The 288,358-nt window shown below is 40.6% G+C and overlaps 3 protein-coding genes and 1 long non-coding RNA gene across 8 annotated transcripts in view; 2 read left to right on the top strand and 2 right to left on the bottom strand.

Annotated features, from left to right (window-relative positions):
- Positions 1-12,154: 12,154 nt before the first annotated feature.
- On the top strand, positions 12,155-16,642 carry gpr183a (G protein-coupled receptor 183a). Its single transcript, XM_086051716.1, has 2 exons — positions 12,155-12,297; positions 14,225-16,642. Exon 2 carries the CDS (start codon positions 14,240-14,242, stop codon positions 15,365-15,367), a length of 1,128 nt encoding a protein of 375 aa, XP_085907842.1. The 5' UTR covers positions 12,155-12,297; positions 14,225-14,239; the 3' UTR covers positions 15,368-16,642.
- A 10,024-nt stretch (positions 16,643-26,666) lies between these two features.
- On the top strand, positions 26,667-32,568 carry gpr18 (G protein-coupled receptor 18). Its single transcript, XM_086051860.1, has 3 exons — positions 26,667-26,715; positions 27,386-27,467; positions 30,786-32,568. Exons 2-3 carry the CDS (start codon positions 27,393-27,395, stop codon positions 31,776-31,778), a joined length of 1,068 nt encoding a protein of 355 aa, XP_085907986.1. The 5' UTR covers positions 26,667-26,715; positions 27,386-27,392; the 3' UTR covers positions 31,779-32,568.
- A 36,689-nt stretch (positions 32,569-69,257) lies between these two features.
- On the bottom strand, positions 69,258-235,889 carry dachd (dachshund d). 4 transcript variants are annotated; one of them, XM_086052393.1, is made up of 12 exons: positions 235,021-235,889; positions 148,986-149,101; positions 142,706-142,756; positions 129,336-129,491; positions 106,154-106,326; positions 105,065-105,230; positions 104,857-104,988; positions 82,078-82,223; positions 81,122-81,269; positions 80,662-80,805; positions 78,068-78,136; positions 69,258-70,562 (listed from the first exon to the last, which is right to left on the bottom strand). In XM_086052393.1, the coding sequence occupies exons 1-12, from the start codon at positions 235,608-235,610 to the stop codon at positions 70,525-70,527; spliced, it is 1,929 nt and encodes a 642-aa protein (XP_085908519.1). In that variant the 5' UTR covers positions 235,611-235,889; the 3' UTR covers positions 69,258-70,524. The 4 variants fall into 4 exon arrangements, with proteins under 4 accessions (XP_085908519.1, XP_085908516.1, XP_085908520.1 ...); XM_086052390.1 differs by having other exon boundaries at positions 105,065-105,209; positions 235,021-235,751; XM_086052394.1 differs by lacking the exon at positions 142,706-142,756.
- Positions 235,890-273,027: 37,138 nt separating this feature from the next.
- The window catches only part of LOC147136075 (uncharacterized), a 28,507-nt gene continuing 13,176 nt past the window's right edge, over positions 273,028-288,358 (bottom strand). For both annotated transcript variants that reach the window (XR_015089616.1, XR_015089615.1), the window contains exons 3-6: positions 273,896-274,003; positions 273,745-273,813; positions 273,306-273,399; positions 273,028-273,229 (exon numbers count right to left, since the gene is read on the bottom strand). This is a non-coding gene — a long non-coding RNA (uncharacterized LOC147136075). The remainder of the gene's footprint in view (positions 273,230-273,305; positions 273,400-273,744; positions 273,814-273,895; positions 274,004-288,358) is intronic.

Below are 288,358 nucleotides of genomic sequence, written 5' to 3'. Positions count from 1 at the left end.
ATGAACTTACCATGCATGATGTTGGAATGTGGCAGGAAACCGGAGTACCCAGAGAAAAAACACGCTTTCACGGGGAGAACATGCAAACTCCACACAGGGAGGCGGGATCGAACCCACAACCTCTGAACTGTGAGGCGGATATGAGTTGAAGTGCAATTTAAGGCACCTTTCATAAAACATGGACAGCACATTTTAAAGTAATCTAGGTCCACAATATAGAAAGAATTAAAAAAAAAAAAAAAGTAAGTAGGCCAAGGGGCAGCTGTTGAACTACCAGCTAATGATAACAGCTGCTAGCCACTAACTCCGGAGACTTGTGCCGTATCATACAATGACAGCGTAATTAACCAGCGGTTTGTTGGTGTCCTAAATTAGCGCCTGAAAATGATTTCAAGACAACGTTGTGTTGGTGTTAGTAACAAGTTTTAAAACTGCCGATACGTCGAAAATGGAAGTCAATTTAGCCGTTACGCCACCACTTATTTTGAAGTTAGTGATCTTGAGGGTATTCACTTTCCTCTATTGAATGCGGACTAATCACCTTGCCTTTTGTGAACGCGCAGTTTTTTTCACCAACCAATCTGCGGATCGTGCCCATCCTGAACCGATGCTTGGATGATTCATTCCACTGCACCACTAGTTTTTTCTTGTTTTTGTTTTTATAACCACCAGAGTGTACAGGTACGCAAATGCGCGTCGTGACGCAAATCCATCATGACGCATCGGTGATTTCTGTCCACATGCGCACCTGCGTACCAGTTATGTGCACCCCTGGCTATATGCATTTTTGGTGTCCGTCGTGAGCGTCAGCTGCGTCCCACATAGTCCCCCACAAGCATACTCCCTGTCTCACATCTGGTGAGTTGGAATCTGGTCACTCTAGAAGTAGGGCACATACTGGAAAGACAGACAAATAACCATTCACACTCAGATGCACACCAATTTAAGAGTCTACAGTGAATGATATTTTCAAAAAAGGGAGGAAGCCAGTGTTACAGGCATAGTCTGAGGCAGCTATGTGGCGTGTGACGTATGCTGATGAAAACCCGGAAGGAAAGTGCTGGTGTAGGAGAGAAAAGAAGATAAAAAAAATAAATAGAACCCCGATTGCTAAGCTACTTGACGCCTCGTTGTCTTTGTCTACCACGCTGACTGCAGTCAGTTTGCCCCTTACCACGGTTTGGGGCTGATACGACTGACTCAAGCCTGATCACAGAAGGTAACACTGGGGGCTCATCCGGGATACGTAAAATAGACTTAAAGGGAGTGGAAAAGGACGTGAGACGCGACTGCAGCTGGGAAACTACGGGAAGCGGTCATGTTCGGCGCACATTCTCTGCCACTAATCCATTCTTGATGGACATAGTTGAGACTGTTGGGACCGGGACTGGGTGAACGCCACCGACGACGGTCGCTTTGGCGCTAGCAGCACGTACAAACATCTTGCCTGTAGTTCGCCATTCAGAGCGGCACTTTGTGGCGCCGCAACCGGAGGGGAATGGCTGCTTACTCCACCACATTCGGTGTCAATCAACCCATTCGGAACACCTGCAAATGAGTGGCGGGCGCCAAAAGGTGAGTCAGCAGAGGCAGTGGAAGAAACTTATAATCGTTGTATGAGCCGTGCCACTTCACCTGTGCTGCGTCCATGTGGGAGGAACAATGCTGGCGACCACATAAAGCCATCGTTTCAAATAAACTGTGACTGTCATAAAAGTGAACCCATGCCTTCTCCAACTGCTGTAACACTCCTCTGCATAGCAGCAATCCGCTGCCTTCTTACTGTCAACCTGACCTCTCCAAGATGAGGAGTGCTAACATTTCACTACACCGCCCAATGAATATATATGATGGAGGCTGTCAGGTTGGTAGTGATGCTGAATATTTTGACCAAAGAGAGCGAATACCTACGCTACGACCAGGCCATTTTGACGGCACAGGATCCTGGAGAGACTTCCTTCACCAGTTTGAAAGCTGTGCCCAAGCAAATCATTGATCTGAGAAAACTATTGCTGTCCAACTGAGGTTCAGCCTGACAGGTGCAGCTGGTGCCATAGTCCACAAAAACCCACGATCTTTCGGACGGAACTACCAACAAATAGTTGATGAAATTGAAACCGCCTATGGTCCACGTTCAGAGCATGCTGCCGCCCTTGCTGTTGAATTTAGGCGGAGACGCAGATATCCAGGTGAGACCCTTCAAAGCCTCCGAGATGACATTTACGAGAAAGTGTCCATCGCATATGCGGCCCGCACGGAGCTGGAGCAGGAGGCAATAAGTGTGGAGATCTTCACCAACACCTTCGCGGATGCTGACTTGGTGCAGAAACTTCTGGAGGAGCAGCCAAGCACACTGTGCAGGGCTTATGGCACAGCCCACCGATACGAGACAACCAGAAGAGCTGCCCGAGCTGTCACCCAGCAAATGCAACCATGTTCCCAAGCCTCAGCAGAGCGGCGCATCAGAGCAGCAACAGTATGGGAGGACACTTCCTTGGCGGTAGGTCAGGGATCAGTAGGGGTGGCAGACCATTCTTTTGTCTCGCTACAGAGGGTGCCGGCACCTCCCCGCAACCTGCAGCCCGTTAAGGGCAGTGTAAAGGGGAACCGTGGGAGGGTTGTGTGTCACAACTGCGGTGGCGCAGGACATATACAGAAAAACCGCCCTTCGCCTCGCCAGCCCAAAAACACTTCCCCAAGTTTTGGTGTGACCCCATCACCTGATTCTGTGACAATAGTTAGCCATGTAAAAGACACAGCGGACGAGATGAGTGTTTCAATAGAAATTCACGGGGTAAAAATGTGTGCTGTCCTAGATTCAGGCGCTTGGAGAAATGTGTTACAGCTTCGCCTTTACAACGCTATCCCTCCTGAATGCAAACCGAAGATGCGGCCCTCTAGTGCTCAGGTTTTGCAGGGCATTGGCCCTGGTGGTGTAGCTGTCTTGGGCGAGGCAGACCTGCTTGTGAATGTTGGTACAAAAACGGTTAATGTAAATTTTGTTGTGGTTAATACCACAGATAGTACCGAAGCTATCCTCAGGCATCCTTTCCTTCAGCAAGCTGATGCGCAGCTGAACTATGGCTGTCGAGAGGCTATTCTTTTTGGCGAGAGTGTGCCATGCTGTAACCCGGGCCGCAAAGTCCAGACCTACATTGTTCGAGTAGCCCGCACCACGATGTTAGCATCCGACTGCGAGTATGTGGTCCCGGGAGTAATTAGCCATCGCCATGTAGGAGTGGGTGATATGATGATGACCCCAACCAAAGGAGTGTCGAGAAGCATCAGGTTCTAGTGGCTCGGCAGTGGTACGGCCGAGGAACCCATTAGAGTTTTCAATCCGGGCGCTGAGCCACTCACTCTAAAAAGGGGGGCGGTGGTTGGAGTCCTGCAGCCAGCCGAGGTATTGGAGAAGGTTGGACCACAGTCGTCAGTGGCACAAACAAAGTTATCTGACATTAGGTTTTCGACAGTGCCTGTCCACTTAAAAGTGTTGTACTCTGAGAGCTGTGTCAACCTCTGTGTGCCTGATCGTCTTAGGCTGGCACATTTGTTACAGTCTCACGGAGACGTTTTCTCCACGGGTCCGAATGATTTAGGTTGTACCAACCTAGTTCAGCATGACATCTTTAACCACGCCGGGTTGCCCGTAAAACAACCTCCACGTAGGATGTCAAGTGAAAAACAGGCTGCTGCTGATCAGCAATTACAGCACAGTTTGGCTGCTGGTGTGGCTCAACCCAGAAAGAAGGATGAGACCCCAAGAATGTGCGTAGACTATAAGAATAAGAATAAGAATGCCTTTATTGATCCCACAGTGGGGAAATTTTCATTGTTACAGTAGCAAAGATATAGGTCACACAGGGGCGGCGGCATAATGTGGCCATTAATGTATAACATTGACGGCAAACATTTAGAATCAAACCTATGTAGATATACGCAGTAACATGTGTATATACACATGTGTATACACACCAACCTACATCTACATAAAAAATATGAGGAACATAGACCTTTGAATGAGTGTACTCTTAAGGACGCATATCCTCTGCCACGTATCCAGGACACCCTGGACACCTTGTTCACAGCCAAATACTTTAGCACCCTGGATTTGACTTCTGGATACTGGCAGGTGGAAATGACCACATCCGGCCCGCGGGCCTTGACTTTGACATATGTGCGGTAGGGGATACTTCAAGCCACATCGATTCATCACTGCCTGCAGCAGGGGACAACAGTCCTTCTTCTGGACGTGGTGCTCCCCCTCAATTGGATGAGATGGGAACCGGACACTCCCCCAGCAATCGGGCTGTGACTCATCTTTCATCTTCTGCTTTATGGGTCTTATGCATGATACATTGTGTTGGGGTATGTTGCTGTGTGAATGAGAACCAATGCAAGTAGTGTAGTATTGTCTTGGAGTGACAGTATTGGGGGGTTTTTAGGCCACATAAAAAGTACTTTGATGCAACGGACAACCGCTTTCCCCAATCTGTCCGTCAAATTTAGGTTCCACTGTGGAATCACGTTGAGTGTAACAACTACAGTTGGAATCTGACCAATATTTCCTATGACAAATTGCACAAAACTCTTTAGTTTTAACTGCCTTCAGAAGTGACACACACCAAATGTCATGATAGGCTACCTCATGAAAAGTCAAATTAGGAAGTGATTCATTGCATGTTTTACACTAGCTATGACGCAACTTCACATTCAAAGGAGTAACGCCTGCCACAAATCGAGCACTCGTGCAGCTGCATACACACCAACTATCTGCAAATGAGCACCTGTGGCTTCTGGTGTTCTTAGCAGCAAACATTTTGAGGTGCCACATGTTATCTTTTTATTGAAACACAAACAACATGGCGTGATTATCAAGGAGAAAGCAGAGTGCCCTGGCCGCTGTAGTTAGAGTATGTAAAAGTGATTCGTGAAGTGGTAAAGAAACTGGTAGAAAACTGGTAAGAAATAAAGGAGAGTATGTGGATATTTGATAGGCTGTTATCAATGATCACCCCATTCATTGCCTGCACTTTGGCAACAGAGCCTCTCCACACTTTGCTTTTTAGCCACATCTACATATTAAAATATGAATAAAGGTAAGTATTATTGTAAAACACAATGTATATATACTGGATAATATATATAGATAGGGCTTGGCAGCGGCTGGATTTTCTTTGTACTCTGAAAGGTCCGTTTTATTATGAAGGCTCATGTGGTACGACATGCTATTATTTTATTTATTTATTTATTATCTGAAAATTAAAATTTCAAATCCCAGCAAAGGTAAGTTAAGTTAAGGTAGACTACATACGTTTAGTTGTACTTTGTATGACTGTTAGGACAACTTTTTTTTTTTTTTTTTTTTTTTTGTGATGTCGTCAATTACACCCCAGAAATATAATTTCTATTTCCATTTTACCCTATAGGAATAAATATTTCAAGATCAGAGCGGTTCCAGTGTATTTGATTTGTATCAGAGAAGTATAGATGTGTTTCTTATTGTGGCAGACCTGGACTGTTTTGCTCACCACGAACAGTGGTGAAATAGTGGAAAAAAAGAAGTAAGTTTATATGTCTGTCTTCAAGTTAAGATATTTCTGATATTTATTGATGAGGGATAAATACAAAATCCCACCAGTCTGCTGAGAGTTTTGAGGGGTCTTGTTCGAAGCAAGGAGCAAGCCACAGTCGTTTCCTGTGCAAATACTGAAATCTTTTCTCAACCGCATGTTGAACAAATCACCTCGGTGTGACGCTTGTTTATCTGTGCCCTGCACTCAACAGCGTCAGTCAGTCAGAGTGATGTTGTTTTAATGGCAATAACTGTGACACAATGAGGCGAGATTGCGAGGTGCCTTTCAGACGCGCTTTTGCTCAAACCATTCAGAAGATCCCAAACTAAACCAACAGGATTACTGCTCCTTATTTGCACAATTATGTGTTAAAACATTTCCTTGTATTTGTTTCTCCCTCATTCCTTGTTGTATTTCCTGTGGTTATTAATTTGTTGTGTTGAACATTTGGTATACTTGCACGGTACTCACTAGAAGAAAGCCAGTGATTTGGCTTTCTCCAGCCCAATTGGGGTTTTATTTACAATAACCTCAAACCAAGCACCTTTCAAATTTCTAACTTTGCTCTTTATAGACCCATTTGCTTCGATGTAGGAATGTGAAATCCCCTGTCTTTAATTGTTGTGTAACTTCTTACTCCATATTGTGTATTTCTTGTCATCTGCTTTTGTTTTACTTTGATATTGCTTTGATGTTTAATGTGTTTTGTTCTGTTTCACTTGACTCAGGTTTTACATATCTAGAGAGGGAAAGAAATTGAACTTAAGTTTTTGTCAAACCCCAAATTACCCCTGATAAAAGTCAACTCTGGATAAAGCTATGCAGTGTTCAGCATAGAAATTCAAAGCTCTTAAAAAAAAACAAAAAAAAAACAGTTTCGACGTCTTCAGCTACAATGTACTTGCATTAGCATTCAAATAATTGTCTTCTGCTGCTAATGAGTGTTGCCACAGTTATCTTGAAAAGGTAAGTTATTTACTTTAAGTTCCGCCTCCCAGTGCAAAGGCTTTCCGCTCATGTGACACGAGCCAAGACGGCACAGAACGACCCCAGAGTGAATGAGGTTGTGTTTGCTGTTATGTCTTATTTCGTGGCTCCGATCAATGACGTCCTTGATAGATCGCACAAATTATGACATTGCAGTCGATCAACAATTTTTCATAAAATGCAAAATATCGATCGATTTCGAGCCACTCAATCAGATCAGTGTAAAGTCAAGTATTAATGGTTGTGACGTGATTGTGGTGGTATTGGGATGTGGATTAAGTTGGGTAAGACACCACTGAAGGTCCAGGTGGCATCATGTATTTCCTGCCACAGGTTTTTTTAGTTTGCAAAATCCTGAATGAGAGAGGCTGAAAAGATGCATTAAAATGGACACATTTCGACAGAGGATTTCCTTTGACAAGTGTCTCTCTCACAACTTCCTTTATTAAATGCAGGATGTGCACAGTAAAGATGAGCATGAAATGATCCGAGGCATGTCCACCCATTCAGTTTGTCATCACTAGCATCATAACTTGATGCATGTTGAAAATACGAAAGGCAGGAGCAGTGTGAGAACATAGTTGATGACTTTTCCTCGGGCATTGTTGTGTAAAAATAGCACAGGCGGCACAGCGGGCCATGCGCGGCCTGTCAGCGAGGGGCATGACCGTCGGAGAGGCCCCCAGTGAGTCACAAGCACACGTCTCGGCCATGAGGAAGTCAGAGCGCTTCCTCTGCCTCTCCGCCGGACTTGTTTTGAACAAACGGCGGTTGCACTCATTAGCGCAGAGAATACTATGGCTACATTGGTAAGTGCTTAACAAAACAGTCCCTCCCACATCCCAAATTGTACTTTGTCAGATTATCTTGATTTTTGGCCGGGTGGGACCCAGGGTTTTTAAGAACAACACCCGCTCACACTCACTGACTGCTTTATTAGGTACATCTGCAAATTGTCCCCAAAAAATAATGCAGGAACTGTAGTAAAAGTCCAAATTTAAGATCCACTGCAATAAACACATTAATACTTAAACTTCAAACAACCATCCTGAGTGATGATGATGGAGCCTTCTCACTATTCTCACGAAAAATCGATTCAGCAAAAAACCATGACAGTACCTAAGATTGACTTCTTGTGTCGTGTGATGACAAATTCTTACGTCACTGCCCAATAAATCTCTGCGCACTGTTTGTAACCTTATAAAATTGCATGTCCCTACCATCAAAAACAAGGACCTCCTGGATATAAATTCGGCAACCAAAATCCACTCATTGACAAAACTGCGAAAAGGAGAAGGATGGTTTATGTTCCACAACTGCTTTGCTGCATCCATCACATGAAATCTGTGCAGTGTCAATTGTAACCATAAGACTATGCAAGCATTCAGGAGCAAAACGTGTTGCCTTGTTTCAGAAAGCTTTCTCTCAGCCGTAGTTCATGGGTCACGGTTTCACACCACTGCTAACCACAACCAAATTAAGCATCATCATCACTTCAGCAATTTGTGGTCCAAATTGAAACCCAGAGGTCATTGTGACGATATCAAAGTGTCCAAGTTGAGCAAGGTACTGAAATATCAGCGTTGCTCCTGATTCTGCGTCATCAGTAGGTGAATGAGAAAACAGTGCTTTGAGTACCACAGGTAGAAAAAAAAAAATACAAATAAAAGCCCATTTATCATGACTCCCTGTGAAGGTTTGGACATCATACTGTGTCAAATAACCTCCTTTGTGTGGTTTAAAATGAATATAAGTTGAAATATAAGTGACCTGAAAATCACAGCTGGTAAATAACACGTCAATGTTGTTGCACATTACATCCATGCTTCAAAATAATATGTATATATATATATGCTCTAAAGCAATCAATCAAATCAATATATTGTGTTTTGGTGTTTTTACAGTTGTTCACAAAGGAGTGGGAGTAGAGGGATTTTCCATTTCAAATGTATAGCACACCAATCAACATAATTTAATCAGAATGCTGAGTTTATATGACTCAATATATATATATATATATATATATATATATATATATGTGTATATATATATGTGTATATATATGTGTATATATATATATGTGTATATATATATGTATATATATATATGTGTGTATATATATATATATATATATATATATATATATATATATATATATATATATATATATATACATATATGTGTGTGTATATATATATATATATATATATATATATTTATGTGGATATGTATATGTATATGTGTATTTATATATATATATATGTGTAAGTCATTGCCAGAGTGCAATCAAAGTGACGTGCGTAACAATGACTCCTCTCGTATAGTTCTAAATCCAAGCGGCGCTTGACCAACGAGTCGCTCTCAAAACGAAATAAATATATCTGTCAGAACAACACTAATGTAAGTGATTGTGTGTGTGGGTGTGTGCACGCGCGGACGCGTGTGGGGGTGGGTGTGTGTGTGTGTGAGTTGAATCCAATGCTTGTTTTTTTAATTGAAGAGGGAGGTCAACGCAAACATTTTTTTTTCAAGAATATGTTCTATGCAGGTCTCCTAGTTCAAACAAGGCATTCTGATTAATATTGTGTTTGTGGAATATGAGTCAAGCAGAAAAATCTAGCCTTAATCTTCAGGGTCGGCCATTTTATCACTTCTGTCAACTGAAAATGACATCACAGATGCCCTGTGGGCTCAAATAACGACCAATCATGGCTCAGTTTAAGAAAACAGGAGAGCTGTGATTGGTTGTTACCTGAGCAATTGTGATGTTATTTTCACTCAACAGATGTGACAAAATGGCCGCCCCCGGTGATGGCTAAAAACAGGTGGATTAACTCTTATTCTACAAACGCAATAATCATCAGAATGCCTTGTTTCAACTAGTGGGCCGGCATAAAACATGTTCTTGAAAAAAATATGTTTGGGTTGACTTCCCTTTAATAAAGTGTTTGCACAAGAAAATCAATCCACTTATTCATGTTAAGGGTATTAAAATTCAAGAAAATAATCAGAATGAAAAATCAAGGGATTTATTTTACAATAAATAAAATAGCCGATTAACTACGAGTTAACTATGAAAAAATGTGATTAACTGCGACTCAATATTTTAATCGCTTGATAGCACTAATATGTATATGTATAAATGTGTGCGTATATATATATATATATATATATATATATATATATATATATATATATATATATATATATATACAGACACACACACCGTATTTTCCGGGCTATAAGCCGCACCCACTCTATTTTTTTAAGAACATTTTGAAAAAGAAAAAAAAAAAGAAAAAAAAACTTAAATAAGCCGCACCTTTATATAAGCCGCACCTATCTATGTTGAAAACCTTTATGTTTACTGCATTTACAGAACGATTATGAACTGTAAATGTACATGTATGTACCTGAGCAGATTCTTTCCTAACAGTGCCTTTTAACACTGCAGCAACATTGCTGATTAAAGCAGAAGAGAACCAAAAAAAAATAAACAGTACTTATCTTCATTTCACTGCCGACTGCCGCTCCAGTTTGTCAGCCAATGTCCACCAGACTCCACCATCTATTGTTCTACTACATTCTACATATGCACCTGTCTTGTTTTATGTTAATAAAGTCAGCCAATCTAACACACGACGTGCTAAATCAACAAAAGCATTTCACATCGAAACAACAGAACAGACGTAACATCAACCAATCGCATTCATGTGCACTTCACGGACCTCTAGGAAAACATAGAATCAAAGCATTACAGCACCTAATGCAATAACCTTCCAAAAAGGTCCTAAAGAATCCTGCAACCAGGCTACCCTTCCGGCGTCCATTTATAGTAAATATTAATCGCCTACAGGCCGGTCCGTTTGTCATTTTAAATGGACTTCTGTTTGCGTTTCCGTCAACAAACTTCGGCCAACTTTCACTCGCACCCCCCAACCAATTGTAGATTTTTGTTGTCATAGTAAAGTGAAGTAATATCTTCTGATTCTGCCTCCTTAGCCAATCACAGCCAGCCATCACAGTCCCCGCAGAGTTCCTATAGACAAGGGGTGGGCAATTCAGGTCCTCGAGGGTCGGTATCTTGCAGGTTTTATGTGTCACCCTGCTGCAACCCACCTGATTTAAACGATCAGGATCTTTATCCAGCTTCTGCAGACCTTGCTGATTATATGATCATTTCAATTAGGTGTGTTGCATTAGGGGGAAATGGAAAACGAGGACTGGAATTGCCCACCCCTGCTATAGACCCTTTCAAGGCCTATGTCACAATGACGTCACAGTGTTTGCTGGACGTATAACAAACTGACGCTGGAGACAACAGAACGGAAGCCAGCGCTACTTTTATGTCGAAAAATGTCATCTTTTTGTGTTTTTGGTGTTTTTGGTAAAAGCAAAAAGATAAACTTGAAATTCTATCGCATCCCAGCCTCTGCCCGTAAGAGAAATGACAGAGACGGCTGTGGCTGACCGCAATTATGCGAAAGGATTGGACTGAGTGTATCATCAACAACGCTCGTTAGATGACACGAAAGTAATCGACATAATCGTCAGATGACAAATAACTCTCAAACTTAAAGGCTAAGTCAACCCAAAAAATTGTCTTTACAAGAATATGTTCTTTGCAGGCCCAGTAGTCGAAGCATGGCATTCTGATTAATATTGTGTTTTCTTTTTTTTTTTAATCAAGTAATTGGTAAAGTAACAGTTACTGTTTAAAGGACCAATCCGTAATCAAATTACTTTTTCAAAGATAACTGTGGCTACACTGCTCGCAACCCCTGTCACAAATGGTCAGGATGGTTTCAGAATCCTACCGAGCATGCTGATGAGGTGACCATTTGAATCAGGTGTGTTGTAGGTAGGGAGAGATCCAAAACAGGCGGGATATGGCTCTCGAGGAACCGGAGTTGCCTACACCTGCCCTGTGAGAATAAAAGTGGTATACACGTAGAAAATGCCATTCATTGTCCGGCTCACGAGGGTCACGGGTGTGCAGAAGCCAATCCCAGCTGTCTTTGGGCAGTAGGCGGGGTACACCCTGAACTGGTTGCCAGCCAATCGCAGGGTATAGAAAATGGATTCATTGATTTTTTTTCCTTTGACAACAATTTTTTAAATACAAATTACTAAATCCTAAATACTAAATTCTTTTGACAACAGTCTGATATTACTGTTATAGCCTCTGCGTTTATCTATAGTCTTTATTCCAATCAATATTTAGTTTTTTTTTTAATTTCATTTGTGATAATGATATGCAAGTGCAGCTGTTTTTGACAAATGTGAAAAATGGCTATAAATCATAATATTCAATCATCCCTTTGCAGTATTTGAACATCATTAAAGAGGATATGAAAGTGAATATTAAAGGGAATTATTGTTGAATAGTGACTTGGGAAGTGTGGCACAGCTTCTTATGCAGCTGTAACCACTTTCCAACCAACTAACTAACTAGTAATTATTCACTACCTTTAATGATTAATAAGGCAAGTTGATATAAGGATGGAGCTGGAGAGTGTTAGTGAAGTAGTGGATAGGGTGGTGGTGTATGGGTATGTGTGGGTGTGTACAACAACAGGATATTTTGTCACCATGGTCACTGGCAGCAAATCAGCACGTCTTGTTTAGTGCATGTGGCCCGCACGAGGGCCATGTAAAAGGGAAGTGGACTGGTTGGCTCTGACACTTGGTGCCATGTGCGTTGGAGCCTAAGAAGACGCCGCACAATCTTGAGGTAAGGTCACTTCTCTTGCTTGGATATTGAATCAAAGCTCCCACAATATCATTTTAAATATATTTGTCAGTATTGTTATAAAAAGTACTAGAATAACATAAGTACAAAACTTGTTTAATAATGTTTTTTAAATAATGCGATTATTATGACAGTTTTGCACCAGTATGTCCAAAAATTGAAATTAAATTAATTAATTAATATGTTTGAGAAATAAATGTAAATTGTCACAAGATATCAAAGGCATCATTCATAACTAGACAGTTAAGATGTTAATTTTAAATTCTATAATACACTACTTGAGTTTGCCAGCCAATGCAAATAAACAGTAAGAGGGCAAGCCCACTTCCTCATGTGCAAGGCAAGTTTTTTCTTTGCTGCCACACTGCACCAATGTTCTGCCGCCGCATTGAAGGTCGCCCGATATTGTTTGCAGGCTTCCGGTGAGCCAGTTTGACAGCCAACAATGTGGATTACATTTCCTGTGAGCAAAATGTAGAAACGTAATTGGAATAAATGGCTAAAACTATATGCACGTTTGTCACCTTAAAGCATTTCTTTTTTTTTTTATTTTTTTTTTTAGGTTCAAATAAATCGAAGTAAAAAAGAAAGTGACACAATAAATGAAATATCAATCCACTAAAACAAACTATTATTTTATAGAATAATTACATAAAATGAGAAATCAAGGATACATAATATTTTTTTCTGAAAAATTAAAACCTCATTAAATTTGGAGATATGGTGGATCCCCGTTAAATGGGATAACTTATGAACAATTATTCTAACAATAGGTTCCAGACCTACCCGTTATAGGTGAACATCTTCAATAGACTACATGATTATATTTGTATATAAACCTATAACAAATTGTATATATTTGTTATAGGTGAACATCTTCAATAGACTACATAATTATATTTGTTCAAGTTTTACCCTTCCCACACACTTTAATTACATTTTTCACACATTGTAAACATTTTTGAACACAAAAAAATGCAAGCATTTGTGCGTGTTACATATCGTCACCCTCTTAAAATCAAATGTATTGTTTTCAGTTTTTTTCAGAAAACATGAAAAACTGAACCTTATTCTGATTATCTAATATGTATTAATAATTTCATTTAGAATAAAATGATCTGTTCAACTAAGGATCCAGCCGATTTTAGCAGAGGTGGCCAGCATCCTGAGGAGATGTGGAAGGCAAAATATGACTTAGGCCATTGTTTTAAGAGCCTGACGATATGTGTCTTTAAAAAGCAGGTCCTGGTGGGGTGGCACGTGACATCCGTCGATCTGTGTGTGACTGTCTGGTTAGTGAGCTATGGCTGACAGCAGCTGTTGTTTTATTTTGAACATTGTCTTTATGTGTTGTACTGTTCTCTCGGTGCCACAGCTGAAGTGGCTGTGGTTCACGTTACCACATGGAAGGATGTTACAGTATAAGTACACTGTATATACGTATGTGTGTGTGTGGGTGTGTGTGTGTGTATATATGTATCTATGAACTGAGCTCGTTGAGTAGAAGCACCTGTGGATAAAGCCAAACTGTGGCTGGGTTTTTACTTTCTGGACCTTTCTGGACCCGGATTACCCACCTCTGATGGTAACTTCACTGATTTGAAATGGTCCATTAGGTGCGAATGGGCGCGTGACTGGTTGTTTGTCTCTAAAGGGATGGATAGATGTGTTTCTAGCAGTCTTTACTTTTGTTGAATCGTTGCAGTCCAACAGTACCTGTTACGTCACAAAAATAAGCATTTGAGGAAGTGGTTTTACTTACAGAAAGGAGCAATAATCAGTCGTACTTCCCGTTTGAAAGGTTCTTCAGATCATGTGTGACCTTGTGGTTTTACAAAGCAAAGGGAAAAACAAAACATGATTTTCTTTTAACCTTTAACCAACAGTTTTTTCTGTTTCACTTTCAAAGAATCAGAACACCAAGATGAGATCCACCCCTTCTCCCGTGATCGGTGACCATCTGTCCGATGACAACGGATCCATCTGCGACACCCTCTATGACCACCGGAGCTACGCCCGAGTCTTCATGCCACTCGTCTACTGCGCGGTCTTCCTGGTGGGACTGCTGGGCAACGCCCTGGCGCTGCACGTCATCCGCCCCAACTTGAAAAAGATGAACTCCACCACCTTGTACTCGCTCAACTTGGTGATTTCGGACATTCTGTTCACGCTGTCACTTCCTGTGAGGATCACATACTATGCGCTGGGCTTCCACTGGCCCTTGGGCGAGGTTCTGTGCAAAATCTCAGGCTTCATCTTCTATATCAACACTTACGCCGGTGTCAACTTCATGACCTGCCTGAGCATCGACCGCTTCGTCGCCGTCGTCCAGCCCCTGCGCTTTTCCCGGCTACGTAATGTTCGCAACGTGCGCTACATCTGTGTCGGCGTCTGGTTGCTGGTCCTGGCGCAGACACTCCCACTCCTTGGCATGCCAATGACCAACGCCGAACCGGACGGTTTCATCACCTGCATGGAATACCCAAATTTTGAGAAGGTAGACCACATCGCCACCATCCTCATTGGCGGTGTCTTCCTCGGTTTTGTCATCCCTGTAATCACCATCCTGGTGTGCTACTCCATCCTTTGCACCAAACTCCACTCCACAGCGAAGACCAACCACCTGACGGAAAAGTCGGGGCGCAGCCGCAAGGCCATCGGAGTCATCTGCTGCGTGTCCCTGGTCTTCGTGGTTTGCTACAGTCCCTATCACATCAACATCCTGCAGTACATGGTCCGCAAGCTGGTGTCTAGCCCGGACTGCGCCAACCTCACTGCCTTCCAGGTGTCGTTGCACATCACGGTGTGTCTGATGAACCTCAATTCCTGCTTGGACCCCTTTGTCTACTTCTTCGCCTGCAAGGGTTACAAGAGGAAGCTCCTGAAGCTGCTTAAGCTGGAGGCCAGCATGTCCCTCTCCAGCATTGGCAGAACTTTGCCCGAAAACTCCTCCAAGGACATTATTGATGGCAACAACATCCAGCTTAATGGTTCGGCTTCGGGCTTGGTCAACGAGAAGCTGATGGAGAGGAGATCGCAGCTGTATGTGTAAACAATGAGAATAGTGGAGGAACCGAAGCAAAGACTTTTCAGGCGACAGTAGACCGATTGCAACAGCTGTTGGGCCAGATGGTTTCTAAAAAAAAAACAGCTTAGAACTTTGATGGTTTACCTCTCAAGAACGTCTCAGTGAAACGGTGGGCAATGACACCAACTAGTAAAGATTGTATGAACATTGGCCGACTTCAGGCTATGAACGTGGATTTTAGCCTTAAATCTTTGCCTGAAACTATTTCCTATTTTTTCTATTTAGCTGCAACTTCCAGAAGTCACTTCTAACAAATGGCGAGGCTTTGTTCAGATGTACAAAAAATAAAAAATAAAAAAAACGGGCACACCAATGATGAAACGGTTTTATCAATATTAAAATTAACATCACCATTTCAAACTGTAATTAGCATTACTAACTTATTTGCCATTACTGAGAGTAGTAGCTGACTTTCAGCTTCTACAACACGGTGCACTCCATTGCAGCAAAAAAATGGAGGAAAAAAACTGCAAACCATAGGAGAAGAAGGCATGACTTGATGGCGAAGATGACATCAGTGGTTTATGTAACATACGGTGTAGAAAACACGGAGGAAAGCAGCCCAGGTGACGGTGATATGTTTTCACCTACAAGGATGACCAGGGCAGAATTGTGGGCATATTTCACTTTCTATAAGACTGCAGATGGAAAATGAACCCAAGATAATAACCCAGTAGGTAAAGAATTCAGGAAAAATGTAGCTGCTAAGGGGGTCAACAAAACAAATCTTTTGATTCATATGCATGATCACTGTCACCTCGGTCATTTGAAGTACATTTTGTGAGATTTTGCATGTATGAAAATTCACATCGAGTTTTCAGTGTCTTCTCATAAAGTACATACAGTTACTGATTATATATTTTTTGTATTTAAAATAAAACACGCAATGCCTCAAGTGCATTAAATGACAATAACTTGTGAGATTCAATTTAAAGAGTCATTCTCCTCATGTGGACTGATAGTGGAAAATAACATTTGAATGTAAAATACTTAATAAATAAAACAAAAACAATTGCCTTGAGACACAATTAATCAATTTAATCACATCAGCCACATTTGAGATTTTCTGCTCATCACTGATGCTTACATTCGTTATTTTCAAACATATTTAATTGTGTTTCGTTGTTCCTGTCACACATGAGCCTAAATATTCTGTTTATACTGTATATACTTATTGTTGTGAACTGAAAATAAGTCTGTTCACCAACTCTGATGTGAAATAAAGGGATGACAATCCTGTGTCAGTGAAAATGTTTTTTGAGCAATTTACAATAATAAATGACCAAGATCACTGAAGCTGAAAGTGACATTTCATTCTCTGGGCTTTACAAAGCATCGTCCCACTATTCTAAAAAAATGAATAAAATACAAAATAAATAAAAATAAAAAAGTCAATATTTCCAGACTGACAGCAATAAATAGTTTTTGACACAAATGGACATCATTTTAAACCACTCTTCTGAAAATGTTTTCAAAGTGAAAGTTCTGCTCTACATATGAAATAAAAACATTTTCAACAACATTCAACAAAAGATTGGTGTCTACTGTCCAACATCGGTGGTAACATTTTCTTTAAATACTTTTCTGGTTGGAATTTTTACAATCAAAAGCTTTCCTTATTTCACTTTGGTCAAGTAATAACCCTATTGAGTTAACAATATGAGATCTGCCATAGTATTGGTCGATACATCACTTTTGTATTCATTAGCACAAATCAGAATTGTAATCTGTAATCCCCAAAGAATTACACATTGTTGTCAGATGTTGTTCTGTTTTGAAAGTGACCTGAAAGTGTCCCCACAATGTATGACGATGACAAAAAAGGCAAGTGGGTCACATGAAGATGTATTGACCAATGTGTTGCATCATTCCAATGTGACTGAATATTATCATTGTACTCATGTATAACAGAAGATATGAAGCACACACATTCAATCTGAATATTTGTGGCTGCTTGACTTATATAAATCGGACAATTTAAGTTGTTCATGAGCAACAAACACACAAACAAGAGTTGGGAACCCACAGCTGGGTCCTCCAGAGAACATTTTAAAGTTGTGGCTTGGTCAAGGTCGCATAAACTATGATGAGTGCTGAGGGATGTCTCGGTGTTTTTCCTGTTGGTCTGCACAGGATCTACTCTTTCAGCACCAACTCTGCTGCTCTCCAACCCCGTTGAGGCCAAGGCTGTCTGACTTTGATCATTAGTTTCAATAAACAGCGTTTAAGCTTAATCTTGCTTAAAGATGCAAGTGAAGGTCCAAATGTTTGCATGCATTTTTTTCTGAGCATTTTTATGAATTTAATAACTTTTTTTTTTCCATATGTAAGCCTTCTTCTATACCGTTTATCATCACTAGTCACTGGTGTGTTTGAGCCTATCCCAGCTAATTTTAATTTTAAATGTATCAAAATGTAGTGCGGATGTTTGTCTTTGTGTGCCCTGCAATTGGCTGGCAACCAATTCAGGGTGTCCCCCGCCTACTGCCCAAAGACAGCTGGGATAGGCTCCACCACGCCCCGCGACCCTTGTGAGGATAAGCGGTATAGATAATGGATGGATGGATGGATGTATCAAAATGTCACAATAGTCAAATCAAATGCATGTGAGAAAATAATGAATACTTTCAATCAATTAATATAGCATTTAGAAAGAGATAAATGATGCTTTTATTATGTTTAGGCATTGAATTATGATGATGATTATTAAAGATTGTAGATTTAACAATGACCAAATAAAATGCCTTAATGTATATAATTACAATTAATGTAATTATGTTTACATATTAATTTAAAGGAACACTTGGTAAGTTTTCAACCTTTATAAAATATTTTTATACATTTTCTGGTGAAACATCGACTTTCAACTAGTTGAATACCTTTGTCATGGCCTGCTAGCACTAAGCCACTTTCTAACTGGAGGATGTCTTTTGACCACAACTTTTGAACCCAAGGGCCTAGACCAGGGTTGGGCAACCCGCGGCTCCATAGCCACATGTGGCTCTTTCATCCTTATGTTGCGGCTCTACGTGGCTTGGGAAAATAAATTGTAAATCTCCGATCGAAGTGCATTGTAACGTCTCCCAATGACACGACGTCAAACGTATCTTAGTCATCTCCCTTTTTATTATTCCAACACAGCTAATGTGGGCTGTAGTCGATGCCAACTGCAATGCAACAACAGTTCCGTCATAAGTACACACGGATCTATGGTCCTTCGCCGTCTGCTCACTCCTCACACACGCACACGACTCCAACCCAGCGAGTCACGAGTTTCATTCAGGAACCTCGGAAACAACACAATTTAGCACAAATGCTAAACACAAATGTCACCACAACACAGATAAGCCAATTCGTTACAGTATGTTATTTGTCTCAAAAACGTGGATCATGTCTTCTTATTAAATCAAAGTGTTTAACTTCTTTCGTCAGACCTTGTACAATTTCGGTGCTCAGCATTTGCCTTCCTCAGAGACGTTTGATAGCACAGGAAACAGCTGGCATGCGTAGCTGCGTTCTGACACGCGTGCTGCCAGCGACACCAAAACTGCACAATATCTGAACAAAGTCTTTTATTAAATATTAAATTAAAATTATATAGTCGCTGTCGGCCGAAAATCTCGGACGTCCAAATACGGTCAATTTTTTTTTAAAATCACAAATTGATGCTACGGTGGTCGACTGGTTAGCACATCCGCCTCACAGTTCAGAGGTCGTGGGTTCGATCACGGCTCCGGCCTCCCTGTGTGGAGTTTGCATGTTCTCCCCGTGCCTGCGTGGGTTTTCTCCGGGTGCTCCGGTTTCCTCCCACAGTCCAAAAAACATGCATGGTAAGTTGATCGGACTGTCTAAATTGCCCCTAGGTGTGATTGTGAGTGCGGATGTTTGTCTTTGTGTGCCCCGCGATTGGCTGGCAACCAATTCAGGGTGTTCCCCGCCTAATGCCCAAAGACAGCTGGGATAGGCTCCAGCACGCCCCGCGACCCTTGTGAGGATAAGCGGTATAGATAATGGATGGATGTATGGAAATTGATGCTAATGGTCCGTCCCTACTTCGTCTGTAATTTTTATGCAATTCTAGCCAATTTAAAGCGGTGAAAATAGCAAATACTCTAATAAAGCACAATTTCAGGGCCAGACGTGTGTGGGACACGGCCGTTTGCTGATCGCTGCCTTTTTTTTAAGCAATAACGAGTGAAAATAGTAAGGTTCGCTGGATTATGTTGGCTTGTTTAATATGGATCAATGAGATGCTTCGTTGCAAAAAGGCCCCTTTCACGTCATGAGGTAAGTCTCCGTTTCATTTTAATATGCACCTTAGACGCCGTTAGTTGGATCATTGTTTTATTTACTGCATCGCTCAAGGCTTTAAACCTGAAAGAAGGCGTTTTGTGAAGGCGTGGGAGACAAAATTAAGATCTCCCCCATTTTCAGGGCACCTGGGCACACTTTACAAGCTTTTGTGGCACTATAACCCTCTATTCACCCAGAATGGACGTCAAATGATGGTTTCAACCACTTCCGTCAGTTTTTAAAAAAGCCAGGGATACTCCGAGTACTCGCTATACCAGGGGTCTCCAAGTCCGGTCCTCAAGGGCACCTATCCTGCATGTTTTCCATCTCTCCCCGCTGCAACACACCTGTTTCAAATGATGTGTATCGTTATCAGGCTTCTGAAAAGCTTGCTGATGAGCTGATCATTTTAATCAGGTGTGTTGCAGCGGGGACAAATGAAAAACATGCAGGATAGGTGCCGTTGAGGACCGGACTTGGTGACCCCTGCGCTATACGGACTGGCGCTATTGCGAAATGTGCTCAACTTCAGGCAAAAGATTATCACTTTTGTCCATATGGCTACGCCAAAACTGAAAGTTACCAATAGTACTGCTTTAATTATAAGTCTTATAATGGATTAATTAATATAGTTACTATCAACTATTTTAGTTTAAATGTTAATATAATTATATTTGAATAAAAACAAGATATGAGTATTCTATATGCTTTTTGCATTGCTGTTTGATTTGTTAGATTGTTTGTTTTTTAAAGTTTTGCAATGAAACAAAGTTCATCTTAGCAATATGGGATGCAAAGGATCACAAAATATTATATTTACTAATATATATTTTATACAACTATACTGTAGTGTTGATATTTAATGCCTTGCCGTTGACAGTAATGTGTAATTCATCATATTTTTGCTGGTTGCGTTGCAGTAATTACTTTGAGCCTCTAGTGGGTGGTATATACCAGTCTATGGAGGACATTTCACAGTGCGCAAGTCATATTGTGGCTCCTATAAGGAAAATAACATCTTTTGTACACGTTGATATAGTGGAAGATGAAGAAATAGTAATAGAATGAGAAACCTCTACAGAAACTATACAGATTTTATTTATGGAGTGGAGGACTTATTAAAACTACCGCATGACAACTATCAATTAAAGGGATTTTAAAAAAGCAGCGGTGCAGACGGACTGTTGTCATAACAACATATTGCAGCGAACACAAAGTACCATCTGCTTGGGACCTTTTTAAGACTCATTGAGGGGACAAGTCGATAGATAATTAGGAATGAGAATGAGGCGCTGCCGTATAAATAACAAGGATGCTGAAAACATGCAGACTTTTAAATGAAGCTGGAGCATCAAAAGAAGCTGAGTGCCGAACATCTGTGTCGCCCCTGAGGTTGTACCTTTCCGAATTTAACCAACATGTTTGGTAAAAAGCACAAACATTCAGTCCTCAGTATATCCTTTGAGATTTCAGATCAGTGAGCATCGAAAAGAGGAAGCCAAGTCAAAACGTTCTTTACAACATGTTTTATGCACCCAGACTAGTATAAACATAGTCATTAAGCAAGAAAAAAACCCATACCTGTTTCTATCCATCTCAACGGGCATCCATTTTTTGATGAAATTAATTGACAAAATATATACAACATATCAGACAATCCAAATAACATCGTTTACATACATATACAACAATATATCAAAAATAAATTCTGTTGAAATAAAAATTGCAATTCAATAAAGAAAACAAATAAAATAAAAATAAATTACCTTTGAAAAAAGGGATATCCGTGAGCTACTCTTTAAATATTTCTGAATGTATAACAAATATTGATTTATATTTTTTTTTATTTGTTATTAGAACAAGAGACTTAAAATAGTTATCTACCCCAATCAAAAATTCTTGAAATAACGGGGTGGAATTTAGAAATGTATATTTGTGGATGTGACATTTTTCTAACAAAACATATATATTAGCAGTAAAGTTTTTTTTCTTTATATTCAAACAGTAATAATTTGTTTACCATTCAACATAATCCTGTAATTTGCTTTACACAATATATAGTTCTCCAAATCTTTCCAAAATGTAGCACTAATGGGGCAGTCAAAAAAATTTGTCACACTTTCAGGTACAGCTTTACAAAGAGAACACTTACCAATATCCATAAAATGTATTAGTTGGATATATATTATGGAGAATTTTTAAATGTAATTCTCTAACTTTATTTGTAATGAAGAGTTTAAAAGGAACAAGCCACACTTTATCCATCCATCCATTATCGATACCGCTTATCCTCACAAGGGTTGCGGGTCGTGCTAGAGCCTATCCCAGCTGTCTTCGGGCAGTAGGCGGGGGACACCCTGAATTGGTTGCCAGCCAATCGCAGGGCACACAGAGACAAACATCCGCACTCACAATCACACCTAGGGGCAATTTAGACAGTCCAATCAACTTACCATGCATGTTTTTGGAATGTGGGAGGAAACCGGAGTACCCGGAGAAAACCCACGCAGGCACGGGGAGAACATGCAAACCCCACACAGGGAGGCCGGGGCCGGGATAGAACCCACGACCTCTGAACTGTGAGGCGGACGTGCTAACCAGTCGACCACCGTGCCGCCTAGTACTATACAGTGTTTGTTAAAGTGATGTGAAAGTTAATCAAACGAAGTGCTGGATTAAGGCTGCACTCCGCAGGATTTTGAGTTTCTAATTGCTACTGCCACCTGCGTCCGAAAAATGAGAATGTACACTTCTTTCTTGACGTGCACGATGCACATTCAAAATGACAATATCATCACTTTTTACCTTTGAATAGAAAGAAAGACATTTGTGCGTCGCCTGTCAAGCCCAAGATCAGTACAATCCACCGCTCAAATTTCTGGTCGCAATTCTGTCCGACAACGACGAGAATGCGCATGATGTGACAAGAGTGCGTGAAATTCAAATTTACAGTCTGAAAATAATATTCTAGAGTCTTGCAAGAATACTCATTGTGAACAGCTAAAGTGTTAATCTGCTCTTTATGAGTCATGTGAGTCATAAATGGTCAAATGAAAGGGCTATTGTTAAGTTATTTTGTGGCACAATCCTGAGTGGAGCTCAGTGAAACATTTTCGGACCGATGAAGAAATTGGATAATTTCCCATGGCACACCTGAGGATCTTTCACAGCACACTAATGAGTCGTGGCACACTGGTTAAGAACCACTGCTCTATGAAATATGATGTGGTATGAAAAAGATTAGGAATAGAGAATAAAAGTGGTCCTTGTGCTAATTTTCCACAAGAACACACTAACAACTAGGGATGGGTAACGTTAAGATTTGAATGATACTACTACTACGCTTAATGATACTGCTTATTGATTCCGTACTATAACGGTATTCTTAAATTTTGTTTAGAAAAATACTGTAAAAGAAAATACTTGAAAAAAAGACAACAAACAAACACGTGACAAAAACAATGAACCAACAAAGACTGAAGGAAAGCAAGGAGCTAAATACAAACCGATGAGACAAGGAAAACCTGGACAAGATACAAAGTGTTAGAGGGAGCTGATTGAGCAAGTCAACGGATCTGGCAACCGAGCACAGGTGGACACAATAACCTTGATTGAGTAACTCAAGGGATCTGGTAACTGAGCACAGATGGACACAATAACCCAACTAGACAGATACAAATTAAAGAATCTCAAGGAAAACATGAAACAAAATTCAAAAACAAAATTCAAAAACAAAATCTACAACAGATCGGAGAAGGACAGACAAGAGGTTCCTGGCGGACCCAGTCTGGTGGGCGTCCAGGAGGCCAAACCGGAGGGTCTTGGCGGGACCAGTCTGGTGGGTGACCCGGAGGCCAGATGAGAGGTTCTTGGTGGGGCCAATCCAGTGGCCATCCAGAAGGCCAGAAGGGAGGTTCTTGACGGGGCCAGTCAGATGGGCTACCTGGCGGCCAGATGAGAGGTTCTTGGCGGGGTCAATCCAGTAGCCATCCCAAAGGCCAGACGGGGGCCTATTTGATGGCCGTCCAGAGGGCCACACTGGGGGTGAGAGCAGCCTCAGGCCTTGCGGCGCCGTAACAGAATCGAAAGGAGGCCGCAGAGCTTCCGCCGTCATGACATAATCCGAGGGCAGCCGCAGAGCTTGCGCCACTGTAGCCGAGTCAGAAGGCAGCCGAATCGGAGGGAGAGCGCATACCATTGCGCCACCGGAGCAGGGTTGGACCCTGGTGGTGCCAAGGAGCCGAGACGGGGGCTGCATTTGCTGAGACGCAAGGAAAGGGGCCTGGCACTGCACAGGGCCTGCAGTTTCCGAGTTGCTGGCACGACGCTCTGCCTCAACAGCCTGTCACCATAGAGGTTGGGAAGCACAAGAGACACGAGGGGCTGGGAGTACAGATAGTGAGGAAGGTAAACTGGAAGAAACGGGATGAACGGGACTAGGTGAAGAAGTATGCAGTGAATGAGGTGCCGAAAAAGGCCAACGTGGTGCCCAAGCAAGGCTCTGTTTCGAAGGGTTCTTGAGTGGACACTAAGGGATCATCATCATCAGAAAAATGTGACAAAAACTGACAAGGGCTGGAATAATGACTGGAGAAGGGAACGGGAAACCCCAAATCAATGTCAAAAATCTGAATGATAATCAGAAAGGAGATTAACCAAATTGTGGCCATCTTCACAGTCAGAAAAATCTGACTCTAAAAACAAAACATCGGGTATTAAACTAGAAGGAGAACGTGTAAAACTAGGACAAATAGAGAAGACAGGGTGTGGGGGTGGTCGGCAGGCTGAGGGAGGTTGGATCGAGACCGGGACTTGCAACGGCCTGATCGACCCATGGTGGAGGAGCAACACGAAAGGTTCCCATGAAAAGGCAAAGCAGTAGCCGGTGAGACAATCACTCCCGGATTGGAGGTGGAGGGATGGTTAGGAGCAGGTGGGGACGTCTTCGGTTTGAGGGATTATGTTGGTGTCGGCTGGGTCCACGACTGGTCAGTGCGTTCTGTCATGTGAGGATCGGGATTTGGACCCATATGGAGACATGACACGGAAGTTGTACAGTAAAAAGTCTTTATCAACGAAAATACAAAGGAACTATAGAGAGCTGAACAGGAAGAGAGTTTGCATCCTTGCTGGAAAAAGGTTTGACGTACTGACAACATGTCATTGAGTAACTCAAGCGTGTAACCTGTTAAGACATCAGGCCTATACGACACAAGATCAACAAGATCAAGACAAAGCAGCAAAGAACAACTGCATAGCAACTAATACATCACGTAGTAACAAGTCATAACATTTTACTTGATGAAAACATAAATTACTCACAACTCACCCACATTTTACACTAATGGGAGTAGGGGGCAGGGTCTCTTGTACTCTGAGTGAAGACATTTTTATCCATTCGGAAGATTTACTCTCGGTCTCGTGGCTGGGAGAGGCAATTGCACTCCAAAATGCAACTCAATCAAAGGGGGAAAAAGTGACTCTGTAAAAAGTACTCCACCAATTTTCCTGTTTAAAGACCTTGGCCAAAACGCATCGTAGGAGAGCCCTTGCGATCTGTGGTGCAAAAAAAAAAAGATTGGCCACTGGACCGCTGCCCTAGAGAAGTCTCTGATCACAAGTTTCCATAGTGCAAGTCAGAGGTCGGCAATTCATTTTTTGAACGGGCCACTCAATTGTGTTAAACAGTAATGTATTTTTATAAAACCGTAAATTGTATTGTTTAAATAAGCTGCCATTGTGTAGCCCTGTTAGAATGATGTTGTAATTAGGAAATAAAAAGTAAAATCTGAAAAAAAAACAAGTTTAATCAGTTATATTAAAATGACAAATCTTTAACCATTAACTTTAAACATTGTACAGATGTGCCGCAAGTCTTTAAATTTGTCCATGAAGTCGTTGGGTTGGGAAAAAATGACCTTCAAATAACAACCTCTGGTGCAATTTGAGAACCACGCCAATTGTTTTATGTGAACCCCTGATTATATGGCATGATTTTTATATAATGCTTTGAATCTTGGTAATATGAGCTCACAGAACCACAGTCAGGACATTTCACGCACGCTGCTGGGGCAATATGTCACGATCGCCCCCAATAGTGAAAATCCTTCTTCGATAATCGCCTTAATTTTTTTGTTAGATTCGCGATCGGACAGATAAAGGTGCAAAAGAATGTCCATCCATACATTATCTGAGTCGCTTTATTGTCACGAGGGTCGTGACACCCAGTTGTCTTTGGGTGGTAGGCGGGGTATACCCCGAATTGAACCCCAGCAAATCGCAGGCCACACATAGACATTAGACCAACAACCCTCACAGTCACATCTATGGACAATTCAGAAGGTTCAATTAACCTACCATGCATGTTTAGGGAATGTGGGAGGAAACTGTAGTACCGGAGACAGGCACAAGGAGAATATGCACACAGGAAAGCTGGAGCGCCGATTTTAAGTAATTTCTACCAAAACCCTTAACAGAACCGTTAAGGATCTCTATTAAATATACACATCAACGTGCATTCAATCGTCTGACCTTGAAATTTCAGCTCAGGTACGCTATCTCTGCATTAATTAAGTCACCACTGTGTTTAAAAAAAAAAAAAAAAAAAAAAAGCAACAACATTTTGCAGCACCAGCTTGAAGTGTCTATTACAGCCGTCTTATTTCTTGTTTATACGGCCACTGCCTGAACATCCTGTTTTTAATTACTTCTCTGCTGCAGCAGATGCTTCTCGCCAGCAACCTGCTGCGGATGACTCCCCCGAGAGCTAATGTGCTGTGACAGACCCCACTTTTCCAATCAATAACTTGCCCTAAATCTGCCATCACTCTGCCTGCCAAACGCAGCGCCCCTGCTTCTAATGGCGCATCATTTTCTTTAAAGGGGGCGTAATTGAGGACGGAGACAACAAACACCACAGAGGAAGAAAGTGCATGCACAAGAAGTCACAAAACTCATATTTCCTTATTTTGGTTGCTGGATGCTCACTGGTGCAACAGAGCGTTTGGGTGATTGTTGTGGTAAGTTGCAGCATTTTGTGATAATTCGTTGCAAGTAGAAAGAGTAGAGAGGGGTGTAGTTTTTTTTTTTTAAAGAACCAGTCTATTTTACATTAAGCGTGTTGTGGAATAAATTCAACTTTTATGGCTCACAATGATAATATTTTTGGGCTTTGCAGTGGTGTATTGTCTCATAAGGAAAAGTTCGGTCAGTGCTATACACCACAGCAGACATTACCGTATAAAAGTACCTACACTGATGCGATCACATGATTTCTTATAAAGGCCAGGCAGGTTTACAGAAAGATGATAATCTCACTACCACATTTTCCTCCACCACAGTAATTAATTTCATCTGAATCTATAAGATTATTGGTTTCTATATGTATTTATTCAATTTAACTCAAACAATATGCAGACAAGGAAAGAGTTTTGTTAATTTAGTACATAAATATAAAACATTGTCATTCTTTTGTTCCATATTTAATTTCAGTAACTTTCGGTTTCATGTGGAATTTAAGAGCAAGAAGTCTTCCTGTATTTTGTGGGCAGAAACCCCGACTTTATTACACTATATGTGGACTTTCTTTATAGAGTGGAGTAGCTATACTCAATACATAAAATAAGATATCTTATGTTACATATACCAAATCCAATGTAATAATTCAAATGTCATACTTTGTTCAAGCAGATCCTGCATGCCGGGCTTGAATATTATTTTCCTTAGGAAGTCTTTTATCTATTCAACTGCAGATGGTACCAAGCTCATTCAGGTGAGCCCTTAATTTTGTTAATACATTTGAACAATAATGTTGATTTGTATATTGTAATCATTGTTGACCAAGAATTGACCATTTAGTCCTCGAATTTCAGCTTCACAGATGCCATGTCTGCTGCAGGCAGTGTAGTAGTGACATCATCAGCCTCTTAAACACAAGAGATCCCTGCAAAGTCGGGATATTCCAGCAACGGAGTTAACGCAGCAACACAGCGTCCCCTAATCAGATACTGCAATTTCATGACATCAGCGTCAACGTCTGCTTTGATGCGTAAAACAAGTCAGTCAGGGACAATTGCTTTCAACATAATAGGACACAAGAAGTGAGTGTCATGTCGCATGTTAAAGTTCACATCTGTGTCTTGCCTTTTCTTGTCTTCTGTTACGGCTCTTTCACTACTTCTGTTGGCAGAAAATTCACAGACAGCTTTGTCCCCCCCATTCCATATCAGCACTATTTATAAATATAAAAAATGGTGGGAAAGGCCAGATTTTACAGGCAGTGTAAAAGGGACTATAGGGACTATGAATGCATTCTGGTGTGAGGAATAATATACCACAGATAAAACTGGTTTCAACACAAGAGAGCTGGAGAAGTGAGTGTAATGTGTCAAAATTCACACCCCTGTGCCGCTACTCGCTCCTTAAAGTGGAATGCAACCTAAATATATTTTTTTCAAGAATATGTTCTATGCAGGTCCACTAGTTGATACAGCATTCTGATTAATATTGTTTATGTGGAATATGAGTTGAAGCAACACTGTCGTATGTCAGTTTTTGTTGATTATGGCGGCGCCATGTGGACAAAAGCGGTAGTGTTTTGACAAAAGTCAACCACATTTCCCATGCGCGCCAGCGGTAGTGTCGTGAAATCCTGAGCTCTCGCTGGCCTGCAAGTTGGACTGAATTACATTTCTATTTCCTGTGGCTGTGGGAAAGATAAATAGCGATGAGGTAATGAATCTAATTTTGTTGAAACAATACTTTTTTTTTTGTTTGTTTTGGGGCTTTTGACATGACACCATTAATAGCGCGTAGATGTTCGAATCGACTTCCGTCCTTATAGCGAAAGGAGGAAGTGAGTATGCGGTAAAGCAATTCAGGACACAAATGATACAGACCAGCACAGGGCAAGACAAAAGTCCCATTCAACGACTTCTAAGTCAATGTTTCATGACAAGAGTTGTGAATTTTTTTTATTAAGGTCGAATTCTCGCCCAGTGCTGCTTTTTATCAGCAAAAGCCACCCGTATTTAGCCATCTGAGGGTGCCATTTAGCCACTTCTGTCGACTGAAAATGACATCACACACCCTCAGGGCTCAGATGACGACCAATCATGGCTCAGCTTCAGAAAAAAAATGAGCTTTGATTGGTGATGGCTAAAAACAGGTGGATTAACTCTTAGTCCACAAAAGCAATATTTATCAGAATGCCTTGTATCAACTAGTGCAGGGGTCACCAAGTCCGGTCCTCAAGGGCACCTATTCTGCATGTTTTCTATCTCTCCCCCCTGCAACACACCTGATTGAAATGATCAGCTCATCAGCAAGCTTTTCGGAAGCCTGATAACGATACAGATCATTTGAAATGATCAGCTCATCAGCAAGCTTTTCAGAAGCCTGATAACGATACAGATCATTTGAAACAGGTGTGTTGCAGCAGGGAGAGATGGAAAACATGCAAGATAGGTGCCCTGAGGACCGGACTTGGTGACCCCTGAACTAGTGGGACTGCAAGAGAACATATTCTTGAAAAAAATATGTTTGGGTTGACTTCACCTTTAAAGGGGACATCAAGTCAATATGATTTAATATATTATGAATTAAGCAGTGAAATCCACCTGTTTTTATCCATCTCAGGGATCAACCATTTTGCCACAAAATGACATCACAGGGCCCAAGGGCTCAGGAATTGATCAATCACGGCGCTTCTATTTTCTAGATTTGGTCATATGACGTTCGTAAGCAGAGCCAGTCGACAGCAAGTTGCAAAATGGCCACCCCCAGAGATGGATAAAAATGGATGGATTTTGCTCTTTAATTCATATTCCACTAATGCAATATCAATCAGATGTTTAGACTAGTGGGGCCGCATAGAACATATTGCAAAGAAAATCTTTGACTTGATTTCCCCTTTAAACACAGACCCGCTTCGGATACTACCTACGAAGACAGAAATTCCCGGATTCAACTTTGTCCCCCCAATTGCGTGTCAGTGCAGTTCATATAGAACAGCAAGCTATAGGGGCAATTTAGAGAGTCCAATCAACTTACCATGCATCTTTTTGGAATGTGGGAGGAAACCGGAGTGATTGAACCCACGACCTCTGAACTGTGAGGCGGACGTGCTAACCAGTCGTTCACCGTGCCGCCCTCTGATGCAAACTCCTCATGCAAATAAATCGCTCTGTGAAATGAAACTCGCTGAAACAAATAGCAAAATTATTTCTGTAATTTTCTTACCGGAAGTCGCACACATAATCTTCTTCCCATGAGAGCCCTCAGGAATATGGCGGATTACTGTATCTAATGTGGTAAAACATTGCCACACTACAAACAGGCAAAGAGCAATGAAAGCATATCTTAAAGGAGTGATGCATGAAGGCAATTACAACTAATACTTCAGACACCGTTGCCCTTGACAAAATATTGCTGATTGCTATTTGATGGAATGTAGTCGTGGTCCCAACTGATTGTGGTGACTAAAAGGCTGACCTGTACTCAAACTCATTACCAACCTTCTAGGTTATCCATCCATCCATCCATATCAGGAGGCTGGAGCAGGGATCGAACACACACCCTCTGAACTGTGAGGCGGACGTGCTAACCAGTCATCCACCGTGCCACCCCTTCTAGGTTACGTAAATCAAATTCAGCTATTTGGCCCAACACGTGGATGCACGATCAGGGCTGGAAGGCGGTCTCCTATTGCCCACGTCATATGCAAGGCCAACTACAAAATCCGCAAGAGGAGATCCTGCAGTTTACCTGTATAGTTACAGTTTCTGCTTTTCACAATGTCAAGCACTGCGAATGAGGGCAGCATCTTCGATTGGCTGGGAGTCGGCTGTGTTCCACCTCACAATGGCACCCTCTTCCACCTGTATGAGTCTAGGAAAACACCAAGAGAAAGAAAACTTCACCCAAGCACACAGTTACAGTAGTCTGCACTTTGCGTTTGACTTACCCTAGACATGAAAATTGTGCCCTTTGTTTTCGGCTAAAATTAAAAACAAAGTAATCAGTCCTTTTTTTGTCAGTTGTCAATTACCAATTGAAAATGTGTGGTAATTTTTTTTTCCTTTCCCTGTAGAATACAATCTTCAGTATGACGCTGCTTCCAAACTCTTCTACACTTCCGGTTGAGCACCGTACATTAGGCCTGGTCTTTTACAGCTTCGTCTTCATAATCGGAGTCATTGTCAACACGACGGCTTTGTGGGTGTTTTCCCTGACCACCAAGAGGAGGAGCTCCGTCACCATCTACATGATCAACATGGCGCTAGTGGACCTTACCTTCATCCTAATGCTCCCCTTCCGCATTGTCTACCTCCAATGGGACTTGTGGCACTTCGGCGACCTTTTCTGCCGCGTCAGCTCCACTCTCAACGTCTTCTACCCCTGCATCGCCCTCTGGCTCTTTGCTCTGATCAGCGCCGATCGCTACATGGCCATCGTGCAGCCCAAGTACAGCAAGGAGCTGAGGAACCTCCCCAAGACGGTGGCGGCATGCCTCGGGGCCTGGCTCATGACCCTGGCCGGAACCACATCTTTGCTCTTCTCAGTTGACGATCCTGATGGCGTTGCCAACTTCACCACCTGCCTCAAAATGGTGGACTTTGTCTCCTTGCGCCACAAGGATCCTGTCAATTTCACGCGGATGGCGTTCTTCTTTCTGCTTCCCGTCTGCGTCATGATTGGCTGCTCCGTGGTCATTGTGGACAACCTGAACCGTGGACGGGCCTCCAAGCTCAAACCCAAAGTGAAACGGAAGTCCATCCGCATCATCGTAACGCTCATTGTGCAGGTTCTGGTGTGTTTTGTACCGTTTCACGTATGCTTGCTGCTCTATTTAGTAGGATTGGACAAAAACGAGGCATTCGGGACAGTGGCCATGTTCTCTACATTCCTCATGAACATGAGTAGCGTTTTGGACATCATTCTCTACTACATTGTATCCAAGGAGTTCCAGGATAGGGTTATTAGCGTGATCCTGTACCGTAACTACCAACGAAGCATCCGAAGAAAGAGCAGGCGCACAGGCAGCACGCGACCTATGAGCAATGTGACCAGCACCATGATTTGAAACAACAATGAAGTGAAAATATAACTATACTACACTATACTAAATATCAGACAGGGCAGCAAGTGGTCAGCACGTCAGCCGCACAGTTCTGAGGTTCGGGTTTGAATCTCGACTCCAGGCCTCCCTGTGTGGTGCTTGCGTTTTCTCGCCTACATGAGTTTTCTCCATGTACTGCCGCTACCTCCCACACTCCAAAAACATGCATGATAGGTTAATTGAAGACCCTAAATTTATGTTTTTTCTGGTCGATAGGCTCCGGCTCTAATGAGAACTGGTAGTACAGAGATGTATGAATGGATACATCAGGTGCATTAAAAAGGTGCACTAGAAGCTTCCCTCAAGTAATTGACAGTCACGGTGTGTGTGCCACTACAGTGGTGAAAACATCTGTGTGTCTAACTCACGGCGCCACCCAAGAGATTTCGGAACACCTTTACACACAAACAACACATTTTTGGCGTTTTCAGTGTGTGGCTCAGGTGTTCGCATGCAGGTGAAAATAAGGCTCACAATCATTAAAACATAGCCTCCAGTAACATCTTGTTGATTTCCATTTATCACACAAACATGAAAATGATAATGATAAAGGGGCTCTAGAGGTGTAAAATACAGTAAGTTGATTCTATTAAACTTGTCTTTTGGGGTATGCGCCTTTTGGCTTTATTAATTCAGATTCAGATGGAAACTTAAGTACTGTATTTCCTCCAATGATGGTGACCCAAGTCAGGGTGTGGCATCAACTTCAGAAAAATACATTCCTCGAATAAAACATACACTGTACAAATATACTTCCCCCAGCCCCCTCCTATTTTATAACTATTTTTTATTTATTTATTTTTTTTTTAATGGCTGGACTAAGCATGGCCGGAAGTGGATTTTAGTCCGGCCCACTAATCGGCCCTCATGCGTTTGACGTGGTCGCTCAGTGAAAGGCTTCTTTTTAGGCTGCTTTCTACTCCCGCGTCGGCGCGAGCGGCAACTGCCGCATTGATTCACGAGACCGATGCATTGTGCTGCTGGCAACAGGTCTGCAACACATGCCATGCACCCATCAGGAATTGTTGCTGCTTTGATCGGTCCATTATGTCACATGTTGCGATGACATGCAGTTTGTTTTCCACACGGAGAGGAGAGAGGGGATGCAGCACGCAGCTCGTTGTTGCTGCAAAAGCAAACTAGTTTGGCAATAAAATTCAATGCATAGTCTAGTCATCTCGGTCCCTTTATGGCTGTAGCAGGCCCGATAGCCATTGTTGTCACTGTCTTTTTGAAGAAACGCCCCCCGACTTGCAACTCAACTGTTACGAAACAACTTGTGTCCGGGAGTATATTAAGCTACGCGAAGCACTCAACTACGACGCTGGCACATCTATGTTGAGTTCATGCACTTCTTCTGGCGTCTTCTACTTCCGGAAATACTCCGTAGCAAACCTGCTGTGTATAGTGGTTTGCTGGTATACTTTTATTTTGAAGGCCGTGAACGAAGGGAAGTGTGGAAAATGAATAAGTAACTTGTTGAATGCGACTTCTGGCCGTCTGTTGGAACCAAATAATTATACAATATGACAAAACCAACCCCGGGGCTCGCAATAGAAGTAAGCACACGTAGTTGGGTAAGTAGTAAAGTACTAGTGGCGCAATTTGAAGCGTGTCCACAGCGGATTCAAATCGTAAATTAGCCAGCTTATGATCCTTAAAAAGCTACTGACGTTAGCATCTCTCCCGCGGCGGCGTCAATCACGGACACTTTTTTGGGGGGGGGGCAGGAGGGCGGAACGGGGCCGACAATGTTTATGAATATGGCCAGAGGGTTGCGGACGGAAGGGTACCCAGGTCAAGAATGGAGGGTTGCGGCCGGACCGGCAAAAAAGGGTCAAGTCCCCAGCTCTGCATTTTTTACTAGTAGGAGCACAGTAGCCCCTATCTTAAAATTTTAGGAGCACTGTAAGAAAATTTAGGGGGGCGCACGATAAACTGACTCGGAAAGTAAATTTTTACATTGCGCTCCATTTTCACCGTATTACAGATAAATATTCATAGAAACGACAATGTTTTCACTTCACATTTCATAGTGCAAGTTTCGACACAACATAAACCCAAAGTATAAGTTATACATATTGAGGGACTAAAAATGCAAAGTTCATGTTTAGACCGACTTTGCAAGTATTATTTGCAAATTTCACACTCTGCATGTGTGTGGGTATGGGCAAGAGTACTTACCGGTACCACAACAGTGTTGTATACCTTTCGGCCCCACAGACGCAATGACATGTGCCCCATATTGTTTTTATTTCAACATGCTGCACATGTATGTGTGTGTGTGTGTGTGTGTGTGTGTGTGTGTGTGTGTGTGTGTGTTGTTTTTATTCAATATTTTATCTTTATTTGTCGGCATGTGTGCTTGTGCGGCGCCTGCGTGTGACGTGAAAATTATGTTCTCAACGGCGATTGGCCGTCAGCGACGAGTGACAGACAGGGACCATGTGGATCGGAATACAGACCAGAACTTAGTGACGGATAAACGATGCACACCCATCCATGTATATAGAGAGAGTGACAGAGAGAGTGATAGAGATGCATACCAACCATGTACTAGATATTCTATATAGTGTTATGCAATACATTACCTTGTACTTGTAGTCCTCTATCAAATACTCTTCCCACTACTCACTCACTAACTTAGCTTCTCACCTAAGTTAATAAGATAGCGAATTACAGCTTGTCTTTGTCCTTCAATTCTGTTGTCCTTTAAAAATAGGAGATGTTTTTAGTTCATGCATACAGTGCTTCTACACAAAATATAATGACTCCAATTTTGTGAGTGCCTGCCTCACTTAAGATGTTTTGTGCATCATTCAGTCTCTTCCCAAGAGCTCTTCCCTTCCTGCCGTACACACCCAACAATTTTGTCATAGTTATATTGGTGAAGCCTCAGCAGGAATGTCACTATAAAATTCGAATAAATCACGGTCTCAGATCAGACAGCGGTTAAAGCTCAATACATTTGGTTTATATGTTCAATTCATGTCACTTTATTCTCATATATACACAGCAATATAAAGCACAAGTTCTTATTCTGAAATACAAATACACACCCACAACATGATTACTTTGCACAGCAGTTCCCATTTGTTGAAACTATGGTGCATGCGAGGTACAAGCTGTCTTCACAATACAACAGTGACGGGGGAAAAGAGAAAACACTCGATATAAAGGGTGAGTCGCTGACTAATTAGGTGCTAACTACACTGTCAAGTGTTAAGCCAAAAATTTAAAAGAACAAATAATTGAAATGACTCTTACCTTATTTAAGATAACTGCAAAATAACAATTTGATTTATACATTTAATATGTTTTATTTATTTTTTAAATAATTGTTGAATTCACTATGATTGAATTAATTATGGATAAAACAATGCAAAAATTATAATTCTTTTTTATTAATAAAAAAATGAAAAATGAGAATGAATTATTTTATTATTTAAAAAAAGAAAATGCAGTTTAATATTTTTTTGTAAACCTATCTACGAATGACCAAGCCTATCCATCCGATTTAAAAATCAAGTGTGGCCCTTGATCGCAATTGTTTGTCCACCACTGATATATACAGTAAGCAATGTATTTATTAAATATTTAGTGTCCATTTTATAGGACATGAAATGGGCTACTGAATTCTAACACATAAAAAACACAAAATCTTACATTTTTGCCAAGCGATTTAAAGATGATAATAATAACAATGCTAATTGCAAATATATATAATGCCAAAAATACAATAAAACACATCATCTACGCATCAAATGAAATGGGTCACACTCACAGCAAGTATTGTGTAGTAAATGTAATGGCCAGATGATGGCAGCATAGCACAGCTAGTCCTCATCTGCCTGACTACACTAAGACAAAGAAAAACTTTTTTCATATCCAATTGGAAAAAGTGGAAGGTTTGATGTATATATATATATATATATATATATATATATATATATATATATATATATATATATATATATATATATATATTTTTTTTTTTTTTTTTACTACAACAAATGGAGGTTGCTAACATCTGCGGCCATCACAACAGCTCTGCAGCGTGCATGTTATTGATTGCATGTTAAATGATTCAGACACTCAAAGTGCATTTACAGTAACATCATCAGGAGAGGTCAGTGAGGCTAAAAGACAACGACTTGAGAAACACGGCAACTCTTTGGATGGTTTACTTTTGGGAAAGTCATTCACATGCCGTGCAATAAATTGCGGTTAATAGCTGATTGGACTACATCAAGAAGTGGCTTCAACGCACTGTATGTATTACAACAAATCTAATCTAAAGTAGACATATTCTCAGTTGTTGTTGTCTAGCATCCATCCTATTGATTTTGAAAGCTGAACAACAAGTGTACCTCAAGAGTACAACGAACCCCCAGTCTGTTCTCAGTTAGTCTGCTTTTTGTTAGTCAAACTATCAAAACAAGTTAGTCAAACTTTTGTTTACCTGATGTGGTGGTAAGAGGACTATTGGTTTTGAGGGCTTAGTGTCTGACAAAGCATTTGGGTCGGCTGGAGCTGACCACTTGGCTTTGGGCGAGAGGCATGTACTACCTGGACTGTTTGATAGCTATTCACATGCCGATTGCTGTACAATATTTCTAAACAAGCTGGCCAGTTTCTGTCAAACTGAGTTACCTGGGTTTCCAAACATGTTTGCTCCATGCTGATTGAAGAAGATATCAGACTCATTATGTCTGAGCGGGGTTCAAAGTTCAGATCATTGTTTAAAACCAGGAGTCAAATGTGGTGCCACACACAGCTCCCAAGGACCGTGTGTAGTCTGCGGGCCTGTTGTTTTTAAAATAGTTCACGAGTGATGGGACATTGTGATTTCCTAGGAATATTGTAGAAGTGGTTATTCGAAAATGTCAACATTAGCAGAGATTTATAGAAATAAAGTGTTACATATTGATATTGATCTGTTTCCTAATTATAATGAGAGATCATTAACATATAATTAATTGTTAATAATAACATAATATTATTATTAAAGGTAATTTGAGCAAATGTATTATCTCAGAAGTGTGTATCAAACTGGTAACCCTTTGCTTTGCTAATCAATACCCCAAGTAGCTCTGAGTATCAAAAAGATAATAATAATAAGATACCCACTGTGGAGTGTGGTTAAAAAATGTCCACTCTGGTAGATTAACATTTTTTAGTAAAAAGAAACCCTAAAAGTGATCCATCTTTAACAAAGAATTTAGCAAAGTTCATCCCGAATTTCGGGCCGGGTCGGGCCTAAAATGTCAATCATACATTCGGGCTTCTCTCTCGTTGACTATTTTTTTTAATAAATATATGTTTCTAAAAATGTATACTAAAACGATGTGTGGATACTAAACTAAGGAATACTTGTTATAAAATAAATAATTTGGATAAATCAGAAAAGGCGCTGTAAGTTAATTGCTGTTTAACTACTAAACAGGAGCCGCAGAGCCAGAGCTCGCTCTGAGCACGTGAACGCCGCCCTATTAATAATCTTCCCCTCCGCAAGTCCGCATCTATTTTGACCTGGTATCAGCAAGAAGTCAAGGATAAACGAAAGACAGGGGAACTAAAAGGCAAACACGCACCGGTAAGAGCGAGGTGTGGAAAAGCTTCAAATTGATTGTTAAAAGATGTAAATGTTTATACAGTCTTGTTTAACTTAGATTTCGTTACAAAAGACAGGCTTTAATTTGTTATCATAAATCACCCCTCCTCCTCCTGAGTCCTCACAAATAAGATATGAAATTTCGGGTTTGCTTCGGGTTCGGGCCTGCAAATCAAGTTAATTGGCCGGGCTCGGGCTAGGTCGGGCTTTAATACCCGCGGGCCTGGATTTTTTTAGGCCCGATTTGACCTCTAATGGTAACATGCAACATCTGAGGATCATCTATTTGCCCCACCTGTAAGGCATCATCTGCTGCTATCTGGTGGTAACATATAAAACAGCTTTTTTTTACATGTGTATTTTGTACTGCGGTCAACACTACTGACGGGCCACTCAATATTAATTTTATGCCAGAGGCTGCGGGCCGGTAAAAATTTGAACACGGGTGGCCCGTGTTTGGTCTTTGTACATGGCTTAGAATCTCTTTGTCACACTTGCGAAGTGTGATGTCATCAGATGCCCAAATATGGGCTGGGGCTGGAAACATGATGTCAACCAGGACATGTCTGGGCATGTTCCCATACTGTATAGTGAAAATCCACAAATAATTAACGCCCCATCAAGTGGTTTGTAATTGTGTATAGATTACATAAAATGGCGCCAAATTACTTAAAACAGAGATGATCATAAAGCATCTACACCAGGGGTCTTCAATCCTGTTCCCCGAGGGCCGGTGTCCTACCTGTTTTCCATCAGTCCCTGTCCCTGCTGCAACACACACCTGATTCAAATGATCAGGCTCGTTATCCAGCTTCTGCAGACCTTTGGTGAATATCTGTAGCAAGGAGAGATGGAAAACAGGCAGGACACGACCCTCGAGGAACAGGATTGAAGACTCCTGATATACACCATGTATCTAGTACGACCACAGTTATGTACCCATGGTTAAGAAACAACTTTATTCAGTCGTGAAATCATTCAACATAAATACGAGGCTGATAGAGTGGCTAGCATACTAGTATAAATAACATGCTAGCACAAACTGATGTGACATCACACATGGGCAAACAAATATGTGCACTACCACTTTACATCAATGTTATGGGTCATTAAACTCACCTTTTTGCATTTACACACACTAATATATGTTAGAAAATACAGGCAAATTGTAATGGCAAAATAGACCACACGGGCTATTAGTAGCTGTATCTGCAGAGAAGCAAACACTTTCAATTTCACTTTGGACAAAGTGCATTCAAGGACAGCCAACAAAACCGGACCTCTCAAATGTAGACGAAAAAGCACCATCAATCAATTCGACCCAACAACACCAAGATTCATGCAATGTAATTCAATGCAAGGTGATGCTAATGTAATACTTATATGCAATATTGTCCTGAGCACAAAACTTTTTACGTAGTCGTTCACATTGCAAAAAGAAATGCAGCATGAACGGAATGCAGACAGTGTTTATAAAAATAAATATGTGAGTGCGTGTCTCACTCCTGACGCATTTGTGGCTATTTCAAGGATTTTGTGCTTGAAATAACCAGTCACCAGCTATAACTATTTTTCATTTCTAAATCATCTAGTTTTACCACTTTTTTCTGCTCCTTCAGCCGCCATTGCTTTTCACGCCGTCCGTTTTGTCAAACAATTGTGATATTTGAGATGACGACCCGAGCTTCCAGACTGCAATTGCATCTGATACATATCCGATTTATGCCTATTTACAAAAGAGACCGGAATCGTATTTGGAAAAAAATTGAATTGTACTGTCCACATTGCATGAAAAAAAAAAATTGTACTGTGTATGTAATGTAGTAAAATTTGGAAGCAACTGGACAAAATCTCTATGACAAGTTTGCCTTTGAAGGAATAGAGAGCATTATCAAATCAAAATGGCACACTTACTGTGTTTTTACGCATGGCCTTGAATTGAGACTGTTTTGTGGGTCTACATTTTGTAGACATGACTAACAAAATGTGTTTTTAAGTCAAACAGATTTTCCAGGCCTGACATTTCAAACCACTAATAATACACCTACCAAAATTTTCACCAGGATGAACACACCTTCAAATTGTGTTTTGAGTATTCAGCCCCGAAATAATAAAGTCAAATAAATAAATACATGAATAAAGAAAGACATCTTAAGAAGGCCTTTGCCCTGCGTCCCCAGGCCCTAAAACAGCTATGCAGCTTGCAGCAACTGGCATTTTAAAACAATTAAGTTTCCTGTCAAATGGCTGTGATGAATTATCCGGAAGCTTTACCCGCTGTAATTCTAAATCTTCCCCAACAAGTCCCATTGTTGTCAAGAAATTAATGGAAACAAGATTGTCTTTCATGAAAGCTGATCTGACAAACACGACAGCCAGCTGCTCTTTCTCGTACATGACTAAAAACAGTGAGCATTAAGAAGAAGAAAAAACGGGCAGAATACTTGTGGTTTTTTTTTCCTACCACTTGTGTGGAGAAAAAAAATCAGGCGACGAGCGTGCTTGGCCATCTGTTTTGTTATTTGATATGTGTGAATACGCGTTGTAATGACTTTGTTTGCGAATCAACGCACGAGAGCTCTCTCGACGTGGCGGAGTGTTCAAAGCTAATCATATAATTGGAGACAATAGTCGATGACAAATGGAGACGCTCCAGGCCGCCAGCTGGGGAAGTGGATTTGTAATCATTGTCAAATCATATCGTTGTTTTTTTGTGTGTGTGCGTGCACTTGAAGACGACTTAATAGAGTTTACTGTGATGATCGCAGACGGAGCATTTGTTTCCCAAATGTTGGATAGCTTATGTGTACCATCATTAAAAACGTGCTTTTTTAAACATTGTTCATACATGCAGTAGTGCCTTCTTAGGTATGAAGCGTAGTAGGGGTAATGTGGGAGGAGTCCCTAAGGTCCCTGTAAAGTGAAAATAAATGGCACTGTTGGCGTTTCAGCTGAATGCATGAAACCACGCCCCCGCTGAAAAAAAGCTTCAAGTTCGTCATGCAACTTTTTTTTATGCCTACACATCCCACATGATTAAGATGCAAAAATATATCAGGGCTGGATTATCCCTCCAGGTCATTTTGGGGTTTTCCACGTCAAAACAAGAGGAGCTAGCCACCAGCTACCTTGCGAGTTAACAGACCCCGGGGATCCTCTTGGCCGATGGATGGGCGGCTGGGAATTGAAATAATGACACCGATCTGTTCTGTAAATTGTGGCATTCGGGGAAGATGCATTTTCGTGCGAAAGCTAGCTAACTGCACACTGTAGTGGTATAAATGGGCCCAGTAATAAGAATTTATCGCGCCAAATAACCACTGATGGGAAGATCAGGTTTTTATATTGTGAGGGAGGACGACTCATGCTGGACGATCAAGAGGATCACTGGGCAGTGTGCACCGTTTCAGCCACGTCCCCCCAAAACATCAGGAAAGCTGATATGGTGAAAAACAGTTTAACGCCATCCCTCCACAACTCAGTAAATCATGGTTCTCAGTCTTTGTACATGTTTTAAACCAGGGGCATTACCAGGGGGGGCAGGGGTTGGCAGTGCTCACCAATGGACACGCTCTGCCCACCCAAAGAAAACTGGATGTAGTTCTGATGGCAGGACCCAAAACACAAAAAACATTGTCACCTGCATGTCCATACTGTTCAGTTATGGTTGTGTTCAGAGTTTTAACCTTTTTTTGTGTTGTTACATCCTCTTTCACCTTAAAAAAAACAACAACAAAAACATTGTCACCTGCATGTCCATACTGTTCAGTTACGGACGTCTTCTAAGTCAAATAAAATCAAATAAACTTTTATTTGTTTAGCCCAAATCACCACAACAGTTATCTCAATTGAGGAGAAAGCAAAACACATTTTTAGGTGCAATAGCCCTACGCTGGATTTTGACCTACTTGAGTGTTGTAGCACTTTTTTGCCCTCCCCCCAGGTAAGACTAATGCCCACCCACACCTGGCATCCTGGTAACACCACTGTTTTCAACAATTGTTTTCAGAAAAGTATGATGTATTCAGAACCAAGTCTTTGATTTCACTTTAAAGGTTCTTTAAGGAGTTCTGCAGTACATCCAACCATCTTCTACAGCACTCACACCTCAAAAGGGTCACGAGTGAGCTGGAGTTTATCCAAGATGACTTTGGGCAAGAGGCTGGGTACATCTTGAAATGGACGCCAACCAATCACAAAGCACATGTAAAAACATTCACACCTAGAGTACAGTTATGGAGTGTTCAGTTAACCTAACGTGCATGTTTTTGGAATGTGGGACGAAGCTGGACTGCGATTGGCTGGCAACCAATTCAGGGTGTCCCCCGCCCACTGCTCGAAGACAGTTGAGATAGGCTCCAGCACTCCCCGCGACCCTTGTGAGGATAAGCGGTATAGATAATGGATGGATGGATGGATGGATGGACGAAACTGGAGCGAAGACAGCCTTTTCAAGCACAGTGACAACGGGCTCCATACAGGAAGGAATTTGAACCCTTAACCAGAGAAGTGTGAAGCAGACCCTAACCATTAGCAACTCTTGATTATCTGATGCATAAATTCCCTACCATCTGTTAAATGGTTTGCCGGGAAGGAGGGGTTAAGGCTCTTTAAAGGGACCCAAATTCATTTGTAGGGAGCGCTGAGCCGAGTGGCAACGTGGGTGACTTGACTGCCAGAGTGAGGTATGTGAGACTGCATTTCAAACCCTCTAGGCTAGCTGTGGTCTTCTCCAGTGCTAAGTCATCCTGACTTCGGCCAGCGGTTGTTGGTTCAGACCAATGCCTCGGCAGTGGGACTGGGCGCAGTCCTGGCCCAAGGTGGCCCAGGAGAAGAACAACCTGTGCTGTACCTGAGCCGCAAGCTGCTGCCATGTGAGACCCGGTATTCTACTGTGGAGAAGGAGGGCCTGGCCATCAAATGGGCTTCATTGGTGTCATTCATGCTCACGCAAGCGCCGCCGTACACTTAAAGTTACGACACAGAAGTGGAAGTCTTTCGTTGTCGTCCTAAGATAACTTTGCGTTACTTTGCAATAAATTACTTTTATTGTGAAATAACGCAGTAAAAATTGAAAATGGATAGCATTATAATGCAAAAGTTTTACAATAAAATGCAAATAGTATTGCATTATAATGCAATATATGCTCCGTAGTCTGGTTACTGTGGTTGTGTTGGCAGCTAAATGCCATCTTGGGTGACACTTAAACAGTTGTAAACAATTCAGTCCACTCACGATACTCCCAGCCGGTAAGTGGATTTGAATAGGAAATTAGCCAGCTAATGAGCTTTAAATAATGTTTATGAATTATGAAACCTCTACCACGGAGTCATGCACAGACACTTTTTATTTGTTTTATGTTGCTTAGGCAGACTGACGGAGTGTGACTAGTCACTAGACCAACATGGGTGGGCAAACTTTTGGACTTGCGCGCCACATTGGGATGTAAAATTTGACAGAGGGTCCGGCCAGGAACATTTGCATCGAGTTTTTGGGCCAGATAACACATGCAAATAAACTAACAAGCCGATTGACTACCGGCGTGCACTGTTGGCTGCCCCTTTCAAACGTGCAAAAGAGCTCTCATGCAGGTAGTACGTTTGTGTCAATGAATTAATATCGTCGCTGTTCTGTGAAAAACACCTATCTCCATTTTTTTTTTAATTTTCTTATTTTTACATGAATTGTGTTTCCGCCTTACAGACATTGCATTGATGTGAAAATTTAAAAAGTTTCCAAAATTGGAGATAAGTGTTTTTCACAGGACAGAGACAATATGCAAGATTCAACGCTTCCATACCTCTTCATACAAGTCTTCTCCATGCGTTGTCTTCTTTAGCGACTCCATGCTCAAAAGCTCCTCATTTATCTCAAAACCTTCCGTACTTTTTTTCTATTTGTGGTAATAGATATTCATTTATTGAACAATAACATTTACAAAAAAATCAATTAAACTATCATTTTTCACTATATAAAATGTGACTAATAACAAAATATCAATAATTTAAGCCAAATGAGCCAGAGGATGGAGTAAAAATAAGTGTTATAAATAAACACATTACTGTTATAAGAATAAATAATGCAAACAATAAATCTCTTACAGATTAGTGTGAAGCAAAGTTCTTTGCAATGAACAACACAAGAAACAAACTTAAACACTTAAACAGTAAGGGACAAAGAAAAAAATTGTATTGTTTTAAATCTTCGTTCCTTGTGAAGTGTTTTTCAAAAAGGCAAGGCCTGCCGCACACCGCACGATGAGTAAAAACCCAGCTAGAAAGAAATATATATATTTTATTAAAAGTGAAGAGGAAATTAGTGGAGGACGTGAACGAGAACAAAGATAATAATTGGGATCAAATTCATGATTTGAATGTGCCCGACAAGTAATGGTTGCTATATTTTGGCCACAAGCTTTCACTATTTTTACCCATTTGAAACTCAAAATGTGGCCATGGCTAAGAATTGTTTGCAAACTCAATGTATATATACTGTAACTATGGCAACGCCGTGCACCTTCGGACGTAGTTTTCGCCCGCGGCCGGCGGTAGACCGAAAAACGTTTCCCCTTCACGCTCAACCAAAAACACACTATCACTACAATCCACTTCATAAAGTGGATTCATTTGGCGTGTTGGGCAAATCTCACTCTCTTCCAGACCCGGAAATGTATATTGAGCGTATGTGATGGCCTGTGTTTTGCGTGACCGAACGACGTCATCGCTAGACCCTTTTCCCCCACTTCTTTTGTGCAGAAAGACAGTGGGTGTGGCTTGCCACAAAGGTCCACCAAGAGCCAGTGCGCCATCTACTGGAGAAACGCAGGCACTGCAGGGACAAGATCAAATCATTGAATGATTCAAATTTTTTTTTTTTTTTGTTGGACAAGTTCGGTCGGCCGGATTAAAAAGCCCCGCGGGCCGTATATGGCCATAGTTTGCCCATGTACTAGACTCTCGTGCCAAAATTTAACTCCTGTTTTGTTTAAGTTTACTGATCATTCATGTCAAGCCAATGTTTTAATAAGTTCAAGTCATTTTCCACAGTACTGTGGTCAGAAGCTGATTCATATTTTCTCTAGAGCAGTAGAGAGTTGTGTCATCGGCAAATGAGACACTTAGTAGTTTTGAGCCACAGCAGATATTCAGAGCTGGGCAGCGACCCGCTGTCCCCGGTTCCCGTCCTGCATATTCAATCGACCCACTTGGTATCGGCCTGTCCTTCGCCGGCAACAGCCAATCGGTTACATAATCTTTACGTCACAAGCAGGTGCCACACAAGCAGACATGCCGCCAAACAAAGAAAAAATATCAAACAAAAACAACTGACACACACACACGCACAGCGTTGTCATCAGTGAAATTAAAAGAATATGGGACACAGGTCATTGCGTCTGTGGGACCGCAAGGTACACCACACCATTTTATTTTTTGTTTCCTTACTCGACCGCGTGTCAGGAGTGCGGCACCTGCATGTGACCCAGTATCGGAAAAGTCCGTTGTCGACGGCTGACTCCGACCGACTGGGACCACGTGGGTCGATTGAATATGCGTTACAGAAACCGCGGGTAGAGGGTCGTTGCCCAGCTCTGCAGATATTATTTATATACAATACGAATAGTTTTGGGCCTTGCACAGACCTTTGAAGAACCCCATGAGTGATCTTGAGTTGATTTGATTTCATGTTGTTGAACTGCACATACTGATACCTATTATCTGAATAGCTTTTTATCCAGAGTAGGGCATCATCCATCCATCACTAAGTTCCCGTCTGTATTTCGGGCTGACCCACGTGGTCCCAGTCTGTCCCTAATCGGCGACAGCCAAATGGCGTCGAGAACTTAATTTTCATGTCACACACAGGCTGCTCACTAATGACATTAATGGTATGTTTGTTTCCTTCCTCTCATCTATGTTTTTTAAGAGGTATGCGTTCAGGTGATTTTCACCCGACGTTAGTGATAGAGAGTAACATATCTATGGGTGGAATTTACCCAATGTTAGTGTTTGTGTGTTTAAATCAAGTACTCTTTGCACTTTTCAACAAAATCAACATCCACACACTCGACCCCATTTCATTCACTGATTGTCATCCTGTTCCTGATTTGGTTACTTTGGCATGACAACAAGAGAGTAACATGTAGCTAATGTTAAATTATATCTGCAATCATTAGCAACGCAGATTTCTTTTTCTACTAGAGATAAGATTTTAGTTAGCTAGCTACGATTAGTTGTTGTACATGGAGGGGAAAAAGTGTCCAGAAAATCAGTAAAATACTCAACTGAGAAGGAAATGCAAGAGCTTCTGTTCAAGGAAACCAGTGATGAAGATGTTCAACACGTGGAAACAGAAGTGATGTATGAAAGTGACAGTGATAAAAACTACACACCAGAACCAAGTGATGATGAGCATGATAGTGATGGCATTGAGCCTTGCACTTCAAGTCAAAAAGAGAAAAAAAACCATGACACCCTGATCGTGGCTGCGCTACCACCAGAAAAATGGCTACCACAGGACCTGTTAACTTCTTCATCTACCGCCCATAAGTTAAACTTGTTCCAGAATTTGCTTGCAATCCTTAATTGATTTAATATAAACAACACTAAATGATCATTTACAAGGACATTCATATATTCAAGAAAATTTGGTAATTTTTCCCCTCTCAAAAAATGTTATTTTTTTGTCTCCCTCCCACAGTTGTCAGTGATTCTGGGAGATCGCCTTCCCAGACAAGGCTCACATGCCGCAGGAATGGGGTAGACCAAACAACAAGTTCCCAGCGCCATTATTTTTTTGCTTGGAAGTCCCTCATTAAGAATTAGTGGATTTTTCAATCATCTTTCTGTCTTTATCAAGGGTCCCCCATGGTACCTTTTTAAAATTTTATGTGATGTTGTATATTGGGAAATTAAAGAAGACACGTTCCCATTTGACATACAGTGTTGTACTTTTACCTACATTGATGAAAACTGTATTTTATCTCGGATAATATATCGAGGTAAATGTACCCGACGTTAGTGATGGTGTTACTAATTTTAACGTTAGTGTTAAAGGGTTAATAAAGCTTATATACCGTACTTCACTTATAGTATGTTTCTAATAGTGTACTTGTATTTTGTGTGCTCCAATTCGAGGGTCATAGCTTTATTTTATAAGATGCACCGTTTTTTTGGTTGGGTTTATGCTATATTAGACAGTATATTGATGGCCTGATATATAGTATTATTTGATTTTATACTGCATTTCAGTAACAGTCACTAACTGTTTTAGCATTTGCTGTAGATAACTTTGTCAAGTAAATTAAAAGCATGTTGGGATTATCACCTGCTTTGAGACGGTCACAATTATATGTCAAATGTCATATTGCTTCATTCTTTTAGTTTTAACCTAACTATAGCAGAAAAAATATTTTTCTGATAGTCTGTATACCGAACTGAACCGAAAACTATGGCCACAAAACCGAGAATTGAATCGAACTGTGAATTTACTGAACCGTTCCAACCCTAATATATAGCAAAAGTTATTAATTGCTACGAATCGATACTAATATCGCTAACTAACTAATATTGGGCAGAGTCCCTGCAAGTCCAATACAATCATTTTTTCAGGAAACACAAAAGAAACCAATAGATGTATTTGGGAAAATTCAGTATACAGTATGAAAATTTGGACATTGGTGGTTTTGGCCTGATGACAGCGATTCATTGTTATTTTTTATTATTTCAATTATACTTTCTATAAAGGCCAGTCCTGGTGTTCATATAGTGTACAAACTGGCCCCAGGAAGACTTTGGTGGATGCTTCATGTACAACACTCTCGTCTTACATCAACTGACTTCAGCTGACTTGTTTTTCACGGTTTTATGTCTTGTAACTCCTCCCCTAAAATGTCACCTTAGAAGATCAATACAGTAATGTTCTATGTCTTAATTAAGCTACACGTGTTTACAACCTCATAAAAACGCACATGACTACAAAACCTTGCCATCTAACTTCTTTAGATTTTTTTGTTGCAGTTTTGCATGGAAGTTAGTGTTAGCGGTCATATTGTTCCCATTAGTGGGCACATGAAAGCAAGCTCATAATGTTGTTGGGGTACTGTACACAGGGTCTGGTTCTAAAGTCTGAGTCTTTTTTGGTCTACTGTACAAACAGTCAGCAAGAGCAGCTGCCAGCGTTTACATGCTTTAGCTTTCCTCTCCGGGCATTTTAATACACTCTAGCGAGAGGTAAACTTTACAATGTTGAAGGATGCTTGTGGACCACCATCGGAAATGAGAGGCACATGTGGCGCCCCCCCCCCCCCCACCCCCGCCCCCTTTTTTCGCTGGCCAGGACCCTCTCTCTGTCATTGCTGGGCTTAAGGGCTACACAATGAGACTAATGGATTCCTTTTGTTGAACAAAAGCATCTTTAGCGCAAGATGTATTGTGGCCACGTGAGCTAGATAAACAATAATATCTCGGGCCGCAGCGGGAAGTGTCAGGGCCGCTTCGCTGGGGCAATCTTTTACTTTCTGCTCCCCACCGCCGGCGTTGCTTTTCGTCGTCTCCATTAAAAGGACATAATGTAGCGGCGGAGTTTCAAACGTCGCTAAAGTGACTCCAATTGACCCCGACGAGGAGGAGCAAACGTCCTTGATTACTGCTGTGTGTCTATTTTATCTGATTGTACACTTGCTCATTCACATTCGCTGCCAAACGCCATTAGCACGTATAAATAATGTAAGACCCACCCCTCTTCTTGCTTTTTTTCCCCCTACTCAGCTAAGTGCCTGCATAGGAACCTTGGCCTCCACTTGTCACTCTTCTCCATAGATTAGTATAAGATTTATTTTAAGTCTGTAAAGCACCATGTTCTCCAAGTGTAAGAGATATTTTTTAATTGTATCAAGTGAGATGAAAGTGGGGGTCCACGTCAGGTCTTGTTAATATTTAATCCAGACGGTCTTTTCAGTCTGTTTCAGAATGCAGAAGCAGCCTTGTAAGCCGTAGCATTGGGATCTTTTACCGGCATGAAAAAGAGTTTGTCATCACACAAATTCACTATTGAACCTATTTGACCCTTTACCCTTTTTGACCCTTTCTTCTCACTTGTGTAAGCGTCAAGGGGATGTGTCGCGGAGTGATGACGTGAGGGGAGAGCGACGAGGAAAAAATAATAAACAGTTGTCGGTCCCAAGGCGGCACGGTGGTCGACTGGTTAGCACGTCTGCCTCACAGTTCAGAGGTCGTGGGTTCGATCCCGGCTCCGGCCTCCCTGTGTGGAGTTTGCATGTTCTCCCCGTGCCTGCGTGGGTTTTCTCCGGGCACTCCGGTTTCCTCCCACATTCCAAAAACATGTATGGTAAGTGATTGGATACTCTAAATTGGCCCTAGGTGTGATTGTGAGTGCGGATGTTTGTCTCTGTGTGCCCTGCGATTGGCTGGCAACCAGTTCAGGGTGTCCCCCGCCTACTGCCCAAAGACAGCTGGGATAGGCTCCAGCACGCCCCGCGACCCTTGTGAGGAGAAGCGGTACAGATAATGGATGGATGGATGTCGGTCCCAAGTACAAGTTCTGAAGTATTTTTCTATCTGACAAAGAGAGTTCTTTCAACGCCGAACACACGACACGCTACATTGGTGGCAGCGGTGGGATTGTGTGTGTTTCCTGGGTTTTGGAACTGTTTTCTTCATGAATTTACTGAACTTTCTACTCTGCTCTACTTTGGAGCGGCATGTTGGGTGGATTGAAGCGCAGCAGTATGGACTGTGGCGTCGATGAGGATTATTACGGGAGCGCTGCCTTGTGGACTGGTGGCGTGAGAGTCAAGCTCCCGGCGCCGTTTCGCAGGGACGGCGAGAAGCTTTTTGCTACCTGGGTGAAGCAGTTCGAGGCCGCCGTCCGCGCACAGGCGAGGAGCGGGGGTTACGTCGCTGCTCTTGTGAGTCTCCTCCTGACGAGGTTGGACGGCGCGGCTTTTCGCCTGTGGGCAGTTTGCCGCTGGAGGTCCAGTGCGATTATGAACGTGTTAAGGGGAAGCTCAAGGAGGCTTCTGGACAAAAGCAGTTCCTCATCTATTTCCAGACATGTGTTGCTGCATGGCCCCGCCAGCCAAATGAGAGTCTGGATGTGTATGCAGCCGACGTTTCCAAATTTGTGTCTGAAGCGTTTCCGGACTATGACAGAGCTGCCAAAAATGGCGAAACTTTCAGGCGCTTGCTGGTCTTGACCAGGCCCTTCAGGCTAAGTGCCACGAACAAGGGGCCACTGATTTGGATGAGGCCTTGATCATCGCGGGCCATTGTGATCGGGCCAGGCAGGCTTTGAGGGTAGGCATGCCTGCACCACCCTACCCTGTCACACAGCCTACTGTTGTGGTGTCCCTTGATTCATCAGTACGGAGTGTCATGGACTGCAACTCTAGTTCGACGGAAAACTCGTCCATGCCTTGGAGCGTCTCACTTCGAGGATGGATGACTTGCAGATCGAGGTATCGAGGGATTTGAGATCTCGTGCCCGAGAAGATGTGCATGGGGGCCGACATTCCTCTATTCTTGGGACTCGTCAGCTGAGCCCAGGGGAGCGCGGTGAACGACAACCAGAGTGCCACTGTGATTGTGGTGGAGTTGGCTGCAGGTCCACCTCCAGGGACTTTCGGATGGGCGACAGCTCAAGAGGCCGGTCTGCGCAGCGGGGACAACTCGGAGGTTTCGGCAATAGAGAGTGTTAACTCACAAGAGGGGGGGACCCGCAGCACCGTCAGAACAGCGAAAGCCGGAGGGAGCAGACCTACAGCGAGAACCAGCAGGCGAAACGTGGAGTGAGGTTTTTGTCTCCTTCCCAGCGTTCACCAGAGTATGGGACAGGTGGTTGCACGCTCGGTGGCCTCTGTGAAGAATGGGCGTACTCTGGCGTGGCTGCTTAACCCAACTGACCTGGAGGTGAAATTACACACTGGCTCTTATCTGGGGGTTTCTCACCATATTAACGAATTCAACATACTTACCCCTGCAGAGTGGTTTGGTTCTGGACAAGGGGATGCCCCGCTGCTGGATGTGTCTGATTGTTTGTTGTCTAATGATCAAAGGCAGCGGCTGCAGGTCCTGCTGGGGAAGCATCAGGGTGTGTTCAACTGTGCACGTGGTGGGGTGAGCAACCCCAATTGGATCAAACATCTCATCCAGACTGGTGGCAACCCTCCGATAAAGCAACGGGCTTACCGTACCTCCCCTGACAAACGTAGGGAAATAAATAGACAGGTGCAGTGCCTATTGGAGGATGCAGAGCTGCAGCCCGTGGTCCTCTCCTGTGGTTCTTGTTAGGAAGAAGAACAACACATGGCGATTTTGCGTGGATTACAGGGGTCTTAATGCAGTGACTGTTAAAGATTCCCATCTATTGCCACGGGTCGACAATTCATTGGATGCTTTGGATGGAGCCCTCTGGTTAAGTAGCCTGGACCTTTTTGCCGACGACTACTGGCAGATTGAGGTGGCACAGGAGGACCACGAAAAGACTGCCTTCACCACCGGTCAAGGTCTTTACCAATTCAAGACTATGCCCTTGGGTCTCCCAAACGCACCTGTAACCTTTCACCAGGTTATGGAGTTGGTGTTGAAGGGGTATCTGTATGGTTTATCTTGACGACATATTGATATTCAGTCGGTCTTTCGAGGACCACCTATCTGCACTGGAAGAGGTCTTCTCTCGGGTTGGGTCAGCTGGGCTGCGTCTGAATGCGGAGAAGTGCCATCTTGCACGTGACCACGTTGTCTTCCTTGGTCATGTTGTGTCTGCTGAAGGACTTCGTCCTGACCCTAAAAACACGGATAAGGTGAAGTTTTGGCCTGTACCACGGTCTGCTACTGAGATCCATGCCTTCCTGGGACTTTGTTCTTACTATAGGAGATTTGTGAGGAATTTTGCCCAGCGCGCTGCCCCCCTCAGTCAACTCACGGGGAAAGATGCACCATTTCTATGGAGTGCCAAGAAGCGTTTGAGTTCCTTCGGGACTCTCTCTGTGCTGAATCTATAATGACACACCCAGACTTCTCCCACCGTTTCATTCTTCATACCGGTGCTGGTGCAAGACACCGACGGACAGGAGAGAGTCGTGGCGTATGCTAGCCACTCTCTCACCAGAGTCAAACGCTAGTGGTCTACATACAGCAGGGAGTTGTGGGCGATAGTCTGGGCTGTCCGTCATTTCAGACACTACCTGGGTCTTGTCCTTTCTCCATTGTTACAGATCATCAGCCATTGGTGGGCCTTCGAAGGCTCCCCATTGATAATGACCGAACGGGGCGTCGGAGTCGTTGGGCCCTCGAACCGGATCCGTATGATTGGGTAATCGTATACAAAATTGTGGCTAAACGTACGAACGCTGATGCGCTGTCGCACAGGCCTATCGCTGATGCGAAATTGGGAGATAGGGATGCCCTTGATACAACTGGTGATCGCGTGCATGCGAGTACCCAAACGGGGCTGGCCGATACCACTAGTTCGGTGTGCATTGTTGAGTCATCCACCACGGCTCTTTCTTTTCCATACACCCAGGCTAATGCAGATCAGGCCACAATTTATACACTATCCCACAATGGCTCAAACATCAAGGAGCGCCAGAGATGGGACGCTGAAATTGGTCAAGTTTTGGTCTGGTTGGAGGAGGGCCGTAGACCCCCTAGATGGAGATTGAAAGAGGCATGTCTGGGTTTGAGGAGACTGTGGCGCGCATTTCATTGTCTTGCCTCCATTGATGGGCTTCTGTGCAGGGTTGTGTGGCTGACTGAAATGGGTCAGACAACAAAGGTAGTAGTTCGGGCTGTGCTGGTCCCCGAAGTTCTCTCACAACTGCATGGCACACCGCTTACGGCTCACCTTGCTTATGACCGAGTTGTGGCTCGTGCCAGGGGTGTGTTACAGGCCCACTGTGTTCGCTGACATCAGGACCTGGTGCGACTAGTGCTATGCTTGCCAGAGGAGGAAGTCTCCTGTTCCTCAACACCATGCTCCCATGAGGACTTCACAGATGGAGCGGCCTTTTCAGCAAGTTGCAGCTGACATTCTGGAGTTACCGCTCACATCAAAGGACAACCGTTATGTTTTGGTCGTTGAGGATTATAATTTTACCAAATTTGTTCATCTTTATGCCATCCGTGATCAAAAGGCTACCACAGTTGCTCAATGTCTCTTCCAGAACTATATTTTGGAACATGGGGTGATGGAGACACTGCATAAAGATATGGGGAGGCAATTTGAATCAGATGTGGTGAGACATTGGTGCCAAATATTGGGCGTGAAGAAAACTCATACCACTCCATACAATCCAAAATCAGATGGTATGGTGGAGGGATTCAATAGGAAACTGATCAATTAGTTGGCCAAGACGCTTTTGTCATGTGAGGGGGAGTGGGACTCTTTCTTGCAAGTTGCTAACAATACGAGTGTACACTCCAGCACTGAGTTCACATCTTGTTTTCTTATCCATGGCAGGGAGGCCCAGATGCCAGTGGAAGTGGTGCTGGGGCCAATGTTGCAGGGCAGCTCTGAGAGCGGGCCCGCGATGGACTTTGCAAATTCTCTTCTCCGACGCCTGGAAACTGCATTTGGCCAAGCTAAGGACAACAACATTGTAGCGAGCAAGAAGCAGAAAGCTGGTTATGATGCTAAATTGAGACATGATCCTTATGTGGTCGGGGACCTTGTGTGGCTTAATGACCCCACCGAAGGCAAGTTGTAAGTTGGCCCCGCATTGGAAAGGACCTTACGTAGTGAAGCGGCGTATGGATAGGGAAAATGAGATAGGGGTTACTTATCAGATTTGTAGCCCATTTGTGGGGACCAGGATGAGGCTGTTATATTTGATCGTCCTGCAGGTGTGGGCTTAACTGGTCTGGATGTGGGTAGTGGTTCTGCACTGGGTTCAGGGGAGTCTCCTGCACCAATAATTGATGACTCAAAGATGTCTCATTTTGGCAGGGTCTCACGACCTCCTACCCGGTTTGGGGATTATGTGTGGGGTTGATTATTTCATCGAGTATGTTCCACACATCAAGTATGTTGTTGATCCATGCATCAATTATGTTGTTGAATGTGGGTCTCTTCTGTATTGGATGATTGAACTGCCTATTGAACAAAAATGCAATTAAAAAAAGTAAGGAAAGAAACATTGAACTGTATTGTTAGCTTTATGCCTCTTTGTTATGCATGTGTTGTGATTGTCTCTGGAATGTTCTGTTACTTGGGTGCATTTGTCATTTTTGGGGGGGGTCGTTTTTTGTTCCCCCTCTCCCTCTCACTGTTGCCTGTGTATGGGGACATTCCTTCTTGTTTGGGGAGTCGACTGTAAGCGTTAAGGAGGATGTGTCGCGGAGTGATGACGTGAGGGGAGAGTGACATGGAAAAAAGAATAAACGGCCCGACAGTTGTCGCTCCCAAGTACAAGTTTTGAAGTATTTTTCTATCTGACGAAGACTGTTCTTTCAACGCCGAACACATGACACGTTACACTTGTTTTTGTCAGTATTGAGCAAATGAGCCAGACAAATCATAATTTGGTTTTGTGGACCTGTCATGCTCTAGTAGTGTCTTCCATCACTGTAATACCAAGCGTTTTTGACCGTTTAAGGCCACCATATGTCTAGTTTTAATCAGTAATGTGAAAGTGTGTTCAACAAGTTACACCACCTGTTCTAGTGCTGTCAATTGATTAAAATATTTCATCATAGTTAATCGCATTTTTCAAAGTTAACTCGTAATTGCACATTTTATTTATTGTAAAAAAAATTCCCTTGGTTTTTCTGTCCCATTATTTTCTTGAATTGTAATACCCTTAACATGAATAAGAGGATTGATTTTCATATGAAAATACTTTATTAAAGAGAAGTCAACCCAAACATATTATTTTTCAAGAATGCTCTATGCAAGCCGACTAGTTGAAACAAGGCATTCTGATAAATATTGCGTTTGTGGAATAAGAGTTAATCCACTTTTTATGCATTTTTACCATCACCGGGGGCGGCCATTTCGTCACGCCTTTCGACTGAAAATGATCAACACAGTTGCATAGGGCTCAGGTAACGACCAACCACAGCTCACCTGTTTTCTGAAACTGAGCCATGATTGGTCGTTATTTGAGCTCTCAGGGCATCTGTGATGTCATTTCTATCTGTGATGTCATTTCAACCCTTTACAGCCACCATATTTCTCCTTTGTGTTTCTCAGAAATGAGCGAAAGAGCCAAAAAATTCATGTATTACATTATTTGTGGACGTGTAGCGCCAGTCCAGCATTGAGTGGGTAGTAGGGCTGTGCACAAATTGGTGATGATTCAAATGGAGGTTTGAGTGGGCATGGAAAAACAATCATCAAATCTTAATTTTCTGACTCAAATCCGAATGAATCTTACAAAATTGTCATTTGAAAGGGGAGCTCATCACGCACGGTGACAAACAAAGTGCTTTAGCCATCTTCAGCAGTGAATCAGTGACATGGCATAATCGTGAACGCTACCCTGTGAATCTTTAACAGTATCTTTAGGGCCATCTTCTTGTTGTTTATTTTGTGCGTCATCCGAGCGTGAGTGAAACAAGCAGTGCTGCCGACTCCTCAGTAAGGAAAGTAGCTATTGGCTGTCCTAAATGTCACTAGAAGTCACTAAATAACGCCATCACCCAATTTGCATGATTGTACTTTTGACTGTGCAGTTTAGACTGAACTATGTTAAACTAGAGAGCTAACATTAGAGGTTTTGCTTGTTTCATGGAGAAATGCAAACAGACTGAACTGTCTGGGCAAGGTGAGTATCTTTAAATGCAGTTAATTATTTAGACAAAAAAAAAACATTTAACCCGCCGTGACTGTAAACAAAGACTGAGAAAAAGCGGCGAGTTCGCATGCACGATTCATTTGCAGTCTACTCTGAGGGGTGAACATCTGCTCTGACTGCAGCTGGGAGGATCTGCTACGAATAGACTGGGTTGTGAGTGCTCTGGGACGGAGAGGCCAACGAAAGCACCCGCTGCATGTCGAGAACAATAAGAACTATTCATGCTTTCATATCAGCGTCTCTAATAACACCGGAAAAAGTCGCTAAATTTGTCGCTATATATAGTCACTTTTTTGAAAAAGAGTCGCTAGAGCTAGAGAGGTCTGAAAACTCGCTAAATATAGTGAGAAAGTTGCTAAATTGGCAACACTGGAAACAAGTCAGAGGTCGTGTGTGTAACCAGTAATTTTATTTTAAATGTGGATTTGCACCTCATTCTCACGTAATGAGAATTTACAAAGTGGATTCACTCGATGACATCCTAGTTTTGCAATGTTGTTGCGGTGTGAAAAAGAGCAAGTGTAGATTCCAATCTGTAGGATGACAGTGACGGAGCATAAGCTGGGAGTGGCCTAACCAGTGGACCCGTAGCACTGTAGTAGTCCAATATTGAGCCTTTTTTATGTTTCAGGGCCACCATACTTCTCTTCATTTTTCTTGTTAATGGACAATGTGAGGAAGACATGTGTTGGTGGCATTATACATCACTCTGTCTGTTTGTGTGTTCACGCAATGCAATTTTACAAGACAGATTTAGTAAACAATGTCCGACAGTAAATTTCGTCAAGTACGTTTTACTCCAAAAAATTTAGTCGATTACATTTCAAACAATAAATAGAGCAAACAGAGTAAAATTTGAGAGTAAAATATTCAGCGTAAAATTCTCAGCAAATTTTAAAAAAACAATAAACAGAGAAATAAACAGAGCAAACACAGTAAAATTTGAGAGTAAAATATTCAGCGTAAAATTCTCTGAAGATTTTACGTTTTATATTTTACTCTCAAATTGTTTAAAATATAATCGACGAAATTTACTGTGTAGCTTCGTACTGTAGTGTCAGTGTTCACTGGCGCATGAAAACGTTGCCAACGTGGCAGTGCCAAAGCCTAATTTGCTAGCACCTGTGACTGGTCTAGTAGTCTTATACCAGTCCAGTATTGTTTGTGTTGCTTTGTGTTATGATACCCAAAAACTTTCAAATCATTTCAAAATCATTTTAGGTAATTATCGAAATAGCACGAAAAAATACATAAAGAGTGCAGGATTTTCAGCAAACGACTCAAAAATAAGGTCCACAGGGAAAAAAGGTAAACAGGTGAATTCATATACAGTACTGTATAGCGAACCATGAATAGTAGGGGGTTCGGTGTACTTATGAATATGTGTTTATGTTTTGTGTGTGTGTGCGTGTGCGGGTGTGTGCGTAGGCATTGAAAAGTGAGGTGGTGAGCATCGAGGGAGGGGTTGGGTATGTTTCACTCCCTCAGTTCTCCCCTCAGTGTGCGCATCACGTCTCCGCTGACTAACAGAGGAAACTTGATCATGTCGTACAGATGTCTTCACTTCTACGCAGAAGGAGACGGTGTGTGCTCTCATTTAATGTGACACGCTATGCACTACATTTAAAAGAAATGTCTGACATTAACGCCACCAGGTGTTTTGTCCACTTGTATAAAAAATGTCTCTCTCCCTCCTTTTTTACATCAGGAAAATAACAAGTAGTAACTTATTAGCTCATTTCATAAATGCTGAGCTAACATGAACTTGCTAACATAAAACAAAGCACCTACTGATGGACCTTAACTGTCTCTAAGTTGCTGTTACAATGAATGAGTTTCCTGCACAATATTAAAGATGATCTACCACCTAACCCTAGCTCTTAAACCTAATGCCGAAATCTCACGCTAAGTACCTAACCGCAACCATAAGCACCTAACCTAAATCCCGAACCAATGTAAATTTATCCCTAACACCCAACCCTAACCACCTAACCCTCACCACAAAACCTTAACATAACCATCATAAACCTAAGAAAACAGTAACTCCTAACTTTAACCACTTAATTTAAACCTTAATGTAACTTTAAGAGCCTAAACCAAAAACTTAATGCTAGCCATCTAACCCTAAGCAACCTCATCTAAATCCCCAACCATCGTAAACCTAAACGCCTAACTAAGTCTTAAACCCTAATGTCACCATAAACCCCCTTACCCATAAAACGAACATGAACCTAATCACTAAACCCAAACCCCGTAACCCCGAACACTGTTATGTTTTGAAATGTGAGATTTCCACATTTGTTAGTAGTACATAGTCACATTTTCGTAAACGTTTCTCAATTACAGCAGTGGGCATTTTTGTCTTAAAAATGAACATTTTAACCAGTTTCCATCTACTCGAGCTGTCACTCCGTTATGGTTAAAATGACTTTGTAAAATGCTTTTAAAAAATGACAAAAATCATACAAAATAGTCAGTCCCCGAGCCATTTAGCTCCGTCATAGTAAATATTGTGAACAAGGCAGCTCTATAAAGTGCTGTGGGCATCACTGGGCGCAGCCGTCATTAGCGTGTAAAACCCCAATAAGACCACACACATACAGTACATGCATCATATCCACGTTTGTGTGCTTTCGCTTCATACGTGCAACACAAACAGTCACTCAACAACAATGGCGGCGTTCCGCTTTAATACGATCACGCTTTTTTTCGGCTCAGCCGACGCCAAGTGCTGCTTCGCCTAGAGAATGCGTCTCGTCTTCATCGCGTTCCACACACGCTGCCTCTTTCGTGGAGAGCCCACAACCGTGGCTCACGCCCAACTTTACATGGCTGAAAGGTAAGCATTCACACACACGCTCACACACACACACACACCCACACACCCGCACACACACACAACGGCAGCAGCAGGCGTGTACATGCACTTCCAACAAGAGGGAATACAAAAGCGCAGCTCTCATCCCTGTCATATAAAGTGATGTTTTGTGTTTAGTTGAGTGTGTGTGTGTCTGTACGTGTGTGTTGTTTGCTTTTTGCTTCTCCATTAAGAGAGCTGTAAAGGAGAGGGAACAGATGGCGGCGGGCCCGCTCCGTCCTGCATCTCCTCGCGCAGCCCCCGCCGCACTTCCCGCGCGTCCATTAATCTTCCCGCTCGCCGCACAACTTTATTAAAACAACTCAAGAGAGAGGGCCAACAACGAGCGGCGCAGCTGTCAGGAACAAGGCACGAAACCATTCGTCCACACCGTGACGTCGAGTCGTACATGTTTAGCTTTTATGTGTGTGGAGGAGACAATAGATGCTTCGTGAAATCCAATATAGACCATAGAAAGCAATAATGACCAGTTTATTCCTCTTTTTCTCGTTGTGGCTAATGCTAAATGCTAAAGTCCGGTCTTGCAGTACACAATTCCTAACAGACAATGGCCCACTTCATTTTGAGTATGATCTGACGAGAGACAGCAGGGGTCCTGCCCATCTATTCGTTCTCTATACCACCTATCCAGGTAAGAGTCTCTGTGAGCTGCAGCTGAGTTCAGGGGAAGGGCAACAAAAATGAACTCTCACATTTATATCATCACTGAGTGGGAGCTGAATCCACAACGCCTGTATCGTAGCAATTAATCGCAATACACACACACACGCACACACACACGCACACACACCCACCCACCCCCCACACGTACACACACACACGAACAAACATCCACACTCACACCTAGGGGCAATTTAGAGTGTCATATATATATATATATATATATATATATATATATATATATATATATATATATATATATATATATATATATAGAGCTGGCCAGGATGCCCATTTTTGGGGTGGGGGTGGGGGCTGATAAATTTTTTAAAAGGGCTGGACTAAGCATGGCCGGTCGATTTTAGTCTGGCCCACTAATCGGCCCTCATGCGTGTGATATGCTCGCGACGCGAAAACATTTTATTCCAGCATACTCTGTGAAAGGCTTCTTTTTAGGCTTCTTTCTACTCCCGCAATGGCGAGAACGCCAACTGCCACACTGATTCACATGACCGACGCATTATGCTGTTGGCGACATGTCTGCAACACATGCCACGCACACATCAGGAATTGTTGCTGCTCTGATCGGTCCATTATGTCACATGTTGCGATGACATACAGTTTCCCACGCGGAGAGGAGAGGGAGGATGCAGAGCTGCAAAGCAAACTAGTTTGGCAGCGGCGTGGGTGTGTGTGTAAAAAAGCTACTCACCTACGATCCCCTTTAGCCACCTTCCAAATCTTTTTCACAATAAAATTAAATCCATCGTCTAGTCATCTCGGTCCCTTTATGGTTGTAGCAGGCACGATATCCATTGTTGTCGCTATCTTTTTGAAGCGACACCCCCAGACTTGGAACGTAACAGTTTCAAAACAACTTGTGTCCACGAGTATAGTCAAGCTGCGCGCAACACTCAAGGATGACGCTGGCACAGGAAGGTGGAGTTAATGCACTTCTTCTGGCTCGTCTTCCCTACTTCCGGAAATACGCCGTAGTGAACCTGCTGTGTATAGTGGTTTGCTGGCATGCTTTTATTTTGAAGGCCTCTGCCATTAGCATCTCTCCCGCGGCGACTTCAATCACGGATGCTTTTTTGTTTGGATCCAACAGCAACTCACTGCTACAAGATTGGAGGCTGACCTGATCCTCGGGGGTGCTTTTATGGAGATTTCTACATTGACGACCATTGGGCCCCTGCTCACTTCATCGATGTCACCTTCCTGCAGCACTTCGTTTGATTAACTTTCACATCACTTTAACAAACACTGTATAGTACTAGGCGGCACGGTGGTCGACTGGTTAGCACGTCCGCCTCACAGTTCAGAGGTCGTGGGTTCTATCCCGGCCCCGGCCTCCCTGTGTGGAGTTTGCATGTTCTCCCCGTGCCTGCGTGGGTTTTCTCCAGGTACTCCGGTTTCCTCTCACATTCCCAAAAATATGCATGGTAATGCTGTAATGTTGATTGGACTCTCTAAATTGCCCCTAGGTGTGATTGTGAGTGCGGATGTTTGTCTTTGTGTGCCCTGCGACTGGCTGGCAACCAATTCGGGGTGTCCCTCGCCTACTGCCCAAAGACAGCTGGGATAGGCTCCAGCACGCCCCGCGACCCTTGTGAGGAGAAGCGGTACAGATAATGGATGGATGGATGTTGAACATTCAAAGATTTCAATGCCTAAAAAGTATATAATTTCATAAAGTTTTTTTAAGTTATTGTATTTTTGTATTATAAATATAGTTTCAATATAGTTAACAATAATTATAACATTGAGTGTGAATGTTTGTTTGTCTCTGTGTGCCCTGTAATTGGCTGGCAACCAATTCAGGGTGTACCCCGCCTACTGCCCGAAGACAGCTGGGATAGGCTCCAGCATGCCCGCGACCCTTGTGAGGATAAGCAGATTGGATAATGGATGGATGGATGTAGGGCTGCTCGATTAAGCGATTTTGAAGCGAAATCGAATTTTCTGGATAAAACGATGTTAAAAACGTTGAAATCGGCACGTTCGATTTTGTTATTTTTTTGTGTTTCTAAGTGTAGCCCAGTTGTACTTTCTGTATTGCGTTCTGTTTGTACATTCTCTTCGTATTTGTACTTTCTGTTACTCTTCTCTTCGTATTAAGATCTCTGTTTTCTGGTGGTTACTTCCGTGTTTGTCATGCGGTCATGTGAGTAGTGCGTTCAATCCAATTGCTTAAATGCGGAAGCGATTGTCCGCTGGCCGAGGAAAGTGACATGTCGGGGATTGTTTTCGGCAGGAGGCGACTATCTGAGCCGACTGCTGAGTGAGTGAGGAAGTGAAGTGGAGCGTATGCTCAACTGACGGAATTGGCCAGGTCGATGGTGAGCTAGGAGCCCAGGATTGAAACTTTGAAATTGCCTGGAATAGAACTGAACCATTCTGAATCATCCCTGCTCTGGTCGGGCTGGTAGGAGGCTGCATTCTAGCCAGACGATCCCCTTCATTGAACTTAAATTGACTGGCATTTCAAACTGGAGCTCAAGGAAAGAAAAATTAAGTTTAAATAAAAGACATTCAAAATACTTCATTTTTCATTATTATTTATTTTACAAAGAAATCGTAATCGTAAAATCGGGTTTGAGAGAAAATAATCGGGATTTTCTTATTAGGCAAAATCGAACAGCCCTAGATGTATTTTCTAATTCTTCATTTTTGTTATACTTTTTTGTCTTTTTTTCCTCTATTTCTATCCCTTAACTTTGATCATTCTTATATTTTTACTTTGTTCCCAAAAGATTGTTTATAATTATTTTTTGCTTTCTTTTAATTAAAATGTTTATTTATATTTTTGCATTCTTTAAATATTGCTTTATTTATTTATTTTTTGTTTACAGAAAGAACATGTTTTCAGGGAAAATTACAAAATAAAATTGCTTAACCTCGTGTTTGTGAAAATGTGTGCGTGTGCGTGTGTATGCGTGTGTTTGAACTGACCCCAATGAGTGTCTGTTTTCTTTGGTTTGCCACACACTATTCACTCTCCCCTCCCTTTTGACACCAGCACCAAATGAAGAGTAATTCACGTGGATTCAACACACACACACACGCACACACACCCCCAAACACATGCGCGCACACCCCCACACACACACATGCATGCCCCCCGCCACCCACACCCACACACGCACATTGGTCAAGCTAGCCTCAAGCCAGTATGCATCTGGGGCACTGGCAGGTCAAAGTAAATATAAGCTTCTCTTTGTCACTGTTGTATCAGCGTTTTTCATCTTGGATTTCAAGATGTAATAGATTCCAAAGTTGCTTAAATGTTGATGTTACAATCCACTTGCATCAGGGTGACATTTCTGTAGCTAAAGATTATTAAAGAAAATTATTACAAAAATAAAATAAATTCACAGCAAGAGAAAGCAAATAAAATACATTTAGAATGATTAAATAACCAATGCAAAACAATATGTTACAAGAGTGCTTTCCAAAAAAGAATGTCATTTCAAAAGAACAATAAGGAAAACAATATACTTGGAGGAATAAAAAAAGAGTTGGTCAAGTAAAAAGTCGAAGTAATGAGATTCAAAGTAACAAATGAGGGCATAAACTAAAAGGACACAGACATGACTTGGGGGCGGGGCCAGTGTGGCCATCGGGAATATCGGGAGATTTCCGAATGGCCTATTCATTTCAGGCGCTAGTCGAAGCAACCATCCACCCTAACTCTTGTGCTATATTTTCTCCACTTGAAGAGGACTGTCTTCACTCTGTTGTGTGGTACACAACAAAATGCCTTAGATGTTTTGGGCTATGTTTCTTTTGATTGATACTTTTGAACATTGCCAACCCTCTGTTGCTGTGGAAGTTCTCTGCTGGACCATGGCTTGGGTTGTAAGTAGTGCTGTCAAGCGATTAAAATCTTTAATCATAGTTAATCGCATTTTTCATAGTTAACTCGTAGTTAATCGCATATTTTATTTATTGTAAAAAAAAAAAATCCCTTGATTTTTCTGTCCGATTATTTTCTTGAATTTTAATACCTTAACATTAATAAGAGGATTGATTTTCTTATGCAAACACTTTATTAAAGGGAAGTCAACCCAAACATATTTTTTCAAGAATATGTTTTATGCAGGCCCACTAGTTGAAACAAGGCATTCTGATAAGTATTACGTTTGTGGAATAAGAGTTAATCCACCTGCTTTTAACCATCACCGGGGGCGGCCATTTTGTCACGTCTGTCGACTGAAAATAACATCACAGTTGCTCAGGTAACAACCAATCGCAGCTCACCTGTTTTCTTAAACTGAGCCATGATTGGTCGTTATTTGAGCCCACAGGGCATCTGTGATGTCATTTTCAGTTGACAGAAGTGATAAAATGGCCGACCCCTGGGATGGCTAGATTTTTCTGCTTGACTCATATTCCACAAACACAATATTAATCAGTATGCCTTGTTTGAACTAGGGGGCCTCCATAGAACATATTCTTGAAAAAAAAATGTTTGCGTTGATCTCCCCTTCAATTGAAAAAACAAGCATTGGATTCAACTCACACAAACAGCCCCTCAGCCCTTTCAAACACACACACTGACACGCGCACACGCACGCACTCACCTACACGCACACGCGTCCGCGCATGCACACACACACCCACACACACAATCATTTACATTAGTGTTGTTCTGACAGATATGTTTATTTCGTTTTGAGAGCGACTTGTTGGTCAAGCGCCGCTTGGATTTAGAACTATACGAGGGCAGTCATTTTTACGCACGTCACTTTGATTGCACTCTGGCAATGACTTCGTCGACTAAAAAGATTATTACTCGCTGCTTGAGTGTCTTATAAAGGTTGTTTAGTAAAATTCTGTTGTGGGTATATTTTAATGTAAATTGTATCAGCTAAATGAACAAGAAACAAGGTGGTGTACCGCTGAGATTGTCCCGTGCGGCTCTCGATCGCGCTGCGTGGTTCCTGCTGTTAAATAATACAGCTGCTTTGGAGCAAACGCCATATTATTTTGTATTTATATTTCTCTAAAATGCTGCAATATTGTTTTGTGGGGAAAAATATTAAGTGATATATCTTGCTCACGAAAACATGACATTTGAACAGGGGTGTGTACACATTTGGATGGATGAATGGATGTTGAATAGAATTTCACAAATAATTTGAACGCACTAAAATCGACAGTATACAATTTATTCAAAAGTAACGCAGTATAGCAATATATTACATTTAGGCAGTAAGGACGTAATGTAACTTGTTACTCCGATTTTTTTGTATTATTAGTTACTGAGTCTGGTGACGCGTTGCAAAATTCGTGACTATAATACATATGGTGACATCTGGATTTTACATTTAACAAGTAGGCCTAATCATAACATAACATTATATATATATATATATATATATATATATATATATATATATATATATATATATATATATATATACACATTTATGTTTTGTTCTGCCCGTCTGTTTGTGTTCCAGTAACACTGTTGACTGTAAACTTGATTATGACAAAGTACACAAATCACAAATGGTCTTACTGCCTCACCAACAGCCTGTTGATATAAAAGGAACATTACGCTGAAATATTCTCTCACTTGTTGACATACTTATCAGCCGTCAAGAGAGCGTAATGGAGATGTCAGAGTGTTCTGATTACAAAAGGAGGACCATCTATGATAAAGTCAGGGAAAAAAAGAAAAAGGGATTCTCTGGAGAGAAAGCGAGAAAGAAGCGGCCGTCTCCATTTCCGCAGAGTTAAAAGGTGGCCCCTGTACAAATGAAACTCAATTTCACGCCACATTATCCCTCCCTGTTCTTTTGCCTGCCTTTCATTTTCATTAAGACCAGAGACAATCATAAATTAATAATTACTGCCGAATGTCTAAGCGCAGACCACAGTGCTGCAACCATCAAGCCCCACCCCCCCTTCCGCGGACCCCCAGTCTTCCTCCATCCATCGCCTCTGTGGGCCTCCATGTTCATGCTTGCAAAATGTTAATTTAGGTAATGTGGCCGCGGCCCTTGTCAGATGAAAGTGTTTTGTACCTCACCTAATACATTATGGTCCATCTGATTAGATGACACCGGGCCTATCAGACCGTCCTAATATGCACACGTGCAACCACGCCACCTCCACATTAATTGAGTTGAACAGAGAATTACCTCTTGCGAGGCTTACCTTGGAGTATAAATAAAACATGGTGATGTTTTGGAGCCTGAAAACAACAAACGTGGCTTTTTAATAGTCATGTCAACATCATCTTTTCTTCGTTTAAAAGTATTCTAAACAATTTGGGTGGTAGGCTTTAAAATCACATGTGGCATCAATGTAACACCAAAACCATGTTTGCAGCTACACTGTAAAAGATCAACTGTCACATGACCTCAGATACCGTAAACACTGTGGCTCTGTGACGGATTAAAATAAGGAGTTTTTTTTTTTTAATTATTATTCATCCATCCATTATTTTAAAATAGAAAAATGTTAAAAACTGTAAATGTTAAATGTAATTAATGAAAACTTTTATAAAATAATAAGGGAAGAATGAAAAAAACATGTAAGACATTTTTAATTGTCTTATTGTTTTAATTTAATTTATTTTGTAAATGTTGCTTTCATTTATTTTTAAAACAACTTTATTGATTTACAAAATGAAAATGTAAGATATTAAAACAATTACGTATAAATAAGGATATATTTTTAATATTATTTTATTTTTTATATTTTCAGAAAGTTTTAATTGCACTAATCGATATGTTTAAGATTGAAAATGTTTATTTTCCAGATTTGCATTAGCCTACATTATTTAATTATTTTAAAAAGAAATGAATAAATATGAATGCTTTAATTTTAAGTTGTTAAATGTAATTTTAATTTCATCCATCCATCCATCCATCCAATATCCTAACTGCTTCTCCTCACAAGGGTCGCGGGCGTGCTGGAGCCTATCGAAGCAGTCTTCGGGTAGTAGGCGGGGCACACACTGAATTGGTTGCCAGCCAATCAATTTCATATATGCATTTACTTTTTAATTCATATTCATTTTTGTTTATCTATTCAATTATTTTGTTTAGGTATGTTTTTCATGTCTTTATTTCTTACATTCTATTCTGCTTAGCACTAATTTTTGTGAATACACACAAGCAGCTGTGATTCATCGTTTTTTTTTTCTTCTTCTTCTTGTTACTATACAAACATAATCCCTGAAGGCTACCAGTAAAGAAATGTATTTGACTGCAGATACGTTGAATCAAGGGTCAGATAGTGCTAAAAATGAATAGCATCTTGCTGTGATGCAAAATCATGACTGACATTTGTTAAGACCTGTTGATGTGAGTGGTATTCTGAAAAAAATAATAATTTGGATTCACTTCAGTCGAACATACATCTGTTGCCATTATCAAAATGTGGTAAAGTAATTTTTTTTTTTTTAAAAAGATGCTTTTAAAATTTTATTTCCAGTCCGTAGGTTCAATCACTGGACCACTGCAGTGATGCAAATCCTTCCAAATCAAATCATCTGTAAGAGTTTGCAGGAAATCTGGTGACTTATTCAAGTTTTGTTTTATGCCATAAGTTATTAATCTTCAACTTCAGAAAGACCTAAACTGAAATTCCTGCCAATTTAGGATTGTCTTGTGACGCTCAAATTAGCTAACAATTGGATGAAAGCTGTGGGAAAATACTGTGTTGTCAAACGGGGTGACATGGAATAATCCTAATATAGATGTCTCAATGAAAAAATCAAGTTAACAATGCCTTGCATGCTTTGAATATGCAATGAGTTGCATGTTCCTAAAAAAAAAAAAAGGCAACAATAATGCACATTTGGTATTTAAAGTGTTTGTGCCTCGTGGTCAAATTTGTAGCGAGTCTCGTTTATTACAAAATGTGCAGTGATATGAAACATGTAGCTGCGGGGCTCCCTGTGTGCATTCATCACATAAAGAGAAATAAATATAATATCATAGCGCACAGGAAGTGAGTACAAAAAGCATGTGAAGCACTGAGTCATTAAATGGATGACTTCTTTCACTTGGGGGGCGACTTGCGGGCGTTCATGACTGACCGCCCATTGTGTGTCATATTGCTCTTTCAAGGTTGGTTGAAATTTAAACCGTATTTTGCTTAAAAAAAGAAAAAAAAAATAGGAAAAATAAGAAGCTTGAAATAGTGCAGTCCTTGTATGTGAACAATGCGCCATTGAATTATGCAACAATCTGTCAATTATTCATTCGGGCGGCTGTGTTACAGCCGTGCTTTAAAAAGCATGCAAAATGGGAATGGGCCCGAGCATGCTGTGTCGACACTTTTCACTCAGAAATGCTTACGGGAGAAATTTGTCTCTCCATGTCCATTCCATATTCTGTGTGCATTTTAAGAGCGGCAACTCTACAACTATCCCCGTGGAATTTGAATAATTTGTCATGACGAGAAACATAGTTATTGGGAAAACAAAGACAACAAAAGTGTATGTCAAACAATTTAATACATAAAGTTCTAATACAAAAAGGGTTAGGGTTCGGTATGCTTGACTTGACATAGGGGCACTGACAAAATAATGTATAAATATATTTACCAGTTTTATATATATATATATATAAATATATATATGATATTTAATTCTGGTGGATCGCTAATGTACATATTGTAACATCCATCTATCCATTATCCAAGTGTCACTTATTACGTTGCTTTAAAGCGAAAGTCAACTCAAATATATTTTTTTCAAGCATATTTTCCCCGCAGGCCCACTAGTTGAAACAAGGCATTCTGATTAATTTTGCATTTGTGGAAAATAAGTTAAGCAGCAAAATGCACTCATTTTTAGCCATCTCTGGGGCGGCCATTCTGTCCTCTGTCGTCTGAAAATGACATCACAACTGCTCACAACGACCAATCACGGCTGACCTGTTTTCTGAATCTGAGCCGTGATTGGTCCTGTGATGTAATTTTCAGTCGACAGAAGACAAAATGGCCGCCCTCGGAGATGGCTAAAAACGAGTGGATTAACACTTATTCCACAAACGCAATACTTATCAGAATGCCCTGTTTCAATTAGTGGGCTTGCATAGAACATATTCTTGAAAAAAAAAAAAATTGCGTTGACTTCCACTTTAAGGAGTTGAAAGAACACAGCCAATCATTTAATGACAGCCATCTTAGTCACGCACTCATTTACATATCAGGTTAATGTAACCGCTAGTATCAGTAAGTGTGCAATAATAATAATTATCCTGTAGCGTAATTGGTACTCACATAGGCATGACATCATGCTTTTATCAGCTGTTTTGCAGGTTGACAATACTTTTAAGAGAATGTGGCGGCAGTAAGCAGTATGGATGCCGCACCCTGAGATAACAAGATTATTATTGTTATTTTTTCTGTCTTACGACGGAGTAGCAACGTAACCCAATGTACGGCAGTTGTAACTCTATGCTAACACTAACTCAGTAGGGCTCTGAGGTCTTCAGACTTGGGTCAATTAGTGGAGCACAGAGTTCAAAGCAAACATGGAGAATCAGCATGTAGTTGTTATGCTGCAAACAAATGGAATAGGCTGCCAACAGAGGTGAAGTCGGCCCCAAGTGTAAATGCTTTTAAATCCAGTTTAAAAACTAGGCTTTTTCTCATACCTCTGACTTGGGTCATACAAAGCATTTGCAAAAACAATTTTTCCCAAATCTTTTTGCGCCGTGCATTCTTTTGGTAATTCTAGAAAGATACTTTTCATTTCTTCACTTTGCTTTTATAGCAAAGCTTAAGCTTTGCTAAATGCGTTGAATTAATTGTTTACAAATGCTTTAAAATAAGTGAAGTGCGCTATATAACTATAGCTGACTCGCCTTGCCTATGCTAACGCAGTAGTGTCAGTTGAAGTCATGATTCCAATAAATATTTGAATGAGAAACACTGAACGTACCTTCTGGTAATGCGTGACGACATATCCTTACGCTTCTGTCTAAAGAATTTTATTGCACAACATTTGCAACTTTGAAATGTCGTATGTCAGAAACCTAGCAAAACGAAGCGCCCCTGTACGAATATCGAGATATTGTCCCCAAGTATAGCAAACCTAGCAAGTTTGATGAGGCTTTAACCAATCCAAATAGAACCGGAATGCACCTGAGCGTAGGAAACGTATCAGTGGTGCGTTGTTGTGGCCAATCAGCAGCATACACTTGAAAGAACACAGGGAATAATTTATTTACAGTCAGCTTGGTCACACCCTCATTTACATAAGATGTGGGTCTCCAATTAGCCTAAAAAAACACACACATGGAAGTCAAAGGTGCGCCCCACCATCCCAAAAAGACTCCCGAAGGATAAAGGATTATTCGTATACATTTTCTGTCACTGCTATACAAAGAGAAGAACAATATGCTCAGTCATTTTCTAAAGTACAGCATACCTGCATTTTTTTGGTAACCCCCTCCCCACCCTCGTCCACCCCTTTCATACAAGGAAAAAAGAGAGGGCGAACCCCCTTTCTCACGCTCACATGATTTTATTGTCAACATTATCGGAAGTACAATGAAGAGATGATTTTGAGAGGGAAAAACAAGAAGCTATATAAGTTATCAGTGATAAAATACACACACACGGGAGGCTTTTTTTCTTTTTCTTCTGATTGGAACACATACTCTCAAAAGAGACATCGGGTTATTTCTATAAGAATATACACACACGTTTAAAAGTCTTTCAGGGAAAAAAGTTCACTTTTTTATCCACTGGGATACCAGGAAAGTGATGGGGGGAAAAATGGTCTTCTCCAGGAGAACTTGTTGCACAAACAATGACGGACTGTTCTCGAGTTTCTTGTTTCTCTTTTTAAAAAAGAAAAAGAAAAAAAAGGTGCAGATTTTGAGGACTCAAATCATCCAAAATGTACAGCAAAATTCCAAGAAATCTCTGTTACAAAGATTACAGTACGAGCGTACAAGAGGGAAAGTCTTCAATTTGAACCTTTTTTTTGTGTGGTGGTGAGTAAAACCCTAAGTGTGTGTTCAGCACAATATAGGATTTATTATTAAATATCATAATTCCAGGACAAACATTTACATCATGCCTGCATGCTTTCTCAACAAAGTGGCAGCTATCGGAAAGAATGATGGCTCAGGAATACAACAGAAAACAACCCCAACCCCCCAAAAGAGAAGTTTATAGAAACGGTGGTATTGTTTGCCTATGACTTCTACTGCATGACATTATATATACACATATCATATCAATCTGCTCCAGTTGTCCTATCACTGATAGCATTGTATGTACAACAATGGTAGAAAGGAAACTTGATTGTATTGTCATCTAAGAAAAAACATTATCGTCTGGACGTTTTGAACAATTTTCCCGTCTTTGCTGTTTGCGTCTCAAAATTCAAATTTGAAATACAAAAACCGTCAATTTTATGTCACTGGTATTAAAAACAAATCTTCAGTGCTGCGGTTGGATGAGTCAGTGCCAACGTTTGACTGTGCTCAACATCTATGACCCAAAGCTGCTTTTTTCGGTCAAAACTAGTTCAAATCCCGGGGAGAGAAAAAAACTTGCTCTTATTCTACATTCAGACACACCTTCCTCCAGCATTCCCTTCAAGCAGCAGCTCCACGTCGTCCCAAAAACTAAACCACCCTGGAAATGGACTCTGGAGAATCTTTTCGATCCTTTGTTTCCATCTTTTTTTTTTTTTTTTTTTTTTATCGCCCTTTTCCCACCAGGTTTCCTCCTCCAAGTACGTAGCTCCTGTCGGCACTATTAGTACATCACTGCGGTTTTCAGGAAGAGTCTGCCATCTGCAACACAAAAGATGAGAGTTAGCCACCGGTGATGAAGAATGAGATGGGTCACAGAAATTAGCACACTCCAAAACTCGAGTGGAGTGGTTCTCAAACTTTTTACGCCAAGTACCACCTACAAAAATTCATAGTTCTCCAACTAACTCCGTCAAGACCAACATTAAAATTCTGTAGCATGTTTATCGGAATGTGCTGGAAGATTTAAGAAGTATTTACAATATTATTGTGCACCGCCACTCAAATAGTAGTTCGTTACTTTTAATTTTCACGTTAATGGGATGTCCGTAATGCGGAAACCCCATTAATGTAAACATTTTTAAAAATTGAAAAAACTGTCTTATGTGACAGTGACAAATTGCAAATGTACTTAAAAGTGAAACACAACCGAACTGTACTCAGGCAGTAATTGTTTTCACATACCACAAGAGGGACACAGTGCACCTACCACACTTTGAAACTCATGGCAAGAAAGGGCTTTGGCTTGGAAAATTGACTTTTTTAGCATGTATAAAAATGCGGGTCTCTAGTGTGCCTGCCCACAAATTAAGTGCGAAATTATACAACCAAGTAAATCTTTAGTTACCTTCAACAAACCAAATAGTGATGTAATAGTGTTTACAAACTAACAGGCACCCCCACAAAGAGTTACTGCACCCATGACTGCATTAAGCATCAGAGGCTCTTTCAAGCAACGACTACAGTGGCTAGACTATCCATCCATCCATTATCTATACCGCTTCTCCTCACAAGGGTCGCGGGGAGTGCTGGAGCCTATCCCAGCTGTCTTCGGGCAGTAGGCGGGGGACACCCTGAACCGGTTGCCAGCCAATCGCAGGGCACACAGAGACAAACATCCGCACTCGCAATCACACCTAGGGGCAATTTAGAGAGTCCAATCAACTTAACATGCATGTTTTTTGGAATGTGGGAGGAAACCGGAGTACCCGGAGAAAACCCACGCAGGCACGGGGAGAACATGCAAACTCCACACAGGGAGGCCGGAGCCAGGATCGAACCCACGACCTCTGAACAGTGAGGCGGACATGCTAACCAGTCGACCACCACACGTGGCTAGACTACTTGTCGGAAAAATTATGTTGAAGCGGATTTTTGTTTGATGTGCAGATTAGCATGAGCTGACAGCGTTAGCTTCTGATAAGCGGCATACAGGCTACTTGGTTTTGCAGAGATGTTGTTGCAGTGGGTTTGTGGGGGCAGGGTGATAATACTTTGGGATTTTTCATTATTGTTTAGTTGTAGTTGCCCTCAGCAGTGTCTGTTAACCATAATCACCTTTGTAGGGGGTTATTTGTGTTTAGTCTATTGCATGCACCACAGACAAGGATCTGCACACAAACTGACATTGACAGGTGTAATTTGGCAGCTTGCTAGCGAAGTGCTGGCTCCATGAGTGAAAACAGAATCCATGCTGTCTTTGTGGTGGCTCACATGTGCTTCCAAGTTCGCAATCCTGACATGTTAAATGGCTAATTGACTCACTTAATTTTGATCTGCGTGCATCTAACAGATTCGGTTAAAATGAGACCTTTATTTTTAATCACCTGCTCAAAACCTTTATTTATTTGCCTTTGATGTCGAAGCCATTTGGTTCATTAAAACATAGCGTCGCGCACTTCATGAGTAAGACATCGGATATACTTATCGGAAGCGGCATGCTACCTTTAGACAGCGCTAACCTAACGCGCTTTGTCCATTTCCTGTGAGAACGTGCTCATCTTGGAAATGCCGCGGCGGTAAAAGCGTCTGTCAGGAAGCTTGTCAGATGTATATTACCTTTCCTCTGCCAGAAGAGCGGTAATGCCTTTAACGTGACGTCCGCCTCTCGACGGCAGCGAGGCTAAATAATTCAACGCTGAAGATGAAACGCACACAAGGACATTTAGCGGCGGGAAATGGTAAACTTGACGGTGGACATGACAACAAAGTCATATTGTACGGCGATAACGGATTTTCATTGTACGCTGATGCAGTATTTCAACAAGTTTCAGTTGGATTTACCACGGGTTGACATGCAAAAATCTTGTGGTTTACAGAAGAATGTTTGCAAAAAATATATATACATATATCATTATGGTCCAATGATGCAATGCAAACATGTTTCATCTTTGCTTTCTGTCACTTATACTAAATACAATACAATACAATACAATTTTATTTATACAGCACATTTCATAACAGCTAGAGCTGTAACAATTGTTAAAAATATTCGAACATAGATGCTTGTCATTGGACAATGATATGAAATACTAGTGATGTAACGATAATGGCAATATCGTGATATCGCAATATTAAAAATGCCACAATATCGTCGTCATCATGTCACAATATTAATAGCAGCAAATCTGTTAAAAAACAAAACAAATTGTGTTCCATTTGTGCAGTTCCAGCACCCTCTGGTGGTTAGTTTATTAGTGCAGTTTAATTTGAACTAGGCATGTATTGGCCACCTATGGAGCGGCACGGTGGTCGACTGGTTAGCATGTCCGCCTCACAGTGCAGAGGTTGTGGGTTCGAGTCCGGCCCTGGCCTTCCTGTGTGGAGTTTGCATGTTCTCCCCATGCCTGCGAGGGTTTTCGCCAGGTACTCCGGTTTCCTCCCACGTTCCAAAAACATGCTTGGTAGGTTGATTGAAAACTCTAAATTGCCCCTAGGTGTGATTGTGAGTGCGGATGTTTGTTTGTCTCTGTGTCCCCTGCGATTGGCTGGCAACCAGTTCAGGGTGTACCCCGCCTGCTGCCCATAGACAGCTGGGATGGGATCCAGCGCTCTCACGACCCTTGAGAGGATAAGCGGTTTGGATCATGGATGGATGTATTTTGTCGTTACGTTTGTACAGAAACCATACACACACACACACCCACACAAGCAAATTAAACAGATTATTGCTGACATGAACAAAACAATGTTCAAACCAATAAAAGGGCCCATAAATCTGTCGTACCAGCAAATATTTTGCAACATCTCTGTCGACCCGCTTCAGCCGACCACAGCATTGTGAACTACATAGACCAAGATACTTTGTGCTGCTGACCCAATAGGAACGCATGACAATGAAATGACTGGCCAAGCCTATTTCTTTGTGAATGCTGTTATTATATACAAAAACAGAGTATTATGTTTTTTTCAATATGAGCTTTTTCATTTTTTTTTATAATATCATGAGTTTTCATACAGTATTGTGAGCTTTTAAACATATCGTCAACCTCCCCACAATAACGTGATAATTATCGTATCATGAAGCTCATATTGTAATATTATCGTATTGTGACGTTTGGATATCGTTACATCCCTAATACAGTAACCACCATGTCATGTCAGAGACATCTTTGCTAAGGCCAAACTGTTAACAAATCTGTGTATATATGTGTGTTTGGTTGGGTGAGGGCGTGTCGTTTTTATTTGGTAGCTATCTAGCATAGGTCATTATAGCATTGACAATTAAACAGCACTTTTCCCCCACATTCTCCTTTCAAATAGTCTTTTTTTTCCTATTACAGTAATTCTCGTGCTACACATCAGACATTAGCTCATTTGCAAATGTTTGCGCAACGGTTGAAAAATTGCATGACAATTTGTTCTTACGAAACAGCCTCATTAAAACACGTAAAACTTTAGCATTTTTACATTCAAATTGAGATTGAAAAAAAAAAGTTCATTAAAGAGAATACATATTTCATTAGATGCTAAATAAAACAAAGGGATTTTTTTTCGGCCTCTCTCAGCATAAAAAAAATCCTTTGAAAGATTAATTAATACATGTAAATTATGCAAATTATGCCCGTGCAAATATTTTATGAAGACAATTAAGGGATTCATTAATTACAGCCGTTTTTTTCCCCTCCCTTTCTTTTGCCTCAGTGACATTCATTCATTTAATTTTTAATTTCTCTTGAACTGTTTTGATGTTAAATCTAGCAACAACAACATCAACAACAAAAAAGAACTTTGGAAATAGCGGATGGCAAAGATATTCAAGATGGTAGAGGTGGTGGTGGTGCCCCGCCTGCCAAAAGAGCTTTGCTCCCTCTTGGAAGCCATTCAAAACACAGCGAAAAGCAATTAATAAACACCGACTGTGTTCATATTGCAGAATTAGAGAAGTGTGACAAAAGACAAATAGAAATAATTAGTTTGCTAAAAATTACACCCTCATTACCCCCCACCCCCACCTCCTTGAATCCCTGAGTTAGGAGAATATACTAACACATTCACTCTGCTGATACGTCGCTCTCTCCCTTTCTCCTGATTTAGTTATTTATTTGCCTCTCTATGTAATTTATCAACCTCATGTTTTTTTGTTTGCCATTGGAGGTTAATTATACAGCCAGGCTGGCAGAGTCGAGCGCAGGAGGAGACACGGGTGGCAGACAAATGCTTCTCTAATTGAACAAAAAAGCACAAAAATGCAGCTTGTATTTTTAATGAATTCATTTCTTAATTTATCTATTCCTCTTGATTGTCCAACACGGCAATGTGAGAAAGTCTCAGTTTTATAATGGACGGGGAAAACGACACTTTATATTAAAAGTCTCTGACATCATTTTACAGTGGACGTTGAATACACAAGTGCTTAGCTTTTTCTTTTTTTTTTCTTAGTGTGATGTCACAAAAAAGGGCAATGATGATGGCTAAAGTCAAGTGCACTGCACCATACACTCTTTTTCGTGCCTGTTTGCAGTTTTATTTTTGCCACCTATCCTCAGTTATTTGCTGTAAAACTCATCTATTTGCTGTTTTTGTGCTCATTGTGAAATGCGGCAACATGATGCCAAACCCGGTCTAATAGAAAAGTAGGTGCACAGGAAGTATGTTGTAGTAGTGAGAGACAAGCTTTGTATGTTAGGGAGGAGCCAAGAGTAACCACCGTGTGACAGAAGGTACAAGAGAGTGCTTTTTTTTTTTTTCTAATGATCTGTCATTCATAAGTCATTCAATTTTAGGGGCATGCAAGATGTTTACATCATATTGAACTATTTTGGGATCATAGATTGTAGTATATTTATGGTTTAAACTATCAATTTAAATTATGTACAAATACAATATGAAATGATATGATATGATATATTTGTTGCTATTACTTGAAATTTTGGTTTATTTTGGTTTTATTGCATAGTGTTGGCCACTTATCTGTACACTTTAAACAAGTTTAATTGTTCAAAAAAAATTCATGGCATGACCTTTTATGGGAAATATTGCTTTAAAATGAGAACTTGGCAATCAGAATCATGCAACTTTATAGCTAAAAACAATACACAAATTTGCGATTGAATGAGGCACCGCATTAAATGATCTGTGATGTGTGAAGTACCTTTGCATTTAACGTGTAAATCCTGACTTCAAACAGTGAGTGAATGACATTTAATTAAGAGAGGGGTCGTAGTTTCTTTTCAGTTTGCACTTTTCACAAATCTAACGTTTTGTTCTGTGGAGACGAAAAATTTCCACATCAAATTCCGATTAAAGGTGCACCCTCTCGCCCCGAGGCATCTTAAAGCGACATGTCTTCGGCGTGATAATTGAGGATGTTTTAGCGTGGTGTCTTGTGTGTGTGTAAACACAAATAACAGACAGCCCACTGAGGTTATCACCGGTGTGCGCTCCTCCCCAAAAAAGCGCATCCGACCCTCCCCCGGCCCCGGAGGCGAACAAACAAACAAAACATTAAAAATGCACAAGGCTTATTCATAAAATGGATTGATTTGGCCTCTTTTATTGCTACCAAAGGGGAGATTCCGACGCTTTTGGTGGTTTTATGACTCATTAGTATTTCCTGAGCGGTAAACAAACGCGTCTGCTTCTGCAAAGAACGCTAACACACACAAGTGTGCTGTTTGGTGCTTTTGACTGCATGGAGATGTTTTTACCCTTGGTAGAGGGGAAAGGGTTACCTGATTGTTTAGCGTCGCTATTTGTTTTTGTTTGTTCCTAGCATAACTCCCAAACTAGAAAATGTAGTTTCACTGCAGGAGCAAATTTCCCAAACAAAACTGAGAGCAACAGTTAGCAACATTTTAGCGCAAAATGTGAAGACATGAGGTGCAGATTTAGCTCTGTTGGTTTGTTTGTTTGTTGGGTGTCACAATTATGCTGAAACTACACAAGCAAAGAAGAATCCATTAGGTTTAGGTATGAACTTGGATAAATATGTGTCTTTTGGCCCTGCATTGCGGAGTCATAGAATTCAGAAGGTAGAGTCCCAGAAATCAGTTGGTTAGTTTGTTAGTCATTTCTGAACCAGAAATTAGCCTGCTAACTAACAAACCAACCAACAAAATTAGCTACGAAAGAGTCTGCCCCACTGCAAAATGGAAATGGGAGTGTGTAGCCACTGAACGTCATTCTTTATGATACAGGAGGTGGTGTGGTAGCTAACATATGGGGAAAAAAAATCTTGAACTAGGAAGCAGTGTCCTATCTTAAACATTAATACATTGTTTGAGGGATTTCTTTTCTGTTTTCACAATTTGAGTCATAATGGAACAGCCGCCCCCACCACCACCACAAAATACAAATGGTAGAGTCCTTTCCATCCTAAACTTCTCCACACACGAGAGAATAGATTGCTAGCTAACATACGAACAAACAAAAATTGCGAGTAACAATTTTTTTCCACTTTTGTTCATAGTTTAAATGTTTATATCACACTGAAAGTGACCCCCTGCCTTTCCAAGAATTCAAGTGCAATCCCACCTCTTTTGTGCTAACGTTATTCTCCAAATGCTAAAAATTGGCCTTGTAACTAACACGGACAGATAAACATTTTTTTTTTCAACATTTTTTGCCATTTTACTCCTGATGGAAGTCTTACAGTCGAATCATCTTGCACCATAATCTGTTGACCACATTTGTGTTTATGTGTCAATGCATTTGTGAAAATTTCAATAATGTAATATGCAGTCCAGGATTCATTAAGGTCTTCAAAGTCAATCAAATAATTTCAAATTAAGTACAATCTCTAAAAATGTAAATTTCTTACTAAAAAAAGACAGGCTTGGGCTAGAAGTCAATTTATGTTACGATTTAACAAGATTAAGGACGGTGATAACGGTCCTGTGTCAATTAAGGTCATCCTTAACTTCTATTGCCATATTCATGCCACGCATGTCATGCACGCAGTCAATAGTAGAAATTCCTTGCCGTTAAAATGCGACTGTGCTGTATTTATGTTTTGCCGCAACGTTTGTTACCATTTTGTCAATGGCAGCGTAGTGCTATTTTAGTTCATTGCTGTCGTGAAAAAGGGAACATTAAACCACCGACAGGATGGAAAAGTGCTTGGTTCGGTTCTATTGAGGGTTATTGTTTTTTTCCCCTGAAAGTATTACATTGTCTCTAAAGAGAAGCTATGATCTTGACCCAGTACGGTGGCCCAGATGGTGAACAGCGATGGCCCAACGGCGAGCACACTAAATGTGTGTGTGCAAAAGAGGAAGAGAAGAAGAAAAAGAAAGAGATTTATAGTCTCATCTGAGCCCTTGTACCTTGTATTGTCCTTTCAGCATCTGTTCTTCCGCTGCTGCGGTCGCTCTCCATCTCAGGGGTCAGAGCGTCTGCAGCAGAAAAGAGATCAACGCCGTTAAACATCCTACCGGCGTCCGGCCGGCACAATGTCAGCAGTGCCGGCGCATCACTCACTCGGAACAAGCAGCAGCGCCTCGGAGCCTCGCGGCGAATGCGAGACATACTTTTGCTCTAATAATCTGTTGCTTGGAATCACTGTACCTTAAAACGACAGCTTCAAAACCATTCACAGTAAAGCCTAAAAAGTCAACCTAATAGACACCGTGCCTCAGTTAGTCATCAGGTACGTCATCCACCTAAGACAAATAAAAATAAAATCTTTAAATAGACACCTTTAATTTTCTCGTTAGGAAAAAAAAAAGGTTGTAAGAATAATTATGAGTTGCGGACAATGCATTTGATGCCTATGCTTTACCTGGCACCTCTTAATACCTGAATAACTGAACTTCTGAGCCCATGTACTCTGTTGTTAACCAAAAAAAGCATCATCCAATCAAATGTAAGTGTGATGTCTAACTGAATGATATAAAGCAAGTTCTCTGGGCAGTATTAAGGATATTCTTACGGTATTTGAAGATGGGTTCTTTAGTAACAATTAGCATTCTCTGATGTGATTGCTCCACACCGTTGAGTGCATCCATGTTTGTGTTCCACCGACTTATTTGTTCCTCCTGTTGTATCTCCATAATATTATTTTTCTTGGATTAAAAGTCCTCATAAATTGTAATATGCCACCAACATTGTTAAATCTTATTTTTTTTAAAATGCATTTGTAAAAATAAAAACACGCTGGACACTTCCTCCCGCTATACCGTATTTTCCGGACTATAAGTCACGTTTTTTTTCATAGTTTGGCCCGTGCTGCGACTTATACTCCGCAGCGACTTATGTGTGAAATTATTAACACATTATTACCTGTATATCATTTCACATGTTATTTTAACCCACATAAAGAAGATAAATCCTAAAAGCTATTAAAATGCATGAATAATTTAAACGGTTAAAGTCTAATATTGTGTTAAATAAGTAATTAAAATAGTACGATAAAAACACAATTTGACTGTCTATCAATCCATCGATACAAAATAGTGTACTTTTCCTTAAAAAGGCGTAGTGCCTGGCTGTGCATGGTCCTGCATCATCAGCCAGCCACACACACGCACGAGAGCGGAGGAGAGAACAGATAATTACGACCGAATACAATAATACTTTTGGAGACTTGGAAACATTTTACATGGTCGGCGATAAATAAAAGACTTATTTAATTGATCTACGACCATTTTGGTGAGTTTAAAGTTATCTTTCCGTAACTTTCTTGTAATGCTACATGTGTGGATGTTAGCTACCATCGTAGCTCGGTGGAAATGATGTGTACTAAGCGCACAATTTTATTAATTTGATTTATATGGACACATTTATTTGCGTTACACGACAGAGACAACTTGGATTCCGAGTGCGACTTATATGTTTTTTTCTTCTGTATTATGCATTTTAAGGCTGGTGCGACTTGTACTCTGGAGCAACGCATAGTCCGGAAAATACGGTACTGTAAAGTTTTCTACCAGTAGGTCTATAGTACTAACTGATCAGTTACTGACAACCTCTCTGTTATTGTATGTATGTTGTGTCAGTGCTGCTGTAAGTGTACACATGACAGTTCAGTTATTTATTTTTACAAACCTTACTAAGAAAAAACATACACACAATGTTTAGGCTATGAGTGTTGTTAGCATCCTTGAAAAATCTTTAGTACAAGTTTCAAGTAATTGCTAGCAGAGTTAGCTTGTAGCTTAAATTGTACAAAGCCATGCTGAGAAGTATGTTGTGGAAATAAAATTCAAGCGCACACTGCTCCACTTCGACCGTTTAGAAACTCAGTTTGCACTCTGCTCAGTGCATCAGTCAGTACAGATGAAAATAGGAGGGGAGCGCGCTACCTCTGAGAACACACACACTCTCAGAGTGGAGTTAGGCCGTCAGTGAATTTCCGAAAGCACCTGAGATAACACACTACACTACACAAACCTTAACTCATTCAGTACCTGACTTCTTAGACCCATTCTGAAATGACAAAAATATGGCATTGGGATAGAATGAGTTAAAGTTAATTTATGGCTAGGATATGCTAACTAGCCACTAGTGTTTGCCACATCCTTTTTTGTACTGCTAGTTCATAGAACAAAGGTGAACACACCATTCAATTAAATCACTTTAATCTAGCAAATATGCTAAAAAGAAGGTGGATGAAAAATAAAATCATCCCATATTTAACTTGAGCGAGTACTTTTACTTTTGTTGGCAACCTAGCATGTTATCCTCCTCCTGGCAACAATTAGCTTGACTGTATGTTAATGCAGAAATTGGACATAGACATAGGTGGGTTAAAAAAATAAAAATAAACAAAGCAAAAAATATAGAAACGAAAATAAATACTGTACATAATAAACTAAAAAACAATCAATTAAAATAACGATGTAAACATATTTAAAATTTACACTTACAGCCTGTGTGAAAATGAAACAAAATTCAATCTTTTTTTTTTTCATTGACTGACCATTGAGTGAGCGCATGCTGTCGGCGGGTGATGGCTGCTTGAGGGTCTGCTCCGCCTGCTCTCTCCTCTTGGATTCGTACTCCAGGGCTTCTTGCAGTTTCCTCTTGGCCTTCTTCTCCTTCTTCAGGCGCTTCTGGATGATTGCTAATGTGGGAGGAAATGCACAGACTTTAAATACATTCTTCAATGTATTGTATGATGTAAATTAAACCCTTTTGATCATTCTTTGCCTGTTATCCATAAACGTCTTCACATACAAATTAAATAAAGTGAAAGGCATATTAACGTAAAGTGTATTTCCACATATGCCCACGAGAGGAGGAATGGTGCATTCACACCCACACAAACGCACGCATCCACGCAAATGCAAACACACGCACACAACCCCCCCACCACCCACGCCCACACACACACACACACACACACACACACACACACTCACACACGCAGATTCGGTTACCTCTGTTCTTCTGCTCCATGGCCAGCTGCTTTTCCAGAGTTTCCCGGAGTTCTCGCTCTCGGAACAGCTCCATCTTGAGTTCCGTCTTCTCCAGCTGAACCTGCTTCTCTTGAGCCCGCGCGTTGTCGATGGCCACCTTCAGCAGTCCCTGCAAACACGCACATTATATATGACAACTCATACCCAGCTGCTTTTTATTTAATTGTCATCATATCATAAACTAATCTCCAAGCGGAGACCGACAGCTACTGCACCAAAGTGGAGGCCGTGGAATATAATTGTAGTGTCGGGAGCTAATGCAGAGAACAATGACAAATTTGATCGGCCACTGATAGACAAGAAGTGGTTTACATCATCCACATAGTATCTTCTCGGTACGCTTTGAACCCCAGCTGAGCCAGTATTAAAAATACTACCCGGTAGTAGAATAGCAAGTACCCGGTACCAGACAAGAGTGCCTCGTACCAAAAATATTACCTGGTATCTGGAATAGTACCCACTACCAGAAATAGAACATGGTGCCAAAAATGCATCTGTATATAATGTATCACCTGAGTCAGGTTGGATTGGCTCAATCTAACCTGTGATTAGTGCGGAATGATTTTGAAACAATCCGTGATTTTTTTTTCCCCCTCAATATTGCGATTTAATTTGCAATTGATTGTACAAAGTCTTCTTCCCATGTATTTTTCAACAAACACAAGCAATACATTGTCTATTATAGTATATAAATAAAAAATAAAGCTACCGACCGGACGAAATGATGCAGGTCTGTTTGTTTGATTTTTACCCAAAAGTATAGCCTTGGGAATTTAAAAATTGCATTCTACGTCAATTTGAATTCAATCCATTTTTCAGCCCTAGCCACGATCCTAATTACAACAAGTGCTACAGAAAATTGATGCAATGGATGGATGGATGGATGGATAGCATGACATTTGGTTGACAAATTCTACCTGTATGTTGGTGAGGAGTGTCTCTATTGACGACAGGCCATCCGGGAAGAGGAAGGGCGAGGGGAAGCCAGGAGGCAGAGTCGGTCCAGCAAGAGACAATCGCTCGTAGCTGTCTCTCGCTGTTGGCGTGCACATCAGGTTATCATCTAGAAAAAGACAAAAGCAGATTAAGTATTCATCCATCCATTTTCTGTACCATGTATCCTCACCAGTACAAAGTAAAAAAGCACATATAGCAGAGCCTATAAGGAGGAAAGCCACTGAGGTGGTCGGACTGTGTTTGATCTTAGAGGTTCTACTGTCCTAATAGAAGTCTCTTCGTTTTCTGTTGTCACCCGGACTCTAATAAATACGCTGCGGTGGCCCCTGTGAGACTCCTTTGTATTGCTTTTCCTCAGCATTCCAGAGTGGGGGCTAAACACTATCAAGATGGACATAAATCCCAGCTTCCCCTATTTAAGAGATGTCATGTGTACAACAAAATCACGAAAAGGCCCGCTCGCCTCGACCCCCGTGAGGCTCACGCTTGCTTTGTGCTCATACGCACGCGACTGTCTGTCAAACCGGTAATGACATCATCCTCCTCTCATCGCAAAATGCGGGGCGAGAACCCCACCATCTGCCGTCCAGCCTCGGAGGAGACAGAGAGGGTGGGAGGCAAAGATAGCGCACACATCGGACGTGTTACTTTTGTCCACCTTGAAGGGAGACAATTCGCTGTGAAGGCATTTCCACAGGAAGTCACTGTTTAACGGCTACAGTAAATCATTTCCAGTGAGAGGGCTTTTTTCTGTTCATCATAAGGTTTGACAATGCATTATTATTGTCACAAACTACTTTTTGAAATAATTGTTTTCAATTTAAAAGGGTGTGTAACTTGTGGCGCAGGTGTTGTAATGTGATTTTTGTGCATTTGATCCAGGTGCAGGCAGACAAATTTGGTGATGCGCGGACGTGCATGGTTGGTTTCATTGGATTTCATTCAGGAGTATAACACCAGAGTGGGTCAATCTCTCAGAAGCATTGTAGGAATCAATTCAAAGAATAATCATTATCATCTTTAAAATATTTTAATTTCCTCTCCTGTCACTATTGGTGGGGTGCGGGGGTGCAAAAAACGTCAGCAAAACGGGCTTCCTTCAGTCTCTCTGACGGACGAAAACACATTCTGTCAGTGCTTAGTCCGTCATTTAAAAAAAAAAAAAGTCCGAGCATTCATCAACAAAATGAATGGTGACGCACTGAGGGACCAGTCCGTCCCTCAGACGGAATGCCCACCTTTGATTATTATTATTCATTACCTGTATGTACACTGAAAAAAAATGGTATGTCGAATTTACTCAATTTTATTTTGTCAAGTGGCTGCACACAATAGAATAATCTTGATCTTTTCAAGTAGATGTATAGTCTACGGAAAAATGTATCTGGATGCAGATGATTTTATTCAATGCAACCAAATAAAATCAACACACCATTTTTTTACAGTGTATCTTTTTGTTTTGTTTGCGATTGTATTAGCAGACTGCATAATTTTTTTTTCAAATACCTTTTGATTTTATAAGATGGATAATTACCCAATGAACAAAAAGGTTGGAATAATATTTTAATAGTATCCATTTATTTAAAAGGGATCTCAACAGAAAGTCAGTGTTTAATGGCTAATTTAATGAAAGTGAAAGGACAATGTTTTATGCCATTTTATTATTTTTGGATAATTGTTTGTATTTTTTTAAGATAAACTGCTATCATTAAGCTTATATGTTGAGTAAAATCAAATAAGTAAATATTTTTTATACTTTTTTTAGAGACGGTAAAAAAATGTGCTTTTAAGAATTTTGCCAAACGTGGAATTGATCGTTGGCAATAATTTTCTGCAACCAGCAGAGGCGCTGTTGATTCAACCTCAATGAATTCAAGGATTGTAAATTGGAGCAGATCCAAATTAACAATCTTCGGCCTTGGTGGAGGTGTACGCTCACGGAGTGCGACTCTAGATTGGAATGTGGACTTCAGTGTTCATTTGTGATTGTGTGGCAACAGAGGAACGGTGCACAAACAGCGCCCGCCTTCCCTCCCTCCCTTTCCTCCCTTCACCACCCCCCCATCAACATTCAAGCGATGCCAGCCAAGAGCCGGGAACAGCTGGTGCTACATTAATTAGTTTAAAGTATTTATTTCGCCCATCCTCAGAGCAGATTGAGCAAAAACATTGGAGATTATTTCGAGCATCTGCAAAATGCCCTGGAAACATGTCGGGCGCCAAAAAATGGAGCGTTAGGATTCACAGTTTAGGCTGGTAATTTGGATTTTGAGTCCACCTTTCCTTTGGAGAAGGCGGTGAAGGTCCGTGGAGGAAATAAACAACCTTTCTGCTTTTATTCGAGGGGAAGAAGTTCACTCTGTGTGATTAATTAGAATGGATGTTTGCCTAATGGATTAAAATGTGTTCATAATGCGACTTTGTAGGAATAATGAAGTTCCCACTTTGAAATAGAAATTTGCTTTGTCTTGCTTAAGTGATAGGGCGACCATATTTTGGTTATCAACACATTGGGCAGTCTTCCAGAATATGAATAATTCCCCAAATAATTATATCTATTTTTTTACGACTCACCAGACTCTAAAAACAAACATTTACTAACGGGGTGCGACTGTGTGTCCATCATAAACAGTATAGTGTTTGCATGTATGCCAGCGGTCCCCAACCAGAGAAAAAAAAACATTTTGACAAACCAAGATAAAAACAAATAGAAAAATTACTAAAAACACAACTAAACATTACGCTGAATGTAGTTACTGTTATTAGTAGGATCCCTGCACTTGCTTCTTTTCAAGTAACTTGTCTCATTACAGGGTAATCTTTTATTTCCAAAACTCCAAAAGCTCATCTTTTAATGCTGAGAGTTTAGGCTACATGCCCTGAAGCAGCTTTGATGTCTCATTTGCGAGTCTGTCTTGACATATTAAGCAGAGTGGATTTGGTACATGCGAGTCAACTAGCTATATAAACCTTTACGGACTGCGTCTCTTAAATACGTCTTAAATATATACATTTTTTTTTAATTGGAAGTTGTAGGTTCTGTTTCATTATTTGCCCTGTTCTCTTCATAAGCTTCATAAGCTGTCCGAAGCGTTAGTTTTTTACTCAAATTTGCCATTTTGAGGGCTGACTTTTTTCAATTATCATACGACTGAGCCTCGTCGGCGGCCCCTATGCCCTCGGCCACCGGGGCGCTTCCAGCCCCGATGTTAGCAGCAGTCCGCAATTTGCTGCGACGAGTTTCTTGAGCCCACTCCAAAAACATAAGTACCATGCAATGCCACAGTGACAATAAAGCTGACCAATGATGGAAGGTAAGACTTTATTAGGTAGTTATTTGTCCTAATTCTTAGGCTGCATCCTTCAAATGCTGAATTTGTCAGCCACATGACGTAACTCCCGACACACGTCAACTGCATACCGATGTCCGAAATCCAAGCCTTTGAATCTAGCCGTCAAACATGGCCTCCGTTTCCATGGAGACGGGCCCAGAGCCAAGGTTGTTTCGGAGCACACTTTCGTAGTTTACAACTGCTCCGCTCTTCTTCTACGCTGACTCATTCATGATTGCTAGTAGCATGGAAGTATGTCAAGTAAAGTCCCTGCCCATCGTGACACTGGCTGCTGATTGGTCATTCGTGGAGATTCACGAGTGAGTGACAAACTCTGCATTTCTGTTTCCGCTTCCAGCGGACACACGCGCGACTGAGCTCAAGTGTGTAGAGGTGCACATCGCCCCCTTCAATGCAACCATCGCAGGTTGGTTGACTGAGCCAGATCAAATTTAAATATGGAAATCTGTTTGCATCTACAGTAGCTCATCCATAATGACCAGTTTTTGGTGCTGTGTAAAATGATGAGGCAATGCCAACGGCATAAACTAAAACGACAAATGCAGTCGGGGGACTTGAACGAAACATAAGGCACAGGAGGCCGGTGCTACTGTAAACACAAGTACACTGACTGATGTCAAATCATGACCAATCAGTGCTACAATGATTGACATGGTGACCGCCCAATAACTGCATGAACAGTGACTACAAAGCAAGACACGATGTAGGGTGGCAGGTGCAGCCCACACTCACAGGGCACGAGAGATTTGGATCCAATCCCAATTGGATGCTGTTTTAGTTTCCAAAAAGTGGACATGTCTAGGAAAGCCATGCCGTTTGGTCACCCTCAGCAATCATTTCCGCCTTGTGCGGAGTGCGAAATAAACGTCTTTTAGAGTAAGATGAAAGCCCCATTTCATCTCCATAAAACACCTAATGAAAGATCAAAACGCCGCGAGTTGGCTGGCGCTCAGGTTGATATAGACGTCGCCCACCCCCGATAAAATCACCATGTCAACGAGGGATGTTAGCAGACCTCTGGGAGAGCGAGCTTTGTAATTGATTCGTACCGGTGGCACTTTGTCGTCCTTATTCCGAGCTGGCATTAATCATAAATCATTGCTTTAACAAACTCCGGCGTCAGGCCTCCGCCGGCACCCCCAGCTCGACACAATGTTGGATCACACAGAATATTTGATGGCTTTGTTGCGACGGGGAAACAACCTGTCACGCCGTGGGAAAAGCAAACAGAGCGTTTTGTTCAACAGACTCCGACGAGCGTACAAGCGCCTCTTGTCAGATAACATTTCCAACGTGAGATGTAAAAAAACAATACTTATACTGTATATAACAGGCAAATAAAATGTGATGAAACCAAAACAGGAAATGGCTTCATGGAATTTGAATGTATGATCCAGAACATCCTCATCTTCTTTCATTCAGCACACACTTCTTGGATGTAAACTCTGGCATGCGCTGGCGTGTTTACTCCTCACAATCGCTTCACAAGCGCAGTCTTCAACTTAATTACAGCGAACTGAACGGCGGCCCGCCGGAACAGAGCGATCTGCTTCCAGGTGATATTTCTGCGGGGCTGGCGAGGCTGCCAACAGCAGCTGTGATGGCGGCGTCGGCGTCCAGGCCCGATGTGAAATACCGCCTGCAAAAACGGGCAGGTCACCCCGACGCCCCCACTCCTCCTCCCCTTTCCTGTCACCAATAACATTTCACGCACAACTGTTTCGCCGGATAATAGGAGCCACAAATAAAAATGAGGACACTGTAAATACAATGCATTGTGAATGAAACACAGTAATTTAAACACCTCCACCGCAGCCTCCATAACTCCCTCCTTTCTCCACCTTCCTGCTTTGAATAGCTGCGGAGGGAGTCCTTGACAGCGTGCAAGCAGTGATGAATTACCTATCCAGTTAATTTTCTCACTCCTCCACTGTTGTGCTGCTAAAACACCAGGCCCGGCATTGACTTGACTATAAATACCAAAAATATATAATAAATATATAAATATGAAGCGCTTGCAGGGATATAGGCTTGTGTCCAATTTACATGTGATTATATTTGTGTGGCAAGTGGTATCTTGGACCTTAAATTAAAACAACATAGTGAAACCCCCAAAAATGTACAATTACATGCCATTACATTTATGTTTCTAAAATTAAATACAAACTAATAAATGTTAAGTTGTGTTTATGGATTTATATGTTGGAACATTTGTGTTGTGAGAGGTACTGTTAAAAAAACAAAACAAAAAAAAAACGATAAAATAAAAACATGTGACCGGATGCAGTGTTTAAATGTCACATATCTAGTTTGGTTGTATCCTGCTAAGTAATAATAATAATAATAATAATAATAATAATAATAATAATAATAATAATAATAATAATAATAATAATAATAATACAGTATAAAGAAAATAGTGCAACTCATTTGTAAAAAAAGAATAAAATAAAATAAAATAATAAAACAGTATATGTGAAGGCATGTTTACATTTTAACAAAATAAATATCAAAATACAGCATGTAAAAAGCAAAAAAGTAAATATATAAAAATTAAAACTTACATTTGTTAAACTAACAAAATGATAATGATTACAAAAATAATAATATAAATAGTAAAAGTAAGATCAAGTTGCACATGTTATGAAATATTTGTTGCAAGTGGACCTTAAATTAAGAAAAAAAACACAAACTAAAAACCTATGTGTTTGTGTAATTACATTTGTGGGCATGTAGCACTTGGAACTAGCTGCTATAGATATAATAAATAAATAAATAAATATCATCATTACATGTAAAGTCGTGCTATGTAGGCAAGGCAAAATGATGTATTAAAGTGGTCTCATTTTTTTTTCTTTGTGAGAGATACGCATCGCAATCTGCAGCGAAGCCAGAGGAGGAAAACCTTGGGAAATTTAGCCGCAATCTCAGGATAAATAGCTGTAATTGACCTTGGGAGTTGAAAATGTGCCATATGTTTCTGGTTCCTGTGTTTGAAAGCGACTCCCTCAGGACATTGTTGAAGCCGGGAGAGGGAGGTTTGGAGGAGAGACAGACAAAGAAAGAGGGGGAAAAAAAGGAGGTGGAGGAAGATAGTTAAAAAAAAGGCGGAGGAGATGGATGCGTAGATGGCGACGGCACAAGAACAGAATGATTGAAATAGTGACAAGAGCAAGAGAGAGAGAGAGAGAGAGAGAGAGAGAGAGAGAGAGAGAGAGTGAGAGAGAGAGAGAGAGAGCTAGGGCAAAGGTACACTGGGCTGGGCCAGTCAGAATGATATATTGACAGGTGAAGCTTTTGTCCTTGTGAGCGCCGCTCCTCCCAGCAGGAGAAGCTTTAAAAAAAAAAAAAAGCAGCAGCTTGTCAGCACAGACTCTTCACTGCACAATTACATTGGATTTGCCTAGCCCCGGAACCTCCTCCTTCAAATGGACCAGTTATGACCTCTCGGACAGCCATTAGCGGCTAACGCGGCGCTGATTCCACCTGCACTTAAAAGCAATGGATTTGGAAAATCTTGTCAAGGGGAATCATGTGTCTGCTGCTGCAAATGCAAGCGATGCAGGCAGGAAAGAGGAGTTGCATGCAATTTGAGCACTTAAAAAAAACATGAGGCTTGCTTATCTTGCAATCGCTGTCTGCACTTGAAAGTGTCTTTCAGGCTAAGTAGACTCAACTGGATGACCCGTCTAAATGGGTGGATATGAGCAACAATGTGAATCAAATGTCAACGCAAACATGCACAAGTTAGTCCACGCATCCTTGGCTCTACTCACTATTGACAACTTACAGGTACAATTTCTAATACAGTACCTGAAAATTGAGGTTCCAAGTTTGAGCATAAACACCAGTGTCACATTTGAGGATAAAAGGCTAGAAATGGCAAAAATGAACCTACATGCTAATATTAGCTTACTCCAGAATCTAATACTACCAGGTGATTTTAAACCAATATCATAAGGTTGACATAAAGCACTGCTCACTTCTCATTAGTCATTGTAACCTTTGATGATAAGCAGCAAGAAATGATGACAACGAAGACACATGCTAAAGTTTAGCTTACACCACAGTCTCATCTTAAATGCAAGTGCTCCATTTTCTTTGTGTTTCATGTGTTTATTTGTGTTAGAGCAGGGAGGACAATGTAAGAAAATACTTCATATATGTAAAACACAGGACAAAATAACACTATCTGCTTCTGTGCTGCATTCACGGAGCAAAAAGACAGCAAACTAGAATAAGACAGAAAAGGCTAACTTTCTTAGCCTGAGCTCATTAAAGGATGGTGTACAGTATTGTTTAGTTGATTTATGGTTATGTTTTTTTTCATTAACCTATGTGAGTATAGCAGACTCCCGAATATTTGTGGTCCGGCATTGGCAAACACACATATTGGCAGGCATTTATCTGAACTTTTCACAGACATTTTTCTGAATTTATTTTGCCGAAAATATTATCTGTCAGCTGTTTTTGTTATCAGGCCAAACGCAACTGTTAATTTAGCGCCACCTGGTGGTATCTTGGTGACTTTGTTAGGTGCAATAAATTGATGTTGTTTTTTCCATCTGTGTTTCCGATTTCCTGTTTTGTTGGCGGACATTGAATGCAGCTTGTTTCTGCTTCTCTCCTGATGCAGCCAGTCATAGCTTGTGCAGTCTACTTTGCTGTGACAATTTGCCTGTATTCCCTAATATATATATTTTTTTTTAGTATTTTCCAAAATGGTACGTTTAATGAAAATACTGTTTGTGTAAAGTGCAAGTCTGCATATTTGTTTGCTCATTCATTATTTTGTTCTAGTGCGTTATTCATGCTAGTATGCCGATAGCTAATATTTTTGACGAGCCCCACGTAAAGGCAGATTGTTTGCGTTAAACAATGTAACTGCTGAATACAGTCATTTATGTTACTTAGCAGATTTTTTTTTTTTTTAGTCAGGGCTGGGCTAAATTCATATCCCTGGCAAATAGCAGGCTGTGACTGTACGTTGATGTTATGATATATTATACTTGAGTATGTATGGGTGCCTAGAAAGAACCCGAATTCTAGATTGGTCCTTGAACTGAAAAAGTTCTGCTTCACTTGAAAAGTGAACAAAGTAAGCCCGCTGATGGATGTATGCGAAAAGCAACGCAAACACACAGTCATTAAGCACACACATACGCACGCACGCACACACACACACACACACACACACACACGCACACGCGCGCACACAAACACACACTAATGTGGCCTCATCACATTGAAGCTAATTTCCTTTTCATCACGGAGAGAGGAAAATGAGAGTTTGCCTCATCCCTGCTGGGGGACAAAGTCAAGGGCCCCTGGTCGGGATTGGGCTCGATTAACAGGTAACATTTGGCACTCGCTCTCTTATCGCTCTCTCAATCAAAACGCTGTGTTTTTTGTCCCCCCCTCCCATCGTGTAGAGATGAAATCGCTTGGTGCACAAAGCCATTTAGAGAGAGGGAGGAAAGAAGGTGAGCTGATAATCAGGCTGGTCACTCGGCCGTGTTTTCCTAAATGCTCTCCAAAACATTACTGTGCACAGGCATTAAATTAGCGGCAGCCCACCTTAAAATGTTGACATTTAGCGTGACTTTTTGGAGAGTGACACCCTCATATTTTTCTCGTTGGATATCATTAAATCTCAACTGCCCTATGGCCGTGCCTTTCCATTAATAACCCATTCCGACTGTTGCCTCCCTCCCCGCCTCCCTCTCCCTCTGTCTGTCTTGCCGCATTCTTAAAGTGACGGCTCCATTGCTTTTACCTTAATAATAAATTGAATTGTATCCTCAAGGCCGCATGAAGACAGAGACACAGATGGACATAACAATAAATCCTCCGGCGTCAGGAACGTGACAAAAGACACTAACAAGAAGCTCATTCAGGCCATGTCCACACACACACACATTTTAGGAAACTTTGGCTTTTGGTAGCTAATGACTTTGGTGATGCTTTGCACAGTTTGCTTGTAGACGGGCAGTCCAGTGTGCCTCACAGTTCTGAAGTTCATGGTGTGGCGTTAACATGACACTATAAATCACGTTTTTAGTTATTGTTCAGCACCACACGTTTAACAGTTAACACGTAGAACACCAAGAATGAACTCTAGCTTTTGAGACCTGAAATTGTGGCTCTTTTCCGGTGTCTATTGTATATACGTAGTGTTTTATGTTAATTTATTGATTCCACTTGTTGTATTATGGGTATTTTGTTCTTTGTATGTAAAGTGCTTTGTTACGGCTCTAGCTGTTGTGAAATACAAATACAATTGTATTGTATTGTATTGTATTGTATTGTAAGTCGAGTTTTTCAGTGAACTTCCGCAATATGTGCGCTGTGCATTCATATGCCCAACTCCAAGCTGGTTAATGTTTTCATATTCTAACGATACTGGTGCAGATATGAACTCAGCGTCAAAAGAGATGCACTCAACCGTTGACGCTGTTAATTTGCATGCATGCATAAAGCACATTATTGCGTTAAGTGGTGGGAGAAGTCCCAATTAGAATCAACTTAAAGAATCTAATCATGCATGCACACTGCCATACAGACAACGATCCACCCTTGTGTTCCACCGTGTATATGAGGTGTGGCGCTACTAATAAGAGAAGATTATGAGCTACAAATTGAACTTTAGTAGCGTGCGTTAAAAGGCGGAGGATACAAGCGTGTTTCATCATTTGCTCAGTCAGAACTAAACAGCAAAGACGTGCGAGAGAGCGAAAGAGGGAAGGTAACGAGGGATCTGCATTGACTTCCAACTGGGAGGAAGATATCTTGTCTTTTTATGCGGCCCGTGTCATATTTATTGCATAAAGGTCAGAGTGTTCATTTGTTCAAAGTCAGCATTTTGCCTCCCTCCTATTCGCCGTGTAGTAAATGCAGGGGGCTGTGTCATTATCCGACCGACGAGGATTACAGGCTTGGCCGACTGTGATGACTGCATAAAAGCGGGACTTTTAGTTTCCGCCTTTTCCGACGAGCTCTTAAAGCGAGCCTCAATCAAAGGTGGCCGTTTTGTGGAGAGAAGTTAGCGAAAAGGCTTTAAAGCGGAAGTCAACCCAAACATATTTTTTTAAGAATATCTTCAATGCAGACCCACTAGTTGAACCACAGCATTCAGATTAATACTGTGTTTGTCGAATATGAGTTAAGCAGCAATATCCATCCGCCATCTATGGGGGAGGCCATTTTGTCGATTCTGTTGACTGTAAATGACATCACACACCCTAAGGGCTCAGACAACGACCAATCATAGCTCAACTTCAGAAAACAGGTGAGACGTGATTGGTCGTTATTTGAACCGTGAGGGTCTGTGATGTCATTTTTAATTGACAGAAATGACAAAATGGCCGCGCCCTGAGATGGCTAAAAACTAGTGGATTTTGCTGCTTAACTCATATTTCATATTAATCATATTGCATTGTTTCAACTAGTGGGCCTGCATTGAACATACTCTTAAAGAATATATATTCGGGTTGACTTCTCCTTTAACTGCGATCCGTAACTGTCTGCAAGATAACACTACAAAGGAACTAAGAATTACAGTGGAACATCTGAGGTCGAGCTCACAACAACATTCCACTGTTTATTGAAGCAGTGATTTAGATTGCGGGCGACCGTTTATTGACACAAGAAACTGAGAGATTAAAATTGATTGGCCATTTTGCCTGACTCATTCCCATTTCCGAGGGGGATCATTTGTACAGTATACGCCGCTAATCTCTGCGTGACCCACTAATCATCCAGCCATTTATTCCTCACTCTTTGTTTACTTTGCCTTTTGTTTGGCATTTATGAATTCATTAGAGCGCCTCCTCACACGGCTTAACACGGAAGGTGACTGGGGAGCCCTGTGTGTACCTGATAGCGCCGCCAAAATACGACCAACACAAGCGGCAATTACACATTGATAATAATAATGAAGCATTCGGGACAAACAAACAAACAAATAAACAACGGAGAGAGGAAATTCTTTGTAACTGTCAGTTTTTTTTTTTAACTTAAGTATTAGTCTTAGTGGTATGCTTTGAATGTTTACGGAATTCACGTAAACCTCCGGTGTCGCATAATGCCAAAGAAGTAAGTTCATCTTTTGATGCTCGTTAAACTGAGCTCTCAGTATATATGATGAGAACATGCGAGAGAGAGAGTTGTAACTTCTGAAAACTCTGAATTGTACAAACTCAGTGGTTTCTGACTTTTATATGTTACAAAGTAGTACATCTCTCACCTCACCCATATCTTGAAAAGCATGCATTTGCTTATCACGAGGAGAAATTTGGCTAAATGTAAAATGTCAGAAAAATGTGGAACCGTCCAAAATCCTGAATTTACAACTAGAATGGAATCTAAGAAAAAAATGACTGAATAATTTGTGTGTGTGACATTTGGCACATTTTGATCCGATTCAGAGTTCCAAACAAATGAGAGAGGAGATGCATTGAAAGCCCTTGTAATCACCAAGGTTTGGATTCAATATAAACCCAATAGGTTTCTGAAGTCTGCCGACTTCGGTCGATTAGTGGAGCCCAGAGCTCAAAGCAAACATGGTGAAGCGGCATTTAGCTAATATGCTGCATGTAAATGCAATAAACTGCCAACAGAAGTGAAGTCAGCACCGAGGGTAAATTATTTAAATCCAGGTTAAAAACTTTGCTTTTTTTTGTCCTCCATTCCTTTGATCAGTCTTTTAAACATTTGTATTTTTTTTTACTTTTCTTTTAAATGTTTTTAAAGTGGGTGGCACGGTGGTCGACTGGTTAGCACGTCCGCCTCACAGTTTCGAGGTCGTGGGTTCGATCCCGGCTCCGGCCTCCGTGTGTGGAGTTTGCATGTTCTCCCCGTGCCTGCGTGGGTTTTCTCCGGGTACTCCGGTTTCCTCCCACATTCCAAAAACATGCACGATAGGCTGATTGGACACTCTAAAATTGCCCCTAGGTATGACTGTGAGTGCGGATGTTTATTTGTGTCTGTGTGCCCTGCGATTGGCTGGCAACCAATTCAGGGTGTCCCCCGCCTACTGCCCGAAGACAGCTGCGATAGGCTCCAGCACGCCCGCGACCCTTGTGAGGATAAGCGGTATAGATAATGGCTGGATGGATGTTTTTAAAGTGTTCTATTAATGTGTTTAAATGTTGTCAATGTACGTTCTGGTGGTAATTTTGGTGAGCTACTTTTGTTTTCTCTGCTTTGATTCTAAATGTCATTAACAGTTGTGTTTTTTTTGTGTGTGTTTGTGTCGTTTAGATGTTGTGTCTTTGCTTGTGTGAATCACATTTAGTTCTCTTGTGTGAAATGTTCTATATAAATAAAGCTGTTTTGCCTTGCCTTCATTCGTATGCGTTAAATTTGAATCTGATTATCTGTCGTAACTTCAGTTTTATCTCGCAAAAAATCCAAAAGATAAAGCAAAATAATCTTTTAATACTGAGGTCTCATGAAACAATTAATCATAATATTTCCCAAAACTTTGGTTGGGTTTCCAAATTCTCCGACCTCAGGGATGTTTGACCTTTTACATTACAAGTGTACACTTCAATGTTGATATCCTATATCAGGGATGGGCAACTGGTAGCCCACACTCAGAGTGACTTTGACTTTCGAGGTTCCATTGTAGTACACCTTCATACCCATCCCCTCCATGTAACATGCACCCATGACAAATTTGTGTGTAACTTAATAGGCATATTTTGATCAAATTGTTAACAAGAGAGGCAAATCCCTCATAATTGGCTTTTTTTGTGGAACAACTATTAGTATTAGCAGTGGACATATAGCCTCATAGTACTGTCTTAACTTCGACATGCCTTTGCCTGGTTCTGGAATCCACTGGGAGAAGCTCTGCTGGCACTAATCCATACTTGTACTCGGCTTGGCTTGCTTTTTAACGACGATGATGAAGACATGGACAAAAAGAAGCAGAATAAGAAGAAGCGAGGACTTGAAAAGGACTGGCTTAGAGCAACACTTTGCAAAGACGGATGCAAATCCATTAGTCGTTTCACAGTTATAAAAATACTTAAGGGGCCCTTTTAATCGCGGGGACGTGTTAAACGCGCGGAAATCTGTTTTGATAACATTATTCATAACACTGGCTTTGCTCGTGTGAATTAATAACACTTCATTTGCAGACGCTCAAGAAAAGCTGGCACGGTATTTTCAGCTAAAGAGATTAATTTTCAAACACCTAATTGACAGACTGGGGTTATACGGGATAAGCAACACACTCTATAAGGCGGCAGCTGCAAAGTCAAGGTGACTGGAATACTGAGGAAAAAGGCTTTCATGAAAAAAAAAGAATGGAGAGCAGAAAGGGAGGGAGTGAAGAAAATTAGTCCTGAGCACTTTTCCACCACCCGCCCCCTATTCTTCCTCTCTTTATTAGGAATGATTTACTTTCATGGTGGAAGGATATAAAAGCTCGAGTATAGCCGCGTAATTATCGCAGAGTGAAAATTTAGAGGTTTGACTCACAATGTCCTCAAGTCGGCTATCGAGCAGACTGCCAGACGATAAGAGAGGCCGCGCTGCGCTCCCGGCATCGCATCGCCGGTGTCTTTTACGAGTGCTGCCAATGAGGAGCGCCACTCGCGAGTCTGTAAACAGGACGGGAGCGCTGCAAACGAGCAGGGCCGCTCGTTGTTTACCTTGGCAAGCACTGGCCTCAGCGTGTCGGCGGCATCCCTTAATTACTGTTTACATGCAAATATTAAATTATACAAAAAAGACCCCCTCCTGCAAGAACATCTCCAAAAGTACAGAAATACATATTCAGGGTCAACCTTATCTGTCCGCAACAGTCGCTGCCGCCAAGATATGTATTGTTTTGAATCACAAATTTCACCGCATTGTACATAATCTTCATAATTGCCCAATGCTGTTGTCCAAGGGCGTCGGGATGGGAATGTGCTGCTGCGATCTGCATAACAGCAGATGCTCAGATATGTAAAACTCACCTTGTGTGCTCTCGGGGAGCAAGAATAACAATAGGAATAATAAAAAAAAGTTGTTAAAAACAGTTTGTTGAGAGCTGCTGTTTGAGCGCCCACTAGAACAAAAAAATTGCAAATCCCTTGGAAGTTAAGAGCAGAAATGCAAAAGATAAATACGTTGACGACTGGAATGTTCGTTCATACTTCACAGCATATATCTTTGCCACCTCCAGATACCATGAAATTATACCCCCGGTGTCTCTGAGCTTGATTCAGAAAAAGTGTGTTTGGGTCAAGTGATGTAGCAGCACTATAATCCAACAACAATACTTTTAAAATGTATTAATGTTATGAAACTTGATTTTTGGGGGTCCAATTTGTTGATAATTCAAATTTCTATATAGGGAAAGAGGCACGGGGAATGACTTCTTCACTAGTGAAATTAGATAACTAGGTCACTCATGGATCGTGCACATCTGAAAAATGGCATCACGGTGGGATTGTGGGCATCTGCCTCACAGTCAAGAGGTCTCAGGTTTGAACCTTGGCTAAGGTCCTCGCTCTTTCCCAAAACACGCATGTTAGATTGAGTAAAGACTAAATTGTCCATACGTGCAGATGTGAGTGTGAATGGTTATTTGTCTTTAGGTGCCTAGTGACTGACTGGCCAGTCCAAGGTGTAAAGTCAATGAGGCTAATGGTGGCAAGTTTTTTCATGTACAAACAAAACAACAACAAAAATGCTACTACATAATCTCTATTCAGTCTGCTCGAGGATAACATGCCAAAGTAAAGACAGGGGACCCTGTCTTTCCGACTGATGCATTCAATGTGACGTGGTTTTCTCAGATTCCAAAAGTAATTCTGATTCTGTACACCTAAAATTTGATGTACAACTGTAGAATCTAATGCGATATAGAATTTTGGATACTAATCCTGTCGAGAAAATGTTTAGTGTGATTATTCATGCCGTTATAGTCCCGTTTTTTTCCCCATCGGCATTGGAGCAAAAACTAAAACACAACAACGCTAAAGACATTTCCCTGACATTGATGCTATGACTGTCATTAAAAGTTTGACGTGTTCAGCTCCTTCTTCTCTTCATCTACGCTGACTTTAATGCTGCGTGTTGTGTTGGGTCCTCCCAGTGTCCTTGGCGCTCGCAGCTTCAAACGGGGTGCTGACTACTAGACTTTTTTTTTCCTGGTCGGAGGAGGCAAGATCATTAGCCATCAGAGCCCCTGAAATGTGACTTGGCAGACAATAATGCTTTGTGATCAAACAACTTGTCAGTGCGTGCTGTTGAAATGAAAGAGTGCAGAAAAAAATAATTCAATAGAGGATCAATCAAATTTCTTCTTGCACCATGTGAGCAGGAATGCTGATGGTGCAAGAGTAGGGACGCGGGAGTTCATTTGGATATTTGTTCTGCGCTCATGAATGTTCCATCGCGTGACACCATCTCCCCGCTAATCACATTTCACTCAGGTGGGTGGTGGTGGTGGTGGGAGGGGGAATGCTTTTAGGGACGTTGAAAAGAGAGAGGTTCTTTTTAATCTTTGAAATGCCTCAAAAGTGACAGAATGCTCTCTCCTGCCAAGACGGAGAGCATCGGATGGGGAGATAAATATGCTGTGGTCAGCTAAGTGTATCTAGTGAGCAGAGAGGCAAATTTAATAATGCATTATCATTCACTGGCGAAGGTGAAATCTGCCTGTCCATCAGGAGGCTGGGGCCTGTTTCATGTTACCCTTCAGTGCAAATGAACAAGTGCTTTACTCAGCCAGAGCAGAGATGCACACGAGGCAGTGCGCAGAGGCCTCGCTAAATATGGAACGTCAGGAAAAACAGGTCGGCAATCAAAGGAACCATTGGTGACTGCGGAGATGAATGATCAAGCGCCTAGATCCCAAATCCAGTTTTGTTTGTAAACTTAAATTTTCTTAAGGCACTTTTCACATGGAGCAGGTTTTGGACAACTTATATTCAAAGGTGCTTTCACACTAGCAGCCTTTAGTTTGTTTTAATGGAACTCTAGTTTGTTTCCTTCTTTGGTGCTGTTCAGTCGGACGCGTGTAAACATTAAATGAACTGTGGTGCAGATAAACTGAAACGGTCCAAGACCTCTTGCAAGACCTGGTTTCGGTATGCTTCTAACCCACTCTAGTGCGACTTACTTAATGTGAAATCTAGGTCTGTTTAATTGAGCACAAAGTTGAGAAATTCACAGGAAGCCGTGACTTTTTCGGTTGTATGAATGGCAACAGGTGGATAAGCGGGTCCGTTGTACCTTTTGCCATCTAATAAAAGAGCCTTTCATTATTCCATCTGTCACTATATATATCACTGTCATTTACAGATGGACAAGAATGCATTTGTAATTAATAAATCATAATTTTGGACAAATCAAGTGACATCGGATCGCGCCGCTGATGATCTCTTCCGGCACGTGGATGTGTCATGGCGCCCTGATCACTGCTCCAAAAAGCTTCTAGTTCAACAACATACAGCACTGGCTGCCAATAGAATCCAGGTGTTTTTGATTGCTCGAAAACTGTTATGGTGTTAAAACTACAGGTGGTGTGCAAACAGATTAGACTGTTGACACGTTTTTGCTTTTGCATCTACACAGTTAGCAGAATGTCTTCTTTACACCACGGTCGAGCTGTGTTTTTAAAGTCTAGGCTATTCGTTACATTGTCCAGACTGTGATGAACAAGAAATCAATACATGTTTTCTTCAATTTGATCTTCATTTGTGCAAGACAGTACAAATTCAAATGAATACAGCAATTAACTTATACCTTGCTAATATACCTTACAGCAAATTTATTTCACGTTTACATTCTTGTAACCACTACGAAGAGAGCAAAATCATGCCTTGCTGTGACACATTTTGATATTGTGAAACTTTGAGTCCGGGAAATTATGTTAAGCCGTATGATGTCCAGAGTGAGTTTTACAGCCAAAGGCTTCGGTCGTGTTCAAATGTTAATAAAAGCACATATGATACTTGATTATCCAAACAAAGTCATTCAATTATTCATGATTTTTAGTTCGTAAATATCTATTACCTAGTTCTGTTATGGCATGGTCAACTAATGGTCGTCCTAGGTTCAAATCTGGCAGCTGGGATAGGCTCCAGCTAACCCATGATCCTAATGACAACAAACTCGATGGATGGTTTTGGTTTGTGGTGGTCAACATTAAGAATTCAGTCATTGCTATGGGGAAAAGTTTGATTTTTTTTTTTTTTTTTTTTTACATTTTCCCAAACGCTTAACAAAGCCAGATATTTAATTGCTCAAAAAACATCAGCTTGTTTTCTGCTCCAAGCTAAGCAATGTGTTGTATATTCATGTTAGGAAGTGTTAGCTTTTGCTTCCAAAAACCCAAATATAACCAATCTATCTGGATAATTCTATGTAATAAACACAAACTCTAAAAACAGTTGGGTTAAATATAACACAATTTTGGGTCAAAAAAAGACAGATGCACTAATTGGGTTAATTTGACCCACCTTCTTGTGTTGTTTTGTGCAAAACAGCCCAATTTTTGAGATTGTTTTGTACAATACTACCCATTTTTTGGGTTGCTTTTGAAGAAAATTGACCCAAGTAGTCTATCAGTCCATTTTTGACCCAAAATTATGTTATTTTTAACCCAACTATTTTTAGAGTGCAGAGTCTCTCAAAAATATCAGGCACATCACCATTTGCTCCAATGCAAGCAAGCTCATATTAACCATAAAATAATGGTATGATGGTGTTAGCTCGTTACGTTAGCCTATCCTTGTTACTAAACATGGTGACTAAACCAAATAATCCAGTCTGGCATTTCAGCAATTCTGTTGGCAAAAGACTTCCCCCGCCACATGGTATTTAGGTGTATGGTTCGACGTACATGCATATGGCTGGCATTTCAAACACTCTCTCCCAAAGAAATGAAATGATGTCAAGCCGTTTGATGTCCAGAGTGGGTTTTACAGCCAAAGGCTTCCAAATGTCCCCCCGCCTTATTTGTCGAGGCTACCTGCTGTTTTCACGAGACAGAGGCTTGTAGGAAGACTTTTTTTTCTTTTCGTTTGAAGCTGTTCAATTAGTCACATGTGAGATAGCTTTATACTTTAAACATCATCTAATCTCACATATTTTTTTCTCATCCAGGAAAATTTTTGGACCACTGACAGAAAAACAACAACAACCTCAGACCATCTGGCTCGTCTGCGCTAGGTGACACAACTTCGGAAAAAGGCTTGACAACAAACAGCCTTTGTCCCGCCACGGTGTAGATGACATTGCAGCGTCTTTTCGGGAATCCTATTTAAATGGAGTCCTTTCTCTGGCGTTCCCGCTGTGCCCGAGATTAATTGAATGCTCTGCCAGGATCGTAAAGATCAAACAAGTGGGGGCGATATCATTAAACCATCGGAATGCTATCTCTAAACAAACTGACGTGACAAACGGGGCCCTAATTAAAAAGCTGGCCATAAACAAAGCCTCCCGAACAATGGTTTATATTATTCATCTAACGCATCGTGTAATATCATTACAGTTCACTATATATATCATTAATTTTATTTCCTTCACTTAAAGCTTTTATTGGAATTACTTTGGTTATTAGTTAGTTCTTAATGTATCGGACGGTGGTGGCGACCATCTCTCTTATCTCGCTGCATAAACCTGTGCATGTTATTCAAATTGCCTCATTTATTATGATAGCTTCCTCATGTAAATTGTGCTGACTGCTCGCCCTTGCGCAGTCCTCATTAGACTAATGAAAACCTTCAAACGAAAAAACTAAACAAGCTGCCAAATAAAAGGTTCCGGGGTTATTATGAAAATTACAACTGTGCGAGCGGCGAAGGAGCTCTCTTCATTAATTCATGCTCAGCAAATTGCTAACTAATTTGGTTGCACTCCTCTGCATTAATGGGTTATTTTATGAAAAACTAAAAAATAAATAAATCTTTTTTTTTTCCACAGTGCAAGACCTCAGAAGAGAGCAGAATCCTAATAAAGTCTGGCGACATATCGGGAATTGACAACACAGAGTGTATAACATGCGTGAGGGTCACCTGGTTGGAATTGCTCCTGGACTGTTACTTCCCATTGGTCTGTCTTTTATGGTTCTCTTGTGTCCATTTTCTGACCATATCTAAACTAAACTGTGTTAACTTTGGCTATAACCTTGACCCGAGCTCAAACTTGGACACATCTTCACTCACAACTCAGTAGAGGCTTGTAGTGACTTGGAACAAAAGCAAGAAGCAATGTTTGATTAACATGTTCAATTTGTTTAAACAGAATTTGTATTTTGCTTATGAATCTGTTTACCAAAGCTTTTGGAAACGCTAAATATTGATGCATGATTCATTTTACTGTTAGTATTTCACACATTATGATGTCATGTCATCTTCTAAACCGCTTATCCTATATAGGGTCGCGGGGAGTTGCTGGAGCCTATCCCAGCCGTCAATGGGCGAAGGCAGATTACACCCCGAACTGGTCGCCAGCCAGTCGCAGGGCACACATAGACACTGTCACTGAGCGGGAATCGATCCCACGCTGCCCGCACACAACTCAGGCGTGTGTACCACTACACTATCAGCGGACTTACACATTATGATATTGTTTTTAACTGCCCATAACCAAACAAAACCATCCATCCATCCATCCATTATCTGTACCGCTTATCCTCACAAGGGTCGCGGGGCGTGCTGGAGCCTATCCCAGCTGTCTTCTGGCAGTAGGCGGGGGACACCCTGAATTGGTTGCCAGCCAATCGCAGGGCACACAGAGACAAACAAACATCCACACTCACACCTAGGGGCAATTTAAAGTGTCCAATCAACTTACCATGCATGTTTTTGGAATGTGGGAGGAAACCGGAGTACCCGGAGGAAACCCACGCAGGCACGGGGAGAACATGCAAACTCCACACAGGGAGGCCGGAGCCGGGATCGAACCCACGACCTCTAAACTGTGAGGCGGACTAGCTAACCAGTCGCCCACCGTGCTGCCCCCAAACAAAACCAATACACTTAAAAACATTGATCACATTTTTAATTACATTTTTAATTTCTAACTATTGTTATTATTATTATTATTATTATTATTATTATTATTATTATTATTATTATTACAAGTAGAAGTACTATAGAAAACATTTTTGCACAAGGTCTCAGTTTAATTTTTTTAAATGTATATACCAAATCCATCCATCCATCTGTTAAAAAATAGAATAAAATGTAATTTTATTTGTAGCCAAAGAAACTAATAGATACATTTGATGTATTTCATTTTATATGCAGTATATATTATACAATGGTGAGAAAAAACGTTTTGAATACATAGTAACAGCTGCTATATCATTCAAACATTAATTTAAAAATGTGGTAATATCTACCGTAATATATGATATACTATTGCATATGTTTTTAAGAAAGCTGCGCAGAACTTTATCTGTGTTTTACTGATATTAGCCAGTAGTCAGAGCCAGACATTAAAAAAAAAAGTAATAGCATGTCATTCAAGATTTATAGAACTGCAGTATAAGAGGATCTGTTCAAAATACACACACATACACACCCACACACCCCCCACACACACATTACACACACACTTTTGGTGACCCATAAATTGTGTTCATGATCCTGCTAATTATTCCGATGCACTGCTTCACAGGCTGCGAGTGAAGGGCTAATAGTGATTTTCATGTCAGACTATCCAACAGGGAGCAAAGCGGATCCCGGTGATGATTTCCACAGTGGTTCTCGTATCATTATCACCTCGCCCCACCCCGCATCACCCAGAGCACAGCATTGCAACCTACCCTGCTCCCTTTAAACCAATGGAGAATACTACAAATCTATTATTTGCTTGACTTTCTATGACTATAGATCATTTTCCTTTTTTTTCATTTCTAATGAAAAATCTTGCCAGCAATTAATAAAATGATTCAAGCCTGTATGATATGACCGGGGTACATCTCTTGAACATATCCCCTCCCATGTGTGAAGCAAATGGGAATGAGAACTTATGGTAATATCAATTAATTTGACTTTCGTAACGGAATGGCAGACCTCCACCTCCTAATTTGGATCAGTGAAATAAATGACGCACCTTCATAGATACTCACATCCCGCTTAAACTTGAATATTAAACCTCGAGATTGATGCATTATTCAGTGACAAATCCGCCTTTTGCACCATTATCCAGACTTTCATCGCACTTCTAAAAAGTTGAATAAAAATGGGTTGCCGTATTTGGGCAAAGAGTGTTTACATACTGTTTATTATTCATAAAAACACAAGCACACACACAAAATTCTCAAATAATGCTACAAAATGTTACTGGTATGTTAAAAGTTATCTCAAGTGAAAGTGGAGTTTAAAACATTTTTTTCTAATAAGAAGGGAGGCGAACCATTACATGTATTAGCGCTCCTGAACATGGACGCATACAGAACGCTAACCATCCTTAAATATGTCATCCCTATGCAACCTCAAACTAAAAGCATTAGCTTTAAAATTCGCTTACAACATGTGACAAGTCTCCACACCTAAAAGCATCTGAGAGATTGCTTCAGTGTTGCTGTTTTGGTAAGCAATGGAGTTCAAAGGGTTAAACAGTTAAGCCATTAGCAGTTAAGCCATGTCTGCATGGGAACCAGAGTGTCTATAAACCGAGATAATTACAGTTACTACCCAATTTTTTTCCTGATGAGAAAAAGGGAGGCTTTTATTTGTTGTAAGTTGATGATGCACCCAGCGACTAATTGAGACACGGTATCAATTTAAGTCGGACCCAATCTTTGGGAGATATAGAAATACGACTGAAAACGTCCATAAAAAGGAAGAAAACTACGTTGCAGCATTTAATGTTTTCATAATGACTTGGAGATTAAACCCTTTTTTCATATCACCTTTCATTTTTTTAAGAACAATTTTCGGATTAATTTTCTGACCTTTAATTTTTATTTAACAAGCTCTGTTATCAGACAACATTTGACCTTTCACACCTTGCCGTCCAGCAATTAGCTTGATGCGGTACCTACGTGTATTATATTTCCTCAAATAGTAGCCCCTACTCGGATAGACAGTTTCTCAATTGATTCACAGCAATGAATGGCTCCTTTAAATAGAAAAAAAAATGGCAAACTGTATCGACAGTTGTTTACTCAGTTTCTGAGCCTATTTGTTGCAAGCCAAAACAGCAGCACCTGGCAAATTCAATTGTGGAGACTTACCGTAAGTTGTAAAAGACTTCCCTGTACAGTATTAAAGATGATCTCATGTATGTGCATGTATCTTTAATGCTGATAACATCCCAGTAGACTCTGATGTGATCACACCACAATGTTTTGTGCATCTAATTTACATTCCTTGAAATCTTTATTTATTTAATCCAAAAATACTGACAAATAAAACCACTACTCACCTTTTTCTGCATGCATCCTTTTCACTTCGTGGCTCATGTCATGGGCCAGGTCTCCCTCTTTAGGCCCAGGCGGGATGTTGGGGGACAAACCGAGCAGGGCTTGGTTCATGGACAGGCCGTTGTGGTGTGGCGCTGTGGACAAAAAGGGAGCCGGGCTGCCATGAGGACGTGTTTGAAAAATGTAATTGTGAGCCACGAGTTGACGTACGTATCCTGTCTGAAGAGCTTTCCGTGTGGGCGGGCGAGCTGGACACGCTGCTGCTGCGGTGAGATGACGGGTGACTGCCGGGCCTTCGGTGGTCCTCTAAGGACGGGGCAGGGGATGGACTGTCCTGGATGCGCTCCTGCAAACCCTGCAGTGACAACACACAGCCCTAAAATAAATACAGTATATTCATTATTAACGTTGAAAAAGTATTTTTACGTTTCACTAAAAAGAGTGGTTAGCTAATTTTTACACTGCATTACAAGCTAATACAGGAATGGAGGGATACAATCCCCAAAATATAGTTCATATTGAACTTGTTGACTGCCAGCCATTTTCAAAGCAAAGCTCTCCATATTGCCAGTCATTTTAGAGCTTTCGGTCTGGTCTTTCAAGACCCATACAATATTATGTTCTGTAACAATAAAAGCAGCAAACCTACCAAGAGAAACAGAATCACTTTATTCACCAGAAAAACAGTTGGTTTCTAGCTTTTTATTATGCCAAGCAGAACAGTGACTTTGACACAAATTTTTCACTTCGGTGAAACCATAAACTATAAAACGAGACAAACAGGACAGAGAAAGGGCTTTCCCCACTGCGACACATAGGGTACTCTGTTTATACCATAAATAATTAGACATAATCTATTCGACTATGAGGTGCTTAAAATTGTCCGACTTCTAAGGTGTTGGCATTTCTCTCCAAGCTAATTGACGAGACAAGCCGAGCTTCACTTCACCTCGGCCTTACCTTCTACTCAAAAGCTGACTGAGATCAAATCCAAAACGATGAAATGTTGCCATCTACATGGATCTGTTAGTTATTATAGTGGTAACAAATCAGAATTTTACAGACAAGCTGGGTGAGACCCTCTTCCACGCCTAACTGTTGAAAAACATACTTAACCAATATATACATTGGTGAAAGTAAAGTGGATTCCAGTTGACTAATATAAACATCACAGCAGTAAATGAGTTAATATGTATATGTCAGGTTATTTACATTTTTACACTCATTTTTGTGAAATGAGGGTGCGTACATAAAGCAACATTTTTAATGTGAAATAAATGTAAATGTATAAAAAGTTACCTTAATGACAGATGTGACCATTCTCGAAGGCAGGCTCTGGCCCTGTGCCGCAGCGGCCATGTTGGCGATGGTGCTGAGGTGATTCATCTGGCTCATGGCCATGGTGACGGAAGCCGGCGGCAGACTGACGGGGATCAGCGGGTGAGGCATCATCATGAAGGGCAGTTCCAGGCCTGCGATGATGTGAAGAGGAGGTCATTGGTTACTCAACGATGTGTATCAAAATATTCACGAGCGGGGAACGTCCGGAACTCGCCGAAAGATATTTCCCGGTGGTGTTCTGCAATTCTCACCCCTTAAATACCCCTTAAAAAGTCCAATAACACTTAAGCTGGAGCAATTGAATAATTCTCCATGTTAACATAATAGACATCAATGTTTTACTATGCGTTAATAATAGAGAAGGAACGCAATAATAATAAAGAAAAAGGGGGATAAAAACTATCCACACAGTAGTTCACGCACCAAAGTTTACACTGCAATAAAATGGAATCAATTATTCTCTGATGAATAAAAAATATGGGAATATTATGGAAATTGTTGCAATATTTAAATATAAAAACGGCAGTAAAAACAAAGGCAATCTTGAAAGCCGCCATGACTAGTTAAGCACACTAATGACAAACGCGACTAAGGTTAATTATATCCGCCTATCAGTGGGCATAATGAAGGAATTTACTCCCTTTCATATACATACACACGCACATTATTCCACTCTGGCATCAGACGTGTCTTTTAAATTATTCAATTGCAGTCCGCCGATGGACGCCTAATTGGGGGAAATTGAAGACGTTTAAACGGCAAAGAGAGCGGAATAATAAAGATACCGCGGGGGGTTCATAGTTAGCAGTGCGCCGTGCTTCTTTCATGTAAGCAGGGCAACTTTTAGAAGGTCACAGTTAGGTGTCTGCACACCCCTCAAACTCCCCACGCTTCCCTACCGTCCGTCCCCACTCAGCTTGATGGGGACTTTGAACGGCGGAGGATCAAACGTGACTGTGAACAGTTTGGTCTCGTTCCTGCGCCTCTCGCTTTAAAGACAACCTCATAGACATTCGGATACTGATTGAGCTTTTTTTGTTGTTGATTTTTTTACCTTTCTCTTTCTCTCTCTCACTTGGCAGACCAGTTCAAGGTAATAAAAAAAAAAAAAGCTGATCTGCAGAAAAACAACTCTGACAAAACATCAGTCACTAAAGGGCAAGGAGATCTACATGGCGACAGCTCTAAAGAGAAGGACACTGGTTGGAAATGAAAGGGCTCCTTTTTCGAAAAGCGAGCATTGATTTCCATAAGAAAGATGCCTCGGTGGAGAGTATTCCCAAACAATATAAAGGATTAAAGCGAGCACCTTGTATCAGTGCTTGGACTGAATCAATTACCACTCAGCAGCCAAAGCTCAATTAAAGCAAACACCCCCCAAAAAATAATGAGGGACTGATTGCGGAGGTGCTTAATGTAGGACATCATGGAGAGGGTCTTGGCAACCCATCAGCCATTCAAGGCTCCTCAAGGACCTCTCGGGTGGGATGCGTTACACCCAGGGCCAAATGTGTCCTCCCTTTCCAAATATATGGAGAACTCGCCACCACTTGTCCTTGAGGCGAAACACTGCACCTCTGTTCGGGGTATTAGTGTCGCTTTCATCGGCTTCCCAGCACCTTTCATGTCCGCCTCGTCCTGAAGTGGCCACCCCTCCTTAAAGCGCATTGAAAGGAGGGAAGGAGAATGTGACACAAACTTCATTTTGTTGGAGACTGAAATGATTCAGGTGAGCATATTTGTCAAAATTTCTTAATGAGAAATCACCAGAAAACCTGCAACCAAGTCTAAAATACATGTCCAACTGTAGATCGGTGCCACAACTAATAAAAGCATCAATAGAGAATAAATTAGATGTGTAGCATTGCAGAAAGCCAAACTTCCACCAAGCAGTGTGGGTCAGGTCAGTTTGGCATGGTATTCAGTATTGCCATTAAAAAAAACATTACAGCTTTGCCAATCAAGATAAGACTGAGATTTTTTTTGTTTGCTCAGGGTTCCCACAGGTTTCTTCAAATTAAATGTAAGACTACTCAAGAACTATTTTAGACCTTTAAGATAAAACGTAATGCTTATTTCATAGTCAAATCGGCAAAGAAAAACAAAATGATTTTGCGTTAATTTATTTCTCAAATGTGGAAATGTGGCCTGTGTGCACGATGTAAGAATGCAAAATATTGAGTAGGCTACTCACGCAACACCACCACACCACAGATAAAGAGCAAGTCGAGGTGAGAAAAATCAAGGCAGACTTTTTTTTTTTTGCTTTTTTAATTTTTTTTTTTTTTTTTTTACATGGGTTCCATTGCTTTTTACATTAGCTGGTTACTTAATCCATGCTAGGAATATATGGAGTACAGAGACTCTTGAGAAATAATGTAAATCGTAACTCAACAATAAATAAATACAATTAAGGTCAGGAACAGTCAACTGCTTAGCTCCGCACTCTTGGCAGCGATATCTTTATCCAAGTCAGCCAGTTCTGCAACTTCTCCTTATGGCCTCTCCAAGGAGAAGTTACATAAAGCAGGTCGCTAGACTAACTTTTTGTTGTTGTTGTTGTTTGACCGCACTTCACTTCCTGAACAATTTATCTTAAATTTTATTTTTTTTTAAATTCTGAATGGACATTTTCAAGGGTAGCTATTACGTTAGGTCAGTAATTAATTACTGTCATGACAGTAGGAAAGCCTCATAGTGTTTGTTATCCATCCATCCATTTTCTGAACCACTCATTCCCACGGGTCATGAGCGTGCAGTCAAGTGGTGGTTGGTGTGCGTATTATTGGATATAATAATCTGGCGATGAAACTTCGCCTTGTGCCGCTGCTTTTGTGTCGCTTTGCACTTAAGTGTCAGGAATCTGAGCATGTAGCCATGTTTCCGTGATTACTTAAATGACACAGTCCCAAGACTTTCAGGTGTTATTTAGACATTTTAAGATCCCATAGGACTTTTTAAGATCCCACAGAAACTTTAATTGTCTTTGCATTTTATTATAAAACTTTGGTTGCCTTATTTTTACACTTGTCTGATGGTAAATAATGGTGGAATGTTACTTAAAACATGTCTGGCAGTGACAGTCCTTTGAATGGATTATTTCCATTTCCATTATTTGTTGTGGAGAAAATAGTTTCAAATTGCAGGTTGACAAAGGATCAACCTTAGAGGCGCCACAGGCGCATTTTTTGTGAAGATATTTTTCTGGATTTTTAAATTCCAGTGAGTCATAACAATAACGCTGCTTTGAAATACGTAATCACAAAATAAATAATTTTTGACAATGCAAATGTAAACCTGTGGAAAACATACCATTTGCAAGTGGACTGCGTTGTGTAAACTTATCTTACACTGATCAACTACAACTTTTAATCAGATGGGTTTCTCTGTCTGTAAACATATTTTTGACGCTAATATCCAAAAGGTTTTTACTTTTATTCTGGAACAACAGGTTTTGGGAATATTTATATTTATATATTTTTATTTTTTGGTTCTTAAGTTTGACCTTTAAAAGCTTGCGGCCTTGCGCAATATGGATTTTACCATGAGTTCGAATTTATAGCTATGATGTTTCAGAAAAAAAATCAATCTGTTGCTGAACATAAACGTTAATTTGTAAATTACTAAATGTCTTCCTATATTACTTATTCTATTCTAGGATATGACGTAGGCTATGCCTAGGCCTACTCCTCCCCAACAATTTCTTTTGTATTTTGTTTTGAAGGACAGCCATCGGGGAAAAAATGATTTATTCCTCGGAAGAGTTACCACTCTTATTGTATGATTTTTTTCTGGTAAAGAGAAACATATTAACAGATTCAGTTGCTTTTAAAAAATGGTGACAAAGGGCCACGGTCCGCTCATTGCTAGGTAAGATGCATCATTTGCAGAGAGTGGGAACGTTGCCAGTCGACACCAAATACAAAGCATCTGAAACAAAACAAAAATCTAGCAAAATGTTATAGGAGCTGATAGGCTTAAAAAGCCTGGTGTCATCTCTTCTAATTGTGAAAACAAAATAAAGTTACATACTGCAGCTTTAACTTTAAACTCATCGGAAAGTGTAATATACCTTTGTCAGCTGTATATCCGTACACTCTCCAACTAAATTCTTGCAATTTAGATTGCTATTGCAATTTTCAACACAGAAGTTAAGAAGTGATGAAGAAGCGAATTCCCGCTTTGCGTAAACAAAGCGTTTGGAGTCATTTACCGGAAGTGAGCCTGAGGGAGCCGCAAAGGTGAACTCCGATGTGCCGTCATTAAAACAACAAATCACTTAATACCGACATAAACAGCTCAGCTATTATGCTCACGCCTGGCTAAGCAAAGATCGGAATCGGCGGGGACGAACAGAGTGAATTAAAACAGCCCTCAGTGAGAGCGCAATTACTGTAAAGGGCTTGTTATGGCAAACTCAAAATTGCATGTTGTCAAAAAAATGCCAACAAAAGATAGAACATTTTAAAATGATTAAATAGAGCTGTTGTCTACGCGGTGGACAGAAATGATAACCCACTACCATCAATCTTAATCTAAACAGGAAGTCTGCCTTTCTGTGGATGAATATATGAGAACAAGTAAATCGGAAGCCTCTTACTCTTTTAACTTTGTTGCAGGGAGATTTCCCCTGACAAAAATTAAACTAGATCCTACTTGGCACTTTATTATCTCTTCAATGGAATGATTTATTGTTTGTGGAGCCAAGGAAGCACAAAGAGAGAACGGGGAGATTACATTTCCAGCCAAAGCTCAAGCCTGATCTCGTTTTCCGAGGAATAAAAGAGAAAAAAAAAAGGTTCCCGACAAACAATAATGTCAGCTGTAATTGATCAGAGGTCGCCGGCTGAGCCCACAGTAACGGCGCACTATTTAAGCGACAATCTGCCCCGACGCTTTTCAGACGCTGGCTAATGAAGCTGTCTGTCTTGGGCTATTTACCTTCTCTTAACTGGACGGCAGGAGATGTACTGTAAGAGACAGCGCCGGAGAGGATCTGTGAAATAGGACCTGCACACGCCTGAGGAATGTCTAATTGGTTGGCGCCGCCCGAGCTTGGGATCTGGCGCTAATTAAATGCCTTGTTTAAAGCCTATCTGTCTTTGTTTGGAGCGTCAGAACAATGCATCCTAGACAAACATTCCTGGCGGTTATCCTTTGAGTTTGATTTCAATTGGACGAGACAAAAGGGCCGACGTGTTTGACCGCTAAGCCTTTTGGTTGTTTCGTGTTGAGACGCTTCTTCCGTCTCTCTGATCCTGTCAAACTCAACAGGAACATTCCACTATGCTGGCTAAATGGAGCGAGTCACCGCTCGATACGCAATTCAACCCCAAGCTGCCTTTAATTGAGCGCAGCAAAGTTGTATTCTTGCAAACATTGTGAGATGTCAGTGCACGCCAACAATCTTTTTCTTAGTCATATCAAGAATCTGCTGAAAAATATGCAATTTCTTCGCAAATTGTGTTCACTGTAATTGACGATGGCAGGTTAATTAAAGACTCGAAACTGCCCATAGGTCTGAATGGTTGTTTGTCTATGTTTGCCCTGCCATTGGCTGGCTTCCGGTCCAGGATGTACACCGCCTCTTGCCCAAAGTCAGCTGACTCAAACGCGACTCTCACAGAGACTAATGGATAGATGGATGGAGACAGTGGAGTTGGAATAATCGTTTACAGACCTGACATTTTCGTGATATATTAATGACTTTGCGAGGGGGGGTTATCTTACTGGCATTTAAGTAAAAATTAATTCCCTTACTGCTTTGATCCATCCACCCATCGTCTACATCAATTCATGTTGAGGGTCATGGGTGACCTGAAGTCTATCCCAGCTAGCTGACTTTGGGAAACGGGAGTGCTAACGTACTGACACAAAGCCTCTCAAATACTCACATCCACCCCTTCACAGAGAGGGAAATGAACCCATGTTGCCTGCACAGAAGTGAGAAGGTTAAAAAAAAAACGTAGTCATGTAAAAATCTGGAATAAAAGATCCTGATATATATTGTAAACAAATAAATTGTCACATTTTTGACTCAGCATTTTATATCTTGATTCATGATACAGCAGAAAAGACCAATCACTTAACTGCTTTGAAATAATTGTAAAATGTATTATTTCTAAAATGTCATCAATCGTAGACCATTTTCTGGAAAATAGTTGACTTGGAACACTCTTCCCTGCTATATCAGTGACTGCACGAAAAATGCCTTAAAACAATTACCCAATGCACACAAAAATAGTTGATAGTTATTTTATATAGTGCTGTGTGAGTTTCTGCAAAAACAACAGTCCAACAGTCACCAGTTTAGAGCCGATGGCAGGCAAATTTCCCAGAAGCCCGTTCACACTCCTCCTGAAGGGTGTAAACGAGGCAGTCCTCATTTAAGTGAACTTATAAAATGCCCCCATGTCGTATTCTGGCAAAAAAGGTGAGGTATGGACAGCCTTTGTTGTGGTCATAGCAAGCATTTGTGCGGCCCTAAGAGGAAATGAATAGTGAGCACTAATCAGCTCTTCATCTTTATTAGAACTGTTCATGGCGCTAAAAAAAATTACCGGAGCCATCGTTTTTGGAAGCCTGGCGGATACGACATCAAACATGGAGAAACTCCATAAATGTGTTGTGTTGTCTGGAGTTGTGCTCCCACTTACAACGCTTACATTACGCACAGATGCACACACGCAGATGGCAGGTCAAGTCCAGGCAGGCGAGTCCTGGTTCTCATTAAAGTGGGAGGAAGGTATCTGGCTTTGATCTTGCCACCCACAGCCCCACGGTGTCATTGAACGCACCGCGGAAGAAAACCTTTTGTGTTGACGCACTTAATGTTGATCATAAAGCAAACATGTTGCCTTTGTTAAATACGTCGTAGGCGTGCACACACGAGGGAACGGATGCCGCCAAGACGACATAAACATGAAACCTCAGATAACGCGCTATAGGTGCACGCAGAGACGACCCGACATGAAACACATGCAAACAATATGCTTTGCATTCCACAGGCCAGATGGAGACAAATCAAGATGAGGTGCGTCAACAAGCTGAAACATGCTGAATGAAATTTCCTGCTTAAATACAGATTAAATTTTAAGTCTTTCCAGCGCCTTTATGTATACAATTGTATTATAAACCTTAGCAATATGGGCACCTAGATTTTTTTTTATTATAGTTAGGTTTTATTTCGTTTTGACTTTTGTTTTTCAAATGCAGTTAGTTTTAATTAGTTAAATCAGCAAGTTTGTTGTTTTTTTATTAGGTATTATTTTTTCAGAAATGCTTCATTTTACCTTGGTTTTTATTAGTTTTAGTATTAGTTTTAGCTTTTGAAAAAAATCTATATGGAGTAAGACTACACGATATTGGAAAAACATGCAATATTCAATATGGATGTTGACTGTAGCGATAGATATTATCAGATGTGTTGGAATAGGGATGCACCAAAAACAGGCTGGACAGGGGCTCTTGAGGTCCAGACTTGGGCACCCTGCCCTAGATAATGTCCAACAATTGATTGGGGATGCAATTGCGTGGCGATTTACGTTTACATCTGACTGGTGAAATTCAGGTAACTGCGTAAGACGATTATTGCAAAATCTTTGCGATATGCATAATGCATAGGCCATTATTGCAATATCGATATTTTTTCAATATATTGTGCACCTCTAATATGGAATATTTGTTGAGTCCAAGATAAAAAAATGTAAATAAGTGGTCTGTATTAAAGTAAAGTACATTATAAAGTAAACTACAATTCACAAAGAACTGTTGGACCTTGCTTCTTTTGTACAGTTGTACCAATACCGAAATTAATACATTTAAAATTAACCTTGAAAGCTCATATATGATAATAATTAACTAAGACGAAAACAAAGGACATTTTTTTTCGCTATAATTCACTTTTAGTTACTTTTTATGAACGTAAGATGTGGTTCGTTTTCGTTTTGTTAAGAGCATTTTTGTTTTTATTTTATTTGATTAACGGACATCTCTTCAGTTTTACGTTTTACTTACATTTTTACTTTTTAATAAAGTTTTACTTAATAACCTTGATGGGCACCACTGTGGCCTCGTGGTAAAACATAGTGCTGAAACTTACATCATACTTAATGATGATGAACGCAACAGACATGAATTTACAGCTACTGCTGTCTTTTCCTCTAAGAGGAGTGAGGCCTGCAGAAAAATTGAGACTGTGGAGTACAATACAGTGGCGTCCAGAGCTACAGCAAAAGGGGTAAACTAACAATTGCACGAGTATTTACAGTATCAATCCTCAAATGCTACAATGACAAATCTGCTTGACCAATGAGCAACTGGCAGTAGTTGGCATGGTATCGACCTCAGCTAATACAAATAGTACAGATCGGGACTGCAAACTTTGCGTTTGAGAAAGGATGTTCTACAAAAAAAAAACGTTTCTAGAAAACTATTAAACATGCTTTTCTAGTTCTCCATTTTAAAAGAAAACTGGTGGGTCAGCTAGCTATTTCTAGTCATTAGATTGGTTCACTTAAGTTCTTTAAATGCTTTTTAGAAATTGTTGCTCATGTGTAATTGATCGGGTCTTGAAGCAATTTAGACAAAAACGAATGCACCATTTGGCAGCAGAGGCACTGTTGCCACGCTCAACTAGTTTGCTGTCAAGCGAAGACCAAAATGACATCAGCGATGAAAAGCAAAGTTACAGCGCCGGCAGACCTGTGCTATTTCAGCAATATTCTGCTCAATGCGACATAAACGAGATAGTCTCCCATCTTATTAAAAATTATATTTGAAAAGCAGTTAAACGGTCATTAGTTGATCAAAGTGTAGTTGATCAGTCAAATTCCTTCCCGAGCTCAACCAATTAAACCAAGCATTTTCAAGCTCACAAACGGAGGGAGGTTAGCAGAACCACGATAAGACAGAAAACATCTCAGATGTGACGAGCTATAGAATAATTGCTTTCCTCGGAGAGGCGGCAGAGTGGAGCATGTGGTCGAAATTATCAGCCAGACAGAGGTGTTTGTCCTTTAAGTGTATCGCGCTAACTTTTATGGGATCATTTAAAATCCAGGCACTCTAATGGCATGCATTCTTTAAAGGGGAAATGGAAAGATCCATCATCTATGTGACAGAGGGGAAAAAAAAGTTCTTCCTATCTTTGAATAGGAAATGCAAAACACGTTTTGGCCTTCCAGCGCAAGCCGTGTGTTTGAGCCGTCCGTCTGCTCTTTGCTGCAAATGTTAACGGACGTTTATTGACCATAGTCTTTTTTTTTAGGTGAAAATGTTAATCTAACTGAGGGTGCAGTGGTTTACTAGCCTGAATTCAATGCAGGCAATGTGGATTCAGCTCAGCGATGGAGTGAATGTGAGAGTGAATAGTTGTCTATCGCTGCAGTATATGTCCTGTGATTGCAACCAGCGACCAGTCCAGTTTACGTATGCCTTTTATTTAAAGTTGGCTGGGATAGGCTCTAGCCCACCTGCAACATGAACACAATGAGGGTTATTGGAAATGGACGAATGGATGGTAGAATATGTTGAAAAGCTCTGGAAAATAGTCGGGTTGGAACATGATGTAGTCATGTATCCTTAAATCTGGGGGGGGAAGCCTCATCACTTTGAAATACATAATCCCAAAACATGTACATGCTTACAAGATATACATTTAGAGCATAAAAACAAAAGTGCAGAGATTCGTTATCAATAATACAGGCTCACCCCAAAAAAAAAAAAAAGTGCCCCAACTTTCAATAGAGATAATTCCTTGAAATTTCTACGGAATCAAAGCAACTTGAGGTACTAGTTTATTGTATTTAGAACATCACATTAAAACATTATGCTCATTGGCCTTTTCTTCTTCAGAAATCCATTTCAAATTTTCAAATTCAAATGTTCTTTCGGGGCCCGTTTTTTTTTTTTTTTGGGGGGGGGGGGGTGTCACCCTGTATTACCATCACTGTAATTATATGACGGGTTTCCAATGAGTGGCTGCACATTTGACCATGCGTGTTGTGGACTTTTCTGATTCTGGATTGTTTCTTGTTATTTTTTTTATTTCTACCGTTCTGTGTGCAAGAAATAACTGGCTAGAGGAGTGATCATATTCATTATACTGAGTGTCACAGTGCACTTTGGCCTTTTTTCCCCCGATTCTGTGGATTATCTCTCGTGTTTCTGTGCATTCATGTTCTGAATTGTTGCGGTGCAAGAATTCTTTGAGATAAAAAACATGCAAAACACGTTTTCGTCTGCCTTGAAGCGCTTTTGAGTTGTCCTGTCTGGCTTTTTGCTGCAAATGTTAATGAACAGGGCTCCATAATCATGCCATATGCTTGCATGTGGCAAATCTCATTACAGTAAATGACCTTTACCAGGCAATGCCAACATCCCAGCGCTTGATAACGCTCAGCACAGGAGACAATGGCGGCTCTGGTTAGCGTCTTCACGCTCGGACAGCAAAACGGGTTCCCGGGAGGAACAGCCTCTAATTTGGGCCCATTTTTTATATTTGCGTCACGTCACTCCTGATAAATTTGCCGCATCGGGGGGAAAAGAGAGCCAGCGATAAGCGACAATGGCGTGAAGAGTGCCGTGTACAAGAGTGCAAAGTGTAAGCAGGGCGCAGGTATTAGCAGCAGCTGTTACTGCAGCGGCTGCAATATATTCAAGGCCAATCAATAAAGCTCCAGCAGACAGTGACACCCAAGCAGACAGAGGAATCATTTTCATCTGATACTTAGCAAAGGCTCCCCCCTTTTAAAAAGATTGCTTTCAGTCAATGACAAGCCGTTGTCATTTGACTAAGGCTCCCCAAATGAAATATATCGACGAGCGTTATCAATCACGGCCCACTCCGCTGTCATATCGCGCAGGCAGGAAAATGGTCGCTGAGGGGTGAATGCCGGTTAGGGTTTCACGCGGATAGCATGTTTTTAATAACACAAATTAGTATTACGACGACACGGTTCATGAGCGAATGATGTCGTGTAGGTTTTACAGTGCCAACACAACCAAAACAAACTGCCGGCAATTAAATGTTTCATAGCGTCTGACAATTCAAAGTGTTTATCTCCACATTCGCTGTGTGTTTTTGTTGTTTTTATTCCAGAACAGGATTTTTGTCTATATTTTGGGCAAAAAAAGGTGGATTAAAATGAGAGAGTAAAAATGGCAAAATCACTGAAAATGAAACAGTCTGCATTAATGCACTTCATGAAGTTGGATGGGATCCTAAACTTTATATTTCAGATAATACATTTGTTAAGCACTGTGTGGAGTAACATATTATTTATTTAGTTGTTTATGCTGTATGTATGGCCCAGAAGTTCATACAAATATTTACTATATCTCTGTCCTTATGTTAGCGCAGGTAGGGTAGGTTACGACATACAGGTATGTACAAATTTGGGTTACGTCACTGCCCTAGGAATGTAATTCCATTGTAAATAGAAAAGTCTGCTTTTTATTGCACCATGATGAAGTAATACTCTCTGCGTTTATTTCTTTGCATAACTGGATTGCAGACGATCAAACTCAAATGGGAAGTCAACTCAAAATGTACTAACATAACTAATGTAAACTGCTTTCTGAGTTTGGTCATGTGATGTTCACAAGCTGAGCCGTGATTGGTCGTTACCTGAGTCTTTATAGTAACTGTAATGTCATTTTCAGTCAGCAGCAAGTAGCAAAATGGCTGCCCCGTGAGATGGATAAAAACGGGTGGATTTTGCTGCTTAATTCAAATTCCACAAACACAATGTTTATCAGAAGGCCATGTTTAGACTAATGGGGCTGCGCAGAACATATTATTGTAAAGAAAATTTGGGGATTAACTTTCACTTTAAAATATTAATATTGTTTGTTATTATACATTTTATTGTTGTTATACTATTAGTATTAATCACTGATTTGCTGCCATGATCTCTGTTGTCCCTAAAAAATTTAACTGAAAAACCATGGCTTTTCCAATGCAGTAATTTAATTGACAATATTACTCAAATTGCACAATTACGATTTTATGTGCCATGTGGCCCAATTCGAATAATGGTCATAGCAACATTAAGACATAAAACCCGGCTTGGAAAGCAAATGACAATCACACATGAATTGCATATCTGCCTTTATACTGTATATACCATCAACACGAGCCTGACATGATCAAAAAATACTCCGATCAAGGACATAATCCCACACGTCTTTCAAACGACAAACCTATCGAGAATAACAAACGCATCAAAACTATAGGAAATGCATAGACCATTAAATATGATGGAAACATAGTACAACTACACGGCATGCTATGTTTAATATTTTTAAGATTTATCAGTGTCAATGCTGACACTTGAGCAAATGTAAACACAGTAAACACAGTAATATCGTATCAGCGTCACTTTAAAATACTGTGCATGTAATAGTCAGTCAATATAAGCCCCTAATTGTAACTGGGGACCTGCTGTGTAAATGCAGCCTGATTGTCTCCTGCAGTTAGTTGACAAATAATAAATAAAAAAACTGACCAGTCGAGTTGTCACCCATCATCAACATTAAAGCTCATTCCTCATTAATTGGATAGATTAATTTGGAGCGCCAGGATGCGGGGGCGATGCGTCTGCTCCACTGTCCAACCCCTCCCCGCCCCTCCTCACTCTTCTTCTCTGTCAGCTTGAATTTAGCGGCGCAAGGGGCTGACCTTTGCGAAGTGAAGAGATCAACACAATCTGAAAAGACAATGTCACTTGGTGTAAATGTGATACGCGCAATAAACGACATTCAACCTTTCGGCGGCGATTCGCAGGTTTCGAAGCTATAATGCAGAGTGTGATTGTGTGGCGATGTAAAGCAGTTCACGCAGTAAAAATGGCGACACATTTGCGCTACGGCATCATAGACGCGATCATGCTTAGTAGGGAACATTAGAACGTCCGCATCACATTACTCCACACAGAAGTGTAATGACGATATAGCGATTACAGCAACAAAACAACCTGTTTTCTACGGTGATTGCTTTGATGAGAAAAAAAACCCGCAATTGGTCGCCAAAACTGTGAGTGATTCTGCCGAGTAACAATATGGAAGAGCTCTCCTCCTACAATCCCATGTGATGGGGAATTTTACAATCTTGCACATATAGATTAACACATTTATTATGTAAGGGTTTATGTAATTCCTTCCAAATTTCAGTAAAGCATAACTCCCAAACTTTTTCAGCTCACTACCAAACTAAAATTGTACTTCCGCTCTGAATCCAAAACATTTTACAATAATATTACATATTGCCGTAACGTCAACAACAACTTTATTCGACGAACTGTCATTAACCATAACGATATAACGTCATAAGAGAAGCACTGTAATGTGCACTCCTTGAATTTCGGTGAACTCTCAACATTTTTAACATTTTGAACAGGACTGAGGATTTTCAAACTGGATTCACCGTTTAATAGCCAAACTTGAGCCACCAGAAATTAATCCATTTTAACATTTAAAGAGGCAGTGAAGTCAGAACAATATCTTCTATGCACACCCAGTGGTCTAAACACGGTGTTCTGATTAATATTGAGTTTGTGGAATATAATTAAAGCGGAAGTCAACCCAAATATATTTTTTTCATGAATATGTTCCCAGCAGGCCCACTAGTTCAAACACGGCATTCTGATTAATTTTGCATTTGTGCAATATAAGTTAAGCAACAAAATGCACTCATTTTTAGCCGTCTCTGGGGGCGCCCATTTTGTCTTCTGTCAACTGAAAATGACATCACAACTGCTTTCAACGACCAATCACGGCTGACCTGTTTTCTGAATCTGAGCCGTGATGGTCGTTGTGAGCAGTTGTGATGTCATTTTCAGTCGACAGAAGACAAAATGGCCGCCCCCGGAGATGGCTAAAAACGAGTGGATTAACACTTATTCCGCAAACGCAATATTTATCAGAATGCCCTGTTTCAACTGGTTGCCTTGCATAGAACCCTGGCCACTGACGGATGACGAATGACGGACCAGCAGAATTGAGTAAAATGCCCACCTCTGGTAGAATATTGCATTTATTTTTTAAGTTTCAGAAAGGATTGCATATCAGGTCAGGTTGCGGTATCTCTGGGTTGGACTGTAGTATACAGTAAATCCTTTCCTTAAACAAATATTTTTGTGGTTGGATATTTTTTTATGATGGTAGTTTTATCATTAACATATCACAGTAGTTAAGTCAAACACTTCTACTTCATATCCATCCAACAATCAAATTAAAAACAGTAAATACAGTGGTAACTGTGCATGCCTTCTTTTGCCGCATGATGACTTTTTCTTACTCTTGTGCATAGAGTTAATTGAAAAACATTAATGCAGACTTCGATGTCGGTCGATGACGTTGATAATTGAGGACTACCCTGTACATGCTTTTTGTTAATGTGTCATAATGTGATGACTGGAATAGACGTCAGGTGCATTTCAAAGATCTCAGATTTTATTTGTGTGGGTTGCGGTATAGAACAATATTTTAAAAATGTTCTGCAATGAGCCTAATGTATTCCTTAAACAAACATTCTCAAAGTCTTCCTTTTTGTAGCCTCTCCAACTCTGCTCGATATGCATCATTACGGAAATTACGTTGAATCAATCCCCCGTGTTATCGTAATCTATGTCTGCAGATGTCGTTGCAGCATTTGTGTTTTTTTTGCAGGTGACTCCCCATTTCCCCGTCATGCATATTGAACAACGGCGGACGCTGGAGGAATTGGAACGAGGACATTAAACTTCATTAAAGAAGAGAAATGATTATCAGATTTATCTGTTGAAATGTCTATTAAAACGTGTGACTTATCTGTCACCTGGCTCCCACGAGGCTCGCCAGCCTAATGGGGAGATGGCGAGGGCCTCAACCCAAGAGAGAGAGAGAGAGAGAGAGAGAGAGAGAGAGAGAGAGAGAGAGAGAGAGCATCAAGCTCTTTGCTCATCTTGTTGTCTTCACTTGACAACACCTTGCCACCCTTCTGTTCCTGAACCTTTTAAAACAGCTTCTCCTGACGCCACCGCCGCCACAACACAAAACAGTGCTGTAATGCATAAATCAGACAATAATGTGTCCCCCCCCACAACCACTCCGCGAAGGAGCTCTTGTTCATGAAACGAATTCCATTCAGCCCATGGCTAAAATCTCGTCGCTCTCGAGAGCTTCCCCGCGACAAAAGGCGCCCACAAGAGAGCTACACAAGAAGATGGATGAAGTTGCCCCCAGACACTCATATCAGGTCAGCATGCGCTTTATCCCCTAATGGTTAAGGTTACGATGGGGGTAGATACCAGATCTTAGCCTGAGGGCCATCGTTCTGTCTAGCAGGAACAACAAGGAAGCGCTCGCCACCATCCTCCATCCATGTGTTGGCCCACATTCACAGAGCAGCCACCAGTTTCCTGCAGCAGCGAGCAGGTTGGAGCCGCTTCGGATGTGTCCTTCCACCCGGAGAGCGTTATTATTAGAGAGGACATAAACAGACTAATTAAATCGCAGTAGCGGAGCTGAGGCTGACAGCTGGCGCAGAGAGTGTGACCAAACCGATTGCTGTCAAGAGTGCGGGCGCGCCATCGCTGCATGTGGCCATCGTCTGTGGACAGGCACAACACCATGCAGTGCCACGACGCATACATGAGTGCCTGATATTTGCCTCAGATTGAGTCTTTTTTTTTCCCAATTCTTTATATAAGTAAGAAAAACACATGCATGCATTTCTTTTGAAATGCCCATTATTCATATTGGAATATGTATTATTTCCACATTTGAGCATATTTTTCAGTTTTTGTTTGGTTGTATTAAACATTTTCATGCAACTTGTACGTTTAAAAATGATTCTTATTTTTTTTGCCATGTACAGTATCTTTCTCTGTTTTTAGATTTATTTACTGTAGATCACAGGTGTCAAACTCAAGGCCAACTAATCAAATCCAACAAAATTGCAATACACCACCTGGTTTCACGCGTAGTCTACTTTCTGTCACCAAATTGTCAAGTGCGCCGGAGATCTGTATATGCCCTTGAACGCCCAGCGAGGCGCCGCGCGGTCTGCGAAATTTCCAAACACGATCAACTAGACTTGCCCCAGCACGAAAATGAAGATGCACCAGTTATTTTTCCGAGCACATGTACGCCTGTTCAGAGGTGGGCACTCCGTCAGACTGACAGACCAGACCGTCACTGACGGATGCCCGTTTTGCCAACGATGATGGGAAACTTTGAAAACATAACGGACTTAGCACTGACGGAAGTGGATGTTCGTCCGACAGAGTAATCATCACTAACCTCGTCTGACTGAGAGGTCCGTCACTGATTTTGCTGACTTTTTTGGGGGCGTGGGCGGGGTGGGGGAGACGGACTGATGGACCAACTGACGGACTTAACTGACTGATGGACTCACCAACTGACGGTTACAACTCTGTTTACCTTGAAAAATGACAGACTGACGAATGACGGACGGGTACCCAGGATGCTGACGGATGACGAATGACAGCAAAATGTTGTCAAATGCCCACCTCTGCGTCTGTCTATGAATATAGGACCCTATGTGTTATTTTACCATAGCAAGGCTAACAATATCATCAAGGTGAAGCACAATTTTACATAGATTTTGAAAATGATTTTATTGGCAATACTGAAAATGCTGACCAGGCTATTTGGTTTTATGGTAGAATTTGGTGAGAAAAAAAGATACTTGTTTCCCAGGAGAAAACGATGAATCACTGTCTGAGTCTGTAAGAGAGTCTACAGTATGAGTCTCCCAGTGCTCTGTCTGATCCACACTGGAGCCAAGATAGATCTATTGATGGTTTAGTTGTGTCTCACCTCCACCTCTTGCCGTCACAGCCTGCAATGGTGTGTAAAACGTTTAAAAAAAAAATAAATAAAAAAAAAATTATATATATATATATATATATATATATATATATATATATATATATATATATATATATATATATATATATATATACACACACATATATTACATCCCATTTCATCTTTTATACAGATTTAATTTTATTTGTATTGTTTTCAAAAATTCAGAATTTTTTTTCCACGTATCAAGAGTGTTCACACATAACACACTTTGAGTATCACTAACAACACGTTTATCATAACTCATAGTCTAATGGCTAATTTTGTCACTCGATTATGACGTTCGGGACTCAAACAGACTCATGATATTAGTCGTTTATTGAACTGAGAATATCAATCCGGGTTGTCAGCAGTTGGTTTATTATAACAAAGCAATCAGCTAATTTTTTCAGTTTGTGTTCTTCTGCAAAACAAATTAGCAGCACGATCTGTAGTTTAAGATGGACACCTTTGCCAGTCAATGGAAATGCTTGTTAATGCATGACATAATAAAACGTGTTTTCATTTGTTGTTTGTCTTCACTTGAAGGAGATTACGGACATTTGCATTCTGTAGACCAACAATACCAATACAGCGAGATGTAGCACATTAGTGTGCCTTGAGAGATCATCAGGTGTGCTATACGAAAAGATCTGATTTCAATAGATTGGTCTGAAAATAATTTGTTCATGACAATTATGTATCTTTGTTCATCTCACTGCATAGGACAATTAAATGATCCCATTAGATGACATAAGCTACATAATATTCCTGTGTATCCACTTTTTGTGTCAATTTTGATGAGTGATGTGCCGTCTGATCCTTTTGTCATGTAAAATAAGCGCTGCTGAAAGGTTGGGAAGCTGTTGGCCATCATAAAGATTGCATAGAAGGTTTTCATCAGATAACAAGGTAATTTACACACGTTCATTCATAAACACTGCTAGCCTAGTATCTTATTTAGCATTCAGACGTAAATTGACTGGCTGATATGATCCAAAGTGCTACCCAGCAGAGCGGTAAGCATTTAGGTAATTAGTGCTCGCTCGCTACGCTCGCTTTGGGCGGCTCGTCGGCGACGCCAAGCACGGACCCCGTATCGGGAGGGGGCCCCAGTTTTGCATTGATCTTGCAAAATGAAGGCTAACTGCCCCAGATTGCCGTGTCTTGATGTACCTTCTGGACGAGCGCCGCGCGCTAGGCTACGTGCTGTTTGTGGGCTGAACACAATGACTCAGGCCTCGCCGTGCGCCTAAATAATTAATGACTCCCCTTAAAGCGCCATTCTATCGTTGACCGCAGACATGATGATGATGAGAAAATATGGTTTTAACAAGTCAATAATAGCGACGACAACGAGAATAACCTAATCAATGCGGCTGCAGTGTTTGCAAACTTGAATTATAAATGTCGAATAATTGATCTCTTCCATTTCTCCTTCATGCGATGCCATTCTTTATCGACCGGCCGAGGATAATGGGAACTTTCTAGTTTAGATTTAGCATGACTTCTGCCCTCCCCGCAAGCCCTCCATTCCTTTATGCTCCGTCTTCATCCTTTCTATTTGAAATTTGCAAGCTGTAGCGTCAGCTTAACCAAAAAGGATTAAGTCCCAAACCCAACAGAGAACACAGATAATGCTCAGTAATTGGTAAAAAATGAAGATGAATGGGACAGCTAGATAAGGACCAATTAGCTGCTGGGAGTGTACAGCTGTGGTCTCCTCACAGAGCGCTCTCAGGGGCCAGAGCCCCCACTTTTCTGATGCACACACACACACACACACATACACACGCATACAAATGCGCTAACATGCAAGCATGAGGGTGGGGCTGCCAGAAATTAGCCTGATGACCCTGGAACGGAGAGAATGATGCTTCCTCCTTGTCTTGCCATTTCCCCCTCAACTCGCATGCAGGCAACACTCCAGGTACGTGGACAACAGCAACCGAGCAGGTGGTGACTTTCGAAATAGGCTACCATGTCCACAATACAGTGGACCTGCTGGAGTCAAACAAATCTGTTTCAGGACACTGGTCCAATAAAGAACCATTTTTTTCCCCATTGGAAACAAAGACAGTTGAATGAATTCACTCTCGGGTCAAACTGTGGCTCTCAGAGAACCAACAGGTGATGTTTTCAAGAACGTGTGTGAACATCTTTATGACAAATGAGCAGATTTTCTTAAAGAAAGAATACAGTGTTTTTCTACTTGTTTGCCTATACTCTATTGAAATGTGCAGAGGTTAGGGAGTGTTTACTGCTTTTGAATAGTGCCACTTCCTGTTCTTGGGTTGTCATCACTCCTTCCCACTTTGGTAACACCAGGTACTGTACACAATATGTAAAAGAAAAGCACTGAGCTGAATCTAAAGTTTAGAGGTGCATTTTATGGAAAATGGACGGACTCCAAATTGTACTAATTGTACTACTACTCAAATTGTGTCCTTTTGTGAGCTGTCACGTTATCACTCACTTTTAGTCCACACGTCAAAATGATGCTTTTCATGCATTCAGAACAGTAGTAATTGTGGCTTTTCCAGGTTATGATGTCATCTACTGCAGTTATCTGATTGTGATGCATTAATGCACTTCACCGACTTCAATTGTATATAAAAAGCAAATGTTCTATCGCTCTTCTATGGATACATTTTCCATTTCAGCTGTAATGCAGATATTTGGAGGACCTCTGTGTGAAAGAGGCAGGGGCTTACAGTGCCACCGAGATTCTGCAAATATATTTTGATGTGGTCAGAGATTTTTCTTAAAATTCCACCGGTGTGGAGGGACATTTGTTTGAGCCTGGCGTGTGTAAGAAAATTGTTTTGTACAGTATGGAAGGACACCGCCTGAGTCTCTACTGCTCAGAAGTAGATTAGGAAGCGGTGCATTTTAGCAGTCTTCTCCCCACTTGTGTTTCTTTGGTTGGTGGCATCATCTGGCTGATGACAGTCAGAATTCCCATATCTAATTACGAGCGGGATTTCAGCTCCATTAGAGCTGCATGGTGACGAGTCGGACGAGTGGCGTGGCGAGTACCCAGTGGCCAAAGAGAAGGCTGGGAGAGGGGAGCGGAGTTGGGGTGGGGGGTTGAAAGATGGATGGATTTTGGTAAAATAATAAAGGAGGAGAGGTTGAACATTGTTATCTTTACCTCCCACTCCTCTTACTGAGAAACACTTTATTTTCCTTCCACGCTAGAGAAGAAAGAAAAAAAACAATTCCTTCTCATGGAATTGGCAGGTGTTTGTTAGTGGGCAGCGGACAGTATTTTCTCTCACAGTAATGAAGGTTGTGGCTGGGGTCAGTGCACAGAGGAGGGCTGGGGAGAGTAGTGGGTGGTGGGGGCTGTTTATCCCCCTCAAGGCCCAGCGCCACACGTGTTTTGCTTGGTCTGTGATCTGTAATTGTGGCATTTCCTGAGAGGCGCAGGAACAATCCACAGTGTGCTCTGGGAGGGCTGCTCCTAACGGGCAACCCCCATTTACTCCCATAAAAAAAAAAAAAAAAAAAAAAAAACACCCTTCATTTCTTTGTCTCTCATCACTTATTCCCAACATCCAAAACTATTTCCCCTATTGCTCAGGATGTTTGCCTTGTCTGGTTTAAGAGTGGAACCGGCTGTTTTCCTTTTCTTATAATTAATAACATTGATGCAAACAGGAAACTAATTGAGATGAATATTTAATGCAAGGGAGAAACATTAGGCTGTTCAGTTTACATCAACACAAAGACAGCGACGGCTGATCCAACTCCACAAACGGAACAGAGTGTCCTTCACAGGCTGGCTCGGCTTTCAGCCGCCTCACACAGACACTCAGTGGAGGCACCTGTAGCTAAGAGGTTTGGGATTTAATAGAGTCATGCAGTCCAATTATATCAATGTCACGGCTGGTCACATACATGTATACTGTACATATATCCCGCTTCAAATATGTTGTAGGTAGGTAGGGTCAAGCTGGGTAGGTAAGTATGTAAGGGGTACATGGGTAGAGTATGTACAGTAGGTAGGGCGACATCTGTTGTTGGGGAATTGGGTTTTTCTCCCTTTAGGTACCTTAATGGTACTTAAGGTAAGGTAGATAGATAGATAGGTTGGTGGGTTGGTAGTTAAGAAGGATAAAGAAGTTGGAGGTACTGTATGTAGGTTAGTAGGGTAGGATAAGAAGGTTGGTAGGTATGTAGGTAGATAGGGCAGATAGGGTGGAAGTCAGGGTAAGGAGGTAGGTTGGAAGCTAAGGACCAGTTAGGTGGCTGGTAGGGATGTAGGTAGGTCAGATATAAAGCTTTGGCAGGTCGGCAGGTCGGTACTTAGGCAGATAGGCGGGTAGGTAGGTAGTAAAGTACAATGGGTTGGGTAGGTAGGTAGGGTCGAGTCAAATTTTGTATGAGTAAAGCCATGTCAAGAGCGATAGTTGCTGAATCGTTATCACACAAGTTTATGTTTTGGTGGATTTACTGGTATTAAATATAATCCAATGGTCGGGACGGATGAAGAAGCGATGCAATAACTCTGCGGCGTATTATCAGGATGACTCCTGCTGGCCACCCCTGTCACAGGCGAGTGCTTGATATAAACACGAGATTGCTGCGACACGCGGTAATCAATATGAGGATGGTTTTCAGTACCAAACATCATTTGTCTCAGAGACCATTCCTTTGACCAAACGAAGCATTAATTCAAATCATAAATCTGAGCTGATTTAAATCCGCAGAGAGTGAGTGAGAGCAGGGGCGAGATGAGGAGGAGGTGGGCGCTGGGGGGTGTAGAGTGGCCCTGTCGAGCTAATGATTTATTTTCTACATTTCTGCGAGCGAGAGATTTGTCCATACTCACTGACAGGTCACCTTCAAACACCACTGGCAGACTGTTCATCACCATGCAGACGAGCATGGTCTCATCGCGGCGGGTAAATATTAAAGGAAAAAGAATCCAATTGATTGTGGATGGGGCCGAGAGGCGTCACCACCATATATTTCACTCACAAGCTAATGCCGGACGCACCTGAGAGCCGCTCCCGCCCTTCGCCGGCTAGAATTACGATTCTAGCGCGGCGTGGCCGGGCTCAAGGTTACCATTTAAATTGTAAAAAGATAAAAGAGTTTCTTATTAGCTCCATTGCCGCAGCCTTGCTGTTGGTGCTCACATTTATCTTTATTTCCGTGACCTCGCGGGCTCCTATTCTCTTCCGTCTTTCTTTTTTTACGGACTCCATTCTCTCGGAGCGATGACCTCACGCTTTATGCATTCCGTATTGTTAAAATCGGCTTCGGGAACACATCCTGTTTTCGTGTGCGGTGTCAAGTGTTACCAGTGAAATGTATTCAGGAGTCACAGTAAGTGAATCCGAAAGCTTCCATTTACCAGCCAAAGCTTCAGGGAATACATTTGGTTTATAATTCGGAACGGGCTCGTGGATCTGCTCTATTATCATTCTCTTTAATACACTAAGTGCTTCTGTGTGATATCATGAAAATCCTTCTGCATTTTAGGGCTAATAATTAATTGGAATGGCGCACAGCAAAAGGAGGGAAGAAAAAACCCAAAGCTCTCACAGCAATTCAATTAGGCCTTGTTAAAAGGCTGATAGCTTTGGGAAATTGTGTTCACAGATTCACTTAGCCTCCAAGAGTGTTGTGTTTTTTTCTCACTTTTAACACAACAATCTCATATGTCAGGTGAGAAAAACAAGACTAATCATGAAAAAGCTTTGCAGCTAGCTCCTTTAGCTAACGTTAGTATTTCACTACTAATAATAAAATGTGACAATGGATTCAATTGTATGTTTTCAACAGGTTTAGGAAAAAAAAGAAAGAAAAATGCAGTTAAACCTGTCATTACTCTGTTGGCTGGATAGAAATGCAAACATCACAAACTATCTAATCCAAACCGTCGTTAGTTTTTGTGCTAAAGATGCCAGCCCCGCCAAATTATGCAGTAAAAAAAAAATCTATCTATCTATCTATCTATCTATCTATCTATCTATCTATCTATCTATCTATCTATCTATCTAGCTATCGATGTATAAATGACAGCTCCTAAAAATATGCATTAAAAGTGCCATTGGTTAGTTAGCTACAAATGCAGACCCCAGAAAAATATTCAAAAATATTGTTCGTTTGTTAGCACCACATAGCTAGCTAGCAAGCTAGCTAAATGCATACGCTAAATGCATTACATAGCTAGAACTCAAAAGTATTAAGGCATATTGGTCAAGTACTAGTATATTAATGTTTTTTTCGGAGAATTACTGAGTTGATGACAGTACAGTATATGCGTCCTCACCGACGCTGGAGCTGAGGTCTCCGTTCTCACCGTCGACCCCGTGGTGGTGGTTGGCATTGGCATGGTAGCCGCCCATGGCCTCCAACTTGATCTTCTTGACCTTCATGGCCTCTGCAATGGCTGCGTTGGCAGCCGCCGCCGCTGCCGCCGTCAGACCTTGAAGGGGGAAAAAGAAGAAACAGGCATACAGACTTCTTAGCTACAGAGTGTCGCAAGTCCGCCAGGGGACGCAAAAAACCTGCTTGAGCAAATGAATGAAAAAAGAGGACTTTTGAAAGAGTAGAACAATGAATAATTACATACCCCATAGGGAATAGGCATGTACATGCTTTTTTCATGTGGTGACAGAGGATATCTTCACAGCAGGCTGTCATGATGATGATATCATATGATTGTGATGAAGGCTACACCCACCCCATGGTGCCTCACCCTCTATATTGAAATACTTGTGTCTTCAAGGGGAAGCGAATGCAGTTATAATAACTACACAAGATATAAGTATTTGTTTATGGTTTATTTACATTCTCAATATTTGAATAATGCTTTGATATTACACTCTCAGAAGGGGTGGACTGGTCAAGGGGCATCTACCTGGTGGGCCCGCAGTCCTCTGGGGCCAATTGTGACACGTTTCCTTTTTTTTTCTAAGAGACCGACCCGGAATTTAGAGGGGGATTATAAATTGAATTGAACCAATCAGAATATAGTATGAAATCGACCCAACCTCTTCAAAAAATGAAGGGCTAGTCCATTTGCGCAATTCTAATGTAGACAGCTGATTGAACCAATCAGGATACAGGTCGAACGCGGCCCCAACCCTTTCCTGAGGTTGCCAGGCTGCACGTCTGCCTCGCAGATGTGTAGAGAGCATCAATATGGCTGGTTAGTATTACCAATTAACATCGATACTAATCAATTGCCATTTCATCACATTGTAAAATTACACACTTTCTGAAATATGGCAGCCATGGCACCTTATTCTGATAAAATAGCAAATGGTCAATGTTGAGAAGTATTGAATGTGGATCAAGTGTCCACTTTCTATATCAGGCACGGGAAACTTAATGGCCTGCGGGGCTTTTTAATCCAGCCAGCCGAACTTGTCCAACTAAAAAAAAGAAATCAGAATCATTCAATGATTTCACCTTGTCCCTGCAGTGCCCGCATTTCCCCAGTAGATGGCGCACTGCCCATTAGTGGACCTTTATAGCCAGGATTGCAGTGTGTCTGGCAAGCCACGCCCACTGTCTTTCTGCACGAAAGAAATGGGTCTTGACGACGTCATTCAGTCACGCAGGGCGCAGGCCATCACACACGCTAAAAATACATTTGCGGGTCTGGAAGCGAGCGTGATTTGCCCGCCGCCACGCCAAATGAATCCACTTTATGAAGTGGATTGTAGCGATGGTGAAGCCCCGCACTTCCTGGCATGCTTTGGTTGACCGTGATGGGGAAGAATTTTCGGTCCGCCGCCATGATTGTGCCGAAAACAGCACCCCTGCCGTAAACTGTACCCCGTTGCGGAAGCGCGCATACGTCATGCGTCGTCCAGTTCGCAAAGTACAGTAATAAGCCTAAATTCGGCACAACAAAGCCTGCGGCCAAAAGGTAGCAACCATTACGTGTCAATATATTCAAATCATGAATTTGATCCCTATTTTTCTTTTTGTTCTCGTTCAGGTCCTCCACTAATTTCCTCTTCATTAAAAAAAAAAATATATATATATATTTCTTTCTAGCTGGGTTTGAACTCATCGCACGGCATGCAGCAGGCCTTGCGTTTTTGAGAAACAACTGCTCAAGCAACGAAGATAACACAAATATAATTACTTATCTGTGTTCCTTACTGTTAAAGTCCGTTCTTTGTGTTGTTCATTGCAAAGAACTTTGCTTCACACTAGTTTGTAAGATGAATTTTTTTGTTTGCATTATTTATTCTTGATAAATAGCAATATGTTACACATTTATTTTTACTCCATCCCCTGGCTCATTTGATTTAAATGATTGATTTTGCTTTGTTATTAGTCACCTTTTATATAGTGGAAAATAATAGTTGAATTGAATTTTGTTGTAGATGTTATTGTTAAATCAATGAACATTTATTACCACAAATAACAGAAAAAAAGTACAGGAAGTTTTGAGCCTAGAGTCGCTGAAGGAGAGGAGAGAACTTGAATGAACATATGTGTAAATGCTGAATCTTGCATAGTCATTGACACAAACATACTACCTGCATGAGAGCGCTTTTGCACGTTTGAAAAGCGCATCCCTCAGTGCACACTGCTAGTCAGTCGGCTTGTTCGTTTATTTGCGTGTGCTTAAAAACGCCGGTCCGGCCCCTCCGTCAAATTTTATATCCCAATGTGGCCCACAAGTCCAAAAGTTAGTCCCTGTTCTACATCATGGTATTTTAGATATTTATTTTTGAAAGTTAGGATAGTAGTTGACTTAAAAGCAATGGTGTATACTGCAGTTAAACATGTTTTAAGAAGCACCCAAATAAGTGGAATAAATCGGAAGTTAAAACTTTGCAATTTACAGATTAAAAAAAGTAAGACTAAACCTGAGCGGCTATATCAGGCATGTGCAGAAAATAAGACTTAAGAAAAGATTTCAAAAAAAGGGATACAAAAATCAATTGGACTAAACAAAGAAAGCAGAAGTGGTGGAGTTAATAAGAGACAACAAACTTGTGTTAAACACGATGTTAATAAAATATGTTAAAGAAATAGACAAATAGAATATACTGTATCTAAGCAGATGAATGTACTTATTTGCTTTATTCCCAATATGACACAGCTATTATTTATCTGATAAATAAAGCATGCGTGAAGCAAACTACAGCCCTTAATTTTTGGTTGGTGTCATGCATGACTACGTGTCTTTTCCGATTATTATCAAAAAGTACAAATGTAACCTCAAAATACTCAATGGAGCGAAAAAGATAGAACCCAATGAAATAAGGTGTAACAGGAAATTTGATCACCATAACCGCCCTATGTTCACAGTGAGTCAAGAAGTTGTAATTGTGACAATTGGTTAAATATATAGCATACCTTGCAGTGATATAGTAAACTTCCTATTCTGTTTAAATTATGGGATTAAATGTGTGTTGTGTTACCGAAATTGTAACGTGTTACAAGGTTCAATAGTTGTAATAATAATAGAAACATTTTGAGGGTAACTCATTGTATTACTTGGTTACTGCCTAAATGTAACATATTACTGTACCGTGTTACTCTTGTAACGTGTTACCCCCAACACTAGTGACAATCAAGAATGTTAATAATTTGGCTAACTAGCACTAATGCTGTTGATGTTATCTCACCAAGTTTTACAGATTTTCAAAAAATCATTTAACATATTTTGTTTTATAGCAATGGAAAGTTCAAACAATCAAGTCCATTTTTGACGCTCCTCTGTGGATTCAAAAAATATTGCTTTCAAGTAAGTGGTTATTGTTTATTGTATTATTTATTATATCTGAGCTACCGGTAATAACGGATTTAATCAATTTCAATTATTCTTCATTGGAAAAAAATCCTTTGAAATATAAAAAATATGGAAGTGGGCCAACATCTCCAAGTTGCACAATGAACAAGATTATTTTGTGTGCCCAAATATGGATTTTACTAAATAACTCTTCTTCCAATTTTCAGACACAGAGGAGGAACATGTCCAGACCCTCAAACAAAATGGACTGGATATGATCTAGTATGTGCGGGATAATAGACACACATATGGCGAGCGCACTGCAGAGATCATAAAGCATCGGGTTTGTCATTGCGGCACTTTCGGGGCTTCTGGTTGTATCAAACGTGACTTGAAATCTTTATTCATGAGGCCTCTGTCTCCAGCAGTGGGGACAAATAGCGCTAAAGCTCTTCCGGGCCTGCGTGTACTGTACGTGTGTTCCCGGGAGATTCCCCGGATTCTTCTCGCCAACAACATCAAAGATGCACAGTTGGGAAAAGACCAAAAAAAGAAGGGATACAAAAGGAAAGAGCCTATTAATGGAATCACTCAGATCCAGCATAGAGTGTATCACCTGCCCTTTAACTGCTTAGACTTGATATGCAGCTTTGTCTTTGCATTTATCGCCGCTGCGCTGTCGCGCTCAGGGGCAGCTTTTAGCGCGCATGCGAAGGGGCGGGAATCGAACGTGTGAGCCGGGCAGAATATGCTCTTCTTCCCAGCTGATAGACAGATGGTGAGAGACATTCTGCGCATATCATTTAGAAGCTTGTTTGCATCTTAAAATACATCACGACCATATTGACGCACTGTATACATCTTGTCAGAGATGGCCCTCTCGTTTGCTGTTCCATATGCAAAAGGCGTCAGATGGAAAAAAGTCACGGGCCCATAAGAAGGTGATACTTGTGCACATAATGAATGTTGCCTCTGCCTGGCCTGAAGGTCAGGCTTCATTTGTGTATAATGGCCAAGAGTCAACTGTTTCCCAAATGAGACGTATGCAGAACAGACTGCAGAGTAAATATTGAAATCACCTTCGGGGCTGTTTGTGTGATAAATTCACCACACAAATCAGGTGCAGGGAACACCTCGCCGCGGCCCCACCCGCAGCTTTAGAGGTGGTTTATTATACTGCAGCCTGTGCGTCCTTAACATTTCTGAGTACCGCCTAGGATCTTTTAATTGCTGTTTGTTTAGTGGTCGCTTTGTTTACTAAGACAGCAAGCGACAACAAACATTTCATCATGGAAGTCGGTGGGGCAAGTGAAGTTTAAGACACAAACTGTACACTTTTCTGTTAGAAGTGAACTTAAACTAGTGTTAACAGTCGGTTGCAGGCTGGGACAATAACAAATTGGAAAACATTTGGGATTGGGGGGAACTTCTTGAATGGTGAATTTGATGCACAACAGTGTTAAAATATACCCCCGACACTGGCTGGGGGAAGTTATTTTAATATGACAAAGAAAAAAAAAAAGAACCTCAAAATGGCAACTTGTATGTAAATATTTTCGAAAGAAATCAGAGCATTTGGAGTAGAGTTTTGGTGTACATTTCTTTTAGTAGAGGGCCACACTGAAACAACTGTGAACAACCTGTTGGTTGCAGCTTTCTGAGATCTCAGTTTCTAGAATCAATGATACAGTGGAGAAGAACAATCGTTAAGACCAAAATTCAACATTCATTCATTCTTCTCATTTTAGCGTTCTTCGTCCATCTGGGATGTATATGGTTAGAATTTGGACAAATCATCTTGGACAAGTTTCTTTTTGCATGAGGCCTGGAAATTGTAAAAAAAAAAAAGAGCCAAAAAATGGCAACTTTAATTCAAAGGACAGAGGACTCATTACAAACTTTATTAAAGTTTTTGGGTCATTCCAGAATTGGAGGTCATTTTACGTCTCACCGATCAAATTTTAAAGGGATCAGAGATAGAACACGGTCTATTTTTCAATAACAAGCTCAATTTATGTTTTTTTTTTGTCAGGAAAATTATATTAGCTTGCATTTTAAATTTATCAATTTGTTTTGCAGAAATCAGTACAAAACTAATGTGTTCAGGAACACCTACATTTAATGAGCGATTTGACCACACCCCCTCCCCTTCCTCCATGCCTTGTGTGACGACATGATAGGGATCGATTACATTTTGTCATTCAAAGTCATTGTAAATAACGTCGCTAATATTGTCAAAATAACGGGGATCAATCGGCCCTAATACATGTGGACATATCTACTTAGGCCCACTTCAACATTTGTTAGCCTTGATTATATGTCTCACTCTAACTCATGCAGCCTTTTTATGCATATGATCAGATTACGACAGTTATTTTCAGTTTTTCTTGGCTTATTTACATAAGTATGTTTGTTCTCTTGGACAGCAGTAAGAATTTTGAATCTCAAATTGTGGAATGCCCCATTTAGCGAGGCAAACTTTGTCGCCACGTTCCATCATATTATAAATACTTTAAATCTGCAATTTTGCTTTGTCTGTCTGTTTGCTATTTGTGATTCCAATTTGGTAGCAATTTGACAAATTGCCTCAGACGAATTTGTTTTAGTATTAGATCTGCAATAGTCAACACGAAAATGCCTTTCTGTGTGTTTTCAGTATCTAAGATGTCTTGTGCTTCCTGTCATAATGAACATCTCACAGTTGTGTTATTTAGACACAAAATCTGAGACACACGTGTTTGCAAATGTCTTAATTTGATTAATCACACAAGATAATCGGTTTGCTTTCATGACGGCCTAGAGAAATCAGACAATAATTACTGCTGAGAGTCTGAAATCAGACAATTTCGACAATTTAAAGTTAAACAATGGCTCTAAATGATTACTTGATTATTAAAATAGCTGTCGATTAATCTGATAATCGACTAGTTGCCGATTAACCGATTAATTTTCCCACCTTTACACTGTTCAGAAATGTGTTGTACTTGACTTTTGGTAGGTAATACAACAAGATCAGAAAATTTACTTTTACGTTTTTAATTGCTTATCAATCAGTGCATTAAAAAAAAAACAACTGGGAATGCAAAGAAATCCCTGTAAAATAAGATATGGATCAGATGTTTTTGATTGGCGGGCAAAGCTATCAAATGAGGCTCTGCCCACCCCTTTGTCTTTGGCTAAACGATTTGCTGCATAAATCTAAAATCTTTCTTCTGCTAATTGTTTCATTCCAACAGATCAATTGTCATATCTTCAGAACCCGTGGCTTGACGCGGCAGGCGTAATGAGGAAGACAGGGAAGTCTATTAAGCCGCAGGAAGTCTGAAACGTCAACATACCACTCGGTTGCTAATCTGCATTCATTACCATGCAAACAAAACAATCCCGCCTCGTATAGTCTCCCAAAGTCACCTTTAGATTCAGACGCTGGTATAGACACAGGTATGAATCATTGGGAGTGCAAAAGCAAACAAAAAAAAGCAAAACCCGTCAAAGAATTAATGGAGACTAGCGTGGCGGTGTCACACGGAGAGCACCAAACAGCAAATAACAGAGACAAGGTCTGACGGTAGCCCTTGGAGCAGCTGTCATATTAAATAATAATGAAGGATCTATTAATATGCAAAGGAAGCAGCAGCCGACTGGCTTAACGCTGTCATGCCTCCGCATATTGTCAGGATCTTCATCATTAATTAACATGCTAGCTGCCCCATACCTGCGCCAATGTCAGAACATTCTTACGACAAACACCCCGATGCCTGTGCCCTCCGCAACTAACTCGCATAATTGAATTAAAATCAGATTATTTTCGCAACACTGCACAAAAGACGGATTCATCTTTTTAACAAAATTTAAGTTTTGGCTTTGTTAAAGAGCACACCACGGGCACAAATTCAAACACTTAAATATCAGGTTACGCGTGCATGTGGCAGCCCAATAATGACACAAACTGGCGTACGCTCTTTGCTGTGCTGCGCCTACTTGAACTGCGCTACATTGCATCACGATAACTTTAGGATCGGTGACAGTGCTTGCTAACCTTATGCCAAGCTGCCAACTAAGAGGAGGAGGAGAGAGGTGGTGCAGCAAGCAGCACAAAGAAACAACGCTGAAGTACGAGGTGGATCTATTTTAAAAGCAGCTTGAAGCGGTGGCGGATTACGGCTAACTGCTCTTGTCGCCGCCAACCTGCTAATTGTAAATAAAGAAGGCATATCTGACAATGGTACAACCGCACGGGGCAGATGAGCCAAATGTGATGATGAAATAAAAGATAATCGCACCGGCGAAAAAAAACGAACACCATTTTCACAAAGTGTATTCCTCTAACAGTGCACAAAACTTTGATTTTGAACAGCAGTCATGTGTGACTGCTGAAAAGTCAACCCCCACTATTTGCGGGGGATAGGGACAAAGCTCCGCTGCAAATACCAAAAATCTGCAAGTAATTGATCAAAAGGTTGGCCTCCCTGTGTGGAGTTTGCATGTTCTCCCCGTGCCTGCGTGGGTTTTCTCCAGGTACTCTAGTTTCCTCCCACATTCCAAAAACATGCATGGTAAGTTGATTGGACTCTCTAAATTGCCCCTAGGTGTGATTGTGAGTGCGGATGTTTGTTTGTCTCTGTGTGCCCTGCGATTGGCTGGCAACCAATTCAGGGTGTCCCCCGCCTACTGCCCGAAGACAGCTGGGATAGGCTCCAGCGCGCCCCGCGACCCTTGTGAGGATAAGCGGTATCGATAATGGATGGATGGATGGATGGAAAATCCTCAACCCATTTCAGCATAGTTCCTTCCCACCAAGGTGACACAAAATGGTGGCAAAGTACTAGTTTTGTTCAATTGAAACTCCATAACTCAAGTCAACTTATCTCTTTGACACAATGTAACAAGATGGCGGCAAAGTAATATCTCATGGGTTTATGTGTCATCATCAGCTGTATTAGACATGGACAGCATGAGTGTGAAGTGAAACAAAAGACGGCCGATTAGCAAGCTTGCACTGTTGAGTGTTCTGATTTTTAGGCCCAATGTGATGTGTCAGATATTTTTCATGGGGATGTGACTTTATGTTTTGTGCGAATGCATGTCACTCAACATCGTGTTTTGTGCGTATACGTGTCACTTAACGGACACGTTCCGTTAAAGGGGGAAGTCAACCCAAACATATTTTTTTCAAGAATATGTTCTATGCAAGCCCACTAGTTGAAACAAGGCATTCTGATAAATATTACATTTGTGGAATAAGAGTAAATCCACTCATTTTTAGCCGTCTCTGGGGGCGGCCATTTTGTCACGTCTGTCAACTGAAAATGACATCATAACTGCTCAGGGCTCGGGTAACGACCAGTCACAGCTGACCTGATTTCTGAAGCTGAGCCGTTTGTGTAACGTGAACAACTACGTAAAAATATTTAACAAAAAAATCCTAATTGGGGATCAAGCCCTGCAGTGTGAACGTAGCCATAAATTGAGGAGCAATTGGTTGTGTTGAGCATTTGCATCACATCCAACAAATCACTTGTCACTTGCTTACAAACGTGGAAATTAATTTTTTGTCTGTATGAAAGGTTCTGTGCATTTTGATTGGCTATAATTTTTGACATCGCCACATTGTGTGACTATGATTCATATTATTAACAAAACCATAAATAAAATGACGTGACACAGATCTATGATGCAAATTACTCTACCCAACTCAACTGAACTTAGAACACTTTAAAAAAAACATACATACAAAGTGTTGTCCATGGAGTAAAAATTTGTCATACAATAACAAAGACGGTTAATACAATAAAACAGTATACACCATAAGATACTGAAACAAAAACTGAGTTAGCATTGTATTATACCTTTGTCATCTGTTATTAAAGTTTAGCCTGAGAACTTATTGTTTTATTTTTCAATCAATCAGTTGCTAAATTTTATGAAGGTTAATGTTTGACCCCATACAACATTTCTTTTTTTTTTTTTATACATTATTTTACATTATTTCCTACACGAAACACTCTGGAGATCCACCAGCTTCCTGGTATACTGTAGATAACAAACATGGTTATTTTTAGTCTTGTGTGAGAGGTTACTAGTAAAAAAAAAAAAAAAAATCTTGAATTTAATCTTGAAATTATTCAAATTATTATGCGATACCTTATATCTTGTAATCAAATTCGGGGCTGAGTGTTTATTGCTTTACAGACTTTTACACTTGTATGACAGTTAAGAACACTGAATTGTTGCCTAAAACATTGCCTGTACTAATCATAAAGGTTTTAAGACAGGGCATCTGCAGGTTTAAAGAAGCCACATAAAATTTTTTAAAGCAACTTCCATCAAATTTAAGGCCTCTCCTTCATTAAATTTGACCATAATGACTGAGTAAAATGGACTCTGTATTAAATGACAGAATCGAAAGTCTAGTCACTACAAATTTGTCAAGAACTTTGCTAAGATTTGCAAAGGAAAGTTGAGTTTATGTCTGCATTTTTTTTATGACCTTTAAATGCTGCAGTACTCATTTTTGGGGCTTCAATTTAGAACACTAAATTTTACCATCCGTGGACATCTTTCTTTTGACACCTTTACAAAAATGAGATGTGTAAGGGACTCAATATTATCAAGGCCTTTTTTCTTTTACAATTAACAGTGATTAGCTTATTGTTACAGTTGCAAAACAGTTAACAACTTCATTAAAAATGTAACTTAAGTTACTTTATGTCTCTACGTTTAATGATAGCCACAGTTTGACTCTGGTACCAATTATTTTAACTTCCAGTGGAGAAAAACAATGTCTTCGGGGTTTCACTGTCATGTTATTTTATCAGTGAAGTAGTGGATGTTTGCAGGTAGGATGTATACTGTAGGGTGGCATTCATTTCTCTAATGGCAAACTCAGTTCCTCTGGCACATAAACGAATTACACTGAAGCTTCTGCTGCTCAAGTCGTGGCCATAGTGTGAGTGAAGGTCCTCTCTCCACTTTAAAGTAGATCTCATTTATGTGTGGTGTCAGTCCATGGCAAATGATCCCATTTGGAGGGTCGGGAATGTTGGGTTGGGGGTGAGGGGCAATCTGTCTGTAATGCATCAGCCACCTGAAAAACTCCCTCGGGCACGTGCATAGACTTACACGTGTGCTTTCTCACACACACACACACCCACACCCACACCTATGTACATATGAGAGTATTTCCTTAAATGGGAAGCTAAGCATATTAAGATGTCCTCTTTTCTAAATGGAAGCGGTGTCAAGGGCACACATACATATGTTAACAATGTGTTCCAACACGCACATTGCTGCTCTTGTTAGCGTGTGAGAGGAAACCTGCAAAAAAGTGTAGGCGTTGATTTTAATCCGACACGATTTGTTCATTTAGCGGCAGCAAAAATACAACATTTGCAGATGAATGAGTCATAAACACCACAGTGGATTGTGGCTTGTTTGGGAGAAACTAAAATGCATTGGACAAATTTGAGCGATGGTGATTTAGGTGTGACTGGCCATTAGTTACCATGGTACCATGGTGATGTTTCAAAAATGTAAATAAAATGCTGCTTGAACAGGCTTTATAGGACTAAATTAAAACGTTCTAAGAACATTTGAGATATTAAGGTTATAGAGACCATTTACAATTGACAGAATATATTGTGCCGTCCAGAAGTGCACTTTATACAACACTGCTTAAGAAAATAATGCCAATAACACGCAAGCAACAAAAACATCAAACAATATACAAAAATACATTCCTGAATTTCAGAGCATTTATTTAACACTATTTTCAGCCACACTCTTCAACTCCACAATATCACAAAAGCAGAATTAGGAGATGTTGTATAAGAAGGCTCTCCCTGACCTTATTTATTTTTGATTTTGCCGGCCAGCTGCATTGTGTAATATTGTCGGAGCTCAGAGCAGCCAATTGACCAGGCTTGAGAGATCACGTCAGAAGGTCATCATTTATTGGAATGTTTTGCAGGTCTCAAGGCCATAGCGCAATTAGTTATTTATAAAACAACTACTTACTCAATGCGGATTTGTTTTATCTTTCAAGAAGGTATCCAATGTAAATAAAGGCTCACACAAGTCGATTGAATTTGCTCGTCTCTTTTCTTTTCTATCTCTGAAGTTCAGGAATCATACAATCATCAGTTCTGGGCAGCTTGTCCATGTAGGCGGGGGGACACCCTGAATTGGTTGCCAGCCAATCGCAGCGCACACAGAGGCAAACAAACAACTGCACTCACAATCACACCTAGGGTCAATTTAGAGTGTCCAATCAATTTACCATGCATGTTTGTTTTTGGAATGTGGGAGGAAACTGGAGTACCCGGAGAAAACCCACGCAGGCACGGGGAGAACATGCAAACTCCACACAGGGAGGCCGGAGCCGGGATCGAACCCATGACCTCTGACCTGTGAGGCGGATGTGCGAACCAGTTGATATATATATATATATATATATATATATATATATATATATATATATATATATATATATATATATATATATATATATATATATATATAATATATATTATATATAAATGAAAATAAATGTATATAAATGTAATGTGTGTGTGTGTGTGTGTGTGTGTGCGTGTGAGTGTGTCGCAAATAGGCACGGGATTGCGAGCTCAAGTGAAAAATGAAGTAATATGACGTGACATGATAACTATTTGAGACACTTTCTCAGCGCCGCCATTTTACCATCCATCAGCGCTCTCTGGACGTGACAAGGACATCAATTAGCCGCCTGCTTAGATACTAACTTATGTGTGGTCAATTATATCTAATTAGGTGACTGCCAAAATCGGTAACTTCCCCTGACATTTAACGCCTAATGCTATCATCAAAATGGTTCAATTATGAAAGCAGCAAGCGACGGATAGGAAAAGTTGCATCTGAGCACAGTTAGCGAGGGCTGCGTAACTGTTTTGAGAAGTGCAAAAACCTCAATTACTTTATCAGTGGCCTCTGAATACCCCGACTAAATGTCAAGATCAGAGCGTCCCTCTGCGCTTGAAAGGGGATGCTATCAAAAGCCTTCTCTGTTGCTTCTCTGTTCCACTAAATAACACGACTCTTTCTCATCATTGTCCTCCTCCGCACTCATCTTGGCCTTTAAGTTTTGCTTTCTACAGATAGCCGCCGACCTCGCCCAATGTGTTCAAAGCAAATGATTGTGGTGAATGTGCTTCATATTAGGTTTCAAAAATCTCACAGACAATTCTTTCTTGCCTCCAGGACAAAATACACTTTTGGTATAAAATTACAGCAAAGAAAAGATAACTGTAAGTCTGTTAAAGCAACAATGTGTTGTAATTTAATCGGAAACCCTTTGTTATACAAGGTATCATATTTGGGAAGTTTGGTTGGTTTCTCCAGTGTACTAACAAATTCCTCCGAAATGATAAAAATGCAACCTTTTTTTAATTGAAATATCTAATCAAAAACATGCAACTCCAAAATGTTGTTTGTGCTTAAAATGAATGAATGAATGAATGAATGAATGAATGAATAGAGAAATAGCGAAATATGCAGGGTGGTGACACAGGATCTATTAATATATGCTTATATAAAATAATGACACCAGAAGAACCATATAACCTTTCTCAGACAATGAGTGAAAAAATAAAAGTATTTCTTAAGATCTTTGATAGTTAATAAAAAGTACTTCCAACATTTTGTGATGTCTTTATGATTTGTTTCTAAAATAAAGAAACATATTTCTAGGATTAAAAAAACAAATAGAAAGGGAAGACTATAGAATTTTGAAGATATGACAAAGTGAGACAATATTTTGGCATTACTAACATAGCAAAATAGCTAATCTCTGCAGTACTTAAAGGAAATGTTACAAAAGGTGTGCATCATTTAACAACTGTTACAGAAATCGAACAATTAGCTAATTGAAGATGCTTCAGTGTTTTGGTTGCACGACTTACTATAATGTCTGTTCATGTCATCTGGCATTTTGGGCTGCATTCTCTCATGTGCTGAAGTAAAAAAAAAAAAAAAACACACATAAACACACACATAGTTACACACTTTTCTGATTGTGCGGATTCTCCCGTCCACTTGCTTCTTGTCACACGAAGAAGTATAAACTTGATGTGGCCGCCCCTTGTCAAATCTGTTCGTCCATACATTCTCCCGCCGACTTACGCACATTTCCTCTTACGCACGACAGAGGCTATAGTAAGTATTGTTCACTTTGAACAACTTCACTTCACAACTACACTTGAAGTTTGGATTAAGTTAAAACATACAATATTTTATTGAGCTGCTAAAAGAGGGGCTGTGAGTCGACCATTCCTGTATTTTAGACTGGCTGTTGGCTACGAGGGATGGACTGGGACCACGTGGTCGGCTAAATATGCATACGGGAACATTGTGACGTATAAAAATATGAAACGCGAAGCGCGAACGGGCAAATATAGCCCTAAAAGCATATACACAGTTAGCCAAAAAGTACCAAAAAAAAACATAAAAGTTGAATGCTTCTGAGGTCCTACAATTTTCAACTTGACCAAAATTTTTGTGAAAAAAGAAGCACGACATGTTATGTGACAGCTCAGTGAACCACTAAAAGTATTGCTGGTGGATATCTTCGGCCATCCAGGTCATTTCATTCTTAAGGCCTAGATAGACCAAACCGACGTTGGAGGTTGTGAAGCGTCGTGGCGTCTTACTGCACCGTCTGTTTGGTGTAGTGACTACCGTCGTAGTGTCGTAGCCCGTCTGTAAGCATCTGGGGGGTGTTTATGCATGTAGAATAGTTGTGACATTTGGTCACTCTGATTGGCTGTTAGCTAGCAAATCAGCGCTTGGAGCACCAACGGGAAGTGACGAATGCGGATAAACTGTGAGCACGCATTCACTGCCTTAATCTTCTTACAAGTTCAAGAGCGAGGGTTGACAATTTTAGTATTCGACAATACTGTGTCAAGAACGTGAGGGTTTAAATAGTGACTACCGCCGCCGATGGTATGAAACGGTATTACATCGCACGCATGAGCAGAAGGTACTTTAATGGTCAGCGTCACTGTCTGTCTGTCGTTGCGGTGTATTTTTCCAGTGTGACGTGCCGACAGCCGGCCCGACGCCACAGGGAGTAAGCTCTTGTCACTGTTGGCCAAAGTCGGATTGGTCTATCTAGGCCACAAAGGTCAAAGTCAAGGCCCGCGGGCCACATCCGGCTCGCGAGAAGGTTTTCTACGGCCCCTGGGATGATTTTCCTTTATTATTAGAACCGGCGCGCAGACCGCAGCAAGACGGTGTGTGTAGCAGATGTGATGGGGTGCTTCGTGCCTGCCGATGACGTCACGCTTTAAAATATATTGTAGCGTCTTCCAACACAGACGTACTTTAATTATCACGTTTTTATTAGTCCAACCGGCTACTGTGGGCCGCAGCCAATGCCAGTACAGTACGACAACCGTTCAGTCGAAAAAGTGCAACTGCTCTCCACCTCCGCTCCTCTCGCTTCCATCCCCTCCCATCCAGCGAGCCGCGCGATGCATTCACTAACCTCGGAAACAACACAACCCGGCAAAACACATATTCGACCACAACACAGATAACCCAATTCGTTACACTATTTCTGTAATATATTTCTTTGCATCTATGTTTGCCACCCCCTGGCTGTTGTGTTTGCTAAATATAAAATAAAATAACGAACATTACCACTACTTTTGCGAGGATCGTCCTTCGGTCGTCTACGTGCCGACTGAAGACCTCATGTCACTGTTTCGTGGCTTTCAGAATTGGATTGTGGTGAAAAGTTATTCGGAGTAAAACACGCTTTAAGAAATACTTCATGTTAGAAAGCTCACGTTGTTTTATTATTAGTAATTGTTGTCATTTGATAAATTCATTGAGTTTCGACATAGTGCTGTCATGTCCCACACTGTGAATAGGTATGGAACGCTCCTTGAGCGCTAAGTGTTGATAGCGAGTGATTTTTTTTTTTTCTTTTTCCTCTTTCGACACAGCTCGTAGCTTGTCCGTGCCAGCAAACTCAGTAGTTGCAGATTGCCCGTGTTTCACCACGTTTGTTGTTGTGTGTAAATGTTAAAAGGTGAGTTTAATCATTTAAGGTCATGTCAGGTAATTGCTGTACATAATAGCCTAGATATGTTCTCGTGAGTGATGTCACGTTGATGAACACTAGTTAGTTATTTCGGCTAGTATGCTAACTATTCTAGTGATGAAACATGTGAATGTGTATTGTATGTGTTGTTTGGCGGTTTAATTGCTTAATACGGTGAATTGTAATGTTTAGGCATATTGTTAACTAATGGATGAGCATTGGATGATGTTGCTAGGTTATTCTTTGTCTGTGTTATTGCAGACCACAATAAATAGACATGTCAAGTGGAATACGGGCCTGTGTTCTCTGACAAGAGCATCCGCATCCATACCTTGCCACGTGGCAAGAGTCAGCTGGAGACATCATACCAATCATATGATCTTCTCCGTTTTACTTCACATTATGCACAGTTCATACAATCTTGCAGCCCGAGTCAACCAGAAAATTGTTTCCAGTTTGGCAGGAGAAACGCAAACGAAAGTGATGTACGGGCTGCCTCGCAAAAGTAGCAGTTATGTACTTTATTTTATTTTGTATTTAGTAACTCCGAAGATAAAAACACAACAGCCAGGGGGCTGACAAACAAAGAGGCAAATAAATATATTACAGAAACATAAAGTGTGACATCATCAGCAGGCGCGAAGGACCCGATCCAGTCTGGACATTTAAAAAAATTTCAGTGAACATTCTATCAGTCTGATTTCTGTTCATGTGACAGCAGACATTCGAAAATAATATGTAATGTGTAAGATCACATATAGATGTGTGAGGGCATATTACAATTTCTTTAGATTTAGTACACCGGGGTTGACAGGTATGATAGCGACACTAAGAGACTTGTTATAAAAGCTGAGGAAATGTTTTGTTTTGGGAATTTTTTTACAGTGGTTTACAGCTGTACTGTGGATTCGTTTTTCCTGTAACGGAATTGGGTGTTTTGGCATTACACTTAAAAATGTAGGGAGACCCCAGGAGCTAACTGACATCGTCGTAGAAACTAGCAGTGTTGTTTTATGTGTATTGTACATGGAGAACTTCAATAAATATCATTTACACTAAGTGAATGCTGAAAACGGTATAACATCGTTAGACGTGTCAAGAAGGAGAGCACAACAATATGCAAATGGGAGCACTTAAAGTCACCAACATCAAAGTAGTGAAGAAGCCCGCTACAAATAGAACAAAAGCGTTCGTCGCAATAAGATTCGGCCTGAGGGGGCGTCAGGGCCTGAACGCTTGCTGTTGATTCTTGTGGCGATAAGCTTGTTTTAGCGTCAACCAGCGCCTATGTACATATTGCAGTGGAGTGGATTTAATCGCGCTAATTAGAATGCACTCCAGGCAACAAATGCAACATCTACCGGAATAATCTGAGAGAAAAGATCTCCACTCCAATTTATTCAACCTTCCCTTTGTTGTTGTTTTTTTCCACAGGGGCTTACGCAGACGATCTGTTTTTGGTGAACGAGTGAGCGGCGGGTGTCTGGTGGCAGGGGGCTTCATGTGTCACTTCGGACCCGTTGCCATTTCGAGGATGAGCTGCAGGGAGCCCTTGAGCAGGGAATACAGTGGTACCTCCAAGTTCCAACACCCCGAAGGATGTACGTATCTGGAATTTGACCCACATTTGAGAGAAATACGTCCTGTAGGCTAGTTCTCCAAAATTTGGGCGTTCAAACCGTCATCATATGTCAGTTCATCATATCACTGCAAAACTCCATAGAACTCATGTTAGCCATCATCCAAGGATTACTTTGTGCGTGTGTTTTGCCACAGCATTTTGAGAACATTCAGCTAACACCGTCATGTTAGGCCAGGGGTCACCAAGTCCGGTCTCAAGGGCACCTATCCTGCATGTTTTCCATCCCTCCCTGCTGCAACACACCTGTTTAAAATGATCTGTACCGTTATCAGGCTTCTGAAAAGCTAGCTGATGAGCTGATCGTTTCAATCAGGTGTGTTTTAGCGGGGAGGGATGGAAAACATGCAGGATAGGTGCCCTTGAGGACCGGACTTAGGTGTTAGGCAGAGGTGAAGTGAGTGAAGTCCAGCTGTTTGTGCCACTTGACAAAAATGAACACCTGGTGAAGTAGTAGACTGCCATGTTAGCTTCAAGCTAGCCACAGACTGGCTACCTGTTATACTCTTATAACAGCTAATACGCTCCCATATGCTCAACCCTTGTGATCAGAAGTTAGAGTGTTTTATAGACGTGTGCTAATTAGTTTCTATCATTCTTAACTGTTACAGAAGTCCAACAATTAGCTAATTGAAGATGCTTACTACTTTATTAGTCTGCCTTCTTCTATCATTACAACCTATTGAGGATGCTTCCTCTTTTGGATGAAGTTTCATGAGAAGCCAAATAAAAAGCCAAATGAGATGTATGCTGAAGTAGCACACAATTTAAGAGGCGTATCCAATATTCCGGTCAAACTGTAAAATGTGAGTGGTGTTAGTCCATCTATAGCAGGGGTGGGCAATTCCAGTCCTCGAGGGCCGGTGTCCTGCCTGTTTTTCATCTCGCCCTGCTGCAACACACCTGACTCAAATGATCATATAATTAGCAAGGTCTGCAGAAGCTGGATAACGAACCTGATCATATGGATCAGGTGGGTTGCAGCAGGCTGACACACTGTATAAAACATGCAGGACACCGGACCTTGAGGACCGGAATTGCCCACCCCTGATCTATAGTGTTTGACAAGGAGCTCTGAGTGGAGATGTCAATTTCTGTTGGCCTTTTGCGCTTCGCTACTGACTGGTTAATTTCCACATCCTGTCATTTGTGGGATCAAAAGGTAGAGAGTTTCATGCTTCATGCATGGCAATTTATTCTTAAGATTCTTAGTTATCATAAGAAGTATAATTTATTTAAATAAAAAACAACAACATTTGATAAGTGAAAACGCTTACTACTAGAGTTTTTTTTTTCTACTCACATCCTTTTTCTCTTCACATCCTTGTTGAGGCTGCTCCCTCTTTTGGAATAATTGTTTGCAAACAACAAAAAGATAATCAGGGGAGTTACTGTATTTTCTGGACTATAAGCCGCACCTTTATGTAAGTCGCATCCACTCTATTTTTTTTTTAAAGAATGAAAAAGCGATATATAAACCGCAACGGGTTATAATCCGGACATATCTATGTTGATAAAATTTGATATTTACTGCATTTACAGTACACTTTTGAACTGTAAATGTACATGCATGTACCTGAACAGATTCTTTCCTAACCGTCCAGCAACTTTGTTGATTAAAACGGAACAGAACCAAGAGAAAATAACCAGTACTTATCTTCATTTCACTTCCCGCTGCCGCCTCCAACGTTTCATCATAGATTCAGTGACGCTAAGCTTGCATGCAGCAGCGTACTTTCCTTAGGAAGATCGATGGCCTTCAACTTAAAACTTGCATCATACGAACTTCTTCGTGTGGGTTCCATGATGAAAGGGTGAGGATTTGAAAATAATTAACTGTTTGTAATTTGTCGTGTGTGTTGTATCTGCTAAAGAAAAGTAGCATATTTTTCTTTGCATTGATTTTTCCTCGGTTTTGATTGTAATTCCGCCCCTAGCGGTGGAAGAAAGATCCTCAGAATAGCCACACTTTTATAGAACCCGCATGGTTCAAAACCGAGGCAAAAAGTTGCGGCTTATAGTCCGAAAAATACGGTAATCCTTTTTCATCTCTTCACAGAATTTAGGTCTTGGGGTACACTGTGGGAGCTTGCAAATGCAGAGGCATTGTTTTGGTCAAATCTCAAATTGCACAATCACAGTGAGTGGTGTGGTGCATTTCAGTCCATCTGTTTGCGCTCTTTGACAGGATGGAACACAAAGAGAATATGTAAACTGCTATGCTAGTCTGTCATGCTAGCTGTGACTGGCTAGCTTCAATATGTGCCACTTGTGAATAAAGGGCATGTGTTACATTAGGGGTTGATTTCATTTTATACTTGTGTGACAGTTCATGTTAAAAAATGAAATGACTCCTCCTCATTGGATTATTCAAGTAAAGAGTGTTCAAGAAGGGTTTTACAATGTGACAGTTTGGACTCTAGAACGAATTATTCCAAATATAATTTATGTAAATGGAATATTTTGCTTGTCCAAGCCCAACTGGGAATCCTACCTGTGGGTGGGATCATGCCAGGGGACATGAGACCGGGGACCGTGTGGGGCATGATGTGAGGGTTCTCAGGCGATGTCACACTCTGGGTCCTCTTCGGGGGCCGACCAGGTCTGGAGCTGAAAGGAAACACAAGAGGCAGACGGATGAGAGAGAGCGGGGGTGGCAGCGAGGGGGACGGCGGCGGTGGTGGTGTGGTGAGGGGGGGGTACAGCGACGGCTGGTGTTAACATTTGGAGCGTTCCACAACGAGCTAACACGCACTGTAAATAAATTCCCTTTCAAGGACAGTTGCTTTCTGCAGCTCAACATAATAGACTTCCATAACTAATTAGATTACACGCTGAATTCATTTCCTTTTATTGAAGATCAACCACTTTTTGATGCATAATTCATAGCCCATACCTCGTTACCTGTTTCTGCGCATTAATATCCCCCGCACTATTTGAATTGCCTCGTTTGCATATGCTAAAATCCTCAGCCCACGTCAGTCTGGAAATTACACATTAACTTGTTATAATTATTGCAGTCAGGCCACTATTGATTTATGAGACTTTTAAAAACCAAATATGTGTAGTTGCAGTAATGAATGATATTTTAAGCTTCTTCAGGAAATTAAAAGGCAATGGCTGCCTTAGGAAATGTTCCGCTTGCTTGATTTAATGCATGCCATCGCTGGAAGGTGGTGTGACAGAGTGATTCAGACCTGTTGGACCACTCCGATGGGGGGGAGTTTTATTACAGCGAGCGAGGGGCACAGATCCAGCCGTGATAAATGACCCAGTCACCTGACTGAGGAGAGGGGGAAAAAAGGCCTTGGAAGAAGATACCACACTGACTTTCCACACGTCTCACTCATTGCCGTGTTAATACAGCTCCAAGTTGCAATCAATACCTACTTTGCTGCCTTATACTTACAAAGAGAAGCCTACAGGGTGACAAAAACATATTATAAGGGGGCAAAGAGTCCATAAAGGTATACTCTGGTGTCTCTACTGAAGATGAATTATGCCCGACTTGACACCAGTGACATATTGGCGTCATAAATTATTGGCCATACAATAGTCTGAGCGTTATCAGGCTACTAAATCCTATCCAAAATGAGCCGAAGCTCTTGTTTAAGATCTTTCAAAGATCAGTCAAAACCAGAACAACATGGCATTCCTATTAGAAAGACAAAACAAGGCAAGAAATCAAATTTTCGAATGGTGTTGGCCGACACTGTCCTCCCCCTTCGCAGCACCCTCCATTCAAATGAATTATTTTTCTGTTAATAAGACTGCAACAGTCAAATGTGATGTATTGAGTTCCACTAGAAACCACAATTACATTCTCCAATGGGATGTAAATGTTTGTTCTTCTGCTAACGAGAAAATTAGAAGATAGGAAGACAGGAAGGGTGGTCTAACAAAATATTTGACTCTTAGCTCAGACTTGTGTCTTGTGGTATGGAATGATGCAATGGAGGAGGTTTTCAATTGCATGCAACACTGTTTGCTATTTTTTTTATAACACTATAACCGAAACAACAATGATGCTTCACACTTTGCTGTATCTTAATAAAACGTACTAATGTTTTATTAGTTTGTTTTGCCATGGTGTCGTGGTGCCGTAAGTCCTTGGGAGGCACCGATGTCAATGCCAGTACTTGTATACCACTATACTGTATCTCTGTACGGTATCGGTACTTTTTTCAAATTAAATTTTCACCGATGCTGTATACAACCATTCCACATCATTCGCCGATGCCAGCTGTGTGTGTGGCGATACTTTAGGATACAGATGACAACAGTTTTAGATGACTGCAAATTATGCTCTGCAAAATGGATGATGAATTCCTTGGGTGGCCACCGACCCGCAAGCGGAGTTTTGGGAGCCCCATCGCTTGCTCCGCTCCACATGCGAACAACCACATTGTGGTTTGTTGTGGTTCCTCAATGGTCTGGTTTATTAGGTGTTAATATTCAGTTTTTGTTTTACCATGTAATCTGCTGATAGTAGTTTTTATTCCTTGTTATGAGCCCAAACTGTGATCTGTGTCACCTTTCAAGTGACATTCTGTAGATGGAAAAACACCTTTTTCCACATTGAACTAATTTGCACTTGTTCATGTGTTGTGCAGACAAAATCGTGCTATTGTAAATAGCTCAATTTTATTCTGTTTGTTCTTAATTTTTTTTCCTACCAGTTTGCCGTGTAAATAACAATGGTAAACAACAAATGTTAATCAGAGATGGCTTTATGTGTCCCGAAACGTATTTTGGATTTCTGGCACATTAGATTTTTGAAATATTTTCATTTTTTTAAGTTTGACCGACAAAAGCTTGTGCAATTATGGATTTTACTATGCATTGTAATTTATAGCAATGACGTTTCAGAAAAAAAAAAAAAAACTATTTCTGCATCCGACCCTTAATTCATAAATGTTACTAAATATATTACTGCATTACATATTATTATTGTTCCAATATTATTAATATTATTATGAAAATCTGATGTTCTAGAGAAAAAAAAGGGCAGAATCCGAATCAGCGCAAAAAAAAATCATCTAGAAACATTTACTTGCATCTCTGATTAAAAAAAATTAGTAAAATGTGTTGAACAGTGCTTGTTGCTTTTCAGTGCAGCTGCCATTCATTTTTACACTAGCAGTTTTGTTTTGCAATGTATTTATTCTGTTGGTGTGTACGTTGCAATTACAGTAGACACCCGAGGAGACCGGGCCAGCCCACGAATAGCCAAAGTCTGCGTTTTACTGATGGCCATTGAAATGCATTGAAACACAAAAATAAAATATTCAAATAAATAAATAAATAAAATGGCCATTTTCCATGGGAGGTGGGGGGCAATAAGGGGAATCCACGAGTGCTGAATCGCAAGTACGGAATCTGGGATCCACTGCATGTTGCAAGCTGTTTCTCGAAAAAAAAAGTGTTATATTTGAGTTAAACACATGCCGTTTTCGAAGCAAGTTAGTCTTTTTTTTTTAACAGTATTTGATTAAAATAAAACACTTTTCAGAACACTTGCATAACATAAAGGCATAATGAAGTATCTTTGACAGCATGTGGTGACCCAAAAGGGTGAGACATTCACAAGGAACCTGTACCTTTAAAGTGTATGGGACACGATTTCTACAAATTTCAATATGTTGTATCAAGCGATAAAATATCCAAGTCATACGGGATGGTTTCTCGAATTGATACACATTAACCGAGTATTTATCATTAGGCTTTGAAAATTTTCAGGGCGGGGCGAAATCGTGAAGAAGGCGGATATGACGTCATTGAGCCACGTCTCTGACTTGTCAGCTGTGAAGTGTGCTTGCGGTGGTTTTTCTTCTAATTCATTTCTTCTTTAATTGAACAATAAAAATTCTTACCAAGAGCTTGTCATCGCCATTTTCAGAGTCTAAAGACGACGCGGCTGGGCCAGTGACGTCGCGCACACACTGAGTCAAATGGCCAGTGGGCGGACCCAGCTCATGCAAATATTGAGTTTTCTTCATCTTTACTCAGGCCTTTTCATTTACTTTTTACAAAACTAATCATTGGAATCCCATTTGTACTTGAACTCCTTCTTGCTGCAACTACTGCAATCCGTGTTGTGCACAAAAAAAATCCCTGGACAGGAATCGGCCTTTTCCATCAAATCCGTTTAAATGACGATGTACTATTTTTTTTTTTAATATTCTATTAAACACTTGTGGCTGAATCCAGCACCCTCATCAGCCACTGCGGTCGTTTGCGTTACAGCCCAACTCATTGCATTTCCCACAGGCAGCATCCGCAGCAAACGGCCTTAATAGTGGAGCTTATTCAGCCGTGTCTTGTGAGGTTTACTTACCTCGCTGCTTGCTAATAGAGTGCGCTCGCTCGCTCTGTCTGTCTGAATGTGCTGACTCTCACGGCGTGGCTCGAGAGGACTAAAAGCCGACCCTCATCGAACCCTTTGAAGGGGGCCGGGAAAAAATATACAAGCGAGCGAAGTGGCGAGGGAGTGAAAGTGAGAGGAGGGCAGCGAGGGAGGGGGGAGAACAAGTGCCCGCTCAACCTGGGAATGTCTGGACATGTAATTCCTATTTCTATATGCCTCTTTGATCGGAGGAGAGGGAGCGATCGCGGACAGTTTTGCTGTCATCACTTTCATTCGTACTCTGGCTGAATTATTTATGAAAGACCTCAATGGAGGCTACGTGATGGCTAAAAGGCTTTTTGCCAACAATACAAAAAGCAAAAAAGAGCTTCTCAAATGGACAAAAAAAGTGATGTTAAAGGCTGTGGATTCTAGTATGAAAAAAATAGTGAGGTAAAAGTGGTTTGTCAGCTTGTATGCATACAAGCTGCTCGTGAAAGTCGCACACTTGTAACATAATGAAACATAGCATGTGCACATCTGCGACGGTCAAGCTAACTGACACAGTGTGTCCGCAGAGGAACTCAACCTGCCCTCCAACAATAAAAGTGCCAAGCTATTTATCAAGCAGCAGATGCTGATTTCCCTAAATAGCCTGGCACAGAAAAAGGCCCCAAACTAGGCCATTATTGCAGAACAACTGAATGCATGCATGATTTTTATAACCACATCTTTGTTTCTACATGATGGACTACATAACAAAAATGTTTTTCTTTGCTTTTCCGATTAACAGAATTCTAGACAATTTCATCAGTTAATTGCGACACTGGAGAAAAGAGTTTTGGAAAACAAACAAACACGGAAATACATATACACATTTTTTTTGTTGTTCACAGATATGTTGCTTAGTCTAAATGAAGAAGTTTCTGTTTTTATATCAACAAGAGTCCAGTTAAATTAATTAGGTTAACCTAAAGCGCTTTTGGGCACCATATGGTATAGCTAGAGCGCTATATAAGAGCACACCATTTACCATCAAGAAGACAGGCTTGCATATGTAATTTCACTAGCTCATAAATGAAAAGTGTTTACTGTCGCTGTCCAATAACCAGCATCTGCAAATTGTGTTTTTTATGTTACACAAAAAGAGTCTTTGGTTTTCGGATTCATGACAAATACAGGGTCCCACGCTTTAATTAGAAATTCTAAGAAATTCTCATTGAAAAAAATATTCCTTGCATTTCCTGGTTATTAGGTACACAAATAACAAAAAAATGTGAATTTAAAAAAGAATACCTAAAATTGTAATTTTTATACACCTGTGCCAAATGGCATTGCTGGCCAAACTCACTCAAAAGGTGTTTTGGATACAAATTATTTGAGTCGTGGAATCTTGTTTTTGGAATATTTTTGGGCAATTTCCAAAGAAATGTTCACATCAAGCATGCTCAGTAGGCTACAAACAATAAATAGGCAAGAAAATTTGCAATAAAATATTTATACTATGAACACTGCGTCAGGATTAAAACACTCCATGGCCCAGTAGTCTTAAATGGCAGGAAATCCAAAAACTCCCATGGATAGTAGCATAGCCAGGATCTCCCAATTCTTGGGCAGAATAGAAATTGGTGTGGTACACAATGTGTCCGATCATCTCGCCCGTGAAAATTGTTTTGAAGTAAGTGAAAGGTGTCCACACTTCGTTAGGGAGGTTCAAATAATTTTTTATATGTTAAACTGAGACTTGTGTGAGCTTAACATTGGCACTTATATAATAGGTTTGCATGTAAAAATTACATCAGTACCAAAGTGTTCCCCCCAAAAGACTCTGTAGTGATTTAAGGTCTTATTTTCCTTTTTTTTCTTCAACAATTTACCTGATTGTGTTCAGTAGTCATTCATAAACCACAATATGACAAAAAAACATTCCAACCTTTGAAAAACTAACCAGATATGTTGTAAGCGAGGGGTGGTTTTAGAAAAAATTGCATCTAGCTGGGATCCCTATTTAAAGTGCAACCGCCCCCCCCCCCCCCCCAAAAAAAAAGTATTTGAGTATTATTTTTGTGCATAACATATTTACGCCAAGTGTAAGATTTAATGAGCTGAAGTGTTCACTTCCAAGCAGATGTCGATATTTTAACCCTAACCCAAACGGACACAGTGGCCATTGAAAGGTTTAAGGCATTGAAACCATGACTCTAGAAACAAGGCTACTGTTGGCATTAGAATGTCTTAAATCAAGCTTTAAAAATCTTTAAAAATGTTAGCATGTGATGAGTATGACTTTATTTTTGTAAATAGTCTCAAATCTCAAAACATTCTTAAAAAAATTATTTCCTGAATGACTCTTGTGGTAACGTCACGCAATCACAATATGTGTTTTTAGTTAGGACTCTTTAGAGCAAATGCACATCATTTATTAACCTTGGACAACATGGGACATTGGGAAGTATGTCTTGAATTTTATTTCAAATGGATTTAACTTGCCTTAAGCTGTAGGACGCCCTGATTGACATAAATCGAACCGTTTATCGTCATACGAACAAGACAAATGTGGAAGTTGATCAACTAACAAAACATTTTGAATAAATAAAAACACACACTTAAAAATGTTGCCCCAGTCTCTAGATTGTCATATAAAGAAGAATTGAGCAAAAGCTGCCAGTGAGAGATTATTGTTAGAAGGAAATGTCATGATACGATAGTATCACGATATGAACCTGGTGATACGATAACTATCACAATATTGTGGGGAGGTTGGCAATATATTAAAAGCTCATGATACTTTATAAAGGCTCACGATATTGTTAAAAAAAAGATTTAAAAAATCACAATATTCAGTTTTTTTACATAATAACAGCATTCACAAAGAAACAGATGACCTACAATGACCAAAAACCTAATATTCATGCACTTACTTGCTAATGCACGCACACATTTGAATCGGGTCAATTTGGGCTCTTAAACAGATTTGCTGCTGTTAATATCGTGGCATGACTACGACGATATATTGTGGCAATTTTAATATCGCTATATCACGATATTGCCGATATTGTGACATCCCTATTGTTAGAGTCTAGGCTACCATATTTAGGGCTCAATTTTCATGAAAGTGTCAAATCTGTGCGGCGTGTGGGGTATATCTATGTGTAGTCCAGAGACCAGATGGTGGTAATTTTGTGGATAAGCACAAGTCAGCAGATCTGTGTGTGGGAGGGCTGTGCCACTGTGGGAGTGGTCACAATCAACTTTAATCATGGCCAATCAAAGCCTTTTATTCTTTTTATATGCATCACGCTAGTCGTGCACAGTAGTCTCGGTAGTACGTTTGCACTTTGAAGTGGGCACTTGGAGAACAACGCCTTAACGATCCTTCATGCTCACTTTCTATTGAGCTTTGTTGTGCCACTGTAGCACATAAAGTTGTATGGAACATACGTTGCAGGACCGATCAGGAAATAAGCGAAATCAGGTATGAATTGTGTGCGGAAATAGAGACAATATTTAAAATGGGGAGGTCACTAGTAAAACAAATCAAATTGAGGCTTTATTTACATTTGAGCTGCTAAAGGATATTTGAGGGCCTCACATCTCTGCTGGCTTCAATTAAGTAACCCAAATAAGCCCCGGCAGCAAATATGTGATGTATCTATTTCTTTGTTTTGCTGCCGTCGCCCAAAGAAAATAATGATGAACTTTCCCTGAACCGGACCCGCTTTAATGGCGCGGCCTTGTGTTGACCCAGCAGAGTCGCCAGAAACCAGATACTCCCCAACACACTACGCCGCACCGAGCAATTGGATTACGCGGGGCCCAACACGAGTCCAATTTCAACGCCCCGACGCAATAAAAGCCCCGATAATTGCATTCACGTTCTCACCCCAGTTTACAGGAAGTGATAGGCGTAGAGTATCGCAAAAGGGGACGGAAACGGCGACTGGGATCTCATTACGCAGCGCGCCGCTAATGCAGTGATTACCATCGGTTATAAATCAATCGATAATGTTGAGCCCAAGTGAGCATGCCGCCTTTAGTGGATTTTGTTACACACATCTGCCTCCCTCCTGTCTTTCGGAATCCAACCCGATTATGTCAACAGAGATGGTAATATTATTTTCCGGCGGTTCTGATTGAGCCATTAACCTTTTATCTGGGCTTTTGTTTGACGTGCCTAAAAGGTAGGCATGAAGATATTTATTCCATTTCCGCTGCTCGCTCGGCCGACAAACAAACGAGTGAATCATTCCGTGTGTAAACAAAAGGCCTCTGCAGGTCTCCGCCAATCAGACCTTATAAAATATTAACCCAATGTCATTGCCCTTTGAAAATCTCTCACCTAGAATTCCCCTAATTGTTCCTTTTCTTTATCTCTCTGGCGCAGAGAGTAAATAAATTAACAAAATAGCTTTTATCGCCCCGAGTAACCTTTTAACTGAAGGATTATCTGGGGTTTATTTTTCATTTCTCCACTAGCGATAGCGGAGCGTGCACCCATTGATTGGTTCGCCGGGGTGGTGACCAGCCGTGAAAACAAGGTCTTATTGATAAAACAAAGCGCCTCCTTACCTTTTTTTCCAAAGTGCCGGGTCAGGCAGAAACACAGATGCTTCGGACCGTCAGGGACCGGAATTTGCTGACTTTATGAGCTTTTATATTTATTTATTTTTTATGTATTTGGTCAGGTCATACAGTTTAAAAACTCCCCTGGGGGTTTAACCGCTGTTTGAAGGACTTACTATCAATAGAAAATTCAATAGTGTAATGTTGAACAGAATACATCAACTCTAAATTAAATATTTAATGCAAGCTAGCATCCATATTTTTAGAGAAAACAATTTTGCAGGATGTGGACAATTTGGGAAATTATTAGTATTTCATTATTAGACAGTAGACACCAATATAACGTTACAGTAAAGTTTTAAAGGTTTAAATTTAAAACACATGCAGCAATTTTCACATGGGGATGTATTAAGAAGAAAACATTTCAATTAAGTAAGCATGACAAAGTTACTAGTGAAGCAACCTTATTAGTCAGATACATCTCGAGTGTACCTACTGTCGTATTGTATCAGACACGTAGCCGGATTTCAGTCAAAGTGGGCACATGAAATAAGTATTATTATTATCCTAAAGAGTGTACTTAATTTGGTTTGCTCCATATTTTAGATTATTTTATACTGTACTTGATTCACGCGGCACTGACCCCCATAGTCAATACTGTAGTCTTGGATGGTGCCTTGTGCGACGCCCACTGGCAAGAATTACCATAGACAACATTTATAGTACGCATATTACACAGACCCTGCCTTGAGCGGTGAATTCTATATCAACACCGCAGCCACATTGGATTTTGCAAAGTAAAGTGATCTGTAAAGACACCTCATTCATCCGCTCCTTGGAGAAATATCAAACCAGAACTCATGGGATTAAGACTGAACAAGTACTTTTGATTGTTTTCTGTCATTCTAATTTTATGGCTAATACGATCCACATCCAATATGGCGGACACGCTGATGTATCGCATGGAAAGGACCACCACGTTCAAGGTGGTGTCTGCAGGAGAAATTAAAAACAAAGAATAGACTAACGGTGGGCATTTTTCAAAATTTTGCTGGTCCGTAATTCGTCATCTGTCAGCGGCCTGGGCCCGTTATTCTTCAGTCCGTCATTCTTCAGTCCGTCATTTAAAGGGGAAGTCAACCCAAAATATTTTTTTTCAAGAATATATTCTAAGCAGGCCCACTAGTTGAAACACTGCATTCTGATTAATATTGTGCCTTGTCAGACTCAGACTTTTTTGTCGCTCACGATGGTCGCGCTGTCAGACTATCAGATAATATCATTAAAGAATCCAGTTGATCAGCGAACGTATGACAAGATTATAGTCGAGCTCGGTGAAGACTGCAAGTTCTGTTCACCGTGCAGCGGATGCAATCTTGTTCGCAAACACAAAAGTACAGATAACATTGGGCGGCCATGCAAATGATCACACCAGGAACAGAGGAGTATTTTGTGAATCATTTACAAATTACCATGCAGAGACCATTTCCTCTTCCAAAGGTATCAGTGATGTAAACTATGAAGACCCAAAAGTGACTGGCGTGAAATCGTTAAAGGGATCCATCATCTTTCACGCAAACTTTGATGTTTCTCCTTGGATCATGCAACTGATTCGGTATCTTGAGTTTTTAGTCACCCTTGTGAAGCAAAATGAGAACATTTTTGCAAACTGTTAAATAAAAAAGGCAATAGGTATGCATTAAATATTTCCTTCAACATAGAGAGAAGAAAAAATGGGATGATTTATATTTCCTGCTGACCTTGGCAGTCTATTGCTTGTGATGATCGTAATCTCACAGTCACACCATGATACATGGGAATATATTCGCTCATCCATCTTTTTCATGCAGCCATCTATCCCTGCGCCTCATCTTGTATCTGCACTCGCATTCAACTTATTCTCGGATTATCTCCATCAGCTTCCCCTTGCACCTGTCAAACAGACGCCCGGCGCAGGTAGCCACATGGACCTTATCTTATCAAGATTGTGGGCGAGTTGGTGAGGGCAGGGAACAGTTTTTATTTATTAGGGATGGGACAGAACAGCTGCATCCGCCTTGCAAACTGTGAACCTTTTGTTGCAGAACAATATATGGCAGATCAAATAGTGAGGAACCAACCAGAGGCGGGGGTGGATAGGGCTTGCAGCAATTCAGTCCTCACTAAAACCTCTCTTAAACTTCCGTCTGGTGCCTGATCCCTGTGTGGGCGACGAATTGGGATCAGGAGTCGCAAAGGGACTGGTCACTTCCCACTGATTTTCTTTGGCTTGATTGAAACTGCCAGCTCAAGTGTCAGCGGCTAACCTCAAGTCAATTAAGCACATTTTTACAAAAAATACTACTTGATATTTGTCAGCATCAGATAGGGTCAGGGCTGTTATCTGCCCAAGGCCGGTATTAGGGGAGCCTCACGGGAATGTACAGTCAAACTTTAAATCAACTATTAAGGCAATATGTCACACCGAGTTGTCGCCGCTATCTCAAGTGCAATTTTGCTAGGTCTAAATTTTTTTGTGTTTGAATTGTAAGAAGTCCCAAAATATCTGACGTGTACCACGTGACAGTTTTCTGTACAATTTGGTTGGAGTTGGGGCCTGCAGTCCAGTTCAATTTAGCACACGTTTGTTTTGTAAAGAGTCCTAATATATTTGACTTGTTACATTTCGCTTTTCAAGACTTTTCTTTTGCTAGAATAGGGGTAGGAGTAGGGCAATACGGTTTGGTTCAGCATGGTCTACATTTTTTTCCATTCTAAAGTGACCTAAAATATTCGCCAGGTTACTATTCACTTTTCAATGTGCTTTTCCTCGAGTACCGGGTGTAGTAATGCAGTACACTATGCAGTACTATCTCAATTCAGTACTTACGGTAGTGTGTTTCAGAGTTTCCATTGTATAGGGTCCCAAAATATCCAACCAGTGTACTGTGACAATTTTCATCAAATTATTCTTTGGGGTCGCGTTTCAGTCTAAAGTTACGGTTAAAATGATATTCACAGTAGTATACTGTATTTTTTTCAGCAGACCTCATAGCATCAAAGAAATAACACAGCAAAATATCGGAAAGTAATGTAAAAGTAGTACAACAGTAGCCATAAAGGAAATTCGCTATGGAACTATTGTCCAAACTTAGAGAAAAGTTATTAAATCAACGACCAATCGCACTCCTCCAACCTTTTGGGAGGAGACTTTCTCATAATCGCATTCCATTAGAGCTGTTTGAAGCCTCTCAGCTGTGAAATTCAATCTCCAAAACATCTAAAACACCATAAATTGCTGATTATAAGGCGCGCTTCATTAATGGCAAAAAAGAAGATTTCATAATTGCCGCCGCTGCTGCCGTAACTACAGAGCAAGAGTGTTTAGTATCACATCAACAGGCCGCGATAATGAGTAAGCAGGCTTCCCACATCACAGGAACTGACGAGGAAAGCCTAATTGGTTGACTTTTCCATGCCTAATGGATGATTCTCTTAATTAAAAAGATACTGTAGCAAATGTTGGGAATCAGATAGCGCTTAAAGTAAATGCAGTTAATCAAATGTATGCGAGTGCACAGTTCCAGGAAAGCCCCAAATGAGATCGGTTGATATGATTGGCTCCAGTATTTATTATTAAGCGCCTTTGGTTAACAAAACAGACCAGGTCTTATCTTCAAACTGCGAGGAAATTTTTCTTTTTTTTTTCATGAACTGTGATGCATATGAAACAAGTCTTCAAAACAAGGCTTTAAAAACTTACCCAGTCAGGGTGCCTTTGAGGATATTTAATTAAAATCTAATCCTGCATTCATTAAGGCTCACATAAATTAAGCTGTCATTCATAAGATTTATGGATTCTCATTTGCATATTGCATACAATTCATCAATTACTCAAGTATGAAAGGAGCGCATTTCCCTTGGAGCTGCCTGCTAGCCTGCCAACATTTGAAATGAGAGAAAGAGCACGACTGTCAGGCATTCACTGCAAACTTTTTTCCCCCGCACAATGTCTGCCGCGCTGATTAATCTCATTTCCTGGGCATCCCTTACAAGATACGTACACAGCGCGGCTCCACTTTTCAACTTTTTCAATTATTTCTCCTGTCCTCTCGGAGGAACTCTGAAAGCAGGACACGGGCTACTCATGCAGACTGGAGGCTACTTGTGTCTTTATGTATAAAACATGTCTTTTTTGCAGGCGTAATCATAAATTAGAGAGCGAGAGGCTGATGGAGAGGAAATGTCGTAATTTTATTACAGATCCCATCAGGCAAATATTCCGTGTGCTATAGCAGCATATTTCCCGTCATGTTTCAAGGGGGCGGGGGGGTTGGTTGTAGGATACATCCGGCAGGCATTCTGACAAAGAAGATAGCAGGTGGGTGGGGGTGGAGGAGGGGGCATTAGTGGTAGGAGGTTCAAGGTATGCTCATGCAGCATCTGACTAATAAGCCTGCTTTTGAAAGTAACTGTGGAATGCTTATTTAATCGAAGTGCTGTTTCAATGGGTGAATGGGGGTCCAATAACAAGTGCACTTGTATCAAATGTACAAATTAGAGCTGCACAATATATGGGAAAAATATCGATATCGCAATAGTGTCCGATGCAATATGCATATCGCGAAGAAACACAACAATTTTCTTATGGAATTGTATGCTTTTATCTGGATTTGAACAGTCACATGCAAACTTAAATGTGCATCGCCTTTTCCATAGATCAAAAAAATTTAATTTCTTTGAGTATGTTAAATATCGCAATAATATTGATATAGCTATATCCAACGACCATATCGCATATTTTTGCTAATATCATGAAAGCGCAACTAAGCCCAACAGAAGGCTGAACAAACAACAGCAACTGCCTTGGTTGCTCGGGAAATTCTTTCATCAAGTTGTCGGCAAAACACAAGATTAATAATAAGGATTAAAATAAACCTATAACACAAAGTTTGACATCATGACAGATTTCTAAGAAGCACATTTTCCTTAAAACTTATTTGTAATGAATTAATTCACCAAAATGCACTGACTCTATTTAAACAATACTTGCATCTAAACAAATATTAATAATAAATGAAAAGCAAACTGATTTTCTACTGCATGCTGATCGAGAACTGAGCACTTGGCTGAGGGAGGTATCAAACATTTTAGATGGTTCTACTATTGTAGAGTGTACTTACCAAGGTCCTGATAGTTAACGAAAACTAACGAAACAACTAAAATTAAAACTGAAAAACCACTTTGGTTAGTGAAATAAAATAAAATAAAAACAAAAATTATAAAAAAAATAAAAATAATAATTTAAACTACTCTTACATTTATAAAACTAACTAAAACTATAGATAAAGGGAAAATGTCCGTCGGTTTTGTCTTTGTAAGTTAATATCATACATGAGCTTTCCTGGTTCATTTTAAATGTATTTATTTCTGTATTGCTGTACGTCCGTACAGAAGATGGGAGGTTTAACATGAATTAAAAATTGTAGTTTACTTTATTACATACTTAGTGACCTTTTTTTCTGTTATTTTTGCACTAGACAAATACTCCTTGTATTTTAAAAAAAAAGTAAATAAATAAAACTACTGTTAAAACTAATAAAAACAAACAAATCTATTTAAGGCTATTGGAATTTAAAAAAAACATGTAAAAACCAAATAAAAACTAACTATGATACTATGAAAAAATCCCAAACTATTAAAACCTGATTCTGGCTAATGAGGATACTTTTCAAAGTACCTTTGTACTGTGTACATGACTGAAAGGAGTATTACAGAGATGAACCGTGGTGTGATATGGTCAAGTCCACATGTACAAGGTACATGATTCATTTAAAGGGATACTTTACTACTGAGTAATTTTGCCATTTTCAGCATTAAAATCTTAATATTTTGTCTGTAATGAATTTGATAACTTCATTATTTTTATGTAAAATTACCACCTTTAAAGTGTATGGGACATGATTTTTACAAAATTTAATATGTTGTATTAAACAATAAAATACCCATGTCGCAATGAACGGTTATTCGAATTGATACACATTATCTGACGGCTAATGGATTAATGGATTTAGCATTACGGTTTGAAATTGTGAAGAAGGCGGACATGACATCATCAAGCCACGTCTCTGATTTGCTAGCTGTAAAGTGAGCTTGTCGTGGTTTTTCTTCTGATTCATTTCGTTTCTACTTTCATTCAACAATAAAAACGGAGCAACCAATACTTACCAACAGCTTGTCATCGCCATCTTCAGAGTCTGAAGACAACCCCGTTGACGTCACGCATGGGTCAAACGGCCAGTGTGCGTTTCCAGCTCACAAAAATACTGTTTTCTGTATCTTTTTTTAGGCCTGTTAATTGCTTTTTACCAAAGTAATCATTGGAATCATTTTCTTTGTACCTGTACTCCTTAAAAAAGTAACTTTTTTCGTGTCCTATACATGTTCGCGAGCTGAGTCGTGATTGGTCGTTACCTCACCCCTGAGCACATGTGATGTCATTTTCAGTTGACAGCAAGTGGCAAAATGTGTTTTTAAAGGTGTTAATTTTACATGAAAAATAATGAAGTAATCAAATTCCAAATGCCAAATCAAATTGAATAGGATTACGGAGCAAAAGGTACATCCTCTTTGACACTGAGCTTGGGAGCCGAGCACTCCAAAAGTTTCCATCCTGAGAGACAGAGCAGTGAAACAAAAGCGCGGGGGAGCACCTTAGTGCTAAACACATAAAAAGTCCTTATTTGGATGCGAGGCTATGGGAATCGCAGCGAGGAGCGGGTGCTTAAAGCGAGCCGAGCGTGAACGAATCTAAGATAAAAGGTCAGGCGCAAAAAACAAACAGGCCACTCGCCAGGACGAATGGAATTAATTGACTCATTAATATGCATGGCTAATAAAGCTGGAAATCCTAAAACAAAAATCATTGTCAAGCATTTCCTTTTAATGGCTCTTATTTTCAGCTTGAGAAGAGCGAGTCTACAGGGCGTATCAATCTTTAAGGGGGGTGTTTTTTTTTTTGTGTGTTTTTTTTTTTTTTGGAGGGGGGGTCTGTCGGAGTCACCTCGCTGTTGTATGCTCATGTCCTCGCCGGCAGACAAAGGCGGAGTTGTTCTGCTGCGGGGATTAATTGAGAATTAATCCTGCTTTCTGGCAGCGGAGCAGACCGGCAGTTAGGAGTGAAAGTCATCCTGAAGGGTAGTTAATTGGTTCCCCCGTAGCAAGAAGCTTTGGAGAGCAGAAATCAAGCTGCATTTTCATTCATGCTCCCCCGTCGTTATTGTTTGAAATTGTCATGGAGAGTGACTTCAGATGGAGTCAACAGTTAAAGGATTTCACTTTTCATTCTATCAGTGGGGTGACATTAACAAGTGCCCTAGAACGAAAACTCTGGCGGAACTTGAGCATCTGAGGGCTCTAAATTCCTGATGAAAGTCATGATTTTAGATGGAGCTATGACTTGATTGCACCATGGTTAGTAACAAGGCCTCACATTGTTAGAAATCTTTGGTTAATGTGGAAGTCAACCCAAACATATTTTTTTCAAGAATATGTTTTATGCAAGCCCACTAGTTGAAACAAGGCACTCTGATAAATATTTTATTTGTGGAATAAGAGTTAATCCACCTGTTTTAGCTATCTCTGGGGGCGGCCATTTTGTCATTTTTGTCGAAAATTCTGAAAATTACGTCGGGGCTCAGTAACGACCAATCACGGCAGACTGGTTTTCTGAAGCTGAGCCCTGAGCAGTTGTGATGTCATTTTCAGTCGACAGAAGTGACAAAATGGCCGCCCCCTGACATGGCTAAAAGCAGGTGGATTTTGCTGCTTAATTCATATTCCACAAACGCAATATTGATCAAAATGCCTTGTCTCAACTAGTGGGCCTGCATAGAACATATTCTGGAAATAAATATGTTTGGGTTGACTTCCCTCTTTAATGAGCTAACAACAGCATACTATTATTTATAACGTACATATATTCTTTATCTTGGAGCAGTATTGACATTTTTTGATGAAAAAGTGTGGTTTAGTATTATTATTTTTTTGGTTTTGTTTTATTTTGTTTTACCGATTGAGCTACCCATGTGGACAACCATCTTTATCTAAAAAGTTTTGGACATCTCAACTTCTCTGGGTAATTACTTGTGTGGAAGTGTCTTGCACACACATTAACCACCCTTCCATCCATCCATTTTCTTTTACCACTTATCCTCTTCAGTTTTGCAGAGATCTCAACTGACTGCGAGAGGCAGACACACTCACAGGGCAAGTTTAACCACACGCATACTTATTGTAAACTAGGGCTCATATTAATGGCATTAACATTTACTTACTTGGGTTACTTTTGGAAATCTGACTAAAAAAAAAAAAAAATCCTCCAACTTCCCGGGACAACACATGTCAACTTTCAACTTTAAATGTCTTCCCTGTACTTGGTTGTTTTTTCTCCAGATACTTTCCAACTATCCCCAACACATGTTCTGTAGGTATATTGAAGTAAATTGCCCATTTATTTTTGTCAAAATATTATGTAATGCTAACTAGCTGACCAGGCGATCTGGAATAGGCCTCAGATCACACGTCACCCTGAACAGGATAAGTGGTATTAAAGTGAAAGTCAATCCAAACATTTTTTTTTTTTCGAGAACATGTTCTATGCAGGCCCACTAGTTGAAACAAGGCATTCTGATTAATATTGTGTTTGTGGAATATGAGTTAAGCAGCAAAATCCACCACTTTTTAGCCATCTCAGGTGGCCCATTTTGTCACTTCTGTCGACTGAAAATGACATTGCAGTTGCCCAGGGCTCGGATAATGACCAACCATGGCTCAGCTTCAGAAAACAGGTCAGCTGTGATTGGTCTGTACCTGAGCCCTGAGCAACTGTGAGGTCATTTTCAGTCGACAGAAGTGACAAAATGGCCGCCCCCGGAGATGACCAAAAATTGGCGGATTAACTCTTTTTCCACAAATGCAATATTTATCAGAATGTCTTGTTTCAACAACAACAACAACATAGAACATATTATTCCCTCAAGTGGGTTAAATTCCACTTTAAAAAAAAAAAAAAAAAAACATGTCTGTTTTTACAAAGCTGTTGTCTTCTAAAGGTACTCAAAATATGGTTGAGCAGTTAAAGCAAAATCTGGATTGAGCAATAGCCGCAAGGCAAACATCTTATTTCCAGATGAGTGGACTTCATCAGCAATGATTTAACAAAACAGCCAATCGATTTGAGAATTTAGTGCGATGCACAAAACATAATGTGATACAATTAGTATAATAACTTATTTTATATTCATGGAATTACAGTATACAATGTTTAACAAAAACTGTTACTGATATCACAGTCATGAACAAGGAATGGTGGCAGTGCAACTAATTCTCTAGTAAATTCCCCATGAGAGGTTTCGAGAGGGCAGCAGCAGCCACACACAAACTCAAGTTGAAGCTAAACAGGAAGACCGTAGTGATTAGCATTAATTGCACTGAGGATTGAGATCCTGTGTGAAACAGTCAACAAAAATTATCTTCTGTTTATTCCCGTTTTGCCCCCCGCTCTCTCTCTGATTTTCCCAATAATTAATGAAAAGTAAATACGGAGGAGGAGTCCAAAAGCAATCTGGGGGAGGGAAAAGAAATGTTTACGCAAACTTCAGTGTTCTCTCAGTTTGTATACTGTACATGCAAAAAGGTTAGGGATCGGGCCTGTTTCTCACTCTTGCCGCCCCTCACTGCTGGGGGACTGTTTATTCTCCGACGCTAGCCCTGATCAATTTGACCAGCTGTGCTTTAAATACAACAATAAGAGCCTGGAAGAGGCATGCATGGAAGCAGAGGGAACTTCTGGGAGGAGGCCCCCCTCCTCTTTCCTCTCTTTTAGTTCAAAGCCTACGCATTCCCAGACGAGCATTTGTACCCAGTTAAAGACAAATCAAAGCGCCTCCTCCGCAAGACACGGAAGACTTGGATTTCGTCTGTGTACGTGTGTGTGATCTTTTTTGCGGAAGAGTGCTCGAGCAAAGAACAGGAAATAACAGCCGTTCCAAATCCCGACTGGAGGATGGCGTTGAGCTGAACTTTTAATGTCGGATTCACTAAAACTATTATCGACTGGCTGTGACTAAATAACTCTATTTGGGCGAGCTACTGCATTCCTCCACACTTCATAATTCTCTTCACAGACAAAGTTTTACAGACAAACGTTGCTGTAGTATTCTTGCCAGGCCAGAAGTTGTCAGTCTAACACTGACTGCTTGTTCGATGGCTGATGTGTTCTGACTTCCATTGAACATTAGTTTGAAAGTGATTTGTAGGTCTCAGAGTGCAACTGTTTAACCCTGAATGCAGTTCAGCTGTTTTTTTTCCTGAGTTTTTTTTTTTTTGTTTTGCTTTCAAGCAAAAGCCTGATGATTTTGTGCTAACACTGATTGTGATGTCGAAGTGTTCATAATTCCCTCCACCTTGACCATGGCTCTAGTTTCAGCTGAAAAAAAACAGCCCAGATGCGGCCATCATTGTATTTCGCAGTAGGAACACAATGGTGTTTTTTTGGTGATGACCAGTGCTGTGTTTGCACCGAAATATACACATTGAAATTGAGTCTTAAACATTCAATCTAGATTTTATAATTGACCCATATTGTGTTTGGAATATCTCGCTATGGTAAGATGACATTTGTACATATAGCTATTTCTATAACGAGATACTAGGGGTGTGCATCCCTCCACCAATGCCGATTCGATACGGTTTTCGATATCTGGGGTGTGAAGCGATTTCAAAGTGGAACGATTAAATTCAGGTTGACTCAGCGATTAGAGAGGGTATGATGCAATCACTTTTTTGTTGTCATTATTTACACATTTGAATGAACTTGTCAGTACCACAAATGTGCCAAGATATATCTCTCCAATATAAGACGATTCGATACGTAACTCTATTTTTCAAAGTGGAACGATTCGATACGGTTAAATTTGATGCAATCGCATCTTTTAAATCAGAAAACAATTTTCTGGTTCAAACCAGTTTTTGTTGCACCGCTAGAAGATGCTGTACTTGAGTAAAATTTCCTGTTTGGTTTTTATTTTCTGAAAACCCAAACAAAGAAGGAGATGCCTGCTTAGAACGCCATGCTGGTTTATACAATATTTTTTTTTCTTTTTATACCCCCAAAAAACTAATTATGTTGTTTAAATAACAAATATATCAAAAGATTTGGAGACACCTGCATTGCATTTTTTTTTTTTGAATGGATGAAAAGAAGAAGTCATTAAAAAGTTGGACGTCCATGCTTTTTATTCGACAGCAACTTCAGTATCTGCAAATTGAGAGTGGGGCACTTGTGCATTGTTAGTTTATATCCCTTTATGTAAGAGTTGCACTTTATTGCGTTGCTACGATGTTATGGCATTCCCAGAGCTGACGCAGCTTGCACCATCCCTCCTACCGTACTGAATTGCTTTGCTGTGCAAGTATCGGATTCCCTAAAATCCCCACGTGTGTGACAATTGTTATCGACTAGCCGGTGACACCTAGCACAAATAACTCCATTGGGGTGATCTACTACATTCCTCGGGACTTCAGGAATTCTCTTTACAAAAGAAACGCAATTTAAGAATGGCAGAAGAGCAAATAGGCCTACTCAGCAGTGTAGAAGCGCAGCCTGCCGGTGTCCTCTTACGTGACGATATAATTCTTAATGTACACCCCGACGGCACATAAATCTTCCCCCCAGCGAGCGTCACCTCTCCAGAATTCCTCGTGATGAATTGTTTGCTACATCTCACAGACTAAAACCCTTCAACCTCTTCAAAGCCAGATTTCTAATAACGCGCAGGTGCTTCTGCGAGGTGACAGCATGATGAATATCACAACAGACAGCTCCAATATGGAACAATTTTACCAGATCGATATCTCTCTCTGCAATATCAGAGAAAAGGAGCTGATATTAGTGCACAAAGTGTATTACAGATGGGCTACATTTCTCCTTCCCCTGCACTCCCAATGAACCTGCGCTATATTTCATCCATGTCAACACACTCGCAAACTAATCATAGCACGAGAGCATCTGTTTAAGAATTATCCATATGTGTGTGCATGTGTGTGTGTGTGTGTGAGACTCAGCCATAAGCGCATTCAACGTGGGAATGGACTTGAAAATGCACTCAGAATCGCAAGCGTGGAGGATACAGACGATTATTCCTGGTGAGAACAAAATGTTTTGTCACGTTCTAATAAAAGACGTCGCTTTGAGGCAGATGCTCCCATGCAACCGAAACATTACCTGGATTAGAAATGTCACTGCTCTTGTTGATTAGAAATTTCTTTGAGGTACATTGAAAAACGTCTTTTGTGTTGACTGGCGAAAAGGCACATTTTAACTATGGCAGGCAACAATATTTTAATGTTTAGAATAATGGATGGATGGACAGTAATGGTCACCGATGAAACCAACACCACTGTTTATCCTGTTTATTTGATACGCTTTATTTGTTATATATCTACTATGGGCTCGTGCTTCTATTTGGACTGTGGCATATAATTGTAATTGTTATTAATAAAAAACAATACAAAATAAAAATGATCAAATTGCATGAAAATACAGTTCAAATACAACCTAATGGCTGCTTTCCAACAAGTGTCTGCCTATTTCTTCCTTAAGCGAGGTCATACCTCATATACACACATGAACATCTTCTGCCTCATGCAACTGGTGCACCCCCCCCACCCCATTCAGATACCTCTTGCTTTGTCTCATAGCAAGATGATAACAGAATATCAGAGAAATCTTTTCAATGGCAAGAAAAATATGCCTTTTTTGTGATTTAAAAATATGTACAAAAAACTGCAAAAACCTTAAAGTTATTTTGACACCCGCATACTCACGGTTTGACACCCGCGGATTTAACTATTCAAAGATTTTTTTTCCCCTACATACTGTATACTGTATATATTTTTAGGAGGGAGCCAATCCCCATTTATCATGAAAAACACATATTGTAGGTTTATCAGCATTTTTTAAGTAATTGAATGATAAATAATAATTAAATATATAAATTATTCAATTTTGGTGTTCAAGAAAAAAGCGGGGGTCCACTTTAAATATATTTAATTCAATCAAATCAATAAGTTGTATGCAAACGCAATGTCATTACCAACTTTTCCTAAAATTTTCTACTAACAACAGATCTGCAAACACGACTGGAATAGACACTGCTCACTGGATAGGATTACCATTATATGTTTCAAACCGCTAACTCCTTTTGAATCATGAGATAAGAAATGTCAAATTTATCAACATTAAAAATGGAAATCTCAACAATCTCAAGAGCTGTTAAAACAATACCAAAATTAAAGCAACACTGCGTAAGTATATGACCTTAATAAAATATTTTCATAACCCTTCTGATGAAACATCGACTTACAACTGGTTCTATGGTACCTTTGTCATGGCCGGATAGGGTCTGTATCACTTTTACTGGCACTAGGCAGGAGGAAACCACAAACCCTGCCACACCAAAAAAACTACAAATGTGCTGACTGCTTAACGGGATATGCCACTTCACCCCTTTCCCCATTCATTACAAAGTCAAAACATTGTTATATTATATGGTTCAGCCACAATTAGATTCGCTACATCGCCATTCATCCTAAACGCAGCCCCTGGAAGCAGAAATGCAATTTAGTCCAATTGCAGGCGAGTGAGAGCTCAGGATTTCACGACTATGTGCTGTGCCGCTGGCGTTCATGGGAAATGTGGTTGACTTCACTCAGAACACTATCACTATTGTCTACATGGCGCGGCCACAATCAATGAAAACTTAAGGTTCCAGTGTTGCTTTAAACTACTGTAACTAATAAAACTGTCATCTGTGCTGGCCAGCCAGGACAACACTTGTGTCCTTCAAATATCAGCATTGATGCTTTTCATCACTCTTCAGAGTTGCGTCCAGTGCTGGTAGAGGTTTTGCACTGCGCTAAACTAATCAGCTGATATTTATTTCAAGACAAGATGTGATAACATAGCCAACTGCTGTTAGCATTTGGCACTCACCAAGCATTAGCTGGACTAGATATGTTTTGAACGTTGTTTTTGTTGTGCTTACAAATGCATGCTGATCACCATCACTGACCACGGGAACCTAAAACGGCATTTCCACTACATGACTGTAGGAGGGAGGAACAACAACAGACAAGCAGTCACAGATCGTAGCACTTGCTAATAGTTAACAATTCTCCAATAAGATCGTTATCCTAACCCTATCATGATATCGGCGGATTGCTCTGATGTATTAATCAGCATTTTTTAGTTTTTGAATTACGGACTTGTTGGCTACTAGTTTTAAAAATGTCCAATCTGTAAACTCTGAATACAAAAAATGTAACTGCTTTACAGGTTAACACTTTTTAAATATTTACAGAGGCCGTCTGATTCTCTTCACTGCAATTTTATGATACAGGAATTTAATTTGAAGTCCTGAGGTGTAACATGAAAGAAAAACCTCTCAACACATCTCAAGGCAAATCGTGATAAATACGAGAATTAATTGTGTATATTTAGTCACATATTGAACCGTCAAATCTGTTTCTACTGACTCGTGCGCCTGTTTGTTAGCTTGATGAATGAGACGCGTTTCAACTAGTTATTATAAGCGGTATGCAAATGTCTGCATGCAGGTGTCATTAGAGGTCCGAGTTTAATTTGGAGCAAATTGCAGCGCCGGGGATCCATCACAAACATTTATTGAGCCTCGTATGAATAAATCAATCACAAACTCTCGCCGACAAATGAACCGATACGTTTTTCTTTGTCCAACGCGGCGGTCAAGTAATGTGAGTCACAGGAAATGCAAGGCGACACCTTCCACTTGGGCTGATGACAGAGAGACTCCCAAGTCCAGACGTCACTAAAATGCTTAATATAGGCCGTGTCTCTCCGGAGGGCTGTGGCTGAGGGCCCCTCTGCTGTCAGCTGCAATCGGTCCTTTTGGTGAGTGCTCAAGGTTCGTTAAGGACTATTAATGGAACACAGAATCCCTTGTGCGGGGGAACTTGTCAGTGTTTCATTAGAAGCTGATAAACATATAATACGTATGTGTCAAACATTGTGTGTGTGTGGAGAGGAGGAGGTGGGACAGGAACTGGAATTACTGTACGACCCATCCTGTGGTCTAGTCTGGCTATTGGGAAAGTAGTTCGAAAAATGAAAATGTTTACTTTTGCAGTAATACGTTGAAACAAAGAGATCGACAAAGCAAACTGCTAAGGCTGTGATTTTCATGCCAGGCCACTAGCTGGCAGCATAATTGTGACTTATTGATTGAAAGGGTAGTTTTTCTATCTTATGGTTTAATTTACTATAAAGCTAATACCTTTATTTGTTGCTGTCCAGTGAAAAGGAAAAATAGAAAACGGGTGATCTCTTTTGTTCTTATCCATAAATATGACATTGTTTTACATGTATTTTTCTTTCATTCGAAAGTAATTTAGATAAATTGTCATAAAACCGGCGGCACGTCCGCCTCACAATTCAGAGGTCGCGGGTTCCTTTCAAATAATCCACCTGGAGTCAAATGCACTTTCCCAGGCTTCATGCACTCCGGGAAATACTTCCCAAATTCACCGCAGATCTGTTGTCATTGCCGTCTTTGATGTCATCCACATCTTTGAAACACATCCCCTTGATCTTGGGAAAGAGGTATAAAAATCACATGGCGCCAAGTCAGGTGAGTACCGAGGTTACTCCGGCACGGCGATGTTCTTCTCAGCCAGGAAGTGTCCGATGCACAGAGCATTGTGAGCAGGCGCGTTGTCATGGTGAAGCAGCCACTAGTTGTCCTGCAACAACCCTTCCCTCTTTTTACGCACTGAACGAAGCAAACATCAGAAAACCGCTTTGTAGACGTGCTGGTCGATCGTCTGGTCAACGCTGAAACCGAAAAGTTGTAGTTTGGATTTGAAATATATCTTTTGTGACGCTAGTTCGGCAACATTGCTTAGATAATTGCATGTAGCTGACGCAGCTATCGCCATCACACCTTCACCACCAGAAAGTCAACCCAAAAGTGTTCGTGACAATATGTTCTATGCATCCCCACTAGTCTAAACACGGCATTCAGATGAATATTGTGTTTGTGGAATATGAATTAAGCAGCAAAATCCACCCGTTTTCATCCATAGTCAACTGAAAATGACATCACAGTGCATCGGGTCTCAGGTAACAACCAATCACGGCTCACTTGTTTTCTATGCTTGAGCCCAGTAAGAGTTCCTAAATATATATCGTCGCTGTCCTGTGAAAAACACTTAGGTCCATTTTTTTCTTTTTACATGAATGGGGTTTCCACGTTACAGACAACGCATTAATGTGAAAATTTAAAAAAAAATCCAAAATTGGACATAATATTTTTCATAGGACATCAACGATATACAGTAAAGCAATTAGAAAATGTGGTTAATAAAACTTCTACATGTCTTTAAGCCAAATTAAGATCAATGGTGATGAATGGGTGATTGTTAGCATTTCCCCGCTACATCAGTGTGTGACCAAATTACAGGAAGCGACGTAACAAATACTGGTTTTCTTTGAAGACATTGCCAAAAACTATGTTAAACACTGCAACCCTTATTAGATGTAAAGAAAAGTTTGCCGTGGTCGACGTCTAGCTAGACAAGTCACTTTGGATCGTCTATTGTTCGCTAACAGCAGTTGGGGCCCGGACGTACAAGAAAAGAAATGCGTCATATTCAATTAAAGTTATTTCCCTGCACTATAGAAGAAACGGGCCCACAGCTGGGACTCTGGGTCGAGTTCACAAAGTCCTTTTGATCATTTGGCTGCAGTTTGAGAGTAGTTTGGATTCCCGTGGAGTACGCGGCCGAGCCAATCTTATTATGATAATTGGGATACATCAACTTCACATGCCGCTAATGGAGCGAGATTGCGCTGATCAAGAGCACATCTTCTTCCACTGTTGAAAGCAGACGCTACGCGATACGTCCTGGTCGCCTTCCCAGTAGGCCGCGCTCTTCAAATATGGCGCTGGGAGCAACGGTTAGCTTTGAAGAAAAGCGGTCAAGTTACGTCTAGGTCTTCCCACGAGTGTCTAATTGGTGACCGTGACCGTTAATCAAGTTAATGTTTTTTATCTTTCTTTTATGCGCACTCTCTTCAAGCAGCGGGAAATATCACAGGTCCGATAATTAAAAACGTGTCAGGTGAAAGTCCAGCGCGCTCTCTCGCACTGTATGTTCTCACATTGGCCGCTTTGTTCGTCCTATTAACCTCCTCGCCGCCGGCCTCGCCTTTAAATGAAATCTGTAGCCCTTTACACGCCAAATTAAAACTGCCCTCCCTCCAGCGCTTTTAATTATTCTTCTTCGTCTTCTTCGGGAGAAACTTTTGTCTTTCTTCCCGCTCTCGCTTTTCAACTCCCACTCGCCGGCCAGCCAGGCCTGTCACGCTCCACGCCTCCCTCCTTTCCTCCCACCCTATGTTTTTTTTTTTTTTTTTTTTTGCTCTCTATTCTTCCCCTTTTCTCTCTTTCTGCAGGTCTGTTTAATTCTCACCTTGCTCTGCCCTTGTCATCAAGCCGCTCAAGCACAAAGCCAGGAGCAAGGGAGTGTTTACTCATTTCCCCACTACATTACCCTTCCTATTAATCACGCCATGGAAACTTCTGGACACTGAAACATTTCTGCGGCCCCCGTGCCCCTCCTCATCTTGCGAGTGGCAAGGGCCAACTTTAAATAAGCATAGTTTGATATCAGACAGATCACTATGTAGAACTCACGATTTTATTCAGATCATGGTCAAATTTGCCGCCTGTGCATCAGTACTTGAAATGTTAACATGGGCCAAAAATGCCAATGCCTATGCTTTCTGTAAAACTACTGTATGAATGTATTCTCGTACATTTTTTCCCTCGTATATATAATGATATTAGTGTTTGAAATTAATGACTTTATGAAATTACTTTTTTTTGAACAAATATGACTTTACCCTCATCAAATTACTACTTTTTCTCCAAATATTACCACATTGTTGTCGTATAATTGCACATTTGTGTAAAATTATGATATTTGTTTCTCCAAAATCTGACCTTTTTTATCTCCCATCTTGATTTTGTTCTTATAATATGACTGCATGTAATTTAACAATTGTTTTTTTTCCCCAAAATTGTATCTTATTTTTGGAAAATCTACAACTTTATTATTATAAAAATGTATTTGTACAAAATTACAAATGTATCAGCGTAAATAACTTTTTCCCCCTCCAGATATTACTTCATTGTTGTTTATGTTTGTTAAAATGAACACGTTTATTCCTCTGTCAATATTAAGCGCCATGTGTAGTGTTAAAATAATTTGTGGCTCTATAAGATTATTAGACGTTACATTTTTTAATGACAATAATTTTATTTTCATTACAAATTGTGAGAATAAATAGTAGCTTTACTTAGTAGTGAGTAATCCTCAGATGTCTCAATGTCTCAGAAATGTTTACTTTTATTTTTTATTTTACTCCTCCAAATACGAAAAATATAATTCCCTAATTATAGTAGTACACACAGTATGACATTACTACAAAATGGCTAGATTTGAGTTTTTCCCCCCTTCCAAATACCATGAATTTCTTCGAGAAACTTTTTTTTTACAAATATAATGAGTTCATTCTTAAACCTACAACTTTATTGTGTACAGTCAGTTACAATTTCTATGAAAAGAAATTCTTACATTTTTTATGAATTTTGAATCTTACATCTTGAATTCTCACTTTCTGGAAAAATCTTTTTTTTCTTTAAAATTCACAAGTTTATTCTTATAAAATTTTAAAAAATTGTGTAGATTTACAACCAATTCAAGGTGTCCCCTGCCTACTGCCCGAAGACAGCTGGCATAGGCTCCAGCACGCCCCGCGACCCTTGTGAGGATAAGCAGTATCGATAATGGATGGATGGATGTGTAGAATTATGACTTTTTTCTCAACATTTTTCTTGAAAAAGGTTAACTTTTGTTGGATTACAACATATTATGGGTATTGATTAAAATGAAAAAAAAAAGTTATGTATAAAAGAACAAACTGGCAGGAGCTGCCCTGAAGTATTCATGTGAAATTCAATTAACACAGCAACAAGCACCCTTTTCTTTTCTCTGTTGCCCTAATTCCCACATTATCGCATGAAACTGCATTCCTGGCGATTAGGCTAACCCGCTTTTGCCATAAATTTGCCGCTGTATAGTATGTGTGGGAAAGGCTTTAAAAAAAAGGGGCTCCTTAAATATTAGACGGGTATGTTTGAGGAGATGGATGGCCGTGGGCTAGTGGGCCGACCGGATTTTAGTGGGCATGGGGCGGGATGGAAGGGGATGGGGGGGGGGGGGGGGGGGGGTGCTTGTTTGGGGAAACACATGCTAGTTTTTAATGAGGCTGTATGGACATAAGCGACATAATCATTAGCGACCCGTTGGTGGATTTTACTTCCGTTTCCAGCACCCTCCCAATTAAACTTGTACTGGAAGTCCGTAGACGATGTGGCTGTATACAAGGCGAAGAGAAAAACGACCCAAAATATTTCAAATGCAAATCCACGGGCAATGTAAATAGTTTGGAGAGAGTTTAGTCTGTGAACAATGCCCCCCTTATGAGACAAATGCAACAGAGGCAGCCCGGACGGGACTGCTGGTGTCGGCAGGGGTGTGGGGGGCTGTCTGACGGGAGGGAGGGATGATCCAACACAATGTGGCCCTTCTCCTGAAGCAACTTGTTATCAGGCACAACCCCCACCGCCCGACCCCATTCAATCTGCATTTAAATACATTTCAGTCCACTCGCTCATTTGCATTCATTTCTGCCATTATATTTGAAAATGGCCAAATGTCTGCCCACCACAATGTTGGAGCCCATCACCGGATGGAGGGGAGGGTAGTCGAGGGGGCGAGCGCCCACACCTGATGCCAATTTGGTCCTGCTTGGATCTTTTCAGCGCTCTTTGCCATCCTCTTCAATTGGATGTGCTTGTGCTGACAAAATTGTTTTGCTCATTGTGTGGTTTTTATCCTTTTTTTTCCTCCATCACTGCCTCCCCCCTTTTCCCTCCCTCCCTTTTTTGCAGCGTCTCTCTTCCCTCCGTCCGTCTGGGTGTCGGTTGGAGAGCCATGGGAAAAGCAGAGGCAAATGATTCTCAGTGGCTTCTTATTTCCACTATTTGTTCAGCATTAGGCTCCACTTATCTCACAAAAAAAGAAAAAAAAAAACGCAAAAGCAACACTGGGAGAGAAAGTGACAGACTCACAAGCCGGGCTTCTTGTAAAGCGAAAAGATGTGCATTCAAACACTTGGGGCTCTCTCCAAACTCGCTGTCCCTCTGTTTTCTCTCCACTGCTGCCCCCTCCTTCGTTCTGTCGCTCGCTATCTGGCCGCATACTCGCGCACATACGCCTCAGTCAATTACCGCTGCTAATCTGCGACGGGAGGGTAAATATTTCATTACCTTTTCCAAATAAACACTTGCTCTGAGGAGCCCCTCAAGTGTCATCTATCCTGCGGAAGGTGCAGCTGACAAGTGGCTCCAGTGTGTCACTGATTGTTTGTTGGCTTGTTTGTAGGAGAGTGGCTCTGTGGTCTGTACAAACCAAATTTGGAGAAACAAGCTGAACCCATTTTTAAAAAGTGTGCTTCTTGGATATACCGATATATTATTTTCAGGGGCAACACAGAAACCAATTAATAGTAGTCAAGGAGGGCGCTAACCAAAACACGTAAATATCTCCCAAAAGGTTTCTACTGTAACTAAAGTTTTCTAAAATTAGAACATAACTGAAATGTTAAACTTTCACATTTTTTTCTTAATTTCAAAGAAAAACAAAAAGTGCAATATAAGAAGCATCATTTATAAAGTTAAGTCAAAATGTAATCAAATTAATAAAGAAATTCCCTGAAGTTATCCTAGTTTTAATAGATCACTTATCAGCCGTCATTTTTTTTGTTTTGTTTTTTAAATAGGCCAATGCCAGTATTGGTCAAAATGCAGAATATCTGAGCCAATAATCCGCCTATCCCTTATACAGTAGTTGAGAAGTTGAGGACCCAAAAATATTTTCTTAGTGTTTTGGATGGCAATGTTTTGGAGATACGGTGCCTAACAAAATTAACTTGACCAGCTCTCCTAAAACCAAGAGAAGAGAGAATCCGGCATAATGACGTGGACTCTTTCAGTTTTAGTCAAGTCTTGATGTTCTTCTTGTAAAATTGTGACTTTTTATGTGAAATTACAACTTCTCCTAAAAAGATGATTCTCCAAATACCACAACTTTATTATTGTAAAATTATTTTTTTTCTCACTCAGAATAGTACAACTCTTGATCTGCAAATGTACTACCTCTATCTTATATTGTGGCGTTGTATGGTGATATTGTAGTAATATGACAAATTTATTTGGAAAATTCCAACGTTTTTTCTCAGAATGAAACGACTTTATTCTCGTAAAAGTCTGACTTTCATTTTAAAATAAGACATTTTAAAATTCCTACTTTGGCTCCAAATACTGCAACTTAATTCTTGTAATGATTTCGTACAGTTCAAACTTTTATTTTCTCCCAGTATAGCTTTGTTCTTTGTTGAAAATAAAAAAAACAACCAATTCCTGTAACACCAAGAGAGACCCGTTAAATCCAAAATTTTGTGATTGATGCATTTTTTTCCCCCAACATATTTACACGCTACACTAGCCTGGAAATCCAGAAACTGAGTCTGGTGAGTAGTTGCATCAAGCGCATTTCTGACGCAGGGCAAACCTGAGCAAACAGACAGCAAAATGAATCAATCAGCGAAAAGCAGATGTGACGTAGAAAAAAACATGCGTCTTCTTAGCTTTCAGTGCCGTCAGCTGCTAGGGTTTTAATGACTTTTAATGAATGTGTGTTTCTGGTAGGGCTGCCACAAACGATTATTTTGCTAGTCGACTAATCACTTACAGTAGTCACGATTAGTCGACTAATATATCGACTAATATGTCGACAATATATAAATTGCGGCAAATCGCAGCCGCAACCTGCTGCTCTTATAATAAGCTTGTATACATATTTCACTCTTCTTGGGCACCAAGACTTTTTTTTTTTTTAACGGAAGGTAGTGAAATCAGAGGAGTAAATTGGGCAAATGGTCTGTGCTACAGAAAACTAAAATAAACACTTGTATTGGTTTTTAATTTTGTGTTAATTTTAACTTTATCAAAAAGGTTTTGTTATTCTTTTCACTAGTATGCATAATTTAAAAGTAATAAATTAATCTACACAATCAAAATGTGGTATGCACTTGTAACAAAAAAGGAAGACCTTTTTTTTTTTGCACTATAACATAGTTTATTACAACAAACTTAATTATGGATGTTATTGTTATGTGATGCCGATGAGTGGTCGTTTTTGTGTTGAGTGCTGATATTTCCCAGATCATGAACGCATCACTCTGTTCGCGAGTGAGAGAAAGAGAGAGAGCAAGCGTGCGCTTCCTGTTTCGTTGTCCACCACGGGCATAAACACACAGAGTTTTGGTTGTTAATCAACGCGAGTTTACTGAATAATGGCTGCTTAATCCATAGAAGATGCTACAACGTGTTAGCGTACCAAATAGGAGCGGAACATCAAACACACCATAACGTGTGTATGCTAACTGCAGCTAGCTTCTAGACACAACTGTGCCTATGTCAGATATGAAATCAGGCATGAGCCATAACTTGCTTCCTTTTTTTAAATGATTGGGCATGCCCATCGTGCTGCCCTGAAAGGCAGGTTTGCATTGTATTGAGTATATTTGGTGAAATACACCGTAACTTTCGGACTCTTTTGCCAACACGAATTAGCCCTTACAGTGTAAGTCTTACACTACTTTGCCCACAATACTTCTGTTTACATCACCCGTATTACAAATGTGCCAAATAAATAAATCTATAAATAAACGACGCATCGACGATAACAATGAATTGTCGTCGATTTACTCGACGACAATAGTCGACTAATCATGGCGGCCTTAGTCGACTAATCATGGCAGCCCTAGTTTCTATTCATTTAAAACTGAGCTTAATGCAGAATGAAACATACTATGGTCTCTCCCATGCGTCATTTTGAATGTTATGAAATTGGACTACTGCCGCCGAAGAGTGACATTGCTCACAAAACTTGCGTCACAGCAAATAAACAAATTTGATTGGATGGTTCATTTTGAACGGGTGCACGGGTGAAGGGCTTGGACTCCATACCCACTTTCTTAGTGGGTATGACTTGTCAGGCTAGGGCTAGACTGGGGTGTTTTGCAGACGCACGCAGATTTGTGCATTTAAAACGGGCATTTTGTTCTATTGTGGGAGTTAACACAATCGACTTGATTCATCGTCAATGGAAGCGGCTCCTCTCATTCCATTTAAATGTTTAAGCTCGACATGGCGGAAGAAGAAACTGATTTGCTTGAGTCCACGCATAAGGACCAAGCAGACCTCCACAAGCGCCTGACGTAAAGTTGGCCAGGGAGATCACAAATCAGTTAAGTGGGCACTGGAAGACCGCCTTCTACCCCAATGGTTTGTGTCCGTGATATTTTTCTAAACTCGAATTTTACATCAAAATTAAGGCTGTGAGTACGATTTGGTGCTGCTCAAGATTTGGATGGTTTGGCTTCGGGGAGCTCTGCACTCCACTCAGGCTTATTCATTTCACTAACAAATGTTACCATTTGCTTTACCTTCACCATCATGAGCACTACCAACTCGAACAGCACTTTCAGCTTGAAAACGCAGCTCGTTTGGCCAGCTCTTCCCCCGCGACATGCTAACTTAAGCGGCGTTGTGTGATAAAATAATGTGTGGAGCAGGCGAGAGGGGAGGGAGGTGGCGGCGGGAGGCAAAGAGGACTGGTGGGGGGTTGACAGAGAGATCCCAGAGTCTACTGCTCATTAATCACTGCAGCGTCTTTGACCTTTCATTTGCCAAGGGCGCAAAGAGAGGAGGAGGCGGAAAAAGAGGAGGAGTGCGGCCACTAAAAGCTGTCTGGGTTTAAAAAAAAAAAAAAAAAAAAAAGAGCGGTGGGATGACCAAACGACGGAGATACACTCTCCGGTCAGCACAACACCTTCTTAATGAAGAGTGAAATTAATCAGCTTCACGGACTGTTGGATGGATCCGACACTTCCTGGCCCTGGAGGAGGTATCAGCTGCCGCGCTCCGCTGGCCAAGCCCGATAAACACCGACAGGCTAGCCCCCCTTTGCCTTACCCCTCCTCATTCGTTTACACATGTTATTAAAAGAATGACAAAGATGCTTTCACACCAGCCCGGCCTCTGGGAAGACGGTGCGGGAAACAGCACGGGGGTGCGACTTTAGCGTCAGGTGTATTTTTAGCGTGCACGGGATTGCCAGTGGCATCGTGGTGAGGAATAAGTTTGTGTGTGTGTGTGTGTTGGTGTGTGCGTGTGTGTTCGTGTGCAACAGAGCTAACGTGGGAATGTCAGTAAGATGTCATAAAGAATACCTAGAATAGCCTTGAGTAGGGGGACCTCCGCCAAGGCCCAAAAATCCAAATTTGGATCAGCACCAAATTGTAAACCCTCACAGGCTTGACGAAGTAGGGCATATTTAAAATGTTTTTTTTTTTCCAGCATTTTGGCCTTCCCACCACATATAAACTGTTTTAAGGCACGGAAAAATTCTTTTAGGGATTTTATTTGTCCCTCTTTGAGGGACGTCACAATTATGTTTTTCTATTATTTTACAAAACAGATTTTTTACTTTAGTTACCGTATATAGTTCTTATATTGTGTATTATGTAATTAATCAATTGAATTAATTTTCACATTAAGACAACCATGTTATTCATAAAAAGTCGAATATACAATGTCAACAAATTCTCAATTCTGTAACTAAATGAATTGCAATAGCTTCCTTTTTGGTCTTCTGAAAAGTCTGGAAAGCAGTTGCATCATATTTGCATGATCCTAGAAAAAAAAATGCATTCTGATTCACTTGTGTAAAAATCATAACAGACAGCAAATGCGCTTTCATGTGGACAGAAACCTTGTTAAAAACCATATGTGTGAAATTAGACATCAACATCCTGCATATGTGAAAAATAAAGATAAATTATTCTTTGGCTTTAAAAAAATGTTTTGTGAAAATCTGTTGTGAGGTTTTTGCATAATCCCCCCACTAACACGTTTATGAAACAGCCTACAGATGCAATTCCATAATGACACAAATGGCATTGTGTGTGTGTGCATACATATATATATATATATATATACATATACATATACATATATATATTAGAACTTTTTTATGTATTTAAAAAAAATAAATAAACATATGTGGACTTTGCAATGGACACTCACCTATGGCAAATGTCATTACATTGCATACAATTTTCGCTGACTTCAAAAGGTGAAAATGCGTAGAAGGCTCAGCCGTTCTTGGATTTGCGACCTAATGCAGATACGCAACTTCAACAGCCTCCTCCTCACCATTCCATTAAGGTTTGTGGACATTGGTTGCATAGCCTTTTCGTAATTTAACTTGTGATTGCCCGAACAGCACCTGCCACCTGGAATCGGCACCTCTCGCATAACTGTTTCTGTTTTGCCATTAAGGTGCGTGCATTCTTCTCAAGAGAATGATGAGAAAACTTTTTGCATAATGCTGCTAATTAACAAACAAACAAACAGTGATAATATGATAATGTCCTGTGTGGAGGCAACACCTTGAACAGAGAAATAAAAGAAGTGATGACACAGACACTCAAATGATGCAAAGCAAGGTTAGAGCGCAGCATCCACTAGTTATTAATATATGTTTCATCATTTTTTTTCCACCCATTTCTTTCAACCCCAACTGATGTTCAAGGTTAATCTAATCAGCCTGAACACGCGTGTGAAGAGCCTGCTCCACTTTTAATTGGCTATTTTTACGGCCTCAGCACCACTGTCAGTCCAAACCAAGGGGGGATATCTCACAACAAGTGTGACATGTGGAACGTCTGGGGGGATGAGTTATAAATATCTGACAAAAATATGTGCATTATTAATGCCATTATTTCCCCGTGACTGCCTGACCAAGTCTGGAGGTTTCTAATCATTAACATTCCGAATGACAGATGTAAGAGCGGTCAAAGCTGCGAATCCTGTTTGGAGAATTTGAAAGGTTGATTCAACACGTTGTCGCCTTTCAGTGCCTGATTCTTAAAAGCGAGAGATTACATTGTGTCGAAGACTTCCTGGATCCAATTACGCCATTGATGATATCGATCGAGACTTTGAGAATGTGCTCCCTCTTCAACGTCCTTTTATATCAGAACTAACGTTCCATTTGGCATAACGGTGCTATTTGGAGATGAAGGGCTTATTAATGGCACGCCTGCTTCCTGCTAAGAGGTCTACTGGGAATTACGCGCTGCGCATCGTGTTGTTATTTGTCCTCAAAAGGAATGACTGCCACTCTGGAGCGCCGCTTTAAATATCAGACCTATTTGAGGTTGTGGAAGGACGAGAGGCTCCGATAAGGGAGGAGAAAGTTGGGACTACGACTGGTCCGGAGTGGAAAACACCACCTACTCAAGCTTGACATCTGTACAAAAACACAAATAATCTGCTGTCAGCGGAATGTTCAGTGACTCCTATCACCCGCGCCGCGATAAAAGACCCGCGTGGAGGGGAGCGAGGGCTGCGTTTCAGTGGATCGGAATGCATGCTAATTGCTGTCGGAGCTATGCGGCCAGCCTTACGATTCTTGGCGTTGCGCTGCAGAAGAAAAAAAACAAAGATTAATGAAGAGTGTTGAATGGCTGTAATGCGGGACCATTACGGAGGTCAGCGATGCTGCCGCTCTGCGTTAATGCCATGTGGTGAAATTCTCCCACTGTACAGTGAATCACACTGGGATACACAACAAAATGTTTTCTTAGTCGATGTTATTATGTTGTTGTGCATATGATTAAAAAGGTATTTTAAAAAAAAGAGTATGGAAAAACACCAGTGGAAAATGTACTACATCAGGGGTTATCAAGTGGTCTTGTTTGTCAAATCATAGAAGTACCGGGGTTGCTGCATTTTCTCCTTTACTTTGACAAATTATATCCAGGACCAGAATGGAGGCACAAAGAAACCGGACTGCAGCAGAAAAATGGAGCAACAGCATGTGTGTTGATTTTTGGCATTTCTAGCAAGGTATCATGAGGAATAGATCGACCATTTAGCAAAAAGCAGTGGTTTAGCCATTTTATCGTCACACTTGGAGCATTGGTCCTTGAAAATTTTGCCAGTGTAAAAGCATGAGTAGCAAGTTGTAGGAAGTAGGAACCTTGTTTTTATATAAGTCAAACCATGCAAATGCACAAAATGTTTATTTCAAAACCCCAAGGTCATACTTAGACTCTGGGGTCTCTATTTTGGTGAAACACTGTACATTTTAAACTAACGCTGCACTGAGACCTATGTAAAGACCTATGTAATGTTGCAAACCAGTGCAGGCTGGTGGATCTGAGAGAGTTAGGGCTGCGTCGCTGTCGGGGTGGTCACCAACGACTTCAATTATGGCCAGTCAAAAGTCTCCTCTCATTTACTTTAAACGCGGCGTACTAGTCATGCGCTTGAGTCATGGCATGGCGGAGCACACATGCCGTGAAGAGGGCACTTGGAGACGTCCAGATATTATCCAAAATAAAAAAACAAAAACAAATTATGAATAAAGAACTAACACATAATAACTAAAAAAATAAATGGCATAAACATACGAATATATATAATTACCAAAAAACTCTCATCTGGCATTACTTTATACAAGGGTAATGATAAAAATAATAAAAATATAAATAAATTAATAAAACACGATACAAAAAAATAACAATTTATAAAACATATTTACGTAATACAGTGAGTTAATATGTTACTCTAAACATATAAAATATAACAAATCTAAATACAAATACAAATAAAACATAATCTAGTTTGTCAGAACAATGTGACACTCCAAACAGGAGCAAAGCTGCCTTTTTAAATAATTGATAGTTTCTGATTAAATGTGGCAGTTTGGAGATAATGAATTCTTTATAGTGCGCCTGGAGCAAGTCGCCAGCTTTGCCCATGCATGACAGCTTTATGGGGGCATCTCTTTTTTTTTTGGGTTCCAAAATTCAGAAAGTTTAACCTATGTAGATCAATCCTTAAAAGAGTTTAATAAATTAAAGTGCAGGAGCCCCCCCCCTCCACCCTTTTCCCCTTCGTGAGCAGAAAAAGCTGATGAGACAGGTTTAGTTTAATCTCAGGCAATAGAAGTCATTAACCATTCTCCCAGGAATTAAAATATAGCTTGCCCTTTTCTTCTCTCACTTATCATTAGCATCACTTTAATCTCCCCGCGTTTCACACTGCTATTTTAATCATTACTTACTGCCTTTTGACAAGTGAAGAACACGCTCGGGCAATATCCTGATTTTAGCTGACAAAATGTAGGACATCATTTAAAAATATCAAAATTCCCTCTTCCTTTTTTTCTTTTTTTTAAATTGTCTATTTCTATCAAACAAAAGGACAAGCGGCGTGGACGACATTTGAAGGGTAACAAAATGTAGAATACGGGTTATTTTAATGAATGCAGCGCTTCACATAATGCTCTATGTGGGTCATGCAGGGTATTGGAGTGGGGTGGTGTTGGGGGGGGAGTATTTGTACGCCCTTGAATCAATGATCATTTGCAACATAAACCTCCCATCACCAGAGCAGAATATAAATAAAGTATTATGGCCGGCCGCTCAGTGACAATGACAGATGTAGGGCGAGCCATTTCTTCAACTTTTGTGTCTTTATTGTTACTATTGTTGAACAATACGGGTGGATCTGGAGCATGATTAATTTGGATATGATAAAAAACATGGCCTAAAGCTGATGGTGTATTACAGTTGCAATATGTGCACTCAGGGGCTCCCAATGTGAGTTTGTTCTTGAATAAAATGAGAACTCAACACCATTTAACAAGCATTCATTTTGACGAGCGCCGTAATTCCCCCCGATTTGCTGTTTATTTGCCGTGTCAGTGTAAATAAAGGCATTTTGAGTCATTACATTTCATTTCCACCATTTAACAGTAATCCATCTAAGCCAGCAAGCGCTTCGACAACCCCTGAAAATACGCGAAATTGAACTAATCTGCTTTTCCCCTTGCCGCCTTTTTTTTAAAACACGGTTCCAAGATTAAAAGCATTAGCAAAGCAAAGAAACCTCAACTCTTTTACTGTAGATTAGTGTTCAAATGACTTAATCCTTTAATAGAATTGCGGAGTTTGGTACGAAGCAACCAGGTGACCTCGAATGTTGAGAAATATTGCCGCTGGCATAAATGACAACAAACAATATGATAGACCATACTTGAATCCAGAACATATGAAACTATAATGTGCTGTCATAGTCACAGCCATTGGATATATTGCAATCATTGATCTTTTTTTTGGTGGGGGAGGAAACAGTTCAGGAACATTCGCCATCGATTTACATTTTTGAACTGCAATTAAAACCTTTTGATTTTGAATATATCACAAACAGTGGTGGAAGTGAAAGTACAATCTCAGAAATGCTATAACCCGGCTAGGGTTGAACAATTATGGAAAATAATCTAATTGCGGTTATTTTTCTAAAAATTGCGATTGCGATATGAGTTGCGATTTTTTTTTTCCATGGTCCCTTTTCTAATGTTTTTTTTCAACAATGAATCTTTATTTTAACAAACAATATCAGATCTCTTATGCAACCTCTCTAACAGAATACTGAGGTAAAGACAAAATGAAGCAATAATTCATATAAAAGACAGTTTATACTACAATTACAGGTACAAACGTACTAAATATTTTGATGTGCAGTTTGGTGAGTGTTCATGACAAAATAATTCTGCCACACAGGTGTGGTGTACACCTAAGTATACTATACTGTAAAGGCACAAACTCAAGTGCAGATTACAACAATAATGTAAACAGTAGTTTTGCCACTTCCTACATATCATTTTGTTTCATGAAAAGTGATATGTAAACATGGACTGCACTTCTTAATCACTCCACTTATACATAGCAAAATGTACTTTATTCAATCATACTATAAGTATACTTTTTATACTAAAATGGAGGCAATATACTTTACGTGTACTTTTTAAATATGAAATTTTCTAAACTCTACAGAATTGTACTTAAGTATACTTGGCTTGTACTGAAAGGTATATAGAAGAGTCTAAGATAAACTTAGAGAAAAGCTTTAAGTATACTTGTTCCTTCTGTAAAGTATGCAGGAAAATGTAAGACTAAAAAGTACCTTATTACTAAGACTAACATTTTTATGAAAGCATATCGTCGCTGTCCTGTGAAAAACATTCATGTTCATTTTGTCCCCAATTTTTTAATTTTTACGTGAATGGGATTTCTGCGTTGCAGACATCCCATTAACATAACATTTTTTTAAAATTACAAAATTGGACATATGTGTTTTTCACAGGACAGCAACGATATATAATTCTTTCTGCCACAAAGTGCTAATACTTAGTCTTGTCAGTATTGGTCCAATTACAGAAAAAGGAAAATGTTATTGATTGATGCTTGCAATTTGGAAGAACAAAAATGTTTTTCATGACACTGAAAAGAAGTTTCTTTTAAGTTGTATATGTTCAACATAGTACAGAGGTTTACAGGTTTACAATTGTACAGTGCTCAACTGCATTGTCTCTATTTACATTAAAAAGAGTTAGATACATTTGACTTGATTTGATTGATCCAGGTTTCTGTCCCTTTCATAAGGGTTCGAAAATGGTGTTACTGTATATACACAGAATCATCTGTTTCAACGAGTATACGTTTTGTTTTCATCATTCCAGGCCGACAGCTGTAATGATTTCTGTTTTTTGAACATCATACATGAATGTAGTTTTTACGTCAATTTGTGAGTTTTTACATACTTTGTTTTGTTTAAAAACAAGCACGATATTGATGAAATAAAGTTGGGGGGGGGGGATAAATAGTAAATCGTTTAGATTTGTGAAAAAATTCAAATAAGATTACATTTACCCAGTTGCAACATGGGCGGTTTCGGCCTGACACCAGCGATGTTAGTCAATCTGAATCGCAAACGTTTCCAGACAACAACAAAAAAAAGTACCTGATTTGTTATAACAATGTAGCTCTTCTACATGTGCAACTCTTACAAGAGACATCAATTAAGAAAACATTAAACATGGCTTATTATTCGTCAAGCCAATGTGGCCCCTCAGCCAAGACTCGATCTAGGAGCTCTTCTGATGAACAAAAGCAGAGAGTTCCTCCCCTGTCTTCTGTCTCATTTTTTTTTTTTTTTAATCATCAGCACTCCCTCCTAAAGAGTTGGGCGCAGTTTATGAAGAGCGAAATCCCCTCCTCTTACATCAAAACGCAGCTCCACCAGCTGACTTGTGATGTGTGTCCAAGTGCAGAGGGCGAGCTAAAGTGATGCTTCAAAGACGAGCGCAATCAAAGACGTGCAGCTGTTAAAACAATCTTTTTCGCTTGCTCATTGTCTTCCTGACTGCACTCCTCGCATATAATCCCCTTTCGCAAAATGAAAGGAAGCAGAATCAAATAAGTTGCATTCAATCACTCCAAGCGGGAGGCTTCGGCGTCATGCAACACTAAAAGATTTACGACTATTTACAGCGGGTGCCGCGCTACAATAAGCTGGTATCGCCGCCGCAGGAACAACTCGCGCAGTCCTCTTAAACATGCCAAACCGCGTGAAATACGCGGAGGCATTTTGACGCCGAGTTATGGCAGGCTACATTTTATATTTGATGCGCCGTGAGGATCATCCGCCGTCCCCCGCAAGGGCAAGTTGCGGCGCCGTTAAACACTTCTCCATGCCGCTGAACTTGTCAGGCAAGAGCCAGACGAACATTTTCTTTAAAACGCACATTCTCTGTAATCCGACTCTAATGTACGTCGACAGAGCGAAGAGCTGTCAATCAGCACTCAGCTAAATTATATAACTCGACTCCATTCGCTGTGAGTCCATGGCTGCTCTGGTGGTTATTTAGGTTACAGATGTTACGGGACCCGCTCTTAGCATCATTAGCGGTGAGTTCAAGAGCACCTGTTGCTCTCGAGTAACACGCTGTTGAATGGTGGAGGGAGCCCACGATTTTAAAAAGCCCACAAGTTTAAGCAAGAAACGACTAAAGTAGTAGCTACATAACTTTATCAAAGGATAAGTGAACTCGTCTAAGCAAAAAAAGTAAGCGACCGTTGCGAGGTAAATCTGTAAAATGTGATGAATGTGACTGTTTTCGTTATTTTCCCAAATTTTGTAAACATCCGGATGCAGCTGCGATTGTAGAACTTCACATTATGACACACATTTTCAAATCTTCGTTTTTTCATGTAAGTGTCCATGTCCTATCATCCGTTTGTTGGAGGACTACCCCCCAAAAAATTAATTAAACTTTGTGGGCATTACTCCTAAATTGTAAGAATATGGAAACAGTAGGGATGTCAAAATATCCAAATGTCACGATACAGTAATATCACGATATGAACCTCAGAATATGATAATTATCACGATATTGTGGGAAGGTACCAATATATAAAAAGCTCACGATATAAAAAAAAAGCTCATATTAAAAAAAACATCACAATATTCTGATTTTGTACAAAATAACAGTATTCACAAAGAAATAGGCGTGGCCAGTCATGCGCTCCTATTGGAGCATATGTGGCATCAAATTAAACTGCAATAATAAACTAACCACCAGAGGGTGCTGGAACTGTACCAATGGAAAACAACTTGGGCTTTGAGACAGATTTGCTGCTATTAATATCGTGCCAAGACGACGACGATATATCGTGGCAATTTTAATGTTGTGATATCACGATATTGCCGATATTGTGACATCACTAAGAAACAAGTAGTTTCTAGTTCTTACCACCATCAGCAAGATGCTTACGTGAGAGCCACTTCATGTTTGTTTGGTTATGCAACAAAAAAAGTGAACAAATACCCACAAAACATTTTGTTCAGGGGTTGGGCATGGACCAAGGACAACAGACGTACAGAAATCTGTCTTTTTTCAATTTTGTTAAATCTACAGCCAAACAGTTGTAGGTCCACGTTCATCCATTCAAATGTAGGCAATACCTCTTTATAAACTTCTTAAAACTTCCTAAAGTCTTTTTTTTAAATTGTGAGTGAAAGTAGAGGAAAAAAAAAGTCAAATTTTGAAAATATCATGTTGATAACAACGTGCATTTTTGTCTGTTGTTTTATAAATTATTTACTGTCGGTACTAGTGACACTTACATTCTACATTTTATCATGATTTACCAACTTCCAAAACATACAAAAAGTGTTTAAAAGTGCTAAGAAGTAAAAAAGGCAACTCACCTGCACATCAGACGAGCCGAATAGGGACAGCAACAGCGCATGCAAAAAAGGGAAACAAAAGAGAGTACATTAGGACTGCGATAAAAGCAGTGTTTTTTTTCAAAGTCGATGACTTTATTTTTTGAGAAGGAGAGGAAACATAATGCGATTGATCTGCAGAATAAAGAGATTTGCGTTTTTGTTGTTGTTGTTTTTTTAGGTACACATTGCCAAGGAAGACATTCTGTCAGCCATCCATAAAAGAAATCAATTTGGGAGTGAAAAAATGAACAGAGCGACGGACAATATGCGCAGCATTAAATTGTGAGACGTTTTCATTTGGACTGTTTGCAAACATGACACGAGCTGTACACTTGCCAGGCGCTCTCAGCAGCCATATTTCCGACGAGAAAGAAGCTGACTTGATGGCAGGAGGGAGGTAGCTTGGAGACAAAATGCCAAGAATGACATTATCATTTCCATATATGCCACACGGCAAGCAGATCTCTTCAAAATAAGGGTGTTTTCTTGTGTGTGTGTGCGTCTGACCTGCTCCATCTGGAGGACTGCAACACTGGGCTGTCACACAATGGTGGAGACGAAAGCCCGCTCAAGGATAACAAATGACTTCATGGCAAAACAGCCATTGAAATTCTTTCACTATGTGGCATTAAAAACAACTGAACAAATAGAGATAAGGCGCTGGCGAGGATTTGAAATGAGATTTTTTTTTCCCTCTCCCTTCCTGTGTAAAAGCTAAAGCAAACAAATGGATCTTATTGCTTTAGATTAACTTACACTGGACGCATTCACCGCGTGTAAACACGCCATCCTCCGCTAAACGCCGCACCGTTTAGGACCATCATCAAAACCCAGCACCATGTTGCAAGATAAAGTCAAACGAGCAGACGTTTAAAAATGTAACTGTCGAAGAGGTCGTTTCCACATGGGTCGCCATAGCAAACACTGATAAGACAATTAGGCTGTTATATTTTGACTGTGGGCGCCAAACATCATCATTGACATTGGCCAGCAACCAGGATACACTCGAACAAGCACTTTATTTATTTTCACTACCAATTGATTATTTGATTGTTGCTGGGGTTTTTGTACTACCAACAAGGAAGGTTATGGAATGGCTTCTGTTGTCAGGATTAAAACACTGAAGAACATAACCATGGCTTCAACTCCAGTTGTTTCGAAATTCCAAACAACTGCCATCATAAAACTAGTTAACGTTATACACGTAGACAATGTTTTAAACAAAATGTTGGCAGTCATGCAAGTGTAAAAAGAAGCAAACCAGAGTGAATACATAAATGTAGAAACAATGTTTGTAGCAGTTTTTCAATTAATTGTGACGAATGCGAAAATATGATATTTGCATCTATCTTGTCTTATATTGTAGCGCTTCAACGTTTTGTAAAACAATGTTTTGCATTTACACAGATGTTTCAAAAATGTTGCTTGAGTTCAGAATTTTATATATATATATATATATATATATAGAGAGAGAGAGAGAGAGAGAGATTTTTTTTTAATTAGATTTCCCTTAAGGTTGTAAAATTCAGAGTGATTATTCGATTAATCAATTCTATTTATTTTTTTCATCGATACAAATTTTAAGTTTAAATCAATTTCAAATTGATTTTCGATTAATTATTCCATTGTTTATACAGTTTATCGTCGCTGTCGTGAAAAACACTTATCTAAATTTTTTTCATGTTTTTATTCTTACATGAATCATATTTCCGCATTAGAGACATCGCATTAAAGTGAAAATTAAAAAAGTTTCCAAAATTGGATTTAAGTGTTTTTCACAGGACAGCGACAATATGTATGTATGTGTATATATGTATGTACACTGTGTGTGTTTGTGCGTGGGTAGGGGGGGTGTGCGTGTGTGTGTGTGTGTGTGTGTGTGTGTGTGTATATTACAAACTGTTCTACACTACTGTAAATAAAACATTACATTAATCAGGCCATTTAGAGAAGAATCTTAGAAACGAGCACACTTGGATTCCTGTTCCTGCAGCGGTCAACAGCACACTAACAATAAATTGAACCCAAACTGACTACCATCTTTATTGCAACTAATTCCCATTTCTTGGGGCTGAACCTAACTAATCAATAAGCCATAAACTGCAGAGGCAGTTAAAATATAAGGGTTTGTACTGGAACAGGGTCACACAGACTGGGTTGGGTCCCAGATTCAGAGACTTCATTCACGTGTTTTTGGAAGGGCTGTTTCTAGCTCAGAGATTAAAAGTGAGATCTACTTCTTGGGTACACTCTAAAAAACAGTTTGGGGTAAAAATGAACCGACCCACTTTCTTGCATTGTTTTGTGCAAAACGGCTCATTTTTGGGGGTTGTTTTGTAAAAAAACTACCAATTCTTTTCTGCAAAAACAACCAAGAACATTGGGTTCAATTGACCCAAGTTGTGGATGGGTCCATTTTTGACCCAAAATTGTGATATTTTTAACCCAACTGTTTTTAGATTTTTACAAAAGGCTACCAGTTTCATACATACACTGAAATAACAAATTTGCTCAAATTACCTTTGATTATATGTTATATTAATAATTGATTATATTCATCTAGATGAAGACTGATCATTTTAACACAGTGACAAGTTAGGGAAACAAATATATGCTACACTTTATTTCTATAAATCGCTGTAAGTGTTTACATTCTCAAGTGATCGATCAGATAGCCTTCCTAAATTGTAATGTCAGTGGTGAGTTCATTTTAGAGCAGGCCCGTGGGCTACCCTTGTGGCCCTTGGGGGCTACCTCGTGCTCGCGGGCACCATGTTGGTGACCCTTCTTGTAGCTATTAGCAGTGGAAACCAATACCTGTGGTTGCCCCCCCCCCTCCCCCCTCAAAAAACATAAAAAAACACAATACACAGCTTGGCTGTTATCATCCTGTAGTAAGTGTAGTTTATGAGGCCCCATTTGATTGACAGCAGGCACGGACACAGGAACCGCCCTTTACTAAATTTATCACGTGACCTCAACTGCCTAACAATCAGGTGGCGACGTGAACAAAAGCCCATTCCAAATAAATTCCCACTGTATTTGTGCTGGGATTTGATTTAGTGGCCTGTGGGGAGGCACCATTTGGTAGCGCGAGAAGAGGCGGGAGGATGTAGGTGGTGTCTGACAGTGTTTGTGTGTGTATGAGGGGGCTGGGCACCAGGGGAGCAGGATGGGTAGAGTTGGGGTGGCGGTGGTGGTGGTGGCGGTGGCGGCGCTGGTGCTCATGTGCCAGAAGTGTTTATTGTGTCATGGTGATTTATTGAGTGAGCTTCATTTCACTGAATGTTCTCAGATATTTATTTCCCTAAAGGCCCCCACAAAGATATGAACAGGCCTGCATCCACATATGTCATCATTGCCCATTTTACAGCGTCAGGAGATTTCTCTCCAACTAAAGGGAGGAGATGGTGCTGTGAAGAATAGGGGGCGGGGGGGGGGGTGGGGGTCTACAACAGCTCGTGGCAATCAGGGCACCTCTCCATCAAAACGCCTTGAAACAATGACACCTCGGCAAGATGGCAAAATGGCATTTCGGAATCCGGCCTCTGCCCAGTTTGCTGCCACAGATGTACTTACGTACGGCAAATAGTAAATTCAAAGCAACACTCAACTAGTTCAACGTTTTCATTGCGCAATTCCAAATTTGGATATACACAAAATGGTTCACGTTTTTCCAATTCCACGACAGCGTATAATGAGATGGACGTACAAATGGAGATCATCCTCTTCCGATGCGGAGATATCAATCAGATGCAATTGCAGCTCCGCACTGACCGGACCGACCCCATCAACTTGAGCTTGTCAAAGTACGCCACTCAAAACTTCAGTAAAAGGAAATCCCAATAAATATCATGTAGTGTAAATAAATATGATGCATCAGAGGTGCATAGGCCCCTCAATAAGGAAAAGGGTAAATTTAAAGTAAATCAAAAGTAAATGTCATTTTTTATAACTATATCACTTTCCAGATTATAGTATTATAGGCAGTTTTAAAGCTTTTTCTGGGGTGCATCAATTACTCACAGTATTTCACTATGCACTGCCTGGTTCCAATCTCCCGCAGATATGTCCACAGTTTTTGAATTAAAAAAAACTTACATGGGCTTGGACACTATCAGGAAACAATATGACATATAGGGTTACGAGTTGTAAATGGAAAATGGAATTTCACTTTGAAGGTGTACGGCAGTACAACCAACGGCTACTTAAATCGCAAATTTAAAGCCTCGCAGAAACTGCAAATGATTAAAGTTATCATAACTCCCACTGACAACATGCTCACATTTGACCGACCAGCAAATGGCTGTCATCAACAAAATCCCCGCCACTAACATCCTCTCGCGCTTGGGCTCAACCAAAAGTCTGATCACATGCCCGAAAGATGTGCTGTTAGAGCTACTAGAGGCCGAGGAGGGGCTCGTATCCATCTTCGTAGCGCTGACGGAGGATGCGGAAGAGGAGGAGGAAGACGAGGGAGGCAGCATGTCAATGAGCCTAGCCCGTGTCACTGAGCAGCACACACAAGAGCCATCTGGAGAATCAAAAGACTCCAACCATCTGGCCGCCTCAGCCACTCTCTACCCCCACTGAATAAGAATGGACCAGACAGAGCTTTACTATAACACTCCTGGCCGTTTACGGAAGGAATAGACGGACGGGCAAAACCGCAATTTAGGTTAAAACGTAGCTTATAATCTTTAGATGTTGTCTTGTTAACCAATATTGTGAGCAGTATGGCCCCAGTTGTTTGATTTCACATCGTTTGCTCAGCAAACACTCACACGTACAACACGTACAGGTATATCCAATTGCATAGGCTTATTTAAAAAAAGAAAAAAAAAGAAATACTTTCGGAACATTTTCCTTTTTTAAGATACAAGCTGTGTCAGAAATGTTCCAGGACTCGTGTCATAAAAGACATATTTCAAACCCTAACCGGTAAACTACAAGCTATGAGTTTTTCCCCTTGAAAGGGAAGTAAACCCAACAGATTTCTTTCAAGAATAGGTGAGAGTTGTAGCGGGACAACTGGCTACTTCAACAAGGTGTCTGCTCAAAATGCCCTGAGCATTTGACAGTTTCTGGACGAAGGAGAACATGACTGTGCTGGAGCAACGTCCCGACTCACCAGACCGATTTTTGTTTCTCTTTGCCGAACTCAAAGGGATCATCAAGGATCCCCGTTTTGGAGACTGGGGGCGATATCAAGATAATCATGACAATAGCATGCACAGGATCCTGGGAGAACCATAAAAGATACAGATAAAATTCATAAAAGAGTGACAGAGAAGGCTGGGGAAGTGTGTTTTTTTGCAGGTGGATCACTTCAAATGGGAAAACATCTGTAGGGATACATTATCATAGACTTCAGAAGTGTGTATCTTAAATTTCCACATATAAGGGCTGCATTCAAAGATATTATTTTAAAAAAACACAATTATACTGCAATCTAAAAAGAGTTGGGTTAAAAATAACCCAATTTGGGTCAAAAATTGACCAATCCACCACTTGGGTCAATTTGACCCATCTTTCTGTGGTGTTTTTGAGGAAAACGACCTGGAAGCGTGACATTTTATACCCCAAAAAAAAAAAAAAAAAAAAGATAGTTTTGTACAATTAGTGGTCGGTTTTTGACCCAAATTGCGTAAATTTGTTGGGTTAAAACTTTACTGATTGTTTACAAATCCCAGAGCGGTTTAGGCCCAGAATACACCTATGATATGTTCAAAGAATATAAACTAGACTAAACATTTGGAGGCAGCAGTTAGCTATTATGCTGCAAAAAGTGGAACGAACTGCCAGTGGATATTAAACTTTCACCAAATGCAGACGCTTTTAAATCCAGGTTAAAAACATTTCTTTTCTCATGTGCCTATACATGAAATCTGTACGGTATTTTTTTTAATATATATTTTTTATTTTTATGTTTTACTTAACTTGCTTTTAACCATTTTAATCTAATTATTCTATATGTTTTTAAATTTTGTAAATCTTAATGTTTTATTTCTCTTAATTGTATAATGCTTTTGATGTTTTATGTAAAGCACTTTGAATTGTTTTGTGCATGAAATGTGCGATACAAATAAACTTGCTTTGCCTTGCCTTATTTTTGACCCAAGTGTTTTTAGAGTGTGTAAATGTAAAACAATGGAAAATGTATCACGAAATTGAATGGGCCATCAACAGGAATGTGTGTCAATGATTGGCCAATGTGGTTCCTGGGAGTGGCTTAGCAAAAGGTACATTTTCACTCTTTTTTAATATTTCTATTCACAATGCAACCAAAACCAATAAAAAAGGCTTGTAAGAAATGAGAATTTATTGACATACTTTGTCATTTTTGTGTGTTTGTTTTTTTTTCATTTCCAAACGCGCATGCATTACCGTACACTATGCGCCGTGGAGTGCTGACAAAGGGCAAACTGTCATCTTGACCCTCATCATTGCTTTGGCCGGGCAGGAAATGAAGCAACATTCATGCACACCCAAATCAGCCGGTTAAGCAAATCTCAGCCCTAATTTGAATGGGACCAGTTAAGGCGGCGTTAAACGCTCACCGCTTTTATACGCTGACCCCCGGTGTGCACCTCTCCTTTTGGGGTCATATCATCATTACCATAGTGCAAGCTCAGAGACTTGCATTTCTGTGAGCTTTAATTAATGTGTGTTTATAGGGGAGAGGGGGGTGCTCTTAATGAAACATGGCTACGTCCGTCTCGGGGGTCTGTGAGAGACAGCTCGGCTATTGTGCTGGCTGTAAACACTTAATTGATCTGTGGAGCATATTTGACTGTCTGGATTGGGAGCCTTCCCTGATTACTTTTGAACTTCAGCAGAATGCAGCCAGTGTCTGGGGTCTGTTTACTGGATTTTAAAAGTGCACACACACGCTCAAAAAGGTCGGGAAAAAGTGTGCGGCGGGATAAAAACACACAGTAGCCGGGTGCTTCGCTCGTGTGTGTGTGTGTGTGCAGCGGTGCCAATGACAGGGGCCGCGGCCTCCTCCACTCGAGGGAGCTCCAATGAAAAAGAAGCATTTCCTCTAACATTCCACGGGTCACCAAAACAATTCGCCCGGGGAGCCCTGGCTAACGCCGGAAAAAAGCTGCCGGGTATCACAGGAAGACGCGGAATAGCTTTGAAAATATAGTACGATTCCTCCTTGCGTGGCATTGTTGTATAATTAATACCTTTGCTTTGTGTTCTGCATCGGAAGGAACTAATTTCATTTCTCACGCTTCAGCGACTTTGTGATTCCTTTTAATGGAGAACACAGAGAATGATTCGCTACTTCATTACCCGGCAACACATACGAATGACTGAAGTTAAACACGTAACCTTGTGGCTCATGCCGCTGAAATGTCTACATCCGAACACTATGCTGTTTAAATATACACTGAGTGCTAAAGTCAGTAAAAATGATGATGATGATGATGAGTGAATGAATGAATGAATTTATTTGAACACGTACAAGACATCCTCAAGAAAAAACAACATAATCAAGGCTGTCTGTAGTACATTCCAAAATGACAAATTGGTGCATCAGTTGCACATAAGTAGAGAAAACTCACGCAATTAACTCGATTAAAAATCTTTTAATCCATTTGGCTGTGTCTCGAGGCTCTTTTAAAGGACACCACACTTCCCGTGAGCCACCTCGGCATTTCCTGCGACCCACAAAAATATCGCGCTTGAGGCTGTTCGCCTTTTGTTTCAGCGTGACAGATGGACAGCGTGTGCTCAAATTGAGGGTTCCTTTAATTGCATTTATAATTCATCTGCCCTGCAGATTTTGGATAGAAATACATGTTTGACGTGCCTAGTTTTACCTCTACTGTATATATATTTTTTTTCTCCATCCTGCACTCCAGCAGGATAAAAGGACTTGAGTAAGTGTGGTGTTCATTAGTGTCGCGATCTGCCCTCCAGCGTGAACATGTTCAATAGGTGAGATTGTCTTTCTTTCAATATACACTTAAACTGTGCAAGATTGCAAGTGTAAAGCGTCCCAAGTTCAATGTTCTGATCATTGACATCGGCGTGGAGAGGCGAGCGCCATGTAATCAAATATCCAAGCGTTAGACTAAGCCGCTCACAAGGACATGCATATTCAGGGACTGCACTGCATTGCATTCAGGTACGCCACACACAGAAGAAAGAGCCCACTTGAGTTCTTTATTCCTGGTTTCTACAGACTGCATGTTCAAGTGGCACTTCTCCTTCCACAAGTGTTGAGCTTCTATTCTTTCCTAGCAAACATGCAGGTCCATGATGCAACTGACTAAAACCCATTTCCCAAGACAAGCTGCTATGTTTACTTGGGTCTACCTGTTTGTACTGTTGCAGACATTTTATACTTCAAATGAGCAAAAGAAAACCATGCTGTATGAACACATCCACCAAAATGAGACACTCCAACAAACGTCAATGGTGCCAAATGAGGATGTCCTGTACTTACTTCTCTACAGTGCAGAGACCCAATTTCACCTGAGAGGAACCAGAGAGCCCCAACAGCTGAATGGAAACTGGGGAGCATAATTCATCAGCTTCCAGCAATAGGGCCAGTTTTTCTAAGCATACTGTGTATTCTCATATATGACAGTGAAAATGTGTCTGGTAGCAAGTCGATCTGATTTTGGCGTAAAAAGATGTGCCATGTGTAGGTACCAAAAGGGAACGGTGGAACAAGCTTGGTTCATTCTGAGACTTTGTTCACAAACCCAAGTGTTCGCGAACCAAACCAGCTTTTCCCATTAAAATAGACAGAATAGAATTTTTTTCAAGAATATGTTCCTAGCAGGCCCACTAGTTGAAACACGGCATTCGGATTGCTATTGCGTTTATGGAATATGAGTCAAGCAACAAAATTCACCTCTTTTTAGCCGTCTCAGGGGACGGCCATTTTGTCACTCCTGTCGACTGTAAATGACATCACAGGTGCTCAGGGCTCAGGTAACAACCAATCACGGCTCAGCTTCAGAAAACAGGTCAGCCGTGATTGGTCGTTACCTGAGCCTCGAGCAGTTGTGATGTCATTTTCAGTCGACAGAAGTAACAAAATGGCCGCCCCCAGAGATGGCTAAAAACGGGTGGATTAACTCTTATTCCACTAATGCAATATTTATCAGAATGCCTTGTTTCAACTAGCGGGTTTGCATAGAACATATTCTTGAAAAAAAGATGCTTGGGTTGACTTCCCACTTAACCTCAGTTTCACTAAATAATGTCAACACTAAAATGATGTATGTTATTACGTAGTTTATTTAATAGCTTTAGGATTTTTTTTTTTTTCAGATTAGAATGAATAAATAAATACAAATTAGGAAGACATGCATGCCAGGCCAGTAGTTGACCATGTTACTTTGAACAGGAGCTCCTTGGTTTAAAGATGGTCTTGATCAAGGGCATTTTGCTTCCAGTGTGCAAGCCAACCACAACAGTAATGGTTGGAAACTTGTTTTATTTAGTTACTGTTCTTCAGTTGATTAATTTTTATCTATGACTTAGAAGTCACGTAATGAATACATACATGAATAGACATAATTACTGTATTCATGACTTTACTACTGTGTGTTCCAAACAAAAAACGGGTTAAGTCTATGTCATAAGAATGGAACTAATTTGTTTTGACTTTCGGTCGTATCATCGTCTGATTGGTGCGTGAAAGTAACTCACGGGTTTGACCTACAGCATACAGTATGATTGACACAATTCAACTGCAGTTGTAAACATTGTTGAAGAAACCTGCGCACCAAATAGATGAAACAGCACAAGTGCAAATTGGCACTGCGGTCGGTCACATTTGGTCCATTTTGTGTGTAGGACTGAAGCCTTCCATTCAGCCCACATTACAGGGCATGGGGCTCAGTTGGTTGTCCAGTAACCAAAGGGTCAGCAGTCTGAATCTCTGCTATCCAAGACTCCTTGGGCAAGACATTGAATGGTAATTTGCTCTCATTGGGCCTGGCAGCAGCTTGCATTGCAGCAGCCGCCCATTAATGAATGAATGTGTGCATGAATGGGTGAATGTGATCCTCCGCAAAGTGCTTTGGGCACCGTGGATAAAGCACTGCATAAGTGCACTCCATTTACCATTCCGTAGTCAAACAAAATAATGAAGTTCATTTCGCAGCATCTTGATATTCTCGTGTAGGACTACCAGGATTCTAAAACGGTTAGAACTACCAGAGTAGTCATTTTGACGGATTGAGGTGCATGAAGTCTTGGCATAGAAGCGGAAGGCTCTGTTGCATTTTTTTTTTTTTTTTCCGAAATTAGCAAGTCCACTTTAATTGGTATTCATTTACCTACTAGTCATTCTATTGTCATATTGGAGTTTTCATTGGCGAATTGTTGTTGTAATGTTTTTGTGATTCACTCTAACAATCCATTCTAGTGTGAGAGTCTTTGGGATATTGTCAGATCTCATTTATGAGCCAACTGTTATGTCACTTTAGTTTTTGCAACATTCCATCACAAGGCTGTGCAATTAATCCAAATTCAATTACAATATCATTTAATTAGACTCCAAGATTACAAAATTGGCATAATCGTAAAAAACGGTTAATATTCATTTACATCCAATGCAATGTTTCTTTACACAAGGAAATCATACGTGAATTTATACATTTGCAACTTTTTAAAAAAAATTATAAAAATGTGTTTTGTCCAAAAGGAACGTGCTTATATTTATGTCATTTTTTTTTTTTATGTTTAAAAATGTTTTATGTTACGTTTTTCTTGTTTCGTAACAAAAATAAATGATCGTTTGAATAATCGTGATTTCAATTATTACCAAAATAATCATGATTAATATTTTTTCATAATGGAGCAGCCCTCTCCCATCACATCTTTTCCAGCGTCAGTCCAGAACCCCGCTGCATCTCACTTGCGGTGCTAAAGATTATATGCTTGTCTCCACTCTTTATCGTAGCCTCTGCCACCCCCTAATTGATGCACCCCTGCCAATTTACACTTGAGCCCCAGCTCTGACCCCTATTAACTACCTGGCCTCACTGTGCCGTGTTCTGGGAGATTCCTCCAGCCCTAATCAACTCCTCTTTAGAATGCCGCCCTAAACACATTTTCATTCCCAGCCAGCGAGCCACTTCACATACCCTGACCGCCAACTTTAAAAAAGAAAAAAAATCTGGATAAGGATAAGCCATGCAGTTCATCACTTTCAAGCCTTGCGGTCGTTCGCCGACCGTGAATCTTTATTTATTTTCCCTCCGTCCTCAGATTAGCGTCCTAGTAATACAGCACCAGCCACATGTCACTGCCTATTTGGCGCTTGTCCTAGATCTTGAGTATTTTGAGGAATGTCCGCCCTGGTCTCTGTCCTATCTCTTCCCACAAGTGAGTCCACTTTGGGGCAGAAAAATAACAAGCACTGTAGCGGGCGGTGGGGCTTCTGTGTTCTTCAGTGAAGTGTTTTCTAGGAATCTTTATGGACTTTTGACACTTGATATGATGTGATGATACCTTCAGCCAAAATTAAACTTGTTGTTTCATTATGTCAAAAAAATTAACTGAAAAACAAAACGATTGTTACTTTTTCACAGTGCTATTATGTATGTGGCCCGATATAGTATATGTTGTTTATGTGAGCACTGGGGAAAATGTCTATTATTAGCTGACAAGATAGTGCAACATGACTACAGAAACAGGAAATCTGGTCTCTAAAGAGCTTATTACGCAATAGAGAGAGTGCATATTTAGCGGGACATTTTTTGGAAAATTGATGAGGCAAGTGGTTAAATTAGCCCGGGGTGGCTTTTGTGAAGGGATATTCGTTTACAGTCTGGACCAAATAACATTACATAATTAAACCACTAAAAGTTAGATTTGTCGGTCATGGCTTTGCAAGAAAGACACGAGACGTGGAGACGGATTGGAAAAGTTGTATATTTAGGAAGAAAGTTGCTTGATTGGCAAAACTGAGAAACCGTTCGATTTGTCGCATGACTCCTCCGCCCCTGGTTGTCACAGTAAGAAAAGATGGACTCACAATTTGCATCAGACAAAACTGCTACCCCATAACCATGTTTTTGAACCGGAGAGTGAAAAATGGATACTAAATGCTGTAATTCTTTATCCTTTATGTTTTTTGACAGAAGAATGCCGTTGAAGTTTTATTATCATATCTGGGAAACTGGCAAAACAATATCAGCTTTATAGGTGGGCCATATATATCGTCATCAATATCATCGTCAATCTTGCTTTCACGATGTGTATTAACACTGAATCGAAACGCGAATGAGCCGACGGCCGCAAAGTACGAGGAAATGCTGAAAATCAGGGTGCAGACGAGGAGGAAGTGATAATCATTCGCCGAATCAGCGGGTAGGGCCCGGTCACGTGACTCTGTCCGCACTGCAGCCGAGCTATGTTTCAAGTACGGAGGAGTGTCCAGCGGGGAATAATAGCAAGGCGCGAGTCCACGTCGTCCGTAGTCAGTAAATAGTTTGGGGTTGACAAGACTGACTTTGGTGGGAAACACATTGTTAGATGTGCCAAAACGGTCACATCGAAGAGTTTTTCTGCTGCACCATGAGCCATATGGGTTACGAGGAAAACTTGGCGACCGCGCAAGCACACTGAACAAAAGCTTAAACACACACACTCAGAAAACAGTCGCCGAGTTGAATCAACAAATATAAACGCACGCACGCACACACACACACACTCAGTACTTTAGCAAGCGTGACATCCTGGATGATCGGTTAACATTCAGTTTACACGCTTGTAGTCTGCATCATTCATAACCAGCCTGTATTCCCGAGGAGTTTGTTGCACAAAGTACGACGCGGCTTATTAGTGTGACGCCAGGATACACCCAAACATGAATAAAGTCACAAGTCTCCTTATCACAGCGTGAAATAGTGGGAAAATGCACTTTTCGGTAAATTGCAGTTTTGTTATTCAACTTTATTCCAAATACAGTGGCCAACCGGTGTTGTCATGACGACGTCTTTCTTCTCTTTTGCTGGGTGACACTTCGTCACACGTCACATATCAAATACATTTATTTCCCATTCTGATTGCTGTAGTTAACACCCTTTTCTCCTTTTGATTGCTCTAGTAGTTGGCAGTGGTACACCAGTACTTACTGCAGCTCAAAATGTCACATCATTATGGAATAACAGCAGAGACATTTCAATGACATAAATATTCTCAAAAATCAATGTAAGTCTATACATCATTTTTTTGTTCTTTATTTTTAAATATTGTCATAGAATATCATTATGTTTTGCAGAAGCTGTATTATCAATTTAAAACAGCTGTTGTTCACAAATAGTCTATCCACAATTGGTCTGTGAAGCAAGTGCAGATTTAAAATATTTTTGGTAGAATATCGTCAAATTATCGTTATCGAGTTTTCTGAAAAAATATCGAGATTTTTTGTTTTTTTTGCCCATATCGCCCATTCCTAATCAGCGTATGTCTGATTTAAATAATATGAAGTACCTTTTACTGTTACCCAAATAATTAGTTCACTTTTAATAATTAGTCAACAAGCTTTTGTCTGTTACCAGCTAGGGTCAAATAAGATAGCTACTGACGCATCCTTAGTGCTTTGGAATCCTCAAAAAATGTGGGAATAAATTACGCATTAGACATTTAAGATGCCTTCAAAAACACTACTAGAGTTTGATGCACATAAATGTTCCAAACTCAAACTATTTAAGGGAGCTTAGTGCCAGAATTTGAGCAAGGCTACATTACATTACTTAGCTCATTGCAATAATGGAAAAAACAGTTAATCACAATTATTTTTTATTGATATTGCAAACACAGGAATTTGCAAACATACACCGCGGCACATGATGTTTTTTTCTTTGATAATATGTTTTTATGATTGTGAGAAGCCAAAAGATCACGGCTAAAATTTAATGAATTGCACAACCCTACCTGCGGGCCACCTGTAGTCCGTAAAATACTTATTGATTTGCCTTAGGTCATGGTTTTAAAAAAAAACCTCAATAAATGAATGAAGTAAGTTTGTAATAAGATATCGTGTAGCAAGGATGAGGGCCAACTTTACTTTGGGGCCAACTTTACTTTGGGACTTTTTAAAATTATCATTTTTCTAAATTTAATTTAAAATGTAATTTTTAAAAATGCTTGGAGGTCGCTAGTAGCTAGGCTACACTAAATTTGCTAGCTCAACATCAGTGGCATATGGAATACTGTTTAGAGATGTACATTAAAAATGTACAGTACGAAATGTTGAGGCAGTTGTACTAATATGACAATTTGAATTTGTTTTTAAATCAAAAGCCAAAGTTCAAGAGAAAACAATGACATCCGTGAGCAGTTGCAATCTCCATTCAGCAGCTAACAGTGGGCCTGAACTGAGCAATATTTGTGAAGGACTGCTTTTAAAATATAAACGATCTTTTGATCAGCTCAGCGTGTCTCCCAGGTGAAAAAAAGAACAGCTTGACAAAGATCTTTTTAGTCAAGCTCCGGTGAATCATTGTGAAACGCTTCCTAAAAAACAAGTGCTGCTCTTCTTCCTAATCCTGTTTGGGCATAGTGAAAAAAAAAGGGTGATAGTGATCTGCGCCCCAGAATGATGGCATATAGTGCTTATAGAACGCTCATCTTCAAAAGTCTGAAATCAAAAATGAATCTGGCATGTCTAAAACAACAACAACAAAAAAAATGTATATCTCAACTGATTAAAGCACATCAAAGCCTTTTGGCATCATTCCTCTGAGCAATGAAGAGATTTTAATTGCCAAAATGATCAAATACTCACTATTACGCAAGTATTAGGAGAGCATATAAATTACACCATGCACATTTGTGTAAACCTGACCAGCCCAGATTTCAAATTAGCTAGTCTGCTAAAATGCAATTCATGAGCCTTCTACCTATGTTACTTATTTGATGGTCAAGAATTGTGTCGATTGTGTGGAACTGATTATTGATTAATCCTGTTTTAGAAATAATGGGATTCCATAGTGTATGCCATATTAATAGTGTAAAAAGTTTTTAAATTCATTAATTTATCTTGATCTCATTTATTGACACAATAAAAACCTGGCATTTGAATAGGGGTGTGTAGACCTTTTATATCCAATTTAGCTAGCAAAACACCAAAGAGGCATTGTTTTGATCCTAAAGAAAATCAAGTTTTAAAAGTAGCACCAGATGCACTGTTGAGGTTTTTGGACTGATTACGGCCGCATTTTTTTAAGGAAATAAAAGCACTTTCATTGGTCCAAGTCAATATGCAATAATACTATCTATCTATCTATCTATCTATCTATCTATCTATCTATCTATCTATCTATCTATCTATCTATCTATTTATCTATCTATCTAAACACAAACACCCACACACACATATATATATATATATATATATATATATATATATATATATATATATATATATATATATATATATATATATATATATATATATATATGTAATGCGTGGGAATCTATGGGTACCTCACGATTCGATCCGATTACAATTCAGAGGCCTCCGGTATGATTCAATTCAGATTCAGAGGCCTATGATTCGATTAGATTCCGATGCATCACTACATTGGCTTACATTTTATAGTCCATGCAAAACATTGGTACCTTTTTAAAAACCAAAAACTGAAGGAAGAGCAATGATTTATATTTCACACTTTGACTTCGTTGTGCTCGTATGAGGTTTTGCTTGTTCCGCCATCTTGTCACGCATTAGCTAAGACTAGCACAGACATCTGATGTACAAACGCACCTAACCATTTGCACGTGTTTTTAGTTTTTTTATTTAAATTTTAAATATGAATTATTAATACCTATGAATCGATTCAGAATCTTTTTAATATGCCGAACGATGCATCGAAAAAACGATTATCGTTCCCACCCCTGATATACGGAATATACTGTATACACACACATATTGCACAGAGGTGAAGATCATTTCAGTGCACTGCCTTTCCACACTGCAATGACTTTGATGGTGCGGAAATCTACATGGAGCGGTACACAAGCACATATAAATATAGAGTGCAGAGGCAGACACAGATACACAGCACTGAGGTGTCAGAAAGCACTGTGGCGGCCACGATAAGAGGCTGACAATGATCCTGTGCAGCTATTAGGCCTCAAATAGCCAGCCAATACAAACAGTTGTCGCGCCAAGCCATTGTCACTCTGTGGATTTACAGTGAAGCCCAAAGAATTTAGTCCGCTGTGCTTTTGTACGATGTTTCCTGAGCCTATTGGGCACATTGTTGGACTTTTTGAAAAATTGCGGCATTAATAAAGGAGAATAAACACGTTTATGATGTCCTTGATGTAACAAGCTAATTAAAACTCATATTTCCGACACAAAAAGGAAAAAACAAGCCATCTTTGAACAGTCTTTGCAGCACTTGTTCCGAATTTCCCGATAAAGACGGGAATATGCGCAGGGTGGCGTTAATTAAAGACCTTGATAGACACGGGTTCGATTTAAAAAAAAATCTGGAATTAAATTGCTATCAGTGGCACAGAGAGCAGTTGAGGGTTCCCTCAGGGGGATTCATGAAACAGACTTTCATACAGGAGCCATCAGAGCCCCCTCTAGGCAGGAGGGGGTGCGAGAGAAGAAAGGGACCAGCAGCGGGATGTCATGTGTGGGACGGCGGCGTCGCTGACCTCTCATTTCATACTTTAATAAAGTCGCACCCAGGTGTCCTTGATGCCTTCCAGTTGCCCAGGGGGCTGCGGGGGAAAAAACCCTCTAAAACATTAAAAAAAAAAAAAAAATGCTCAAAGCTTTCCCAAGCTTTGTATTGTACATCCATCAGGGTTTTTGGACAGCTACGATTACCACAACCACTTGATCAAATATCCTGAAACTGAGACGAAATCCATAGCCAGCAATATCTAGTGTAGATAACCTCTAACGTGCTTAACTGTTTACATGCCAGTGTCATGTTAAGTAGAAAAAAATGCTGCCTGCAGGAGTTGCCATAGACAGAAAACTACAAAATTGAGATTGAATCAGTAGCGCTGTTTGCAGACAGTTTAGTTTGAGGAAAAACATTATAAAAATAGATTATGGAGAAGCAATCCATAATAATACGTGAACAAAACACAACGTTACAAGAAAAGTTTTAATCAGAGGGGGAAAAACTTGTTTTTGAAGAAAAAAAAATCTTGTGAAGAAAAATTCTGGGGTTTTTTTCAGAGAAAACCTGCAATGATGAAAGAAAATCTGTTTTAACTTGTTTGGAAGAAAAAAACAGTACGAGAAAATGTTTGCAAGAAAACAAATTCATCATGCAAGAAAAAAGTGTTTAAGAAAAAAGTCATCATGGTGATGATTAATGTACATCATAGTACATTAATATAATTCAATACAGTCAGATTCTTTTGAAAGGGTACGTGAAAAAATGCAAAACGTGAGGAGAAAAAAAGTCATGTTGGTTCAACTTAAGACAGACGACCAGTTAAAAAAAAATCCAAGAAGACAAATTGTAATTACAGTGTGAAAAAGTATCAAGTTTTAAGAATTGAATCGGTTGGGTTTTTTTAACTCATAAAAAGTCACCAAATCTCACTCTAGCTGTAGGCCATAGCTCACGTCACGATCTTCTTTAGGCAGATAACTAAATGAGCCTACAGCATCTTTGCTGGTAGCAGCCAAGTAGCTCACAAAATGTTGCCTTCATTCCTTTATGACATGATTAATTGCCATGCCATGGTTCATAGTTATGCCCACCCCAAGACCTTACAAGCACAAGTAAGTCGATTCAACGTGGGCCGTTTGTTTAATGACTCTCTAAGCCAGAGAAAAATCCAACACAAACTCATTATTGACAACACGTTAAACACAACTACTAGCTACTGTACAAGGTTTGTAATCAAGAAAAGAGTGTGCTCATTGAGAAACGTGGTGATTTCCTCACTCGCTAGCTCAACTTGTGCAACAGCAAGCAGCCGTTGCATCAACAGAACATGTACCAGTGTCGCCTTCATGATTTACTATCCAGCACGGTTTGGTCACAGGAAATTGGAACAGCCCTGACTTGCCTTTGAATTGTGGGCCGAGGCCGTTTACTGTTGAACAGTGAAGCAGATTATCAGGCAGCAGATTTGGAGATGCACGCTGCGCTCCGCACAATATGTTATCACAACATAGCCAGCGCCCAGACAGCTGCTATCTGTCATAAACTCGGCCTATTGTTGGCCACACTTCCCCCTGCGACATGTGACCTCATCGAGATGAGCCGCCGCCGCGCAAATACGGAGCGGAATGGTGTCATTTTTAATAAAGCTGTTTTATGGACTCCAGTCAACAGAGCCGCGGGAGCGAGCGCTCCAAACTTCCTTGTGCAAATGATTTGACGACGACGACAGCGGCGGCGGTTTCATAACTTCCTGTGCTCAGACGAGCGAGCCTGTGGCAAGTCTGCTGGCAGGGCAAAGTTAGATTGGAAGAAGAAAAAGAAAAAAAAAGCATAACCTCAGCCTTATCAAGATATGACAGACATTCCTTTAATTAGTTTTAATATTTCGTGTTTAGATAATGTCAGCCAATTGACAATTCGGTCCCAAGCGGAACAGGAAGGAAACTAGGGAGGATGGAATGGAGGAGAGTCGGGATAAATCTCAAAGAAATTGGATGATAGGAAAGATTGCATATTACATTTGAATTAACAGTGTTATATTTTTGGGGGACGGGCACAAAAAATGTTGCAACTTTCAGCAGCTAGCTGTGAAACACAAATTTCTCACTTATAGTTCTATACTAAGGACAGCCATCCATCCATGCATACACAACGCAAATGCATATGTGCAAAAAACAAATGCATGGGCCTCGGGAGAAGCCCCAAAACCTTGATAAGAATTTGGCACAGGTGCAAATCCAGGTCCAGAGAGTAAAAACGCTGCCACAGTTCGGATTTAGCTACAGATGCTTCTACTCAACCGACAGGTAAACGAGCTCCCTGAGTAGATGCCCCTGTGGCTTAAGCCAAACTGTGGCAGGATTTTTATTTTCTGGACCTGATTTGCCACCTCATGAATCTGGATAAAGGTGTACAAAAATGACTCAATGTTGAAATGACTGAACAGTTTCACATCAATATGGCATCAAAGGAAGTATAAACCTCCAAGAAACCAAATAGCACAGCCTGCCCATGAAGAGGGAAATAACATGCAGACTAACAAACAATGACAAATTTGCTGTGATTTTTCCCCCGCTCTTTGCTGGAGTTCAAAGCACTATTGTGATAGTGGTTATACTGGGGGTCCTTGGTTTATGGCGGTCCCAACATTGCCTTTTAATTTCATTTAATTAAATGTAATACCAATAACGATGAGGGAGGGAATGGCTAAAATTGCTAAAAAAAAAAGGCACCTCCAAACCAAAATGAGTTTCACAGTGTAACTGGTTCTCATTGATTTTCAGGTGTCGTGTAATGATGGGCGTGTGTGTAGCTTTTGAACGTGCGTACACTCATTTTAATTTTTTAAAAACGGGACAGGCAGGAAACATGTATTTTGTCTTGCCACTAACAATTATGTTAAGGTATACTTTCATCACATTTAAAATAACGTGATAACCTCAGTATGTCGTCAATAACATCAGTAAGTCACTCTCTTACTTTTTGAGGGATGAGGATAGATGATATTTTTTTTCTTTTTTTTGGCTGCATTTTATACATGTTGTTGCATTCCGGTAACAGGTGCGTGGATATGAGAGTGAGGCGGAAGTGTTTGTGCTCCTCCATGTCGGACACATTTTAATTTTACCCGGATGGAAGAGACAGTAAATATCAACAAGTTGTTTTAAAATTTTGTCCCAGAACATCACGACCCTGCCAGCCACTGTGGTCTTCAAACTAAAGGCAAAGTAAACAACAGCTAATGGTTGCACAATAGAGCCTTTTGCACAATATGAAACAACAGCCAGTATTTGTGTTTGTTTGGAACTGGTAGTAGGACATGAGTGTGTCCTCAGTGGGGTGATGGAAAAATAATTAGCGCTGCTAGGGAAAAAGTTTCCTCTCTTTTTTCAGCCATCTGAGACAAACGTGGCGGGCCTCGACCCCAAAACAATGTCGATCAAAGCGGAGAAACATCTGGAGCCACAAAGAAAGACGTAAAGACAGCCTTTTCCGGAAACAAACATGGCCAGATCTATTTATAATCAGTGCTGAGATGTGCACTTAAGATAGCCACGCTGAGTGAATATCAAAAGCTTTTTGGTGTGATACTGTAGCCTACCAGCATGGTCGATCTGGAACCACCACCACCTGTTTTGCTTTAATCCACAATCTCGACAACCACATTTAACAAATTCTCTACCTTTTGTGCCTGTGTCGCCCTTTCTCGTCTTGCACACCTTTTTTGGGTGGCAGGTGTTGAGCGGTCGCCCCCCCTCCACCAACCCCGTTTAATGCAATCCATCCCCTCATGCTTCCCCTCTCTTAACTTTGTGTCTCCGGCAGCTGGCGGAAGGGAGGGAGAAGGCTTCGACAGCTGTACACGACGGTGGAAAAACATTGCACAAGGTAAACACCTCCAATCCCCTCAGGGTTGTCAAACTCCAGAGGCACCCCTCTTGCAACCAACGCCCCCAAACTCTGGTGTTTTCCACAGGAGGAAGGCTGTTGCATTCAGTGTCCTGTTAAATGTACTAGCCGGCTTTGGGTAATTTTCAATTTGGATAACGTGCCTCTTCCAACTGGAAATGATGTTAGAGGTAAGATCAGCATGCTTTTTCCCCCAAGCATCAAAATAAATGAGATTATCTCTAGGGCTTTTTGTTTTACCCTGGCAAGGTTAGGCCAGCCTCATTCCAAATTTCCTGAGGGCACAATAGAAAACAAAATTCCATGCAGATAAATCACAAGCGCAGATCAAGAGACAAATCAGTGACAAAGACAAAAGATGCTGAGAACAATGGAGAGGACTGATGCGAAGGTATCAGAGGAGCTGGCCGCTCTAACCGGCGTTTGCATGCTAGGTCAAACAAACTTCAGAGAAAGAGATAAATAAATATATTTCCATTTATTTTTATTCACATTTTAATTTTGAAAGAACTCTACTGATTTCAAGTAAAATCCTGTCCCAGATCTGTAGAACTTTGACCCATCACCCATGCCAACGTCCTACTTAGATTTGCAGTTTTCACAGAGAAAATCACTTAAGAAACTACGATATACAACAAACTAAGAAATTACAATATATTACCTTCCTAAACAATGTGTCCTGAAGACTTCACAACTTTTTACTATGCTTTATCACCTGGAAGAATCGAGGCTTCACAACGAGAAGAGTCTTTGTGAATCAAGAAGCGACCATTGACTATGATTGTGACTTGGCAAACGGCTTTCCAAACAAACAGATAACTTGGCTACACACCTACTTTACACATTTTAAAATGTTGAGCAATTCATCCCCTTTGCCTTGACATTCGAGGTAATGTTGACTAACATATCTATTTGAATAACGGTGATATGAATGAGTGCAATCCACATAGTTGAACATAAAATAAATTAAAGCTTTACCGGTAAAATCTGCTGATCATACTGAATACTGTCCCGCCTGCACATCGGGTATTATTCAAATAGCACGCGAGGCCAAGAGAGTCAAAGGATTTACCTAATCGATTTGGTTAGCAGCCCGTGCAGGTGTCGCAAGGAAGATTAGCATTAAAATATAAACCTTAGCTGTGTCGAGACCCCTGTGAAAGCGAGCCGCGGTCAGGTGGCTGTCTGCAGCCCAAAAAAGGGGAGACCTGATACTGCTCTCCCAGACGGGTCTAAGGGTGGAGTGGAATTGATGGGGGTGCCCTCAAGGTCAGTGCCACAACAAAGACGGGAAGTTCAACATAAAACCCCTTTCACATAGTTTCCGCAACATTGGCATTTCAGACACTTAACAGTTGGATTTATTCGCCTGTGCCTTTTTAGTATATTCTTGTGTGACACCTAAAATACATGTCAGACCATTTCTTTGAACACAACAGGCCAGGAGAAAATAATCCAAGGTGTTCAACCTCATACCCTTTTCTTGGCTTTCTGCTATCATTCTTCTGTGAAAATTTGCAGGTTCAACCCCCCGTTGCCTTTCACACAGCTCTCGTCCGACCTGGTAGTACCTTGGAATCCAGGAGATTGGCCGGTTGATTTCAACACCCAAAATTCCATGTTGGTACATTTCACATTACTGCCGCCCCACCTCTGATTAGCTCTTTGCTACCTTGGAAGCCTGGAGATTCACAGGTCAACTGGAACCCCGTATTATATCTCAGTATCTTTCACCCAGCTGCTGCTCTGGTACTACCTGAGAAGCCAAGAAATTTGCTTGATGTCTTAAACCTTCCATACTCTGTTGTTGCCTTTCACAATGCCATCTTCCTGACTCTAATACAACATTGGAAGCCCTAAAAATCGCAGGTTGACTTCAACACCTTCCATGCCCCTATCTCTGTTTTACCCTTACTGTCCCGCCTCTTACGCCTACCATGGAATATTGATACTGTCATGTCATGTCATGTCATCTTCCAAACCGCTTATCCTATATAGGGTCGCGGGGAGTTGCTGGAGCCTATCCCAGCCGTCAATGGGCGAAGGCAGACTACACCCCGAACTGGTCGCCAGCCAGTCGCAGGGCACACATAGACACTGTCACTGAGCGGGAATCGATCCCGCGCTGCCCGCTCACAACTCAGGCGTGTGTACCACTACACTATCAGCGGATGTCATGTCATCTTCCAAACCGCTTATCCTATATAGGGTCGCGGGGAGTTGCTGGAGCCTATCCCAGCCGTCAATGGGCGAAGGCAGACTACACCCCGAACTGGTCGCCAGCCAGTCGCAGGGCACACATAGACACTGTCACTGAGCGGGAATCGATCCCACGCTGCCCGCACACAACTCAGGCGTGTGTACCACTACACTATCAGCGGACGGAATATTGATACTAACCAGAAAATTGTCGGCTGACCAGTTCGCCTCTGCCTTTCTGGGTCTGACCCATCATAAAAATGTTCTACTTAGAGTACTTTACAGCTGTAATACCAATCCAGAAAATGTGTGATTTGACTTCAACTCCCAATTCTGTGTTGGTACCGTTCCTACACATACCGTCTCGCCTCTGATACTACCTTGGGATCTAAGGTCCACTTTTCCCAACCCTCTATTCAGTGTCAGTACCTTTCAGGCCACCTTGCTTATGTTATGCCTCTGATAATACTGTACCTCAGAAATCAGGAAATTTGCAGGTCAAATTCTGTGTTGATACGTTACACAGTGGATAAAAAGCTTTTACAGGTAGTGTAGAAGGAGCTATAGATTCCTAATACAGTCATTCTTTCAAGCCTCGCTATCGCCAACAACACTGCTGATGGAGAGAGAACTGTAGCCCGGAGCTGGCAGAGACACCTGCGACATATTTTCTCCCGCACACCTCCTCCTCCTTGTCCTCCTCCTCTTCTTCGCCACCGATTCCCCCTCCCCCCTCGACATTAAAGTCCTTCACAGAAATCAGAATTTAATAAATCACCCCAGAGCCTGACAGAGTTTATCTCCGGGGGTCGCCTCTGCCGCGCAGACACTCGGCGACAGACAAAGCCTGGCACGATAAGATGTGAAATTAAATACAGTTAGTACTTTGAGACAAAAGGCGAGAGAGTGTCACGGCCAGCTTTGCGTGGTGTAAACGGCAGGCCTGCTTACACAAACGCCACAGAGACAGTGAAGTGATTCATTTCAGGTTCTCCCTACATACACATTTAGCCTCATTTGCATCATCCACTGTCAACATATCGCCTCACCCAGACACATTCAAGAGTTTCCATTAGGGCGTCCAGGGGATGACATCCTTTTTTTTTTTTTTGCGGCGTTATTAATCACCATAGCTCTACTCCAATGCGGAACCATCTCCATCACGGATCAAACGCTATCTGCTCGTGTTTCCTTTCAGTCAGCAGACATGCCTGACACCAGCCATCAGCGCCGCTAAAGGAGACTTATGAGAGCGCGTCGGGTCTCCGACGACCTTACAAATGCGCTACATGAGCGTTTAATACCGGCGGGGGTATAAATGTGAGGATTTGTTCAGCGCTAGTCGGATCTGTCAGAGCAAACCTCGGGCAGCGCAGCACAGGAGCACAGATGAGAGAGACGGAGCGAGAGGCCCAACACCGTAAAAATAATATAACAATGAAAGGGCTGCCCTGGTGTTATGAAGAAGATTGCTTTTAACGAGTAATATTGTTTTCAATTAACTGTGCTCTCGTCAGGAGATGGACGACCTCCCCTGATATTGCCCCAACATGGTAGTTATGAGAACGCACTGTCAGGTATTCGAGAAGGTGCAGCTTGTTTAATAGTACAGGTGAGCCAAAAAGATATTACAATGAAACGTATCGTTATCTACAGTATAGTACAGATACGTAAACATCAGGTATTGACAATTGTCATCGATATACTGTATTTTTAACACTGTTCTTTTTTGGGATGAAGAGCAGATGCGCCTTCGAAAATGATGTTACAAGCAGATGACTGAAAATGCATATTTTGTGGAAGTTGTTTTTTCATAGACTATTGCCAACAATACTATTTGTGGAAGTAGTCTTTTCATAGACTATTGCCAATTTTACCCGCAGAACGGTGTGTACGTATTTATTTACACTCAACAAAATTTGGAAATATTTACCTGTGCTCACACATTAATTGTATATTCTCTGAGCCTTGTTCACAATAGTAATTTTAGCTTGTTTGTGTTTGTGTTTGCACCTCTTAAAATGCGATGAACCAATAAAATATGGTTGGCATCTTTCAAATGTGTTATGACGAACTGTACGATATTTTATTGTAGACGGTGGAAGAAAAAAAAAGGTCATATTGTATTATTCTATGATTTCCTCTCATTTAATAGCCCTAGTCCACCGGACTTCTTGCCTTCAACAATTCCTAACACGACTGACCCGCGGCCTGCCCTGGGAACGCTGTGACCTGCGGGTGAAGCCTAATCTCTTCCGACTGTGTCCTTCCCCGCTGACCAGACGGCTGTCATCCATAGCCATCGCCGTTCCTGCGACTGATGTCTTCCTGCTGAGCCAACAGTGCCAGGGAACTGTCAACAGGCCGGGCCCCAGCAGGGACTCCAATTGGGCCTCTTGAGGTTCCGCAGGCAATGACACTCCAACGTTCTCCTGAGGAATGTGGAGAAGAATGGCAGGAATGCAGGGTGCCATCATGCTCCTGATAACATTCCGCATCTAAGAGCATGATTACTTTCTCACTGCAGTCAGACAGTCTATGGATGGCATTGCTGGGCATCCCGAGGCCTGTTGCAAGAACGCAACTTTAGAATGTCATCATCAAACAAGTGTGCAGAAATGTTACATACAAATTTTAAGTACTTTTGAAAGCAAAACGGATCATTATTGCTGACTAGTGACTCACAAGACCTAACCCTAACCCCTAACCCTCACCAGTCTTACACCAACAAATTCATCCACCCATTCATTAACCCTTTCATGCATAGTGGTCACTACAGTGGACAGCTATTTAAAAAATTGCTTTCGCCTATATTAATTAATCTAAATTAAAAAAAATATTTTTAACCCTTTCATGCATTAATTATGATTTAATGTTATTATTTAAAATATAAATACATTTTTTAGTTTAATTAATATAGGCGAAATCAACTTTTAAATAGCTGTCCACTGTAGTGACCACTTTGCATTAAAGGGTTAACAGAACCGCTTATTATAAGTCATAAATGACTAAAGGGAATGTACCTAAACTATTTCCGGCTTGAAGTATCAAAGGGACCCGTATGATCCGGGTGCCCACTTCACATGTCTGCGATCTCCCTGGTCAATTTTATGTTACCCACCCGTGCAGGTCTGCTTGCAATTCCTTATAAACGTACTTTGCGTGCCTCAACCTTCGACATTGTCCAGGACGATCAGCGCACCCTTGCACACAGCACTTTAAAGCCAATTTGATTGGCTGTGAATCAAGTTGGCTGTGTTTTTGTGTAAAACACTTTTTTGTTTTTATGTGCCTTGCTGCACAGGCTTGCACCCCTGCTAAAGTACCAAAACTTAGTCCAGCCCGACAATGCACAGATTTATACAGTGCCTCGCGCCAGACTTGTACTGGGCACGAAAATGGAGCCCATTGTCTATACATTTTCTTCAATTTTGCCTGCATATTAGTAAAAATGAATCTAACGGTAGCTAATTTAGGAGACAATTATATGAGCTAACATGCTAATTATCGTTCCGTGAGTGTGTTTTGCAAATGTGCAAAGTTGAAATTCTCCGGTAGTTTAGATTTGGGTATTAGTATTTTCATTAAACAGAGTTTTAGAGTTCATACAACACAAGTAATTTCTATGCATGATTAATTTACTTAAATTTTCATGAGTAAAATATAAAGAAATGGTGATTCTGCCCCATTCCACAGCTTGTCTTGATCCTGCTACTACTTCTGTCTTGTTGAATAACCTACTGTATGTCGCCTGCAACAACAGGAAAAGGAAATGGCACAGCTGTCGATGTCAACACAAATAGTGAATGTTTACAGACGCTCAAACACACTGGAGAGCTTAGTGGAGGTTGAACACAAGAACACTTGCACCGACTCCACCTCTGCTGTGAGCATCAGATAAGGGAAGAAATAATAAAAAACGGACTGTATGCGCCACTGCGTAACATAAACTTTGTTTGATGTGAGCGGTTCATTCTTTTTATTGTTCCTGTGTTCAAATGACGGGTCGTTTTTTTTTCCCCCACCAGAGCAAATAAACGGCACAAAGAAGGGTTTGATGTCCGAAACGCGATCTGTATTTCTTTGCATTGTCTCCACTTCCTAGCGTGGCTTCTTGAAAGGTCAGCTGTGGGAGACCGAGAAAAAAAAAAGGCCATTTGATAACTATAAAGGGACCTTTAGGCTTTTATTACGCCGTCTTTCATGTACTTTAAAACAAAGCGTGGCATGCTCTTGCAAAAGTAATTGATCACCTCCATCTTCATTAAAACTAGCTTCAAAGCAAGGTCAATGAGCAGGCATCTTTAAATAAGAGGGACTGTTGGTTTGGGGCATGCGACGATAAGTAGAAGTAAGAATTGCAATATTGTGCAACAGCGATAGTATCACATTACAATAGGAAAAAACATATGAATTGTTCCGGGTAGGAGTTGCAGAGTAACTCACTATATATTATATTATCACAATGTGTGAACAACGATACAGATGGTATCACAATACTGCGACTGCAGGGTAATCGATATATTGTACTATTGAAGGAAACTAAACTAATGGGGTGGAAATCACAGAGTAACTCATGATGCGATTTTCCCAACAATACGGATAGCTTCATGATAAAATTGCGGAGAGTTAATCTATTGCAAGAAAATCTTGCTTGATAAGAACGGGAATTAAGTAAGATAGGATTGCGATATTTTTTTTCTCCAATTCCTAATGCACGACGCATAACATAGTTAATGAGAAGGGAAACGTGAGTTAATAAGAGAAGAAATCAAAATTCAACAACAAAAGTCAGATAAAAAACTTTTTTACTCATAATATTTATTAGATATTAATAATGACATGAAATGCAACATCAGTCAACAATGCGGATATTTGCTCCAGCTGAACTGATAACGTATCACAAGAGAAAACAATGTGAATTAGTGTGTTGAATCAATATTTTGACCCGCTCGATATCACCAAAAAAAGGTACGCAGGGAAAACTTACAGTAAGGTTAAAGAAGTCTGAATGAAGAAGTTGAAACATAAAAGAATGAAAAATCAATTGTCTTATAAATTAATATTTTGCATAAGCATAATTAAAAACTCATTGGGGGTAAAATTAAAAATTGTCGTGAAGTGTGACATCGAACAGTCACAATATCAATCCTTGATCCAGCTGTAACTGTAATGTATCATATAAGAGGAACAATATGATACAAAACAACACTTATATTGTAACTGGCAAAGGCAAAACAATAAATGAGGAATTACTATATATAATTGAGTCTCCCAAATCTTATCACAAAAATAATGTCAAAATTGTCCCCAAGTGTAACAGATCAGACAGCAAGACTATTTATTTTGATCCAGTATGAGATGATCTGCTACATACAGTGCCGCACTCATTTTTTCCTATTATGACCACCACAACTTCAACTATATTTTTCTGATAGTAACCTTGGGAGACACTTAAGACCCACTAGCCTGCGAAAAATGTTTTTGATATGCTTGTGTCATTTAATCATTGGCTTTCTGCCACCAAGACTGCGTGGGACAATTTTGCAGGATATTAACTCCCGACTAAAGCCCGCCTTGTATCATTTTCCGGGCCCAGTCAAGCGGCGTTCCCAGGAGGTATCTTGCTCTCCTCAACACTCGTAAGTGATCCAAGCTCGACTGGGCACAATACACAGGTAGAATGAGCCATAAAGGGATAAAGGAATGAGGCAATGGCAGATTTAAATTAAGTCTTTCACTGACAAGTCACCACTGCAAAAAAAATTTATTTGTGATTTGGGTGATCAAGCAAAACCAATGATTCTGTAATGGATTATGTCCACAAAACAAAGGAAAATACAGTGGCACATCAAACAGAATCCATACGGGACCCAAAAGTAATGGGGATTTGACCAAATTACCTTTATTAACTGCAGGGGGAAAAAATAATAATCAATTTATCACTTGCTAGGATTTTGCATGTTTTGTATTCACTTCAGGCAGCAGCGGTGTGGCCGTAGCTCAACTTCTCATAGGTGACGTCATATTTCTTTTTTTAGACAGCAAACTAGTTAAGAGTGAATCAACAGCACCTCTGCTGGCTTCTGCCAAGTGGTGAACTCTTTTTGCCTTAATTGCTTCATGGCAACGTACAATCAATTCGACACAATCAATTTAATAAACACAATACATAAATTGCAATTATGAAATGTGTAGAAAATACTTGACATACTCATACTACAAATTGTAGTGTCTGTGCCTTTCAGAGGTGTGGCTTGGTGGGGTGAGTCTGCCTGTTAGTGTCTGTGTGTGAGCTATGGTCAACCAGCGGATACTGCATGTGTTTTACTGAGTATAACTTTTCCCTTTTTTCCGGACTATTACCAAATGGATAAAAAAAACCATCGGAAACAGTGGCTCTCCTTCCTCATGTGAGGACATTACAGTAAGTATCCTCCAATAACCACACAAAAAATAGATCACTTAAAAGTGAAGCATACAAGAACGATGAACCACAATACGATTGTAGTCCACCTCTCAACATAGTAATTTGCATAAGATAGCAGCAGCCCTCACTGCATAAGATAGCACCAGCCCTATCTTATGCAAATTAGCCATGCAGTCCATCAGTTGACAATTTCCATCCTCTCCCACTTTGCACTTCAAAATGTGAGTACATACAAGTATGAGTGATAGTGTAAATATTGACTTATTTTTACACTTGTATGATTGTTATGTGGCCTTTGGAGCTAATAAAGGGTTTTGACAGTTTGACTGGATTATTTCTATTTCCATAATTTCTTACACTCTAAAAACAGTTGGGTTAAAAATAACACAATTTTGGGTCAAAAATGGAGCAATCCACCGATTGGGTCAATTTGATCCACCTTCTTGCGTTGCTTTGTACAAACAGCCCAATTTTAGGGGGGTTGTTTTGTACACCACCCATTTTTGGTCCCTTTTCTGCAAAAACAACCCAGAAAGTTGGGTCAAATTGACTCAAGAAGTGGATCAGTCCATTTTTGACCCAAAAACTGTTATTTTTAACCAAACTGTTTTTAGAGTGTATGGGGAAAACCTGTTTTGCAAAAGTAATGTAATAAAGTGGAATGGTTCACTTTTAGAGGTTCTACTATATTTATTTCCTTGATTTTTGTTATTTTTCATTTGTAAAAAAGGCCACTTAGTAGAGCTCCATGTGGATATCTCACATTGCTTAATGAAGTGGCAAATGCTTTTAGTTTCTCAGCACACAGCGAATGATGTAATTCGATATATAAGATATGATATAATACAAAATATATGAAGTCATTACTAGAAAAATGAGTTTCAATACCGAGCCCATGCGGAGCATATCCCTCGGACGAAAACATCACACACGCACACTATACAATGCACACAAGAAAGAAAGCAATGAAAAAGCCACACAAAGAAGTAGGTCAGCCTCTCATAATTGTCAATCATGCAATAAATGTGTGAGCACCACAAATGAATACAGCATTGGGAATGAGACAAAGCGTATTGGCATGCTATGTCAGCTTGACTCAATTCATCCAGCTTTTCACACAAGACCATTCACATGTGAACTTCTCCCTCTCTCTCACTTTCACACTACTCCGCCCGCTCGCGCGCTATAAATGTGTGAGCCGCGCCGGGGTTAATGTATGTGGACGCGTCGTCCCAGCCCAGGGCCACTTTATTACCATGACCCATGTTGATTTCCATAGAGGAGGCGTCGCGCCGTATTATTTGCCTCACCGCTATGGAATGACCACAAAAAAGTTACTTTTCTGCTGCTCCAGGCTTGAAAGCAGCCGCGTGGACACAACTTGCTGATTTGGAGATGAGATGCGCTTAACTGTTTTAATTTAAGCAGAGCTCATGACAGGAGGTCGACATAAGTATTCGAACACATGCCCATTCCAAATTTAGGAAGGGAAAAAAATTCTACACCAAATTCATCCAAGGATGCTTTTGACAGAGCTTGCTGGGGAACACTAGGAACAGAAAAGGGCCATCACACAAACTGCTCAGACAAAGTCAAAGGCATAAAATTGTCCCTATACAAGCTACTGTACAGTAAAAGTGGCCAAGCCATGCCACAAAAAGCAAAAAAAACGAACATTTTTTTTCACCTGTATTACTATTCTCAACCGTATTGTAAATATGCCATAAACTATGATACCAGACAGTTTAAAATCATTTCAACCTTGCATTACCTTGAAAAAATAAAAGGCTTTCTGATCATTTGATTTTGAAAAAATGTGTGTACCTGTGGGAAATCGTCTAAAATTTGCTATTTTAAAATTGACAGAAATCTGCAATTTGTTTGGGCCATTTTTTTCTTACACAGGAAAACGAATGGATGGATGGAGATGGATGGATGTATCGATGGAGACGAACATAATGTCATTCAACCATTCCTCCCCAAAAAATCAGCAGGAAGTCATCTGAATATTTGCAAATTACTCTCTTGCAGGGTTAATCGAAATACTAAAGAACAAAGTCATCTAAATCGGTCAAATTCGCCTGTACTGATACCTTTATTGTTGTAAGCATTAAGGTACCCAAAAAAGTTATTTTATTCAATATACGGTATATTGTTTTAAATAAATGGCCAATAAATCAGTTATCAGAATTTTTATTATTTTGATTATTTTTACTGATTGTATTAATTGGCATTCAGTGAGCCCTACCCTCTTTAACTTCAACTAGTCACCCAGGTTAAACGTAGCCCCACACTGACACACTTTGACGGCATTTTTGGGCATTTCAAAAAGCCCACAAAAAAAACACTAATAGGTAAATTTAAAAAAGTGAATGTAAATCTTTGCATTTTGGAAATTCTGATTAAATAATTAGGCTTATTTACATAACAACAGAAACCGCACTGAATTTCTGCACCCACAACTTGGCAGCTAGAGTTCTTCTGCAGGACTACACTAAATCACTGTAATGTCCAAGCCAAAGGGTAAGCAGAGCTGCAGTGTTAGCGCAGATTAGCAATAGATGATTATCATTGATTTGTGGAGTAAATGGTTTAATTAGCAAATTTATGCCTGGACACAGAGATGAACATCTCCTGCTGGGCAAAGTCGCAGAGTCTTCAGAAGTCTCCACTAACACCACAAGAAAAAAACTACATTTGCTGCAGGTTTGCTGAAAAAAATTTTTGGTAAAACTGAGCACCTGTGGGTTGGTTTTAGCACCCTAGATCCAGCTCGGTCATTGTGATTATGACAATTTGACAGCAACCCCCAAAGGCAAGAGTTGTAAATCTTAAGTATGCTGCGATTGTTTATCCTCGGTATATTTTGATGGAAGAATGTTGAAAACCTAGGAACAGTTTTAAATTGTGGGGAAAAAAATGCATGTCTCCTTTAAATAGATGCCACTTCAAAGAGAATGAAGCAGCCTTTTGGCTACGGTCCCCAAACTATACTTGCTCCTTGACGACACGTGGATGTTTTGAGTCATCAGGTGTCCTGGCTGGTCCACCAGTATTATAGATGATAGTTTGACAGTTTTCAAAAGTTAACATCCAAGCAAATTGGTTTAGAAGCTGTTATTTCACTGTAATATTGTTCCATGTTGTGTTTTCAAAGAGTCACCAATTTAAAGAGAATGAGGCAGACTTTTAGGTGCACACCTGACAGTCATCCACAGTCATCCCCAAGAGCAGTTGCTCCTTGACACCTGAGAAGGTTATGAGTTGGCTATCAATAACAGCGGGTCAACACATTTTAATCCAACACTGACTCCCCCAGTCTTCTTCTTTCTGCGTTTCGCGTCTTCTGTCCAGCCGGATTAACCGTGGGAGTCTTTTTATTGGCCACACCGCTCTTGTTTGTCCCCCACGCCGACTCAAATGTCAGCATCTCCCTGACGTTTCCTCAAAATCGCCAGCGCCGCCACTTTGCCGCGCCGCCCGGCTATTATTACCTTCCTCTTAAAGAGTGACAGGCTCTGTCCTCTGAGACGAGCGCTGCGTCAAGCCAAGGTGCTGCCGGCCAGTGGGATCGCCAGGGGCAGACCTCTGTGAACCTAATGTGCTTTGATGCTACAGCCAGGCATCTACCGCTGCACTGTATGACTGAAAGTGTTGAGGCGCGCCTCTCTTTCAAAGGAGTTAAGTTCCACTTGAATTGTTATTCGTAAGCACACCAAAGTCATTTACACACAATAGCTGTAGTTCAGTTAAGAGTGTCATGGAATAGTTTCAGAGTGCCATTTGGAATAGTAAACGGTTTGGGAAAATAATCTCCAGTGTTTCCGCATTAACACGGTTCACCATTCCTGCCCCTGCCTTAGCGCACAATTTTAACGCGATCGTTTTTTATTGAGTTTTGGCAGCATACCTGCAAGTATGAATTTAGAGTTGCGCACCTTCAGTGCAGTACTATGTAGTGCCACAAACATGCATGAAATCTACTGGAAGAGATTTAGAGCAATTAAGAGTAAGAATTTTGCTTTGGTCTGTGGCTGCACGGTTAGTTAGTAGTGGCTAAACTGCTAATGATGGAGATGGAGAAAATTTTTCAAAAAGTTACACACTTACAAAAGTCGTAAGTGTGAAGCGGAGTTGGGGTCGCTTGGAAAATGGAACAACGTGTGATTTCTGTGGCTGGCCGCCACCTACCACTTGGACAATAGGACTACGCTGGGTAAAGGTAATATGTTTTTTTTACTCATTTGCTAATCTAATTCATCCTCACAATCCTCACATCGCTAGTTAGAACACACTATAATATATTCATTTTGCAAATGACGCAACTTACTAGCGAATTTGTCTTAGCGTAGCTTGCTCCAAAGCACGTCTACATGGCAGTCATCCCGTTTGAGTGTAACGTGACGTGATTATTAAAGCAATATTATCGCCTGTTGTGTTCGTTTCTTAACAACAATGTTCATGGGTAATGTGACCCGCTGTAATGTTTAATCATCAAAAAGGATGCAAGGGGGCAATTCCTCGAGTAATCGATGGAATAATCGATAGGATTATTGATTCCAAAAAGATTTGTTTGTGACAGCCCTAGTGGTAGTGTTACTTCAAATCACACTGGTCAACAATGTTTTACAATTTTTTTAATCATAGATGCACGTAAACTTTTCTACATTCATCTTTCACGCTTATTTCAAAACTGGTCTCGTTTTTTTTTTCTAGCACATCAGGTTTTCATAATAATAATATAATAACAATACCTGAATGTGTAATATTCTAATATAATTAATAATATTTACAAATTAGGGGTTAGGTTCTTTTAGAGTAAATTTTAACTGGGAGTGACAAATAAGCAGCTTGAAGCAAGCAAACATTTCCTCTTATTTGGAGAAGTGTGCAAACAAGAGCTTGAGAACAGGTGCTAAAGATACTTTAAAGGGCATATTTTAATACGCTTTCTCTGCCCTTAAGGCGGAAGTCAATCCAAACGTATTTTTTTCAAAAATATGTTCTATGCAAGCCCACAAGTTGAAACAAGGCATTCTTATGAATATTGCGTTTGTGGAATAAGAGTTAATCCACTCGTTTTTTAGCCATCTCATGGGGCGGCCATATTGTCACTTCTGTCGACTGAAAATGACACAACTACTCAGGGCTCAGGTAAAAAACAATCAGGGCTGACCTATTTTCTGAAGCTGAGCCTAGATTGGTCGTTACCTGAGCGCTCAGTCATTTTCAGTCGACACAAATGACAAAATGGCCGCCTCCTGAGATGGCTAAAAAGGGGTGGATTTTGCTGCTTAACTCATATTACACAAACGCAATACTAATCCGAATGAATGCCGTGTTTCAACTAGTGGGCCTGCTGGGAATATATTCTTGAAAAAAATAAATTTGGGTTGATTTCCACTTTAAGTAACATCGCGTACTGTACCGCCAATCTTAACCCAACAACAAAAGAATACGGGGGACCTGACCTGATATGTGTGAATGACAGAATGGGTACAAACTGCTGATCAACGTCCATCTCTGGAACCACCAGCCTGCTTGATATGACCCATAAACGTAATTGTTTTAAATCATCCCTTGATGAATTAGTTTGATCAGTACTATCTGAGAAGTGAACATTTCCAAATGTACCATGATGCCCTAAAGTTGGTCCACATTCCAAAGTTGCTCCCTCAAAGGTTTTAATACCATGGTTGCGCTTTTCAATAAAACCTTAAACAGTACAATGCCAGTGTTGAAAACCAAAGCAATGTCTCATCTGCTGACTCAACTCAGCAATGTGAGATTTAATCCAACACAACACACACACACACACACACACACACGCACGCACATACATATAACAGTGACTGCATCGAGTGTTTGTCTTTTTCAGACTTCCTGTCAAACAGAGTTAAGGTCATTTTTCTTTGGTTGGTCATCACAAGGTATTGACTGAGGGCGAAAGCTTTTGAAGCAGCGTGAAGAATGAGCCGCTAGTCTCGAGTGTCATTAGCTCGGGGGGCTTTTCTCAGCCAGCGCCAGGTAAAGATTAGATAACAATCGGGTCTTTTTTTTTTTCTTTCAATAAAAGATCCCGCGTTGTGCTCTTCAACTGAGGAAGAAGACACAGCAGGAAAAAATGTGTCACTGCGGCACTCAACTGTAATATTTAACAAAATCATGTTGGCTGCTATCAGTGCGCTCGCTAATTCGCTCTTACTTTTTGCACTTGTGACAATTTGGAGTGAGGCCTTTGATTTTGCATGAAAGCCTGACAAGATGGGCTCCATTACTCCGACTTCATTTCAAAAGTTTTTACGCAAAAAAAAAAACAACAAAAAAATACACAAGTCGCATAACTGTATTGACAATAAAAAGTGAATTTAGTTTGAAATTCCTCATTCCGTTTCAAAATGGTAATTTGCAATAGCTCACTGCAATGAGAAAGCATGCATTGGGACATCGAGTCAAACAAAATTACAAAATGACACTCGCAAGCAGAGTGGAGAAGATGCTCAGGCTGAAATAACTTTGTTGGTGAAGAACTCCTGCTGTCACTTCCAAGGCCACGCTTTTTAAAGGTACGTGTCAACACACTGCAGTGTGTGACTTTCCAATTACCTTTTTACTTTTCTTTGTTTAAAAAAAAAATATATTGTTATTAGGGCTACAACAGCATTTTGATTCCTTTCAACAGGGAAAACAGCTATTTACAGAATCACAATTTTTACCCAATGAAGAACAAAAATACCTTTCTGCATTTTGCAGAGTCAAATGTTCATCTTTTGGTTAGTTAGAACTTATACATTTCAGTTATGAATCGACTGCAATTGGGGCAGCTCCTTCAAATTCCAAAATCTTCCAAAGGCCGTTTTGTTGGATTCTTGCTGTAATAAACTGACATTATTAAAGCTGAGCTGCTTGTTTGGAGTAGAGAGCTGAAGAAAGAGTAGCTCTTGAGGAACAACATCTGTGTGTTTATGCAAGAGAAGATTCATCCCCGATAGCGGCTGTGAAGGGAAAAAAACAAGTGGAGGAAATTTGTGGAATCCCATCAGAGATGGCCTCCCTGATGGATTCCTTTTCCTGTCAGCTCAGACGAGAAATGAAGCCGGGGAAAATTAACTCCTGATACGGCCACGCTGAATTAGACAGAAAAGAGGAAGGGGGTAGTGTGAGAGCAAACGAGACACTTTTTAAGGATTCCATCCTTGTCATTTTCAATTTTCTGCTCTTTTGGACATGCTTGTATTCAGACTCCCAACATCTCTTCGCCATATCAATCCTAATTAGACAATCTGGGCCCCGCCAAGGATGGGAAGCGGCTTATTTGCATAATTTAATCATAAATACTCAGTGATACATATTTCCAAATGCATTGGTACAATTATCTTTCCATCCTTGGGGCAAAAAAAGCATTAATATGATTAGGCAATACTTTTCCAAAAAGGGAAAATACTCTTCTTTTCTTTTTTTTTTCAAACGCCAGCTTTAGGCTATATGAAAAATTAATTAATTTCAGGGGAAAATCAATTTCTCCATGTGACCGTATTAGATGGTGCCGACCCAGGGCCCGTGTTCCTCTTCCCTTTCCTCCAATCAGGAAATTTCATCTACAGCCTCCAACTTGTCAGTAGCGTTTAGCGTCCTCGCGCCACCCTCGCTAAATGTGGCTCAGGGTGAGGAGGAAGAGGCGGAGGGTGAAGGAAGTGATGTGAAACTTGTGTGAGTTTTATGTGATTCAATGACGGCTGTTAATAGTCATCTTATGGTTTGTCTACTACGGGCTAAGTGGCCCCCAAAAACTGAATTGCTAATGAGGAAAAAAAAAAAGGAATGCTACAGGCAAATAAAGTTATAACATAAATTTCAGAACAAGTCAGAATTTTGAGGGGGGGAAAAAAATTGTAATGTGTTCAATTATGAGAATGTTGGAACTTTTTGTGACAGTCACAAGAATAAAGTCATACAAGAATCATGTTGAAGTCCTGGGGGGAAAAAAACGTTTAACACTGCAAAAAGAATAAAGTTGTAAGTTCTTTGTGAATGACGTAATACGCAATATGAGGGAAAGAAAGTTGCAATGTTAGAGTAAATTCAAAGTGTTGAGAGAGAAAACTGCATTAATATTAATTAAATTGGTGCTATATGAGAACAGTGGTCATTTTTGCAGAAAAAGTTGTGATACAATGTGGAGGAAAAAGTTGCATTAAAAGAATAAATTGTGATGTCATTGCAAGAATAAAGTCCTACATTTTTAATGTAGATGAACAAGATGTAGTCATAATTTTAACAACTGCTGTCTCTCTTTGTACGACCTAATTCTTGTAGTATGGCTTTTTTTTAAAATCCAATGTGTTGCTGAAACTCTTCATACAAATCAGAGCGGGATGCAAATGAAGCAAACGCGCGTCTTAGCCATGCAAATAGCCTCCAAAGCCACAAACGTCGTTAAGACGACGCCAAACAAAGCCTCTCTTAACAAGTCCAATCCGCAGCCTCTTGACTCAAAAACAATGTTGGGATTTTTGGGGAATGTTTTTGCACTTGTTCCAACTGGATGAATGTCAAGTTAATAAAGCCCTTCTGATTTTTCAAGGAGACTATTTGCAAGGGGAGCAGTGGGGTGGGGGCGCACCTTGCCGCCATCTGCCACCTGCACAGTTGACTTGAGCACATGTACTGTACCTAATCAAATTTAGCAGAGCTCCGCTGAAGGATTAAGAAAAATAAATATACCTGTACTCCATTCCTGTTTAAACAGTCACACAAAACCAAAGTGCAATTTGACTTTCAAGGAAGTGCACGGCTTTGTATACCATTATTTCACCCCATCACCACGCCCCCACCGCCGTACCCTGTCTAATCAGGCATCTGTCATTCTTGTTTTTAAGTTATTATCGCTGGGCTCCCTCTTGGATGCGGTTGCCGGGTGACGGGTATCTCAGCACCCACTCTAACCGGATAGAAGCATTTGAATGGAATCCAGAAATCTCCCCTGAGTACCTGTAAACACATTGGCGCCTTGTAAGAAAACAAATATATTAGAAGAGAGCTTGACGGCAGCGGCGAGTAGGAGGAGGGGTGCCGGTTGTTGGTGGTAGAGGGTGCGAGCACCCTCGGTGGCAGATCACACTGAGCGCTATGCAAAACAATTACCGTCATTTCCAGATGTGTGAGCGCGTGTGTGCGTAGGCTTAAACACGCTTGAAAAGTGCACAAACGAGCCAGGGGAGGGAATATAAAAATGCTCAACCCCTTTAATACTTGCATTGTAATACAATATATAAGTTATGTGCAAACAAATCCCCAAAACCAACATTGAAGCTAACAAAATGGGTCTGTTTAAACACGATTTGTGGCAATTATTAAAATGTGGTGTTTTGTATCTGTCTAAATCAAAGTCTAGAAAAACGTTGGTTAACACAAACTTTTGTAACATATATTGCCTGGCAAGCAATACGTGTCAATTAGGTGCATTTGATGAAAAGCGGGTCTTGATTGAGTGAAAAAAAGTGTATTTAGGAAGAGTGCGGCACCCCTTGACACTTTTAATCTGATACGTTAGATCAGGGGTCACCAACAGGGACGCCACAGGCACCGGGGAGCCCCCAAGGAGCACATGAGTAGCCCACGGGCCTGTTCTAAAAATAGCTCACCCGTGATGGGACATTGTGATTTCCTCAGCATTTTATAGATGTGATCATCTGAAAATAAATATAAAGCCTTGCAGAGATTTATAGACATTGTGTTTCCTATTAATATTGATATGTTTACTAACTGGTTAAATCATTGTCATTAATTAATCGTTTGAAATCATGACCATGATCAGTGGCTTCACAGATAAGTATCATGAATTATTAACAATAACACAAAACTAAAGGTCATTTGAGCACATTTTGTATTTCAGATGAGTATCAAAACGTGTAGCCCTTCAAATTATCAGTACCCAAGAAGTTGCTCTCACTTTCAAAAAGGTTGTCGACCCCTCTGTTACAAACTAGAAAAGTCAAAATCACACCGGAGAAATTTATGAAAACATTTTTTTTTAAGTAAAAAGAAAAAAAAAACCTGAAACAGAAGACACTTGTAATTTTTAGAAGCTGTAAAGCTGTAAAATGACAAAAAATGGTCCTAATAAGATGAGAAACCCTTAATAATGTGAGAATAACGCAAGAATATTAGAGTTAATATTATAATAATAATAATTTGGCCAGTGAAGTTATGAGAAAATTGTAAAGTAAATTGTAAAGACATCATACAATCTGAATAATTCAACAATAAAATTATAACAAATATGAGAATAATGCATTCTCTTTTAAAATAAAAAAGCGTTAAATTATAATAAACTTGTAACATTATGAAAAAGACTATCGTGAGACTAAAATTCAGAATGTTTCAGAAGAAAAAATAGTCTCACAATTCAACCATTTCATGTAAAAGAAAAGGTAGGATTTAATCTGATTGCGCAAATATATACCAGAAAAAGTTTATAATTTTTTGTGAATAAAATCGCAATATTATGGGTGCCTCGCGGCGATAAAGAGTGTGTTTAAGGAGGGCTTCCTTCCCTCGTCGCATGACGCTGTCTGGGGTGCTTAACCTTCAGGGTGAGTGAGGCGGCACCATGATTGTCAATTAACTGCAACATTGCTGCGCCTTTCTCAGCAACAGCAGACCAATGAGAGATATGCGATATCTTTAGGCCCACCGAACAGCTCGCCTCCCACCACCACCACCTCCTATGTTATAATAACCTTTCAGAGAGTTCAAGTGTCACACAGCAATAAGAACCTTTTTCCATCCCACCGCGGGGAAAATGAAAAGGAAAACAAGTAGCTGGAACAGAGGGGCTCCTGGAGGGCCGCTCATAATGTAAGGGAGATTACTGAACCTCGATCTGTGTGTGCGCGTGTGCCTGTACGTGTGCATGTGTGTGTGTGTGGTGGGGAAAGGAGACGAGGCACAGGAGAGCCCTTAAGAAAATGAAGGGGTCAACAATGACTGTATTGCTAAAGATTAACAAGAATTACCAAGTACAAAAACACAGTGCACCCCTAAAAGGCACGTGCTGTAAAAGCACATGAAAGCCATCACCTAAAGCATATTTAATTGGCTGAAAAATGCCACATTTTGAAGCAGCATTGAATTGTATAGATGTAAACCTTATTTGCTGATAACGCGGCTTTGAGCATTCATTTACTAAACTGCAGAGAAGAGCGGGTAAACCGCTTATTGGAAGGCAGGCCTTTAGATATACAACTACATGCTATTGATAGGACTCCTTTTTTTTTTTTCTTCAAAATTTCTGTTTTGACTCAATCTTAAACATCAGCTTTACAGATACCACATCGAATCTGCAAATCTGTGTTGTAATGAAAACGTATACAGCGCCACCTGACGGTGTCAGTCATAAGGAAAATATTGTCGCCATTGTCATCTATAATTTGTTTGTCACTGGCAGGAAGTGAAGAGTACCGGGCATCTATTTGGGGTAAGCTGGGGTCGGTATACTAGGAGTGAACAATTTTGAAATATAATCGAATGGCCACTTTTTTCCCTCAATATTGCAATTTAATACGCAATTCCTTTTTTCATGGTGACTGTTTTTTTTTATAGGTTAGGCTCAGGCGAAAATAAGGGTGAATGAACCATATAATTGAAACAAAAGACAGTTTATCGACTTGAATTGGAGTTGCTAATTTGCTAAAAACTTTGTCTTTTAAGCATTCAATGCAACAACTAAAACAAAAGATTACCAAACAAGTGAGACGTAAGCATAAGTCTGTAAGTCATAAGTCCGATTACAACGGTGGTGCTTTATCACTTTAACTTTTCATGTTTAATGAAACATTATGTAAAGATGTGGAATTCACTTCTAAAGCACTTCTCTTCTCTAGACACTTTAAAAATAAATATATTGAATAAACATATGTATACAAATATAAAGCCCACCGACTGACCAAAACGAAGCATTTTTTTTCTAAATCACTGAATTTGTGAGTTTAAAATTACATTCTGCTACACTGTGACATTGATTTGAATGTGATTAATTGTTGAGCTCTACTGTATAGAAATATTGATTCATATTAAACTTTTACTATATCTACATTTTTTTTAACTTAGCATCAGCTTTATATACACCATGTAAGAAGTGCAGACGGTGAGAGTTGTGGTTAATAAGATTGATTCATATAAATGTGTTTATATATTCTCTGAACTCCACCAAAGCTTCTCAGCTTTACACATACCCTGTGTTTGCTGTAGTAATGGCGTTTACCTCAACACATGGTGGCATTACAGCCAACTTGTTTTTTCCCCCCAAGGGTCCATTTAAGGTGTGGCATTTATTTACTGCATATATAATTCATTGAAGTTATGCAGTACCACAATTTGATTAAATCGCACACTGCCTTGTCCTGTAACAGAAACTAATTCAGCAGTGCTATCCCGTTTGCAAGATTAAACATCACTGTCCAATTAAAAGTATGTACCCTTCACTTTTTTGAGTTGCCCTTTTTACAAACATTTTTTTTTTTTTCCCTGTGTAAGGTTGAGAAGTAAAAGAGCTGGACAGGAGGTGCATTCTTGTTATTAATATTTTGGTACGGTATGCTCAATATAGTGAATGGTATAAATCCAAATTGTTTCTAAAAGAGGCAACAACCAGTGGTGGCACAATGTTGAACTGTGTTGTTTTAGCACAATAGAAAAGCGGGGGGGCTTAATCGCCGCACGTGAAATAGTGCAACCCCATTGTAGTCGATACACAAGTATTATTCACCTCATTGTTGCGTAAATAAAGAAGAGCAGCCACTGATGGGGGCGAGACTATTTCCAGAGGATACTTTTTCATCTCACGGGTGGGAAAAAAGGGGTGGGGGCGGGCAACCTGTTTACACAAACTGACCGTCTTGTCAGCGACAGTTCAATCAAACACTAACACACCCACACACGCACCCACATCCCCAGCAAATAAAATCATTGTAAGCAACAGAAGCCTTTTATCCAGCAGATGCCTCTCGCACGTGATGTAATTCTCCAAATGGGACAAGCGGCCGGACGGACGCTCGGGCGGGCAGGCCTCTTCTTGACTGATTGATTTGGAGCCCAGCACCGACCCGCAGGACCTGGCGGCTTTCACAGACAATTACAGTGCTGTGTCCGTGTGCCCCGTAATAGCTCGGCACTTTAGCGTCATTAAAGCGGCGCGAGGCACTGCATTATCCTTTAACCCCCCCCCCCCCAACCCCCCACCAATCCACCAGAACGACACACGCAAACACACACCTACACATTGACATGAAGAGGCATTCGACAATGTCACCACACAGGAAGTGGCTGATGCATGTGTGTCAAGAGTTGCCCATTTTATCTTACATAGTTCGCTAATATCTAATAAGAGTAAGCGGGTGGAGGGGGGTTGGGCAACCAAAGGCTCTTGGGATCATATACAGCAATAGCTTTGAAGGCCTAATTTCAACTAAAAATGCATGGTGGTGAACGACCACAACTCATCCCATGGGGCTGTCTGACAAACGTTTGACACTGTATACTGCAGCTGTCGTCTAATGAAAGGCACGAAATGTATCTGCCAATTTTGAATGAAACTCTAAAACAAGAAAACTCAAAAAGTAAAAAAAGACATCATACCCACTTATCAACATAGCATATAATAATAGACATGTTTGACTGTCATATTTTTCTATACATTCAGTATTTATGAAATCTGAAAACTCCAACTTCACATTAGATCTTATCAAAAAAGTGCAAAAATGCTCTGTTAAACAGTTTTCCCTCAGTGACATAAAACATGTGTGTAGTAATATGAGTAATTTAAGCGGTAGTCAATATTTTTAAGATGACCAAGTGTTTCCAAGTGTTTACGACTATTCCGCCACCTTTCCTATCATATTTGCATTTCCTGCTTGTCTCCGTGGAAACGGTTGTGGGGGGGTCGATACGGAATCAATCACAGTGACAGGTGAGATGGTCGGTCTGACCGGCGTGTGTATGAGAGACAGGAATAATCAACTATTGATTTGGGGCTTTAAATCACGTCAGATTAAAACATATGGAGGTCCAAAAATATTCGCATTGCTAATATGGAGTGATGTATTAATTCCAACTCGAGTAAGTGTGTGAGTGTGTGTGTGTGCCACTATGTATCCGTGGTGAGCTTTTCTACAAATGGAGGCTGTTTAATTGAGGATCGTTAATCTCCCAGCATAATTCCTGGCATGTGCACTTGGTACATTTGGAATCATTATTTTGGAGTGGACTGACAGTCAATTAAAAAAATACTATTATATATATATTCTTAAAATTGAATGAGAAAAATTTGTGTCACTGGAAAAAATGATTTATTATTTACCATATTTGAGGGCATGGATGGAATCATTTGATAATTAATTACAGGCCACATGCAGTAGCTCATCTTTGAAAACTTGGAATTTAGAGCTGTAGGGTCACGTTTGAAGTCCCCGGGAGTCCCGCCACGGACAAAACGTAAAAATGGTAACTAGTAGTTGGAGAGTTGCTTGCTTCCTGACTACTGTTGATGTGCCCTTGAGTAAGGCACCATCCCAACACCCCCAGCCCTGTTTGTGTGCCCCTGTCACTCATCTTTCCTTGCATGCCTTGCATGTGTGTGATTTGGTTCTGTTTGTGGCGTGCTGAACAAAAAATATTTATAAACATCACAATGTAAATTGAAGTTCCCATTGGAGGGTTATAATCAGTGTAATAAATTAAATGCAATTTAATGAATCCCTCAATAACTTTTTTTCGGGTCGGCACATAACTTTTATGTCAAGTTTTTTCTGACCCTCCCTGGAAGTCAAAAATTTCACACACGCTTCACACTTTCACAACCTTTTAAGATTCTACATCGTGTGCGTGTAAAGCGAGAAAACATGCACTAAAGCAGAATCCCGTGCGCTTTATGCGCAAGGAGCGCGGACCACAATTCCCCCCTCTCCACACACACGCACACACACACACACCCACGCACACACACGCAAGCCCCCACTTATTTCACTCACCTGGCGTTGGTACAGTCGTTGTAAAGCGTCTCGAAGTCCTTCCTGGAGATGAGCTTGCATCGGTTGACGCCGGGCTGGATGGCGCCAAGCCCGCGGAGGATTCGGACTTGCTCCACGTTGCACACCACCGGCGTGATCTCCAGCCTCTTGAGCTTGGTGTAGACGGTGTGCAGGCCCCCCACCAGGTGCTTGAGGAACAGGTCGAACGCCTGGGGAAGGCAGATGAGCTCGCAGCCGTCCACGGTGAACGAAGCCACTTTGGCCCCGCGCAGCTCCACCATCTTACACTCGTTGTTCTGCGGGATGTTCTCCACGGGCGACGGCGTGGAGTAGACGGGCTTGCCGGCCGCCGCGATGCCCGCCGGGCTGCCGGCGGCCAGCAGCTCGGAGCGGAAGAGCGTCTGCGCGGCTCCCACCGCGGCCGACAGGGGAGGCAGCGAGGAGGAGGAGGACGGAGACGGAGACGAGGTGGCCGACGGCGGGGACGCGCTGATGCCGGTGCTGCTGGAGATCGCGACCGGGGGCGGAGGAGGCGGCGGCGGAGGGACCAGGGAAGTCGGCGGGAGGAGAGCAGCCGGGACGGCGGCCATGGTCACCTTACAACGCGTCGAGGGGAGGGCGGAGGGGGGGGCGGGGGTTACGGAAGAGTCGCCGAAGTTCAAAGTGTGCAAGCCAGCCTGGCCGAATAAAAGAATCCACCGGAGTTCTTTTTGTTGTGTTTGGAGCTCCTCAGATAAGTTGCGTGGAAGTTGGGGCGCCAAAAAAGAAGAAGAACTAGAAGAGAGAGGCGTGAGTAGTGCGTGATGGGGGTAGAAAGGAGGAGGAGGAGGAGGAGGAGGAGGTGGAGGAGGAGGGGGGCAGGACAATGATCAAAGATAGGAGGAGGAATGACAGCAGGAAAATGAGCTGAAAAGTGAAGCTCGGCTCGCTGGATGACTTGTTGTTGTCACACGGTGCGCGAGGGGGTGGAGCTTGGGGACAGTGCAACAAAAAGCCTTTAGATTTAGAAGACAACACACACGCGCGCGCGCACACACACACGGTTCACACGCCACGCACGCCCGCTCCTATCGTGAACATGTGTTTAAACAAGTGCATGAAACGGTTGTTTCCAAACACCCGACTGTGCAGGTTTCTAGGGAACTCACAATAACCGCTATTTACTTATGTCTTTGGTTTTGAAAGCTATTGCCGAGATCAGTATTCCTCAATTAAAAGTTAAAAAGAAAAAAGTCTTGTCAAGTCTATTGTACAGCACGGATTATACTGTAGTTCAGTTCCACATATCATGTATGACACTCAAACACACTTAAACGCGCGCACACACACGAAATATTGTTAGGATTATATTTTCAAACAGGAAACGCTATCTAAATGTTTTAAAGTGGAAAACACTGTAACCCTTTTTTAATACTCATTTGTAATCACAGCCTACACCAGGCGTTCTGGATCTAAAGTTAAAATGAAACAGTGACATTTTTACAGTCAATACATGCTCACTATTATTACGAACTTCAATTCACACTTTTTACACACACACACACACATGCACACGGTGCATGATTGCTGAGTAGAATTTTGTTGTCTACTGACAGTATTTTGTGCAGCTTTAAGATGCACTACATTAAAACAAATAAATCGAAACAGTCTTCAAGTACGAATGTACAGCAGTTTAATCAGATAATTGTGTCACCAAATGAAATTCACACTGAACACCCACACACACGATCATCGCATTATGAATTCATGTATGCTTTTATACTGGATGAAAAGTTTGTTTGATGTTTCCAAACAAACGGAACCACAGTGTTTTCTGCTCAAGCCACAACAAACTTTTTTACTCACTTTACACACATATAGCCTAGATCAGAGGTCCTCACTTTAAAATTAAAGGCAAAAAAAGGCTTCAAATGGAGGTCCAGGACATTATAATTTACAGCATGCATTCTAATTCAAAGTGTGGTCACCAAGTAACACCCACGTACACTTTAATCACATTTCACACACACACACCCACACGCACACACACGCTCACACACACACACACACATGCTCGCTGAGTTGACTATATATCATTAAACAAGTATATGTAACATTTGCACAATGTTTCTATTGAGTCCAAACCACCAGAACCACTGTGGTTTCTATTGAAGCCACAACAACCTTTTACTCATTTTTGCTCATAAAGCGAACAGCGGGGGTGATCACACTTTTTCAGAATGCGAGCTACTTATAAAATGGCCAAGTCCAAATGATCTACCTACTTTGTTTATTTAAAAATATGGTTGCAATTCTTTATATGTACAACATTGCTGTACCTTGCATAACTGCATGAAGCCATATATACAGTATATGCGGTGAGGCATGCAACAGGTATGTGACTGGCTGCCCTGTATATCAATGAAGTGACAAATTTCCCAATGGATCATAGGCGGGAGTCTACTCTTTTTTTTCTTCTTTTTTTTAAAACTCATTCACTATCATTGACAGGCAGTCTTTACCTTTTAGCATAAACCTGGGATGTGATGGCTGGCAGTGATTGAGTTAATGCCATGAGTGCTACCAACTCTCCCTTCTACCAGTAGCTTGCGATCGACCGAATGGGCAACCCGGGCTTACAACATGGGCAGTCAAATAAAGGTTAAAAGGATGAAGTTTTCAAGATGTGCTTCAAAATGTTGTAACAGCATTAGGGATGGGAATTTCGACTAATTTGCCCGCCGACTAGTCTCAAATTTTATTTGCGACTAGTCGACTCATCTATCAGCAAGAAAACTTGAAATTTAAGACATATTGAATTCAAAGTTGAAAATGCAAATGTTTTGTGTATTTTACAGTAGGGGCTATTTTAGCCCAAACATTCAGGACAGTTTGTTAATTTAAATTCTATATCTATATTTATTTTAATACATGTTTTTGTATTTTTTTTCACAAGAGCTTTATTTTTGAGAAGTTCAAGACAATACAATAATGCAGCTGTTACTGAAAGCATGCTACTGAACACCAATTGATCGGCTAAACTTGTCTTGCTTTAGAAAGAAAATATATATGACAAACAACGCTGCATTTTAAGGGCAAGCTAGTAAAGTCTATCTAATCTAAGCAATTTATGTAATCATATGGTACCTGATGTATCTGTATGTACAGTAGCTGTTGTTACGCATGATGCAAGCTAAATATCAGCTAGATATGTGCATTTGTGTGTTGAACTTGTTGGCTCAATATTACAATTAGACATATTTAGCCGATTCTGACTTTGGGTCATGAGCCGCATCGAGGCCGCGTCGGCCGAATGAGCCGGCCGGGCCGGCCCGGATCACCGACCCCGCGAAGGGCGACTGCTGCCGCCGCGGTGTCCCAGCGGCCGCTGCAGCTGTGGAGATCTGTGGGAAGAGCCCGCCCCGCCCAGAGTCGCCACCACCGCTGCCCACGCTTGCCGGCCGGGACGATTAGCTGAGCGTGACTGGGTGCGAGCGAACGTGCTATTGTTGCTACGCAGCTTGCGGCAGGAGCCCGAGGCTGCACATGTGGTTTCTCATCGTTCCTGTGAGAGTGGTTGTAAGCGAGTTTATGCTTACAATGCCTACAGACGACCTTGTTTTCATTTGCTTCATCAAAATACGTACTGCCAAACGGTGACGTTGTTTTTCGTGGGAGATCTCTTTTCTTCCCCAAACTTAGTGTCCCCGCCCCCTACTAGCAATTCTCTCTCATGGTGCTTGGCTTGTTTACAGAGGCAGAGAGACGTGAGGAACAAGATGCATGATAATGCAGCGTTTAACCGACTAGTAAAATACTAAACGTTTAATAAATCGTAGACGGTTAAACGGTTATCCATGAACACGAGAGGAGACTCTGGAGTTCTCTCATTAATGATTCCGTTGTGGTTTGTGTTTGTCCGGATGATATTTATATTTGTTTCTTGTTATGACTTCTTTTCTTGTCCTGTCTTGCTCGTTAGTGCTTTTTTGTTTCCACCTGTGCTTGTCCCCTGTCTTCCAGTCAGCTCCCTCAGCCACTCGTGTCTTGTCCAGGTGTTCCTGGTTGTCACATCAGCTGGCTTGTATTTAGCTTCCTGGTTTCTTTCACTCTTTGTCGGATCGTTGTCACTGTCATGTTGTGTTGTACTTCTTGTGGCGCGTTTTGTTTCCTAGTGTTTTGTTGTTACTTTGAGTTTTGGTCTTTTCTGGACTTTGTTAATGTTAGTGATTTTTGTTCATAGGTTTTGTTCAGTAGACCCAGCATCCCTGCCTTGCATTCCTGCCCCGTGCCTCCCTGCATTTAGGTGCTCTACCACACAACATGACAGTTTCGCCCATTACAGTATAATAAAAAAAATACAATCCTGCCATTTTACATCATCTTCAATGTAATAAACATTAAACATTATTGTACTGAGTTACTTTGATTGGCTGGCAACCAGACCAGGATGTATGCTGCCTCTCGTTCAAAGTCAGCTGGTATAGGCTTCAGTTCACCAGCAAACCTAATGTGGATGAATTAAAGGATAATCTAAAAAACGATTGATAAATAGATGTCTTGCTGCTTGTATTGACATGTTTTCTTTTAAGGACAAGAATTCAGGTTGTTCCAGATGTTAGCAGAACAAAGTTCCCCATAGCATCCACTGCTATCCATTAGCTCATTCCAGTCAGAGCGCATGCTGCTGATTGCAGAAATTGCCGGTTGCCACAATGCCATCTGCCAGTCTTGTCATCCTTGCCTGCATGCGCTCTATTGTGTGCTATTGTCGTTATGATTATAAATACACGTTTATCATTAGGACACCAAAATACCACTACATTTGCCAACTTTAAATTGCCGATTACATTTTTCAAAGCACATATCTTAAATTTCTCTTTTAATTGACTTGTGGAGAGTGCTTAGTACTCCCACTGGGAGGAAGGAGTGCGTTCCCATCCAAAACAATATGGATGCTCTGATACTTGGTTGTATCAGAGGACTTTAAGGAGATGCGGTTGTGTCATTTCAAAATTATCATTCAAGAAAAGAGGCAGCCTGTAGTGTAAAAATCAATAGCTGCTTAAAATTCATTGCGGTGGCAATCCATTTGCCCTTTATGTTGCTAACCTTTCACTTAAATATGCACCATATTAAGATTTCATTCTATACAATGAATGTCACAACAGTTTGCAAGTATTATTTGCACGGGTTAACGGCGTTGCACTACTCGTAATGGTCAGAGGCAAATATATAGATATACTGTGTATATCTATATATTTAACATTTTATGGGAATCATGTGGGATAATATATGAGCCTGGTGTGTGGGTGGGGGTGGGGTAAGAAGGTATAAAACAACAGTTGTTTCAGCCTGTGGTGTCTTTCAACAAAGTGGGTGGGCTGCCAGGTATGACCCCGCTTATGATAACAGAGGAAAATGCATCTACACTACAGACCTTGTAAAACTAAATCAACAAAAAGGAAAAGAAAAAAACTCTGAGTCTGTGTCGCATGCTATAAGCCATGTTAAGAAAACTAAGTTCTGCTAATTCTGTAAATATAATTTCAGTTACAGTGTCAAACTCTTTATTAAAAGGTTTTTTTTGTACTCTGCACTTACACAAAAGTGTAAAGTGAATGAATAATTATGGGGGAAAATTTTAATCTTTTTTTTTTTTTCTCATGAAGTGTGTCAGAAAAGTTACAGTACTGGTGTCTTAAATCATGTAGAGCATTTTAAATCCGAAAATACAAATGACAAGTTTTCTGTGGTCTCTTCTCAGGTTTTCTATCAGACTTGCACATGTGCGAAGGAACTCTTCCATGCTTTTCAAGCACCGCCTCTGATGGTCTGAAAGGACGCCTATAGAACGACAGTGACATACTCTATGTAACTACAGTTCTACTAGTCCCGAATGACCGTCCCAGTGTCACCTCACTCTGGATCCTCGTGGTCGAGTGAGATTCTAAGGGGCTGTCTTCCGAGTGTGACAGACTCTTATACTTGACCTGGGTGTACTAATGACGTACAGTATGTTGGTATGCATTCTCGACCTGGGACTATTCTTATTCTTTTTTTCTCCATTTGAGGTTTTCAGTTTTTTCAGCTGACAAATAAAAAAAAATGTCTGGACTAAGCATGGCCGGAAGTCGATTTTAGTCCGGCCCACTAATCGGCCCTCATGCGTGTGACGTGCTCGCGAGAGGGCCAAAAATCATCTCAGCCTACTCGGTGAAAGACTTCTTTTTAGGTTTCTTTCTACTCCCGCATCGGCGCAAGCGATAACTGATGTTCTCGGGATTGTGGTATTGCCCCTCTTCCGCATTGTGCTGTTGGTGACAGGTCTGCAACACATGCCACGCACACATAAGGATTTGTTGCTGCTCTGATCGGTCCATTATATCACATTTTGTGATGACATACAGTTTCCCACATGTAGAGGATGCCCCACGCAGTTCGTTGCTGCTGCAAAGCAACTAGTTTAGTAGCGTTGTGTGTGGAAAGAATTTACTCACCCACGTTCCCCCTTAGCCGCCACCTTCCAGATCGTTTTCGCAATAAAATTGAATGCATCATCTAGTCATCTTGGTCCCTTTATGGTTGTAGCAGGCACGATATCCATTGTGGTCGCTGTCTTTTAGAAACGACGCCCCCCGACTTGTTTCAAAACAACTTGTGTCCACGAGTATATATATTATTATTATTTATTTATTTATTATTATTTTTTTTTCGAGGAGTATATTCAAGCTGAGCGCAGCACTGACTCAAGGATGACGCAGCCACATCAAGGTGGAGTTCATGCACTTCTTTGGCGTATTCCCTATTTCCGGAAATACGCCATAGCAAACCAGCTGTGTATAGTGGTTTGCTGGTATGCTTTTATTTTGAAGGCCGGGAAGGAGGGGAAGTGTGGAAAATAAATAAGTAACTTGACTACGACTTCTGGCTGTCTGTTGGACCCAAATAATTATACAATACTACAAATCCAACCCCGGGGCTCGCAATACAAGTAAGCACACGCAGTTGCCTGAGTACTACTGGCGCATTTGAAGCGTGTCCACAGCGGGTTCGAATTGTAAATTAACCAGCTAATGATCTTTAAAAAGCCTCTGCCGTTAGAGCATTTCTCCCGCGGTGAGGTCAATCATGGATGCTTTTTTTTTGGTCGGAGGGCGGAATGGGGGGGGGGCCGACAATGTTTATGAATATGGCCGGGGGGTCGCGGCCGGAAGGGTACCCAAGTCAAGGGTGGAGGGTCGCGGCCAGACGGGCAAAAAATGGTCAAGTGCCCAGCTCTGTGCAGTTGCATACAGTATATGAGTAGGTGTATATATTGCCATTTTCTGTTTTCTCCTCTTGGGACATTGTACATCAATGACTTATTATTATATTAGTATGAAAGGAAGACATGAAAGTGAAAAATACACAAAGAACAAGGGGTAGGACTAGATAAGTTCTGTACTTCTTCCTCCTCCTTTTGAACACATGACAGTGCTTGATGATAAGCATGAGTTTTTTTCTTTTTCTTATGTTTTTCTCTTAAATCCTCTTACTCCTACTCATGCTTTTTTCTCTGTTATCTGTTCATATGTTCAATAAATTAAATAAATGAATGAATGAATAAATAAATAAATAAATAAATAAACAAAAAACAATAAATAAACCTGACTTGACCTTCCCAGCCATCTCTGCTATGAATTTTTGGAAGGATTCTTCCTGGATCCTCCGCAGCTCTGTTGTCAGGATCATCTTAATGTCATCCACATCTTCAAACGGGTTGGGAAAAAGGGTACCCAAAAAATCACACAGAGCCAGGTCAGGTGAATAGGGAGGTTGCCCCATTTCTTCTTGACCACCAACTCTTGGATGCTAAGGGCAATGTGAGTGGACGTGTGGTCATGGTGAAGCAGCCACAAGTTGCCCTGCCGCCAGACGTGGCAAATCCAGGTCCAGAAAGTAAAGTTGCTATGGTTTGGCTTTAGCCACAGGTGCCAACCAGCTCAATCAGCAGGTAATCAAGCTCTTGAGTAGACGCACCTAAAGCCAAACTGTGGCAGGGTTTTTACTTACTGGACCTGGATTTGCCACCTCTGCCCGCCACAACACTCTTCACGCACACTGAATTCAACAAATGCTGCACGATCTCACAAACTGAGAGTGAATAAATAGCACTTCTGATGGTTGCAGCCAAATGTGCACTTCATTTTGCCTCATTTGCTTCTAGACATGATTAATTTGTAAGTCCCACACATTTGATTAATTCTTAATGATGAATTAATCAATCATTATGCTCATTGATAGTTCTAAGATAAGAAAAAAAAAAAAAAAAAAACTCAGCAAACTATTTGAAATTGAATCAAAAGCTCCTCTTCTGGTTGCAGTCAATCTTGTCCACATTTTGCCTTGCCTATCCTCATCCCTGATGACCACTGCATAAACACTAAAACTAAAACTCACAACTAACACTTTTATGACACCTGATTGGCAGCATCAACTGTAGGAATCAGTTTTAAACTGGAAAAAAACATATACTATGGTGTAACAAAAAACTATTATACTATTATATTTTTTTTTATTTAAAAGATGAACGTGTATCGAATTGTGCCAAATCAAAGCACTCCACGTTGAAATATGTGGAGATACGTGTCAAATCGCCTTTTATTGGACAGATATATCTACAATACTGACAAGTTCATTTAAATGTATTTAAAATGCCATTAAAAAAAGTCATTGCATCATATCCTCCTGAACTGAGCCATATCATATTGAATCGAATCGTATTCCCACTGTGTCAAAGCGAATCGAATCGTTCCACTTTCAAATCAAACCGATCTTGAATTGTTTCGCACCCACATATAAAAAAACATATCAAATTGTCTTTTGTGGAGCAATGCACACCCCTAACATACACAAAAATTGTTGCAAAACGTGTCAAAAATCTTGTTCAAAAACATCTGAAAGTTAATTTTATGTGTGTAAACAGGAAAGTTTGCAAAGCATTGTAGTCACCCCGAGGGGCATTATCGTGATTGCTAGAAGTAATGACCCACATTCTGTTATCAGGCAGCATTTGCACACATTTTGTCGGTATAAGTGCAGCTTAAGAAACTGATTAAAAAATAAAAACATACAAAGCATAATACTATAAATGTTAAATAATAAACAATGGAAAAAAACAATCCACTGTATAAATACGCTGCTCATTAGTAGCATGCTTTTGATGCTAGCATGTGCTTGCTCAAACTAATCTGTTTCTGTAATTTATGTGAAATTAATTGTGTTGTCAATGTATTGAGCGGACAGCTTTTATACAACTCCATTATTTGTTGTATGCTTATCATCACACCCGAATAGAAAGAAAAACACACTTGTGGAGTTAATCATTTTGAGATGTAGATTTCCAGAAAAGTTTGATCAAATTCCAAATTGTGTGTGATGGAAAAACAAACTACTCTTTTAAATACTTTTTAAAGAAGTGCACATTCGTGGCAGAGGTTGTATGAAACAAATGAGTTTGTCAAAAACGTAATCAGCGTGTATGATGTATGGCGTCGGGCAGGCGTTTGAAAATGTACGTTGCGTATGATCAATGGCACAGTATATTGTTTCTTGTGATAATTTATTCAGGCCGCAACGCTTTGATAAAACAATGTTGAAAAGCAATTTAAATAGAATTCATTTAAATGTCAATTCTCATGCTTAAGACTTTTCTATAATTGGCTATTTAATTAAAATAATTTTCATAGTCATTAATACGGGCCGGGCGACTTGTAGCGTGCTGACGTGTTTTAATTACATGGTATTAACAAAATTGATATGCTTTAGAAAGCATGGTGAATAAGAAATAATTAGAGCAATCATGCATCATCCTCTTATGGACATTAAGTGTAGCACAATATAATTGATGAAGTTGTGCGGGGGGAGAAGAAAGAAATGAGAGAGATAAATAACTTTAATTGTGCAGCTGTACTGTGCTCGCAACAAAGAATTGTATTATGCCTCAAGGCTGATTCATAATCTGCGGCATCACTTAGCTCTCCTTTAACCTACGATTACATGACATTTGAAAGCAGCGGCGATACGGCGCACTCGTTCCAAACGTCCTCTTGCCTCGTGCGAATAAATCTCGCTGGAAAAGGTGGGAGCGTCGCCGCGCACTTTGGAATCATTGAGATGCTCGGAATAAAGAGACTATTGATCATGAATATTTGTTTTCTTCAAGGTCACAACGCCTTGAACTCATCTTTTCACGGGCAACATCCAACACAAATATGCCACGCCAGAGGTGAAGGGGACACTGCACTGGAACAGATGTGTGTTATAAGAAATAAGTTGTATTTTGTTGAGAAAAAATAGAGATTTAAAAATCAACCACTAATGTGACGTGAACCATGTAAGAAATGCAATTTCACCTGTTTATATCATATTCAGGTGAGCCCATTCATATTTGAAAGACATTTAAACTGTCTGAGCAAATTTGAACACCATTGCTAACCAAAACAGCAACACTGACTGAAGCGTCTCATATGGAGACTTATTGCATGTTCCGTGGGCAGTATGAAAGATGAGTTTATGGTTTGTGTTGAAGCAGTCTATAACAACGATTGGCATTCCATTGGGTTTATCCATGTGTTGTCCCAGAAAGCACTGAGAAGTATTGTATTTGGTCCACTTTCAGCATTTCTCCCTGGATTCGACTTTAACGGTGGCCTGATGGCCCTTTGCTTCAATGCTGCTGTGGTGGGTCACTCCCCACCTTTAGACAATTACCTGTCCAAATTTCTAAGTCACGCCCACCAAAAATAGTCGTGAAGTGCATTGTTTGCTTCAGACCAAAAGACTTTTATCAGTGAGACAACCCAGGTAATAAGAACTTCATTGATCATAGAACCTTTAGCAGAAATGTCCAAAGTCCGGTCCGGGGGCCAAATGCGGCCCATGTTCATAATTCCACCGGCCTGTAGCCCTTGGCGTAAAGTCAGTAGTGTTGACCACACTAGAAAATACACATGGAAAAAAAAAAAAGATATTTTATATTTCACCAGAAGATTGGAGCAGACCTGTGAATTCACTCTCGAGTGCTTTCATAAATGCGCTCCGAGCTTGCTCTGCTTCTCCGAACACACCACTCTCAGTCGTGTTTGGCGTCAGAGTGAACCCTTTGCTGCATGACCTTTGTGTGGCCCTTTCCAGCACATTTCTAAAATAGAGACTGTAGTGAAGAAAAAGAACGTTGACAGGGAGGGCCATTGCTTCCAGGACAAGTGGAAATTGACATATTTTTTCACTGAAATACAAAACAACTGTCTGTCTAATTCGCTAAGACACTGCGGGCTGTTTTCACAAAATTCAATATCAAGAGTCATTACTAGACGAAACATGCAAAGTACAAAAAAGTGATTGGTAGTCCCCCACTCATTTTCACCTCACCAAATCTGGCCCTCTTTGCAAAAAGTTTGGACACCCCGGCATTAGGACATCACGCAACAACAAGACACTCCACGGCAGTGTGTCGTTACAATTGTGAGAATACAACATACAACTGGACTTGTTGAAGCATATGTGGTGAGAAGTGATACTTTTGATTATTTGTTTTTATCTGTTTCTATACCGGTCATTCAAAACATGGCTCCACATGAAAATGGGACGGACCGGCAAAAAAGGGTAAGTGCCCAGCTCTGATAAAAAAAAACTGTACATTGTTGGACTGTCAATGCTAATATAGCACTTTTGTAATTGATTTGTTCTTTGGAGCATTAATATTAATTAATATTATAATTAATACTTCCAACTAGAGCGGGTATGTGATGGGAGAGCTAGTTTCTTATTTTTAATCAAGCTGTTGTTTTAATAAAAGTGTATAAACCATCATTCCTACTGTGCTAAATACATGACTGACCTCCATCTTGATAAATCATCTGCTGTTTACATCGGTCTACGTGTGCCGCACGGCTGTAAATCGGCTGTTCTGATTAAATGTAGTGGCACAAATAAATGGAATAGATCATGTCACATTTAAACAGTTGACACATCTTCGTTTTGGAATGATTTGGCTGTTCAGAATGACAAAAACTCTCCATGTATAGTGTTAGAAAGGTATTCATCTAACAGGTTTAATAGAATGATTGTAGTGAGATGCATTTCTAACAGAAGGTAATACAGTAATAAACATATTACAAACAACTGTCAGTATGATGCAGGTCTCTATAAACTACCAGCAGAATGATAAACATTGTTCAATGAATACACCAACAAAGCATTTTTATCTTTTGTAAAGTCCTATTATGCGAGTGTGTACCTAATATTGTGGTCAGTGAGCGTAGAGAATATTCTAGGACTGGGACTAGGACATCTTTATTATTGACATTAGTCACCTCTTGACAACCTTATTTTTATGAAAAATATATGTTATCATTAAAACATCGTGAACTTTCCTGTGTTGTTTTAAATAATTTTTGTTTTGTTAAAAAAAAAAAAAAATTAATACAACCATTGGATTATCACATTTGAATGACCCTGTAAAATTAATCAAAGGTTTGCCTCTAAATACATTATATATGTTTGAAGAAAATGTCTTAAAAGGTGCTAAGACTGAGAACTACTGAAATGTGGAGATGTAGCATTTATCTATTTTTCAGTTTTCCTGATTATTTGGGGGCGTGGCTAATACATGACCCAGTGATGAAATCGGGCATCCAGCATAAGTCTCCCATTCCCCAATATATGAAACAATGGAGCACCTTCTTTTGCATCACGTTTTATCCTGCCCAAACTCGAGTTACTTAGTTATTATTACTAGGCACTTTTCTATCACTGCAGCATGCAGTTAGCTAGCTAGCTATGCCTACACTGTGAAAAGGGACCTTCCCTGGGTGCCACAATTTACAGAACAGCTTGTTTTGTGTCATTATTTAAATCCCAAGTGAGGAGGTCAGGCCGCATACGAGTTCGCCACCCGTCCACCCGCCCGAGAAGAGCGCCGACAGCCTCCGACCTAGCTGGTGCGTAGCGCCTCTAGTCCCGGCATGGAAGGCCCACTGTGACCAGTGGTACCTATTCCAATTATCAGAGGCTTTGAGTGGATGCACTGTATTTTCACGGCTCAAACATGTGAAGGCATAAGAAATTTGCTAGACTAAGTGGAATCATGCATTGCTTTTAAACTGCTTTATTTATCATAATATATATTTAGGCATCATTTAATTTTCTTGCGATGTGTAATATTACAACTCTAGTTTTTCTTTTATTCCTTGTTTTCTTGTATGTGTATTTTTAATACTAAATGCATTTAGTATTAAAGCTCATCATCACACATGTGCAAAAATTTGACCTGAAAGTGAGTGAGTGACTGAGGTTGGTGCCCAAAGGGAATTATGGGAAATAAAGTACTCTGTATAGCTAATTGTCTTATTTCTCTGGTAACAATTCAATTACCCAAAGAGATCATTTACTTCCGCTGTGTTCTCACAGTTAAAAGGCACACTTATCAAGGGTTGGTGTTGTAAATAAGACTAATTTAAGAGCACCCTCTGCCAGCACTTGAGGCAAGCGTTAACATACAACACTTTAATACCACGCTGCCACACACACAAAAGTACGTCAAATAACAGTTTCCCTGGCGAATGCGGCCGCTCAAAATGAAGCCGAAATCATTTGCAGTCGCACTTCATTTGGCGCCGCACCGCTCACAAAACACAAGCGCAAGAAGAAACAAGAGATTTGCAGATCTCTAAATTGCCAGTGCACCAACCTGTATAAACAGCTGTAATTACCGGCCCATTGACGGCATCGTGGCGCTGCGCTGTGCTCGTTCTGGCAACAGCCACAGTGATTAAAATGAATCCTCATCGACTTCTCCATTAAAGCGCTGGCGGCGGCGATCCCATGACCTTTGCGCATTGATTGGACATAACAATCACAATTCAATTGTAATGCAAAGAGAACATTTGTTATAATGTACACCAAATGCATGAGCCATTTCCTGCGCGCTAATCAATGGAGCGACTCTCGCTCTGATGCACAGAGAAGGAGAGCGTGCTTGCAGGCCTTCTAATTCATACTTGATGGAAGACAATCATGTGGATGTGGGCACTCTTTTGTTGATGGGAAAACAAGAAACCCTTTTTTCCGTACGCTAAAAGCCAAACACTTAGCATTGGTTCACATCTTTAGACTACAGACAGGGAACCTATAGCATGTATGCCATACAGCACACAAGAGGAATTTGATCCGTCCTGGTCCATTTCATTTCAACTCATCCTTCATGATGGTCATGGGTGAGCTGGAAACCTTCCATTCACATTCCAAATCATACCCATGGACAATAGATTCAATTAGAGTCTTCAATTAACACAACATGCACATTTTTGAATGTGGAAGATAGCCGAAAAAGCTCATTCGGAGCACGAATGTGGCTAATGGGTGGGCCTGGAAAAATCAGGGTGGGCCTGAATATTTCTCTCACTGAGAACGATCCTCCTGTACCGACACATCGTATATTAAAAAAAATTACACACTGAATAATATGAAGTTCAGATCTTCCTTAGAAAACCACAATTATGCCACTCTTAATATTAAAAAAACATACAACAAAATACAAATTCAAAAATAATTTAATAATAATTGACTAAAAAATCCATCCATCCATTATCTGTACCGCTTATCCTCACAAGGGTCGCGGGGCGTGCTGGAGCCTATCCCAGCTGTCTTTGGGCAGTAGGCAGGGGACACCCTGAATTGGTTGCCAGCCAATCGCAGGGCACACCTAGGGGCAATTTAGAGTGTCCAATCAACTCACCATGCATGCTTTTGGAATGTGGTAGGAAACTGGAGTACCCGGAGAAAACCCACGCAGGCACGGGGAGAACATGCAAACTCCACACAGGGAGGCCGGGGCCGGGATTTAACCCACGACCTCTGAACTGTGAGGCGGACGTGCTAACCAGTCGACCACCGTGCCGCCCTGACTAAAAAATTGAAAATATATATTTTGTCATGCATTTCACTGGGTGCTCAGTCTGTCAATCTCAAAGCTCCGCCCCTGAGCTGCGTATGTTAAGATGATAAGGACAAATGACAGCTTGTTGAATGAGTTAAAGGGAAGTCAACCCAAACATATTTTTGAAGAAGAATATGTTCTATTCAGACCCACTAGTTGAAACCAGGGGCGGAGCCATGGCTGGGCCTGAGTGTGCACAGGCCCACCCAGATTGACAGACTGCCCACCCAGTGAGATTCATGAAAAAATAAATACTTTTAAATTTTTTTGTAAATTATTATAAAATTATTTTTAAATTTGTGTTTCGTTGTGTTTTTTATGGTATTGAATATTATTAAGAATGGCATAATTGTGTTTGTCTCAGGAAGATCTGAACGTCATATTATTCAGCTTGTCATTTTATTTGAATATAGTATGTGTCGGGACAGGAGTGGGGGAAATATTCAGGCCCACCCATTAGCCACGTTCTGGCTCCTACCCTGGTTGGAATAAGGTATTCTGATAAATATTGCGTTTGTGGAATAGGAGTTAATCCACCCATTTTTAGCCAATCATGGTTCAACTTCAGAAAACAGGTGAGCTGTGATTGGTCGTTACCTGAGCCCTGAGCATCTGTGATGCCATTTTCAGTCAACAAAAGTGACGGAATGGCCGCCCCTGAGATGGCTAAAAACAAGTGAATTTTGCTGCTTAAATCATATTCCACAAACACAGTATTCATCAGAATGCCTTGTTTCAACTAGTGGGCCTGCATAGAACATTCCTGTTATATGTTTGGGTTGACCTGATCTACGCAAAAGTCATCACCAACACTCACAGAGGCACAGAGCAATTCAAGCATCAATACCTTTGAGTAAGTTACCTGTCTTGTGGAATTGTGATTCAAATACAGAACATAATGATGGCCAGATTGCCAGTTAATCATTTACCATCCCATTGCCTAGAAAGACAGCAACATTGTTTAAAAATTGATTGAATCTATAAAACTGCGATGTTGAATGCCATGTTTAAAATTTGAGTGCACCTAACGTTTGTGCTGGTGCAAAAAAGAAAAAATGTTGGGTGCACCAGTGCAACAAGTTAGTCAAGAGCCCTGCACTGGTCTCTCGTTCAATGATTCGACATACTCCCATGACATAGTTCTGTGACAGACAAAAACTAGTGAAATCCCCCTAAAACCTGATGATCAGCAAAACGTGCTAACAACGAGCTGCGTCTTGAGAAAGATAGTAGTCGCGGACATTTGAAATGAGTGCCATCGGACAATCTGGTCTGGTCCAATCAGTTGACCTGTTATTCTGACAAGTCACACAATTCTGTGACAGTGAAGAAAGGGCAAACTTGTGAAATCCACCCAGAAAAACTGATGATTAGTGAAAAACATGCTAATGACTTGCTGCGTCTTTAGCGAGAAAAGGCATTGATAGGCATAAAAATGTTTTACAGTCCCTCTTTAAAAGCCGCACTCGACGGCGTCTTTCAAAAAGTCTTCTTATGAAGAGTGCATGCCAATGATGTCCTTAAGGGATTTTCTTTTTAGAATCAGGAGATTATAGTTTACACGGACATTAAACAGATTAAACCGGGCTGCTTTCTCAAGGCAGTTTATCTAATGGAGAAAATGCGCTATGCTAATTGAGAAATTCTGATGGTAAAATTATATTCAAAGCTGTTTTTTCTCCCACTCGCTCTCCCTCACTCTCTTGCTCTGCTGGAGGATTTGGCGTGATGAAATCTAACGGCCAGCGGCAAGACGTCAGCTAGAGGGAGGTAGCGAGGGAGGGGCGTTGTTTGCTAAGCTAAAAGGTAATTGTCTGTGAAAACTTCATCGATGACAGATTCAATTCCATTTGGCAAATGTTTAATAAACGCTCTCCAAACAGCGGTGGGGCCTATCTGGGAAAACAAAGGGAAACTTTAATTGCTTTCATCATCGTTGACGCTGCGGTTGCCCTTAAAAAATAGCAGTTAAAAGAAACTGTCCCGACCAGGAAATTGAACCGCATTTGCCAGAACGATGCGTAATTAAGATAGCACATCCTGAGCAGGGGGGCAAACTTGTTGTGGCTAGGAACGACATTCCGAGCCTATTCAATTAACAGGACGGACGCAAAGGAAAACAAGCAGACTATTACGTATCGCCTGCTTTTAATCAGATCCAGAGCAATTGTATCGCTTTTTGAAAATCCCCGAACACAAACATGTTAATTAACAGATAGGCGGGCGGAAGATGTATTTTTCATTAGCGGGTGAAATAATGTTTAACATCAAGGAGGAGAAAAAAAACCAAGTGCAGTTAAAAGTAGAAGGTAGTGTAGATTCCCTGCCAGCATTTTTATTTAAAAGCTCATTACTGTGTTCAGAGCTGCACCTCTAATCTGCACTAAAAGGAAATAATGCGTTTCCTGTTTTATTTACCAGCCATACTTAACAAGTGTTCCTGTACAATTAGAATTGTTAAGAGGGATCTGGGAAACAAAAGGACTTTGAAGGTGGGAAAGTGCTGACATTATTTCTCACGGGGAATACACAAAAGCATCAAAAGAAAATGATCCCAATGTTCGTAATATCACAAGGATAAAGACCTGTTTTTTTTTTTTAGGGAAAAGGTTGTTTAGTATAAGCTGTCATTAAATTTGCGAACCAATTTTTTTTTTTTTGTGGGGGCGGAGTGGGAATTTGTTGTCATATTAATAAAACAAAGATACATTCATTTGTGAGTAAATTGAGACAAGATAATTGTTTTTAGTTTTTATTTTGAGACATTTTTAGTTGATGGTGTGCCATGATATTTTTCTTCTGTAAAATGGCTGCCTTGGATTAATTAAGGTTGGGAAGCATTGTTCTATACACACCCCTCTCCATAGCCCAGCCTTAACGGGGGCACATGGAATACATGGGGGGGGGGGGGCGGTGGTGGTGGTGGTGGGGGGAGGGAGCGGCCGGGGAAGGGGGGATTGTAGACAGCGTTTACATTGCTCTATATATCCGCGTAGCACTGCCGATCCCATCTTGAATGGCGCCCTTTGCAACAACCACTCGCAACTATTATCCTCGACAACATTTATAGTTCATATACATATAGATGCCTTCTTGAGTACGTTGACGCCGCAGCCGTATAGGATGTGGCAAAGCAAGGCTATTTGTGAAAATGCCTCATTTCTCTTGGAAATGTATCATCAAGCAAGAACTCACTGGATTACTGCTGAATTATTGCTTTTAATAGCATTATGTCATTCTAACTCAATTTTAGGAATATTCAAAGCTGGGCAGCGTCCGTCCATCCCCAGTTTCCGCCCTGCATATTCAATCGACCCACGTGGTCCCAGTCGGTCGGAGTCCGCCAACCGGCATCGAGAATGGACATTAACGATACCGCGTCACATGCAGGTGCCGCACTCCTGACACGCGGTCAAATAAAGAAAAAATAAATAAATAAAAGGGTGTAGTGTACCTTGCGGTCCCACAGATGCAATGACATGTGCCGCATATTCTTTTTATTTCACCAATGACAACGCTGTGCGTGTGTGTGTCTGTTGTTTTTGTTTGATATTTTTTCTTTGGGCATGTCTGCGCCACCTGCGTGTGACGAAAAGATTATGTAATCAACCCCGATTGGCTGTCGCCGGCGAAGGACGGGCCGGGACCACGGGGGTCGATTTAATATGCAGGACGAAACCAGGGGACGGAGGATCACTGCCCAGCTCTGGGAATATTATTTGCTGATTTTATGGGTAGTAAAAAAGCCACATACAGTATGGCGGATGTGCTGACACATTACTTCGATTTTCGGTAAAACAAGTGTCTGCTACAGATTAAGAAGAAAAAATAAAAATAATATGTATCTTCTTTATAGAAATATATCCAAATATATTTCACTTGCCTTACAGTGAATCGCCACAACAGCCTAAACGCATAATGTAGGAACTAAGCATCACCAAACGTGCGAAAACTGAGATTGGTGGTCACCAGAATTTATGTTGACATCTACACTTATGCTATCTGAAAATATTAGAATGATCGCCCAAGTATTAGTGATTTTAGGGTGTTTTACTCTTCATAGAGGCACTCACTACAAAGCTTATGTCAGTTTATGAGAAAAACGCATCGTCCATGAAATACAAAATATTGGGGAACAATTTTCAGAGGTTGATGTGGCCATAAGTAGAGATACCCACATATATTTTGGGGACAAGTGATTGCAGCTTTCTGACATTAAGCAACATAAGCTTTTTATTATTATTATTATTATAATTGACATTTTAGACTGCTGCCCCAAGCATCAGTCTACCTCAGTGTCCTCAGCTCTCGTTATTTACAAAGGCCTAGATTTTTTTTCCAACACACGACTCTTGCCACGTTACACAATTGATGTATTCATCGCATATACACCTGCGTACCTAACATTATGTCCAGTAACTCTGTGATTGGATGTTGCAGGAAAGACTATAGGCATCAATCAAACAAAAATGACATCACTGTGTTTTTATATTTTTAATGTCTTAGTGATAAGCAACTCAACATTAATTCACAACGCAAAAATAGAACGATAAGAATAATAAGTTTATTTTTAGAAATCCGTGCCTCAAATGGGGGGGCACAAGCATCTTAGTGGGAGGTAGGAAAGTGCTGATATGGGGAAAACCAAAAAATCTCAAGAAAACATGAGAGAGGTGTTGTAAATGTTGTTTCCTGGAAGAGACACATACAGCAATGATAGCCTGGCACACATCATAAATCACCCCCGTAAAACATTTCATTGCCACACAACACTAAATTACACACAGATTCTGTTTAAACATTGTAATTTTGCCTCATTCACATTAAACCAATGCCCGCTTTTTACAATCCATAAACAGAGTATCTGCAATAAAAGTTAATAAATGTCAGAATTTGCATTTGCAGAAAGACAAGGAGGCGAAAAAACACCCTTGCTACGCTTTTTTTTCTCTGCAAATATCAATCTATGAACCTTTCAACATTTTGTCAGACAAAATGCTAATTGTACCTTTAGGAATTTTAGACGACATGTGACAAGAAATGAGATGCAATGTCCTTTAGAATGAGGAGGAGAAGCTGGAATACATTAAAGTGCCACACTTTAAAAAACAAATTAAATCGTGTGATGCATGCCACGCACAGACAGGATATGTATCCATTTAATAAAATGAAATTATTGGGGGTTTCTTTGTTTTGTTTTTTTTACTGCATGATCACATGTCATTTAATTGCACTGAAGTTGTAACAGTGTCACCGTTTGACGGCATCCTTCACGCTTGTAGACTGTTTCCTGCTCTCCTCTTTTATGGAAAGATGCTGATAAAGGATACACTGAAATATTCATGAGTACAGATGAGATTATAGGAGCATACATTGGCCAAATGTAGAGGATGCATTTGAAAGTTCACCTTTCAGTTGTTCAGCGGAGTCAATTGAAGGGCCGCAATGTGAAGTAAGGGTGGGTGAGTTAATGTGCAACATTCTGGTAGAACTAAAATTGGATCGTTACAAGAAAAATGTGAAATTTTCCAAGAATAAATTCAGATATTTTTATTTTAAAAATATTATGGGAATGATGTCAAATAGCGCAAATGGTCGACTGTTTAGCACGCCCGCCTCACATTTCAGAGGTCGTGAGTTTGATCCCGATTCCACATTCCAAGCTTTGACCCCTGCAACATGAAGTGGACGTGCTGACCAGTCAACCACCACACCGCCCTTATAAATGCGCGCCGATCCCCAGATATGGGCATTCCGTCCCATTCCGGGCGGACTGGCGAAATGAATGTAAGCGCTTTAAAAGGACGAGGGCGGACGGGATCGGAGGACGATTATTTTTATGAATAAGGACGGAGAGATGAGGACATATGGGTACTCAGGTCGCGGACGGAGGACAGACCGGCAAAAAAGGATAAAATGACATCTCTGCCGATCTCCTGCACAAACTCCAGCGAGCCTGTTATGCCTCCGCCATGTAGACCGTGCGCCACTCCTGCATTGAGTTTAAAGGGAAGAAGGAGAGTCGCTCCGATCAAGACGGCCGTCTTCACTCCCAAAACGCTCATTTCTAACTGCGCCCATCTATGAAAATACCAAAGGACAGAGAACTCCAAACATGGGCGCAGTTAGACTGCACTTGCTTGCGTTGGGTACAGAAATATAGCCTTTAGTGTTATAGTAGCAATTCATTATGAATAAGTAACACCCAAATACTACCGACATAGCAGCCACGGCTAACATCAGCTTGTTTGCAGTGCTCACTACATACAGTGCCGTCTTGCGCACAGAGGTGAGGGACGTGGTTTAGGTCAAAACTCAGGGTGGGCCGGGAGTACTGAAGTGAAGCTACATTCAAATCTTGCTTGCTTGCTGACATTATTTCATACTTTTAGAGTTGATTATTTGATCGATTATCCCAGTATTAGTACTATGACATTCATCTTGTCTTCTTTTAGTTAAATTGGGTTTAAGGCTTCTTTTTTTCAGTTTTTTTTCCAGGAAGGGGAGAAAACAAATCTCCTTAAACCTAAAAAACCTTAAATGTAATATTCTATTCCCTCAATTCGAGTAATTGCATACGGAATGATTTTTCACTATTTAACAACAATACCTGTACAAAATATGCATGTGAGGTGCAGGTACTATTTTTGTCCACTTCGGGTCGCCAACCTCACGTTCCACACTGCCATATGAGTGACTTTAAATGTGTGTGGCTTTAAAAGGTAGGGCCTGATCTAGGGAGTGATGTGCATTGTGCATCAGCGAATGAGTGTATCATTGCGTGTTAGTTCATCTGAGCCAGTCTGCACATTAAGTTCCTGGGTGTCAGTTGTGACCTTAGCAGCGAGTGTATGAATGTGCATGTTTATTTTGTTACCGTTATTTCAATAAAGTGATTGAATGTGCACTGGCGGCTGTGTCACTCCTTGGTCCCTCGTGGGCTATGCAATATTTTGTAACAAGCAATGGTTGGCTATGTTAAATTAGCGAATAATATTTATGATACTAGACTCCTGTGCTCCCTCATATGAATAAGTGTTTCGCATCATGGTTGGATGGATGTTTATGTTACCTTGTGTTGGGAATCGTAGACGTGCCGCTGTGTAATCCAGTTTGGCTTTGCAGGAGACACAATGCACTTTACCTTTGTTTTTAAATCTTTCGACCCAGTATATGACTCCGTCCTAAGGTTACAGGTGCTGTACGTAAGGAAAGGTTACAATTGACAGTATTAAAAATCATTGTATCACATTATAATACATATTATCTTACAGTGTATTGCACGATAGTACTTTTTACATACAGTGAATATGACAACTGGAAGGTCGATCTATTCATGTCGTTTGGGGCATATGCTTTGCAAGGTCATGCATTTCAGTATGACATGATATCCAATGCAGTGTATCACAATGAATTTTCCATATGACACAGTACTTTATCCCACAATACTGTATGGTACACTGTGACTGATACATTGTAGGTTAGAAAACAAGATTCACCATTGTCCGTCTTCTTGACGTCTGGCTTTTTTTGGGCACGCCCACCACTCCAACTAACTTCCTCTGCTGTTGAACTTTCTGCCTTTATTATTCACGTCTAATCTCATTTACTCCGTTTCCTGCGGTCATAATTACTAGAGTGGCTGGAGGGCATCTGTCACCTGCACTGGAGCAGATAGAGTACACCTGCACCCTTTGTCTTAAGTTTCCTCTTTTGTTTTCCCCTCAGTAATAACAGGACGTGTTCTTGGGGCCTTAATTCACTTTAGGCCGGCGCAAATCAAAATGCATGCAGATTGATTTTTAATCTAAGAGACTAATCGCGTTTATAGTGTACGTATCCATCACGGCAGTGACGCATTGTGATATGATGCGATATGAATTTCGCATTACGAGCTCAGGCTACAAGTTCACTTTTAGCGTCTACGCTGTAATAAAGCTTGGCAGTCATTCGCTATGACGACTTTTAATAAAGTGTGCATCCAGCAACAATAATTAGTCATGTCATTCTTCAAAGGTCCTTGAGAAAGATCTCCCGATTCAACCTTTTGTATTAATTCAAGCTTGGCGACGACTGTACCATCTGGGCCCTTGTACTTTGTGATTAATGCCAAACGCTTGATTCATACGCACAACTGCGGATTAATAAACACTGTCTTCTGGAGCTAAATGGCACATACAAATGCTGAGGATGAACTCATTCAGACGCTCTCATTTGTGTTGGTGGTAATAAAGCCCACTCATCACTGCACACTACAATCATCTCCCAGATACATAAATACGGGGGGGATTTGGCGATTAACATAATGTGTTTTTTCCAGAGGAGAGAAAATAATAATAATCCCGCCGTCCTAAAATGCCTTGAGACATATGTACACCAGGCTCTTCATTTGGTTAACTTAATAGTGCAATGTGATTAACACTGGCATGGACAATAATGACGGATCATCACTGTGCAGATTAAACACCAACAAACTTCTGTATTTGAAAAAAATAACAGTAATTGCTGTTTGTTCTAAATGTTACGGCTTGGCAGACAAAATTAACTCTGTAATCCCTTTTCTTGCCTTCAATGTCACACAACTTGCTGCAAAAAAATGGACGCCACACGACAGCGACCTCTCCGGGAGCACGGTAAAACACTCTTCAGCAAACTTGATGTGTGTTTGTCCCAGGCATGCAACCAAACTTTTCAGATACAGAATTATCTTTATAGTCCAAGTACTGTATGTTCAAAACATGAAAGTAATTTGTCTCTGGTAGTTTGGGTCACTCTAATATAACAGCAACAAGCAACTAAAACAAGATTAATATTTAGGATGTGAAACATAAGTACTGAGTGACGTTAAGCAATGTAAAGATAGCATTAGTCCGGTTGTAGGAAACAATGACAGCTGCGCAAATGATGCGGAGAGTCGTCAACAATATAAAGTGACCAGTATTGCGGTAATTATGAGACAATGAGAATTCTGCAAATGTTCCAGAGAATTGTCACACAATTTAAAGTGACCAGTACTGCGGTAATTATGATACAAGAAATAATGACGTAAAGAGTCCCTGGGCACTTTTAACTCTATTCTTGGTGTCAGAGTTTTATTGACTGTATTTTTCACTAAGGGAAAACTTAATAGTACATTTACCAGCCACATTTGTGTCACGTAACCTAAAATCAAAATGGCTGCTACATGTACCACTATAATGCAGATAAGCCAATCGGTGATATAAAAAATGAAAAGGTTGTAGTAAGGGGTGCACATAATTTTGATCTGATTCTAAAAGGAGCAATAGTGGTCATTGTTTGGTGCTTCCTTCTTGCGCTCGCCATGTTTTTCGCTCGTTTTGCTTCTACTAGCTCCCGGAAATAACAGAAACGCATATACTGACGTCACAGACATGCACTGTAAAGATGGTTTATTTGGAAATTCAGGAATAAATGTTTTCATGTGCCAATCGGATTATCAATCGACATAAACCACCCCTCTCGTTCGGAGTAAAATGTTGATCAATATGGGCTTGATCGGTTCAGAATATTATATCCGAATTGGGATGTGCACTTGAAACATTTTTATCAGGCTTTTATTCAGAATAAATCTGTCCAGGTAAATGTAGCCAATGAATTGAGATCATTCCTCTATCTGGGGGATTTCATTGTTATTTTTTTTAGGGTTACTTTTTTATTTATCAAGTACAGGGTGACACAAAAAAAGGGGAAGTTTTTAACAATCCAATAAAACCAAGAGTGATGGAAGAATAATATTTTTATTCATAGTACTGTAATTTAAAAAGCCATTTAAGAAACAATGATGGAATCTTCATTTTTAGTTTTTTAAATTATGTCCTCTAAATAGCGTTCTCCAGACGAATGCATTCAAAAATTCACGTTTTTTTCCTATATATATACTATACCGTGTATATGCACTATAAATGTTTGCACTATAAAAAAAAAGGTTGCGTACATCAAATATGGGGCCTTTACAAAGATGCTAGATAGATGGATGGATGGATGGATGGATGGATGGATGGATGGATGGATGGATGGATGGATGGATGGATGGATGGATGGATGGATGGATGGATGGATGGATGGATGGATGGATGGATGGATGGATGGATGGATGGATGGATAGATAGATAGATAGATAGATAGATAGATAGATAGATAGATAGATAGATAGATAGATAGATAGATAGATAGATAGATAGATAGATAGATAGATAGATAGATAGGTAGGCATTGGTTAAAGTTATGCAAAGGCGAGCCTCTTTCTAGCTCTTTTTTGTAGGGTGGAGCAAGAAGTGTGCAGAAAAAAAATCGGGATCATTGAGGAGGAATGAATGATGCTCAGATAAGAGACAAAGTAAAGGGGGCAGACCAAACAGGAAAAGTACAAAGGGGAATATGCGGGGCGTTGTCTGCCTGAGTAGGAAAATGTCCTGATATGAATATTTTTTACTCTTTCTAGGGTTGTACTACCAAGTTGTATATTCTATTGTTTTGAGTGTGTGTGCGTGCGTGTGTGTAGCTTTAGTCATAACACTTGGTAAAGTTGGTGGGAAAAAAGCCTTTCTGCACTCAGTTTGTTACTTTGCCATTACATTACGTCAAGGTTATCATTGCTGATCAGTGAAAAGCATTACAGTCAAAGCTCTGAAGACCCATGCATGCCACTATGATCACACAGTTTGGAATTTGAGCTGCATTTGGAGGAAAATAACCATTACAGAGTCAAAAGTCAGAGTTTGAACCTCCTTCAAACTGTGTCACTTTTCTTTGTTTTAATTCTTTTTTTTTTTTGCAACAATTTTTTTCAAAGTCTCATTCCATAGCAGTAAGACTGCACCACAATACAGTATATGTTGTCACTTGTTATCTAATTGGGGTGTGTTTACAGTGGCCAACTCACTCTTACAGTTGTGAAGACAATTAAGTTAAAAAACAAGAAAAAAGAGATTCTAATGGACAGCCATTTTATGTAACATTACTCCTTGTTATGTTGTATTGCATTGCATTACATTACATTACATTACATTACAAAGTGTGTCTAAATTATATACAGTACATGTAAGCAACTAACACCAAAAGATACAGGAATGGCTTCATTAGTTATTCGTCAAGTCTACTCTTGACTAGCAGTATTGCATTGTTGTTCAAAGTATGCGGGTGGATCTGGTGTGGATTGCTAATTCTATTTCTGGACAATTGCTCATCATTAGTAATAGCAAATAGGGCCACATTGTTGAGAAAAAAGAAAACTCTGGCTAATCTGCCTTTTTTTTTTCTTTCCCACAAGGGAACAGGAAAACCCAGAGAATGTTGTACCCCCATTTCTTTCCTACTTTATTCCTCCTTTTCCTTTTCCTATTCAAATTAACTTCAGAAGCATAAAATTATCCCATGAGACGGCATTGTCCTCTTGCTTGTCCCTTGGGCTCCTGATCTCCCCGCTACATCTCTTCACCCACCTCCACACATAGACTCAAATACACATCCATATGCTCCAGATACACTGGAACATACATAATCCCATTTGTGACAATGGCTGGCTTCCATGTTTTTAAAATAAAAAAATATATATTTCCACTACACATAATCTAAAATGAATATGTTCCAGGGTTGAACCGCAACAGAAAACATTAGCTCACAAACAAAGTTTTAAGTAACATTTAAAATTCTTCACTGTCAAATAATTACAAAGGAAGGTTCAAGAACAAAATTAAACAAAAACTACCCTCATGTGGAAGACATGCAATGGAGAGAGAATATGAAGGTGTGTGCAAAATGAATTAGTCATCTGGTGGTGTTTTATACATAGGCCTATTGCTTCAATTAAGAAGTGCTGTGAAGTGTTTAATGAGTGTGTTAACCTGTTTGTGTATCCACTTGTATGTCAATTTGTGAATGTAAATTATATTTAACTCATTCACTGCCAAGGACATATGTATATATCTTTTCACAGTCCAGCCATTTAATCCCTGGAATTTATTTACATTTATTTACATTTTTTTCAAACGTTAGGGTCTGAAAATGTTCTGGCAGTGAATGAGTTAATACATTTCAGTGCTCATATTGTATTGAGTAAGTAGACAATTTCCGCAATAAAGTACAGTTAAGTTATAACCAGAGATGGGCACTTCATCCTATTTTGCCGGTCTGTCCTCCGTCCGCGACGGAAGGGTCCTTATTCCTTATTCATAAAAATAATAGTCTTCCGACCCCGTCCGTCCTTGCCCTTTTAAAGTCAATCCTTCCCCCGCCTCCCTGCCCCACCCCCAAATAGTCTGTGCATGACGCAGTGGGAGAGATGATAACGGCAGAGGTTTCATAATACATAAACATTATTTAAAGATTAGGTGGCTAAATTCCTATTCACAACCACTTACCGGCTGGGAGTATTGTGCGTGGATTTAATTGTTTACAACTGTTTAAGCGTCAACCAAGACAGTACGACGGCTCTGGCATGAGCTTGAATTACAGTTTGGAAAGATATTTATGCGTCCTGTGGCGTAATCCATGGTATTGGTATGTGTTGAACCACTCAACAGCAGAGTATGCCTGTGAGTGCCCAACACAACACATCAGTCGGTACTTGACCCGACGATTACAGGGATGGACAAAAACCCACTTCTGTGCTTGTTTAGTCCGTCCTTTTTAAAAACATGTCTTGTCCTCCGTCTTCCATCTCCAAAATGGGCAGACGGATGGACTGTTCCGTTTCTGGGATGGAACGCCCATCTCTGGTTATAACATTTTTCCCTGTTGCCATTACTTTGGTGCGGTTCAGTGGTGGCATCAAAAAAAAAAAAAAGCAACAAAAAGAGTTTATCATTTAGAATAGGGATGATAGAAATGGAATTCAGGTGTAAACCAAGGTCCCCTGTTGCAATGATTCTCAACCAGTGTGTCGGGGCACATTAGTGTGCCGTGGGAGCTCTTAAGGTGTGCAGCAGGAAATCATCAAATTTCACTTAATTGGTTAAGAACTTATTTTTTATAACAAATTAGGTATCTTTGCTCCTCTCTCTATAACAGCGACTTATAGTTACAGAAAGAAAGAAAGAAAGAAGGAAAGAAAGAAAGAAAGAAAGAAAGAAATGATCTATTGGATCATAGAAAGTTTAGTATTGAAATATGTATCCACTTTTTGGAACATTTTGTTTGATGGTGTGCCGTGAAATTTTCTCGAGCTTCAAAATATGTGCCTTGGGTTATTAAAGGTTGGGAATGACTGCCCTATTGACAGTGTTTGGAGAAAATCTGAGCATCTGGAGCTATTGCATTTACAAGTATACATTTCTGTTAGGTGAAGGGTCAAAGGAGCATAATGAATCTTTTCAAGGCAAAAAATTCCTCACAGAAAGATGTTTGGTCACGCTCTGACCAATTTTGTGTTTAATGGTGAGTCATCAAAAGCTGCTGCCATTCTCTGCTGACACGCTATTGATAAAATAAATAATTAAGAAAAAATCTATTTATTACCATTGTCGCATTGGCTATCTAACAAAATCAGTGGTTCATATTTGGTTGTAATTGGAAAAAATATGTTTGTTCTTGAAGGATGCCTGGAAACAACACGACATCCCATAAAAGAGTCTTTTCAGGCATGGCTTTTTGAATGTTTTTTTTTTTTTGTCTATCTTGTTTATGTTTTATGTGGAACTGGCTTCAATGGCTAAAATGGAAATAGAAAAAGTTCCAGGGTTCGCGATGGAGCAATTTTGGGTCAAGTCTGTGTTGTCAAGCAAAACCAAGATGAACATGTCTGCAAAGTTTGTCTTTTGAGTGTGGGAACAACATGGTGATTTACTTGGCCTAATAACAACACAAAACACAGAAATTTCAATAGTAATGTCTTAGTAAAACACAAGCGCGGATTTAGTGATCCATCTACCACATGACCACAACATCAAAAGTAACCTCTCATGCAGCAGTTATTTCCAAAGAATTCCAATATTATCATATCTATTCAGCACTAGCAGGATTCAAATGGGCTCAACGGCATGCCCGCCTCTACAAAACTCTCCCACAGGGTTCTAATAAAACAGCACCATTTCCGACTCGGCGTATCCCCCGTCGCAAAGATCGCGGTCTGAAGCGCTGTGATCTGCGATAGACAAAATGAGACGCAGCAGTTACAACAGAGCCGAGGCGCAGTCGGCGTATTCCCGGCGCTCCTTGAATAGATAATGCTCTCTCCCCCCTCCCTCGCATTCCTTTTATTCCGTCAAAAATAATGCATCAGAGGGGCCAAACATTAATTCTCCTCGTCATATGGAGGAGCTACGCAAGTGGCATACTACCACGGGCTTTTGAATGATTAAGGGAACACATAAAGGGGTCCGCATGGCGCTTTGAACATTTTTTTTTTCAGCAGTTGCAGAGTTCCAAGCACTGTCAACTTTATTCCCTGGCTCTGCAGGAGACTGCATTAAAAGACAACATTAATGAAAGATCTGTAACAGGTAGGGACAAAGGAATGAATTCAATGCAAATGCATCAAGCCTCTTAAGAGCTGACTCGGGTTTGTAGTTGAATACAGAAACCACTTTGCTGGCTTTGTCGTTTTTTTCATTCACACTTTGGATCACCTTTAGAGAAACCACAACTGAAAATCTAAACAAAAAAAAACAGTTTTTCTAAAAAGTGAATTTCTAAACAAAACAAAAGATGAAAATGCATCAAAGTAGCACAGTTCCCGGGAACACAAACATGATATTGTGGAGTCTACTGGAATGATTGCTGTTGTTAAAGAAGGCATCACTACATAAAAAAAAAAAGAAAAATCATAGATCAGTAATGCACAGCTATCTTGTTTATAGATATGTAGCTAACCTAGAGGTATTTTTTGGGAGCTTTTTGGTCGTTGTTGCATATGCCAATTTTTTGATGGTGTATGGGGCAGCTGAAGCCCTTTAAAATCTGTTGTTGCGACTGCTCTAAAGGAGATAATGGATGAATGGCTGGATGAACCTAATGGATTTTTTTTTGTAAAAATTAGAAGAAAAATGGTTTCAGCTCACCAAATATTTTTTGCGTGTGCATGTGTGTTTTGAGAAAATCAGACATTCAGAGTCATGTAGTTTTGCTAATGTGGTGCCCTTTACTTTGTACTTCAGCTAAGCACAAATATTGGCTGGCAAGAGGTATTATTTTGATTTATGTTTGTGAGCAGCTTTACGCAAAACCTACACCGCGGAGTTCTATAAAACTTTGCGGAGGGTCCGAATATAAAATATTAGAATTGATTTTCTTTTCGTTGTTACAGTCCACTTGAATTGGGGGGCCTTCCTGTGTAGCTACCAAGCCGATTCAGCAGATGGAGCTTCACCTAGAGGGCAAATCTGCATGAAGTGAGTCAGGCAGACACACTTTGCATTGCTCGGCCTTGGCGCAAGTCTGTGCTCTCAGTGCAAACATTCTTTGCTTTAGATAAATGCCACTGCCTGGGTGTGTGCATTAAGATGCATGTGTGTGTGCATGTGTGTGTGTTAGGGGGTGGGGAATCACTTCAAGGAGTGACATTGACCGGGGAAGTGCTGACTTGCACCACTGTTTGTCTTTTGATGTGAGAGATCAAATCAATGTGCACGCCGCTTCTCCGGGGCCACTACGCAGGCAGATTAGCATTAGCCCGAAGGTGTGCGCTTTGCCCCTCGATCATTAGCGTTTACTTGCGCCTCTACAAATAATCAAGATGCACTGAATGCCGCTGCTGCTGTGGCGGCGCATCGACAGGTTGGCTGAGCATTGGAGATGCAAGGCAAGACTGAGGTTGTCATTAGGAGACTCCCAACCTGAGCCACGGACAGCGGCTGACACTGACATTTGTTATTGCTGGCTGCCGCGTTATTTGTCAACGGCCTGGTGTGCAATGGTGCCTTCACATGGAAAATACCACAATGAGATCTCCTGGGTCTTAAGTCAGATGGATGGAATGCTTCGGAATGTTGATAAAGGTTGATTTTGCAGCGTGCCGACATTATATTGTGGGTAAACTAATGCTGAATAATTGGCACATTTTCTCCTGTCAAAATACAGCAAAATGACAAACTTTGCCCTTGCATCACGCAGGAAGCACCTTTTACAAATGAATGAATGGATATCCAGGGACGGGAATTTAAATAAATTTCCTTGGGCGACTGTGGCATGAAAGCTAGCTAATCGACTATGTTTTTTTTTTTTTTTAAATGATTATTAGTTTTCAGAGCTGTGCATTCCGTCCGTTCCGGAAGAAATCTTTTAGAAAGGACGAAGCAAGGACGGAGGTAGGTTTTCGTTTGTCCCTCTAATCGTCCCTAACCGGGTCAAGTCCCGGCTGACGTGTTGTGTTGGGTTCTTTTAAAAAGCAAAACTGCCTTGCTAAGCCTACACAACACTAGAGTGCTATTTTTCATGTGTGTTCTCTCCCTGCAATATTGTTCTCACACACATAGTCTACCCTCTAGTGGACGCCCATTTCACTGACGAGTAAGGGTGACTATTGGCAAGGATGTTGCAATACAATACGTATTACGATACTTGGGTCACGATACGATATTATCACGATATTGCGATATCACAATATTGTGATGTTCTACAAGGTTAATATCAAAATTACATGTCGAGATGAGAAATGAAGTTGCTGTACATGTTAATCAGAAGATGAAGATCAGAGGACGTGAATCAAAACAATTTGCTTCAAAACATCCTATTTCTTATTTGTGTTTTTGCACATGTTTCTCTGAAAAAAGAAAAAGAAAATGCAGTTTACAGACTGACGTCCACTGATAGTGTAGTGGTACACACGCCTTAGTTGTGTGCGGGCAGCGTGGGATCGATTCCCGCTCAGTGACAGTGTCTATGTGTGCCCTGCGACTGGCTGGCGACCAGTTCGGGGTGTAGTCTGCCTTCGCCCATTGACGGCTGGGATAGGCTCCAGCAACTCCCCGCGACCCTGTATAGGATAAGCGGTTTGGAAGATGACATGAGTTTACACACTGCCATCATTAAATGAAGTGCAACAAGTTTCTTTTCTGGCGGCACGGTGATCGACTGGTTAGCACGTCCGCCTCACAGTTCAGATGTCGTGGGTTCGATCCCGGCCCCGGCCTCCCTGTGTGGAGTTTGCATGTTCTCCCCGTGCCTGCGTGGGTTTTCTCCGGGTACTCCGGTTTCCTCCCACATTCCAAAAACATGCTTGGTAGGTTAATTGGGCACTCTAAATTGTCCCTAGGTGTGATTGTGAGTGTGGATGTTTGTTTGTCTCTGTGTGCCTTGCGATTGGCTGGCAACCGATTCAGGGTGTCCCCCGCCTACTGCCCAAAGACTGCTGGGATGGGCTTCAGCACTCCCCGCGACCCATGTGAGGATAAGCAGTATAGATAATGGATGGATGCAAGTTTCTTTTCTCAAAAGTCTCAAAGTACTCCAGTGAGAAAATTAAGGATAGAGTACCCTGAGTTACTGACAATGCACAAAAATAAGAAACAATTCTTTTTTTTCTATTGTCGGTTTAAACACTGATCTGAACAGAATCTGACCTGAACAGAATCTGAACTGAACAGAATGAAAACAAAATGCCTGTGCATGCAGAAATATGGCAGGCATTACACATTACTAGGGTTGCCAACTGTCCCGTATTAGCCGGGACTTCCCGTATTTTGGGCTGATTTGGTTTGTCTCATACGGGACCTTAAACGTCCCGTATATTGACCGTCAACTCTTGCAAATACAGAAAACTGCAATCTACCGATCCTGTATTATAAGACGCTTTTAGTAAAGCTTTGGATGGCGATCAATTGTCAATAACGACGGACACAGAAGAGTTGGCAGCGCAATGTCTTTTACTTGTATACTTGCTCGAACATACATTGCTGGTTCTTATACAGTGATAGGACATTACAGCGCTCCTAATGGAGACTCTCTGTACTACACATGACAGATCCTAGATCAGATAAAGCATCAATCTCAAAACAAGCGGCAATCACTCCACCTGTAAAGACTTCTCTCTGGCTGCGCAAAATGACAGAAGACTGCTTGAGTCAGTCAAAAGCAGCCAGAAATATTCAGAGAAAAAAATAAATTTGGTGAATCAGACTCCTCGTTTCAGATTTCTTACACCCGGTTTTTCATGAAAAGAGCCAAATTGTGGTTTCATATGAGGTTACGTATCGTCGCTGTCCTGTGAAAAACACTGTCCATTTTTTTTTCATTTTTTCTTATTTTTACGTGAATGTGGTTTCAGCATTAACATGAAAATTGGGGGAAAAAAATCAAAAATTCATACATCATGCTCACACCACCGTGGCACCGTGCACCTGTCCCTTATTTAGGAGTGAGAAAGTTGGCAACCCTACACACTACCATTATAAAATCAAGTAACCATTGCAATATATTGACAGCATTGTAACCACTGTAAGTAAGAAAATAACGGATAAAGTATCCTTAGTAACTGACAATGCACAACAATAAGTAAAAATATATCCTTGTAGAGCTCGTTTTTACCTCCTTTAAGTTGGAAGCCAAAATACTTCCAAACTTCATCTTTGTACTGTGGAGGGGTTGTTAATCTGCTGGCCATGCTGTGTGTGTAGGATTTGAATCATTCCGCTTCTGCTACTGTGACTGCCTCTACTTCAAAAATCGACATTATATTTATAAAAATCGCAATACATTAGCAAATCGTTTTTTTTCCACGCCCCTACTGGCGAGGGAAAAACCCCCCCAACAAAAACACTGAAAATGTCATGTTCTGTGGCTGGACGGAGCCTCCAGTGCACACCTGTTTGGCATGACAATCATTTGGGTATATAAGGTGCTGGAGAAGTGGAAGCTAGTCGCCGGAATATTGTTGCTGTTGGTCTGTTCTCCCTTTGTTGATCACGTGCTCATTTCCACAGCCACGCAATACGTCGTTTAGCTTTGTCACACGTAAGTAATTCCGGTTTTGGTCATTCTAGATTAGGTTTGTTTTCTTTTGTTTCCAAACCAATCTAGTTTAGTTTCTGGCTTTCCTTTTGACTTGTTTATTGCACTCATCTGTCTTTCTCCCAGTTGGGCTGAGTTCCTTTGTTAATCTTTTGCTGCACTTGTGTTACATACATTTCCGTTTAGAGTTTGTTCTTCCGGCGTCTAGCTTTCTCCGCCCATCCACTGGCTTTTCATGTAATCGCGTCAGCCTTATGCTGATGTGGTCCTTTGTTTGAATTTATTCCTCCTTGCTCACGTCTGCGTGCTCCCTTGGTTTAATAAAGCTTTGTATTTGTTCATAAGTTTGTTTGGCTCTGCTTTGGGGTTTTGGAATTCTGGGCACGTGATCGTGACAGAAAAGCTTTGACCTGGAAGTAGAAGATGTTCTTTCTCCTCCTAAAATAACATTGCCTTATTTTACAATTATTATTTTTATTGCCAAATGCATAAAAGTGAAAATATGCAACACAACCTGTTTTTTTAAACTACACGAACGCTATTACTTTGTGATTGCATGGTCGATGGTGCGGAGGGCAAACTTCCGCCTCTCGGCGCAAAGGCTTTCTGCCAAACAAGGCTAAAAATAGATTAGCGTTCAGCCTCACATATACACTATGGGTTCTTGACACAAAGGAATAACCACAGGAAAGAAATACTAATGATGTGAAAAATAAACCTGTACAGATGAAGAAAATTAAGTTTTACTGTAATGACGCAATTTTCAGCCTTTGTCTCATAAAAAGTTGATCGGGCCCAAATCCTAAAGATTACAAGGAGGGCAGAGTGACTGTTTTGAATGCTTACGCTTTCAAACAAGCTTTATTTGGCAGCAATTGATCTTTGGGCTTTGCATTCGCTAAGAGCGCACTGAAAAAAGTCACACTTAAATTCAAACAAATTTGCTTAATTATGCATGGTGACAAATTCCCAAATGAGCAGTGGATTTTTGCTAGCAGTGTTTTTGTTTCCCATCGCAAGTAAGGTGCCTTTTTATGTTTTCTTCAGTATTGAGGAGCACCTTGAATCTGGGCTAAAGCAACAATATTACTGCTCAAGAAGTTACAAGAATTTGCATTTTTCATTGTTAATTGTGGGTGTCAGCGTCATTAATTTTCATCTGCGGCAGGCAATAAAATTAAAAATACTTTGTGCTGATGTTTTAAATCAGGTCTGTGAAGAGGACACGTAACATGACTTAAATCTCAAGGAGATATTGATTGTGGCTGGATGGACTTTTCTATGAATCTTAAATAGGCCCACACTGGAAATCTGCTTGAGACGTCACTTTGGAGAGCAAACTTCACAGCCAGACGGCACAGGTTCGATACAATTAACAAGGTGTCAGTTGACACCCAAGAGCATACAATGCATGTGCAAAGTCAGACGGACCATCCAAATTTGCGCATTAAAAAGGGTGCTGTGCGAATCGGTTATCTAATGCATTTTTCAGTCAGGGACAATATCAACTCTTGTAGTTAAAAAATCACTAGTATGACTAATCGTAGAATGAGAGTCGTAGTGTATGCTCAACTTTAGATGCAAGGAGGACAGTGCCCCTCCAAATCCAAAAGATGCCATGTTTTTATTTTCTAATATCTATTCTATAATCAATACAAGGTCAATTGTTAAGGTGCCTCTGGACCTAAACGTAATTTCCTTGGCGTGAAACAGCTCGTAACATCATGTTTTTGGTTTTCAAACTTAATTGTTGGCACAGCCTCCAACTGAATTGGTCATTTCAGTTGATATTTTACATGGTATTTCATGTACAGAAATATAAAAACATGCGTTTAAATTCTCCATCCCATTAGAAAAGTTTTTGGTGCAATTTCTTTGGTGTGAAGTGATTTTCAATTTCATTGTTCACATTGACCTTTGCCTTGCGTCAAGTGTTCCACGTTATTTACCGTAAGTGCTTGGTGCCCCACAATTTTGATCCACAGAAAAGCTCCAATGATGCAATACGCTCTATGTATGAGAAAGGTCTACACATTTGACTTAAAACATTCCGCTTTCCTATGATACTTTATCATCATGTGGTTTGCAAGATAAGTTTGGGCTGTTTCTAGTGTGAAAACCGTTTGTAGGAGGATTTGATGTGAAATGCTCTACAGTACAGTCTATGTGTCCTGTGGGGGGATGACATTGTGTGTTTCTGCTCCAACACTTGATTTATAGCTCCATTTGGCCCTCGCTTGTAGCAAACACATCCTGCCTGCTGCATTGTAGTCGCCAAACAAAGGAAAAATAAAATTGATCTTTGTGGACACACACACAAAATCAATGAATGACTATTTCCTGTTTCATGCCACGTTAGGCCAACTCATCCAAATCCTTGAACTTTCCTCTTCTGTCCACGTAGAACAGGTGACCAAAGTTTAACCTCGGATTCTATCAAACCATATCCTTTTAGACCACAGTCAGTTTACACTACAGGCTCCACTCTAAACAGAACAGATTTCAAGGGCTTTGTGCTCATACTGGCCTGTGTTTGCTTATGATAATTACATACTGGTGCAAGCTTGGCTTATCTGTAGGGGGCGCTGTGGAACTGCCCTCTCACACAACCACAGAAAAAACATTTACCCGTATGAAATTCATACTGCATTGTGTACCAATCTTCGACAGTGTATTTGGGTTCATATTTGTTTAGGAAACCTGCTAACCAAAAGTTGCTCTCTAATTTGTTACTTTCTATAAAACTGGAAAGGCATAATAACACAGTGAATGTTATCAGATATTTGGATTAAAATGTGTATTATTTTATTTGTATTATTTTTTATTTTGTTTATTTTATATTATATATACATTAATGGTATCAAAATAGTGCAATAATTGCAATTAATTACAGTCACAGTTTAGGCTTTATTTTTTTTAATCGCGTTAATCTAATTTTACTGTTTCTGTATGACGATGAGATCCATTTTGATGCGTGGGTCTTGGCCAGTGTCACACCCGGAAGTGGACTCTGATTGGCTGTCATTGTGTTTGGCATAACCTGATAGGCTCCTAATATAGATGGGAGGGCAAATTCAGGAGAAGAGAGAAAATGAATGGTAAATTAAAAAAAAAAAAAAAAAAAAACCGCCCTGACAGCACTATTGATAAAGGCAGAGTGATATGCCTTCTTTGTAAGAAGGACTTTGCTTAGCAAAGAAGCAGTTCAAGCCTACCACATAAATGCAAATTAACCAGCCGTGATTAAAGCCATGGCTAATGATAGCAACGAAGATGCTAATATCCACCGTAAATACAGATACTTTAGCCCCTTCTCCACCAACCAGCCCAGGAACTTTTTGTTCCTGGTGATATAAGTTCCTGGTAACAAAGGTTCCTGTGGCCCCGGTTGTTAGCGTCTCCACAGTGTTAAATAGTTCTTGGTAAATTATGCAAATGAGACTGATGACACATCAGTGGGAGGTGTTGTGTTACTTCCCTACTCATTACTGACACCCTACATCAACATCATTGCAGGTAGAGAATAATTAAGTTACCTTTAAAGAAAGCATATTAATAACATAAATTTAATATTGGTTAACTTTAAAATATACAATCAATGTTAAAGTGTGTCAACATGAAATCAGAGTGAAAGTATTGTTGCTTAATGCTTATGTAAACTTCCCTTTTAATTTAATCTATCTCGATAAAGCAGTTGAAAACTATTCTCATTTGCAATGTCATCCAAGATGCAAACAGTCTTTGAGGCAGTGATTTACAGACATATTTATGTACCAGTGTGTGTGTATATATATATATATATATATATATATATATATATTTTTTTTTTATGAAAAAGAGTTTCCCTAATACACATAAAAGCTGAACCTATTTGTAGCCTGTCATTGAAATTAATATGTACGTAAGATATAGCTTGGTCATATATCATGTTGTTTTTATACGAGTATATGTATTTGTTTATTTTGCCATGTTTTGATTTGCTGTCTGTAGCCTTGCTGTCTGTAGCCTGGTGAGCATTGCAAATACTGTTACCTGGATAAGTAAAAGTTAAATAAATGAAATAAATACATGGCTTCATTAACAGCTCTTATGGAGTAGCGTGAAGTATGTTTTGGGAAAAAAAATTATACATCGCAACTTTTTATTTGTGCACATTAAAAGACAAAATACACACAACCAGAAGCCGGGCTGAATTTTCTAGTCTTAACACCTGGACCAACTCGGCATAGTTCGCAACTTGGAAAAGTGTCTGGTTGCCACATGTCATTTTCTGCCACAGTGAACTCCTGGCTTGCATTTCCATTTCTGCGATTGAATCCAAGGTCCCATCCCCTACGCGCTTTCCTATTGACATGATAGAAACGCAAATTTAATAACGGAATTGTCCTACAAGTTTCTGTAAGTGAAACATCTTACTGACATGGGAAAACGCTGGATGAGGGATGCTTCTTGGTAGCCTGATGGAGAGCTCACACTTGTCCCTGCATTGGAAACTTCTTTAGCATGTGCAACAGCTGCAAATCAAAAATGTGCAGAAAAATGTCATAGTTTAGTATTAGTGGATAAAAGTCAGTGATTTATGCAGACATTTGCATTTTATGTTCAACAGTTGGTTTTCTTTAGATATATTTATTCAGGAGCAGTTTTTTATTAACGTGCAATATTTTCTTTTTTTCATGAGTACTGTACTTGAGTTCATAAAGGTGGAAGCGATGTTGAGGAGGCAGAGCCTTCCTTGCCTTTGGCATCAGCCTGTTATTGCTATAAGTAACTAAAAAGTGCTACTGATAATTGCTGCAACGGGTGACAAACTAAATAAAACCACAAAGTATTTCTGTGAGTTACAACAGGTATTTTACCTTCATGCCTTAGAAACAGCAGCGCAGCACATCCAGGATCCGGGAAGAGTTGATTGGTCTCCTTTTCCGCTTACATGGTGACATACAAAAGCAAAATGAGTAACAGTAAATAATTTAAGTGCCCTACAAATTATTGTAAAATGAAATTTACCAGGATTGGCGATGCTTGAGTCGCAGGAGACACTGCACTTCTGTGTAGCGGATGATGACGGCTCATGATTTCCTCACTTGAAACTCTCAAAATGTCCATCCAGAACAGCTAGAAATCAAAATACATGCCCAAAAAAGGCCAGAGTTCACTAATAGATTATGTGGGACTGTAATTTAAGCCCTACGTTTGCATTCTATTTTTAACAGTTGTCTTTTTAACATTTATTTGAGGTGGAAGTTATTCCAAATGCAATGCTTCATTATTTATGCACATTTTTTCCCTGTATGTTCAAACTGAATATTACAGTGGCTAATAAAACGAATCTATACTTTCTGTAAATACGGTAAATCCACTATCCCGTTTTATGAATACTTCAGTGGGGAGACTTTGAACAGCTAACCATTTTCAGTGCACATGCACTCACACAATTTGTGTTTCTGCTAAAAATCTAAATATTCCAAGTATTACTGAGTATTTCGTGTTTTCCTTCGTCAGTAGCGCCACAGCAGAATCCATCGCTCCGGTGTCCAAGAACGCGTGTCCAACCCATGGCGTCTAGTTGATCGTACAATTTGCTCACTCGACGGTCATTTCCACTCGGGCTGTTGTGATCCGTGTGCGTTTTTATTCATCTTGTTTTAACTTTACATCTTCCACGGACTTGTTTTGCCATGCGAACAGTTTAAACTCGCCTTGCTCGGCAGTAATAATTAGCTACATACTAGTCGCTCCCTGTTGCTGATTCAAAGTTGGGTTGGATGTTTTTGTCCCCCGAAAATGCTCACAAGAGCCTGCACATATTCGTCCGTCTAGATATTCATTCACTTTTCCTTAACATTTGAAATATTGGACGAGCAAACACTGCAACGGCACAGTTAGCAGTTACCGGAACTACCGACTGACCAATCTGCGTTCGTCAGCGTAGCCCGCCCCCGCAAAGAATTCCTTCTGGGCCATAATGGCCCTGGCCGCTTGCGGGGATGAAATGGCCACACTAATGGCCCAGGGCCATTTCATTACCCTGGTAAATTTTTCGGGTGGAAACAAAAGGTGGAACCACTTTACCAGGGTAAAGTGAAAGGTTCCTCCAAAGGTTCCTGCTGTGGAAAAGGGGCTATACATACGGACAATGGGGGGCTTTGGGGCTTTTCTCAGCAATTTGTAAGTGAGATTAAAAATAGATTAATTAGATCAATTAATTACAGATAATAAATTAATTAATCTCTCTTTTTTTAATCTCTTGACAGCACTAATTTATATTACAACATACATTTTATTCATTACCAGAAATCTAAATATTAGCCATAATATGTAAATAGTAAATAGTAAACACAAAATGCAATTTTAAATGGTGATTTTATTGATTAAGGGAAAAAAATATTTGAAGCTGTATAGCCTCGCCCTGTGTGAAAAAGCATGTCCCCCTTGTGTAATCATGAGTTAACTCTGGCTAATTATTTGGAAAGTTGAGCTCATTTTCAATGGCCACACCCAAGCGTGGTTACCCCCAGACCTGTTAAACAAAAATCATTTAAATATAACCTGTCTAACAAAATGAAGTTGGTCAAAAGGTCTGAAAAAGCTGCAACAAAATGACACACTCCAAAGAAATTCAAGAACAATGAAAAATAAAGTGACTGACATATATCAGTCTGGAAAGAGTTAAAAGGCCTTTCCTAAAGCTTTAGTACTCCCGTGAACCAGGGTGAGAGCCCTTATCCACAAATGGAGAAAACATGGAACAGTGGTGAGCAGTCAGTCGACAAAAGTGACCCCAAGAGCACAGTCTCTCATCCGGGTAGTCACGACTTAAAACTGCACTGTATGTTACCTTTGTCGGATATTTACTTTGGTTTGATGATCTCAAACGTTATAGTGGGCAAATTATTACAACAAAATAAGAATTTGAGAAAAGGACAAATGCTTTTTACTTCCACCAGCATAAATTAGATTGGCCTAACATTGGTGCAGGCAGTGTGGGACGGATTCAATAACGCACTGAGCGACATTGTGAATGTGAGAGCAAATGGTTGTCTGTGCCCTGCGACTGACTGGCAAACCATGCAGGGTGTCGTCTGCTTTTCGGCTGAAATCAGTTGGGATTGGCTCCAACTCACCATGTCCCTGAACAGGATACAGTAAGTGGTATAGAAAACCGGTGGATGGATGATTAGATGCTCGTGGCTAATCAGTGTAATACAATGCTTTTGTATGCAGCATGTTTCCAGAAGGAAAAACAAACACAGGTGAGTGTTTATTTAGAGTTTCCAATTGTTCTTAACATATAATGTATTTTTACAATTCCTGTTCTGTTGACTCACTCGCATCCTTTCTTTGAATCCCGTCATTTGTGTGTTTGTGCTTATTCCAAAGGATGTGCTTGTACTTGTTGTGAACGCACTACGTTCTCCCGCAAGAAGTAATTATGTTTCCACAACACATAAGTATTCCAAAGTTCCATGTTCAATTGTTCTTCAACAGGCTGGCCGTTAGCCAGCGGCCTTTGCATGACACATGGAGCTGGTGTACTATCAGCCCCCAATTCCTTTTCCTGTCCCAAAGCGTGTCACCTCTCCGCAACAATGTTGGTTGATTTGGACTCGGCTTACCCGAGGCAAATAAGTGCTTAAGCAGCTGCGTGTACTTTGATCCAATTTACTTCCTGAATGTGAGCTTCCTCGTGCACTCTAAACAACCCTGACTGCGATGCCATTAGATTAAAGACAAGGAAAATGGTTCTCATGATTATTGTTGGCTGTGTGTTCCTATTGCCAAAATACAGTAGCACGTGTAAAGGGAATACCTTGTCTTTGCCAAACTTGGGATCAGGAGCCAAAACAAGTCCCAGGTCAGTTTCTATTGCAGGGGTCACCAAACCTTTAGAAACGGAGAGCTATGCATTGGCTACTAATTAATGCAAATGCCTACAAGTTTGAAATAAAAAATTTGATCAAATTACATATTAACATGATATTATTAACAATGTTCAAGTGTGTGAAGACACTGAACATGTTAATGAGTTCTCACAATTAATTTTATTACAATTAACTAATTAAAAAATATAGGAAAACAATAAATCAATATACAACACTTAATATCTATAAATACCCCCCAGTGTTTACATTTTTAAATGATCACTTCTACAATATTCTTCAGTGGGTGGGCATTTTGTCAAATTTTGCTAGTCCGTTAATCATCATCCGTCAGCGGCCAGGGTATCCGTTCGTCATTCCGTCTTTTTTTCTAACAAACGGAATTGTAATCGTCAATCCGTTAGTCGGACCGTCATTAAAGTCCGTTAGTCAGTCCCCCAAAAAGACATCAGAAAAACTGGCGTCCGTCAGTGACGGACTAACGGTCCATCGGTGACGGACTGACGGATCGTCACTGATGGACACGCTTAGTGACGGTCACATTGACGGATGAAAACCGACTTCTGACGTTTGTCAGTCTATTTTGAAAGCTGTCCCGTCTATCGTCAGTCGTCAGCAAAACGGGTATCCATCGTTGACGGTCTGATGGACCTGTCCGTCACTCTGACGGAATGCCCACCTCTGGAATGTCAGAGGTCACAATGTCCCATCAAAGGTGAACTGTTTTTAAAACAGACTCTCTCACTCATATGGTCCTTGGGGGGTTACCATACGGCCTCAGGCACCATGATGGGGTTTCAGATTATGAAGTAGGGTACCGTGTGTAGCTATTTCCTGGTCAATCATCCATGCTTCGTACTGTCATGTCATGTCATCTTCCAAACCGCTTATCCCATACAGGGTCGCGGGGAGTTGCTGGAGCCTATCCAAGCCGTCAACGGGCGAAGGCAGACTACACCCCGAACTGGTCGCCAGCCAGTCGCAGGGCACACACAGACACCGTCACTGAGCGGGAATCGATCCCACGCTGCCCGCACACAACTCGGGCGTGTGTACCACTACACTATCAGTGGACTCGCTTCTTTTCAGTTGAAATACAGTCAATGATCACCGTGAAAACTAAAAAATAGAATGAAATGAAACGTATGAATTCATATTCTTCACAATAAACTATACAACATTCAAGTAACATTTAATTACTTCCTAATATATAGAATAGTTCTTAAATAGTCCAATGTAGTCAAGGTATTGTTGCCACATTCAATACACAACTCATTGCGACATCTCAAAGGCATTTCAAGTACACAATGCAATGTTAATAATCAGTGTCAAGACGAACAAATACGAAAGTTAAACTCTTTAAAACAGGTATTCTGTTTACCGTGTGCGCCCTTAACCAGTGGTAGCTAAAATTCTTCGTGTATTACTTGGCGATCGTGTCTCTGCCTTAATCGCTCCACTCTTGCTCGTCTCGTTTACCATTCGTCTTGTTTCCTCGTCGCCGCTTCCTTATTGAATCTTATTGGTCAGGGGCGAACCAAATTAAACTGATATATTTGAATCAAATTCAATATAATAATATCTTTTCTTTTTGGGCAGACTTATGCAATCATTTACACTCCCACCAAATTACCCTTAGATTTATCCACGTACAAATGATTTCAAGTAGGATAAATAAATTTACGGTGAATTCACTGGTATGACAAAATACTAATCTATTTTGAGACACAGGGATTCTGAGTGCTTTCTATTAAAGCGACTAACTTCTGGATGGGACGTTTAACAACTAATGGCTTGTTAAGGCGTTCACTTCCTGCACCTGATCTCCGATCACCTAACTGTACAGTAGTTTTGCGCACAAATCCATCCTCATCCTTACACCCGTCCACCACCCTTGCAAGCTTCCACTCATTACGAGGAGCATCTCCTTGAATGATGACTATGTCGTCGATTTGCACATTTCGTTGTGGCGTGTGCCACTTCTGCCTGAGAATAATCCCCGCTAGATACTCTTTCCTCCATCTGCACCAAAACGGCTCTTACAAATACTGCACCCGCCTCCATCTGCTAGGTGGGGGCTGTGGCACAGAGGACTTCATCGTAAGCAGATGATTTGGTGTCAAGGGTCCGAGGCTTGTGGGATTATTGATACTGTCAACGGTCAGAAGGCGGCTATTAACAATGGACATGGCTTCATAAAAGAAAGTCCTGAGAGAGGCATCATCCAGTCTTCCTGCGCTCTGTGATAGGACTGAACTCAACACACTCCTGACTGTACGTCTGCCCCTCCCAGACACCTCCAACATGACTCGCATCTGGAACGTTCATACAGAAGTTACACTGTCACTCTGTCAAGAATTTTGCCACTCTTTCGTTATCTAGTTCCTTTAGGGCTCGATGCAGTTCATTCCTTCCACCAACAATGTTGGATCCATGATCTGATCTTATTTGTCTCACTGTACCTCGGATGGCAATGAAGCATCTTAAGGCATTATTGAACGCATCAGTCGTCATGCCTTCCAACATATCGATGTGTACTGCTCTAGAGCAGAGACATGTAAAAAGCAGACCATACCGCTTTTGTTCTTTGCGGCCCTGTTTGGTGTAAAAGGGACCAAAACAATCCATACCACAAAATAAGAATGGTGGTGCAGGCTCAATGCGATCTGTTGGAAAATCTGCCATTCTTCGCTGGTCTGTGGGTCTTCGAGCTCTTCTGCAGATAACGCACTGCCTTATGTACTTAGCAACTGCCCTGCGTCCCCCAAGAATCCAGTATCCGTTGGCTCTAACTTCATTCAGGGTTTGCCCTCTTCCTTGATGCTGAGTTTTCTCATGGCAGTAACCGAGAATGAGGCGTGTCACGTCACCATCTGGAGGTAGGATTATTGGGTGTCTGACATCAAAAGGTGCAGATGCTTTCGTTCTCCGACTCTAAGTACACCATCATGGAGCTCTGGATCGAGTTGGTAAAGTGGGTGATTATATGGAAGCTTTCCAGATTCCTGACTCACGATGAGAAGCTCCTCTTTGAAAGATCTTTGTTGCACGACTTTAACGAGCTTAAGTGAATCTCTCCTTCTCTCTTCTACATTGAGAGGTTCTGCCTTCTAAGACCTCTCAGACAACCAATGGATACGTGCAACAACGTTCACAGCAGTCGTCCATTTTGAGAATCGCAACAGTCGGTTTAAAAAACTGTCTTGCTTTCCAGCCAGTGTGTTCAGCGCCTATACTGCGCTGATCTCCGGGTCTCCTACCATCAGCTCCGATGCCTCTCTTTTGATATTGAGCTCTCTTTCCCATAGGAATTTAGGTCCTTTGAACCACTTTGAGCTGATAAGCTCTGATACTCTTGAGGCCTCTTGAGGCATGGTCGGCAGGGTTCTCCCTTGTCTCGAAATAATGCCACTGTTGCGGTTATCTTGCGGATTCTTTGGACTCTAATTGCTACAAAGACATGGAACCTTCGAGCATCATTATTAACACAGGACAACTTGCGAGTCTGTCCAAACTTCTCTTCTTCCACTTTGAGATCGAACTCCTCTTTCAACATATTGCTCAGAGCAGCAGAGATCATTGCAGCAGTTAACTCAAGTCTTGGTATTGTCACAATCTTTGTGGGTGCTACCCTTGCTTTGCCCATTATGAGGGTACAATGTACTTCGTCTTCACTCAAAAGTCTGACATATGAGCACTGACCATAGCCTTGACTGCTGGCATCTGAGAAGTGATGCAGCTCAATTATTATTTCTCATGTTGCTTCGCAAGATACTTCATGCCATAATTTGCACACCCCGGAGATGACGATGCTCCAAAAAGGTGAACTCTCTTTTGGCTCAGAGTCTGTGGCTCCACCTTCCCACCACAAGAACCGAAGGTAGTCTCGATCCTCCTTGCTGACATGGAATCCGTGGAACATTTTTTCAACGTCACACATCACAGCAATAGGGTGTTTACGAAACCGACAAAGCACGCCACTCAGTCTATTGGTAAGATCAGGTCCGGTGAGAAGATGATCGTTTAATGCAGTGCCTTGATACTTAGCGGAGCAATCGAAAACTACTCTGATCTTTTCCGGCTTCCTGGGGTGATAGACCCCCTGATGTGGGATATACCACACATTTCCTAGCTCTGGCTTGCTATCTGCCGCCTCCGCCTCACCATTCTTGAAAACACCTTCTATGAAATCCACATAATCATGCTTAAATTTAGGATTCCTGTCAAACTTGTTTTTCAGGTGCTTCAGTCGGACCAATGCAATCTTCTTGTTGTCTGGGAGACATGGTCGCGCTTTGAAGGGCAAATCTCAAAGTGATTGCATTAATTTCTCCGGATGCGACCATTAAGATCTGGAGAAATTTAATGTCTTCCTGAGATGCGTTCTTTTCTCCTGGGTTGCTGTCTGCAAAACCAGACTCTAGTGCCCTAATCACGGCAGCTGGTGTTACAGGAGGCAGCTCTCTGATGGATATGCGGTTGCACAGTCCTGTCACATCCTCTGAGTTTGCACTCTGGCATACACTCTCGATGATACTCCAGCCCAAGTCAGTTTTTATAGCGAAAGGCTCACTGTCTTCTCCTGTAATAACTTGGCATGGTGCTAGTGCTGTGGAGCAGTCGTAGCCAATCAATAATCCAACCCCATAATCCATTAATGGAGGCATTTCATGGGCTATGGCTGCAAGGTGATTCCACTTGTTAGCAGTTGTACAGGTAGGAATGTGTGCTTGTTCGAGTGGAATGAAGTCCCTGGAATAGCCAGGGGGTAGGCTGATGATGGTCTCTGAAGAATAGCCTCTGATTTGAAGTCCACTGACTTTGATACTTTTTATGGCTAGTTGAATCCTTTCCCAACATGGTGGAAAGTTTGAGTTTTACTGGCTCTCCTGCTGCTTGCAGCTTACTGCACACCTCCTGGTCAACAAAGGTTTTACTACTTTGAGTATCCATTAATGCATATGCCAGGGTCTCTGGTCCAGTGGTGGCCGATGAGGAGATCCAGACTGGGACTATCATTGATGTGCTGCTATCTGTACCCCCATTCACACTGCATGACAGTGTTGCAGTTTTTTCTTCTTCAGCGTGAGCACTTTGTGAAGGTGATTTGTTGTGTGAATATGCACACTGTACAACGAAGGAGTGCAATAAATTATACCAAAAAATTTACAAAATTGTACAACGACCAATTACGGCTCAGATTCAGAAAACAGGTCAGCCGTGATTGGTCGTTGTGAGCAGTTGTGATGTCATTTTCAGGTGACAAAAGACAAAATGGCCGCCCCCACAGATGGCTAAAAATGGGTGCATTTTGCTGATTAAGATATATTCCACAAACGCAAAATTAATCAGAATGCCATATTTCAACTAGTGGGCCTGCTGGGAACATATTCTTGACTTCCGCTTTAAGTCTTGATGAGTCAGTGGTGTGCAATTAGTGCCTTCAAGGCCTTTGCTCCTGGCCCAAACACTTTCCGAAGCATGGACCTGCATTTACAACTTACATGAAATGGTAATCCTTTATATCCAACAGTCTTTTGCCTTCATTTCATATTGTGTGTCTTGGATGCACGGTTTCCAATTGGTTGCGGGGTTTTCTGTCCATTCATATTTTAGCCAAGCTAATGTTATTAGCCCAATGCCTTCAGAATAATGAGTGCTGGCATTGACTACACACACATATTGAAATTGTTTATTTTCTTTACCAATCAGATTTTATATTATATAACTGCAGCTTCACCAATCGTCTGGGTGTTGTGGGCATTTTTCTGTTTTTGGGCACTTTCACAGGATTATGTATGAGTGGAACGGTTATCTTACACAGAGGGAAAGGAGGTCTGCCACATCGACATCGGCATCTCTGGTGAGCTTGATGCATTTTATTTAGAGTTCTTACTGTATATTGATAAATATTGATTGTGAACTGATATACTGTAGTGTCGATGATGTTTGGAGTTGTGTGGAGGTGATCAATGGTGAGTCGAGTAGCCAAAAACTGTACTCAAGTAAGAGTACTGTTACTTTAGAATAATATGACTCACATAAACGTAAGAGGTAGTCCTCCAAATAATTACTTGAGTAGGAGTAAAAAGTACAGGATAACTGGTGAGTAACGACTGATTTGTTTTTTTTTAATCAGAGCATGAATGTGAAAAAACTAAATAAAATATGAATCTGATAATTCAGATGTTGTTGAACAATATAATCTAATATAAAACAATAATAAAATCTTCATGAAATAACAAGCTATAAATAAAACCTTTATAAAATAACAAATTAAGGAAAATTCAGCCCCAAGAAATGGCTTTGAACTATTTTGTTTCCAGTTCATAAACAGCACCATAGGCCCATCAAGAAAAGGGTACAGTGGATATAAAAAGTCTGCACACTTCTATACAAATGCCACATTTTTGTGATATTAAAGAAAAGAATGAAACCAAGATAATCAATTTAAAAACTTTTTGCACCATTAATAGGACCTATAACCTGTACAACTCTACTGAATTTTACATTTCTTTTTACTCAATTGAAAATATGTGGTTGGACAGGTGTGCACACCCTCTCAGTTAAAGTTATCATTGGGATGAGGCTGTGCTCAGAAGTAACCAATCACATTCAAATCGCATGCTGCTTTGTTGACCAGATTTATCGATCAAGTATAGGTAGATTTTGTAACTAAGTTTCATGGTAGGCCTACTTGTAAAGTGTGTATGTGTGTGCGTTCGTCCATGCATAAGATAAAGAGAGTGAGAGGCTGTGTAAAGTACAGTTTTTAAAATATGCCTTTTTGAAAGTTGCTTATGTCCATAAAATAGAGCTAATGTTGGCCTAAGGACAGCCAACGCAACAGCCAACGCAATAGCAAGTTACCGCAAGGTGTTTTTTTTTTTCTCAAGTTAGAATTGTGCAGAAATTTCTACGTTTGGGCAGACACAGAAAAGCAAAGCAGGATGAGTTATTAAGATGACACTTTGAAACCGATCCTGAGACTGCTTGATGCCATTTAATTGGTCAAATGGAATCAAACGTCACTAATGGTTAGCACCAAAGGAGGAAGTCATTCTGATGAGATAAAACCAAATACAGTAGATCACAACCAGCAATTATTGATTGCGAATACTTTGTACGATCTAAATGATCCCTACCAGGGAGGTACTGATGTAGAAGAGTAGTAGAAGACACTGGCAAATCAGAAATCGTTTACTTGTGTACAGGTAGAGTTAAACTTTGCTCCCGCCTTGTTCAGTGGGTGTTGCTTTTTTAATCAAATACCACAAGAGCCTTTGAAGTTGGTTACTTAGTGGAAAAAGTCGCCGATGGTGTAGTGGTACACACGCCTGAGTTGTGTGCGGGCAGCGTGGGATCGGTTCCCACTCAGTGACGGTGTCTGTGTGTGCCCTGCGACTGGCTGGCGACCAATTCACGGTGTAGTCTGCCTTTTGCCCATTGTCAGCTGGGATAGGCTCCAGCACCTCCCCACGATCCTGTACAGCACATATGTCAAAGTCAAAGTCAAAGAAGGTTTTCTACGGCCCCTGGGATGATATTGATATTATTAGATGCGGCCCGCAACAAGCCGATGTGGGTAGCAGATGTGATCGGGTCCTTCGCGCCTGCCGATGACGTCACGCTTTAAAATATATCGTAGCGTCTTTCAAGAACACAGACGTAGTTTAATTATCATGTTTTTATTAGTCCAACCGGCTACTGTGGGCCGCGGCCAACGCCAATACAGTACGACAACCGTTCAGTCAGAAAAGAGCAACGCCTCTCCTGTTCGTCCTCCGCTACTCCCGCTCATATGCCCTCCCATCCAGCCACACGATGCATTCATTAACCTCGTAAACAAAACAACTAGGCAAGACACAAATTCGACCACAACACAGATAACCCAATTCCTTCCACTATTTCTGTAATATATTTCTTTGCATCTATGTTTGCCACCCCCTTGGCTGTTGTTATAATGAACATTAACGCTACTTCGGTCGTCTAATGCCGACTGAAGACTTCACGTCACTTCGTGGCTTTCAGAATCGGATTGTGGTGAAAAGTTATTTGGAGTAAAGCACACGTTATTAAGAAATACTTCAAGTTAGAAATCTCACGTTTTATTATTAGTAATTGTTGGCATTCGGTAAATTCATTGAGTTTCAATGTAGTGCTGAGATGTCCCACACTGTGAGCAGGCATTGAACAATTCCATTGAGCGCTAAGTGTTGATAGCGAGAGACGTAGTTTCTTTTCTTTTTCCTTATTTGACACATAGCTAGTAATTTGTTCGTGCCAGCAAACTCAGTAGTTGCAGATTTTCCGTGTTTCACGACATTTGTTGTGTGTAAATGTTAAAAGGTGAGTTTAATCATTTAAGTTCATGTCAGGTAACTGCTGTACATAATAGCCTAGATATGTTCTCGTGAGAGATGTCACGTTGATGAACACTAGTTAGTTATTTCGGCTAGTATGCTAACTATTCTAATGATGAAACGTGTGAATGTGTATTGTATGTATTGTTTGGCTGTTTAATTGCTTAATACAGTGAATTGAATTGTTAACTAATGGATGCGCATTGGATGATGTAGCTAGGATATTCTTTGTCTGTGTTGTTGCAGACCACAATAAATAGACGTGTCAAGTGTAATACGGGCATTGTGTTTTCTGACAGGAGCACCCACATTCATACCTTGCCACTCTAAAATAGTCAGATGGAGACATCATACCAATCATATGATCCTCTCCGTTTTACTTCACATTATGTACAGTTCATACAATCTTGCAGCCCGAGTCAACCAGAAAATTGTTTCCAGTTTGGCAGGAGAAACGCAAACGGAAGTGATGTACGAGCTGCCTTGCAAAAGTAGCAGTAATGTACTTTAGGGGGGTGACAAACAGAGGCAAAGAAATATATTACAGAAATACAATGCGTGACATCATCAGCAGGTGCGAAAGACCCAATCCAATCTGGACATTTTAGAAAATTTCAATGAACATTCTTGCTTGTCGCAAATTTTTTTATTTGTCCCTCCGTCAATTTGACTGACACCCCTGCTGTACAGGATAAGCAGTGTGGAAGATGACACATACATAATTATTGGAGAGCTACAACTTGCACAAAGAATGCTTTTCTTACTTCTACTTGGCATATTTAAAAAGCAAGCAGATCTGTCTGCTTTTTAGGGAAATGAGGCAGCGTCTTGAAAGCATTTAAGATCAACATGGTAACATTTTTTTTTTTTTTTTACTACCTGCATTCTTCTGGCAGCTGTATTGTTGCATCTTAAGTCTAGGTCTCTAAAGTCATTGTTTATTTTTGTTTTATTCTTTATTTTTTGCATTCACAGCAACATGTGTCCTTTGTATTTGAATGATCTCTGCGAATCGCTGGTAATAAGTGTGGAGCGCCCCAGGGACCAAAACCAGATCTAGTAACTGTGTAAACTCCCAAAGCCGAAATTGGTGTTCGCACAGGTACATGAACAAATTGAGATAAACATTTTGTGCTTTATTTTTACTTCTTCATTATTTGATGAGTACAGCTGAAAATACATGTCATTTTCGGGTTTGCACCATGGATTTTCAATCAGACCAGATACAGACCAAATCTTACAGTACCACTAGATACCATGGGGGCAGTGTTAGGATCAAACCAATTAATTTCCAGAAATGGCTGATGGCAAAGAAAAAATAGAAAATAAAATAAAATCACCATCTCGTGAGGCATTTTACCGCCGCACATACCCATGATTTTGCCTTTGTTTTAAGATCATTATTAATACCTCCTCCAGATTAAATTTCAAACATTCATTCCAATTTATTGACACGTGAAGGTGATATTTACAGCGAAAGAACTGCCTATTCAGGGATCTTATATGAGCCTATATGCAATATTTTGGGGGAAAATCCCTTTTAAAGTGGAAGTCAACCCAAACATTTTTTTTTTTCAATTTTTTTCCGGAATATGTTCTATGCAGGCCCACTAGTTGAAACAAGGTATTCTGATCAATGTTAAGTTTGTGGAATATGAGTTAAGCAGCAAAATACACCCATCTTTAGCCATCTCAGGGGGCGGCCATTTTGTCACTTTGGTTGCCTGAAAATGACACCAAAGTTGCTCAGGGCTCAGGTAACAACCAATCACAGCTCACCTGTTTTCTGAAGCTGAGCCATGATTGGCTGTTCCCTAAGCCCTGAGCAACTGTGATGTCATTTTCAGTCGACAGAAGTGATAAAGTGGCCGCCCCGTGAAATAGCTAATGATGGGTGGATTTCTCATATTCCATAAACACAGTATTAATCCGAATGCTTTGTTTCAACTAGTGGGCCTGCATAGAACATATTCTGGAAAAAAATATCTTTGGGTTGTCTTCCTCTTTAAGCATGATTAGAGACTCAACTGACAAGATGTCATTCTGGCATATACTTGTATGCGGCAGCAAAGGATCTAACTCAATATTGCATAGCTTCAAGGGTTGAATGGAGGTGCCATATGGTGAATATGGCAACCTTTAACATCATTGTGTGCTTGACTTATCCCCAAGGACGACGTGGCTAAAAAGATGATCAGCGAGAGAAAATTGATAGCGGTGATTTAATAAACATCCTCAAAATGATCCCCGTGACCTGGCAGGCAGTGCAGCAGTCGCTCGCACTTCAGCTAGGTTAAAGAATCAAGTGCGATGATTCATTTGAGTGACTGGGGTAGTTGAGTTTGATGGATCATCCCTGAAAGCATCATTGCTAATCTTCAGCTCCTCTTTTTTAGGTTATTCACAGATCAGTGAGTTTTCCGGCTAATCCTGGACCCGACCGCCGCTCCCGTCTGTGTACATGGTATTCATCACGTGCTGACAGGTGGAGTCCTTCAGACGACAAATAACCTTCAGCAAAAGGAGGCAGGCAAGCAGTAGGTGTGCAGTTATTTTGGATACATTGCACAGTGGAGTGGGGAAAGCTGCACGGGGAGATGTATGGTGTCCTTGTTGGGCGCGCCGAGATGGACCCCTCTCCGTTTCCTAGCATAATCATTCTGAGCCTCAGCCATGCCTTCGACAACTCAATCAGACAGCTCTCTACCTGTAAAGTGGCTGGGCTGATTTGATTGCCATTTTTATTGGATCCCGCGGCCATAAATCAAACCAATGGGGACGGCTCTACAGACGTGACCACTCGTCATTCGCAAGCAGCCTTGGAAACATTGTTTCGGAGGCCGCGTGGCTGTCATCAGAGGTAAATCAGGGCTCGGAAGTTTCTTCCATCCAACACAGTTAAATCATTTTGAAAATGGATGTCACAGCGACCAAGTGTTTTCACCTACCCCTTCAATAGAGTCCCATCAAGTGGTGACAATGTCAGCACTTTTACCCCCCTCATGGGGAAAAAAATTCCTCTCTTCGTGGTCTGCTTTAGCTGATAAGAGCAATTCTGGTTTTTAGACATTTTCAAAGACTTTCTAGTTTAATGTCTTGTTAATAGGCAGGCGTGCACATAACTGGTACGCAGGTACGCATGCGCAACAGAAATCACTGATGCGTAACGTCATGTGAGTCACGATGCGCCTTTGCGTACCGGTACACAGTGGTGCAATGGATGGTTC

This window comes from Filicampus tigris, chromosome 14 (assembly GCF_054856515.1).
Source record: "Filicampus tigris isolate MCC_2025a chromosome 14, RoL_Ftig_1.0, whole genome shotgun sequence".
NCBI lineage: Eukaryota > Metazoa > Chordata > Actinopteri > Syngnathiformes > Syngnathidae > Filicampus > Filicampus tigris.
This window is presented reverse-complemented; position numbering and strand designations above follow the sequence as displayed.

Bases quoted from the DNA above. Each gene is read 5' to 3' on its own strand.
- dachd (XM_086052393.1), bottom strand. From the start codon at position 235,610: ATGGCCGCCGTCCCGGCTGCTCTCCTCCCGCCGACTTCCCTGGTCCCT. The intron at 106,327-129,335 runs GTGAGGACGCAT...ACATCATCGCAG, and splicing joins AGACCTCAGCTCCAGCGTCG to GCCTGGAACTGCCCTTCATG. The intron at 78,137-80,661 runs GTCAGTCAATGA...TTTCTGCTGCAG, and splicing joins CAGCATGCGCTCACTCAATG to ACGCTCTGACCCCTGAGATG.
- gpr183a (XM_086051716.1), top strand. From the start codon at position 14,240: ATGAGATCCACCCCTTCTCCCGTGATCGGTGACCATCTGTCCGATGAC.
- gpr18 (XM_086051860.1), top strand. From the start codon at position 27,393: ATGCCGGGCTTGAATATTATTTTCCTTAGGAAGTCTTTTATCTATTCA. The intron at 27,468-30,785 runs GTGAGCCCTTAA...CTTTCCCTGTAG, and splicing joins ATGGTACCAAGCTCATTCAG to AATACAATCTTCAGTATGAC.